Below are 288,358 nucleotides of genomic sequence, written 5' to 3' on the forward strand. Positions count from 1 at the left end.
AGTTTTCTAACTGCTGTTTGAGATCTGCCAGCCCTATCACTTTTATTCCTGCTAGTGCTCTACTGTTGTTGACCTTTTGTATACACTTTTTGGCTTCTTTGACTGTTTTGGCCCTTTCTCTATTTGACGTGTTTGTCTATGTTTATTTTATTGTTCCCCGAGTTGCTGCCTTTGCTTTGTTTGTCAAAGCACTTTGTAAACAACTGTTTTTAAAGGTGCTATATAAATAAAGTTATTATTGCTATTATTATTATTATTCAGCCAGTCAGTCATTTTCTGTAACCGCTTGTCCTCGTAAGGGTCGCGGGGGCTGGAGCCAATCCCAGTTGTCATCAGACGGAAGGCGGGGTACACCCTGGACAGTTCGCCAGACCATCGCAGGGCTGACACATATAGACAGACAACCATACACGCTCACAGTCTCACAGTCACACCTAAGGGCAATTTAGAGTCACCAATCAACCTGAGCTGCATGTCTTTGGACTGTGGGAGGAAGCCGGAGACCCCGGAGAGAACCCACGCAGACACGGGGAGAACATGCAAACTCCGCACAGAAGGGCCCCCCGCCTGGACCGAACCCTGTTCCAACCGGGATTTGAACCACGGACCCTCTTGCTGTGAGGCAACAGTGCTACAAAGCCACCGTGCTGCCCTATTAATTATTATTATTATTATTATTATTATTATTATTATTATTATTATTATTATTATTATTTTCTACACAGAGAGCTTGGTAATGTAGTGGGATACTGGGATACTTGCACAGTAAGTTGGTGAAGCTAAATGCTAACAAGAGTCAATAAAGTTTGGTCTTAAACCAGATATATGTTCAAATTGATTATTCATGAGACATATGTCTACCATTGATTCTTGTCTCATACCAAACTGCAAACCATGCCTCTTCTGTGGAGTAGCTCATTCTCCATCTGAGCAAAAATGCCCCCACTTTAGGTCTTCTTTCTCTTACCACATCCATCTTTAAACTCTGCCTTAAGTGTGATCTCAACCACACACCTGTTAAGTTTCATGACTCCATCTTGCAGGTTTGCAATGTTACAGACGCAAACAGACAGACATTAACTCCTGGCTAAGTACTTAAAACTGCTTCTGTGGTAATTCCCACTACAACTTGTATCACAAGGGCCACATTTTGCCATGATCACAGACACACACACACGCATACAAACACACACACACACACACACACACACACACACACACACACACACACACACACACACACACACACACACAAACAGACTCACTAAGTGAAAATTATACCAGCCATCGCAGCTGGTAAAGACAGCATTGTCCATTATATTGATATCTTATATTTAAACTTTTTTTTCCCTGCTTACGTTGCTGCCCCCGCGACCCGACCCCGGATAAGCGGAAGAAAATGGATGGATGGATGGATATTTAAACTTTCAAAAATATATATCATCCTCAGTAATCCAATAATAGTCAGAATCCACTTAAGGTCATCTTCAAGAATCCTGTTGTTTTCAACAATATCTTGTAAAACAATAGGACACAATGACCATGCATTCATACAGTGAGAAAGACAACTAGTCTAATCTACTCCTGCCAAGGTAAGCTCAAATCCATCACAATTTTGGCAGAACAGGCCCTTGGATTTTCCAGTTTAAGAATTGGAAGCATCTGAAATAATTTAGGGAAAAGAAGTTCAGGTACCTCAAGGACACAACAAACAAGAAACTGACATTGTGGATTGGTGTACAGGACTGCTGTGATAGAGAGGGAACTGAGCTTTAATACAAAGTTCTCAATGTACCTGTGGCTCCACTTTCTAAACTATAACCTTGGTCATGAAAGATTAGAAAGTTAAAAGGAGTTTCTGTCAGAGTGTCTCAGCTCAGGTCAGGTTGAGGAATCTGTAAATCAAAAGGAGAAGAACATCTGCTCCTTTCTTCCTTCATACTGAAAGTAGTTAGTTGAGGTCATTCAGCATTTGATCCCTATAGGATTTCCCAGGATGACCCCAGGACACCTCCCTGAGGAGGTATTCTAAGCATGTCTAACAGAAAGAAGACCCCTGGGAAAACTCAGACACACTGGATGGTATACATATCTAATATGGTTTGGGGCCATTTCAAACAGATCCCATGAAAATCACAGGTGTATGTGACTGAAGACAAGGACATCATGTCTGTACTTTGCCTTATCTCTGGCCTCCCAGATATGGAGAAATGATAAACTGGATTTTAACTTGCATTTGAAGAGCACTTTTCTAGTCCTCTAGTCCTCAAAGTGCGTTTACTTTACAGAGTCACAATCACACGCACATTCATACACTGTTGGCCAAGGCTACCATACAAGATGCCACCTGCCCACCAAAACAATCACAAGTACTCACACATCAGCGGCCATCAGGAGCAATTTGGGGTTCAGCATCTTGCCCAAGGAACTTCATGGGAACTGAAGAAGTTGGAGCATGAAGTGCCAATCCTCCAATTATTAGATAATCAACTCTACCTATTTTGTCATATTGCAGCTGAGAGAACAGACTTCCAGAAATAAAGGTAAAGACTGTGAAGAGCTTTAGTATCCATTAGATCAATTACTAAATTTAAGTCTTCAGATTTTGGTTAGCCAGGTTCATTAAGCACTGTGTGGTGGTGAGAATTCCGATTTAAATTGATCTATTGGTAAAGGGTACTTATTAATGGTGAGTGTATATTACCCTCTGCTGTGAATTGTGAACTCTGTATATAGATTTGTAAGATTTCTGGATCATTTCTCCACTGAAAACAGAAACATTCTAACAGAAAAATGTAGGTACTGTAAAAGTTACACATGCATAACACTGACATTGTGAGCATGTTAGCACATTGATGTTAGCATTTAGCTCAAGGCCCTGCTGTACTTCAGTACAGGGATGGAGACAGACATCAAAACTACATCTAATAATATCACATACACACACAGGATATGTAAGTTAATGACGATAAAATAACTCAAGCTTTCTGTTGGTGCACAGCTAACTCAGCTGATATGTAAGCAATCAGATATACATCCCATCCTGTAAAGAATTACAGCTCCCTTATAATGACAGCTCATTTAACTCCTGCAGTAATTTTATCAAAATGCTCTAGCAGCTGGAACACAGCCTTTAACATCAGCTATCTCTGTGGACTGTATCATAAACCTTCCTGCTAAATGCACAGCTGACCTTGATGGCTGCTGTCACACACTCAGCATGTTCTGCACACAGGTCTCAATTAATACTGCATAGTGGAGCTGCGAGGTACGCAGAGAGGAATGAATAAAGTCTGACTCAATGTATACTACAGATCTTTGGAGAAAAGTGGTCTGTAACAGCAGAGCCTGAGGGGGCTCATTTCTCTGGCAGTTTATGCTGTAATTCACTTGTAATATATCAAGGCTCCTTCTGTGCTTTTGATCAGCTTGGTGCGCAGTTTCCCTGCTTCTGGTTTTAAAGCTGAGCAAGGCTAAACACACCAATATATCTGCTCTCCACAGACAAGTAACTGATATTGAATGTCTCCTTTGACTAAATGGAAAATGTGTATATTGTTAATGTTAACATAAAAAAAACACTTTTACTTCTGGGTTAGTGTCCAGTGATGATGTCAATGCAATAATAAAAAAATGCAATCAATTAATATCCCCGGCTATCATTTGCTTAAATCATTGAATTCAGCTAGCTTACATTTGGAACAGGCATCTCCAGTATATAGGACGGGCTTTTATTTCCTTTCACACAAAACTATTATTCAGCAAAGAATGGGAAGGGAATGTTAGCTCCAGCTGGTCACTAATAACCCAGTTTTATACATCCAAAGAATTTCTATGAAAATGATCTGCATGGCAACCAGAAAGTTCTTAATGCAATCTTGAACTTTTAAGGTTATTACGCATCTTAAAAAAGGCAGTTGCTAACAAATGGCTAAATCGGACTACAGTGTTTGTCAGGGACATCAGACGTCATCACATCGGACACAGACACTCATTACACTCACTCGCTGCCTTTACAGCTTTACAGCAACAGTCACACACCAAATTGTACATTTATTTGTTTATAATATTTTTCAATTGTGTTTTAACATGTTTTGTCATAAACTTGTGCTCATCACAAATGTTACTTTTGATAATGAAATAATCAAAAATCCTATTCGAAAATCCTATAAGGTTTTTGACGATGCTTACTTCCTGGTTGGCCTACAAAAATATGTCATCCCTTCACCACTCTATTGAGACAGACCTTTATTTGTCAAAATGTGTAGTCACACAAGGCTAGTAAAAGGGAGCAGGCTTTTAATTGGGAATGGGGGTGTAAATTAATGGTTTCATCATGATACAATATTACATCTATATTTTGGACAACAATAAGATATTTGTCGATATCACAAATGCTTTGTCTTACTCACAGCTGGTTTAAGTCCCTGCATCTCCTGACAAAACAGCACGGATGATTTTCAGTCTACATGCATGTTTTTTCAGTCAACATTTGAAAAAGAGCAGCTAACGTAACATTAGCAAGAAGTCACAGAAGTGGCCTGGGAGTCATGTGTTTCCTCAGTACGGCTTTTGTTTACATATGATGTGCAGCGTCTGTTTCTCGCAGTTTCTCCGAAAACAAAACATTTGCCCACTGATAATTTATTCCCGAGCAAGTAATAGTAATATATCCTCATCATCTTTCTCTTGGCTGCTCAACATCATCTGCCTGACGCTGTGTGATGGTGACACAGAATTTCAAAAAAAGAGCACATCTAAAGAGGATGATATGGATCGTTGTTTACACTCTGCATCAATGTTACGTGATCGTGCTAATTTTATCAATATATCGATGCAGATCGATGGATCATTGCACCTAATTGGGACTAGGCTGTTTTTTGTGGTGTAGTTTTACGGTCCATTCATTGAAAACTGTGATATGACCAAACTGCTCACTTCATGCAGTCACCAAGAATAAACAAGCCATTCCTGTCCTAAGGAAAGACCCAAGTCAAACAGCACACTGCTGGGAAATGTCACAAGCCTACACCACATTGCAGACTTAATTATTGCTGTGTGTGCGCAGGGGGGTTTATACCTGGTACTGTTTTTTTAGGAGAATGTTAGCTTAGCTGTAAAAAGTCAACTGTAAATATTGTAACTGTAGGCAAACAGGGCAAATTTAAAAAAAAAAAAATGATGACCTGTTGCTGATAATAATACGTATTACATACATTCCTATGGGAACAGCAATCTCTCACACGCATGTATTGTATCCAGATCGCTACATATTACTGCAGATGTATTTTCCCTCTCTCTCTTACTCTGTCTTCTCCCCTCTACAAACTTTCATCATGCACAAACTGCACATGTGTAAACACACACTGTAGATCCTTATTCCTGAAAGAGAACACACAGCGAAGCACACACACACACCCTGGAGGTGCATGCCTTTCAGTGCAAAACTCCTGCTCGCTCCTGCTACAGATAACTTGTGACACACATTATTTAACAGCCAGAGGGATCAGTCTGACGCAACACTACTGTCACAACTGCCAGAAGATAATCATACATGTGTGTCTTTGTGGGTGGGTGAAAATGCTCACTAGCTTGTACTTTAGCAGGAGTCCTGGTTCACAGCTGGTGCTAATGTATTTCTCCTGGAAAAGGATTTTGAAACTTGTGACTAAAAACATGGTGCTAAATGTTCGTCCTGAGAAAGAATCAGATGGATTTGTTGGGCAAATCTTGGGCCTTTAGTTAAATCTAATTTCTAATAAATATAAAGCCAAATTATATAGTTTTGACCTAAAGACACAAGTACCGACAGGGTTCGAGTCTCAGGTTTTGATGCATGCCAAACTCAGGGTTCACAGCATTTCAACCATACACCAACAGACAGAAAACAGTGTGAGAATCCATATTGATCAAACCTCTTCTTGTGTGACTCATGGCAGCAACCTGAGCTGGAATTAACAGGCTATCCTACCACCATCCATCCCTATGAGACACTGATCATTATCCCCTGTGGTGAGGGGGATCAGGGCTGTCAATGTGTCTCAGCTGAGGAGGTACCAGGAATAAACACAAACTAAAGTGTAATTCCATTTTTTGTGGAATTGGAAGAATGCAAACTGGCCTACAGGTTGATTTCTCTCTGGGCGTGTTCAAGCCAAGCCTGTTCTCAAAGGTTTATTTAAACTGGAGTGCACCACTGCTGTGGTTGGCGCAGGTAAACAGTGTCAAACAAAGGTTGCACGAAACAGCCACACTGAGACGCCTGTAAATAAAGATGTCATCTCTTTTCTCAAAGGGCGAAGTCACTTTTGCCTTTTTAGAAAAACAAATCTGAACTGAGATGTGACCTTGTGATTTTGTGATTTTAGCATTGGGATGATTCAGAAAAAGCAGATTGCAGTCTCATGAAATCTGCAGTGCGATTTTTGTTCAGATGTAATGTCAACTAGAGGCCTCACATTGGATCAGTTATTCTGGTAGGATAGCAGGACAATTCCATCAGACTTTGCAGAAGACACTGGAATAAATAATACCTGCAATCGTTTCTACATGCCAAAATCATTTCACCATGCACTGATACAAGGTACAAGGTAGATTTATTAGTAGATTTATCGGAAATGGGACTAGTGATGGGACTGGGAAATCTTGTTAGCATTTTTTTTTTTTTTTTGTGCACACTGCTCTTGAGCAGAACTTGTCAGGCGTGTCTAAGCTGCGACTCAGTTGCAGCACATCTAAAGAAACGGTGGCTCGCCAATTTTTTTCGCATGATGCGCGTGTTTCAGCAGAAATAGACTGTGAAGATGGTGTTTTGATGATTGTATTGACTCTATACCACTTTTTACTGCAGTTTAAAAGTCTCTCACCACCACAGAGATGAGAAAATACAAAGGCGTCTGTTTTACTCTGTTGGGGCGGCTGTGGCTCAGAGATAATCAGAGGGTCAGCGGTTCGATCCCCAGCTCTACTGGACAACATGTCGAGGTATCCTTGGGTAAGATACTGAACCCCAAATTGCTCCTGATGCTGCGTCATCGGAGTGTGAGTGTGTGTGAATGATTACTGAGTAGCAGGTGGCATCTTGTACAGTAGCCTCAGCCACCAGTGTCTGAATGGGTGAATGTGACATGTAGTGTTAAAGTGCTTTGAGTGGTCAATAAGACTAGAAAAGCACTATACAAGTATAGTCCATTTACCATTTACCATTTTACTCCAACTTCCCTGCTTCCCTTTCAAAACAAAAGCAGGGAGCAAAAGCTGGTAGCAAAAGCTGGGAGCTCCTGTGTGTCAAGAACTCACAGGCAGGCGGACATAGTAATGCAGCAGCATTGAGGGCGTCAGCTTGGTGTGTCCAATCTGCATGGGCTCGGGGGTGTCAATCTGGGACCTCTTCAGGGAGGATGGTTCTGAGGGAACCACTTTTGGTCAGTGAGTAGCAGGTAGCGGATGGTCAACCGTCTCGTTGTGCTGGCGTCCCCTCTGTCGCTCCATTTGTAGCTTGTTGATCCGCGCCATAAGGGAGACGAAGGCGTCTAGCTCTGAGGGGAGATCTAGAGGGGCCATGTGGTCCTTTAAAATGTCTGACAGCCCATTGTAGAAGGCGTCTACAAGAGCAGGCTGATTCTAACTGCTGTCTGCAGCCAGCCAGGGTGCGAAATTCATTCGCATAGTCATTAACTGACCGTCTGCCCTGCTTCAGTGCATGCAGGGTTTTAGCAGATTCTCTACCTGGCATCACAGAATGGAAGATCTGCTTGAAAGTGTCTAGGAACAGGGGCAGAGAGTTACATACCACAGACCTGCGGCTCCATTCTGCAGTTGCCCAGGCTCTGACTCGTCCAGAGAGGTTGGAGATGATGTAGGCAACTTTGACGCGATCAGATGGGAAAGCCGTCGCCTGGAACTTGAAGTGGAGCTAACACTGGGAAAGGAAGGGGCAACAATCTGCAGATTCGTCGGAGAATCTCTCTGGGCTGGACAGGCGGAGTGTACGGGGAGATCCTGGGGATGAGGCGATCTCTCTAGACCGTGGAGTTGACTGATGATGTAGTTCAGCTGGGCTGGCACAGGTGGACTCGGTGTGACTCGACGCCTCAGCAACCTCCCGACGGACCTGAGAGAACTGGTCCTCATGGCTCAGGATCCTCTGTCCTTTTGCTTCCAGGGCGGTCTGCAATGATTCGTGCTCCGCTGTGTCCATCTTGGCCAGTTCGTTTTGTCAAGAACTCGCAGGCAGGCGGACACAGTAATGCAGCAACACTCAGAGGATTAGGCAGAAAAGTGGTCTTTATAGCAGTCCAAAGTCGGTACACAGGAATCAAATACTCACAGCAACAGTACAAAGGGATCAGGTAAAGCTCACAGGTCTGGAAATTGGTCACAAAGGTCATACACAAGGATTCAATGTTCAAAAATGCTGGGACATTTGCTCACAGGGAAGACAAGACGAACTGGCACAGAGGGAAGGGAGAGCTTGGTTTATACACACACAAGGGAGGGGCAGAACGAGACACAGGTGAGGCAAATGAAGGTAATCACCAGTGGCGGGAAAAGGAACAAAGGGAGGAAGTAAATTCAGAGACAACACAGGGGATGGGGAAAATACAGAATAAAACAGGAAGTGACGGACAGAAACCTCAAACCCTGATACTGTGGAGCAGCCCTCTGAGAGCATCTCTGTGGACAGAGTCCCCTCTGTTGCTGATACAAGCCATTTTATTCCTAAAATATTCACAGGACCGTGTTGTCGGCAATGCAGGAGCTTGTACGACTTCATAAATGAGTGGTATTTGTGCTTATAAATGCAGAAATACAGTACTAATATCTGCGTGCCATGAGCTCTCCTCCTCCTCACTTTCACTTCGTTTTAGATGCTCCATCAACATCGTGCTCACGTGTACGAAAAGTCCTCTCTGCCTCTGCCATGCCTCTTCAAAACCATCAATTTGTTGTTGCAGCCCTATAGTTAAATCATCATTATTTACTCAGATGGAAACAAATGTGTTAAAAAAAAAGTAAATAGTTTGAGGCAGGAGATGGTCAAAGGAGCAGTGAACTCCGGAACCTGTCATGTAATACCATTGGGCCCAAAAATACTTTTTCCATAATACTTTTTAGAAGTTTGTGAATCACTGAATGAATTGTTTTGAGCATCACAACCACCGAGAAATATAGGGCTGTACTCCGCTCAGAGTTATATCAATCTATTCAGATTTGGCTCTTCAGTACAAGTATTCAATGATTTGTTTTTATTCCGTATCAAGTTTAAAGATTGATGGGTCTAGCGGGACGTTCAGTGTGACAGCAGCATTCATGTAAACAAACTAATAGCAATAGCAGATTGGATATGCGCAACAACATTTCTCTACAACACTAGATATCAAGCAAAAAGCCAGAAACTGTATTGTATTACATTGCTGTGAGATTAAAATTCACCACTTTTAAGCAGAAGAGAGAAGATAATGTTATCTTGGAGCCCAAGGTGCAGAATGTCTTCCTCCTCTGTGATGCTGCATCATGGACACAGCTGCTTGTAACAAAGAGTAGAGCGAAAGTCAAGAGAGTTAACTCCGCAGCAAAAACCCCAGAGTACACTGCACAGCACACTGACTAAAAAAACAAAAAAAAAAAAACAATAACTGCTCAACTTGAAGCAATCTCAGTCGACTGACATTTGGAAACTCTTGAAGAACCACATCATTAAATAACTATCACACAGCAGTTGGATAATTTTGGCTTCATTGAGCAGCTTTTCATAGAAATTCACAGGGTCCCATCTCCAACACTGTATCAGTTCTCTTTTACATCAGTGGTCAGGACTGGAAAGAATTGGAATTGCCCAACCCAATGAGATGATCAATGACCAAAATAGATTGCTAAGGTTACTCAAAAGTCAATGTAACTTTTGATCATAGTAAGGTCAGCTATTTTACTGTGATTTGTAGTGAAGAAGACAAACTCCACATGGGCACCCCCCCCCCACACAAGGTGATGCCCACATGGCTTCAAAATTAGATTACAGATAGACAGCTTTATTACTATCTTTGTGTGAACACACCCACACACACAAACACGCATACCAAAAGCGAGGGTTATGCTCAAAGTAATGTCCCAGGCACGAGGTTCACGCACCAAAAACAAGATGTCAGCTTATCATTGGCATCAAGCTCCCAGGCTCCAAAGCTGTCAGGTGCTTGGTCATGTACCTCTGAATACTTGTGACCAGATGCCCAATGCATGCACTGTGCTTCACAGTTTAACATGCATGCTTTCAAGGGAAGACTGGCTAAGCAGATTCCCCTGTAAAGACATCTCTACAACTCTTAATTAAAAGACCACAGAGACAGTCAAATGGCCTTAAATTCTCTGAGAATATACCCTAAGACACAGAAGGAAAAGTGGCTGGCTCTGGAAAAACAAGAGAGATCACTGTAAAAGTTAAAAACAGCCTTAATAAAGAGTGGTGACCCAGAGGGATACAAAGAAGCGCAAAATGATTTTGACTTCAAGGTAAGCAACAGTTACAGAACACAAATGCAATGTTTGGTGTTATGTCTCTGTTAACTGTTGCCAGGCAGCGAACTTTTACAATACCATTCTTATGGTAACACATCTTGATTTCTTGCTTTTCCACAGACTGTTTTGTTTGTACGCCTCATCGCATTTCGAAGCATATTGCACCGAACAATGCTTTGAGCATAAACACCACTTTGTATGCTCATTGCTCACACACCATCAAGGTTTATGCCACGTTGCCTCATGCCACTATGAACAAAGCTTTATACTATTACTGTCCTCATACACAGGTAGAGATCTTAAAGTAATTTACTGCTCGTGTCCACTCAAATATCCAGATGACATTCTTAAAGAGTTAAAAGGTGAAATATCTAAAAGACACCACAAAGAAGGAAGACAAAGTTTGTCTCCTTGGCTTGCAGTTTACAGCAGTGTGCTAATGAATTTCTTCTGTCTGGACTCCCAGACGGACTGCAGTGTTCTCATTAACAGCCCCAGCAGTGCTGCACAGCATCGACTGGTCTGCTTATTAAAACCAAAGTCCATCCAAGCTCTCTGTTTTAAAGACCTGGATTCATTAATGGTCTCCAGTCTCTGTCCTTAGTAATTTCTTAGCATTAAGCATCAACATGACAAGAACTGAAAAACATAATATACATACAGTCCAAGATGATGACAAACATTGGTTGCCTTTTATTCATGCTTAATTAGCTACTGTATTTTTGTTGTTGCTAGAGAGCGCTGCAGGGAAGAAGTGTTTTTGCGGATCGACACGGAAGTTAGTGTTGCCCTGGTTCGCGCACCTAAAAGCCAATGGGATTTTTCCAGAGATTTTGGATTCTTGCAGAAAATAAGCTCTGTGACAAACAAACAATTATAATACGCATTTTGTTCATCAAGATAATCTTCACAAATGAACAATAGTTTTATGATTTTTGAAGCCTAAATGCAATTGTCAGAGGTAAAAAGTTAACATTAACTTCACCACAATCACATGACTTAAAGTCGCCAATGAGGCTGTTAAGCCTTGTTTGGTGTGATGACAATATGTAGTGTCATATCGCCACTTGTTAGCCACTGCCCTTTTTTAAGACAAGTAGTAGCTTCAAAATTAAAGAGTGGGGTATTTACTGGCATATATTTTGTTGTAGAACAAAACATGAAATTCTCTGAAACTTATGTTAACCACAGGCCTTATTTAAGGCCTCTAACAAAAAAACAGACCAAAAAACATTTAAATAGCCTATCGAGACAAGCTGAACTTTCGATGCTGTGTTTCTATTGATATCTAATGCTTGCTTTGAAAGCACTGCAGTGGAATAGGACTACCTGATTCATTAAGTTGAAATGAGGAAATATTTACATAAAAAAACTCCTTATTTCAAAAACCCTGTTTGGCTTATGTCAAACCGCTTTGAACGTTTTCACCAGGCTAACAAGTGATGAAGGTTCAAGGGTTGAAAATTCAGAGCTAACTTTCCAGCTTCAAACTATGACTTAAAAAGACAAATGTTTACATTTCCTCTTGGAGGTAAATATCTGAATTTCTAATTTTCTGTCATCTGTCATCTATCCACCCAGTCTGGTCATTAGTTCTGATGTGGTGTTCTCTAAGAGACCTTGAAAGGGCCCTGGGGAGTCCTTATAAAAATTAAAAGGTTATATGTGATTAGTATTAAGTTGCTTGAGTCATAGACCAGACTTTGTTGTTACTCCAGTAGTCACACTTGCAAACCATGTCTACAACTTGATTTTAACCTTTAACATAATTCTTTATGACATCTTACTTGGGCCTACACCCCAAACTCTGATCATGCTTAATATTAAGAAGTTGTGGAACCTCATTGGCTGAGCATTAACTACATGTTATTTACACATGAAGAACAGACAGTGCAGTACTGCTTCTGCAGGACTGACAGCACACAGACTTCATATGTAGACCAGCCTTGTGTTTGATTTGTTATATCCCCCTCAGGGACAAAGCCAGGTGTGACAGCAGCCCACCAGCAGTCAAGGGCCAAGTCCACTGAGTGCATTCTACATCCTGTTTAATTAGGCCATGTGACACTCATTTTCACAAGTACACATCTGAAACTGTATCATCACATCAATGTCAGCTGGAGCATCGTATATATGGGTGCACCCCTGATGCTGCAGGAGAACATGATGTACAGTAGTTCCCAATGTTAAATGAATAATATACACGTTTTAGAACAAGGGAATATTATTGTGCCGCTAAAGCAGGAGACCGATTGTGTAAATGAGGACAGAGCTGCCACAGACTCAGAATTGGAAACCCTGCCAAATATATATGTATGTCATGTGGGACTGTTCCAAGTTACTGGGATTATAACAAGAAGTGTCCCTGTGCACGAGGAAAACCAGTGCAATCTACGATCAAAATGGTCTCACCAGTGCTGCTCATGGTGCCAGGCAGACGTGTTCTCCAGTCAGATGATGCACAGTAAAGAAGCCACTCCACATTGACAGTACATGGATGATGCCAGCAGCCGCAGAGCGCACGAGCCTCAGTTCCAGTCAGCAGGATGAATGAAGGGAAATGTTTCCAGGGAGTGACGCACAGAGGCCGGTCGTTCGTGACTGCTGAGGCCGCAGAGAGCTCCACAAACAGCCGCACTGAGGAGACAACGTCCCTCAGACACTGCAGGGCTGCGTTGGCTCTCTGTACAGTCACAGCGCAGGTTGGGTGTGGGCGTACGGTGGAGAAACGGGACTGCTGTCAAGTTGCATCAAAAAGTCAAGAGTTTCCGGTGTGAAACATCACAATAAAGGTCTTCCAGAGGGTTTATACTTAGCGATTACAGAAGTCCCCGTATCCTGTCAGAATATTGTTGGCAGCAGAACAGCTCAACTTATTTATTGTTTGAATAAAAACAGTCTGAAATTTTAGAGTTTTATAATGAGGTCAACACTATAAAATATAACAAAAGTCAATAAGTCTGTCGCCCAGGTCAGTTTAGGACTGTTAAATAAAGTAGAAATAAGGAATATACTAGTGAACACAAATAATAGTAAGATAAGATAAGATAAGATACTCCTTTATTTGTCCCACAAGGGGAAAAATTCAATATTACAGCTGCAAAGGGATAGTGCTAACAGTTAGCATCATCTGAAAAAACGCAAAAGGCCATATAATAAGTATGTATCTGTAAAAAAAAAAAGAAAGACAGAAAAAGCCCTACACTGTATATTATCACTATAATAAGTAAACGGTAACAAATCCAATGCAATATAGGTTATGTTAAAAAAAATCAGCAATAAACAAGATAGATAGATATTGTACAGTTTACATACACTAGCATTGCACCTGAGTGATGTTTGTAAACAATAAAATATAAAAGCAAGATATGATAAATAGAAAGGCTGAGTGGCCACAGTTGATAATGTTGACATTGCACATGCATGATGATTGAATGTCAGTAGTCAATTATTCTATGTGTGTGTTGATTATAGAGTAAGGTAAGGTAAGGTAGATTTATTGGTCATTTTTTAAACAAAGTTTAAAAAAATGTCATTGTTCCTTGATCCTGCTACATCTTTGAGTTGAAAGTTGAGTTGGTTAAAATCAGCAGTTACTATGAAGATTCCATTTCAATAGTCTGACATCAGCAGGAAGAAAGAGGCTGCTGCATCTCTCCTTCACATGTCAATTACTATGAATAAGACAGAAACAAAATGTAATCATTATTTTTTTAAAAAAGAAGAAATCAGAAATGAAAAAAATGCTAAATATTTATATAGAGAAACCTTCAATGAAGCAGAAATGTTTCAGTGCAATATTTTTGGGTAGGCCTATGCTCACTACTTTCTAGGACCTTTTATGCTTTTACTTTGAAAGAATAAATCTAAGACTTCCTGTCTGATGTTGGGTAACAGTGCGCACCTCGCCTGTGCTTTTCTTCAGCATCCAGCAGTCTGCTCCTCAGCAGCATCCTCAGGCTCACAGCGCCACTGCGCTGCTACCGCGATGCAACATGGGAGCTGTGGTCTCCGTGAAGGAAAAAGCCCATTGTACCGAGCGGCCTGCTGCTGGTTGTGGACTACAAGCCTATTCAGCGTAAACAAACTGCACTGTCAAAGGGACTGGCATTGTCAAAACTGCATTTTCATTTATAGAATACGATGGAATCTAGTTTGGAAGCCATGGTTAGGTCCAGCTGTTCATGCAGTGTGTTCACTGACTGATTTTAATGTGTTAGAGCACAGAAAGTGTTAAACATCATCATCTTTGCTCTATGTGTGTATGGGTGCTCTTTGTCTGTTCTGTTGGGCCTACAAGTAACTGGGTCAGTGATTTATTAAAAGCATTTGGGAACAACTGAGGAGGAGGCTGGAGGGAGATGACAGCGCTGAATTAGCCAGATCAAGGGATCACATCTTTTATGAAAAATAATCTACATAAACAGCCTACAGAACACATCACTGCGCTATTATATCCTTTTGCTTAAGCAGTTCATCAGATGGATTAAATAATGATTTTCTGTTGAAATTTGACAAAACTGCATTTAGGAGTAAGGTGACATTCCAGACAAGTTTTTTAATTAAACACATATTTTTATATAATTCAGCAACTAAAGGTTGTTTAGTTTTTCACACAACCATCATTTAAAGTTTGATTAGGCCTAGCTTATATATAGCCTCAGTAATAATAATATATTTTAATTATAACTGTGAAAACATCCACAGCCTAAAGGATAAATAAGTAAATGAAGATGTAAACAAATGATGATACGAAAAACGTATGAAAAAGGTCAAGGTCCAGTTAGCAACCTGAGCTACCAGGAGAATGATAAAATGAGTAAATTAATCTTACAACTACATAACACTTCAAAAAGATGTTCATCATCAACCCAGAAGAATTCTACACAAATGCATTCACTGAATAAATGTCTAAGTATTCCTCTGCCAGTATTACAGAACACACAGGATTCAGATAGATCATTTCTGTTTTTTCTTCTTTTTTTTAAGTGATTTGTTGGATAGATTGAGTGTTTTATTTTAAATTACATCTAACTTATTGTTGACAAAATATACATTACAGTAACTCCAGATTAATTTCAAATTATTTTTTTCAAAGTGACTCCAACAAATGAGCTATAAGTTTAAATGGCTTTTTTAGAGTCACCCTTTTGGCTAATTAGCTGTTTTACTGCACAAAACACTATAGTAAATGCACTGCTCAACTGGCATATCCTTATCAACTCAAATATATATGATAATATCGCTATAGCCAGTTACAGCATTACTTTGGATGTAATCTTCACTTCTGCCAAAAAAGAAGCTTACTGAACCATTTTCTTTATTTTCTGAGCCTAAAAGAGCTCTCTGTTCAACAAAGAGTTGAAAGTACCTAGACTTACCTTTCCTTGAGCCTTTTTCCTTTAAACCAAGAGAGCCATCTAGTTGGTTCAGAAAATAGAGACAGTGATTCATGAGACTTCATTTGGCCATCACTAGTAACATTAGGACATTTATTTTTTCATTGTGTGCATTTGACATTCTTCTGGACTGACCTTCAGTTGAATGTCCAAAGACATTTTGGCAATGATATTTCTTTTAAAGAACCTGATTTGTTAATAATTTTCAAAACTCAAAATTTCTCCAAGAATGAACAGCATATTATTAATTTGCTCATTATTTAAGCAAAACTTTATATTCAAAAAACATCTAAATAAATATCTTTAAAAAATATCGAACTTAAAAATACTTTAATAAAGAATAATCAAAACTATTAATTTATCCAAGTCTTAAATCGTTATAACTAATTAGGAAAAGCCCTGTCTGTGTTCATACTTATGTCTGTTTTGTTTATTTTTTGTAATAATAATAATAATAATACTTTTGCCACTGTGTTACATTGATTGGCGGGCCACCCCCCAAACAAAAAACGTACTACTTTCACTTGTGAATTTTGGTCTTTACTTATGACATTTTATAAAAACAGAATGTACTGTTTCGAAACTGTTACTTGGAAAAAAAAATGTTTTACTCATGGTTTCACTGCGACATTCATAGGCGACAACATGCGCATGACATCAAATGTATGCGACTTCGACTTCCTCATAATACATCCATGGCTTCCATAGCTTCCTCAGACTGAACTCGTGTGTTAGAAAATTGAACGTAAAGTTAAATTGGACTGTGTAACGTTAACGGCATGGATGTGACGGAGGCGAACGAGGAGAGTTTTGCAGTAGATGTTATCCTTCCAGAGGGCGGCAAGACAGCGCCGTGTTGTCCTCATGGTAAGTCTCCGTGCACAGGACTGCCACTGCGGACTGAAGCCTTGCACCAAACCGCGTTAAAAAATTCTTTGTATCTAATGTGCTTTGCTTTGTCACGTAATAACACACTTTGAACACTGTGACATAATATAAATGAATGTTCGAATGAATCCGGCATATGGATACAACAGGAAAAGGCTCGCATAGCCATCATTACCATCATACCATCATTGTGTGACGTCGACGTTATTTTGACTGAAATCATGTGAGTAGCATGTACTTAATGTTTTGAGATGTTGTATCTAAACACACCCCACCTCTATAATGTAAAATGTATACAAAATCCGGCGTGAGTGTTTTGTGGAGCCTTATGCATGTACGATTCTAAATTAAAATTGGCAGTTTTTCCCCATGGGGTTTGGTTCACCTCTCAAGAAGCCCCGAGAGTCACAACAGGGGCGTTTCTAGGATTTGAGGACATTGTTGCCTTAACCCGGACCTGCGGGGATCCTCCTCTCTCTTTGAAGTCATGATTTCTTAAAAACAACAAACAAACAAAAAAAAAACTGGTGATTTTTCTTTTCTTTCCAAAGTTTTTCTTTTTTTTAATTTTATTTTTCTACAGAAAAAGGTGATTTAAATTGTATTTTATAAGATATTGGGTGATATTTGTTTTCTTAAAATCTTTCCCAGAGTCACTCAGTGAGGCTCTGTAACAAAAACATTTGAAGCTCTGGGGAGGGCTAAAAAAACATCCACCCCCTTCTCTAATAAACATTATTAGGCCTGCTCTTATTTTTGAAACTCAATGTTTACACCCGGGGCTATTTATAAAACATTTGGGGCTGAAGCCTCAGACACCCAGACTTAATGAAGCCACTAAGTCACACCTTACAGAATAACAACCATGTCTCGTGTGTTCTGCCAGGTCCAGCCCTGCTCTTTGAGAAAGTCAGCAAAGGAGGAGAGAAAGGCAGGAGGTTTTTTGCCTGCTCAGCCTGCAGAGACAGGAAAGACTGCAACTTTTTCCAGTGGGAGGATGAAAAGGTAGGCTCACTGCAACTGTCAAAGAAAACAACATGTCTGACACCTGACTGATCCAACAAACCCTCTTTTATATGAACTCATTTCCTGAAGGTGTCAGAGGCCAGGCTTCTGGCCAGAGAAGCAGAGAACCAGTCAAAGAGACCTCCGTTCACCCAGCAGGAGTACTGCAGCAGGTAACAAGGCAACCGTCTGTGTATATTATGTGAAATGGCCCTGCAGGGCTCTTTTCTATAACTTTTACATTTCAGTCCTGGATGTTAGAAAATTTTCCATTGCTACCTACAGCCTCTGAAAAAAACTCTGTCATGCAGCTGTAAAGTCACAGAAAACATGTATTGTTTTTAAAGAGGAAGCTCTTTTTCTCACTGTTGTGGTCAATAACACCTTAAAGGGATAGTTCAGATTTTTTGAGGTGAGGTTGTAGTATGTGGTATTTATCCATAGTCAGTATATTACTAACAGTAGATGTCAGTCAGCACAGCCCCAGTTTGGAGAAGCAGCCTGGCGTCAGACATGGAAGCTCAGCATGTGCCGCTGTGGAGGGCTCAGCAACAAAATCTTAATAAAGCCCTGCCTGAAAAAATCAATATCAGTTTAACTGTATGCTATACTTAAAATATTGCTTAACCTTGATGTCTGACAGTGATTTTCAATGGGAAAATGAAGCCGTTATATTGCTCTCTTCAGAGCTAGACTCCACTGAGAAATACAGTGATTTAGCGTGACTGAACACAGATGCTGCTGGTCTGCTACTGCCTCCATCAGTTTGCTGTTTAAAAAGGGTTCATTTGGATTTACCAAAGTCACACAATAACACAAACTTAATTATCTGATGGAAGCAGACGTAGACCAGCAGCTCTTGTGCTCAGCCAGCTAAAATGACGATGAGTTGGTGGAATGCCAGAGAGCATGGATGGGGAACTGAAACTGTTAGCGGCTTCTTGGTCAAAATGGCCTGTCTGACAGAAAGGTAAAGCGCTGAGAATACTTTCGAAAAACGTACTCTTGAAATGATATTGAATTTTTTTACTTGCTGACTGGCCGGCAGCAGTAGATTACTTAGCTGCCTTGTCTTCTATGACCCCAGCCTGCTTCTTTAAACTTAGGGCATGACTGACATCTACTTAAGCAATATCACATGAGAGGGAATGATGTTGTGCTTGTATATCATCACGGCTGTGATTCGGTGGTAGGCACAAGGCAGCAGGCCGTTATGATATACAGCACAACACACAACCTCGAGTGTGATATTGCTTTTATACAACAGTTCTACAAGCATCTTTTATTTGTTAATAGTAACTAACGTCAACAGATTATGATTTATTTGTTTAATTAATGATTTTTTTTGGCTCCGCCGACACAAATAGTTCCGCAACCGGAACTATTTTCCTGCACACTGCTTGCTAATCTGTGTTAGCTCGGTCTTCATGTTATGCACAGACCAGATGCTTAGTATCATGAACATTTATATCTGTGTTTTCAGTGAAATAAGAGTCTGTTAACAGACACTTTGGCAGCCTGTGTGATTCAGATGAGGTGGTTTGATCAGACAGTTCATCACTACAGCATGTGTCTGCTCGCTGCCGTGGTCTCCGTCACCTCAAGTCCGGTATCAGACTTGTGGTTAGTGTCAGACAAGTGTTTCCCTGTCTCACTGCACATCCTTGTAACTGACAGCTACGTGAACAGCGCCAGCTAGCTGTTTGAACCTAACGGGTTTTGACGGCTGTGAAGCGGAGTGATACATGCAGAGTTAAAAGTTAACAGTCCCAGTGATGTTGTACTCATACATCAGCACTCATGGAATGCCTCTCGACCAATCAAATTGCTTGGTTGGAACTAAATGTTGTATAATGTTTGTTATATACTGACTATGGAGAAGTGCCCAAAACAAGCCCACTTCAAAAAATCTGAACTATCTCTTTAAGCAGAAGTCTCAGTGCTGCCTGTGGAGGCTAGAAACTAGAGAGGCACAGTCATTTTTTTTTCATTCTCATACTGATATGCTCTAGGTATCAGTTGACGATGTAATAGCAGCATTTCACTAACCAGCTGTATGCCTCACTGTTAGAGCCATTTTTTGGGTTATGTGTATTTGTGTTTATTTTTTTTGTTTGTCTGGAAGCCACAGTAGGTGGCGCTCTGCACTGTGTGGGCAGGAATGATTAAATAGAGCAAGACGTAATTACTCAGCAGGTGTGCTGCTGAATGAGAGAACAAACAGTTTTTTTGACCGTCACGTCACGTCACGTCACGTCGGATCGTGGTCGTCGACTTTATTTATGCGTTGTGGCAAATATGTGAGCCTTTTTGTTTGTATGTGCAGTTCAATTATCGGCGCATTGTGTCAAGAGCGTTTATAAATAAATGTGGATGATTAGAACGCGTCAATTATCAGTCTCAGCAGGTAGCAGCAGCCCCTCAGTGGCTTAGGTTCGTTTTGTTGTTTTTGTTAAGAACAAGTCACTATATTTAAGCCAAAAAACTTCGCTTCAGTTAGTCTAGTTAGTCGCGGAAAGGCCACCGCACGGAGGCAGAGCCAACGCCGGAGCTAACGCCGGAGCTAATGCCGGTCGAGCCGCATGGAAGACGCCAACAACAGCTGTGTTTCCCGGAGTGACACCGATCATCATCAGCTGATTCATCCGCTACCACCGGTCCATCTTACGGCGCCCACCGCTTGCATTAAGGTATGAGCAGTAGCACTACCAGCTTATGGCCATAATAAAAAATAAATTAAGTGTGCACACGACTTTGCGAGCGTAATCCCAATGCATTGGTCGCTAAAAATAACAATGACGATCGCGTCATAAAAACGAACCTTTCTCATCAAGTGCATATTGGATTTTATTATGGAACATTAAAAAAAAAAAAAAAAAAGACATGATGGACGGTAAATCTGATGATCCGGTTGCTCAAATGACTGTCACTGCTTCTAGTGAAGTGGGAAATTCAAATGAAGCACTGTTGGGTAAAGGTAAAAGAACTGTTAAATTGACCCACAAGGCTTATGTTGAAAAATGTGAAAGGTTGCAAAATGTAAGAAAAGATAAACTACACAAGGTAAAAAATTTAAGAAAGGTAACTGAAGATCATATGCTTGAAATTAATGTTGCAGAGGTTAAAGGTGCACTGGAAAAAATTATTTGTTTGTGTGAAGAAGCAAAAATTGCTCATGATTCTCTGGTGCCTTTAATGTCCACTGAAGAAAGTGAGAAACAGAATGTGTGGTTTGCTGCAAAAATATTGGTTGAAAATGGTTTGATTGACGATGTTAAACAGTGGTTGAGAAATAATGAAAATGGTGGTGATGTGGTTGATGATGTTCATCCTGATGATAGTATATCAAATGTTGCCAGTAAACGTTCTCACCAAAAAAGCATATGCAGTGGTAAAAGTGGTCACACAACAGCTTCTGCTCGCATTAAAATCGAGGCAGAAAAGGCTGCCCTTCTTGCTCGATCTGCAGCGTTAAAGAAAAAACATGCTTTGGAGAAGCAAGAAGCAGAACTAAGGAGACAAAGAGAGCAGCTTGAGCTTGATGCTGAAATTGCTGCATCCACAGCAAAGCTAGCAGTTTTGGAAACTGTTTCAGAATGTTCACACAAATCTCAAGCATCCAATGGAATGAATTCATATCTACAAAGGAAAAAGGAACAAAACACAACTTTCAAAGAACTCAATCCTGCAGCAAAGTCATATGAACCTTGGACAGGGACTGCAATGTTGCAAACCGATTTCCCAGCACTTCATAAGGACTCAAGTGCACAGAACACACACACTGTGGAAAAAGGGCAGGAGTGCATCCCTGGATCAGGGCAGGAGGCACACAGGAAAACAACAGAAACGAATGGAACAACACAATGTGGAGATGCACAACATCAGATTCTTCATTTGCCAGTAAATAATGAGCAGACTGCATCAGTTGAGCAGACGCAGTTGCTTTCTGCACAAATGCATGGAGATCTATGCACCATAATGCATAAACAGAATGAAATAACAGCAGCTCTTGTTCAACAACAACGCCTACTGTCCTTACCATCTCGAGACATTCCTGTATTCGACGGTGATCCTCTCCAGTACAGAAACTTCATCAGAGCTTTTGAGCATGGAGTGGAAGCAAAAGCTAACAAAGCTGACTGTCTTTATTTTTTGGAACAGTTTACAAAGGGTCAGCCTAGAGAATTGGTGAGGAGCTGTCAGCATATGATTCCGGATAGAGGCTATCAACTGGCTAAAGAACTTCATGCGTGAACACTTTGGAAATGAATACAGGATTGCTGCAGCTTACATAGAGAAGGCTCTGGCTTGGCCTACAGTGAAATCAGAAGATGTGAAATCACTTCAGGCTTTTTCTCTGTTTTATGCGTGGTTGTTGCAACGTGATGGAGGAGCTTCACTACATGCAAGAACTAGACATGCCAACTAACATGAGAGCAATTATGACAAAGTTGCCATTTAAATATAGGGAGAAATGGAGGACAAATGCACATGAAATCTTGGAGAGGTGCAATCGAAGAGCTCGCTTTAAAGACCTTGTTTCTTTCCTTGAACGTCAAGTTAAGATCATTTCTGATCCACTCTTTGGGGACATCCAGGACACAAGTGTTTCACCTACATCAAGGAGTGTAAGCAAGTTCAAGTCTCAGCCCAAATTTAGCAGAGTCAGAGGTAACAGCTTTGCCACTACCGTTACTGTTGTGGATACAGCAGAAGGTTCACACTCAGACCCACAGAGGCAAGACTCAATGGAAAAGGTCTGAGAAAGTATGCGTCTGTTGTTGTCGCACACATTGGAGGAATGTCCAAAGCTGAAAAGAAAGAAACATCGGGACAAAATTACTTTTCTAAAGGAAAAGAGGATGTGTTTGGCTGCTTGTGTAGTGGACACATGAGTAAGGATTGCGACCCGGCGTCTGACTTGCAAAGAGTGTGGTCATAATCATCCTACTGTGCTTCATATTTCTGAAAGGCCAAGAACCAGCACAGAAGGTGAACACTCTAAAGAAACAGTTAATGTTAAACCACCCTTTTCAGAAACTTGTGGTCACACAGGGGCGGAAAGGAGGATAGCATTTTGTCCATTCTGCCAATCCAGGTTAAATCCATCAAGGGAGACAAAAATAATACAAACCTATGCATTTCTGGATCCTGGCAGTACAGCTACGCTTTTGTTCAGAGCACCTGATGTAAAGGTTGAACATTGATGGTAGAAGAACCAATTTCCTTTAGCACCATGGGGCATGAAAAAGTTGTTGTCACTCACGCTTTGAATGGTTTGGAGGTGGCTGGCCTTGACAGTAACCACTTTTACAGTCTTCAGAAGTTCTCACACAAAGAAAAATGCCTGTGACCCCTAACAACATTGTCACACAGGAAGAATTGGCAAAGTGGCCGTACCTTCTCTAATCGCCCATCCCTGCATAGACGCCCAATGTTGACATGTTGATTGGTACCAACGTCCCTAAGGTATTGGAACCTGGGAAGTTGTCAACAGCCAAGGGAATGGCCCGTGTATGCAGTAAGAACCGTACTTGGTTGGGTTGTTAATGGTCCCCTTCATGATGGAGAGCACAGTAACCCTAAAGCAAGGTTCTCAGTGGCTGTCAAATCAATAGGATTTCTGTGTGTAAGCTGGAGGAGTTGTTGAACAACCAGGACAAGCATGACTTCAATGAAAGAAGTACAGAGGAAAAGGGGATGTCGAGAGAAGACATCAGATTCTTAAAGATTATGGATGAGTCAGCACAGTTTCAGGATGGCCATTACAGCTTAAAATGCCCTTCAGAAAAAGAACAGCTTACTCTTCCTAATAATCTTTCAATGGTCAAGCAAAGGTTGTTTTTGGATTAAAGGGAAGTTCAGAAAGGATGAACTGTTTCACCAGGAATACACCAACTTCTTCACTGATGTTATACGGAAGGCTATGCAGAGAAAGTGCCTCAACATCAATTGGATGGAGAAATTGGAAAGGTTTGGTATATTCCCCATCATGGTGTGCGTCATCCCAGAAAGGGTACTTTATGGTTGTCTTTGATTGTTCAGCTGAGTTTAAAGGAGCCTCACTCAACAGCCAGCTTCTTCAAGGCGAACCTGACCAGTTCGCTGCTAGGAGTCCTCGTCAGATTCAGGCAGGAGCCAGTAGCGTTCATGGGAGACATTCAGTCTATGTTCTACCAGGTTAAAGTGGCGAAGAGGACAAAGACTTCTCGCTTCTTGTGGTGGTCTGATGGTAACGTGAGCAAGGAGATTGTGGAGTATCGAATGTCAGTCCATTTGTTTGGTGCCGTCCTCATCTCCAAGTTGTGCCAGTTACGCCAGGGAAGACAGCAGAAGACAATCAAGCTCACTTTTCATCAGAAGTGGTGAAAACAGTCAAGCGAAATTTTTATGTTGATGACTGTTTGAAGAGCCTGCCCTCAGAAGAGGAAGCGGTTGTGATGGTTAAAGCTCACCAGTGACCTCTGCCTAAAGGGAGGTTTCACTTTGACAAAGTGGATCAGTAACAGCCGGACAGTGCTGCAAAAACATTGAAGAGAGAACACAGAGCTAAAGACTGGAAAGAGCTGGATCTGGAAAGAGATGAGCTTCCAGTGGAGAGCCCTTGGACTACAGTGGTGCGTGGAGTCGGATACGGTTCAAGTTCAAAATGATGGTGAAAGAGCAACCGCAGAGCAGAAGAGGATTGTTGTCGATAATCTGTTCCGTTTATGATCCTTGGGGTTTCTTGCACCAGTGACACTGTCAGCAAAGGTTATGCTGCAAGAGCTCTGCTCGGAGCGTTGTGGATGGGACGACAACATACCTGCAGACATTAGCCATCAGTGGACAGGATGGTTGGAGGATCTGAAAGGGTTGTCTTCATTCAAAGTTGAGAGATGTATCAAGCCCAAGCACTTTGGACAGGCCATTAAGCGCAGCTGCATAACTTTTCAGACGCCAGTGAAGATGGTTTGGCACTGTCACCTACCTCAGAATCGAAAACAGCAAGGCCGAGGTCCATGTCTTCTTGTTGGGAAAGCGAGAGTTACCCCTGAAACAGATAACTATTCCTCGTCTGAGCTTACAGCTGCTGTCCTAGCTGTTCGAGTTGATCCAGATGTTGAGAGCAGAATTGGAGCTGCCATTGGATCAGTCAACTTTCTGAGACGGACAGTACTCAGTGCTTAAGTACATAAAAATGAGGACAGACGTTTCCACACATTTGTGGCGAATCGGGTGTCAACCATCAGAGATTCAACTCATGTCTCTCAGTGGAGGTACATCAATACCAAAGACAACCCTGCTGATTATGCCTCTAGAGGTATGAAGGTTGGAGATCTGCTGAAAGAATGGTGGGAGCTGGATCGAAGGCCCAAGGTTTCTCTTCGACCCAGAAAAGGATTGGCCTGCAGACATCACAGAGGCCACACTTTCAGTTGATGATGTAGAGGTCAAAAGGGATGCCACGGTAAACACAGTCATCACTCAGAACTCTTCTAATGCTACAGACCAGCTTCTATCATACTTTTCAGATTGGAGGAAACTTAAGGTGGCAGTTGCATGGTTTCTCAAATGGAAGAGGATCCTTCTGCAATTGAGTCAAAGAGAAAGGAATTGCATGCTCTTGAGTTCAACAGAAAGGATGCAGATGGGTCACATGTGTCACTGGAGATGGAGAGGGCTAAAAAAGCAATGTGTCAAATCTTGTCAGCTGAGAATCTTTTGGATGCTGAAGTTTCCATCATTCGCTATTGTCAGCAGAAAAGGTTCAAGGGGGAGATTGCTGCCCTATCAGCTGGAAAATCTGTGCCAAGAGACAGTTCTATTTACAAACTGGACCCATGTCTCGAGGATGGACTTGTGAGAGTTGGAGGCCGTTTGAGTAAGGCAGCTCTACCAGAAGAGACAAAGCATCCACTCATCTTGTCAAAAGATCAACACATCTCCACACTCATATTAAGACACATACACCAACAAGTTGGCCATGGTGGAAGAAATCACACCTTGTCAAGATTACGAAAGAAGTTCTGGATAACAAGTGCCACTTCAGCTGTGAGAAAAATCATATCACAGTGCAGCTTCTGCAGACGATACAAAGGGAAGTTGGGTGAGCAAAAGATGGCGGACTTACGAGAAGGAAAGGCTCCTTCCTGATCTCCCTCCCTTCACGAATGTGGGAGTAGATTACTTTGGGCCTTTGGAGGTGAAGAGAGGGTCGAGGTTTGTGTAAGCGTTATTGTTTCATCTTTACCTGTTTGGCCAGCAGAGCTGTTCATTTGGAAGTAGCTCCATCCTTGGATACTGACGCATGTATTAATGCCTTACGAAGGTTCATCAGCCGAAGAGGACAAGTGTCATCTATGCGCTCAGATAATGGTACGAACTTTGTTGGAGCCAAGAAAGAGCTGAGAGAAGCACTTGCATCTTTAAATCACAGCCAGATACAGAGACTTATTGCAAGATGGGATCCAGTGGAACTTTAATCCACCTGCAGCATCACATCATGGTGGTGTTTGGGAGCGTGTCATATGTATGGTAAGAAAAGTTCTCACCTCTGTGTTACATCTTCAAACACTGGATGATGATGGACTCCACACCGTTTTGTGCGAGGTTGAGGCTATTTTGAATGGACGCCCCCTCACTAAGCTTTCAGATGATCCCACTGATCTTGAACCACTCACTCCAAATCACATTCTCCTGATGAAAGGGAAACCAGTCTTATCACCTGGACTGTTTAATAAAGATGATATGTACGTGAAGAGGAGATGGCGACAAGTCCAATATATTCTTGGATTTGTTTTGGAAAAGATGGGTACAGGAGTACCTCCCTTTGTTCCAAGAACGGCAAAAATGGAATCAAAAATTAGAAATTTTGTTCCTGGAGACATTGTTGTTGTTATGGATTCTGCTCCTCGTGGATCCTGGCCTCTTGGCAGAGTTTTGGAAACTTTCCCCGACAAGAAAGGTCTAGCACGCTTCCAGCGTCTCCAGACGAAGACAAATATCTTAGAAAGACCTGTCACAAAGCTGTGCCTATTACAGGAAGCTGCAAGTTGTTAGTGTTGACTTTATGGTGACCTCTGAGTCAAACCAGGTTGTTGGTGCACAATATTGGGTATTATTTGGTACATTTTTTTGTGTGTTATTGGGATAGTGGCTCTGTAATTAAATTTTGAAGGTAATTGTAATGTCAGCTGTCATTTACAATTAGGGGCCGGCGTGTTAGAGCCATTTTTTGGGTTATGTGTATTTGTGTTTATTTTTTTTTTGTTTGTCTGGAAGCCACAGTAGGTGGCGCTCTGCACTGTGTGGGCAGGAATGATTAAATAGAGCAAGACGTAATTACTCAGCAGGTGTGCTGCTGAATGAGAGAGCAAACATTTTTGACCGCCACGTCCGCGTCACGTCCACGCCGGATCGTGGTCGCCAACTTTATTTATGCGTTGTGGCAAATATGTGAGCCTTTTGTTTGTATGTGCAGTTCAATTATCGGCGCATTGTGTCAAGAGCGTTTATAAATAAATGTGGATGATTACAAGAAGTGTTGGATTCATTGGACCCGGAAGACGACGGACGCGTCAATTATCAGTCTCAGCAGGTAGCAGCAGCCCCTCAGTGGCTTAGGTTCGTTTTGTTGTTTTTGTTAAGAACAAGTCACTATACTCACTGTGTAGAAGGGACTGGGATCATTCTTCTATATGTCAGGCAACTTCAGGCTAGACTTAAACACTGCTCTACTAACATTGTACACATTTTAATACATAGATATGTTATTACCAAATTGCTATTTCTCATCAAAATAATGCATTGTGTACCAGTAACATTAAAATTACCAAGAATTACAAATCAAGTGTAAACCTTGTAAATGCAGCAACCAACTGGAAATAAGTCACAAACTTGATAAATATACAGGACTCATCATTCTTTGTTAAGTTCACATAGTAATAAACTGTATATTCCAATAGAAAATAAAAAAAACAATCCAGCAAAGGCACCATCAGCATTCACAGCAGGGTTTGAAATTATCACCAGCCACCAGCCAAATCATTGTAAAATGTGCAAGTGGCTGCTAGATTTGCTTCAGTCCCAAGCCAAAAAATGCCCAAATGGCAATCTATGCTGTGGCTGGTAGATATTGGAATCTACCAGCCACAGTGGCAGGTGGACCAAAAAGTTAATTTCCAACACTGATTCACACCCAAGTGACTCGGCAGTAGTCACAGGTATTTATCAATTTCGACTCTGATCGACACTAATGGAGCTAATGGACAGTAACTGGGTGAACATGCTAATTTTAACTCCTTGAACTGGCGAGATGCAATGACAAGCCGCCACTAAATACCGTCTGTCTCCACCCGAGTAGCACTCAAACTCTGATCCAAATTAGTCGGCACTGTGTTTTAAAAAGAGACTGAATAAGTAAGAGATGAATAACCAACGTAACATTCTCACAGATCTCCATCCATGTTGCTCTTTATTGTTTTCTAACTATTTCCTGTTTTCCTGCCTGTCTGTGACGTATTGAACAAGACACACCAAAAAAAACTAACAAACACAAAAAACAAGATACACAGAAAAGCATACTCAATTGCTGCAGAGCTATGTATGCAGCTCTGCTCTACTGGTAATCGGAAAGCAGTCTATAGCCTATTTTTTAGGAGGTTAACCTGTGTTTATCAAACCCGTGTACACAAGCTAATTTTTTGGGAACAGTGGTTTTAGAAAACATGCACAAACTTTGAACTGAATTGAACAAAATGGGTCAAATCACAAAAAGTTTACTTTTATTGTGAATAGACAATAAAAGTAAACTATGTCAATAATCTGTGTGGCCTTACTTATCTCTAATTATTGATAAGTAAGGCCACACAGATTATTGACATAGTTTACTTTTATTGTCTGTTCACAGCATTTAAAGCTTGAATTAATGCAGGCTGACTTCTGACAGGGGTTAAATGGCTATGATGTAAACTTGACATGACCAAATTCACAAAAAGGTGCAATCATATTAATCGACATTATATAAAACGTGTGTACTTTGTCCCTCAGGTTCAGAAAGTTTGCCTCCCTCCCTCTTGATGAGAAGAAGTTCTGTCAGGATTGTCAGATTCTGCTCCTACCAAGAGACCACGAGGCCCACACCTCGCACAGGTCCACGGCTGTCACGGCAGCTCAGCTAAGAAGGCCCAGCGTGCTGCTGCGTCCTCTGGACAACAAGAAGAGCAATGCCCAGTACCTGTTCACCGACCGCAGTTCCCACTTCCTGCTGGACACCCTGGCTGCGCTGGGATACAGGAAGGTGCTGTGTGTGGGCACACCCAGGTCAGGGACATCATTTAGGTTTGACATGTGCACATACTTGAATGCTTGTTTAAATAATGGTTGGCCATTCTCTATGAATCTGCCAGTTCAGCCAAATTACACAAACAATCTAGTCTCTAGTACTGTCTGGACAAGAAGTTCTGTTTTTCTGTAGGGGTCTATGTTTATAATATCATGTGTACTGCTTAAAGAATTAAAAAATAACACACCATGGCCTATTGTATAAATGATGCATACCTTACATGTGCAATGGCCCTAGGTACATGATTCTAGGTACATGTCCATGCATGTCATGTCCCTCTCTCTCTCCCCTCTTTCTGTTTTCCCTTCACATCTGGGTCATTCCATGCCAACTCACCCAAAATCCAGACCTTTACCCAGTTCATGTCATGGATTTTCTTGCAAAAAATCATGTAGAAACTGCTTATAAATCCATGAGACTCTGCAATATCTCATAACTATACACTAAATACTGTTGAAGTTAAGATTTTTTTAAGTTTGGCTCTCAGAGCTAAATTTCAGCACTTTTGTGATTCTCTGTATTTGTATTCTAAACCTCACCAATCGCTAAGTTTTCACTTGATTTGGTTGAAATTTGTTCTAAACATCCACAAGATCCTAAGGAAACTTGGCAACGTGTTTTCATTTCAATAGTTGTTACTGAATGGTTACAGTAATCAAATTGATAACAGGAAGTTGCTTTTTACCAGAACTAAGAATCTGTCCATTTCAAAAATTCATATTTCCACAAGTTTTTAATTTGTTGCAGCATGCCAAGAGACACAAAATTGTAAAAAGACTGATATTAGAACACTGTTGGAAATTAGTTCTTACTTAATTTGTAGTCAATAATATGTTGTTTGTTCCAGACTTCAGGAGCTGATCAAGCTGCGAAACCTGGAGCAGAAACATGAGCCGATCAAGAGTCTGCTGTTGGACATTGACTTCAGGTAAGTCTGTCTCACATGTTATCATGTATCCTTGTGTGTTCTACGGTACAGCTGCTCTGAGGTAACTCTATACAGATATGGACGGAAAACACTGGACACATCATCAGTCAGATAGTCTCTCTCAGTGTCTGTGGAGTTTAGGCTGCAGGATCATGGAGTGCTGAAGTGAGAGAGCTCAAGGTGGTTTGGCCACAGCTGGTTCTCTGGTGGTCTCAGGAAGCGTATGGCGGGGTACAGAGGCTCGGTGAACTGGTGGTGAGCCCTGTCGAACACGGGCGTCACAGCTGCTGAGAACCTCTGCAGGACAACCATGGTGTCTGCGTCATAAAACATCAGCTGGCCCTTGTCATAATTCACCCACACCCCAATCTTCCCCAGCGGCGTTTGCCCCACACCCTGGCACGCTATGTGGCAGTCATTGTGCCACGCAGAAAGACGGTTGTTGCGAAGCTCCACGCACCAGGAGTTCCTGTTTCGACCCAGTTTGGCGCCCTTGTTGCGGCCCTTCCTCTCCAGGCTGGTGTAGGTGGCGCCCACAGCCCAGGCAGAGCAGCAGCGCACATCCACCTCCCAGTAAGTCTGCCCGCCTGTGACTGGAGATGAGCCCAGAGCACAGCACACTTTGTCAAACCGAAGGGGGTGCTCCGGAGTGGAAGGGGCGGTGCCTGAGAAATACATGCCCCGCCCCTCTGAGGTCACTGTGATTAGGCTATGGCAGGTCTGCCTGTCAATCACCATGGGGGAGGCATCTAAAAATCAATCAGAATGTGGAGATTTGTTATAAGAGAATGTTTTCCGTTTTTAAACATTAATGTCATCTATTCAGGTTGGGGTTATATGTGACATATTTCAATTTAAAGTCAATTCAGTTTTATTTATAAAGCCCATCATCACAAATCTTATTTTGCCTCAGAGGGCTTTACAGCAGATGACATCCCTCCGTCCTCAAGACCCTCACAGCGGGAACCCGTCCTCCAGGACAGATGGCAATAGATACTTAAAAAGCAATAAAATAACAGTAGATGACAAAATGATACAAAGGAAAGAGAGAGAGGAGGGAGAGGTGTAAAGATTCAGAACAACAATAATAGTAAGAATAACATAACATATAACAATAGTGATAGACATACGAATAAATGTGATTTATGAAAGCATGTATTATTACACGACAATACTGTAGTTTATGTATGTGGCACTAACAGTCATGTATAAAATAATAGAGGAGGAATGACTAATAGTAAAGGTATAGCAACATATTTTCTTATAGTGTTCGCTGTGTCTCTGGAGGCTGCTTTTAAATCTGCTGTACTTCCCCAAATCATTGATGTCAGTGGTGCTCAGAAGAACTACGAGCTATTTCAGCTTATATTTCCGACCGACCATGACGGTTTAGTGGAGTTTTATTTTGTATCTGAGTTTTAATGAATGAAGTCTTGATAGTGTACAGCCTATATTGCAAATTGCCCATTTGTTGAGCTAACTGTAGCCAGTTGTTGAGCCATTGCTGAGCAGTTTTTACAGTGTGTTGTGGTGCATTGTCCTGCCAGCGGGCCACTGCTATCGGGGAGTTCTGTTGTCATGAGAGGAGGTACTTGGTCTGCCGCGGACTTTGGGTGAGTGGAGCATGTCAGGTAGCACCCACATGAATACCAGGACCAAGGTTTTCCCAGCAGAATGTTGCATTGTAAGGAGATGAGCAATGGTTTTCATTTCACCTGATCAGAGTATATTAATATTGAAATATAAAATGGAATTTAGTGGCAGAGGTTCTTATCCATGCCTCATGCAGGGAAAAAGATTTTGGGGACAGAGTCAAAGTAAATTTACATCCACAAAACCTTCTCTCATTTCATTTAGCCACTCATGTAGAAATAGAAGCCGCTGACTTTATTCTCACCTGCCATAATAAACCAGACATCACTCACTACAGCCCCCTGCTGCCCTGAATGTGTTAGCTTGTGTAATGGATTGATCTAACATAGAAATAACAGTGTTAGTACCTAACAGGAGAGTCTTCCTCTGCAGCTGAGCTCTCAGCTGTTTGGAGATGGAGGATAATGTCTTTAGGAGCCTTTCAAATCTCTCCTCATTCAGTCGAATTTCCTTCTCAGAGGCATCGGGCTTCTTAGCACTGTGAGAGTGATCACAGAGATTTTGGTGAGATAGAAAGGTCTGATGTAGAGCCGTACACTTAAAATCTAACGGTGCAGTGTTTTACCTCAGATTGTCAGACTGACCCTTGAGATGAGACAAACAGAAAAAATGATTAAAAAACCTTCAGTTACTACATTTTGAAACGGTGATAGTGTTTAGCACACGAATCAGACCTTTCCATCGTCCTCTGGCTGGGGGCTGTTGCTCAGTGCTCTCTGGATACTGCTGATGCCTTTAATCACCTGGTCCTGGTGCTGTTCCCAGGTCTTCAGAACTTGGTCCAGTCTGGTCCTAGTCCGTCTCAGGTCCATCTCCAGAGAGTCCCTCACAGCCTGCTCATCCTGGTTCAGAGCAAACCGCATGTTCTCGAAGCGTTCTCGAACCTGCTGCTTCATTACCTCTGTGCTGCTCTACAGGCAGGAACATGGAGAATCAATACACACCAGAGGATTTTACATGTTATCAAACCATGTGCAGTTTGTTGTGTCGATGGTCTCATATGTGTGTGTGCAGACATGTTTTAAGAATGAAGAGCCTCTAGCTTGGTACTTGGTTCTCACAGAGAGATCTGCCTTGCGTTTCTTCAGAGACTGGATGTGCGCCTCAGTCTTAGACTTCTCTCCCTGCAGCTCCTCTAGACGTCTGGACAGCTCCTCCTGCACAGTTACAGACACTTACAGGTTTTGCATAGAAGTGTTTTAAACTGTGATAAGCTCACTTGTTTACACAGTGGGGACTAAAAAATATACTGGTCACAACAGTCTGCTGACGATATGAATTAGTCCTACAACTAATTCTCTGACAAGTGGTGAATGATTTTATTCCTCTGTGCTGTGGCCGGAGGCATTATGTTTTCGGGTTGTCTGTACGTCCATGGGTCTCATTGTTGTGAGTCTAAAGCCTTGAGGGAATTTCCTCAAATTTAGCACCAGCTTCCATGTGGACTCAAGGATGAACTGATTAGTGTGTGGTGGTCAAAGGTCACGGTGACCTTGTGTTTGTCTCATTCTCTGGAACCCAGTGTCTTAAGAAGATCCTGGGAGAATTTCTTTTAAATTTGGCGCAAATGGCTACATGGACTAAGATAAAATGAATTAGAATTGAATGGTCAAAAGTCACTGTGACCTTAAAAAACATGTTTTTGGCCATAACTCAAAAAGACCATAATGCAAACTTTCACACAAACTTTCCAATAGAATGAAATGATGAAGAAATGAAATCCAAAAAAGTCAAAGGTCAACTTTATAGTGACATAATGTTCTGCAAAAAAGTCTTTCCTGGCTATTACTCGGTGTCATATCTCAGGAACTCAGATACTGATTTGGTGACACTAATCTTGAAACTGTGCAGATTGTAGAGATCTTTTATGATTCTCGAGGGAAGATGTGTTTGAAGCAACCATGTTTTAGGATTTGCAGCCTCTTTACTGCAACATCTATATTTTAAGCATTGTTAGCTGTGATGGCTATATATGAGTCTGAACTGACATGGACATAAACTGTAACTGCAACTTTACTGGACAAGAGGCATACAGCTGCAAGGCTGTAATTGTAGTTGTTTTATAGATGTCATAAAACAGTTAAAAATGGCCATCACAATTCCCTCAAGCTCAAGTTCAAAAGTCTTGCTTTATCCAACCACCAGTCAGAAACCCAAAGATAAAAAACATCGATTTCTCTCATTTGAGAAGTTGAAACCATCAAAAGTTTAGTACTTTAACTGCCAAATAAAAACATAAACAACTAATTCATGATCAAAATATTTTCTGATTAATTATTTGTTGATAAAATAATCAAATAATCATTTCTTTTCGCAAGTTAAGAAAACAACAGCAACACATATGAATATGGAAACCCCACAACTTGTACTCAACAGAAAATACATTTCTGGAGACACTGAAAACTGATGAACAGTTAGTTAACAGCTAGTTAAAGCATTTTATCTGCCTATTGTTTGCTAATTTAAGCTTGACGGTATGGTGAAAATCAATCATCACAATACTTTTGATCAAGCACGTCAATATTGCTATTGTGACGTTATTGTAGGTTTGACCTTTGGTGCTCTTACAAAAGATTCAGATCAGCAATAGAAACAAGTTACTGAAAAGCACCAACATTTCTTCCAAAACAGTTGATACCCCCACTCCCAACCGGCCAGCTTTTATTAACGCTCCCACCACTCGCAGACCACTGTCCATAGCACACGACCCCTACCACCGCCTTAACCCATGCTTCATCCTCCTTCCCTCTGGCTGTCAATACAGGCAGCCAGTATGCAATAAAAGCGGATTTGGGAAGAGATTCGTGCCCTCAGCCATAAGAGCTCTAAATAGTTTTAGCACTCTTGAATGACTTGTGTTTCTTTGTAATGTCTGTGATTGTTGTTGTGAATGTGTACAGACTGTGAAGACAAATGAATCTAAATTTGAATCTGAAATCTAATCATCATCAGTAATGTGGATATAATAGCATTTTAGTTTCTTAGGACCAGAATATTTTCTTCCATATCTTTGGATAATCTCCTATCTGATTAACCTTGCCTGACTAACTCAAGTACTAAAATTGAACTTTCTTTTTTATTGAACTCTTCCATAAAGCCCAGCTCTGTGGAGTGTACAGCTCAAAATAGAAGGTAGATTTTTCAGTCATTTTTTAAATAAAGTTTAAAAAACAAAATTACATTTGGTCTTACTGACAGATAGTCCAGTCTCTGCTGTGGATTTTTCCAGCTCCTTCTGGGTTATCTTTGCTCTCTTTGTTGTCTGTCTGTTTTTAATGTGCTTCTTGCCTGGTCCTTAAGTTTTGTGGGCAGCCCTTTCTTGGCAGGTTTGTTGTGGTGCTGTATTTCTAACATTCTGTAATAATGAATTCAATGGTGCTCAGTGGGATATTCAAAGTTTCAGATTTTTTTTCAGAACCCAGCCTTGATCTGTACTAATCTAGAACTACCCGGCCTGTCTGAAGAGCTCTTTGGTCTATATGGTGCCATTTGCTTCGTAGGAAACCTTGCTCAGAGGTGCTGCAGATGCTGGGGCCTAAGGCTGCACCTAACAATTTTTTTTTTATCAATAAATCTATTGATTTTTTTGATCAATGGATTTTTTTTTATTGATCGAAATATTGTTTTTTTTATTTCTTGATTAGTATAGCAATGACTTTACTGAAAATAACATTTTAAAACTTAACTTATTTTTAACCATTAATTTCTCATACAAGACATAATAATAATTATTTTGAAACGTTTACAGGACCAGGTTATCAGCTGTGCAGGAGCTTGCACAACTTCATAAATGAGTGTAATTTGTGGTTGTAAATACAGAAAAACAGCGCTCATAGCAGCAGGCAGCAGCACAGCAGCCATGTTACAACAACGCTTTATGTGTAAACACCACACACGATACACGCTGCTCGGCTTGGCTAGGCTGATGTCTCGCAGTCATGCCGCTGTGTGAAACGGGCTTTACATCCCACTTGCGAGGCACCGACACGCGTTACTTAAATCGACGTATGTACGTAATCGATTACGTCAGCACGTCGCTCCAGCCCTAATACAAACTAAGATCACGTGACACTAAGATTGCTTACTTTATTTAACAAATTATGTGACTTTTGAAGGTGATTAGAAGCTCCAGGTCTTATTTAGGGGCGTCATAGCAAAGGGGGTAAAAACATAACAATGTGCCATTTTAGTTATTTTATTTTTCAGAATTTTTTTAAAAGATTTTTTATTTTTCGAGTCACTCCCCCAATTTTAACTATTCTGTGTAGGTCCATTACAAAAAATCCAATACAAATATATTTTAATTATACGTTGTAATACAACAAAATAGGAAAAACGCCAAGGGGCGAGAATACTTATTGCAAGGCGCTATACATACAGAACGGCAAGGCAGCATAATAGCATGATATTCTCACAAAACAGGCAGTGTAAATGCAGCTATTCTCTTGGTGGAATAAGCAGGGACGTCCCTGAAAAAGTCGTCATCTAGATGGCAGCATGTTGCTCCAAAACCTTTATGTACCATTCAGCATTAATGGTGCCTTTACAGATGTGCAAGTTACCCATAATGCCATGGGCAAACACCCCCATCACAGATGCTTTGAACTTTTAACTGGCAATTATCTGGATGGTCGTTTTCCTCTTTAGCCCGGAGGACACAACGTCCATGACTTCCAAAAACAATATGAAATGTGGACTCGTCAAACCACAGCACACTTTTCCACTTTGTGTCTGTATGTCTCAGATGAGCTCAGAGAAGTCGGCTGTGTTTCTGGATGTTGTTGATATCTGGCTTTCACTTTGCATGATAGAGTCTGAACTTGCATTTGTAGATGCAGAGATGAACTTTGTTTACTGACAAAGTGTTCCTGAGCCGATGTAGTGATATTATTTATTTATACAGTCATGTTGGTTTTTAATGCAGTGCAGTCCAAGGGGTCCAAGTCACAGGCATTCATGCTGGTTTTCAGCTTTGCTTTTATATGCAGAGATTTTTCCAGATTCTCTAAATGTTTTGATGATATTAAGGATTGTAGACTGTGAAATCTTTAAATTCCTGCAATTATGCTTTGAGAAATGTTTTAACTATTGGACTGTTCACAAAGTAATCAACCTCACGTGATCCTTGCTTGTGAAGACTTAGCTTTTCAAGGCTGCCCCTTTCATACTCAGTCATGATGCCTTAATCTGCTACCAACTAACTTGTTTATCTGAAGAATGTTGCAGACTGGTGTTTTTTGAGCATTCTTTTGTTGCTCCTGTCCCAACTTCTTTGGAACATATTATAGGCTTCAAAATCTGAGTAAATGTATATATACAAAAATTAAGTTCATCATTTTGAACATTTAATAGCTTGTCTTTGTATGGATTTGGAAATCATTGCATTTTGTTTTATATACATTTAACACAATGTCCAAACTTTTTTTTTAATTTTTAAATTCCTCTATAGATAAAGATGTACAACAGAGTGCTTCATCACATGTTTACCTGAGAGGGCTGTCCAGCTTTGGCTATCTTCTTCTGTAACTTGGGGGATCGTGGGAAAGGCTGAACAGTCCTGTCCTCATTTGAGTCGAGTGGAGTGAAGCTCAGTCCATCCTGCAGTACACTGTGGCTGCCTGCAGAGCGAGCCGGGAGACCACTCTGTCCTGATTGAGCCACTGCTGACTCTCCATTCCCAGCACAGAATGCCTTTTTCTCTGCCATTTCTGAACAAAACAACAAACACGTATTAAACCTCCAGCTGACAGATTTTCTCCTGTTGTTCCTTCAAAAGCATTCTGTATATTTGCTTTCGCTGTGTTTGCAGAGTAAACCAGTTCTTCAGGTTTTTGGGAAAATCTGTGAGAACCTGTCTGTTCTGGGTCCATGCCAAGCTTTTTGCAAATACCCGTCGAGGACATGGTCCCATTTTCTCTGTAGATTTACCAAAAACGAACCAATGAATAAGAAAGTCATTCTCACAGCTCTCTGTATGTTTAGCATTCAGTGTCGCATAAGATTTATAGAACAGCTGCCAAATAACCTTTTTCAGTTTGCTGCTTACTGTGGAATCAACCTTTAGACCTCTACATACTTGCTGTAGCTGCATTATACAAAATGTATGACCAAATACAGTTTATATTACGTACTTTTAGCATTCTAAAAAAATGTTTTTAGTGTTTCTTACCCCAGGTCTCTGTGTGCTCTCTCTGCTGTCTGTAAAGAATGTGAGGAGTAGAGGTGCAGAGAGGGTGTGTTCCTGTGTACAAGCTTCAGCCTGCAGTTCGCACACGCGCGCACACACACACACACACACACACACACACACACACACACACACACACACACACACACACACACACACACACACCTTATTGTTACCTGAATATACACGTGTGTTTGCTGACTTTGTGTGTACAGTAGATAAGTTGAGACTTGTTCTTATTTTCAGGCTGCTGTGATTAAACAAAAGAAACAGAACTACTAAAGAAAGTTATTTGAGTGTTGAATCTTTAGTAACATACATAATGTTCCATCATGTTTCAGATATGCTCAGTTCTACAGCCGGGATGAATTCTGTCACTACAACATGTTCAACCATCACTTTTTTGATGGAGAGGTAAGAGTTGAACACACTTGTGTCTTTTTGTATGTTTGATTTCCAGTTAAGTGTAAAGCTTCGTCTCTCATCAGGCCTCCAGCAATGTCCTGCAGTCCTTCCTCTCAGAGTGTGACGGGCAGAAGGTGGTGATGGTGGCTGACCCTCCTTTTGGTGGCCTTGTGAAGCCTCTGGCCAACAGTTTCTCTCTGATCTCACAGACATGGAGGAAGCTGCAAAGTTCTGGTCAGTGTCACTATGGAGTTTTGTGTATATTCTTTTATTTTCTTTTTTTTTTTTTAAATGCCTTTATTAAAAAAGAAAAAGCAGAATATATGTATATGTGTGTGTGTGTGTGTGTGTGTGTGTGTGTGTATACATATATGTATATATATTCAGTGATTTTCTTTTGTGAGTGACATATAAACATATAGCACAGAACAAGTGGCCAACAGATTCTGCAATAAAAGTGATAAACATGAAAGCAAACAAAACAAGACAGTGGGCTGAACTAGACTCCAACAAAGTGAAACAGTTGGCTTAGATTGTTTGTGAGTGTGTGCGTGTAGGTAAATGGAGTTTACCACAGTAAGGGAGCGTTGCTCTCTTTCCACACTTAATCTGTGAAAATATTCGCTTCTGTTACATCATACAAACAAACCACAAAGGCTACCTATCAGCTGTGCACTTGACTGGAGATGAAACCACTTAAAAGATGGACAAGTACTTGCTTTCTTTTGATGATTGTACATTTTATAACAGAAATAACACATTTTATGTTCTGATATTTACTAAAAAGTACATGCAAGTAACTTGTTTTAAACGTTACCAGAAACTTCTTCTTTGTGATCTTCCTCTGGCCAGCTGACACCTTGTGTATGTTTTGTAATGCAAGAGTGTTGTGCAGATAACTCCACATTTCAACTTCACAAATCAGTCGTTCTTTGTCATTGTAGAGCTTTCAAAGTGAGCAACAGGAATAAATAGAATCACATCATTTGACAAAAGTTCAGTTTGAAGTGGCAGCGCTGCATTGCTCAAGCCAGATGGAACACTGAAGTAGAAAACAGTGCAGTCAAACTGACGCTTGCTGTGTCTGGTTCAAGTAATCTATTTTTGCAGACACCAAGTGTTTTTAGAATACCACCAATTAAAACTGTAACTGAGTACACTTACTCATTTTTTATTTCAAATACATAACTTAATTACTTGTACCATCACACCCTATCCCTGGTGATGCTTTAAAAGCATAGAGCCCAAAAAGATGGAATGCTCTGCCGGCACCTGTATGATCTGCTGACTCAGCAGTTTCTCTAAGTCTAGATACAGACTCACCTGTTCACACAGGAATTTAGTAAACTGTATGCACTATGTCTGCTTTTCATTCATAGACTAAGTTGTGCATTTTTTTAATCATGTAGTTCAGGTACTCACTTAATTATCCATAAATTTTATATTTATGTTATGTGATGGCCTTACACAGCACATACTGTCTTCTGTCTGTGATAAACATTATACGAATCAATGTCTTTTTCTTTGACTTACTTATTTACTCATCAGGCAGAGATAAATGAATATTAGCATGGTGTTGGAGTCATGTTCTTTGAGTTACACTCTGCTGTTAGTGCTGAGCAGGTGATCAGTTTCATGCTGCTGCTGGAAACAACACTGATGAGATCAGTGAACCAAAGTAAAATGTTCTTAAAACAAAATGAAAGAGTCTCAAACCCTCTGTAGAGATGAAGATCACTGGGGAGTTGGGTGTGTACATGTGACCACTTTCCCACTACACACACTCATTTGATCTATTGTCCATATAAAGTTATGTACCAGTGCAGCTTTAACTGTCTCATACCAACACACACCATCGAAAAAATAAAACGTTTGATTATGATACTGTGCGTCTATGTGAAAGGAAGACCCAGTGTTGCAGTGTTTGAAGCTAACATCAGTGTTTGTTTGTGCGAAGACGGCAGTGATGCTGACATGCCCATGATGTGGATCTTCCCATATTTCTTTGAGCCTCGAATCCTGGAGTGTCTGCCCTTATTCACCATGCTGGACTACCAGGTACACTGAGTTTCTATTTACAAAAAAACAAGCTTATCAGTTAGAACATTAAACATCCTGTCTTTGTACTGTATTCAATTGACCCTTCATTAAACCCTGCTCCTTTGTGATGTCCTTTGTGATTAGTTGCAGTGTGAGCATTAGGCTCACACTGCAACTAATGGCACTCTGAAGAAATATCTCATTTTGGGGAGAATGAAAAAGCAGTTCCACAGAGAAGCAGACAAAAGGGTCTACAATATGTGTTGAAAGGATATATCCAGGAGGTCAGACTCATTCAGCAGCAAAAACAGGTTGAAAAGAGAACGTTAGATGCTAAAGGCTAATGCAGAGATTGCAGTCTGAAAATGAACCACCACATCACCTTTTTAAGTTTAAGACAGAAGAAATGAAATAAACTTAAACTTCAGTAATATTCAGCCTGCTGTGTGAAGCTGTGTGTCATCACAGTGTGTGTAGATGATCAGCTTCTTCCCGTGCTGGCGGGAGCTTCAGGGGAGGACCGGGCAGCACGAGGAGAAGCTGGTTATCTAAACACACTGATAAAGCATGGTTGGTGTCTCTGATTCCCCCCACTGTCCCTGTGAAGCAGTTTAGCTCTTTATTCACTGGTATAATCATAAAAACAATCAGCTAGCTGATGTTAGCTGGCTAACCCAACACTTTTAAAGGTTCAATTTTGGTTTAGCTCGTAATCCACCAAACCAGCCTTAAGATGAAAAAAAATCTGAAACGACCACATGAGAGTGTATGGAGCACAGCCGCAAAGTTGATGGACCCTTGTCAGAGCAGGCTGATGCTGTGCTATGATTGGCTAGCCTGTGTCTTAGGGCGGGACTTGAAGGGTCAATTGAATTTAGGTCGCAAAAGATTCCCAAATCATGGTATTCTGCTTTAAGTTCAGTTTTATACAGTGTCCCAACTTATTTGAAGTCAGGGTTGCACATATTATTTTACAAAGTAACTATTCTTTGTTTCCAGGTAGACTATGACAACCATCCTTTGTATAAACATGGGAAGACGGGCAGGAAGCAGTCTCCTGTCAGATTTTTTACCAACATCTCACCAAAGGATGTGGTCCTGCCCCAAGACGAGGGCTACAGGTATCAACTCACCTAATGCTGGCTGATAGAATGTCATCACACATAGATCACAGTCAGTGTGGACCATCTCAGAGCCCCTTAGCCATCAGTCTGATGATCACAAGCTTTCAGGGCCAACAGCCAGCATTTCAGGAGATCTGCTTTAGCCAGTGGGTATCAGGGCCAAGACTTCCTCCTCAGTGTGCCGCTCATTTCAGCACACCTCTGTTAACACATTTCTGCATATGAAAACACTTTTTTTAAAAAGCTAATATAACATGTAATGAATTAAATATATCTTTTAAATCACTTCTAAAACCTATTTTTATAGATTTGCTTTTATGTGATGTCATATTTTTATTTAACTTTTTTTTCCTTTGATTTTGTGGTTTAATTTCTTGAATTGCTTTTTTAAATTTGTATTATTTTTTACACTTTGCATTCTGCATCTGCATTTTTTGTCCCCTTGTTTAAATTTTATCTGAAGTCTAGTTTTGTCTGACTCGTGTTCAGTGGGGTTGTTTGACTCCATTGTTGCATTGCCTTAGAACACCTTATTGTTCCATTTGTGCTTCTGCTTTGCTTGTGAAAAAACTATTATTATAATTATTAATATCATCTAAGCTAAATCATTGTCAGATGATAGCCTGATGGGTTCCAAGACTGCATTGCTGTTAAGGATCATGCAGTTCGTATTAATTGTGACGAAGCTGTGTTTCTCCTCTTGTCTTCCTCCTGTTAGGTTTTGCTCTGTTTGTCAGAGATTTGTCTCTTCCCTCAACAATCACTGTTCTAAATGCAACATCTGCCCATCCAAGGTACACAAGCACAGCAAGCATCATATTCACTGATAAAAGCATATATTACTACTTCTGCTTTCATTCTGTCTCCAGGATGGCAGAGAATGGAAGCATTGCTCTGCATGTCAGAAGTGTGTGAAACCATGTAAGTAAATGTCTACAGGATCACAGCAGAAGCACAAGTGATTCACACATGTACATGTCAAGGCTGGCAGGACTCTTCACTGCTTTACCTTTTGTCTTGTGTGAATGTGTGTATTTTTTTTCAATTTCTGTCTGTGTCAGCGTGGAAACACTGCCAGCCGTGCGGCCGCTGCGCCCTCCTAGACCACCCATGTGGTCAGGGTCAGGGAAAGGAGGGCTGCTTCAACTGTGGCAGCCTGGGGCACAAACACAAAGGCTGCCCTCTCAAAGACACACACAGGAACAGCAGGTGAGATCACACTGCTGCAGCCTTTCAACTCCATCTCTGCACCAATAACAGTCTATATTTGCACGTCTTAATTTGTTCTACTGCATCTGTGCATCTGTCTACTCTGCCCCTGCAGGCATCGCTCCAATGCCAAGAGTGGAGGCAAACAGGTATCCCATCATCCCCTGTCAAAGCATAAAGCTAAGAGGAAGTCTGGAGCAGCTCGTAGGGCCAAGAAGATCGCAGCTTTATCAAAGTGATGTTCATGCACTATCCTGTCAGAAATCACAGCTCACCTCAGACCACTGTTCTAACACTGTTGGCAATGGCAGCAGAATAAAAAGGAACATAAAGAGAATTTGCCCGTATTTTCTATTAAAAGTTGGTATGTATTCTGTATATGGCAGCCTTTTTAATCTTCTCTTATTGTGTCTTTAACCCTTAGGGCTCGCTTTAATATCCCATACACTCTGTACACAAAATGCGCTTTTACAAATCAAGCTTAAAAATAATTATACATTAATACTATTTTATACTTGCATTGACTAATTTTATTTAACCAGCATCAGTCCTTATCATTAATATCAAATAGTCATTAATTTTCTGAATTTTAACCCCTTAAATGCAAGGTTTTTGTCATGATGCCTCTGTGGTTGTAGATCTTCTATATATATATATATATTCATTCAATATACTACATGCTAAGTAGATTTTTTTTGCTGCTGACAGCCTGGGATATGTCAATGATTAGCAACACCAGTGATTGTGACAGTGCACCTAGTGGAATAGCATGTATTTTCTCAATTTACCCAATATGGTAAAAATGATATAATTGGGTAGAAAATAGTCAAAATGACAAATTCCAAGCCAAATTTAGTTTCCACAGTGTATTTTAAACTTATGTAGGAGCTGAGCTGAAAATTCACCGATACAACAAAAGAAAAATATGGCCAAAAGTATAAGTGTATATGCATGACCATAGCCAAAATTATCTAAAAATGACGAATGAAGAGTGCGTAAAATGCGCCAAACAGTCCGTTAAATATCAAGCCATTAATTTGTAGAATACTTTTTTGGACGGAAGTACATGAATGAATCTTCAAGTTAAAAGAGGAACTAGTTTATATATCAGAGCCAGTCGCAGCAGCACTATACATGTTTCTAGGATTTTAGGATGTGTTGAGGATTTGAGCATGTTTAAGGATTTTAGGACACAAACACTATAGGATGTTTCTAGGTTTTTGGACAGTTCAGTTTTCCTTCAGTGTTGGTTATTGTAAAATTAGCATTAAGTGAGGAACATTTTTAATCTGTATTAAAAAAAGTATTAAATCTTAAATCTGTCTGGCCTGAGGCTGGATGAACTCTAATGAGCCATCGGTCAAAAACAGCATCTGGAGTTGTGTCATGATGACACAGAGTGAGATTAGAGAGCTTTGGCCATGTGATGGCACTGTTGTTCAGGTAAACTCTGCTGTCTCAGGAGCGCCCATAGAGCTGGCAGGAGTGTGACAGATAACCTGTTTTTAACAGTTACTTCTTTTACCTGAAGCCATACATGAGCTACAGGTTGAGCTGAAAACACAACAAATTATCCAAAGTGTAACATTGTAAATATTGTGGGTGTTGATAAAAGTCTCATGTGTATATTGATAGTGGAGGCGTGGCTCAAAATAATGGCAGTGGAAGGTCACGTCAGGTAGGATCACGGCATCAGTACAGCACGAGCAGGACCAAAGGCAGGGTCACAGCACCAACACAGCTATCACCATGATCAAGCGCATCCAGAATTGCAGCTGTGGCGTGGTGAGGCGTGTTTACTAAGTAATGTGAGGGGGAGAACCGACAACGGCACCTGAAGAATTGCGCCCCAGGAAATACCTCAAAATATTAAAGTTTGGAAGATCAGTAAGGCACACAGATTTGTTTCTGAAACAGGACAGAGACGTATTTTCCAAATAAATCAAATATTTATTTGATAATCAAAATAAACAGGCAGGGCTGGAACTGCAAAGGAAGAGGGAAGAATTAACTAGTCAAATAAACTGAATCAATAAACAACATTAAAGGGATTAAAAATATTTTTATTACAAAGTCGTCTAAAAAAAAAAAAAAAGGCCTGAACAACTACAATCTAAAAACCAGAGATGTGGTAAAATATCAAAAAAACTCAGCCCAACATAACCTAAATAAAAGAGTGAGCAGAGGCCATCAGTGGGGACAGCAGACTACTATGGAGGGGTGCCTAAAGTTGCCACCACTACTCACCTCAGTGAAACACAGCAAACCTCACAGCAATCCTCACAGCAATCTAAAGAACAGCAATCGTGCCCCAGTGCCTTTACTCACATGCAATGTGTAGGAACCTCACCTGGGGTGCCTAGCCTCCCCAGCAAAATGGTGCTCCACCTCACTAAAAGAAAAATACTAATAGCAAAATTAACAAATGCAGCAACCCAATAGTTTCAATATATTCAAAGAAAGAAGAAAGAATAAAGCAAATCTAAGAGCAAAATGCAAAGAGCAAAACAGGAAACCAAACAACAAAACAGAAGCAAAACGAGGGCAAAACAGCAGTAAATCGCGTGAACCACCTGGATTACCAGACCACTACAGCAGGAAGGCTCAGACACCACTGCTACCTCCAGCCTACCAGAGAGAAAAAAAGGGGGTTTTAAATAAAGTGCAGGGAAGAAATAAAACATGACAACTAAACTGAAAAGGGCTCCCGTACCTACCAGTACAGCAAACGGCAGCCACCACACACAGGAACCAGCAGCCAAAAAGAAGGAGCATGTGCTCACTGGTCCCTTATATAGGCTGGCTGTGATTAAGGGAGTGGCTACTGAGGAGTGGAGTCTGGAGGTGCATTCACAAGCGCTACTCAACTGTCAGGTGCTATACCTAACGAAACAGCCAAGATCTAGTAAAACTAGGAAACAAGGGAACACAAATGCTCCAGAGAGGCAACAGAGTTAGCATAATGCAGTAAAGAGACATGAGCATTTGCAGATGCAGATGCAGGGAGCAAGAGAAGGAAAAAGGAGCTCAGTGTATCATAGAAAGTCCCACTGCAGATTAAACCTATGTCAGCCTAACTAGGAGCTGGTCTAGGCAACCTGAGCCAGCCGTAATTATAGGCTTTATCAAAGTAAAAGGAAGGTCCTAAGTCTACCCTTAAAAGTGGAAACGGTGTCTGCCTCCCTGACCAAAACTGGAAGATGGTTCCTTAAAAGAGGAGCGTGGTAATATGAAAATATTGATATTGATAAATATATATTTTGAAGCTTTTGAGTTATTTCTCATGAGAAAAAAAACCTGGCCCCAGCGTCTAAAATTCAAGGATTGTAATTTGGGGTGGCTTGGTGGTGTGGTGGTTAGCATTAATGCCTCACAGCAATAGGGTACCCAGTTCAAATCCAGGATGGGACAAAGTTCAGATCTTGGGGTGCCCAAGAGAGGGTGGACTTTGCATGTAGGTCTCTCCATGTAGGTGTGCAGGTTGTCTGTCTATATGTGTCAGCCCTGTGATAGTCTGGAAACCTGTCCAGGGTGTACCCTGCCTGTCACCCAATGACAGCTTGGATAGGCTCCCTGCAACCCTTATGAGGACAAGTGTTTACAGACAATGAATGAATATTTTTATTCGGCATATTTATTTAAATGTTCCTGCATTGAGTGTTTTTGCTTTTAATATTAATACTTTGCCTTCAATACATTTTCCTGATTGTACTTATATATTTTTACTTCACTGACATTTTGAATGCAGGACAGTGTGGTATTAGTACTTTTACTTAAGTAAAGACTCTGAATTCCTCCTGCACCACTGCTTCTGAAACAGTAAATGTTTTGCCATTGCCATCTTTTTTAATTTTCTGTAATGAATGAATGAATGTTTGCACACAACACAAAACCTGTCCTTATACAGTGTTTAGGGGGCGAGACCTGTGCAAACAGGTGACTTATGATCGATGGGATTCATCATTGAGCACACCTGGTCAGAGCAGATATGGATTATAAGAACATCTGGTGCATGTGGAGTTGAATTCCTTTATTTTTTTCAGAATATTAAGAGAAAATCCAAGAGAATGTTGCATGAGGCCCACAGTTGCTCTGTGTCTGCTGGATGTGCTTATGGGCAGCAGATGCTCCCATGTTCTCCTCAACAACTTCATCAGGTGATTTGTCACATGACATTGCTGTGTTTGCAGCTTGTTCTGCTGGCCCACAGTGATCAAAAACATCAATCAGCACAGCTTGATGCCACACACGCTTCTTAAAGAAGCGACTGTTACTGAAGTCATTGCATTGTGACATAATTTGGAGCAGCTTTAAGTTTTACAGACATCAGACAATTTAGGAATTAAGCAAAGAAATCAAGAAAAATGAAAGTAAGAAGGAATACCAAGGGAAACAAAAATGAGGACTAAAACTAAAGCATCAACTTCAGTCAGAGAGGGCACAGAGACCATCAGAGCGTTAAAAGAAGCTGAGCACTGATGTGTGATTCAAATGCTAAGCAGACAGAGAAAGATCCAAATCTGTCAGCCGTCCTCTATGAAATGGAAATGAGCATGGAGAGATGGAGAACAGGGAACAAATCGACAGAGATATCAGATAAAATGTGGAAGAATGGAGCTTATTCTTCCCGCTCCACTGCATTCTATATTCACAGATCAAAACAGCAGAGCAATGTGGAGGGGTAATACAGGTGATGGGCAGGGCAGGGGAGGGTTTAAAGAGATGAAAAGAGACAAACAAGTGAGGGCCGCATGTGTGTGCGCACACACACACACACACTAAAACTTGAATCCTATCGCTTCCTTTTTCAAACATAAACCAATGAATACTGTGTAATGTAATGAATGATGTCATAAAATAAAATGATAGCCAGTGATTGATCTTCTTTTCATTCCAGATGTCATTAACAAGCAGAGTTAAATCTTGGATTTCACACACACACACACACACACACACACACACACACACACACACACACACCCACACACACACACACAAAGAGTCAGACATGAAGGCAAGGCAAGGCAAGTTTATTTGTATAGCACATTTCAGCAACAAGGCAATTCAAGGTGCTTCACACAGAACATTGAAATACAACAACAGGGGGAAAGGAAACACATTTAAAACATTATAAAAGAAGCATGTAAAAGGTGATTAAAAACAGCAAGTAGGAAAACAACAGATAAAACCCAAAAATATAAAAACACATATATTAAAATAAGAGTTGCAGTGCAGAGTTTCGAAGTAAAATATAAAATTTAAAAAGTAAAAAGCCTTTTAGTCAAAGGCAGCAGTGAACAGGTGAGTCTTTAACCTTGACTTAAAAGAACTCAGACTCTCAGCAGACCTGATATTTTCTGGTAGTTTGTTCCAGATATACGGAGCATAGAAACTGAATGCTGATTCTCCATGTTTAGTTCTGACTTTTGGAACACAGAGCAGACCTGCACCAGATGACCTGAGTGGTCTTGATGGTTCATACTGGACTAGAAGGTCTTTGATGTATTTTGGGCCTAAACCATTCAGTGCTTTATGAAATTGACCTTTTGATTTTTAAATCCTGCTCATGGCTCTGTGAGACTGTTCTTAATAACAGTGGGGCTCACAGTGACAATGCATTTCATTTCATTTCACTGCATGTCATTTCAGAAGTACTGTATTTGGCCACAGATCAAACTTGTGTACAAAGTTAAAAGCGAGTCACCAAAGACCACCCAGTGTTTGCATTCTTGGATGCAATAAAAATGTGATCGGGTGCCCCCTAAGCTGCTGTTTCAACCTGTTCTCATTCACAGGGCATCAAATACTGTCGCTTTGTCACACCCTTCAGAGTGTGATATTAAGGCTAAAGTCAACCTTTAAAGCTGAGATACTCAACTTGCTTTGCTTGGGGCCCACTTTTGCAAAATGAAAGGAGGGCCAGATTTGCCTTGTGGATTGTAAATTGAGTATCAGTGCTTTAGAGTCTTTACGAGACACACCAGGTTTTCATCAGACTCCATTGTAAAACCATCTGTGTGTAAAATTTTTTTTGCCATAAATGGGAGTTTTCTCTAAATTGATATGTTTCCATAAGACGTATTTCATATTCGCAATTTGGATTTGTGCAGTTTGAGGGTAAATGGAAACCCACCTACTCTCAGCACCTGACATATTCAAGGAGTGAGAAACATGATCTTTTTGTTTTACTCCATATTCAGCAAACTGTAGAGGTTTTCAAAATGGCACTGTGCTCTCCTAGCGACTATGCAGTGCCATTTTGTGTTAGTGGTGTAAACAGAAAGTGTGTGGAAGGAAAGTGTGTGTATGAGCGACAGTTTCGCTTGGACATCCGTAACAAGGTCTACTATGCCGCGCGGGCACGAGAGAGTCCACGGCTGCACCTGCAGTAACACCGGTGAGAAAACACTGTAAGCGATGTAACAGGACGCGGTTCAGGAGCATCTGCTGCAGATCCAGCAGAATGCTGAACAGCTTCTTCCAACAGGCTTAGGATTGTCAAAAGATTTTGCCCCCCACCCACTCACACACTCATGCTCACATCCAGCCCCCCTCCATCAATACAGATTCAGCTTGACAGCTGATCACAAACAGCAGTTGACAGTTGATTAGAAACAGCAGCTACTACGAAGATTCCATCCAGTTGCTGGGGCCACTGGTGCATGTGTAGGACACATACGCTGTCCGTAGTGCTAAAACAACACTGAGGAGTTAATAACCTGCCTGCTACCCAATCTGTTTTTTGCTTTTGGGTCCTCCTCTCGCTCACAGTTCACCAAACCGTAACTGAACAATCTGGCCAAGAATGGACCCAGCGAATCCAGACTCCATCAAGGACACACTTTCAAGCCAAGGAGCCCTCCCAGCTGTCATCGGGCGGAAGGCGGGGTACACCCTGGATAGGTTGTCAGACTATTGCAGGGCCGACACATATTGACAGACAACCATACACGCTCACAATCACACCTGCATGTCTTTGGACTGTGGGAGGAAGCCGAAGACCTTGGAGAAAACCCTGAATTAATTTATTAATTAAAAGAAGAATTGGCATCCCGTGATGAGCCCACATCACTTAAAAATCTGATTTCTCTCGCCATTAAAATTGACAATCGCCTCAGAGAAAGAAATAGACAGAGTAGTGAGATTCCGTAGATCTGCCCCACCTACCACTTTACATGCCGTGCCCGGCTTACCCCCATGGAACGTCAACATCGGTTGGATAAATACCTGTGCATCTACTGTGGCCAAGCTGGACACTACATGGCTAACTGCCCGTCATTGCTAAAAGGCAAGGCTCATTCGTAAAGGAGAGTGCACTGGTGAGCCAAACTTGATCCTCCTCTAGCTCTCCCCTTAGCATTTCCCTGCTCGCCAATATCCAGTGTCTCACTCACTCCATTCAAACACAGATTGACTGATTCTCGGGTGGACGACAATTTTATTGATAACACTGGTTAGTACATGTGGCATTTCCCTCAAGCCACTGATACTCCCAAGAAGGTTACCACCCTCGACGGTAGATTAATAGCATCTGTGACACATCGTACCTTCCCCATTTCCCTCTGTATTTCTGGTAACCATCATGAGACTATCCAACTCTTTGTAATCCCCTCCCCCCTCACTCCCGTGGTTATGGGATTACCTTGGCTCAAAACTCACAACCCCCAAATAGACTGGAAAACCTCAACAATCTGTTTTTGGAATCTTCATTGCCATTCCCTCTGTCTACGCTCTGCGTCACCAGTCCATAACCAATCAGCCCCACCTCCTCCTGCTCCTCCTGATTTGTCCTCAGTGCCACCTGAATATCATGATCTCACCACAGTCTTCAGCAAGTATCTTGCGTTGTCCTTATCCCCCTCACCACCCCTATGACTCTTTACAACCTTTCCCGTCCTGAGAGAGAGGCTATGGAAAATTACATCCAGGATTCCATGAATGCAGGTCTCAGTCACCCTTCCTCCACCCTTTTGGGTGCTGGTTTCTTCTTTGTGAAAAAGAAAGACACATCTTTATGCCCTTGTATTGCTTTCTATGTTCTAAATGATATTACTGTTAAGAATAAGTACCCCCTTCCTCTTATTGACCCCTCCTTCGAGCCCCTTTGTCACACCCAAGTTTTCTGCAAATTGGACTTACAAAGCGCTTACCACCTCATTCGCATCAAGGAGGGTGATGAATGGAAGACCACCTTTAATACGCAGCTCGGCCATTTTGAATATTTGGTCATGCCATTTGGTCTCACAAATGCTCCCGCAGTTTTTCAGGCACTCATGAACGACGTTCTGAGGGACATGCTCAACCGTTTTGTTTTTGTCTACCTCAACGACAACTTGATCTTCTCTTGCACCTTGGAGGAACACAGACGTCACGTGAGGCTGGTGTTGCAGAGGCTGCTGGAGAACAGACTCTACGTGAAACCAGAGAAATGTGACTTCCATTCCCCCTCAGTCAGTTTCTTGGGCTACATAATTGCTAAGGGTCAACTTCAACCTGATCCCTCCAAAATACAGGCAGTTATGGAGTGGCCCACTCCTACCTCCTGTAAAGAGTTGCAACGGTTCCTGGGGTTTGCCAATTTCTATCACTGTTTCATTGTGACTACAGCAAGGTGGCCGCCCCTTTAACCCGTCTAACCTCTGTCAATGCCCCTGGTCCGCTGGACGACTGAGGCAGAGCTTACTTTTGCTCAATTCAAGTCCCTATTCACCAGCGCACCTGTGCTCATCCACCCCAATCCTTCCCTGCAGTTTGTGGTGGAGGTTGACGCCTCGGACACTGAGTAGGGGCGGTCCTTTCCCAGAGAGACTCGAGTACCCAGAAATTCCATTCCTGTGTGTTTTTCTCTCGCCGCCTTTCACCTGCAGAAAGAAATTATGATGTTGGGAATAGAAAATTGCTGGATGTGGTCCTGGCGCTGCAGGAATGGAGGCATTGAAACTGAGATCCCCTTTATCATTTGGACCGACTACAAAACCTCGCTTATCTCTGCTTGGCAAAATGTCTGAACCCCCGACAAGCCCGCTGGTCCCTGTTCCTCAGTTGTTTTGTTTCACTCTCTCCTATTGTCCTGGAACCCGCAACACCAAGCCGGACTCCCTTTCACGAATCCATTCCCCTCTCTCCAGTTCTGGCGACACGGACCTCATCATCCCTGCCTCCTGTGTTGTGGGGGCCACCTCGTGGGAGATCGAAACTGTGGTGAGACAGGCTCAATTGAATCAACCGGATCCAGGAGGTGGACCTCCCAACTGTCTGTTTGTCCCTGAGATCGCTCGTTCTTATGTCCTCCAGTAAAGGCATTCATCTAAATTCACCTGCCATCCTGGAGCCAACAGAACCCTCCTCCTCCTTCCTGAGTAAACAAGTTTGTGGCCGCCTGCTCTGTTTGTGCTAGAGGAAAGGCGTCACATCGACCTCCTGCTGGCTTGCTGCACCCCCTACCCATCCCCAGTTTTGCAAGTCCGTGGGCAAAGCAGCCAGCCTTTCCTCGGGTTACCACCCATAAACCAATGGCCAGACAGAGTTTCCTGGAGTATCTTCTTGCCATGCATCGAATATGCCCATAACTCTCTCTCTCCTGCTTGGTCACAGATATGTCGCCTTTCATGGCTTGTTTTCCATATCAACCTGTTTTTGTTTTCTGATCAGGAAGAGGCTGTGGCGGTCCGTGCAGTGGCTGACCATTTTCGGCGGATCAGGGGAGTGTGGCCGACGATCTGTGCAGCTCTCTGCCTTTTCACAGAGAGAAACAAGCAGTTGGCGGATCTCCATTGCTCTCCTGCCCCCGATTATCGCTTGGGACAACAAGCTCTTGCCCCACTTTGTTGGTCCGTTCGAGGTTATCATGACTAGCTCTATGAATATTCACCCTGTGTTTCATGTGTCTTTGCTTAAACCTGTGTCCTCCAGTGACCTAAGCCCTCCGGAAATGAAATATTTGTTGAAGCGCATCAGGAGAAGATGCTGAAAGTGTCCATCACCAAGACAGTTACGTTTTGGAGTGAGAACCAGACTCCTGAGACTGAAAAGTCTTTCTACTGGTGCGCTGGATGGTGTTGGTGCATTATAACAGAGTGCGATTTTTTTAGTTCTTGAAAACAGATGGAGGCTTTCCATCACAGGGGCAGAATTCAGGTAAGACGTTACTTCTGTTTCCACTGACATAGGTGCATCAGCTGAAACACTGACCTGTTCATTAAAGGAGAAAAAGTCCTCCTCGCTTGGAGCAACAGCAGCAGGTTGAGAGGCATCAGGCATCAGGGCTGCAAGCTCTCCGGTAGGGAGCGGCACTCCGTTGTAAAGAGGAAAGTGATGTGGTTTCTTCTGGTTTCCTCTTTTACCCAGTGCAGCTTAAACTTGGGTAGTGAGACGGAAGCCAGTAGCACAGCCTTGGAATCAATTGTAGCAGCAAATTGAGTTTTGAATGCTCCCACAATAACTTCAGGCAACCCAGTGGTCATTGGTGATAGACCAGTTTTCATTGCTAAGGTTTTGGCCATTAGAACCTTTAGTGTTGGTTGAAGCGTCCTCACCCTGCAGGATTTCCAGTGTGACTGTAAAAGGCTTCATTATTGCACAGTATTCTCTGATAAACTGGTATTCCCTGTCATTCATACATTTCATCTGAAACTGTGTGCAGAGATTATTTATGTCAGTGAGGGGCATTTCTGAAATTCCTGCATAGGCATCATAGAATGAGTTCCACTGTGTAATTGTGGGGACAATAAACTTTTTCTCACCAACCTCTTCCAAGCAATCTGATGCAACTGTGGAGCAACTTGTCTTTGTCCACAGCACTGAACATTTGGCTGTAGCACTACGGTGCACTGCTCTTGATTCTGGATTGGTTGCCAGCCATTTCTCAAACTCAGTGTTTGCAATCAGATTAAGTGTATGGGCTGTGCATCTATGGTGGGGAGGCAGTACACATAGCCCAGCCTGGGCATCTTCGTCTTCAGCAGTAAGCAGCACACTGTGAAGGTCTGTAAACTCCACTTGTCCTTCCCCCCCCGTCCTCCTTCTCCTCCTCTTCCTCCTCTTCAGACTCAACATACTGATACTCCTTGAAACATTTCACAAAGTCTGGACAGGTGGTAAAGACTCAAAAAATAGGGAGCAAAAACATCATCAGCACACTTCAATATTTACACGCTTTTGCGCCCACACACGTACACACACACACACACACAGAACTTTGTGGAGGTATTAAAGTCGCCTCAATGCACGCTTTTTATCTGCTTTCTTCTTCCCTGCTACATTGTTAGTGCTACTACTATTGTTGCTATTGCTGCTCACAAAATTTTTTCTGTGTTATAGGTGACACGTAGTAAATTTGTCGCGAGTAAGTCCATATTCCGAGAAAATGTCATCGATCTCAGTGGCAATTTTATCAAATGTATGCTGACCCCTGAATCGTTTACAGGCTATTGCTGCCTTCCTCCGTTTTAAAAGTTTCACCATCGATCCAGTGCACAGTCACACCGAGGTGGCTTCTGTTATGTGCACTCCAAATATGCGGTGGTAGACACATGGTGCTGTCCTTTAATGGTCTTTTTAAGTTCTTTTGCCATGATAGCATACGCCTTATCCAGGTCCTTTGTGAAGGTCTTTTTGTTTGGCAGTACATGCTCAGAATATAAGAAAACAGACAGATATCAAACTCAAATGGAAGTATTTACTAATTGAATATTAATTAAGGGATGTAGAATTACTATCATTACAGTACAAGAATCGCATTTTGACAAATATATGTAAACATGAGTTAGGTGGTCACTGGTCAGTAACTTTACTCTCATAACATTGCAGAGGTGGGTAGAGTAGCCAAAAGTCGTAGTCAAGTAAGAGTACTGTTACTTTAGAATAACATGACTCAAGTAAAAGTAAACAGTAGTCATCTAAATAAGAGAGTAATAAAGTATTTAGTGAAAAAAACTTCTCAAGTACTGAGTAACTGTTGAGTAATTTGTGATTTATTTATTTTAATAATCAGGGCATGAATGTCAAATAGACAAAAAGCTAAAATAGGAATGTGAAAATTCAGATATTGCCCATGTAACCAAGTTAAGACTGATGAGGGACTTCTGGTGTTAGCAAAACAACCCCACAACCCTACCTTAGGACTCTCACCCAAAGAATGTTAATATATCTCTTTAATACCTGACCCTTCAACAGAGGGTTTCCCCTTTGAGAAAATACAGGTAGGACCACAAATGAATACAAAGGCGTGTGTTATAAACACGATCTTTATTTATTTATTTTTATTCCCATCAAAAACAGTTTTTAAAACAATAATCTTTATTAATTTAGTTTAATAATGACTTGACATGTGCAAAACAGTTGGAGGTCACATGAGGTGGAAAGGAACACCGCCACGTACTTAGCAGGATTATCATTTCAAACCTAGAAACAAAAATAGCCTCTCACGACACATCTACTGAAAAACAGAAGGCACATCTAATGAAAAATAAAAAGACAAAGCCTGACCAAATAATCCATGCAGCTACAGCCACAGCCTCCTACACAGCCTGGACAGGAGTCCTCCAAACTGTTCCTGAGCAGAGTTTTAGTTCAAACGTTTACTGAGCAGAGACTTTCACTTCAAACTATTACTGAGCAGTCTTTTAGTTCAAACGTTTACTAAGCAGAGTCTTTTACTTCAAACTGTTACTGAGCAGTCTTTTAGTTCAAACGTTTACTAAGCAGAGTCTTTTAGTTCAAACTGTTACTGAGCAGAGTCTTTTAGTTCAAACTGTTGTGTTTCTAACCAAAAACAAAACTATGGATGTAAAGCTAACAAAAAAAGAAGAAAAGAACAAAACAACAACAAAAGGCAGGCAAAAAGACAAGGCAAAAGTGGCCAACTGTTACGAAAACATAGTGTATTAGTCACCAATAAATAACAAATATCACACAACAGTAATGATAAAAGTAACAAACAATTCAGTTACCTTGGCTGTTAATGACCTCACGACAGCATTATTCCGTGCTCGTAATCCTCAAACCACGTACCCTCTGCACACTAGACACACCTACATGCACGCACACTGCAACAACGAGCGCCGCCCTGGAATGAAAAGTAAGGTTAATAGCACATCAAATGCAACAAACGCAGCATAACATGCAACACTGCTCATACCTGCTCCTGACCCGGAAGTCCTAAGAGACCGAGGGGAGCTCCCGCAGGTAATTTATTTTAAGCCCGGAACCAATAGTTAATGATTATTGGTTCCCCCACCAGCTGTGGGGCATAACCAGCTAATCAGCCGGTTACACCCAATATCACCTTAACTTAAACAATAATGAATAATATATTTCTAAAATAACATGATTTAAGGCAAATTAACTCGTGGAACAGCATATTAAACTCAGAAGACAGAGATTATATAGAAAAACATGAACTGAAATCAGCTGAGATACCAACAGCTTTAGACACAGATGACAGCGCGTGACATAACTGTTCTGCTTTTTGTTCTGTGAGGTAAAACAGATTAAATGTGAGGCCAGAGGTGTACTGCCACTGATAAGCACGCCGCTGTTTCCTCCATTGTTTGTGCCATGCTTAGTGTCAATTTGCTTCTGTGTGATGCCACAGAGATTTTGTGTGCGGTCATGTGACTGCCTGGCTCTGTTTGATTGGTGAAACAGGACTAAAACATCACTAGTAGATACGTTCAATTGGTCAGATAGAGCCATATGACAGCACCCTGTGCAGTAGTCTCTCTGACAAACCAAAATAAACAGATCGTGCACTGAATAACAGATGCAGTTGACCAATCACTCCTCGACCCTCTACACGCGGGCGCACACACACACTGGCAGAGTCGCCCCCTCTTAATCTTTTCAACATGAAATTAAAAGGAAGTCTGCAACTTTGCAGGTCACACATGAGTTTTGTATGCTTTATCTTGATACAGACTGACGTGATACAGATTGAGGTTATGTCGCTGTTCTGGTGGCTATTTATATAATAGCCAATATGGCCCAGTAGTAACCTGTTAAGTCAATTATAGCTTACCTTGTCAATGTTACCCTGGATGGGGATCTTGTCCACAAGTCGTCTAAAAGTCGGAGAATCCACAGTTGAAAGTGGCAGCATATCTTCCACCCCATACTCTGCCTCCAGTCTCCTCACTTCTCGAGGTTCAAGCATCGCAGGATGGGAGAATGTTAGTTTTATCCGCTCAGTTTTTTCTCCACTCTCATCCTCAGTTTGCTTTCTTTTGGTTACAAGCTTAATGTGTAGAGTGGCACTGCTCTAGATGTTTTGTTGGATTACTCGTGCTATTGCGCGAGGTAGATAAATCTTTTGGTTTCAAACACAAATTGCACTTAACTATAATGTTTTTTGCATCCTTATCTCTGACGAACTGAAAATAATCAGTGTGTGCCCATCTCTCGAATAAAGAGTCCAACTCCTCTGCTGCTGCAGTCATCTTCTCCTCAGTAGTTTTCCAGAACTAACAGGAATTAAACATTTGCTGTTCTTGCGGTGTTGGCAAGTCTGTATAAAAACAACACACCACTTAATTTCGTTACTGAAATTTGTACTGCGTAGAATATTTTTTTTTGTAATGCCTTACATTACCACGTTACAGCAAAAAGTAATGCATTACAGTAAGGCATTACTTTTGTAACGTGTTGCTCCCAATACTGCAGGTATTACACCCTGCCCCTTTAAAAGTCATGTGTGGTCTCCATGTTTTGTCCTTCCTTGAGCTGGATCACGACACATGGTACAGGAGAACTAACCCTCTGAAACCTGAAATGACATCACTTTTCTTTCTGACAACTTTCACAAGTATTTCAACCTTAAAACCCTGTACAAATTGTTGTGGTGGGAAAAGGGTAATAAGCAACTTGCCAGACGTTTTTCATAGATTGCAAGAAATAAGCAGATTTAGAAAATTATTTTAATCCTTTAACAGGCATTGTAACCACACAGTTGACATTTTTTTTGCCTTGTTGTTTACTGATGTTTTTATAAGAGGCATGTTATCCATCCATCCATCCATTTTCTTCCGCTTATCGGGCAGTGGATTTTACTATTTTGATTATACTGTAATTCTATTCAATTTTATTTGATTATGCAAATTTGACTATTTGTTGTTTTCTACTACACATTTTAAACAGATTTTGTTACTAGGTTCATTATTGTTTGAATTTATTTGTATTTGTTTATTTTTATTTGTATTTTATTTGTTTATTTTATTAAGTTACCTTTATCTTTAGATTTTAAATATATAATATTTATGATTTGATTTTTTTTACCATAAATGTTTACAAATTTCTTTTTTTTACTGGATTCTTTTTTATTTGCATTTATTTATTTTTGTTTATTTGCTTTTATATATTTAGTGTATAAAGTTACTTTAACTTTCAGATTTCTATTATAATACATTAACCATTTCACGTTTTACAATGTATTAATTATACTGGGATTTATTTTTTTAAATAAATGTATGCATTTTGTTACAATTTTCTAAGGTCTATAATGTATAACTTTTTTCGCAAGGTTATTTCTCAGTGTGACTGTTCAAGGGTTAAAAAAGCTAGGGAAAAAATTCTAGGGCAAAAAGACAAGAGCTAGAGAGGAGAAAGAAATTTATAATTATTGTAATTACATATTAAAAAATATCTTATCTCCCTTTCTTTTTCCTTTTTTTTGTTAGTTCTTTTTATTTTATTTTTATTATTACCTTTTACCTATTTTTCCTTCTGTTGCTCATTGACATGTTTTTGAAAGAAATCAGGAAAGTTTGCTCAGGTTTCAAAGGGTTCTTTCAACTTCTTAGCTTACTGTTAAATGCAGTATATATGGATGGTCCAAATAGATGCAATGCTGCATGTGAAGACCTTAAAGGCCAACATTTAGGAAGTATAAGTCAAACTGTTGCAACAATGTTTAACTGTTTTTGTCATCAACAGTTCCAGATGGTCCAACTGCAAAATTTAAGCAGCTCAATGAATGCCCAGCATGCGACTTATTATTCAGCCCAGTGGAAAAATAATCAGGAAATATGCTGATATATCATATGATAATCTCTCAATCTGACCCAACCAAAAGAGATGTGAAACTTTAAACAGGACAACACACATTCAGTGTTTCAAAACTGCTCAATACAGATTATTATAGAAGTCGAGTCAAAGAGAGCAGCTGTTTAATCCATGCTGAACTGTAAGTGTTTGGTAAATAAGCTAAAAAGAGCCGTGCTGAAATAGGTTTCTGTTGGTTCTGTTTCCCTCCTTTCTGAACCTTCAGTGACATTTAAAGCAGCATTTTGTTCAGCTGCTTTAATCTGCTGAGAACAAAGACTGAGTGTACCAAGCTATCCACAGCAGGTGGCCACACACACACACACACACACACACACACACACACGCACACACACACACACACACACACACTTGAAAGCAGGAGTAGATGTATGCACATCAAAAACAGACATGCTTATATCCCTGCCACTCCATCACACACACACACACACACTTGAAAGCAAGAGTAGATGTATGCACATCAAAACACACACACACACACACACACACACACACACACACACACAAACACAGTGTAAAGAGACAGAGAGCTGAACATGCATTGCAGTGTTTTGAGTCTGTCACAGGACCTGACTCCTGAGAGAAATATCTGTCTACCATGATCACCTGCTTGTCTATAAAACCTTGTTTAAACTTGCAGTAGGCAATGTGGTGCTGGCCCTCACAGATGGATGCAAGCTACAAGCACACAGAAAGGCATAGCTCACCATGTTGTTCATTGCAGCATTCTCCAGAACATTAGTTGGTGTCCAAATCAAGTATTTTGGTAAGACGCAAGGGGTCACCAGTTGTTAGTTAAAGAACATCATTGACCATGCAACTCCTCAATGTTGAGGAGGAATTGTAAATAAGTGTAAACTCAATTAGTCATACTTTATTTCCTTTGGAGTCTAATATTTGTAAAAACAAATGTATTCTACCAAAATGGAGGCTGAGAGGTTGAATATCTTGTAAACTACTTGGCTCAACCGCAAAATATGAACTCAAATATTAATTTTAAAAATCTCCTGGTTTTAAAGCATTCAAAAACAAATTGGTTGTCCATCCTAACATTAATTAATTATTATAATGACTCAATATTCGTGGCAGTTATGTCTGAAATTCCCACACTGCCATTTACAAACATTTTGAGGTGTGAAGAGCACCAGAACAACTGAAGCCTTTGCACTTTATTTAAGATACATAATGACATCATTTTTGTCATGGGTACTCTGCTGCCAGGGACACTACAGCAACATAAACCTTAAACCGCAAATGTGTCCACCGCTGTTTGGTGCTGGGCAGGTGGTGTGCTCTGGGTTGATCAGAGTTTAGCAAAGTACAATGAACCAAAGAGACCTGAAAATGTACTGAAAGATGCTAGAAGCCCAAAGAGCTGAGAAGAACTGTGGAGTTGGTAATAACTCTCTACTCTATAGCTACATTATAGTGTGTTTTAACCAATTTATTCAATGTTTATGCAGCTTATAAATGATAACAGTGGTGTAATGGTAGCTGAAGAGGTGGGTGTGCTCAACATGTTTTCATTCCAAGTCTTCAGTGGTACAAATACATAATTTAAAAACATTTGTGAACTTTTTTTCTTGTTAGTGTCGTTGTTTCTTAAGTAGCAATGATGTGCAGACGATGAAGAAACCTCCGCTGACACTGACTTGGTTGCATAAGAATCAATTTATTACAACAAAGTTCAGCATCCACCAGGCACCATGGTCTGCCTGGGAGAGGATTCAGGACCAATGCGAATCTCTCTATCTTACAGCTCATGCATGTGTCTTATATAGGTACAAGCATCTACACATCTATCAGTAAACATTCCTTCACCTATTGTGTTCAATCACACAAACCCCAAGGGGACACATTCCATATAATTTAAGCCAGGTGCCAGTACTCCAGACATCAGACCCCAAGGCCTAACCATCCCTTAACCTCTGATCTCAAGATAAGACCCATATAAACAGAGCATAATACACCTCAGTAGCAACCAGGCAAATGAGCTGACAGGTTCACATCCTGCTGTGTCATGGCTGTGATATTGTTTTCATTTCAGTACCTGAGGTTTTTTTTACCTCTTCATGTTTTAGATCTAGTCATGTAATTTAAGACTGTTGTACACCTGGGATACAAGGATCAATCTACAATCTCAGCGTTCTTGTAAAAAATAATGTATCAGAGCTTCATGACAAGTCAGACAAAGTCATGCAAGTATCCAAGTAAGTATCCAAAATCAGAAATCAGAAATTAAGAAAGTGGGAGAACAGGGGTTTCCCAGTCCAGACAGTGTCCCTTCAGGCCTGCACAGTCTCCAAGCTGGAGAGAGGGAGGAGGAGGAGGAGGAGGAGGGAGGGAAAAAGAGGGATGACTGTAGAGAGAGTGCTGTATCACTGGAGGCTGGTAGGGTCCCTGGTGTAGAACTCACGGAGCAATTTTTATGATCCGGTCTCTGCTTCCCTTACTCAATTTCTAACACTCCTTTTATTTTTTTCTTCCTCCTCCAGTTCCAAAAAAAGGATACCGTTAAAGCTAGGGACAGGAGGGTTAGAGGTAATAACAGAGGGGAGAAACCAAAGGAGGAAACCCCCTCGTTTTACCTCCATCAGAGCATGTACATGAGTGCGTATGTTGAGGCTGGAGAGCTTGCTCGGCAGAGCCAGAAGGACTTCTTTCTAACGCCATGGGGTGAGTGTCATACTCGAGGATGAGGTCTGCTGAATACACAGACCACAACCACAACTATGCTTAAGTTACTTGTATGTGTGTTTGTTTCCTGTGTGTGAGAGAGAGTGATGAAGCCTGGAAAGTTTCATGATTTTTCAAGGGGGAGGAAGAGTGTCTGTGATACTGGACTGTATTGAAGCTAAGTGCCCAGAGGAATGTACTAAGGAATTTAAAAGTCCCAAAAGTATGTTTTTCGATATGGTCATACCATACCACCATACCACACCACAATACCACCAAAGCTCAATCTCCAGTCTCTACTGGTGAAACAGGCAGCTGAGCTAAAAGACATAGTGACACCTAGTGGTGGAGGGACAAGTTACAGGACTGTAAACAGCTGGCAGCTAGCTGGCAGAGTATTTATCAAGTATTTATCTCAACTAAACCAGAGCTGGTGATAGCTGGAACAATGGACTTATAACTAGATTACTAGTAAGAGTAACTAAGATGGTTTTGATGTTTTATGATGTATTATCAAGGCAGCTAAGCCTCATCAGTCTTATGTGACATAGACAAAGTTTAATTCAAAAGGTGTACAGTTGGATTTCACTGTTTAATAAGGAAAATAGCTGTGAGAATTTTACAATCTAGCTGTAATTTCTTCTGAGTGAGACTTTTACACTGCACTAAAAGAAAAGTGGTGCTGGCTTGTAAAAAAAACACAACTTAAGGACTGATGCTCTAATGCGACAGGGGGAATTTGAAGTCCTGGCACAAAGTTCGAAGCCAGCCTTTTTCCCTCCATTTGTGTCCAAACTGTTTATCCTCTAGTGGTATGGCTTCATTACATAAATGTGAACTAAGCGTGTCTACTCTCACACTTTGACAGTCCCTCCCCTCTTTTTCCATGTGTCATCATTTCTGCCCACAGAGGCATAAATAAACACATGCCGTGACTTAAAAAAAAAAAAAAAAGTCGCCGCAGATCCCACAGTCCGACACAGCACAGCAAAGAGGTCATGGGACTGGTGGGCTGAATCTGAACCGCTTCCAGGAATTTGGGGATGATGCTTGAAAGCTGCAGCCAGAAAATTTCACCTCTGACCCCCTTTTTGAGTGTGTATTGTGATTGGCCGGGTCAGCTAAGGGAAGCAGAGACTTTGACTTGTTGACTGGTCAGTTTTTCTTTCAGATTGTGCTTGTTATTGTATTCTGTCTTTTGTCCTGTGTGCTTTCATTTCTTTTGTCATTCTTTTCAAGATCAAACTCTCTCTCTCTCTTTCTCTTACACAACTTTGCTCACTTAAATGCCACATTAAACATCTAATTTTTCCCATTTTCCCCTCGTTTTTCTCCACTGAGCTCAGAATTCTTTAAATGTTTTCTCCTATCTTTTAGAAACAGCTCATCAGCTCTCGTGGCTTATCTCTGAGCCTTGGAGAGGTCAGCATCCAGAGTGGCTGGCTACCTGAGCCCCCGGATGAGTTTGTTCTTACTATATAAGGCCTCTTTGTCTCCTCTCCTCTGGTCTTGCTCCTCATTTTGCAATCTGGCCTCCTTTACAGTGGAAATATCTCAAGGGGTCTATTTTCTTTGTTTTCACTGCGAGGGATCAGAGATGTTTATCTGCAGAATTCTTTTTAAATGATGTGGGAGGTGGATGGGAGTTAGCTCGTAGGTCTTGTTTAGCTTGAAGCCTTGATGTGTGCATGGTGGACCAATTATAGTTTTGGTAAGAAATTAGGCAAAGTGGAAGGTGTCCTAGCTGCTTGGACCTGTTGCTTCTAACCCAACTCTTTGGCATTTTTCAGCTACTTGTTTAGAGACCAGCAATGTTGGTGATAATTCTCTGTTGGTTTATCACTACTTGTACAACTTTCCCATGTACAGTATAGTGTAAGTAGTCCTTTCATCAATTATTAATGATGAAATTTTGATAAGATCAGCTTTAACTGTTCTGGTGTACAGTCTTTTCTGTTTTTTACAAGGACATTTGTATCACACCTTTCTAGTCTTAAATCACTGCATGCGGCATTTATGCACTGTTAAGGGTACTTGAATGTAGAGTGATAAGCTTGGGTATGATGGTGTAACAGTGTACCAAGGTATTGAGAAATCGGGATGTTGTGATTTTTGTTACCATCAAATATATGGACTCTCATCTTTCTATTCACTTCATCTTTTCCCCTGTTACAGGGTTTTTTGGGGGGTGTTTATCCTTAGTTGATGTGATGGTCTATGGACAGAGGGATGTTGTATGCTGTAAAGCTGATGCCAAAATTGTGATTTGTGAAAATGGGCTTTATACATGAAATTGACTTGACTTGACCTGACTTGACATACTGGGATTAATGAAGATTAATGGCTGTAATAAGGATGTTTTGCATGCAGTGCGCATCACTTGCCACTACAGGTCAGTGTGGTGCAAAAGGCAGCCGAGCTGACAGCCAGTAATGAAGAGAACATTACAAAACTGTAAACAGCTGGTTATCGCCACACACTTATACCATAATATACTGTATACCCCAGTAAAATCCTGGTAACTAGGAGACTGGGTAAGCATACCGGAGGAACCATAAGTCGAACCGCCAATCTTCCAATATGAAGACAACCTGCTCCATTTCCTGTGACCTAATGTAGAATACAATTCTGGTGAAGAAATCCTGCATCCTGTATTTACTTCAGTCTCTCCAGGACTTTGTGATGTTTTGAACTCAACAGTTAATGCAAATTGCAATTTGTGCAACATGTGCAACACCACATGTTGCAACTTTGCAACATGTGGTGGCTGGTGGTTTTAACTTTCTTTATACATATTACAAGTTAGGTATCCTTCTGTGTCTGCTGTTTATGTACCATGATGTTAAGACATGCACATGGTGGGATGACATGGCACGTGGTTGTGTTTACACAACAACAGCACATGGCAACCAATGGCAGAATGTCAACAAATGCACATGCTGACACGGATAGTTAGGATTATCATCAGAGTCACTGATAACTAGGTTCAGTGCAAGGAGGCACATGTGTAGGGGTGGAAAAAAACATCAAACTCAGAAGGGACAGAAAACTCCAGACTCCCATAGTCCAGATTTGAGCTCCTTATATTATGTCATTTCTAGCAGCGTTTTCACCTGACGCCATCCTGCTGCTTTACATGCACATGTGCCGCACATGTGCTGCACATGCGCGCGTCATGTGAACATGGCTAGTGCAGTCCACTGGCGTATAATAACACCAACCAGCTGATGCTAGCTGATGCTAGCTGATGCTGTCTGGCTTCATTTCACGTATATGCAAAAGGTGCCTTTTGGCGTTACACACTCACACTAAAAGGAACTGACAAAGCAGTGCTATTTTACAAGTTTGAAAAGAGAATTGGCGAGTCATTTGGTAGTTTGGTAGAAGTGAAATTTACCACTTGGTGTTGAAGAGCAGGGATGCTCTTCAACACCAAGACTGAGAAAAGACTTCTGATGGGAATGGTCTTTTAATGCCTTCAGCTGCCCCCTAATCCCACATCAACCATTACAAATAAATTCTAATCCTCTAAAAAAACATTTTTTTTTTAATTCATTGGCAGTTTTATTACATAAAGACACCTATAAACAATTTTAGAATAAGCTTCTGTGAAACACAGCCTTTCTGGCCACAGCAATCACAAAAACAGCATGCAAAATCCTAGAGGGACTGTTTTTTGTTTCAACTGTTTCAACTTCAAAAGTCATCCCTTTGATGAGTGAGCAAATTAGCTTAATTTGAAAAAACTACTTGACTAACTACTTGAAAAAAGTAGCATAAACTTTATCTGAAAATAAGCACAAAAAGACAAGATAAGACATGCATAAAAGAACTTACCTCAATATAGTGCTAGAAAAAATATTTTGTTCTTTTTTTCTGTAACATGATTTAAATGTATAATTAAGAGGATAGTAAATATAGTTTTCTAGACATTTTCCCCCATTTCATTTGTTTTGCAGTTTGTGGAACATAGGTTTAAATGCTAATGAAGAAAACTGATGGTGATCCTGTTGTCAAAGGACTCATTTATGTAGTTTAGAATTACTGTACCAGTTAAACATCAACCAAAAGTATGTTTTAATTGTAGAATGTGAACTTCCCCAGGTGGCCAGATTCACCTCGGTAAAAATACTGAGGAACTGGCTCCTTTGTTCTCAGTGGTGTTAGGTGCTTGCTTGCATGTTGCTGGATGTGTAAATAGACAACTGTTTGCTAACACATCAGCCATAACAACTTTATATGGTAATAACATAATACAGGACATATGTTCAGGTTGTTTTGCTGCCCCCTGGGGTACAAAAATCTGTGCATGCAGCTTTAAACTGATGGCAAGGTTTGTAGTTACTGAAAAAGGTTACCCTGGCATGTCAAACATTCACCCATTATAAAAACACAGATCTGTTTCTACAGTGACTGAGACTGTGTTACATTTCTAAGCCCTGATTGGATATAAACACTGTGGACAGTCATGTCTGTTTATAGAGACATATATCTGCTCCAGCGGGAGAAAACCCTCTTGGGTGTAGCTGTATGATCAATGGCCCTGCTCTTCAACTAGATTTGGACTAGGCATGCGAGCACCGCTTGGAAGTTATTACTTTATAATGGGAGCATGTAAGCAAAAGGCCATGTGCTTTTCATCACTTCTGGGACGACAGTTGCATAATGACAACAAAAGATAAAAGTAAGATCAAAGATGAACAAACAGTGTGTGATGTTTGAAGATAAGCAAGTGTCAGCATCAATCAGAGTTTTGTTGTTTGGTTCACATTCCCTGTGTGCTCTCTCACCCCCCTGCTTTCTTTCGTCTTTTGGTGTGACTGCAGTCTTTTCTGTTGAGGTTACATGAGTCACTTATTCCCTCTGAGGGTGACAGTGATGGAGCCAAGTTCCCATTGTGTTCATCCCAAACTTCCATTTCAGGATGAGAGCTATTCCAAGCCATACTTGGTTAAAAATAACCTCAAAAAATGAGATGAGACATAGGAGAGAAATGGTGATGCAGGCAGAGAGGGAGGAATGAGGCACACAGATGAGGACAAGCTGTTCTACGCTTCGTTTAGCTCATATCGATATCTGCCCAGTATGGCAGACTGAATGCGAAACCAGTCATAAAGTACTGATTTACATCTGCAACCTGAAATCGATACTGAGGAGGACATAGATCTTGTTTTCATGCCTCTGATTCACACCTTCAGACCTCCGGCTAGTTTGGACATCACCTCCAGAAAAAGCTTGGCTCTCAAATATGATGTACACTGAACAGTGTTCTCCATGGAGCTGTAATAGCAGAACAAATCCTGACCAGCTGGCTAATGTGTAGAATCAAGGACATGTTTCCGCTGCAGAGGTGAAGTGTCAGAAAGCCGGCGCCTCAGTGTTTATTTGAGCCAGGAACTGTATTCAAAAAAAATTGTGAATGAGCCACATTATACAGAATCAGGTCAGCAAGAGAAAAGTAAAAAAAAAAAAGTTTGCTTATTGTGACCATTACCAGAGCCGTCTCTTAAATGTTTAGTTACTTCTGCTGTATATTACTAATAATGATGTAGCCCTGTGAACCAGTCAAGTTTCAGGTACATTACAGCTCTCGCAGCACGTTCTCATCCCAAATCATAATATGTTGCAGCTTTGCAGTAGACTTTGGCCTCTACATATTGTGCTAGGTGTCTGTGGTGTTTGCACAAGCACATGGTGGGATGACACTGCATATGGTTATGTTTCAACAAACGTACATGCTGGAACTGATTGTTAGGATTAGTGGAAGGAGGCTCATGGCTAGGTGTAGCAAAATAACATTGCAGTGTTTAATCCTGCTGCATGTCATGCGGATGTGACACGTGCCGTCCGGCATAAAACCACTGCGACTGGTTCTGTCCCGCTTCATTCTCACCTGATGCCGTACAGTAGCGCATCATGTGGATGCAAAAGGTGGCTTTTAGTGTTGGGATCTTGTGCTTAAAGCACTGAAGAAAGCAGCAGTATTTGACAAATGAGAAGTCAGCACAGAAGACATATACAATCACTCAGTTTCAAGGTGGACGCTCAAGTTTAGTTTCACCAGTTCAGGCAAATGTTTTTCCTTCTGATCCTGAGTTATGACATTGAGTAATGGCCAGAAAAGTATTTTTCCAAAAAATGATGATGTCACAGTGAAGTTGACCTGTCCTTTTCATCCTCACTGATCTTGCCAGCAAGTTTTTTACTATCCACTGTTGACTTCATGTTGAAAGCATACGACTCGGGGCCCCCATAGCTGACACCTTGTCAATGCTGAACATCCTCCTCAGGACATAAAATGTCAACATCATTTTATCCTATTAGATATTTATGTGAAATCTTGTCATTTTTAGCGTATGACTTCATAAATTAACCAAAAACATGTTTTATGAGGTCATGAGTGACCTTGATCTCTGAACTTTGACCACCAGTTTTTAATCAGTTTACTCTTGACATTTGTGCCAAGTTTGAAAAAATACCTTAAGACAGGCATGTCAAACTGGTCCACAGGGGGGCCGGTGTGGCTGCAGGTTTTGTTTCCAACCAAGTAGCAGCACACCAGACTTGACTCATTTAATCAACTGATCTCCGTCTTCAGACAGTTGATTGGTCAAACTGTGTGCTCTTGGTTGGTTGGCACAAAAACCTGCAGCCACACCCTCCCCCTGTGGATCAGTTTGACATGCCTGCCTTAAGACCTTCATGAGATATCCATCGTGGTCACAATAATGAGATGGACACAAGGTCACAGTGATGTTTGAACTTTGACCACAAAATCCTAATCAGTTCATCCCTGACTTACAGTTGATGTTTGTACCAAATTGAAGAAATTGAGTTCACAATAATGGGACGTAGGGAGAGACAACCCACAACCATAGTGCCTCTGGCCTTAGCCATCACTGGTGCAGGGTCATAATAAGTGTATTCACAGTAGACATAAGAGAAGAAGGTATACTTAATTAGTCCTTCTTGGGGAGATTCAGGTTTTGCCAGTCTGGTGTCAAAGTTCTATCAAATTGTTGCAGTTACATGAGATCAACATCATGAGTTCATCTGATTTTCTTTTGGTCACCTCAGGGCAGAACTCTACACCAAGCTAAAAATCACATGCATGACATAATATGACTGTACAGCTGATACACAAGCAACAGTGTTAAACAACATACATTTAGAGTTGTGTTTCTGTTCATCTGACAGTTGTTGGTGTTGGGGAATAACTATTATATGTAACTAGTTATATACATTTATATCACAAAATAAATATAACAGTAATTAGTTACAGTTACTGGAAAAAAAATGTAATCAAATTACAGTAACTAACCAAAATGCTAGTGATGACAAAAGGGTTACATCCATTCTGATGCTCTCCACAGTGCCACATTATACTTTTCTTTAAATTAATGATGAACAATTATTGTCTTTTTGCTCTATCCCACATGAAACCATCTCTCATCTTAAAATTGTGTATCCACCTCCTTTTTATAGGATCTCTTTTTGTTAGGTGGTAGAGCTACTAGGGGCTGCTTCTTCTTTATTTACACTTCAAAATAACATGGGTAGTCTGACATATAGTTTATCAATCTTTGGATTTGCTTAAGCCTTAAAAACAGCTCCTGGTTAACAGCTTTTGTCATCTCTGAAGTCAAGTTGTTTTTGACCTAACCTTGTGCTTATTCGCTTTTATTTTATGTCCAGACAAACAGCTAAGTAGTTGGCCCAGCACACAAACAAGACAAATCTCATATCTGCAAAACACTCAGAACCATTTAAATGATGCCCAGATGTACAAATTAAAATGTGAGGGTTTAAAAAATGGTTTGATGTTAAAGTTTGTGTTTCTGTTGACCAGCCCATCACACAGGTCCAGCCGCACAGTTTATTGACTCTGTGGCAGAGCTGTTAATGTGAGCCGGAGTCAGCTGAGCCTCCCAACATAGCAACTACCCCTGTTAGAGGACAAATTCACAGCAGTGGAATTACCCACTAAACATTCCCTCTCCACAGGGTTATGAACAGTTATGATGCAGTATGTGATTTAGGCATAGGCATGACTGAACACCTATAAGTCTGATAGTAATGTACCTCAAAGTTCAGCACAAACTGCCAGTGCACTGGCGGGTATAATACAAAGCCAGTTCTACAGAACCAGGCTCTTTTTGACTAAGCTGGCTCGACAAACCCTGCAGCCTCGGTCAGAGCTAACAGAGTACCACAAAGGTGATTAACAACTTTCTTAACTTCTTAACTCAGGCTTTCTGCTTCAAACTCTGTAAGTGTAGCCACAGAAAACAAGTCAAATGACGCATTCAGCACCTCATTTGACTCTTAAAAACAATTGATCGTGCGCCACCTTCTTCCACCCTTTGAAGAATATTAAAAAATATTACAGCAAAGTGACACTGTCGCTTCAATAAAGTCGAGAGCTGACAGAAAATAATGTATGGTGAATACACAAGTTAATGTAGGTGATCTATTTAGGTGATATATCATGCCGTTATTTCTAACGTGTCAGCTGCTCATTTTACAGCTCTGAAACTTTCAACATGATGCAGCGAATTTATGTATTATAATCAAGAACTATATTCTGGTCTGACACTTTCCCATAATGAAGGAGACTATAAATCACTTGAGTTTTTAGACAAATCAAAGTCAAATGAATTTTACAGATTGAATAATATATGTGATAAATATTAACAGACTAATCTATCAGCTGTATAATAACATCAGTATTAAAATAGACATCAGTAAATCAGAACTAAGCATATGAACAGAAGTGGAATTGGTATGTATGATTGTTGCGTGCCGCCCGGTTGTGTATGTAAATTCAGACTGTGTTGTTGCCGTTGCTGCGGTTGCTGTCCTCCTCTCCCCGTGTGCTCCCTCCACCCTCTTTCCTGAGCACCTGTTGCCAATTCCTTCATTCAGGAAGACGGGTAAGGGGGTGTGAAGTAGGTGAAGTGGCAACAAGAAAACTGTCTTCACTGAAAACCTCCTGGAGGTTGAGATAGTCAGGAGGAACGGATGTCAGGTCTATGGGCTTAGGTTGCAGAGTATGTGAGCAGACACAGGAGGGGGTAGCTGAGTGTAGGCAGTGAGAATGACAAAAAGTAATCCATTTAGTGATTGTACACATGGACCAATCAATATAGGGGTTATGCAGCTTTAACCATGGAAGACCGAGGACCACTGGAGAGGTTGGTGAGGGGATTACAAACAGTGACATTACTCCATGATGGATGATACCAGAGAGCTCGAGGGACAAAGGTTTGGTGCAATGAGTTACACAAGCGAGTAATTTCTCATACAGGGCAAAAACCTCCTTAGCTTCAGGTAATTCCTTTGTGGGCAAATTTGCTAGAGTACACAGTTCACTATTTATAAAATTGTCATCAGCCCCTGAATCAATGGGCACTAAAAGGGGAAAAGAGTTCCAGAGCAAATAAGGAAGTTGAATTCGGCAAGATGTGGAGGACAAGGTGGATCGGCTCATCAGCCCCCTCTGGAGGCTGATGAGCCTGTTCTTTTGGCAGTTGGGGACAGGCTGCGAGGAAGTGGCTGGGCTGACCACAGAAGATGCAGAGCTTCTGGCGTAGTCTGCGTTGTCACTCTGACTTAGACATCTTCATTCTTCCCAGCTGCATGGGCTCCTCCGTACAGTGGAGGAGGGTGCTGCAGATGGAGCTGGCGGAGCTGCAGGAGCTGAAAGAGACGAGGGATCACTGGAAGGAACCAAGCAGGTGATTCGAGTGACGACTTGATCCATATGACCGCCAAGCTGGGAGACGCTGGTGGCAAGGTTTTGGAGAGTGTCCATGATCTTGTGGATAGCTTGTTCGTGTTGTCCAACTCGGACGCCTTGAGAGCAGAGTGAGAGGAGTCTGTCTGTCTCAACAGGGTCCATACTTAGCCAGATCACTCTGTGAAGGTTGTTTGTATGGAGGTCCCAAAACCTGGAGACAAAGATGAAAAAAGGTATAATAGAGTGTATTGCTGATGATCAGGAAAGAAAGAACAAACAAAGGCTGGTGGCGTAAGCAGAAGCTGGCTGGCTGCTGGCCAGTGTGGCAGACCGAGGCAGGTGAGTAGTCAGGCTGGAGAGTCGACGTGGCACAGGTGAAGCTCACTGGAGACAAGCACAGGGTAGAAATAAAAAATAATAAGAAACAAAAAATCACTGCACAAGGGCAGGCAAAAATACATGAGAGAGCAAAGATGAATCTAGTAACAAGCAAGATATCACAACATAGAGTTACCGACTACAACGGAGTGATCTGGCACTGGAGCACAGTCTCAGCCAGGCACTTTATTAATTTAAAAACTCTTTAAAAACTGCCAAGATAATTAAATAATCAAACAGCCTGGTGGGCCAGGAGGCCTCTGCTGCATCCGCCTGATACACACATGGGTAGCATCACTCATACTCATTTCGTGGTAAAAATCAATTAGGAGGGGGTGCCGCTAGGATGCCGCTACCATGATGTCAACAAAAGCACATGGTGGCATTATTCTGCATGTGGTTATGTTTAGCCAGCAACAGCACGTGGCAACCAATGCCGGGATGTCAACCAAAGCACACGCTAGCACAGAGGTATTGGACTAGGGAAAGATGCACATGGTAAGGTGTAGAACCCCCTCCCCCAACACATTCAGACAGTAAGTGAATACTGGACTCTAGGCCTACTTTGTAGTGGCAAAAAAAAAATCATCAAGATTATTTTGATATTGAAATCCTGATTATTTAACACTGAAAGCTTTGTGGTGCAGACTGTGTAACACATCTTGCAAATGATTGTTGTTTGTTCACTGTAGCGGTTTAAATAGGGGATTTATTAATTAGTTAGCAATTACTTAAAATTACTAATTGATTAATAAATGGATTCCAAAATACATGACTATAACTCATAAAGCAAAATTATGACTCAGAAACATGAATTGGTAAAAAGATGAAGTGGAGTAATGGGACTGAACTTCGGCAATCAGGAACAATAAGTTTACATTGAAAATTAGAGTTTAAAAACCTCGGAGCACCACCCATTAAAATATAAAGGTTGATAGCCCATTTTACCTTATAAATTAATCTAGTCTCATAATTTGAAGTTTGCTACAGAGTTATTTTTCCAGGTGTACAGGGACCTGACATGATGCACACACACATCACAAGATCAAGTGTCTTTATGAATGAAGGTTTTATTAAACTACTCACTACACAGCAAAACTACTCCTAAAACTACAAATGAATGAGTTTAAGAATAAGTATGGACAAATGATGAAACAGTGAATACAGCAAAGACAAAAAGTGAACAAAATTACTAAATGAACAACAAACTCATAAATGAAGCAGCAAAAACAATGAGGGGATGAAAACCAGTGAGGAACTGAATTAGATGTGACATCTGGACTTGATCAGGTGCACTGAAGTAGTGGAAGATGATCAAGCAGATGAAAAGTTAAGATTAAAGAAAAGGCAATGTGAAGCATTGATCAACAGCAGAGAGGCAACCTATCCCATAAAACATTAAAGGACAAGATAAAGAAGAGGCCTGATCAGAGAATAACCCATAATTGTATTAATGAGAGGTCCTAAACAAGGTCTAACACTTCTTATGTTTCCCTATCATTTAAGAGCATCACCCCCCAAAAAGCACAGGAAAGATTGTTTCACCTTCCTCAGAAATCTCGATGCCGGGGAAAAGGTTCACTCTGGAAAGTTGTAGTGTGGCCTTTGTGAGGACACTGGAAGGGCAGCTAGGTAAAAAAAAAACAAAAGATGGTCGCACGGAGCCGCACTGAGTAACATCAACTAAGTTCGTCAATAGTCCCACTAAAATGTGATCTTAATACGCTCCCTTTACGAGCAGAACTTTGAGAACTTTGAGAACAACCTGCAGAAGGAGACTATAAACTTAAGAGCTGATAAAGCTAGTGAAGTTTGGCGTACTTCTAACATTCTTTGAACGCACGTGGCAAGAGCTGGTTGGAATAATGCCGACAGAACAAGGACAGCCAGACTCTAAGAGATCTAGAGATCTGCTGTCTTCAAGCGATCCCGATGAAAGCTTCACATTTACTGCAGGAGATCGGGAAATGCTGCACAGCATTTTTAAACAACTCAAAAAGCTCGATGTGGCGGAACTAAAAAAGTCAGTGGATTTTGCCCACAACACCATGGAGCAGATTGAAAAGGTCAATAAAACACTAAAAGAAGACGTTGGGAAACTAAAACAAACAGCAGAGGTCCTGACGAGTGAAAACAAGAAACTGAAAGCAGCTGTACTGGATTTACAGTGCAGATCCATGAGAGACAACCTGCTAATCATGGGAATACAAGAGCAGCCTCACGAGACTTACCAGGCAGCGGAGACACTCGTCCGATGCTTTTTGAGGAACCATCTGGGGTTTTCCGAGGAGGACGCAAAAGCCATACAGATTGAGAGAGCACACAGACTAGGACGGCGTCTCACAGGTAAATCCAGGCCAATTGTGATCAAATTTGCAAATTCTAAGCAATTACATTCTTTCCTTGAGCAAAATGTTGAAAGGCTCTCCTTCAATTACCAAGCAAATATCCAAAGGAAGTTGTGGTAAAAAGACGCGAACTGTTCCCTGTAATGATCTTAAAGAGCAAGGACAAAAAGTTCGTCTGGTGATGGATAAATTATATGTTAACGCGAGCTGTTTAATCAAAACAAAAGTCAAGCTGATAAGTGACGTCACAACCATCGGCGACGTCTCTGTTTCACAAGGCAGCACAGAGGATTAAAAGGGAGGAAAAAAAAAAAAAAGGACAACGAGGAGGAAAGAGGGGAAAAAAAGAAAAAACAGTGCCTAGGATTATTTTTTTTCTCTTTTGAATGGAGGAAAAGACATGAACTAACAAGAAAAAGAAGACAAGATTTTTTATTTTTTATTTTTTTTTTCCTTCACCTGTTTATTGGATATTTTTGCCTTTTCATGTGAAGAAAATTACGGGAGCTAGAAAGAAATTGATTTACTTTGTTTCCTTTTGATTAAAAGGTGAAAATAATCTCCCAAGTCTACACTTTATCAATTTTTGTGCTTATTTCCCCACAATTCTGGAGCTAATGAAATTTTTTATTCTTCTTTTGGGACGGACACCATGTAGAATGATGAACTTTTAGGTTATAAGTTCTTTTTTGTCTTACTTGAGGGTGCATGTTTATGTGTGTGTATGAATGTAGGTATGTCATGCAAGTACTAAATGAGAATAATAAAGGTAATTATGAGTTTAAACAAACAATATATTTTATATGGCACATGGTATAGAGATCTCGGACATATAATTGCAATGGGTTGGCAAGCTGTACCAAAAGACAAGAAGTATTTACGTGGCTTAAAGATAAATCTGATATAAAATTTTTTGTCTGCAAGAAACCCATTCAACACCTGAAAAAGAAGCACTCTGGAGGTCGGAATGGGATGGTGAAATTTACTTTAGCCACGGAGTCAGTAACAGCAGAGGAGTTATGATTATGCTTAAAAAAGATCTGCCTTACACTATTCATAATTTACTATCAGATTCAGAAGGCAGATGGATAATCATGGACCTAACTATTGATAATTTGAACATACAGTTAATCAACTTATATGGCCCTAATGATGATAATGCAGTTTTTTTAAAAAAATATTTTCAATCATGTTAATACAGAGAAATCACACGTCATCATAACAGGAGATTTTAATACTGTTCTGAACATAAAAATGGACAGAGCCGGTACAACTACTATTAATAACCATCCGCAAGCTTTAATTGAAATAGAAGAGTAAAGCATCATTAGATTTAGTGGACATATGGAGGTTTCGGAACCCAGGGTCCATAAGATATTCCTGGCGTGAGGGGAAGCAGGCTAGGCGACTTTGATTATTTCCTTATATCCTTTTCCTTGGTTTCAAAAATAACAAAAATCTTATATTGGTGAAAACTGAGATCGGATCACTCTATAGTATGCCTCAAAATAATAACATCAGAATACCCATTTATGAGGAAAGGATACTGAAATTTAATAAATCTCTCTGAATAACCCAGAATTTATTGATAATACAAAATAGTTTATAAATGAATTCTTCCAGATAAATGAAAAACAGCCAATCCTCATATTGTTTGGGACGTTTAAATTGTGTGCCTTTAGAGGACACTGTATAAAAAAAATCATCAATTAAAAAAAGAAACTACACAAAAGAAAAATGGTCTAATTAAAAAATAAAAAGAACTAAATGAGGAAATAGACAAAGCTTATTCACAGGAGCTCTCTGAAATATTAGAACAAAAACAAGATGAGCTGAGAACATATACTATGAACGTGCCATGGCCAAATAACCCAATCTAAGGCTGTATGGATGGAACGCAGGAAAATGTACTTTACAGTTTTAAGATCACAGCAAAGAAATATAGCTAAAAAAATATAAACAGCTTAACTACACCAAAACAGTACTATTATAAACCCTCAAGAGATTTTAAATATGGAAGTGGAATATTTTCAAAAAACTATTTTCGTTGAGAAAACACAGAATCCTGCAACTACAATATTTTCCTCCGAGTCCAATAGGTACGAACTTACAACAGAACTACAGCAATCTTGTGAGGGAGATTTAACGAAGATGAAATCCTCGAGGCTGTTAGATCTTTCTCTCGGTAAAGCTAGTGGTTTGATGGTATTCCGATAGAGGTATATTCCACCTTCTTCAATGAACTCAAAACTTATCTTTTAGCTTCATTTAATTACTCTTATGTCAATGGTTTTCTGTCAGAAACACAAAAAACAAGGTGTCATTTCGCTGCTGTTGAAACAAAATTCTGATGGCCAATATAAAGACCCAACAAAAATGGAAAATTGGAGGCCCATTAACATTACTTTGCTGTGATAACCGATACTTGCTAAATGTATAGCTTCACGTATAAAAAGGTTATAAGCAATATCATAAATCATGAGCAGGTAGGATTTATCAAAGGTAGATTCATTGGTGAAAATATTAGACACATCATCGATTTAATAGAAGATTGTCAAACATAATAAACCTGGTATTCTGTTTATCTCAGATTTGGAAAAGGCTTTTGACAAAGTAAACCGAATTTTATTTATAATACACTTAAGTTTTTTAATTTTGGGAAAAATATTATAAGATGGGTAGATGATTTTTACAATCAACCAACCAGTAAAATACTAAATTATGGATATTTATCGGACAGTATTGCACTATCTAGAGGAGTCCGCACGAGGTGTGCTCTATCACCTGTATTTATTTATTTTATGTATGGAAATATTGGCCATCAGAATCAGAAATAATGTAGCAATAAAGGTCTGCAATTGCACAACAGAGGTAAACTCACAATGTATGCCGATGATGTAACTTTCTTTTACAACCAGAAGAAGAATCTCTCAATGAGCTAATTAAGGAATTGAATATATTCTCAATTCATTCAGGGCTAAAAGCCAAACTATGAAATGTGCAATTATGAGACTAGGAAATATTCTTGAACAGACTATCAGTTAAAATCTGCAGCACCAGTGAAATGGACAGACAATGATGTTAAAATTCTGGGTATACATATATTTAACAATTTAAAAAGACATGGTAAAATTCAATTATGAAAATAGAAGAATGAAGAAAGTGGAGAAACTATTACTTCCATGGAGAGGAATTCCTTTATCCTGTAATGGGTAAAGTTACATTAATAAACTCTTTAGTCATTCCACAATTTGCATTTAATGATTACAATCCCTTCCCAGAGAAATCATTTCTAAACTTTTTGAACAAAAATGTTTAAATTTATCTGGAACAATAAACCAGATAAGATTAAACGACACATTATGTACAATTCATAGAAAATGGGGACTCAATTTAAAAAATCTAGAGATGATGAATCTTGAAAGCCTCATGGATAAAAAATCTATCTTAATCCAAACTGGATATCCAGCCTTGGATTAACAAATAAATATGAATTTTTCAAAAGTAAACTATTTATCTATTTTCAGTTAAAAATACCCATATTGATTATATATTACAAAACAATCTTGATGGCATATCCACATTCTTCAAAGATGCATTAAATCATGGCTAAATTTCCAATACTATCCTCCAGACAGCGTTTATGAGTTTCAAAATCAATTATTATGGATGAATTCTAATATATTAATAAATGGTCAACCTTTCTTGTGGAATACATGTTTACAAGTCGGAGTTATGTTTATCAATGATCTTATTAATACTTCTGGTGAAATGTTTCTCATATTCAGAGTTTTAGTAGATTTGGAGTTTTGTGTCAAACAATTCCAGTATAATCAATTATTATCTGCAATACCAATTAAATGGAAACAAGCGATAAAAAGGAAAAATTAAGTTATTAGTATGTAAACCACAGAGTAGGTGTAATGCATGGCAAACGCAGGAACATAAACAAAAAGATATACATGTTTTATTTTACATACATCTGGGGACAGCCTTTTCCCCATAGAATCTGCAGGAAATGGGAAGATGAATTCAACCTCCTATTCTTTGGAAACACTATTTTAGGAATATATATGTTAAGCTATCGACACTCAAGGATGTTTTCAACTAAAGATATTTTATAGAATTATAGCAACTAATAAGCATCTTAAATTATGTAACATCACAGGAAACTCGTGGTGCAGATTCTGTGGGGTTGAAGAGGAAGATTTAATGCATCTGTTTTACTTTTGCCCATATGTGGCTTTAATTTTGGATGGCTGTTCAGAAATGGTTGTTTGAATTCAAAATTAAAATAGACATTTGTCCCATTAACGTGATGATGTTTGGAGAGTTTGAGAACATTCAAATCAATGTAGTGAATACAATATATTTTAGGGGAAAAATCTTTAATTTTAGGGAAATCAAAGAAAGATCTATGTATAACTAGATTTAAAAATAAATTACACCAAAAATTCACACTTGAAAAAGTAATAGCGGCAAATCTAGGCAAATTATGCACTCACAAAAAAAAATGGGAAAAAATATTCTGGACATACCTGAATAATTTTGGATTCAAATAAGAGACTAAAAACAACCATTTTCTTCTCATTTGCTGTGTACAAATTTATTATAAAACGTACTGTGTATGGTTAATTTTGGGTTAGAAAGGGAAGAAAGTAGAAAGGAAAGAAAAAGAAAAAAAGGAAAAAAAAAACTTAAATAAATTAAAGCTGTGTATGTATAAAAAATGAAATATACAAATTTAGATATGTATAAGGAACTTGCATGATGAGAAGAGATTATGTCAAATCTTTGGTATATATGTCGGTATGAATGTACGCGTGTTTGAATGTTTTTTTTTTTTGGGTATTCTAGTGTACCCAATAGTGCACAGTGTATGGTGTGGGTGTTGGTATATACGGAAATTTGTAGGTGTAATATTTTCTTTGTAATCATTGTATGTTGGTACATACATTAATAAAAAAAAAAAAAAAAAAAAAAAAAGGTTACGCTCAGGCGTTCCGGTGGCTGGCCTCGGTCGGTTTGAACATTGCAAACTCGGCTTTAGTTTGATTCGTCCATCTCTCTCTCTCTACATGAACAGCTGGGTCATCTTCTGACACCTCGTGGCTGAGATGAGATCACGATGACAGCTTATCAGGCTTTGTCTCATTCGAAGTCTCTCTTTGTCTCACAGTCTCTCTTATGCAAAGTCCTCTGGTTCTAAATCATCATTTAGAACACGTGTAGCACCGGCTGTTTCCAAAGTTCTCTCAAGGTTGATAAACAGCACCTCACAGCATCTCAGCATAAGAAGGCATCACCCCCTTAGGCAAAAGGCCTAAGAGCCAAAAGCGCAGAACCCAAATCCTTCGACTGAAGGTCTTTTGGCTGGGTTATAACTCCTATGAAAAAAAGGGGTGTGGTGCTTGACCTTTAAAACAGGAAAATTACACTCCTCCCTTCTATCACTTCTACTGTTTTAACTGTCTGGATCTAATTTCTTCCTAAAGTGTTGATACAACAGTACACTACAGGCCTTCAAATCTTCAATATTTGAAACCATGATGCTCTCCTCTGCTGATATTTGGCAGATCATTAACTAAGTAAAACTGTATTAACCACATTTAACAAACATAACAAATATGTGTGAAAATAAGTGTAATATTATGGTGTCAAAACACTATATATATAATTAAAGGTTGTTAAAGATCCTATTTAAGTAAAGATATACAAGTATGAAAGTACTTAATATGACCAAAGGTCTATCAACAAAACCTATAATAAGAAAATCACAAATTGCATGATTACAAAACAATATAGCATCCGTACATAACAGTGTAAAGGAAGGATAATTAAGACACAGATAGAGGAGATGCATACCAAATGCAAGTCTGTACTAAGAGTCTTCCTATTCAGTGTGTAGCACGCTGCTGGCAGTGGGTTACGAAAGGTTACACCCCTCCGCACACACACCCTCCGCACACACACACAGGCACAGCTTGTGTTTGTGAGTTTGGCCTCAAAATCGGCAGGTAAGCAAAGTTTCAGTTCTGTAGGTATGAGACCTCCACACATTTCAAAGTATGTTTTACTTTGAATACGAAAATCAGTTAATGTGGTCCTCTCTTACAGTTTTATGATGTAGAGATCTCCTGATGTCTTCTTGAGTCTTTGCAGGAGCTCAGTTGACAGCTACTTGCCCCAAATGTACCGTAAGTTAACCCAAACTTTCGGTCGGGCAATTAAATCTGTCGTAATTTAGTTCTGCTTAAAAGAGTCGTTAAGTTCAACAAGGCAGTTAGGTCCATTATCTGACCCCCAGGTTCATCTAAGGAATCTCCAAAAGAAGTTTCAGTTTTGGATAGGCATTTGAATATCTTCTTATCAAGAGTTGTCCTCATCATCCACTACATCACATTCACATAATAAATAAAACCTTACCAAACTACAGAAATTTGACATAACTGTAACAATATTAACAGCACAAATCATTTTGAGATGGGATCAACAATTGTTTCCCTAAGTCAGTAGGCATTTCTTTATTAACTGGGAAGGAGAAAAGCTGGTCCATCTTAACAGTCCACCTTAAGTAAGCTTGGTCAGTTTCCAATGGGAGGCTAACTTAGCTTGTTAACTTTGGGGCTTTAATCAGAAGATGACAAGCAGGCCATGGGAACTTGTTTTAGGTCTTGAGGAGCTGTAGCACTTATTTACTGTCAAACAGCCTCAAGTGTTCACACACTGCACTGTGCTCTGGTCGCTGCAGCATTGCACCATCACTGGCACTCACACATTTGCTTTCCCCGTACTCTTTATCGCTTGCATGTTTTCTATCGCTGAGCACACAATTTGTAACCAAAAAAAGGCTATGCATTGTGACTTGTTGTTTTCTGCTTTGGGGGTGGGGCCTGGCACACCCACTAGGAAAGGGATGAACCCAGAGCAACATGGGTAGATTTATCACGCGGCACAAAATTGTTCTATCTCAATGATCTTGTTTTGAAAATAGAGGGAAACAGAGGTTGTAATTCAAACTACAATTCAAATAATCACCCAGCCCTACCAGACTCAGACATGAAAGTCTGGGGTTTGTTGGATCGTTCCTCTACCCCTACCGCCTGCCCTACAGGCACCCTCACGCCTCTTATATTACGTCGATAATGGCAGCGTTTTAACCTGATGTTGTCCTGCTGCATATCATGCACACGCGACGGGTCCCACCTGGCAGCATTCTCAGTGACTAGACCGCCTGTGTGTCATACTGGCACAGCAGGTGCCTTCCGGCCAACTGTTGGTGTATAAAAACACTGCGATCGATTCTGTCCAGCCACATTCTTACCCAATGTGGCTGACCAGTGGTGAATCATGTGGATGCAAAAGGTGACTTTTGGTGTGAGGATTCAATGCCAAAAGCATGTCAAACTGCCATTATTTAACGTCTTTGGAATGAGAATGGGCTGTTTTATTATAGCAACCACCATAGCAACGAGAGAAAACAGTGAATTCCAATAACTGCCTGGTGAGAACTAAAAGATCAATATACATTTACTGTAGAAACATATAAAATGCACATTAATGAGAAATGCTATCAAAGCATGTTAATACCAAAACTATCTGAAAATATTGCATTTTTTCCTGGGAATACAAAGAATATCTGCCTTTTTTGTTGTTGTTTTCACAGAAAAGATGCTTGGCAGTCGTGTGACATGAAAAACAATGGAACCGAAAACAATAGAAAAAAACGGACCAAAACACTAGGCATCTCACAATTTTAGAGATGTTATTGTGAAACCACAATTTTTGTGCTGTGGACCAATGTAGCTATTACACATATGGATGTGAGACTGAGTTGTCCACAGCCACAGGTCTGTGCCACCCGGCTGAGCATCAGGATCCAGAGCAGACCTCCCTGGCAGGTGATGATTATGATGGATGCTCAGGACCGGCTCTCCCGCACATGTTACCTAACACCTATGCTGGCTATTCATCAGCAGGCGGCCTCACTGGGCCTAATCCAGTTAGCAGAGCAGACATAGAGCACAGGAGCCCACTGAGGGAACAGAGTGCATGGGTGTAAATTTTCATCTAATAAAATGCCACAGATATGTGGTTGTGCTGATTTATTCCCTTTGTGACCAGTGTTGAACTTTCTCATCATAGCAACATCTTACACATTTTTAATTTAAAAATATTAAGGTGTCACTTTTCATATGGAACCTGAAGTGTGCCACTAAAATAAACATGTTAAGTGTACTCAATTAATGAATGTATCTACTAAAAAATACAGAACCATTGCACTGGCTGAACTAGTGCAATGAGACACTGTCAACATTATGAATGTGCTAGCTATTGCGATTTGCTACTTGGATGGAACCCAACAAAAAGCGACATGCAACAAACATTTGACTTCACATGGCTAGCATGTTATTAAATTACTGCCTTTGTAAACATCCAGGCACTATGAAGATTTGTATTCATTTGGATTTACTTTTCTTTCATATATGAGTCCAATGTGCACAGTCCTTTCACATTGTACAGCTTAAGGCATTTTCACACCACAGGAACATTTTCATACTTCCAAGAACCTAGTTCTAATAACAGCCTTTTTTGTTGTGTCTGCACCCCAAGCACTAGGTACAATTGTAGTTCATAGAATCCCACTTTTAGCTCCCTTTTATAGGCACTTTCTCAGCACAAGAGGAACACAAAGTGTATGGTGACTGGTTCAGATGTGAACCAGTCACATAGATTGGTCAAACAAAGCCAATGCTGAACTGGAAAGTGCCATTTTCAAAAATGTGGAACATGGAACACAAGTAACACCTTGTAATGGAAAAATGGAGGAAATCACAGACAAATGGACCGATGGGGAAATCCAGGCTGACAATGTGATTGTCAAAATTGATGGTACTATACCCAACGCAGTCTGCCTTACAGTACACCTCTTCCAGTCATCCATTTTCATCCACTTTTCTGGGCTTCTCCAGAGTTCTTTGCTCAGGCTGAGCAAAGCACACAAGAAGTCCCTTTCCCAAGCAACCCCTTCCAGCTCCTCTTGGGTGATCCTAAAAATGCTCCCAGGCCAGATGAGACATAAAATCCCTCCAGCCTGTTGTGGGTCTACTCCATGGATGGTCTACCCTAGGGCAAACTATTGGCTGGACATGCCTGGAACACCTCTTACAGGAGGAGCCCAGGAAGCATTCTGATCAGATGCTTAAACCACCTCAACTGGCCCCTTATAACGTAAAGGAGCAGCGGCTCCAGATCTATGAGCTCCTTACCCAAACATCTGGCAGAGGAAACCCATTTTGGCTGCTTGTGTCCGCGATCTAATTCTTGCAGTCACTACCCAAAGCTCATACCATAGATGAGGGTTGGGACGCAGGTGGTAAATCAGGACAAGTAAATCAGGAGCTTTGCATTCCAGTTCAGTGTGTCACTTCAAAATACTCTTTTTTTTAATCATTTTACTGAGATGCTTTCAATTATTTGCACAGAATTTGACTGTGTAGTCATCACGGGTGATTTTAATATACACGTGGATAATGTCTGTGAGAAAAATGCCACACAGCTTTCTGCAATACTTGAAACATTTGATCTTTGTCAACATGTGAGAGAGCCGACCCAAAATAGAGGACACACTCTAAATGTAGTCATCACTAAAGGTGTTTATATTTAAATGTCATTGTGCTGGATGTTGCTCTGTCAGACCATTTCTGTGTATTTTTTGATCTGTCAGTAACTCCTAAAACTGTCCACGGATCAACAAATGTTGAAAAAAGATACTTCAGTGAGAATACCAGAACACTTTTCATGGAATCCATGAAATTTAAAACAAACACAATCTCAAACCATGTTGATGATCTCTTGAACTTCTGCACTTATGAAATTGCAAATGTAATTGATGCCAAAAAGGTAAAATTAATAAGTAAAAGGCAAAAGGCACCATGGAGAAACAATCCTTCTGTAACAGTCCAGAAAAGGGAGTGCCGGAAAGCAGAACGAAAATGGTCAAAAGTCAAAAGTCAAAGCTTCACGTTTATTAACGTATGCATTTTTAATTTGACCTTGAGAAGTGCAAGGCAGTCATTTTTCTCTGAGATCATCACCAGAAACAGTAACAATTCGCGTGTGTTATTTGCTACCATGGACAGATTAACTAACCCTCCTGTACCAATAACTCCAGAACTAGTTTCCACCAGCAAATGTAATGAGTTTGCAGATTTTTTAACAGCAAGATTCAAGGCATCAGACTTGCAATTAACTCTTCAATGCCAAGTAATAATGTGCCATCACTGCTTCCCATGATAACTTACTAAGTATAGAACAATTTAAGGCCATCAGTGACAAATCACTGGAAGAAATTATCTCCACCCTCAGTTCCTCCATCTGCTGCCTTGATGTTTTACCCACTAGCTTCCTTAAAACTGTTCTGAGAAGTTTGGTAAAACAACTCACTCTTATAGTTAATTTGTCTCTCCAATCTGGCACTTTTCCAAATGCTTTGAAAACTGCAGTCATCAAGCCTCGCCTAAAGAAGAGCTGCCTGGATGCCACTGTGCTGAACAATTATTGGACGATTTCAAACTTACCATTTTTTAGTAAAGTTATTGAAAAAGTTGTCCACCAACAATGTAGCAGCTTTTTAAAACGAAACAATGGCTGTGATAACTTTCAGTCAGGTTTTCGGTCCCATCACAGCACTGAGACTGCACTCATAAAGGTAATAAATGACATCCGCCTTAACACAGATTCCGGCAAAGTCTTTATTTTAGTGCTCCTGGATCTAAGTGCTGCCTTTGACACAGTGGACCACACAATTTTATTAGGAAGTCGAGAAAACTGGGTCGGACTCTCTGGCACTGTCCCTAAATGGTTCAAGTCATATCTTTATGACAGGACATACTTTGTCTCAATAGGAAACTGTAAGTCAAATAAGATGACTATGACATGTGGGGTTCCACAGGGGTCCATTTTGGGACCCGTTTTGTTTAATCTCTATATGCTTCTTTTAGGCCAGATTATGCAAAATAACAAAGTAGCCTACCATTGGAGAAAATTGACTTTAAAATGTCACTGCTTGTCTATAAATCAATCTGTGGCCAAAATATATCTCTGACATGCTTATGAACCCTCAGGGACCCTCAGACCATCAGGGCCAGCCTACTGAACATCCCAAGAGTCGGAACTAAACATGGTGAAGCAGCATTTTGTTATTATGCAGCATAAACCTGGAATAACATCCCAGATGAGGTTCGACAAGCCCAGACTCTGATTACTTTTAAGGCAAAGCTAAACACATTCCTTTTTCACACTGCCTACTCAACCTGCTGACTACAAACTTATTTTTAAATTTGATTTAAAATCATTTTAAATTATTTTTTTCTCTTTGCACCTCTTGTCTGCATTTTTTTTCTAGTAATTTAGTAATTGATTTCAACTTGTTTATCTTATCTCTTTCTCTTTTATTGTAAATCTGTATCTTTTATTATGTTTTTATATTGTATTACTCTGTAAAGCACTTTGAATTGCTTTTGTATGAAATTGTATGAAATGTGCTATACAAATAAAGCTGCCTTGCCTTGCCTTCCTTCAGCTCTTCCTATTGGCAGTGCCAATACAAGAAGAAAAAGCCCTTGAAGGTATGTAGTTCTCAGGGAAGCTACCCAGTGGGAAGTTCTTAGGGAGTTCCCAGAAGATTTTGGTCTAAAAAACAGCCTTAGAAGCCTCAAAGTCAAGCCTCTTCAGTTAAATTATATAAATTAGATTAGTAATATTTCACTGAAAAGAACAATAGATGTTTGTCATGGTGGACAATTTGGCAGTCAAACACAGGGCTGACACATAGAGACATGCTCACATTCACACTTAACGGCACTTTAGAGTCACCAGTTAACTTAACTACCTTTGGGGAGAAACTGGAGGACACTGAGAACTCCACACAGATAGGCTCAAGCTGTTGCTGTTAGGTGCCAACCACCCTACCATGTTTTTATGTATGTATGTATGTATGTATATATATATATATATATATATATATAAAGACCGTACCTTAGCATCTAGACTATCATAGGACATGGATGTCCAAACAAATGATTGTGTCACAATTTACACACATTGTAAGTGATCAGTATTAACTCAAGTTGAATGTACCCTATAAGTTAGAGACTAAATCCTAGGTGGTACTTTATTGAAATTCTAGCCTAAAAGTAACCTAATTCCACTTTTCTGACTAAACAAATTCTGCCTACTATTAATTTTGTATGTATTGTATATGTAGTAGTATTTTATAGTGTACTTAAAGTTATTTTGCATAATCTTGGTCAACTAAAAGAGTATTTCTTAATCTTGGTCATTTTTTTTCAACTTGTTGTTTACCTATTTGAGTGGTCTGCCCTAAGGTTAGTTTGCAGTCTGTGATGTCATAACAGTTAGTTCATCAAATTTAGTAACCCCCCCAATGTTGTTTATATATACATGTAAGTGTATAGCAATTGCTTCATATATATGCTTTATAGCCAAAAGTGATGCAAGACAGTGACAGCCAATAAACTGTCTGTGACGTTTGCTAAAATAAGCCAGCTAAACTTCACTGGTGTTATCATCTCTTTTTAAACAATGTCACTGGGGGGGTGCCAAAGTCAGGATTTTAAGAATTCTGCACATAGAAATTTAAATATATCTTTTTATCATTAATCAAGTTCACCAGCAGGTCATCTATCAAAACAATTCTATAATCCCAGTGTTTCTATTTTTATTCAGACCACGTGATTCCTACCTGCACAGTGCCCTTCCACCATGACTCATGTGCTGTAATAATTGACCAGGGAGCATGTGGAGGAGCAGTTTACACTGATCGGGCCTGCGTGGACACAAGTGCATCATGACACAACCAGTGTGTGTGTATAGGTTAGTAACCAAACACCATATGAGCACAACCCTGGGGCATCACACACACACACACACACACACACACACACACACACACACACACACTCAAATCAACTTTAATGAGTGTGTTTCCACTCTGCACTGATTTTTTTTCCCCACAGTGTTTCCACAGGTTGATTTTTCCATGCACATGCACACACACACTCATGAAAAATAACACCTGAAATCTCCAGGTAGAAGGAAGAGAAGGTACAACACAAATCTTTTGGTTCTTACGTAAATAATGTGGAATTACTTAATAAAAATTTAATTTGTTTTTTATCTTTTTTTTACTTATTGTTATGTTAAAGCTCACCCTCTAAATCATGGATCTCCATAGTGAATTTATTTTTCATGAAACACACAAAGGTGTCTTGCCTGAGGGTTACCAGCCTATTCCTGCTGATGATTCATTCTGGTGTGCCATAGCAAGTTTTTTTATCCATAAAAGCTCTAAGCCAAGTAATGTCAAGTCAAGTCAATTTTATTTATAGAGCCCATTATCACAAAACATGGTTTGCCTCAGAGGGCTTTACAGTGTACGACATCCCTCTGAATGAATGAACCAGGTTTGTTGAATTAACACTGTTTATTCAGCAGGTTAATGCAGGAACACAGCAAACCACAAGATGCATCAGAGTAGAGCAGGCAGGTATGGCAGGATTCCAAGCCGGGTCTCCCTTGTGGCAGGCAGGCAAGTTACCACAAGACCAGCGGGGCAGGCAGGGAATGCATGGGACTCGTGAGCAGGTAATTGTCCAAAAGTTCTCAAAAGGCTCAATGAGTGTGGTGGAGGGAAAATAGCACAAACTCACGGAAGACTGAAGTTTTCCTGGAAAGTGTTTCAGATGAGGGCTGGGAGTGGATCCTTGAGATGGAGTTGGCGAGGCTGACGCCACCAGACGAGACGAGCTGGCGAGGTGAAGCTGACACAGTGGGTCTTTGGGCTGAGCAGGAACAGGCTGAGTCCCAACCAGCCACAGACAGACAAGGAACCGAAAGCAGGCAGGCAAAACTCGTAGTCAGGGACAGAAGTCTGGTGGATTTACCGGGGTGTGAAGCAAAAGGACAGAGGCGAGTCGGGTCGATACCATGTAAGCAGTGCTGAAGAGTCAGGCATGAGAGCGAAGACAATCTGGCAAAGAGTGAGCGGAGTGAAGCTGCATACATACTGGCTTGATTGGAGATGGTGAGCAGGTGACAGAAGCAGGTGGAAGCAGTAAAGCTGATGAGGGGTGTGGCTGAGCAGCAGATCAGGAGAGGGGGAGAACAGACTGTGACACCCTCTGCCCTTAGACCCTCACATCATCCATAAAAAAATCTCCAGAAAAAGAATCCCTGTAACGGGGGGGACCTCAGGAAGAGCAGCAGAGGATGATGAGGGTGTTGATAAGTCCAGTGCGTATATTGATAGGGAGGTGTCCAAAGGCATGATCATGGCATCTGCGCAACCAGGACCAAGACCGCGATCAGGGCGAGCAGGGGGTACAGTATCAGTGCAGCCACAGCACGAGCACAACCAAAGGCAGGGTCGCAGCGCCAGCACAGCTATCACCATGATCAGGCACAGCCAAGGTTGCGGCCAGGAGTCGGGAAGACTAGGAAACAAGGGAGCAGGAATACTCCGGAGAGGCAACAGGATTAGCGTAGTGCAGTTCACTAGACCCAGGCTCCGTAATTGCGAGCCCTAGGTAGTGACAGTACCACATGGCTATCACAGATGCAAGGCTAAGCGCAACTAATGAGGTTGAGCTAAGCTGAGGTGTTTATGTGTTTTGAGGTGAAATATTGGTCTACATAAACACCTGAGGTGTTTACCTGAGGTGTTTATGTGTTCTGAGGTGAGATATTGGTCTATAGTTAGTTAAAATCTCAGGATCGAGAGTAGGCTTCTTTAGAAGGGGTTTAATGACAGCTACTTTAAAGGACTGTGGTACATAGCCCATTAATAAAGACGCATTGATCATATCAAATAAAGAATTGTCTAATAAGGGTAAAGCTTCCTTAAGTAGCCTAGTTGGGATGGGGTCTAGCAGGCATGTTGATGGCTTGGATGCAGAAATCAAAGTAGAGAGTCGGCGAAGGTCAATAGGGGAAAAACGGCCAAAATAAATTCCACGCCTTGGTGCCATATCCAAGCTACCTGTGTCTGGGGTCAGGTCAGCTAAGGGCGAGAGGTGATGGATTTCATCTCAAATAGTTTTAATTTTATCATTAAAGAAACTCATAAAGTCATCACTGCTTAGGGCCGAAGGAATACAAGGCTCTATGGAGCTGTGACTCTGAGTCAACCTGGCTACAGTGTTGAAAAGAAACCGGGGATTGTTTTTATTTTCCTCAATTAATGATGAGAAATAACTTAATGGGCATGGCAGATGGCCTTGTTATACATGTTAAGACTATCCAGCCAGACTAAACGGGACTCTTCCAGATTGGTTGAATGACAATTTCTTTTAAATTTTCGCAATGTTTGTTTCAATTTGAGGATCTGGAGGTTAAACCATGGAGCTAATTTTCTTTGATTCATTATTTTCTTCTTGAAAGGTACAACAGAGTCGAGAGCTGATCCCAGTGAGCCAGTAGCACTATCAACAAGACCACTAATTTGAGAATGACTTAAGTTACTAAGAGTATTCATAGTCACTGTGAGAAATGGTAATGAGGTCAAATGCAGAAGGAATCAATTTCTTAAATTTAGCCACTGCTGAATCTAGAATAGACATCTAGAATAGTAACTCTTGCTGAGAGGCTTGTAGTCGAGTGATAAAAAATTCAAAGTTATTAAATAATGGTCTGACAGAGCGGGATTCTGGGGGAAGACTAATAAATCTTCAATATCGATGCCATATGCAAGGACAAGATCTAGGGTGTGGTTGTAGCAGTGGGTGGGTTTATGTACACACTGACTGAAGCCAATTGAATGTAAAAGTTTTTTTTGGTGAGGACTCAGTTTTACAGTGACAGATCTTTCCCAGGGATTTTGTAGCATTTATTTGAAATTGGATTTTTAGTATTGAATGTACTTATGGATCCCTTAATAAATGTAAGATTTAGAAACATTTGCAAATTACAAAAATTGATTATCTAAAATTTAGATAACACTTTCTTTTGGCTAGGAACACTGAGACAGCAGTTTTCAGAAGAAGCCAAATAATACTGACAGTGTATTACAACCTGAAAATAAAATGTAAAGTAAGAGTGAAATATTGATTAGTACGAAAATAACAGGTGCAGATGATTTGCTGTTAGGTTTATTTAATTGAAACTATTAAAATGAGAGGACTATGGGTGGCAGTGGCTCAGGAGATAAAGGTATTTGGGCAAGATACTGAACCCCAATTTGCTCCTGATGGCTCTGCTATGGGTGCTGAATGGTTAAAAACTGGTAGCAGGTAGCAACTTGTAAAGTAGCCTTGGCCATCAGTGTATGAATGTGTCTTGTAGTGTGATGTTACTGGCAGCGTTTCAATCTGACACCATCCTCCCCCGATTCATGCGTGAGCAACAGCTTCCATCCGGCAGTGTTCTCAGGCAATGTGGCAGGTGCGGTCCAGCCATTTGCCAGCATATAGCACTGCAATGGGATCTGTCTGGCCATGTTCTCACCTGACATCATCCTGACACATTTCATGCACAAACAAAAGTGACCTTGGCATCATGAACTTCAACAAAACCACAGTCAAAGTGGTAGTATTTTACAAATGTAGAAGGCGAACTGGCTATACGAGTTTGTTATGAGAACGTGCTGCACTTCTCTAACAAAAAAGCATAGAGAGATAAAGGGTTTGAAAAGAGATTTGTTAGCAAATCCAGGTATTTTGCCATAGCTGCCTCTACTTATCCCCAACATTTTTAATATTTCATTATCATTTCAGCTACTTTGGGCTGAAATCAGTCATTGTGTGTATATGAATGTTTCTAAGGACAGCCACAGCAGAGGTGAACCTCACACCTTCGGTCCGTGCTCACTTCAGTAACCACAGCTGCCAGGATGAATCATGGATCTTAGTTACTTCTCTCATCTTCTCCTATAGGACATTACAGCACTGCATAGCTAGATTACCACCAGAAAACAAACCATCATGAAATGAAATATCTTGCAGCCAAATTAGGACAGGAGTTGGTGTGACAGCTCCTCTCCACTATCACCTAACAAATATATAGTTCAGAATGAGGTCACTGACTAATAATGTAGAAAATATGGGGGGAAATCTATACGCATTACCTTGCAAACTGATAGATGCATTCCAGCTGAGTTATTGGGGCCATTATGACTGTGGAAACTGCCATAAATCTGAAAAGTAATTGAGATCAGAACAAGCATCTTTCATGTGAGATAGATGATCGTGGAACTGAAAACATTCCCAGGCATGACATAAAAACTTAAACTTGTCTTCTTAGAGACAAACAATACAGAGCAAGGGCATTGTTTCTTCACATATTTGTGGTACAAACTCAAATATGTTTGGTTTGTGGTTCATGCTGTATAATATGCTTTAAAGCCAAGGAATCCAAAGGCAACAATGCTTTTCATGAACTTTAAATTAAATTGTTCCAGCCAAAAGAGAAGTCAGATCCAACTGCCTCAGCAATGCTGACCTCTCTTAGCTTTCACCCGAGATGACCGAAATGTTTGTTCTCTGTTTCACTCCAGGAATCTCTGACCCTTTTACCTGATGTCAAAGTAATGAAAAGTGCTGTATGTTCCCCGAGCTGGGATCTCACATCATTACCATTTAAAGCATTCAAGGTGACACAAATTTTCTTTCCAGCTGGAGCGTAGAATTTAACCTTTTTTTTTCATTTCCTTGTCTGATTTTCCAGAGAAGACATTGGCGATGTAGAGTTTTTTAAACAATGTGCTTGAAACCAGGCTGCAGGTTTTCCTCATATGGCCTCTCTTTTCTCTTCAGTTACTCAAAGTTTGAATGTGACGATGCTTACAACAGAAGTGTCCTTTTGGACCCATCTGATAATAAATAAGCAGTGTCAGCTCTCTAAGCAGTTACTGCTAACTCCTCTGTTGATTTGTGACATTTTTTTCTGTGAAAGAATTGTTTGGGTATAGATTTATCTTCAGTCATGCCTTTCACTGCTCAGACACACGTTAGTCCTTCAATATGAACATGGGTAATGCAGCTGTGATAGCAAATCCCTTCTCATAAAAATTACTTCAACTTTCATCACTAACACTCATTAAGAGGCTAAGAGACCATGCAAATTAATAATAATGTTCAGCCAGGTGCCATCATAAACAATTTCTCTTCTGTGGGTGTTGAGAGATAATTAATTAAGGCCTAATGCAAAAACTCAGATGACTGAGAAAAAGATGCAATCTTCACAGCTGAAACCTACGCACAAAAGTGAATCCGTCAATATACACCCACTACTTTGACCATTGTGAGGTTTTAATGGCAGATGGCATTTTCTTTCCGAAATATCAATTAAAGCTGCAAGCAGCGATGAAGGGGCCCTCGCACCCCCACATATGTCAGGATTCTGGTGGGACTCTTGCTAATGTGCTACATTTCCGTGAAAGTCAGATAATATGTGCAAAAAGTTTAGACCCTACAGTGAGCTACTTCACATGGTGTAGTACTTCCAGCAGCCACTAGGTGGCAGTGGAGGAGAGACAAATTCCATGTTGTGTTTGTGTACATCATGTGTTGACCAAACCAAGTAAATATCATGTAAATCAGATGATAATTGTCCCTCAAGGCTTACTTCCTGTTGCCAGTAGGTGGTGCTATTATGACTAGTAAATATTGTCATACAGATGTCATACATACAGTGTTCAGGGTGGGACCCTAGTAAAACCTATGAGGTTTTAGGCAGATTGGACATTGCACACCAAAGTTACAACAATGTCCTATTTTCTTGCGAAAATTCAAAATTGTACGCCAGATAACAGGAAAAGCTTAAAAGTTTTGCATGGACCATTAATAACTTTCAGTTGGGAGGGTCTTAAGATCATACAGATAAAATTTCAACTGGATCCCAGTAATTGTATAATCTAAGATGATAAAAGTATTTTTAAAAAATTATTTCTTGTGGCCACTAGGTGGCGCTATCATGGCTATTGAATATTGTTATACAGATGTGTTCAGGGTGGGACCCTTATCAAGCCTATGAAGTTTCAGGCAAATCGGACTATGTACACCAAAGTTACAACAATCTCCTGTTGTATGGCGAGACATCAAAATTGTACACCACGTAACGGGAAAACCATAAAAGTTTTGCACAGACCTGTGATAACTTTTCATCACCAAGGGGTTAAGAACAGACACACTAATTATGAATCCCGTAGGACAAGATGGCAAAAGTAAGAGGCCCAAAATCGCCAAAAATCAGCACCAAATTCAAAATGGTTGACTTCCTGTTGGGTTTGGGGGGTGGGTCCAAGAGGCTTTTTTGTGCATCTGGGCATGATACATACAAATGCCAAATTTCGTAATTGTAGGTCAAACCAGCCATTGGGGCTACACGTTAGGGGGCACTCTGGAGCTATTTTGCGAATTTTTCCACCAGGCTGGACAAGCGTACCAATTTTCATGAGTTTGTGAGCATATTTAGACCTCCAAAAATGCGATTCATTGAAGAGAAAAATAATAATAATTCCTTGCATTCCAAGAGGATATATATATATATATATATATATATATATATATATATATATATATATATATATATATATATATATATATATATATATATATGGATAAAATAGTTAATAATAATAATAATAATAATAATAATAATAATAAATGATAATGATAATATATGATTAATTATAATAATATTTTTCTGTACCATATTTTTTTTAAAACTATTAACGAACTTAATAATTTCTTCCTCCATCTCTCTCTGTTTAAAAATAATTATAAATAATAAAAAAAATATTTTCAGGTCATTTTCTTGTCACTGTTTCCTAATTTCTTGCAGTTTGTGGGATATACCAAGTTACTCATTGGCTTTTTAGTCATGTTTTGAAAAGAAATTAAACCAATTGGCTCAGGTGTCAAAAATTCAAATGCACGTGAAAGGCATCTGAATGCAGCACAAGAAAAATTATGTCTTTCCATGCTTCAAGGGGTTAAACTAGTTTAGTATTGTGATGTACTAGAAACACAGATGAATGTGCACACCTCCATGAAGTGATTTATAAATGTATCTGCACAAAAAAAGCATAACATCTAGGTCTCTCTGTCGCTCTCCTCTGCTGAGCTTTATCCCTGTTGTCCCCACTCTGTGTGACATTGAGCAGACACGTCTGCATTTTCTCAAACATTTGCTGGATGGAAGGAAGCCATTAAACTTAGTTCTGCTCACAAACAGCCCTGTTTTCAGGACCTGAGTTGATGCTGAAAAGAAGGCTTTTATCTCCTCAGCTGAATACTTTGGATGCATACTGCCTCTGGCAGGACTCACTTAGATTCTACTGGGCTGCAGAAAAGTCACTCTTGGGTCTTTGACTGCAGCTTGAATTAAAAAGTAAAAGAAAGATGTATGTTGGCATAGAGTGTTTGTTTTGTTATTGTTTCATCAGCAAGGATGGAATCTGTCAGTAATAAGTTTTAACATAAGAAAGGGTTTTCTCTGACAAGAGGATCCAAGCATTGTAAGCAAGCAGAGTCTGGTTAAGGTATGGCTGATGGCCTGCTCAGGTTTTTATTTCCCTCCTTAGTGTTGCTGACTTGTTTACTGAGCAGCTCAAGATGGAAAAATCTGAGGTCAAAGTCCAATGACACGCAGCAAAGAAAGAGGATTATGCCCACCCTTTGTTTTTGTTCACTGTGCACTTGTGTAACGCCTGATTCATAAGTGTGCTTTGTTATTTGTATTTGATACAGTAGCTTAGGCACATTATTTTGTTACTGAATATATGACTGTGTGTGATCAGGCTGTCCTCATGCAAAAGTAATCCACCAATATTCACACATAATCATGATCCAGTAATACATGTATTATCCACTTATTTGGTATGGCAGCGATCATGTGACCAATGTAGTAGTAGTAAAGAAGGAAGCAGAGCATGGATGTATTAAGATACCTGGATACAGCATTCAAGACTGGGGGCCATACATTCCTATGAAAGTTGCCCAATGGCGCATGAAACCAAAAAAGATCTATTTCTGCCGTAAATAGGATTTACAAATCATGTCCACCAGCAGCAGAAGACAACCCGCTAATTTGACAGTTAGTTGAACTCTGCTACAATGAGTCTTAGTGACTAAATATGCAACACGTTTTCATCCCAACTAATTCCATGGTGTTGCTCTGCCAGTGACCTTCTGCATCTATTTATGATGTTTAAGGTTCCCTTTGCGTCAGCTGTTTATGCTATGGGATGCCATTACGGTGATGTCAACAAATGCACATGGTGGGATGAAGCGGCACAGTCACTGCATTTACACAACAGCACAGACTGTCACGATGGTTAGGAGTAGGCAACAAAGTTACTAATGGTTAGGTGTGGGCAAAAGACGCACTTGGTAAGATGTAAAAAAGAAAAAAAAAAACAACAACAAGCAAACAAAAAAAACCCCACATATCAACAAGGGAAGCAAACTCTGGACTCCCGCACAAAAGTCAATTGCACCTAAGTGCACTTGTGGTCCTCATATTACATGGTTATTGGCAGCGTTATTGAGGCCTGAGGCTCTCCTTCAGTGTTTCATGTGCACGCTTACCCTTAGCCTATCCTAACCTTTGTAGTCTTTATTTTTACCTAAATCATCATAGCTAGCTAAACGCTAACTTAGCATTCATTCATTCTTCTGCCGGCCAAGTGGGCTATTTCAGGCTTAGCGTTCTTCTAACTTAGAAGTCTGTGAAATGAATTAATTGTCTGACTCTTCCAGACTTTCCAAATCTTACGAGACTAGATTAAGTCCTGATTGTGAAACAAGTCATTTTGCAGGGGTTGTGTTGCTTAGAAATATATCTACTAATTTATAGATGTCTCTTTCCCAATGTAAGTCAATGGGAGCAAGTCTTTTGGGCCCAGTGGCATCACATTACAGGTCCAGTCAAAACACAAGCCTTTCCTATGGAGACCAGTGTTGAAGTGTGTGAACTTTGATCAAACTTTGAATAATTTTTTGGTTCATCATCTTCATTTTTCTATTTCTTAACCTAACCACAGAAACTTAACTTGCCTAAACACATTCTCTGCAACTTTAGATTAATTATGTAATTTGTGTGGATCTAATCTGTAGGATATCATACGAACCATTGTGTCTATATTTTCATAGAATATCAGTTTAACATTTGTATGAGAATACGTTGGTGTGATTCGTGTATGTACTGTATGTGGATTTGATACAGTATTTTTGATTTCAGTAAGGTGTAAGCACTTACTATATACTATACTGAGTATGTACTGTATGCATGTGTGTTATTGTGTGTGCTTCCCACTAAATAATTGAGTGAGAAATTTGTATTTGATGCTTTTGATCTTGAGGTCTCTAAAATGATACATATTACTGTGGTTGGTTGGTTGGTTGGCTGGTTGGTATGGGACACCTTCAGCAGTCAGCAGGGCTCTACCTTCCTTAGTGCCGCATCTGTTGGGATTGACTGAAATTTTCCATATTGGAAATCCAAACTGGAACTGTGTGATGACTTTTCAGCCCACTGTTACCCGCTTTGTCTCTTTCAGATTTTTGATAGTCCCTCCAGACCTATTCTGAAATGACCTGACCATTGTGTTGTTGTCACTGTTAGAAATACCAAAATTCCCCAATCTAAGCCATGTTATAAGGGTTGACATGAAGCATTTTACAGAACAAAGGTTTTTTTTATGACCAGTTTCACTTTGATTGGAGGAAAATTAATATATTGTTGAAGTCAAAAATGCCTGGAAATCCTTTAATAATGTTTGTACTGAAATTATTGACAAGCATGCTCCCCATTGAAAGTACAAAATAAAAACGCCAAAACAATGCATGGTTCACCATAGATTGCCATCGCTGCCTTTCCAACGCCCCCAAACTCTTTAGCACTCATATCAACATACAAACATGCATCTGGACCTCTATACGGTCTATGATCTGGACTAGACACACTCTTTTGCAAACTGCAAATCCTCCTTAACAACATGTTCTCATCCCAAGTTGTCACATATTGCTGCTTCGCAGTGAACTTCCATGTCTACATATTATGCTCTTTAAACCTGGTTTTCAAAAATGAAATCAAAATTTGTCTTTAAATCCTGCTACATATTTTTGAGTGGCAGGATGAGATCAGGAGTCTCACAGCCTGGGAAAAGAAGCTGCTCTGAAGTCTGGTGGTTCAGCAGTGGATACTTCTGTATCTTTTCTGACATGGCAGCAGGAAGAACAGACTGTGGCTGGGGTGGCTGCTGTCTTTAAGTATCCTTTGGGCTCTGTGCAGGCACCTCACTCCACTGAGGTCACTGATTCTCTGTGGATGGATACCAGCGATGTTCTGGGCAGTTCTGATCACCCGCTGTAGAGCCTCCCTGTCCTTGGCTGTGCACGAGCCATGGTAAGGTGTAAAAAAAAAAAAAACATCAGCTGGAGGGGAAGTGAACAACAAAGATGCAGCAGAATTAAAGACAATTTTTTAAGGTAATTAATCTACCTTGTACCTTGTGCCTTCATGCTCCTTATATTACACTGTTACCAGAGTGTTTTAACCTGATGTGAGTGGCGTATCATGCAGACACAACAGGTTCTGTCAGGCCAAGTTCATTAATACTTCACATCCTCATATTAGGCTGCCGCGGAATGTGCTCTCTGGCTGTGTGGCCTTCCAAACATCCAGCCATCCAGCTGTCCATTGGTTTAACATAACACCACAGACGATTTTGTCTGACCACGTTCCAGCTGATTCCGCCCAAGGGCATGTCATACTGCCACAAAAGGTGACTTTTGGCATTGGGATCTTATGCAGAAATCACTGCAAAAGCGGTGATATTTGACAATTTCAAAAGAGAGAATAGGCTACATTCTTTTAAACTGCACATGTTCTTGAGCATTCAGTCCGACCAGTTGTGAGAGAAAGCCTTTCAATTATGTCAGCTCTAATCCGAGCACGGGGAACGGACAAAGAGCAGTGGAGGGGACTGTGGGATATGAGAGTCCAACTTTCTAAAGGCATTTCCTTTTAGATGCTGCATTCTGCTTTTAGTGTAGTATCTTGGGGCAAGATTTCTGTATATTCACCACTTTTAAAGATATGATATGACAGATATACTGTAGATGTTTTATCCGTTGTGGTCATTGTTCAGACAGAGGTGAAGGTGAAGTGAGAAAAGTTCAGTGGTGAAGACAAGTTGTGACCAGCTCTTCTCAGAAACACATTAAAAGGAACTTCAGGAGTCAAAGAGCCTGAGGGGCTTTACTTTGTGTGTGTATGTGTGTGTGTTACATGAGTGCAGATGCCTGAAGTGACCTTTATTCACCTTTTTATTTATGGAAGATAATGTTTCACATTCTAAATCTGTAAATGTAAAGATGTAACATATTTAAGATGTAAATCTTAATGAATCGGGATGTCAACTCAGACTTAGTCTAAACTCATGGAAAATAATTCCTTTTACAAGGTCAAGAAAATGTCTGGAAAAATGTTGTCTCGCCTTTAAGCTAGCAAGAGAGGAAGTAACATTACCAAAACAAAGTCTGTGTTAAGGTCACAGCTGTGCGTGTGAGCGATTTAAAAAGCAGCCAGCAGCAGTTAGTAATAAGGTCCAGGAGCTCTTTTACTTCCCAAGCAGAGGCTGCCACTATATATAGAGAAGGTAAATGATTGTTATTAACATGTTATGTCAGTGTTATTGTTTAGAAAGAGCTACCGATGCATATGCTGTATGTAACTCTACAGGCTTTAGCTGTTGTGTTAAATGTCACACCTATCACGCCTCTTTTGCTTCCATGATGCTGGCATGCTGTCTATAATCAGAGTGGAATATTTGGTTCTGTGTAAAAATTCAAATGCAATGTAGAGAAGGGACTTTGTAGTGGCTCTATAGCATCATCCCTGTGCAAAAAGGTGACTTACTACAGCCTCGCAGAGCTGCTAAGGCTGTTGTAAACTCTTAGTCTTATTCTTTAATAGTTTGCTTTCTTAACCCTTTGAAACCTGAGCGAATTGGCTTGATTTCTTTTAAAAACATGGAAAGAAGGCAACGAGCAGTTTAACAAGAAATTACCCCAAAATTTACAAAATTAAAATAGCAAAAAGTTACAAGAAAAATACATGAAAATCAGCAAACAATGAAAAGTGAAAAACATGACAAAAATGACATGAAAAAAGTGCTCAAAATAAAATATATATATACATACAATAATATAGAGATATGAAATATGTTTCAAATGTATAAAAATAATCTCTGTTTCTTTAAAAACTTATTTTCACAGTTTCCTTGTCACTTTTAACCAATTTCTTGCACACTTTTCTTTTTTTCATGTTTTTGAAAGAAATTAAACTAATGGTTAAATACTTGTGAAAGGTATCTGAAAGCAGCACAAGAAAACTGATGTTGTTTAAGGTTTCAAAGGGATAAACATTGGAGTTCACCCTTGGCAGCCTCAGTGAGTCTGCTTAACCTAATTTAGTTCATATCTTGTTGGCTGTGCTGAACATATCTCTTACTTTCTTTGGCTCATGCCTTGTGTCTGCTTTCCATTCAAAAAAACTAAAGGGATGTAGGAGGGTATTTTGGGACGAAAAGCATACATACAACACAGAAAAGTACAGCAGCAGACAAATATTCACAAGAGCTGAATGTCAGAACATAATACAAAAAGTGACACAGTAGTTGGGTGTCATTCCTCATTTTGTTAACCCTTTGAAACCTGGGCAAATTGTTTTGATTTCTTTCAAAAAAAAAAATGGGAAGAAGGCCATGAGCAAAAAATGAAGAATTCACCCCAAAGCATGAAATAAGTGTTAACCTGAAAGTTAACACACAAAATACAAACAGTGCTCCTGTCCCCTTTAAAAAAGTCTTCTCTTTTGTTTTTTGACGTGTCTTTTTTCTTCATTTTCTTACTTCCAGGTCTCTATACATTTCTGTTCATATTTGTACTCTGTGATTATATCTTATGTGAATGTCTTGTCTGATAAACTAAACAATCTATATGAATAAAATGTTTACATTTTTTATTAACAATTTTGTAAAAAAAAAAACCAAAAAACATATATAGTTATGATAAATATAGTTCGCTGGACATATTACCCTAGCTTTTTAGAAAAATGTTTTCTAAATCTACTAATTTCTTGGAATTTTTGGGACATTTCTTGTCAAGTTACTCATTGCCCTTTTTCCCATATTTCTGAAATAAATCAAACCAATTTGCTCTTTTTTCAAAGGTTTAAATACTTGTGAACTTCTTCTGAAGGCAGCACAAGAAATGTGATGTCGCTCCAGGTTTTAAAGGGTTTACCAGAAGTATGGTCTGAAAAGCTGCTTTACTGGGTCATAAGAAATAACACAGGACATAACATGTCAGAGCAGAGCAGGATGAACAATGTGATGATCAAACACAGTGTGAAGAAACAATGCAAAGCAACCACAGGTAGACAAGACACAGACCATAATAAGAGCAGACATGATGTGTCCTCCTCTGTCTTTGTTGGCTCTGATTTGCTCTCTGTGCTGTGGGGGGTGCCAGGAGGCTGGGAGGGGGTTGGGATGCTGCTGGTGGGTTCCCCCGGGATGACTAGCTACCATCTGCTGGTAAAGTAACACCACTGGTGGGGGCCAAGTGTCCAGCTGGGGGGGACACTGGAGACCATCAGGGTAAGGACAGACAGAGGCTGAAAGCCATTACACTGCATCAATAACAGGCTGCACTCCTCCAGACATGTCATTTGCAGGATCACTGGAACGTGAATTACTGCTGGGGTTTATCATATTTTTGTTATTTTGAATGAGCACGCTAAGTGAGGTCAAAGGAGATGAAGAAATTATTGTAAATTTGTGGAGATTGAGGAAAGCTCTTGCTAAGGAATTCCTTTAATTTATTTCACTTTACCTCTGAATTTTAACTAGTGTCAGCTTCTGAAAGCTGATGGAGCTGACCATTTGTGCTGATATTTAACCCATTGAAACCTGGGCAAATTGGCTTAATTTTTGTCTAAAAACATGGGTAGAAGGAAAGAAGCAACTCAACAAAATGGCCAACAAATTTATATGAAATTTGTTTTTAAAAAATGACATGAAGAATATCTGACAGTAGACCAAAAAAAAAAGATGTGGACATATTTTTTTCTTGTAACATAATTTGAAATATATAATAAGGTATAATTATATAGAAATATATAATTAAATCTAATTTTCAGGTTATTTTTTGTAAGCTGTTACTATTTGCCATTTGTGAAACAGTTCTTGGCAAGTTGATTGCATTTTCCCCAGATTCTTATAAAGAAATTAAACATTTTTTCTCTGGTTTCAATGGGCTAAATATCAGCACAAAATACTTGTGAAAGACAAATGAATGCAGCACAAAACTGATGTTGCCACAAGTTTTAAAGGATGAAGTTAGCAAAGTATTCAGCAGTTCTACAAACAGTCATCTCTAAATGACTTTGACACATTTCTCAGTAAATATGTGCTTTGCTTGTGTGACTGTGAGAAATCTGCATCTTTCTGCGGAATTCATAAGTGCAGATGGAGCTAAAAGGTCTTTTTTTTTTTTAGCTGTTATTAATTAGCATTGTGTAAACCAAGTATCTGAGGGGAAATAAATGAAAAGCCTCTGTGTGGATTATTCCCAGTCTATGATGCTCAGCAGTGACTTTATTGTACTCAAGCACTGGTGTCTTTATACTCTTATATATTCCTGAAAAAATGTTCCTGCTACAGAGAATATTTGCATGGCTTTCTTTAATATTTGCATAGAGACAACAGTGTGTGTGTGGTACTCTGTTATGACTGTAATTTCCTGTAAATACAACACCACGGTTCAGGTGTCTGTGGTTGCCAGAAAGATCATAGTGATGTTACTTTTACAGTTTGGGCTCATTTAATCCTCGTGACATCCTGTTGCCTTCCCTTGTGCTGGTTAAACATTTTGGAAAAAATGCAGTGAGGTATGGGTTGCAGGTATCACTAGCAAGTAGTAGTTGCTGTAAGTAGTCGTAATTTCATTTTTGAAACTTTGTTTTCAAAAATGACCAATAAATCCTACCTTCTACCTTCTAGTCAGTTCTAGTATATTTTAGTGGTGGACTTCACTACACAAAGATCCTACCCCAAAAAGCTAAGTTAAGATTCCATGGTCAGATTTTAGTCTCAAAATAGAAACCTCGGTCATGCTCAGTTACATCAGGTTTTAAAAACCCTGGTATGGTCTAGGCTGGGGTCCCACTTTTAGGCCAGTTAAATAGTTGATACTCATGTGGGATACAAGCTTTCTTATAACCTTCAAAGATTCTTCCAGAAATGCACTTTGTTTCATTAGTCCCTAAAATATTCCCAGGAGGTCTGGACATAAACTTCCTACTCATGTAAACATTGTCACAGAACTAATGTTTCCCTCAAATACCTCCACAGAAGATCACATAAGGTTTGTTCATGCAATACTTCATTAAAAAAACAGAAGAATATTTATTGAAACTATGGATTGGACAACACATTCTCATACCAAGTCGTCACATGTTGTTGCGTTGCAGTTCGTTACATATTGCCACTTTTCAGTGGACTTTTGCATTTATTTATTACATTTTAGGTATCCTTCTGTGTCTACGCTGTTTACCTTGCGGGATAACGCTACTCTGATGTTAACAAATGCACATAGTGGGATGACACAGCAATCACATGGCAACCAAGGACGTCAACAAAGAAACATGCTGGCACGGATGGTTAGGATTAGAGGAAGGAGGTACATGGTAAGATGTAGAAAAAAAACATCACATTCAGACTGGAAACGAACACCAAACTCCCGCATGAAAGTCGAGGGTTTGTTGGACCAATCCAGTACCCCACCCACCTGCCCTACAGGCTGCTCCTCCCAGGCGTGCTCCTTATATTACTTCATTACCTAATTTTAACATTCATGGCAACTGAATAGGGTTAAATTTTTATTTTACTCACCTGTTTAAAGGCTGAAGGTTACGCACAATTAAGGGCAGGGCCAGTTTGAGTGACAGGTTTTCTGCTCTACAGCTCCATCCTCTCATCCAAAAATAGTATTTGCTGGCTCCAAAAAAACTAAGATGGTGACGGCCGAAATACTGAACTTGAGGATTGTCAGGATATTAGAAAAAGCAGGTCAGCTGCATATCACAACTATTTTGGGCCAGAATAATAATGACATTGTCCCATGTCCACTTGGAACTACTGTATATCTCTGACAACAATAGCTCTTTCCCTGGGGAATGTGGGAATGTTACTTTATGGGAACATCCTCCTCCCCATCTCAGTGTTTTCTCAGAGATTGTTAATGGTTATTTAATAGAGACCTTATGCAGGCTCTGTTTTAAAGGGATGGAAAGAGACGACATATCAAGGTACAGCTACCCTGCTTGAATGCCATATTTAATATGGATAATGTTCTGTATTAAAATGGATGCAGCCTATGACATGAATATTTCTGTACAATCACACACCGCACAGGATATTTCCTTTAAAGGGAAACTTCACCAGTTTTATGAATAAAAATCAGTTTTCCACGTGAGTTGTAGAACAGGTTCTGTGGATCTGGAGGAGCTTTGTCAAGTGTGAATAAATAACTGTCCATCTGTCAGAGTGATGTCATAAGGGGATATCTTGAATTAGGCTCAGAGGATATAATTTTCTACAAAGGCAGCATAAATTAAGAAAGTTGAGTTGGAAAGATGGTAGTTTTAACCACGGATGTAATAAAAGCCCTGGATACAGCATTGGAGGCAGGTCCTCATTTATTCCTAGGAAACAACTCAAAGGCGCATGAAGTTCAAAAAGCTCTGTTACCTGCATTTTCCATATTGTGGGGCACATTGTCAGGCCCATAGAGGAGGCCTGCTAAAGACTTACAGCAGTCCAGCATGGCCAAATGTGGCCAAGTGTGACTGTGTGGCTAATCCTATCCCTTCCAATTAATAATTATATTTATTATCAATAAAAAAATATATTTATCATAATTATTTAAAATTATGTTAAAGAATTTTTATATTTTAAAGCCTTTTTTTCTCAAGTCTGTTTTTCCTTGTTTGGTCATTGCCATTTTCCCATGTTTTTGAAATAAATTCAAGAAATAAGTTCAAGAAGGAAAGAAAGAAAGAAAAAGAAAAAAGAAATCCAACCAATTTGCTCAGGTCTCAAAGGGCAAACAAATCACAAATAGGCTACCACCCATTGGGATGTTGGAACGCTGTGTCCTATACTGTCTAATATTTAATTAATAGGTTATTGCTAGTAATAAAGTAATAGTAGTAATAAAGGTGGAAAGAGAAGAGGGGGTCTATTGCTGCTCGCTCTCTCTCTCTCTCTCTTTCTCTCTCTCTCTCTCCTGTCCTTCAGTAGTCGCTTCACCAACGAGGAAGCGCACAGTCAACGCTTTATGATCCGCGCGCACCGACCCCGAGCAGCTCTCTTCTCCCCGAGCCTCTATCTCTCTCTCTCCTTCTCCGTTTACATTACTCGGTACCGTGTCCAGATGTAGCCGGTAACCGGAGCGCACAGCGGGAGACTGTGTTATCGCGTTTGCGCCATGGAGGACTGCTGCTCTCCGGAAAGCGAGAGGATGGAAGCGTGGCTGGACGACCACTTGGAGTTCACGCGCTCCTACTTTATCAGGAAGGCGTCCAGGTAACGGGGGACAGTAAACCCCGGGTCACTCTGTGCGGCTGTTGGCTGTTTGTGTGGAGGTTTCACATGGATTCTGGTGCAAAAAACTCCATGTTTGCTTTAGTGTGAAGCCAAGTAGAAAGAGATGAATGTCCTCTTCTAGTTTACTGCTTTATGTGGAATCACTTTGGAAGGCTGTAAAGCTGCTCTCATCACATCTAACAGTAAAAAACCTCTCGTGCACGACCGTCTGTGAGTGTTTCAGGAGCATTGTGTCCGTGCTCAGGTGCTCTACTTGAACAGCTGCTCTACTGCTCTTTGATTGACATGCTTTCTCTGTCTCTCCCTCTCTCTCTGCCTTTCGCAGCCACTTCCTCCCCCAGCTCAGCTCTTTTTCATTTCACCCTTTCGCCACAATCAGGAACAGCTCTGAGAGCTGCACAGGGGCCTTAAATGATTAACTTTTACTGCTGCCAATGATTCCGTTTAATTCTCAGCATGTGCTGTTGGTGATAATTATTCAAGCCATCCACATTGTACCATTGGCATGTATGAGGTACTTATCCATAGAAAGTATATCAATTTAAAACCTGAGATGACATCAGTTATGAGCCCTGAGACAATTTGTGCAATCAAAAAAAAAAACATGGGAAAAGGCAACAAGTAAGTTGGTAAGAAATGCTCCACAAATTGCAAGAAGTTTGTAGATTTAGAAAATTATTTTAAAAAAGAAAGCTAGGGACACATTTTAAAGGGAAAAAGAAAAAAAACTAGGGACAACTGTATTTATTATTATCACAATTAAATATTTAATTTTGTTTTAGATTTTTAAGCACTTTCCCAGGTCATTTCCCAGTTGTTTTTTTTAACTTTCCTTTTTGCTTATTTTTAAAACAAATTTTCAGGGTTTTTTTTGTACTTTTTTTTTTTTTTTACTAATTTCTTGTTTTTTGGGAGATAATTTTTTCTTTTGTTGCTCTTTGCCTTTTTCTTATGTTTTTGACAGAAATCAAGCATATTTGCTTAGGTATCAATATACATGGAGGCTAAGCAATGTACTGCTGTGGCAGGGTCAGCAACAAAACATTTTAGCTACCTAAATTTTTTTTTTTTTCATCATCATTTTAAGTGTATGCTATATTTAGCATATTTTAATGCTTGACTGTCTTAATGTCAGACAGTGATTTTCAACTGCAAAATTAAGGTGTTCCATTGCTCTTCACTGATTTAACATCACTGAACACAGGAGCTGCTGGTCCACCGCTGCCTCCATCAGTTTGTGTTTTTGAGTGACTTCAGTGTTTAAAAGGACTAGTTCAGATTCACCGAAGTCACACAGTAACACTAACTAACTAACTGATGGAAGCAGCAGCAGACCAGCAGCTGCTGTGTTCAGTGATGTTAAATCAGTGTGTTGGCATCCCAATTGAAATGAGCTGTCTGACAGAAAGGACAAACAGGAAAAATGCTCTCTATACAGCACACACTTAAACTGATATAGATTTTTTTTCAATTGGGACTTTTTTTAGGCAACTAAAATACATTTTGTTGCTAAGCCCTCCGCAGCAGCACATGGCTGAGCTCCCATGTCAGACCCCAGACTGCTTCTCTAAACTGGGGAACTGACATCTACTGCATACATTACACTGACTATTGATAACTACATCAAATCTGAACTATCCCTTTACGTCCATTTTCAAAATTCATAAATGTTATTTGTATGATGTAAGACAGTCCCTAAACATAAGTAAAGTCAACTTTGTGATGCCACAGGGCAGAGCTACTCGGCTTGCTTTGCATTGGGGCCACTTTTGTGAAATGACAGGAGGCCAGAGGCTATCCTTAGCAGCCCCATACATGTTTCTACATGTTTTCAGGATTTTAGTATGTTTGTAGGATTTTAGGACATTTCTGGGATTTTAGGGCATTTCTAGGATTTTAGTATGTTTCTAGGATTTTAGGGCATTTGTAGAATTTTAAGACATAAGGGACTTAGCTAGGAACTCAGTTGGGAGTTGTGGGGAATCCTCCACTGGCACTGTTTTATGCACTCTGGCACCTTTGGCACCTTATGTATACTAAAAGTACAACAACAATTCCCAGTGTGTAGCACTGTATTTTTGGGTGGAATCAGAAAATGGTTGGGGGGCCATAGGTTGAGTGTCCCTGTCATAAGGTCCAAAGTCTGGAGCTTCTCTATAGATGATGAATGGTCAAAGATGTTGTAGATAGCACCAGAGTATATAGTTACATTTTCTGTTTCAGAACTGAGAATACAACAAAAGATTAAAGCTCATTTGGGGATAAAAAAGATTCTGCAGGACCAGAAAAATCAGGCTCCCATTCATTGTCTACGGAGCAGCTCCACACTTCATACTTGATGAGATTTTCCTCTCTGCTTTCTGGCTTTGAGAGAGAGTATTCGGGGTTCACAAACATTGATTGAACTTCCCAGGCAATGACAAATACATATTGGAATTCTTAATTTTGGTTGTGTTCCCCTTTAAATAACTTAACTCTGTTGTAGCCTTCTCATTTTAGACCTCAGACAGCGTGGGTAGGAGCAAATTAGCCAGTTAATTTCTTATGCAAACACAGATTCCAAATCAGTCTTTTTAGGCAGTAGCAGCTATATAAGGGATTTTTGCAGCAGGCATTTCATCTGAGCATTTCATCTGCCTGCCAGCACTCCATCAGGACACTCTAGGTCTGTTTGTTTTAGTGACAAACCCCTTCAGACCCATTTATCCACTTAAACCACCATGGCAACCTCACTTAGTTTTCTTTTAATCGAGTAACTGCAACACACATTATCTCAATCCCATCTCCATCTCAAAATGTTTTCCATACAAAGCATTGTCCGAGGCCATATTTTCCTCTAATGCTGTTGCTGACCGCACTACGAAAAATACACAAAAGACAAAAAGAGCCTCAGTGCAAGAGGATTGCACACATCAGCCATTGTGCCATTTTGGTTGAGAGGCATTTCTTAGAGAAGTATTGATTCAGCCACACCTCCCCTGGATACATTAGGGTGAGCTCAGTGGGGAGGCTGGAGGACTGAACCTGACTACCTTTGACACTCTGCAGGCTGATAACAGCCTTTCTCTGTGGCTGCTGGAGTTTTATTTGCCTGGCTCGGAGCCTAAGATACCACGGTTAATTTCACGGCCTGCGCCTGTTAGCGTCTTTCCTTCCGCTCAGGTGGACAGAGCCTCTGACTGCTACTGTAGAGGAAAAATGAGTCACATGACCTTGTTTGAAAACTGTGTGCCAAATTCAAATGTATAATGAAATAAAATGCGGTAAGGCTCATGCTGTCTGCTGTCAAATTTTTATTCTCCTGCACAGGGCTGTATAAAGATATTATATCACACCAAGACATGAGACTGTATTATCATAGATGGATATATGAAGTAGAAGTATGTAGATGAATAAACTAATTGGAATTCTGTGGTGAAAGGTCAATGGTTAACTTCACTGTGATATTGTCTGTCTCATTCTTGTGAACACCATTTCTCAAGATCACCTTGAGGGACGTTTTGAAAATTTGGCTTTAATGTCCACTTGGGCTCAGTGATAATATGATTAGATTTTGGTGGTCAAGACCTTGCGTCCCTCTCATTCTCACGAACACAATCTCAACAAGGGCTTGAGGGAGTTTCCTCATATTTGGTACAAGCTTGGACTCAAGAATGAACTGATTAGGAATGGATAGTCAAAGGTCAAAGGCCACTGCAACCTCACAAAACACCCTTCATTCAAGAATTCATATACTAATTATGATAAAATTTCACACAAATGTAAAATAAGATAAAATAAGGAAGTTATGACATTTTATATTTGAGAGGTCAAAGGTCATCTTCACTGTGGCATCATAATCTGCATAAAACACTTTTCTGGCCATCGTGTGAGCCAGGAAAATAACAGATCTTTGGAAAATGGCTGAAAATGGCAAGCAAACAATAATAACAATTATTTCATAACCCAGATGATCAGGTTTTGGTGGCGCGCCACAGCTCTGCTGAGTGTCATTTCACTTTGCAGCATAAATTAGCTGCACAAATTGTTTTGTTTTGGTACAGGAAAAGATGAGATTTATGTTCTTGTGGGATTTTGGGGGCTGAGTAGTAACACAACTCTAATCACAGTTTGTGTGGTTTGGTGTTTTAAATATGTGCTCTCTTCTGACTGTCAGGATAAAAGGTCTCTGTGTGTTAGCATTGTCATTATGCCAGAGGTTATTGGCTTATAAAATCGATGTGACAATTTATACTTGATGTTTGTGATAAAGTCATTTTATACATTGCATGTGGAACAAGCTGTGATATAGCGAGTGTATTTGATATATCTCCCACCCCTATATAAATGTGATGAGCGTCAATACTTGCCCTTACTTTCAGCTTTTCAAACTAATCAATACAGAATAGAAACCCACAAAATGTTAAGAAAAATGTGCAAGTGCAATACTTATTTTAAGCTTTTCAGACTAATGAATACACAATACAAACCCACAAAATTTTAAGAAAAGTAATATTCTCACAGCTATTTTCCCTATTAAACAGAGAATTACAACTGTACACTTTTTATATTTTACTTTTTTTCAATCACTGAAGAACGAATTACCTTGTTTACTCATCATAAAACACACTTCATTCAAAACCCAACAAAACAAAATAAAACTCACCCAAACCGTCTTGTTGGTGAGTCCACTGCTCCAACAATCACCAGGATTTATTTAAGGATTATTATTTAAGGATTTATTTAAAGTTCCGGGCCCCTCCCCTCCCACTCTTTTTCCCAAATAAATCCTTAATTCACCAAGTTGGATGTAAAAATGATGCTGTTATTGTCTCTGCCCTACTTTCGGCCGGCTGTTTACAGTCCTGTAACTTCTCCCTCCACCAAATAGGTGTTGCGGTGTTTTTTAGCTCAGCTGCCTGTTCCACCTACTGGAGCACAGAGACCAAGCTCTGGTGGTGCTGTGCAATACATACAATCAGTCTCATACATAAAATGTGGGGACAGCCAATGCTGATATTTTTTACAAAGTCTGCATATTGCCGACTAACTTGTCTAAATGTGTTATATTTCTACTCTTCGTCACATTTAACTATGTTTTTCAGAGGCATCTACATAATGTGAACATAACAGAGCACAATATAAAAATGAAATTGTAATTTCTTTTAATGACATATTTATGTGCTTTCCTAATTTACATAGGCAGTACAAGCCAGAGACAGGTGTACATTTTGTTAGAACTTACTACCAGAGGAGTCACTCACATATTAATGAATGCCAGACTACACACATAGATTTCCTTGTGCAAACACGTTACATACACATACGTTCTGCTCTGTTTCATGAATGAGACCCAATGAGTTTAATAGAAGGAGGAACAATGGTATTTATGACAGTATTTAAAAAAATATACCTTTGGGATTTCTAAATACTTATACTGATATACTGTAATACCATGATAAGCCCAAGCCAATCGTGGATTACGTGGAATTTAAGTGTCAGGTGCTGTTATCATTCCTGACTCTTCACCTACATTAAATCTGTAACAGTTAGAAAAACAGATGTACAAATACAGTACTTTCTGTTACAATATGGCGAAGCATCTGATGTAGTTTGTTCTTTATTTCAACAGGGAAGTGGTAAATGCCTGGTTCGCTGAGCGTGTCCACTCCATCCAACCGTCTGCCTCCAAAGAAAATCCTCCACAGCACCGGGCCCACCAGTGCTCCTCAGACTTTGGTCCCCCCTCTGCCTCCACCATCTGCCCACCTACCCTCAGCCTCCTGGAAAACCGCTGCCCATCCCCGGCCACAGTCCCCAGCCCAGCCCCCGGTACCCCAACTCGCAAAATCTCTGCTTCAGAGTTCGACCGCCCACTCCGACCCATCGTGGTGAAAGATTCGGAGGGCTCTTTGACATTTCTGAGCGACGCTGACCGTGAAACTGTCCCCCTGAGAGGCTCAGTGATGGGTGAGGGTGGTGTTGGTGGGGTAGGTACTGGAGGTGGATGTGGCGGGGCAGGTAGTGATGGCAGGGGTGACCGCTGTGCCAGGCTGCTGGAACTGGTGAAGGACGTGTCAAGTCATCTGGATGTGACAGCACTCTGCCACAAGATCTTTCTCCACATCAATGAGCTGATGGCTGCGGACCGCTACTCACTCTTCCTGGTAGGAGCGGGCAGGGCTGTGGGTCAAACTATCAGTCTAACTGCTTTAACTGGAGCAAGAGGAAGTGACACATATGACTCTTCAGTAAATCAAAGTGCTGAGAAAACATATTTTTAAAACTTATTACATTCTCACATCTCAGCTCTCACTCAAACTACTAATGGTAAAAGCTCCAGTTATTCAAAGTCTATAAATAGTTTCATCAAATCATTTTTCAGTCATTTTAGTGCCAGTTTATATTTGCCAGCAACTGTTTTGCATATTTTATATGATGTGACCTGCACATATTTAAAACAGTTACCTTGCAGACTCCAGCTCATTTCTCGGAAAAACAATAAGGCCATGTCTAACACACTCTCATCCCAACTCCTCACATGATGCTGCTTTGCAGTGGACTGCCACGTCTACATATTGCACTCTAGGTATTCTGTGTCTGCTGCTGACGTTCTGAGATGCTGATACCGTAATGTCAACATAAGCACATAGTGGGATGACACTGCACGCGGCTATGTTTAGGCAACTATAGCACCTGGCAACCATGGCTGGGACGTCAAAAAAAGCACATGTTGGCACAGATGGTTAGGTTTAGACAAAAGGAGCACATGGTAAGCTGTAAAAAAAAAACCTCATCACTCTCAGACAGGGAGCAAATGCATATAAAAGTCCAGGGTTTGCTGGATCCATCCACCACCCTTTCCACCTACTCTATAGGGACCTTAGAGCTCCATATATTATATCGTTACAGGCAGTATTTCAAATTGATGCCGTCCAATGGCGTATTATGTGGACATGACAGATTCTGTCTGACTGTTTTTTCACGTGATGCTGCCCGTCTGCATAACATGCTGCTGTGCATCTATCAGCGTATAATAACACCACAAACAGTTCTGTCCGGCCACATTCACAGCTAATGCCATCCAGTGGTGTATCCTGCAGATGCAAAAGGAGGATTTTTGTCAGGATCGTACACCGAAAGAACTGCAAAAGAAGAGCTGTAGAATAGGGTGATTATTCTCTGGGGCCTTAGACACTGTGAGCCAGCCCTGTAACATCACACACAGTCATTTGATGTAGAGTGTATGAAAAAAATATTGATTAGTGCAGCTTTAAATGACTTTGCTTTACTTTTAAAGATAGATAGCTAGATAAATAGATATGTTTGTAGATAGATAGCCTTTATTGTCCCATAGGGAAATTTGTTTTCACAGTCTGTCACAACATGTAACATATAACATAAATCACACAATGCGCAAACACCATAATTCACCCACCCCTTCCCAAGCAATATATTCATATTTTATGGTGTCTTTTGTTCTGTACATGTGAAAAACAAATTATCAAATTCCTCCTTCTTTAGATTAGTTTGTGTAAATAGATTATCCGCCTGTTCTTGTACTCTGTGTTTGTGATGTAGGCCAACAGTAAGGGGCAAAACTAGATAAGTTCTTGGTTTAAATCTGCTGTGTATTTGGTCTCAGGTGGGTGAGGACAGCTCCAACAGGAAGTTCTTGGTGAGCCGTCTGTTTGACGTGGCCGAGGGATCCACACTGGAGGAGTCCTGCAGTAGTTGTATCCGTCTGGAATGGAACAAGGGCATTGTGGGACATGTAGCTGCCACGGGGCAGCCGCTAAATATCAAGAATGCTTATGAGGTGAGGATTTCACATGCTTGTCCCTTCATTCCTCTTCATCATTACATGGGTCAGTGTGGATGCTGGGGAAGCCTGTGAGGAGAAGCTCTCTCTTTCTATGTGTGTATGTGTGTGTGTGAGAGTGTGTGTGTGTGTGTGTGTGTGTGTGTGTGTGTGTGTCTGTGTGTGTGTCTGTGTGTGTGTGTCTGTGTGTGTGTGAACCAGGCTGTTTGCTCTGGGGTGCATTTAATGTTTCGTGCTGACGGAGCACAGACTGCAGGGGACAGGAGGGGGAGCAGAGAAGAGCAAGTAGGTCAAAGTGCTCCTCTGGTGCTCCTTCTCCACACACACACACACACACACACACACACACACACACATTTTCACCCTGACAGTTTCAGCATAGTGACCTTACATGTGATCGGGTTTTACACAGTATCACTTTCCCACTTCAATTAATGATCGAACCAACCTAATTTCAAAATCTGTGATGTGGTTTATATTTCTCTTTCACAGGGACTTTCCAACACAGAAATTCTCCTAAAAAAATGAATTGGAATTTCCGTTAATGTATGTTTGAAACAATCCTGCTGCGTTAGAGATGCTGTTCGGTGTATTTTTAACCTTTAACAGAGCTCTCCGTCTTTATGTTAAGCAAGGCTAGCCACATCCTGACCCCAGCTCCGAACTTAGAGAGAGAGAGAGAGAGAGAGAATGCAATAAAAGTTTGCTTTCTTAAAGGCTGATTTACTCCTTTAACCATTTAAAACCTGAGCAAATTGGCTTTTTTTTTTCAAAAATATGGAATAAAGGCAATAAGCAACTTAACATTAAATGGCCCCAAAAATAGCAAAAAGTAAAGAGTCACACGATTCCAAAATTACATAAAAATTAGCAACAACAAAAATAAGTTAAATGACCTAAGAAAAGACCTGAAAAAAATTGCAAATACAAATATATTCTGCGATATAAATTTATAAATATAAAAATAATAATAATCATGAGAATGTTTCTCTCTCTCTTTATCTCTCTCATATATATATATATAGATGGATGGATAGATAGATAGATAGATAGATAGATAGATAGATAGATAGATAGATAGATAGATAGATATAGATATAGATATAGATATATATAATTTGCTAATAATTATCTCTCTTTTTCATAAGGAATGTAATTGATGTTGAGCTTTCAAAGGCTTAAAAAAGGTTTGAGAAAAAGTTTACATTTTGTACCAACACCTTTGAAGATGCATGGTTAAAGATTGTCTCTGCAAATACTAGCAGCAGCGTTTGTAGGAGATGCTTACAGAAGCGTCCTCGAGAGTAATAAAAATAAGTGCCTTGTCTATATTTGACAGAGCTGCAGTGTGTTGCACAGAGCATATCAAGTGTTCTTGCTGCTACTGTTTGCGAAATATAGGTACAATATAATTATATTGTATTTTATTTATGTATACTTGTAATCTATTTTTAACTGAAGCTGACTGAAACAGCCACAATTCTCTAATCCATGATGTTGACTGGACTTACAGTTAACAGTATTAATGTTGTCTGTTATCTACAGCACAACAAAGTAGAAAAATAACAAGAGAAACAGTTAAAAAAAACACACAAACAAAAGAAATCATTTAACAACGTATCCTCCTCGTGTACTTGGAAGGACAAATATGACGGACAAAATAAACATATCAACAAGTCTACAAAAGGCAAAATACCCTGCCTCTGAAATGGTGTGGTATGATGCAGTGTGGAGGATGGAGCAAAACCAGGTTGGAGCCATGACAGCTGGAACGCAACACAGCTGTGCCTGGTGGTTTTGTCTCTCCTGGCTCCTTCACAGTCAACATGGTGGCAAAGATCCTGAAAATGGGGACTAATTTTATGGTATCATGTCTATCTTTAGAGGATCATAACACATCAAGAAGGAAAATCAATCTGCAGGTGCTTTAGTTCAAAATATGACCAAACTTTTTTAATAGTTTTTGAGATAAATTTTTGTGAATTTTGAATCACAGCAACCAGAAATCCTTGAGGATACAGTGATATACATGCACACTGAGTGTGAGGCTGACTGGTCCAGTAGTTTGTGAGATTAGCTGCAGACAGACACATACACACACTCTCACACACAGCCAAACACATGTGGGCCTGTAGGGATAACAGCAGCTGATCAAATCTTTTCCCCTCTTCCTCCAGTCCCAGACTGGATTTCAGCATTGTGACCTCTGCAGATTGAGCAGACTGAGTGACCTCTCCAGCCGCTCCTAACTTGAATTTAAATAAAACTCATCTGATTCTGTTCCCTGATTAATTCTTCAAATCTGAAAGTGAAAGACATCTGATTGCAAGGATGGCATGGAAGGGACAGGCATGGTTTTAGTGCGCGCGCGCGTGTGTGTGTGTGTGTGTGTGTGTGTGTGTGTGTGTGTGCGCGCGCGCGCATGTGTACGTGTATGTGTGTGTGTGTGTGTTTGGCTGCACACTGTGTGATCTTCCTCTGGGAGAGTTATGAGTGTCTTCAAAAAGAAGCAGATGTGTGTGTAATGTTTGTGTGTGGGGGTGGAAGAGAGAGAAAAGATAAAGTTGTGATGAAATACATGTGTTTTGTGTGTGGTCATCTGTGTCTGAACAAAGAAAGAGAGAGAGAGAGAGAGAGATTGTGTGTGTGTGTGTGTGTGTGTGTGTGTGTGTGTGTGTGTTCGCCTGAGTGACGTCATCGAATGTGCAGAAATATGTCTTTTTCGACAATGAATTTCAATATGACTGTTCTCTGGTGAGCAGAGAGTTCTGCCAAACACATACTCCCTATAATATTTCAGACTGGTGTGTTTGGACAGTGGAATGTTACAGCTCTACTTCTCCGCTGTTAATCAGTTCAGTGAAACATATTTGAGGGATTTTATGATCTGTTTTTGAACTCGAATCAGTGGAAGTTTACCCTTTGAAACCTGGAGCAACCTCACTTTTCTTGTGCTCCTTTCAGATGCCTTTCACAAGTATTTAACCCAATGAGCCCTGAGCATATTGATTTCTTTCAAAAACATGGGAAAAAGGCAGTGAGCAAATTGGTAAGAAATATTGCACAAATTGCAAGAAATGAGAAGAAAAATGATTTAAACGCTAGGGTAAAACTAAAATATATTTGTCATAATTACATATTTAAACTTTGTTTCTTGTCATAGTCACTGTTGTGCCGGTTAGTAAAAATTAGTCACTAGTTACAGTCACTAGTTACCTTTCTGAAAGTATTTGAATTATTTTACCAATTACTGCATATTAAATTAATTAATTACATGGTAAAGTAACTTTTGTGCTACTTTGAAATATTCAGTCATCTTTTTAGTGCACACAGCTGTATTATTTTAGTATTTCTGTGCGGCAACAATAGGGAAAAGACAACTCACACATTTGATCTCTGATTGTATCCTTTGTCACTATATTGATCAGTGTTGAGAAGTTACTTTTGAAATTGACTAGTTACAGATTACTTGCTACTATGTTAGAAAGGTAAAAAGCACTGTAATGACTTGAATTACTTCATCAAAGTCATGTAACTTAATAGATTTGATCATTTTTCTAAGAAATGCCCCAAATTGAGCAGAAAAGCTGAAAAATGCCTGTAAACATGTTGTGCCAAAACAAAACATTCTAGCACATCAAAAAGATGCAAAGCAACAGCATGGATGTTTTATTCTAAATGTTAATTTTTTATCCCAAAAACATAGTTGCATGTAACCCCTCTGCAATCAGCAACATTTTGACTAGTAACTGTGATATGATTTCACATTGGATTGGCTTAGAGGAAGAGCAGGTCTTCCTGGAATTGGAACGATGGCGGTTCGAGCCCCAGCTCCTCCAGTCCACATGTGGAAGTATCTTTGTGCAACATACCAACCCTCAAATTAGTGTGTGTGTGTGTGTGTGTGTGTGTGTGTGTGTGTGTGTGTGTGTGTGTGTGTGTGTGAATGGTTACTGAGCAGCAGGTGTCACTGGTAGCCTCAGCCACCAGTGTATGAATGTGTGTATGAACAGGTCAATGTGACTCGTGCTTTGAGAAATCAAAAATGACTAGAAAAGTGCTATACAAGTGCAGGTCCATATATTATTTACAATATTCCCAGTTACTGTACTGATTATAACTACATGTAGCTTCTCAAGTAAGTACTAGAGCAAAAAAACACAGTAGATATGTTCTGATAGGCTTGTATGTTTGTATGTTCCAAAATGTTGTGAAGTAGAAGTATAAAGTAGCAAAAAAGTTAAATACTAATGTAAAGTACAAATACTTTAAAAATGTATGTAAGTATGTTGCTCAAGTGAATGTAATTAGTTAGATGCTGCCATTGCTAAAGACACTGTTGCAGCTCAAGATATGACCACTGGAGAGTTGTAGTGTAGGTTTCTCCCCCCATGGTGAAGCATGTAAGGGGAATCCCCTCATTTTGGATGATGAATTTCATGGCTGTGTGACCTTACATCACAACACCCATAAAACCCCCGGAGACTGGCTGTGTTTGTTTGCTATGATCAAGAAAAAAGTAACAAAAAACGAGCCTATATAGATTTCAGTAATTGTAAATGCGCTATTTGAATTTTAAAAATTAACATTTCTAAGCAACTGCCAAAACTAGTGGAATTATAGTTATGTTTTATTTTTAACATGTTACCTTGCTGAGAGCTACTCTGCTAATAGTATTATAACTCTGAATGCTGTCACAAAAATGTTCATATGTTTTGGAGGTTATAAGTCAGACAAATATTGAGTCACCTTAAACCTTTACACTACCATCACATTAATTATAAAAATTGACAATAACTGCTTTTAAATTTTTGTAGTTATACCAAGAACCTTTATGTGTGTGTGTGAGAGAGAGAGATTTCCTGCTGTGTACCTTCCTCCTTTGAAAGCCCTGTCATCTGGTTGCCTGCCAACCACAAGATGATAATGATGATGATGATAATTATGAGGATGATGATGTGAGTGGAAGAAAGAGAGAGAGAGAGAGAGAGACACGTGAGATGAGACAGAGTGAGATGAGACAGAGTGAGAAAATGACAAATCGAGAACGAGAGTGGCTGATCGGATGGTCAACCTGCATCCAATTAGCTTGCTGTGTGCGTGTGTGTGTGTGTGTGTGTGTGTGTGTGTCTGTGTGTGTCTGTGTCTGTATGTGTGTGCACGTGTGCGTGTGTTTTATCCCAGGTGAATGCATGTTTTTGTTTGGGTGTGTGTATTTTGCAATGACTCACCTGCTTTGCGTGTGTGTGTGTGTGTGTGTGTGTGTGTGTGTGTGTAATTCAGTATTGGTGTGTATGCAGTAAGTTTGAGATCATGTTGTGCACTAACTGACTCAGTTCATGCAATATCACTGGAGGTTATCTGAGTGTATGCTGAAGACTCTGTTTGTGCAAATGTGTATGTGTGTGTGTGTGTGTGTGTGTGTGTGTGTGTGTGTGTGTGTGTGTGTGTGTGTGTGTGTGTGTGTCTGTGCGTGTGTGTGAGTGTGTGTGTGAGAGAGAGAGAGAGAGAGAATCTGATACTGCTTCCACAAAGTTCATCTGCGTCATCTGTGGGACTACCCAGCCTTCTGATTGGATATTGGACCTCCCATTAGTCTGTTCAGGATTACATTGATTTCAGCAGCGTAATGAGAAACAAACCCCCTCTGCCTGTTTACATTAGTTCAGCCCTCTGTGGACTGGACTTACTACACGGACTTACTACAAGTATGGCAAGAGCCTGGGCCAAACCAATCTACAGAGAGGCCCGGGGAGGTGATGTCCTTATCAATGCATGCACTGTGCTCCATCCAAAATGCTGTTTTTGGGAAAAAATATACAGGACTTATCTATCATTCACTGAGTTTTGCTTTAATTATATTTGAAGATATTTTATATTTTTATATTATATTTTTTACTTTTTAAAGATGATAAAGTAACCTTTGTGGGAAGGTATTGTTCCCACACTGGAGTGAGGTTTGCTGTGGTGAAAGGCTGTTGTTTCTTGTGTCTGCATGTTGAAGAAGTGTGCGTGGGGCTGTAGTAAGATGACAGTTGTTTTCCCAGTCAACAAGCTTGGTAAAATCTAACAAGTTCATCTTACTTAAAAAATCTAGTAAACTGATTGTCGTGATAAAAGTAGGTAAATTAAACTAATATCAATTAAATCAATTTTGAATCATTTTTAGTTTATGCCTAAATGTGAAGTTTACTTATAATTTTGTTACATAATTTTGTGAAGTGCTGCAACATAAAAATGGAAATTACCTTGTTTTTTCTAAGTGTTTGCAACTTCAGTAAAACAGCTTTGTCTGACTTAAGCTGATCATGACAAAGAGGATTTTGCCAATGATGAAGTCAGGAGATCTGTGAGCTACAAATATGAGTTTGCAACCAGCAGAATTACAGATATATAGCACAGTAAACTTAGTTTACTAAGGTTGGTAAAACTTAAAAAGATAAAGTTATTATCACTTGTCCTTTTTAAGTTGCAGCAACTTCACAAAATTAAATATAAGTAAATATATCTATATTTCAAGTTAATTATTAGATGTAAAGTGAACTTATTTTAAGACTAATAGTTATATTTTCTTAGCTTTTTAAAGGTAATCTGTCTCCTAGATCTTCTAAAGTAAAATTAAGTTGTCAAATTTACAGTGAGATGACAGTTGTTGGCTGGAACTGAGTCCAGCTCTGTCTGAAATCGAGGACTGACAGTTTAAAAAATTAAGAGTGGTCAAGCTGCCACAGTTATGCAAGAACAGAATGACTGACAGGCCAGTGTTTAGTTTAGTTGTAGAATTAGCATCTATAGTTCTTTTTACACAAAGATGGTGCTTTATGGCTGCACGTCCCTTCGTTATACATCCTTTGCATTTTTAAACAAACAGGTGCCATCTGGCCATCTAATAACACCATGATCATTTCTTACTGGCTGCATTCTCAGCTGGTGAAGTCCAGGGGTGTGTCATGCAGACACAGAAGGTGGCTTTTAGTGTCGCAATCTCAGGCCAAAAAGCAGTGTCAAAGCAGTGGTATTTGACAACTTAGAAATGAGAAAGGGCTGCCCCTTCAGGCAGCATTACAGAGCGATATTTCTGCCTTGAACAGGCAGTGTAAAAGGGACTTATGTTTGGCTGCAGCTGACTTCTCATTTTCTACTCTCTTTGTGTGTGTGTGTGTGTGTGTGTGTGTGTGTGTGTGTGTTGTCTTGTTGGTGTGTCCGTGCGATGTCATGGACAGGCAGGGGAACAGGTAAATCGTAGAAAGCAGCAGGAACAGAGGTTTGTGAAAACTTTTCAGTGGTTTCCATCTCTTATTTATTCAGTCTTTCCTTCAGACTTGTGCAGACAAATTAAGATCGGTGTTTTAGGGCCGATTAGGAGGAGACGGAGGGTAATTATTGATGGTGCGTCATTGCATCTGGCCGGTTAAGGAGCTGAAATTACTGCTTTCACCCGGGTGTTGTGTTCCCATCAGTGCTGATCGGAGCTGAAGGCAATAAAAACCTGTGTCTACTGCAGAGTCATTTGACCCGGGTGTGAATGCTGATAGTACGCATCCAAAAGCATGATGTTAGTGGATTTTTTGTGCAGTGGGAATGAGATTTTACTCAAATATGAATTTAAGAAGGCCTACTAAAGGTATAACCCTGAAAAAATTAGATCATTTCTGAGTAGACTGTTACTCTGAAATCAGTTTGGTGTTCCTAATCTGTTCATCTGTTCACACACGCACACACACACACACACACACACACACACACACACAAACACACACACACACACACACACACACACACACAGAGTCCCCTTGAGTTTGGAGGAGAATGGTAATGGACAGAGAAAGGCCAAGTGTTTAAAGATCAGCCTGTGGGTGGGAGAGTTGCCAAATGAAGGATATAGTCCTCTAAACAAAACATCTCTCCATCCACTGCTCCTTACCTCCACATTTACGCACCAAAGAAGGTTTTTGCCTCCTTTTGATTGATACCAAGCACTAAAAATACTATGTAGGGCTTTGTTTTCGAGAAGAATGGAATTTTGTGTTGCATAATGTTGATAGCTGCATGCGTGCTGCTACGACATTGTTGCTGTAGTTCTAAAAATGTCTTTACTGGAGCTGATGATGCCAATACTTCTTCAAATGGTTAGGTCCAGGCCCTCATTTACTGTTGCTACCCCTGTTCTCGGGTGGCTTTTTTTTGTTACAGTCAGGAATCCCCTCCTTCTTATGCTCTCATCTTTTGGCTCTGATTTTAACAGTGTCAGCTTTCACTAAGGTTCTGGGTACTTTTCCAAACCCCAGACCTGTTATTTCCAAGACCTTTAATTCTGTATTTTTAAAAATAATGCAACTTAGGTTAATTAGAATATCACACACAGGTTACACACTGGTTAAATGTTGACCTTGTTTCACACATAGGTTACAAACTGCTTATGCATACTGGTTAAATGTTCACCCTGATTCAAACTACAGCATAATAGACCACTCAGTAGATAAACACAAAATCAAGATTCAATTTACTGATGTGAAAATCATATTCAGCTACTTTAAAAGAGTGTGCGTGTCATTGAACTTTTCACCTCTGCTGTGTGCTGTTAAACTTTTCACCTCTCCTGTTTTCTTCACACAGAAAGATGCAGCTAGTCAAGACCTCATGCCAAAAAGTTACTCTGACCTCAAATCTCCTCATTATACCTAGTCATTAGCTTGGTTTTTGCTCTCTTAAATAATTTTAATTATCTTTCTTATCTTTATCTTGGTTTTTGCACACTTCAATCATTTTCATTATCTTTCTTATCTTGCAGCTGCTCCTTTCATTCTTTTTTTTCAGACTTGTATGTTTTGGTTCTGAAAAAATTCTCAATAAAAACACCATCCTCCAAACGCTTTAATTGCCAAGTAGCTGTGACTGCACATTTCTTCAACATATGGAAAAATTCAAAGCTTGACACGTCATCAGGCAGTAGATGTTTAATTTAGATCATTTAATGTTTTAGTAGGTATGTACCAACAATATCAGTGGGAATTTTGGCATTGACCAGACTACATATGATAATTAAAACCAGATATTAAATTGTATGTTTTACCATATTGGAAACAGTTCTTGTAACTTTAAAGATAGGACTTAATTCTGCTTTGCCTCCCCAGGACCCCAGGTTCAATGCTGAGGTGGACCTGATCACAGGGTACAAAACCCAGAGTATCCTTTGCCTTCCCATCAAGAACCACAGAGATGAGGTAAGACAATACACGCTTAAACAGTAAACTATGTTCTGCTTAAAGTAAAGCTTATATTTGACTACTTACAGTAGGTCTGATGTTATAGAAGTTACCCATAAAGTACAGGGAATTGTGGTTTATCTGACAGGCACCTGTGACTTTTTGTTTGTCAAGCTGAACTTGAGGGAAGCATGAACGAATTAGATTTTGGTAATCAAAGACCAAGGGTTACTGTGACCTTGTGTGTGTCTCATTCTTGTGAACATAATATCTGAGAACGCCTTGAGGAAGTTTCCTCAAATTTGGCACAAACGTCCAATTGGACACAGCAAGAGGAACTTCACGGAATTCCTTCATATTTGACTCAAGAATAAACTGATTAGAATTGGTGGTCAAAGGTCAAAGGAATTTTGTCAAATTTGGCTCAAACGTCTACTTGGAGTCATGGTGGTCAAAGATCAAGGCTACTGTGACCTTGTGTCCAGGTCATTCTTGTGAGCAAATGCCCACTTGGACTCAAGAATGAACTGCTTAGAATTTGGTGATCAGGGGAAAGGTCAAGGTCACTGAGACCTCACAAAATACACATTTTAGCCATAATTCAGGAATTCATATTTGGCCAGTCTCAGACAAAAGATGACCATCATGAAAGACACATGGCTATATCTTTGGTCGTGGCTCTAAAGCGGTGGTCCTACGTCCTAAGTGAGAGAACTTTAAGGGTGGCCATTGTCACAGCCTTGTGATCAAAGACAGCCCAGAATCAAATTCTGACAGTGTCAGAAATTTGGAATGAACATGACCAACCAATAGAAATACAGCATGAGATGGTGCACTGATCAGTGAGACTCTGAGCTCTTGTTGCAAAATTGGCATGCCAAGTTGGCTGCTTTTCCCCCACCACGACTGCATCCACATTCTCCTCCTCCTCTTCTTCACTTTTTCACACAAAAATGCCACTATAGTGAGGGCTACATTTGTGTATTTACATTTGTCCCTTACCACGACAGTGGCGTAGATGGATGACACATGCTGATGATGTTTTTTTCTTGCATATCGACGCTGATGTTTGTACATTGTAGACTGCGATTCAGGAGGTGTTTTCAATGTACAGTCTGCATACATAATAATAATAATAATAATAATAATAATAATAATAATTAAAGCTGCAAGCAGCGATGAATGGGCCCTTGCACCCCCATGTATGTCAGGGTACTGGTGGGACTCCACCTAAACTGGTCATTCATTTCTGTGAAAGTCAGGTAATGTATGCAGAGAGTTTGGACCCTGGAGTGAGCTATTTTACATGATGTAGTACTTCCAGCAGCCACTGGGTGGCAGCGAAGAGGAGACAAATTCCATGTCTTTGTGTCTTTGTGTATATCACTTGTAGACCAAACCATGTAAATATCAAGTAAATCCAATGATAATTGTCCCTCAAGGCTTACTTCCTGTTGGCAGTAGGTGGCGCTATTACGATAAGTGAATATTGTCATACAGATGTGTTTAGGGCGGGACCTTTATCAAACCTATGAAGTTTTAGGCAGATCGGACAATGTACACCAAAGTTAGAACAATTTACTTTTTTACGGCGAGACATCAAATTGTATGCCACGAAGTTTTGCACGGACCTATGATAACTTTTCATCACCAAGGGATTGAGAATGGACAAACCACTTTTGAAATTGATCAGATTATTCTGTAGGACAAGATGGCAAAACGCGAGGCCCGAAATTGCCAAAATGAGCACAAAATTCAAAATGGCCTACTTCCTGTTGGGTTTGGAGGGTGGGTCCATAGGCTTTTTTGTGCGTCGGGGCATGATAAATAAATGTACCAAATTTTGTAATCTTAGGTGAAACTGGCCATCAGGGCTACACGTTAGGGGGCACTGTGGAGCCATTTTGCCAAGACCGTTTCCAAAACCATCAAAATATGAAATTTTTCACCAGGCCGGATGTGCTTATGAAGGTTCATGAGTTTTTGAGCATTAGACCTCCAAAAATGCGATTCATTTGCATTCCAAGAGGGTCCTTGCACCAGTCGGGCCCTAATAATAATAATAATAATACATTTTATTTATAAAACACTTTTCACAATGCTCAAAGTTTCATAAAGACATTAAACTTCATGTTGTACCCAAGTTTATTAGATCCATGTCACAAACTTATAAGACTGCAAAAATCTCACAGTCTGCAGGAGGATTTACAGGATAAAATGATAAGGTGATGACAATTTTTTTTAATCCAAAAGGCCAAAGGTCAATTTCAATGTAGCATCATAAAGTTAACACTAATCTTGGGTGTCCACCTTGAAATTGTGTTGATTATAGAGATCTTCTGTGCTGCCAGGGGGAAGATGTGTGAAGCATCCATGCTTTCACAGACATGGATGTAAACTGTATGTGCAACTTGACTGGTGCGCGGAGGCATACAACTGAGAGGCAGTAACTCTAGTTTCTAGAGTTAGATTATAAATTATAAACAAGGTCTAATTCTCATTTACACTTCTGTTGTGCTTTTTCCATCCTATCTATCACAGGTAGTTGGAGTGGCGCAGGCAATCAATAAAAATGGGGAGAACGGTGCGTTCACTGAACAGGATGAAAAGGTTTGTGAAGTTCAGTGCTTCACCCATGACAGGCACATTTAGTCAATGTGTCGAAATTCAGAAAGATAGAAAAATGTTTAAAGATGTTTAGCTCTTGACTATAGGCAGACGCATCATTTAGTTGCCTTGACTAGTGTGTCATAATGTGTGTCTCTCAGTTACACTGAACATACAACTGTCCTTAACCTCAGTCCTACTTTCTTACCCTGTATGAGTCCTTCCTTATATCATCTGTCATTTTCCTCTCTTCTCCTTTTCCTTCCATTATTTAGCTTTTTCCATGCAGTCCTGTCTTGTCTTGTTTCCTGTAATTCATCCTGACTGTTCTTTGTCCTTGGTGCTCACATGCTGTTCTGTTCCTCTCCATCAGGACTTCTCAGCCTATCTGGCCTTTTCAGGCATCGTCCTGCACAACGCTCAGCTCTACGAGACATCACAGCTGGAAAACAGACGCAATCAGGTGGGTGTGAATGTGTGTCTCTGAAGGTGTGTGTGTGTGTGCGCGTGTGCAGAGACACAACTCAGAATGCTAAATGGTAAATGGACTGTACTTGTATAGTGCTTTTTTGATCTTATTGACTCAAAGCGCTTTCACACTACATTGTCACATTCCTCCATTCACACACACATTTATACACTGGTGGCCAAGGCTACAGTACAAGGTGCCACCTGCTATTCAGTAATCACACACACGTTCACCCTCCAGTGATGCGACATCTGGAGCAATTTGGGGTTCAGTGTCTTGCCCAAGGATACTTCGACATGTTGCCCACAGGATTGAACCGCTGGCCTTCTGATTAGAGGATGACCCGCTCAACCTGTGAGCCACAGCCTGGACATGATCTTATAACCATAATCATAATCATAATCTTCTGTGTGTGTGAATGTGTGTGCAGGTGTTACTGGATCTGGCCAGTCTGATCTTTGAGGAGCAGCAGTGTCTGGAGGTGTTACTGAGGAAGATTGCAGGAACCATTCTGTCCTTTATGCAGGCCCAGGCTTGTACTGTTTTCATCGCTGACGAAGACTCCATGGTCAGTACACACACACACACAAACACACACACACACACACAAACACACACACACACACAAAATTACCACAGATTTCATTGATGAGTGTGGTCTGAGCAAGGGAGCTGGAGGTAGGGGGCAGAGAAGCAAAGATGGTCTCTAGTTGGACTTATTTTACCTTTTCACGTGCTGCACAGTGAAACATTTTACAAAAAATGAATCATCATGATGTTAAAATGAGCAACTGCCTAAATAACTGAAGAGCAAATGGACAGAAAGCTTTTTTGTTTCCCTTGATATGAAATTAAATGAAGTTTTACTGAACTTTAAATGAAAAGGCCTTTTCAAGAGCATTATGAGTCATGTCACACAGACCTCAGACAGCAAGTGGAAATGCAAAGTTTCTCTTCTGTAAGTTGAGAATTTTTTTTTTTTTTTCAAATTGTTTTTTATTGAATTTTCAAAAGACTGTAGTGAGGAAGAAACAAAACAGTTTAAACTAAGAGCAGGTAGACACAATTGCATGGATACTATACATGGATCCCATCTCCAGCGTAATTTGTAATATACGTACATACATAAAGTACTTCTTGGGCAGTTTTTTTCTTTTGCTTCAATTTGTTACATTTTCAATAGTCAACCCATGTACAGATACAAAAAAAAAAAAAAAGAAAGAAAAAGAGAAGACAGAAGAGAAGAGGGGGGGGGATTTGTGGAGAGCTACTGATCTAAGGTGGTTGCATCAAATTCACTTGTAAAGTATTCTAAAAAGTCGTGCCAAATTTTTTTGAACCTTTTTACAGAGCCCTGAATTGTGCATCTGATTTTTTCTAGCTTAAGAGACGCCATCACCTCACGGACCCATCGTGAATGGGATGGGGGTGTGGTGGATTTCCAACCAAAAAGGATAATTTGGCGGGCTAGTAATGTTGAGAATGCTATGAAGTCTGAGTGATGTTTTGATAGCCCGCTGTTGCTATGGGTAACCCCGAATACTGAGATAACTGGATCTGGCTCGATTCTTTTTTTACAAATATGAGAGAATGTATTGAAAATCTCTGACCAGAATGTGTGTAGTTTTGAGCATGTCCAAAACATGTGTCCCAGAGTGGCAGGGGCCTGGTGGCATCTAATGCAGTCTGGATCTGAACCGGGGTATATCTGGGCCAGTCTGGCTCTACAGAGGTGCAGGCGGTTGAGTATCTTAAATTGAACCAGTCCGTGCCTAACACAAATTGAGGATGTATGTACTCTTTTGATAGCTCTTTGCCAGGTTTCCTCAGAAAGCTCCATGTTCAAGTCTTCACCCCACCATTCTTTCAAATGGTGAAGAGAGTTACCTTCCATGTCCTGTAAAATATTGTACAACTGAGACACACAGCCTGGTATGTGGGGCTTAAGCTTCAAACATTCATCAAGTGGGCAGGCTGGAGGTTTGTGCGGGAATGATGAAAAATATGTACGAGTGAAATTGCGTATTTGAAGGTACCTGAAGAAGTGAGGCTTAGGTAGGTTGTACTCTTTAACAAACTGGTCAAAAGAGCCAAACAATCCATTAATGAATAGGTCTCCCACACAATGGAGTCCCTTCCCAAACCATATCTGAAAAGCTGCATCTAGCAAAGAGGGTCTAAAAAGGGGATTGGCGATAAAAGGCATTGACACCAAAGCTTGCGTAAGGCCAAAGTGTTTACGAAATTGGGTCCATATACGTAGAGTGCCTCTCACAATTGGATTGTCTGTATGAGCCCCCACTGCTAATGGTAATGGGCCACACAACATAGATGCTAAGGAGACTGGTGAACATGCTTGTTGTTCCATGAGAGACCAAATTGGACCTTCCCCTTTCACAAAGGTATTGTACCAGACAGTCACTTTATGAATATTGGCTGCCCAATAAAAATATAAAAAGTTTGGCAGCGCTAGACCTCCATTTGTTTTGCGTTTCTCCAGTACAGATTTCCGTACACGTGGTATAGTCTTATTCCAAATGAATGTGCTAATATATTAATCTAATTCTTTAAAATATGATTTCGGCAAGAAAATGGGAACTGTCTGGAATAAGTATAGAAATTTTGGTAAAATAACCATCTTAACTGAGTTAATACGACCAGCCAGAGATAATGGAAGCGTTGACCAGCGATTGGTATCCTTCCTAGCTTGATCTATAAGTAGTCTAATGTTAGATTTAAGAAGGTCTTTATAATGGCGTGTTACCTTGACTCCTAAATATGTTAGTGGACCAGTTGTGACTCTAAATTCGCATGAATCAAAGGACATCGCCAATGCTTTACTATTAATGGGGAATAATACACTCTTTGTTAAATTGATTTTATAGCCTGAGGCCAAACTAAATTGTGAGATTGTGTCCAGGCACTTCGGAATAGAATTTTCAGGATCTGATATAAAAAGCAAAAGGTCGTCCGCATATAACGAGACTTTATGGACTAGAAATTGAAGCCTTGGTCATAGATGAAGGGAGCTTTTTCTGTTTAAGCGATTCTGTGTAAACGGTGCGTAGGAGTGGTGTCAGTTTACTGGCAAAAGTCTTATAAAATTCAATGGGGTAGCCATCTGGGCCTGGTGCTTTTCTATTTTTCATTAGTTTAATTGCTTGGCCAATTTCAATGTCAGATATTGGCTCTTCTAGGCTGGACTTATCTTCGTCATTAAGGGTGGGCAAGTCCAGATTTTCTACAAAATTGTTTGCATGACAACTCTCCGAACTATATAGGGAGGAGTAAAAATTTTTAAACTGATCATTAATATCTTTCGGGTCTGATTTGATGGTGCCATCAGTGGCTTGTATTCCTGTAATATAATTGACAGCCGAGAATGGCGTAACTGATGAAAGCAGCCTACCATACGTTCTCCATGTTCGTAGTGGCTCTGTCTTGATTTTAGAAATTTCTCTTCAGCCTGTTTAGAAGCAAGAAGATCGAACTCTGTCTGCAATGCAATACTTTTCTTATGGAGGTCTGTCGATGGTGAGTCAGAGAGTTGTTGATCAACGTCACGAATAAGCGTGGTTACTTCTGTGAAGCGTTTTGACCTGCTTTTGTTCAGTCGAGATGTGTATTCTATTATGTGACCCCTCAAGTATACTTTTAGTGTTTCCCATAAGGTAAATATGTTGGTATCTGGCAGCTGGTTAGTTTCAAGGAAAAAATCAATCTGATCCGAAATGGAGTCCACAAAGTCCTTTTCTGTTAAAAGTGTGGGATTAAGACGCCAGTTGCGTCTTGTGGCTACATTGTTCTGGAGCCAAAGCTCCATAATGACTGGTGAGTGGTCAGAGATGACTATACTATCATATCTACACAACTTAACAAGTGGAAGCATTTTTTGGTCTATAAGGAAAAAATCAATCCTTGAATATGTCTGATGTGCAGTAGAAAAAAAGGAATACTCCTTCAGTGATTTTTAAATCTCCAAAGATCTACCACACCACTGGACTGGCAAAACGTCTTGATAATATGAGCAGATTTGGAGAGAGGGCCTGCTGAGATTTTAGAACGGTCAAGAGAGGGTTGCAGGACAGTACTGAAGTCTCCTCCTAATATCAAGTGGTGTGTGCCTGACATCTGCAGCTAAACAGATGCTTATAGAAATCAGGGCTGTCCCAATTAGGGGCATAGATATTGACTAAAACCACTGGAAAATTATACAACCTGCCCTGAACAATAACAAAGCGCCCATTTATATCAGCTACTACTTTTGAAGATATAAACTGCACATTCTTCCCAATCAAGATAGCTGTTCCTCGACTTTTAGAGTTAAATTTGGAATGAAAGACTTGTGATACACAACCTCTTTGTAATCTGGGAATATCTGACGTACGTAGATGTGTTTCCTGTAGAAATATTACCTCTGCCTTAAGTTTCATCAAGTGGGAAAATACTTTGCTTCGCTTTACGGGTTGATTGAGTCCCCTCACATTCCAGCTTACAAATTTTGTTGATGTTCTACTCAACCCATCTAGGGAGGCCATGGGAAAAGGGGACTGACTGATGTCCGGAAAGATTCACCCAACAATAGATCCACATCTCTAACCCTGGGGAGAAGGGGGGGGTGAGAGAGAGAGAGAAAGACAAAGAGCAAAGCGAGAGAAACAAAAACAATAACACAAAACACATAAAGAACCCCTAAAGTAACGCATAACCCCAATTGCTGGCCTCTCCCTAACTGAGAGGCTGCACCCTCCCTCCCTCCTAAGCCATTATGAAGAAACCTGTTCAACATCTTACCTATCGGGGCTACGTTGAGAAATTTTATATAAAGAGTAGACAGAACAGTATCTGGCCATGTTTTAATGTAAATACGCTGTCCTTCACTTTACTGAATCACACTGTTAAAGTCCTCTGTGGGTATTAACATTAGTTTTGTCTTGTCCTTCTGTGGGGCGTCCAGTGGCTGAAAAGCACACACTGACACACTGACACACTTCACACTGACACACAGAAAACAAACACACAGGAAAAGGAGGCAAATTAACTGTCATACGCCGAGGGAGATTGATAGATGAGCTGGGTTACAATTTTCCCACATCTGGATAGGTGTGAAAAATCAACCCATGTCTGAACAGCAACTCTGATCCGCCATTTATATTGAATGGATATTTTGATCCTGCATTCAAAGAAAATCTCTTAAAAACAACCACATGTAATACACATCCACTTGTACACAGAAAACATTAAAACACTACAGCTAATACACATGTTTTTGTTAATAAGCATTTCAAGACTTAGTATGTTAAAACAGTGTATCTCAGGTGTCACTTTATCGGCCATTGACTTGTGCTGGTTATTTTCAGAGATACAGTAATTATTTGGGGGTCAAAGGTCACTTCAACCTCGTGTCAGTCCCATTTTTGTGAACGCCATACTTCAGGAATGCTTTGAGAGAATTTCTTTAAATTTGGCACAGACATCCTCTTATACACAAGGATGAACTGATAAAATCTTGGTGATCAAAGATCAAAGGTAACTGTGACCTCTAACACATGGGTTGGCCTGTACTCAAACTCAAGAATGCAAAGTTATGGCAGTATTTACTGCAGTTTTTTGCCACCCAATATGGATGTTTTTTTTTTTTTTTTAAGTGACCTGTTGCTGTGTTTCCACTGGGGATAGGGCAACAAAAAGCAGATGCTTTTATGCCACCATGACAGCAATAGCCATAGCTGGAGGCATTGTGTTTCTGAGTTGCCCATCCGGCCGTCCATCCCATTCTCTCCAACATGACACCTCAAGAACACCTTGAGGGAAATTCTTAAAATTTGGCAAAGACTTTCACTTGGACTCAGCGATAAATGACTTAGATTGGTCAGTGTTACCTTGCATCCATGTCATTGTGAACATGTTATCTCACAAACACCTTGAGGGAATTTCTTTGAAATTTGGCACAAATGATCACTTAGACTTAATGATGAACTGATTAGAATTTGGTGGTCAAAGGTCACTGTGACCTCACAAAACATGTTTTGGCCATAACTTAAAAATGTTTGTGCTAATTATGTCAAAACTCCATACAAATGTCTAATAAGATATAATGATGAACTGATGACATTCTATGTTCAAAAGTTCAAAGGTCAAATTTACTGTAACATCAAAATATTCTGCATAAAACACTGTTCTGGCCATTAATCAGCATTGTGTCAGGGAGGAGATATTTAGTCACATACTGAATTGGTGACACTGATCTGTAAACTGTGCTAATTGTAGAGATCTTCTGTGCTGTCAGGGGGAAGATGTGTGTGAACCTGTTTTGAAGATTTACAGACATGGATGTAAACTGTAAGAGAAACTTGACTGGTGTGCAGAGGCATACAACCACGGGGCGGTAATGCCAGTTTACAGAGACATTGCTGTGTTTCCAGCCAGGATTGTGCTCAGAAATTGGGTATTTTCAGCCAAAATCTTCCTCACCCTAAGACAGTGGCTCCTGTCCCTAAACCTCGCTACATGATAAGCATAGCATTGCTGACATGTAAAGAAACTTAAAGTTTGAACATATAAGCTACATAATAACACAAATGAAACATGTCTATGGTCTGCAGAAATGTACAATACCAATATTTATTCTGGTGTTGAAATGCTATTCCACTTACAAATAGTAGCTGACAATCCCTGCATAATATACCTTAAAGTTGACCTTGAGCAAATTTTTGTTCAGATGCTCTTGGCTGTTTTTGGGGGGGATTTTCCATTTTCAAAAAAATGATATTTTGTTTTTTAAGTTAACATTTTTAACATAATATGAAGGTTTAAAATCCACTTTTCCTTAACCAAGTGTGAGTGCCATTTAAACCCAGTGAAGGGCACAAAAGAGAAAATCAATGCTTTCCTTCTGTTCTTGCTGTATTTATGGAGTAAGTGGAGTGAGAGTGCATGTCGGTCAAGATGACAACAGCAAATTAAGAGATCGGCCATAGTTTTGGACCGCAAACAGCAGTGCTTTAGAGGGAAGGTGGTTATTCAGGCTGATTTCATGAGGAAAAAATTACAGAGCTGCTGTACGTGCAATAAGACCATCCACCCAGGAAATAGAGGGTTTCTGTTCAGTTAGAGCCTTCCTTGTCTCAGAAGAAAGAAGGTTTATTACAACTTGAGTATAATTGGTAGAGTTTTTGACATAATTTCTACTGCTACAGCCAGTGCCACTATGAAATATAACCATTTACACATTTGCATATATACAACTATAGAGAAAACCCTTTATGAGATGTTGTCAGCCTCCATTTTTACAATACAGGAAACAGTATAGCGCCCACTTCCTGTTCACAAATTCTTATACTACAGCCAAACATGGATCTATTATAAATCTGGATACAGCTGTGGGGCTGGGACCTCAGTCATTCCTATGAGAGCTGCTCAGTGGCGCATGAAGCAGAGAAAACTCTTTTTCCGAGTTTAGAAAAGTGTAAAACACCCAGATCTACTGGCCCATAGAGCATGTGTAGAAGTGATTAATGACAGCCAAACGCAGCCGAGTGTGGCCGAGTGTACCCGAGCATTGAATCCCACTCACTGGCTCGCTCACACAAGTTACCGGAGTCGAGTGCTCGAAGCGAACAGCACTCGTTCATGAGCATTCCTCTTGTAGTAGCTTAATTTATTAGAAACAACAGCTAATCTGCGTTACAACGACAGTGGTGCTGTCGGTTTTAATATCTAGTGTGATAATCAGATAATGGTATATTTATCTCTCTCTCTCTACACACACACACACACACACACATATACATACAACTTATCAGGGAATCATATCGTAATCACGACCGGAGAAATTAAATTAACACAATCAAAAAGTGTTGTGCCCACAAAAATATAACAAAAGGTGGTCCATCCATCCATTTTCTTCCGCTTATCCGGGGTCGGGTCGCGGGGGCAGCAGCCTAAGCAGGGAAACCCAGACTTCCCTCTCCCCGGCCACTTCGTCCAGCTCTTCCCGGGGGACCACGAGGCATTCCCAGGCCAGCTGTGAGACGTAGTCTCTCCAGCGTGTCCTGGGTCTTCCCCCGGGCCTCCTACCGGTGGGACGTGCCCTGAACACCTCGCTAGGGAGGCGTCCTGGAGGCATCCTAATTAGATGCCCGAGCCACCTCATCTGGCTCTTCTCAACGCGGAGGAGCAGCGGCTCTACTCCGAGCTCCTCCCGGATGACCGAGCTTCTCACCCTATCTCTAAGGGAGAGCCCAGCCACCCTACGGAGGAAACTCATTTTGGCTGCTTGTACCCGTGATCTTGTTCTTTCGGTCACTACCCAAACTCGTGACCATAGGTGAGGGTAGGAACAAAGATCGACTGGTAAATCGAGAGCTTTGCCTTTCGGCTCAGCTCCCTCTTCACCACGACAGGCGGACCGGTGCAGAGTCCGCATTACTGCAGACGCTGGACCGATCCGCCTGTCGATCTCCCGTTCCATCCTTCCCTCACTCGTGAACAAGACCCCGAGGTACTTAAACTCCTCCACTTGGGGCAGGACTTCGTCCCCGATCCGGAGGGGGCACGCCACCCTTTTCCGGCTGAGAACCATGGTCTCGGATTTGGAGGTGCTGATTCTCATCCCAGCCGCTTCACACTCGGCTGCGAACCGATCCAGTGAGAGCTGAAGGTCACGGCCCGATGAAGCCAACAGGACCACATCATCTGCAAAGAGCAGACACCCAATCCTGAGGTCACCAAACCAGACCCCCTCAACACCCTGGCTGCGCCTAGAAATTCTGTCCATAAAAGTTATGAGCAGAATCGGTGACAAAGGGCAGCCCTGGCGGAGTCCAACCCTCACCGGAAACGAGTTCAACTTACTGCTGGCAATGCGGACCAAGCTCTGGCACCGGTCATACAGGGAACGGACAGCCCGTATCAGGGAGTCCGAAACCCCATATTCCCGGAGAACCCCCCACAGGACTCCCTGAGGGACACGGTCGAATGCCTTCTCCAAGTCCACAAAGCACATGTGGACTGGTTGGGCAAACTCCCACGCACCCTCAAGGATCCTGCCAAGGGTCCAGAGCTGGTCCACAGTTCCACGACCGGGGCGAAAACCGCATTGCTCCTCCTGAATCCGGGGTTCGACTATCCGGCGGACCCTCCTCTCTAGTACCCCCGAATAGACCTTACCAGGGAGGCTGAGGAGTGTGATCCCCCTGTAGTTGGAACACACCCTCCGGTCCCCCTTCTTAAAAAGAGGGACCACCACCCCAGTCTGCCAGTCCAAGGGCACTGCCCCCGATGTCCACGCAATGTTGCAGAGTCGTGTCAGCCACGACAGCCCCACAACATCCAGGGCCTTGAGGAACTCCGGGCGGACCTCGTCCACCCCCAGGGCCCTGCCACCGAGGAGCTTTTTGACCACCTCGGTAACCTCAGCCCCAGAGATAGAGGAGCCCACCCCCGAGTCCCCAGGCCCTGCTTCCCCAACGGAAGGCGTGTCAGTGGGATTGAGGAGGTCTTCGAAGTATTCCTTCCACCGATCCACAACGTCCTGAGTCGAGGTCAGCAGCGCCCCGTCGCCACCATACACAGTGTTGATGGAGCACCGCTTCCCCCTCCTGAGACGCCGGATGGTGGTCCAGAACCTCTTCAAAGCCGTCCGGAAGTCGTTTTCCATGGCCTCGCAGAACTCCTCCCATGCCCGGGTTTTCGCCTCGGCGACCGCCGCCGCTGCACTCCGCTTGGCCTGTCGGTACCTGTCTGCTGCCTCCGGAGTCCCACAGGCCAAGAAGGCCCGATACGACTCCTTCTTCAGCTTGACGGCACCCCTTACCGCCGGTGTCCACAGCGGGTTCCGGTGTTGCTGCCCCGACAGGCACCGACCACCTTACGGCCACAGCACCAGTCGGCCGCCTCAGCAATGGAGGCACGGAATACGGCCCACTCGGACTCAATGTCCCTGGCCTCCCCCGGGACATGGTCGAAGCTCTCCCGGAGGTGGGAGTTGAAGCTCTTTCTGACGGGAGACTCTGCCAGACGTTCCCAGCAGACCCTCACAATGCGTTTGGGTCTGCCAGGTCTGACCGGCGTCCTCCCCCACCATCGGAGCCAACTCACCACCAGGTGGTGATCGGTTGACAGCTCCGCCCCTCTCTTCATCCGTGTGTCCAAGACATACGGCCGCAAGTCCAACAATACGACTACAAAGTCGATCATTGAACTGCGGCCTAGGGTGTCCTGATGCCAAGTGCGCATATGGACACCCTTATGCTTGAACATGGTGTTCGTTATGGACAATCTGTGGCGAGCACAGAAGTCCAATAACAAAACACCACTCGGGTTCAGATCGGGAGGGCCATTCCTCCCGATCACGCCCCTCCAGGTCTCACTGTCATTGCCAACGTGAGCGTTGAAGTCCCCCAGCAGAACGAGGGAGTCCCCAGAAGGAGCACTCTCCAGCACCCCCTCTAAGGACTCCAAAAAGGTGGTGCCTTTTAATATTGCCCTGTGTATTATTACACAGCTCAACTTTAAGTAAATACTGCATTCAACACTGTTTAGTAACTGTCACTAGTGCTCCGCGCTGCTCACTGATAACCGGTTGTTTGAATACAGACCGCAGACTGTATATACAGTCTCTTATAAAGACAAGGTAAAAAGTCCATATTACAGGCTTTACAGCCAACAGCGTATGGATGTGTTGTAAAAATAAATGAATGTAAAAATGATGAATTATGATTCAAAAATATCCATTACTATGGCCGGCACGTAGCCTGTGTTGTGTCAGGCACTCCAAGAGTTACATACGCGTTCACGCAGTAGGTCTCTTTCCCAATGTTAAGCAAATGAGGAAAAGTCTTTCTGGGCCAGTGTGCATCACGTGACACTGTAGTTCCACTTTTGGCCACTATGTAAATTTTGCTTTAGAGGGTGGCGCACTTCCTGGAGGCCTGCTGCCAAACAGTGCACTATGCTTCTGAAGACATTTTAAGTGAGAAATTGGTAGTGCAGTAACAGAGTCTTTGTTTTTATTTTATCATTACTGTCTAGTTTTACTATTAGAAAGTAGATAGAATTAATTTCAAGCATGAGCATAGAAATAGGTCTTGAGCTGCCTCTTAGACCTATCAACAGAAGTTGCTTCTCTTATACAGTATGTATGGGCTGCCTTTTCCTGTGCTTGAGAAAATGTGCCCTGAACACACACACACACACACACACACGCACGCGCGCGCGCACACACATACACACCAGCAGCAGAGGCAGCACATGCTTGAACATAACAATAAGTCACACTTGCTTCAACACTTAAACAGGTTTATTACCAACAGTTGTGAACCGTTAGAAGAATAATGCATGTGACATGTCTGGTGTTGTGGCCATCAAGATACTGCAAATACTTTTATTGAATGGTTTGTTACTGTACGCACTGATGCAAACATTTCAAGGCCTTCCAAATCTCACCACTGATCTTAACAACAAGAATTTACTTTTATATTGCATTCCACTGGGCTGATGGCTGACTGTACTGCACGTCTGGTTAATCTAAATATTGGTTTTGCAAAGTATCAACTGCACAGCCAATTCACCATTCAGTATTTGGGTTTAAGTCTGGGTTAACTGGATGGGGGATGCAATGACATTAAAGTGGTTTGTATTAGGTTACAAAACATTTGTGTTTGATTTTCTGTGGTTTTTATTAGAACCAGGTTAGAGCTGTTGAGATGAAGGTGCTTTTTTTAAACATGGCACAATGCAACACTGTCTCGTGTCCAATAGGGGTGAAGTGCACAGAAAATGAAAAATACAGTCATGCTTGACGGAATTAAATCAGTGCCATCATTCTGCTACCAGGGTGCCCTGTAGCTGTTTGTTTTTTATGATTTTTCTACAAACTGACACTCACAAAAATTCAGAGAAATTCAGCATAGAATTAACCTACTGGCTGATTTCTGGCACACTGGACAGACGGTTTAGGCTAAGTGTATAGAGGGGCCTCAGTAGGGGCCCACAGCCCATTTTCATCCTAAAGCTTCTGGCCAAGCAATGCCAGCCCTGTCGATAGTGTCTACTGTGCATCATTCAGAGTAACTGGATGTTGCTGCTGGTGTTTTTTGCCTCAGTGACAGTGATAGCCATTGCTGGAGACAGCAAGTTTTCATGTTGTCCGCTCGTCTGTCTGTCTGTCCATCTGACAGTCTGTCCGTCAGTCCATGTCCATCCCATTCTCATGAACACCATATCCTAAGAACGCCTTGAGAAAATGTCTTCAAATTTGGCACCAACATCCACTTGGACTGAACAATAAACTGGTTAGATTTTGGTGGTTACATAAATTAACAAGGTCACTGTGACCTTGCCCTTTCTCATTCTGTGAATGGACACCTTGAAGGAATTTTTTCAAATTTGGCACAAACACTTTGACTCAATAATGAAGTGACTAGATTTTTATGGTCATACGTCAAGGTCTCTGTGACCTTGTGACCTCTTGAATCTGATATCTCATAAACACCATCAGATAATTTCTTCTAATTTGGCTCAAGTATTCACGCATAACAATGAACTGATTAGAATTTGGTGGTCAAAGGTCACTGTGACATGCTGTGTGTCTCATTCTCATAAATGCAATAGCTGAAGAGGGCTTTGAGGGAGTTTCCCCAAATTTGGCAAAAACATCCACTTGGACTCAAGAATGGACTCATTAGACTTTGGTGGCTGAAGATCAAAAGTCAGGATTGCTTTGACCTCATAAAACATGTTTTTGACCATAACTCAAGAATTCATATGACTAAGAATAAAATGTTGATGGTGGTGACATTTAATATGCAAAGGTCAAAGGTCACTGTGGCATCATAGTGCTCTACAAAAAATTTTCCTGTCCTTTTTTGTTGCTCTGAGAATAAGTAATATAATCGCAAGGTGGTAAGTCTTGTTTAACAGTCATTTTCACAGCTGTGAGCACCTCAAACAATATAATATAATTACCTCCTTTGTATTGGGGTTTCGGCAGAAATCTCAGAGACAGTTATCTCTAAATTCAGAAAAGAAAAACGTTATCTGCACTGGCTTAATCACTAGTGGATGTTATTTCTTTTTATTTGGATTAATTGACTCTTTAATACAAATTAAAATGATTTATGTCACGTATGCACCAAGCTTTACAGGCTCTGTTGCAATCCATCCAATTATGTAACAGTTTGTGTGTGTGTGCGCATATGTGTGTGTGAGTTTGTCCCTCTTCTGACCTCAGAGTTGCCAGACCAGCTGTCTCCATTTCTTTTATATTCTCCCCCTTCTCTCTCTCTCTCTCTTCTCTCTCTTCCCTTATTTAAAAATTACTCAGGGATTAGGGACTTTTACTGGCCTTATCTGCCAGACAGCCCTCTGTTTACAGGTGTCAGCGTTAGATGTCTGTAGTTGCTCAAGCACGACCCACAGGTCTCTGGATTTTATTGTAACCTTTCCTCTAGGAAAAGATCTTTCCTGTAGGAAGTTGAGTAAATGACAGCACTGGTCTTTAACACTCAACTGTACCAACAACAACAGGAGTTTTCAACATGTCGGCCTGCTTTGGCTTACTTCACTTTACTGCAGTGTGACGCATATGTTTCATTCCTGTGTGTGTGTGTGTGTGTGTGTGTGTGTGTGTGTGTGTGTGTGTTTAATATATACAGTATACTGTATGTATGTGATGTACCTGGACTGTACATAAACATATCTAAAGGTGTGTGCAGATGAAATAATATGTTTTGCTTGTGAATGCATTGTATGATGTGTGTAGCACATTTGCATATTTGTGTAACACAAATGTGTTGATAATGGCATTTTTGAATTCGTGCTGTATGCCCAGTGTGTTTTGTTATTTTGTGTTTGCATGTATATAATGCACTATGTGTGAGTGTGTTGAAATGTACACATAGGTGTGCATTTGTGAATGTGTTTGTATTGGGTTTTAAGTGTGACAGTGATGTGTGATAGAATCAGGCTTTCCACTTGGAGTGTTTTGTTCTTCTGAGTTCTCTGAGAAACTAGAACTGGTTACCGGTGTCCTAAAACACATTAGGCAGTATGTTTGCATGTGTGTACATGTGTGTAAACCACTTACTGTTTTATTTTTATTTTTCCTGTCTCTTCAAAAACCAGTCGATCCTCCTAGAGAAAGATGTAGAGAACCTGGAGACTAAGCACTGTTAGCTTCGTGAGGCTGCAGTAAGACATGTGCTTTGAGCTAAATACTAAAATCATCATAACAATAAAAATGTAAACATTTACATTTTGAAAGATCAACATTCCAAACTTGAAGTATGAAGTACATATTTTACTACAACTTCATATATTGTGAGACCAAAATCTTTTGGCTTGTGCCCTTTTATCAGAGACAATGGACCACAAACCTTGGAAGTAGGCGAAATTGTGGCAGAAATAGCCACTTATAGGATTCTGCGAGGCACTCACAACAACAGCACCTCAACAGCCAAGGTGAAAACGTGTCAGCCTCATAATAAAGTTTAAATTTTAGCTTGTTAAGATTTTCTAGTTAGTAGTGTTGTCACAATACTAAAATTCAGACTTCAATATACAGTAACTGCCCAAAATATCTTGAAACCAATACTGAAACGATACCACGGCAAAAATCTAACATTAGGAAAAGTGATGAATATATATAAGATGACAGTCCTGACATGACAGAAAAGAAGGGCTTTAAAAGGGGATGGCAGAGGGTGGGTATTAACTCTACATTTGAGCTGTTTTATTATCAAATTATTAATATTATTACTGTATAAATTAACTTTTAACTGAAATCTGGCATAAGCCATCAGTTTTTTCTTGTCTTGCAAAGTCAACAAAGTGCTGTTTTTAAACTGCACACAAGACACTGCTATAATGTGATTATTAAGGGGATTTATTAAATCAATTATGGGCACCTGATCAAAAAAGATGAACTCAGCTACCGTGCTGTTCAATATTTTTTGTATTTTTCACACTTTGTGTTGTTTTCAAACATAGCTGGAAGGTAAGGCTGCGTCAACTGGGTTGTTGTAGATTTTGCTGGCATGTGTTTGTGTGCCTTGTGGTGTTGGAGAGATATTGTACATAAATCATGCTAATGTTAGTTTCAATAGTTTAATAATTCAGTGTAATAGCCCGTAAAAACAACACGCAAATGACAGTAAGTGTAAGTCTGTCACTTTGTCATCAGGCTCTCACAGCTCAAACCCAGGATTATTAGCCTGCACACTATAGCGGTGCACTAATGTAGACTGAACTCAGACTCTACTACTCAAACTACAAAACTCTCTGCTCTGTACGTACACATGGGGTCATATAATTATGTATTTATCACATTCGGTAAGGAACCTACTGCTCTTTGAATTCATTTATCAAGTTGGCGAGATGCTGTGGATGCTTTGATCTTTTAGACACAGGCTTTGTGGGGTCACCCTTACTGTCGGCAATGTAAGTGAATAATAATGCTTTCGCTCCGTGCATCTGCTTTGTCAACAAGCTGTGGACGGTCGGCAAGACAAGAGTCTCAAACTCATGTCTCACTCTCGCTCTCGCATCTCACCAAGACAGCCAACACATTTGGCATGCACACAGTGATGGGAGTGACAGCACAGCTCGGAACAGCACACACTCACATATACCCTCCGACTGCAGGGAGTGAAAACAGAGCACTGAACAGCACGCACTCACACATAGAGCCTCACTGTAGCAAGCGGAGAAACATCAATCTATTAAATATGCTGTCGTGTTGTATTTTATTAATTTTTGTCCTTTATAGTTTTAGTATAGTTTTAGTCGATGAAAATTAAAAAAAATTTAGTTGACAAAAATTGATTACATTTTAGGAGACTATAGTCATTCTTTTCTCCAAGATAGTTTTTTATATTTAAACTAAGCCTATTAGGCTGAAACAAAAATTCAAATCAAGGTGGTAGGATGTATGAAAAATTCATTTAGACATATATTTTTTTTAAAGACTACAAATAGTTTCTACACAGATAGAAACTTGAGTTTTGATTGGTTTAAGGGATGATTTGAGGACACATTTTCTGATCATCATTTGAAAATCTCAAAATCTCTAGTTATGGTGTCAAATACAACGAATAACTAATGTGGGACAACTGGGATTTGCATTCAGGTTCATTGTAAACTTCCACTTATGGATCTCACTGTTGGGAAGCAGAAAAATAACTTTATGTTTCTGCTTCTCAACCAGAAAAATAACTTTATTTTTCTAAAATAACTTTATTTTTCTGCCATTCTGTTCTCCTCTCCTCTCATTTTGATGTCCGATAGTCCAGCACTATCATTTTTTACTTGCCTCGTCAATCAAAATGAAACATAGATTTTGTCATGGTTTTATCAGCAAGATGTATTTTTAGCTCATCAAAGTTGCATTTTTGTCATGGAAAAAAAAGGTTGAAAATAACAGTGGCAATTCATCCAACAGTTAGGACATTTCAGTCTGGAACAAAGTAGTAGACCAACTGGCCAACATTGGAATCCCTTGAGCCACACTCAGCATGGATCAGATTCGGACCAAGCTCTGGCACCGGTCATACAGGGAATGGACAGCCCGTATCAGGGGGTCCGAAACCCCATATTCCCGGAGAAGCCTTCCACAGGACTCCCCGAGGGACACTGTCGAATGCCTTCTCCAAGTCCATAAAGCACATGTGGACTGGTTGGGCAAACTCCCATGCACCCTCAAGGGTCCTGCCAAGGGTCCAGAGCTGGTCCACAGTTCCACAACCGGGGCGAAAACTGCATTGCTTCTCCTTAATCCGGGGTGCCCCCGAATAGACCTTACCAGAGAGGCTGAGGAGTGTGATCCCCCTGTAGTTGGAACACACCCTCCGGTCCCCCTTCTTAAAAAGAGGGACCACCACCCCAGTCTGCTAGTCCAGAGGCACTGTCCCCGATGTCCACACAATGTTGCAGAGTCGTGTCAACCACGACAGTTCCACAACATCCAAGGCCTTAAGGAACTCCAGGCGGACCTCATCCACCCCCGGGGCCCTGCCACCAAGGAGCTTTTTGACCACCTCGGCAACCTCAGCCCCATAGATGGAGGAGCCCACCCCCGAGTCCCCAGGCCCTGCTTCCTCACTGGAAGGTGTGTCGTGGGATTGAGGAGGTCTTCGAAGTATTCCTTCCACTGATCCACAACGTACCGAGTTGAGGTCAGCAGCGCCCCGTCCCCACCATACACAGTGTTGACAGAGCACTGCTTCCCCCTCCTGAGACGCTGGGTAGTGGTCCAGAACCTCTTTGAAGCCGTCCGGAAGTCGTTCTCCATTACCTCACCGAACTCCTCCCATGCCCGGGTTTTCGCCTTGGCATCCGCCGTAGCTGCATTCCGCTCGTAGATGAACTATGGGAAACTTTTGCCCATTGAACCAGTGCCTAGATATCCCTCCTTCCCCTCAGGCAAAACACTTCCAGATTTTGGGATATTGCTCCACATAGGCTGTACTTCCACATTTTCATATTCCCTGCCAACCATGCTGCTGCCACCATGGACTCAAAGAGTTTACACCTGATCAAGAGACACACCCTCGCTTCTATCTATCTGTCAAATTCTGACTGAAATCCGAACAAATGGTAAAACTAGGCAGCGCTGATCCAATATTAATCTATACTGCCATACTGCTTCCTACACAGTGAAAACAGAGGCTGAAGAAACACAGATCAAACGGTAAAAATAATCAGCGCTGATCAAATTTAACACAAGACTCTGTTACTGAGTTACATATTTCTCACCTCAGATGTGTCAGAAACATGCTTTCTGCTTTTACTGTAACACATGATCTGACTGAACGGATGGGGTCGCATTACATCGGCCATCAGTGAGAGTATTTATTGGCCTGATGCATTGTGGTAGTCGTAGTTTTTTTTTTTTTTTTTTAACCTTTTGAGCAAAAATCAAAGCTATAGCCCTTTTTCTCTGTTTTCTCTAGTCATGTAGCACCAGTTTCATAAATATGTGCGTCATTTTACTGCAGGCAAAGCCCAGTTGTGATTACTCTTTTTCTGTCAGTGAAATACTTCTTTATCTACCAGAGCCCTAGGGAGCAAGGACAGAAAATTGGAGCCAAAGCAGAAGTTTGATAAGCTTCGAATTTCCTTCAAAATTCTGATAAACAATCTTAAAGAAAGGAAGTAGTTAAGGCTGTAAGGACAAACACAGTGTCTATGGTCAGGGTTTGGATTGAGATAATAGCTGGAGGTCCATGATATAACATGATCAGACTGCATAGTTTGATGTATCTGCCACTGTATCTGCATGTGAACAGCCTCAGGGACGTGACCAAAGAACCATTCCTTTGTCCTTCCTTAACATGTAAACCTTTGACTGATGCTTCCAAAGAATACAAGAAGAGAAAGCCTGGTTTATTTCAATATTCCTACATGCAGGAAAAAAATCCATTATCCTGTGTCATCCTTTTATAAACTCCCACTTGCCAGAGACCCCAATAAATGTCACAACAATGGCAGATCATTTTTCTGTTTAAAACAGCTTTATTACCCTCACCTAGATAGATCAGGGTTAACTAATGCCACAGTGTGTGTGTGTGTGTGTGTGTGTGTGTGTCTGTGTGTGTCTGTGTGTGTTTTAGTGTGTTTGTGCAAGGGTAGGGGGGCAAATTTTTCCAAAACCAAGACGCCTTGTCAATCTTTCAACATCCTGTCCCCACCTCTTAAAAATGGAAAAAGGATCCTTTGCGAGGGTTTGGGAGTGTAGGTTGAGAGAAAACAAGTCCCTATAAGGTGGGGAGCAGCAAAGGAGCACTGGAATGTCGAAATAAACTCCTTCTGGCAAGTCCTGATGGGTAATAGATCAACGTCCTTTTTTTTTTTTTCCATCCTTGGAGACGTGTTTTAGGCAGCATGCGTGGTACCACTGCTTCACTCAGGGTATTAAGATGTTGGGTTTAACCGTCATGGTTTAATTGGGGGGAATGAGGAAGTTGATATGGCCAGAAAACACACAGGGTGGATATGCAGCAAAGCACCAGGAATCCAGACTAAACCCAGACCCTGTATGTGTTCATGTGTTGTCATCTGATCCTAATGGCATTAGGCAAGCACACGTTGCCCCCCAGAAAGTCCCAGCCACATCATTCAGTCTGTCTCAGACAATTCAACTTGCTATTCTTTTTGCAGAACTCCTTCTCCAGTGTCTTCCACATGGAATATGAGGAGCTGGCTGAACTCCTAGACGCCCCCAAAAGGTAAGGCAATCATTATCTGATCTCCGTCATTTAAACAGGGTTCCCACTGTCAAGGAAAAACCTGGAAAAGTCATGGAATTTCACAATCACATTTTTCAGGCCTGGAAAAGTCATAGAACTAGAAAAGTCTGTTGAAAGTTTTGGAACATCATTGAAAGTGGTTGTGTGTGATAAATTTAATTACAGTAATGTAACATAATGGTGAATTTATTTCCTGGAGCAGAAGATGTATTGTAGGTTTAATATACATTGATATGTCACAGCATTTTGGTTGTTTTTGTTTATTTGTTCATCATCTATATTTATTCATTTTTCTTCCTTCTTTTATTTTTGAAGCACTTTTGGCTTTAGGGGGTGAAGTACAACTTTAAATGGCTGTATTTTGCAGAAATTTCAATGTCAATTTTTAAAGAAAACACGCCTTCCAAAGCCACGTACCTATGTGTCTGTGCAAACTTACCCTTTTCCTCCCTCTCCCTGTTGATGTTTTGTAACAGGGAGATGCACAAGGATTCATTATCATACAGTAGTCTTTCACACAAGGAGAAGCAGAAAAAGAGGGGTGTTGGTAACATTTTGGCAGTAGGGAAAGTCTTATTGTGCCTATTTGGTCAATTTGAATTGAGGAGAATAGACAAGACAGAGCACTTCAGCCCAATACTCATAAGTTTGCAGAGCTCATTTGCAGCCCCCTAGGATCTTCTGAAGGTAATCCACCTTTTTTACCTGCCAGATACTCTAACATTTGATTGCCGGTTTTGGGCTCAAAGCTCTTGTTCTCATTAGCTGGGCTCTTTTGGCTCAATATATTGTCCCCGGGGTTGATTTGATAGCTCCTCAATCACAACCTGTTTATTTTGATGAACTTTAAGTGTCAGGCCCAGACCTTTCCAAGAGGGTTTAACAAGAAAGTTACCTTTGTGTGTGTTTGTAAGAAAAAAATATTGATTGCCAGTGAGAAAGTCTGGTTGTTGCACCAGCACAAGGACAGCAATCGGTACAGACAAATAGAGAAAAGAAAATAAACTAATCCTGTTACTTAAGGTTACTATGTGAAGAATTAATAAAACATTGTCCCATTACAGTACTATATATATTATATTAATGGAGGAGTTTAAGTACCTTGGAGTCTTGTTCACGAGTGGGGGAAGGATGGAGCAGGAGATCGACAGGCGGATCGGTGCAGCGTCTGCAGTAATGCGGACTCTGCACAGATCTGTCATGGTGACGAGGGAGCTGAGCCGAAAGGCAAAGCTCTCGATTTACCGGTCGATCTTTGTTCCTGCCCTCACCTATGGTTGCAAGTTTTGGGTAGTAACTGAAAGAACAAGATCGCGAGTACAAGCGGCCGAAATGAGCTTCCTCCATAGGGTGGCTGGGCTCTCTCTTAGAGATAGGATGAGAAACTCAGTCATCCGGTAGGAGCTCAGAGTAAAGCCGCTGCTCCTCCATCCCGGATAAGCGGAAGAAAATGGATAGATGTTATATTATAAGCATTAACAAATGAGAGCATTGTGGCTTTGGGGTTTTTCCACGTTAAGGTCCTTTGTTTCCAACAAACTATAAATCGTCCTGTTCTGCAACAATGCTCTTCCTACCCTAGCTACGTTTTTTCTTATGCTGCATCAACCCTGTCTCCCACAAAATATATTGACATTCCACATATCCTCACTAGAGGCCCCGCAGTAGCCAAATCAGTTACAGCAAATGCCACAATTTCCCTGGTTTGATTCCAACTGGGAACTTTACTGGCCCATTTATTTCTGAATGCCTTTTCATTATCAACTGATAATATATATATATATATATATATATATATATATATATATATATATATATATATATATATATATATATATATAATGCCCAGCATAAATGAGTACACCCCCTTTGAAAATTAAGATTTGTATCCATTGCTCAGTGTCTATGAGTACAATTTGCTGTATTTTGACAAAACTGAGTTTTATTAGACATCTATTGTATCAGCGTAGAAGGATGATCACCATCAACATAATTAGGATAAGAAAATAGTACATTTAACTCAACTGAGGTGTACCAAAAAAAGATTACACCCTACATCAAATCCTCCTAAATCAATATTTTATATGGCCTCCTTTTTTAAGAACAGCACCAACACTTCTAGACATTGAATGAACAAGTTGGCACGTGCTGCATCATCTATCTTTCTTAAGTTTTGGAGAATGACTTCTTTCAGGTCCAGGATGCTTAATGGACAAAGCTTCCACCCACAGAAGAACACTTCCACCAGCATGCTTTACTGTGGGTACCATGCATTTGTCCTTGTACTCCTCGCCCTTTTGACATTTGGAACCCATCAGTGCCAAAAAGATTTATCTTTGCCTCGTCATTCCAAAGTATAGAGTCCCAGTAGTCCATGTCTTTGTCAAAATGGGCCCTGGCAAATTCTAGACGGGCTTTTTTGTGCATGGGCTTCAGCAGTGGTTTCCTTCGTGGACGACGCCCATGCATGCCACTCCTCTGCAGTGTATGTCGTATTTTGTCATGGGAAGCACTCAACCGCGTTTGAGACTCTAATGCTTTGGCTAAGTGTGACAAAATTGCATGCCGATTTTCTTCAACTTTTCTCACCATAAGACGCTCGTGTCGTGGTTTTAATTTCTGTGTACGACCTGGACGCTTAAGCAAGCTTCCCACAAGTCCATCCTTTTTGAAATTTTGGATCATTTGCTGTTGTATTCTGACATATTAGCAATGATTTACTAATTTTCTTGTTATCATTTTGTGTAAAGAAATAATCTTTTTCAAGTCTTGTGACATTTCTCTTCCATGTGGTGCCATGTTTGTCAGCATTGAGTGGGAGTGGATTCTGTCTCTTAAATAACAGCCTTAATTGTCAATTACCTAGTGACCACCTGTCTGATGGTTGATTAGACTCATCTGTAGGTGAATTCCTGTTAATTAGAATTTCATCAGGTTTTATTTCTACGACAATCATTGGGGTGTACTAATTTTTGCACCATGGTCTTAAGTCATTTTGTTAGAAAATTTCCAATTTGATTTTTTCTGAGTAATCTCATTTAAAACCAATAAACCAGAGTTGTGTGAAAATTTTAGTGTATAGGATCCCATAGATGGTATTTATTCTAAGGACAGATATGTGTTTTTTTGAAAAATCTTTTAGGGTGTACTCACTCATGCTAAGCACTGTATATATGTGTGTGTATAGTTAATTATCGTAGTTTTACATGAATACAAGATTTAGGACACAGAGTTAGCTTTATTCACCTATTTGCTATGAAAAGGAAAACACTTGTGACTGCTCTGTAAAAAGAAACTTATTGGTTTGCCTTTAAAAGGCTAGTATATGTGCTGCCTTAAAATTTAAAATTGACTGAATTTCAAAAGACAAGTTAAGGTAATTTGATTCAGCTTGTCTTTTCCAATTCAGTGAACTTCAGAATTTAAGGCAGTCTAGACACTAAAAAGTTAAAACAAAAAGTTGTTTTTTTTCCAGTTTACAGTTCATAAACAGCACTGTTTCTCCCCTAGAAATGATAATGTTTCGTAAACAGCACAATAATCAAAGAGGAAACAGAAATGACACAAAGAAAGGTAAGAGACCTGAAGACAGAGTGGCCAAACAGAGAAGCAAATGATTAAACCATTTGCGGGCAGAATGAGTGGAGGATCAGGATGAGAAGAGAAGGATTGGAGGAAGCTACAGCTGCAGAGCTTCCTGACATCAACATACGCTCCAGCCAAGAGGAGCGAATACACTCTAATCTGATTTAAGATGCAATGAGATAGAAAGCCCTTCCCCCAGCTTCCCTCGTCTCCAGGGTGGCCTGGCCTCCCCAGTTGCTACGCAGCATCTCAAATTCAATCTTAATCTCAGTCCAAGCAACACAATTGGACTGTGTGTATACACGTGTGTGTGCATGTGTATATAGTTTTGTTCGCTGTTACTCACCAATACACAGGGGAAACATTACAGTTTGCCCATCAGCAGGGGCCACCTGAAATAACAGATATACTACAGTTTGATGGATTACATAATTATAGTAGAATTTATGAATAATCTACCAGGTGTGCAAGAATCCCTTTATCTGATTTGATAATAATGAGACCAGATCAGATTTCATTTAAGAATGCATGTTCCTCAGTTAAAACTGCTGTGGGTTTCCCACACTGAATACAAAGCATTTCCATCCTGACAAGGCCGACTATCTAGAAGATAATTATCTGAGTGTATTTAGCAGAAATGGTCAAGTTCAGAAATATGAGGACAAAACTGAAGGATTCTTATTACAAAAACAAGACATTTTCAATTAATTAATTTAATTAATTAAACTTTGTTTTGACAAAAATGTCTTCATGTCCACTACCTGGCATAGAGCTTTCAATATCATCTCATGGTCTTTATCAGTAGAGGTGTTCTCAGGTGTCCCAAAGATGGTTCAGCTGTTTTCATTCCCAATGCATCAAATACATTCTATTTTAGGCCAATCCGGCATTATGTTTTTGGGTTGTCCATCCCGTGCTCTTGAATGCAGAACTTGAGGGAACACCCCCTAATTTGGCACAGCCATCCACTTAGAGTCAAGGATGGACTAATTAGAGGTCAAGGTCAAGGTCTTCATGTTACAGCAATGGCAATTCACACAAATGTGAAATAAGATGAAATGAGGACGTGATGATGAAGGGTGCTGATGTTATAAATCATCTACTTTTTAGCCTATGTAGCTTTTTGCAGCAACATTTGAAGCAATGTCAGCTGTCATACATGTGAGACTGAACACACACACACTCACACAAAACAAACACACATATATGTATATATATATATATATATATATATTTATGATTTGTTTGGATCTTCAGCAATCAAAGGGCTTGGGGACTGAATGCCACAGACAGGGTAGGAGGGTCTTCTCATGGTTTGTTAATAATAAAATATGAAATAATGCCAGCCTTAGGAGTTATTTGTAACAGCCAGCAACCCAGTCCAACCGAATAGGGGCCAGTATTTCACCCAATAAATAACCTTTTTTTTTTTTTTTTTTTTTACCAGCCTGTTTGATAGTGTACAGGTAGCATATGGATAGCATAGTTTGCAAGCTTTTGATATTGCCTTATCTCATATCAGTAATGCAAAGTGGTTACAATGAGGTGAACTGGTCCACTACTGTGTCCATACGGCCGTCATCAGTTATAAATAAAGGCAGCTCATTACTGACAGCACTGTACATATTACTTAGTTTACGTTGAGCAACACCACAATAACAAGAAAACAGTCACATCACGCCATTTAAAACGTTTATGGTGAACTGTAAGCCTAAAGTTTGTGTTGTCATTAGTTATACTAAAGATATGTTTCAGTTAATAGCCATCATTAAGCCTGGCACACTCTAAAATATTTTCAAAAACTTAACTGATTTAGAAAATATGAGAGACCACACATATCAAATAACAACAGATTTAATAACGACAGATTTAACAGTTTTGTTCCTGTAGCGTGTTGTGTGAAACAAAATGACCAAAACAGCACACCACACAATAACAGACACCGCCCACCAACAACCAGAGTCTCGACTCTCAAACTCAAAGTCTCGGCCAAATGCAACTTTAGAATAAACAAACATGGCCAACGATGATCTAAATATGGCTAGCTCTTAGCTACCAGGTTCATCCATTGCAGTATCAATTTCTGTCCGGCTCCTCTCCTGGTCAGCGCAATTGTGGTATGTTTTACAGGACATGTTGTACAAACACTTGTGTTGTTGCGACAAATCAACTAGTTGGTCCTTTATTATTAAGGTCCATCTCACTTCATGCTTCACATTTCTCACCGTCAATATGTCTCTTGTTTGTTGTGCTTTTGTCAGCAGTCAGCTTGCTTCCTGATTATCTATCGTCCGTTGACAGTCCACAGAGTGCGTGCTCAGCTGTCCTCTTCCACACAACAGAATTTCTGATATTTTATTATATTATAATATTCTGAAATATTATTGATTAATATATATATTTACTATTTAAAATTAGGGCAGCCCTGACAGTCTTCCGAGCAGATTAGGGAGGGTAAAATCACTATTTACACAAGTCACACCACAGGAATATTATTTTATTATTATATTTAATTCCTTATTTTTTTCGAAACAGAAAGCTCATAGTTAATACTGACAGATCTTTGTTATACATTTTACTGATAGCGGGATCAAAAACTGTCAGGTTTTATTGATTGTTTTCTTACTACTACCTGCTGCTAGCAAAGATATAGCAAAGAGATGGGAAGTCAATACAGCCTGATAGAAAGCAGTTTGTTGCCCTCTTTTTATTGGTCAAACAGATAAAGCTGTCACATCTTGTGAGCTTCACACATATTAAACACAGTTTTCAGGGTCTCAATAGTTAAACGATGAGTGAATGGATCTTCTCCGTATTAAAGCTCTTATATCAGTGTTTAAGCAGAGGAAAATGGGCGGTTGTGAGAATCTCAACACTGTCAGGGATGACACAAACCAGACATCTTGTGTCGTTCACCATAACATCACATTTTTTTACAGCTTGCTCTCAGGGCTGTCTCCTCCCAGTTTAGATCTAATAACTACCTTTAAATACGCCTGTGTGTTTGTGCTGGAATTCCTCTGGGAGCTCTGCGATATGGCAAAACCAAGCAGCTCCAACTGGGCCAACGCAGGATGGGAGGGGCCCCGCAGGATGTTAGCTTTGACCGGCTGGAACCACAGGAGGCTTTTTATAGTGACATTAACCCAGGGCTGCGGCTTCACAACTACACAGCATTGGTTTCACAGAAGCAGGAAGTTCAGTCGAACCATTTTAAGTTGACAAAGTGGAGCAATTGTGTTTTTCTGAATCTAGAGTTTAATTGTGGCACAGCGCTGTGATGGTTTTAAGTGGAGCCGGTAGCAATTGTGTGGCCTCATTTCAGTCAATCATAGAGAGAGGGAAAGGAAATGTGGATTTTAGTGTGATTAAAATCGAGCACAGATGCATGTGCTGTGCAGCATGTCTGTCTGAATAGTGTGTATGTGTGTGTGTGTGTGTGTGTGTGTGTATGTGTATGAGAGGGGGGCAGAGAGAGAGAGAGAGCAGTCTGGACAGCACACATTGTTAAAATTAGCCTGAAGTCATTCATGAATGGGATGTTGGAAACCAAGAAAAACACACACGCACACATGCACACACACACACGGAGAGAGAGACAAACACACACTTATATTCTTATCTGCAAGGATGGAAGTACTAATTCAGATCTTTGCCTGAAGTAAATATAGAAGTACCAAAGTATGACGTCTAAAACATTACAAGTAAAAGTCCTTCGAAATGTTTCTGAAGTAAAGGTGCGCAAAATGTACTTGTATGTAGAAAATTTAAAGTATTTATGAAGCAGAAAGACTCCTTGCTGTATTGTTGATTATACCCTGTAATGCTGAATCTGATCTGTGATTTGCAGAAACGTGATTCAAACATTTACTCTCAGGATTTAGTTAAAGAGCTTCAAGAAAACAGTGCTGACGTTCTTACATCAGTGGTTCTGTTTGTCCAAAGAATGTGTCCTGTGTCGTCTCGGACGCCATTTGTCTCTGGACTGCATATGACAAATTTCCACAGCCCTTGGGCAACTAATAATGTTACGTTCGCTTGATGTTTGCTCCATCATTAGCTGCTATAAGACTTCATCCCAATGGATAAGCCCCCACAGTGGAAGTTCCTCGCATCAAGATTCAGTTACTTAAATTTGCACATTTTCACACGCACATTCCTTTTTCATGTATTTTCATGTATCATATGCTGTTCAAAACGTAAAACAAATGTTCAGAGAGCTTTGGAGCTTTGGTAAAACAGCCAGCTATTTACATACTATGGTGTTCCACACCTTGCCCATAGGGGGTGCTGCAGCATCCTCGGGACCCACCTTTTAAAATGCAGTGACGTAGACGTGGCATAAAAAAATGAAAGTACCGGTAAAGTACAGGTACTTAAAAAAGTACAGGTCTTGGGTAAATGTACCTATTACACCCACCAATGCTATTCTGTTTCTTCTATATTCTCCTCCACTACACACAGCCACCCAAACATGCCTTTTCTATTTGTTGTTCTTTCTGTCATCCACTAACACCCTATCATATTCCCTCCCTCTCACTCATACTCACGTATCCTCTGGCCGCAGAACTCAAGCCAAAATCCACTGGCTTTTGCCTTAACCTCATGTTGTGTTTATATATCCATTTTCCATCATTTATCATGCAGTATTATAGCTGACTCTGGTTGAACTTGGAGCGACTAAAGATAACAAACAGGCTTATTAAGTGCTGACAGACGTGACTGACGGCCTCAGCTCTCAGAGCGGGGCCAGGGTGCGGGCTGGAGTTCCAGCTGCAGTTCTCTCATTTACCAGCAGATGTTTTTTTATTCAGTGCCGTGTCGCCTGGAGCTTAAGGAAGCAGGTTTAGGATTGCTTTGCTTGACACATTAAATCTGAGCAGCTGGTGAAGGAACAGTCAAGATCAATCTCTGAAGTTTGACAAGTCACTAAAAGTATTTTTAAAAGCTCTTAGTTGCACAGATTGGTTTAAAAAAAAAAAACATATTCAGCTGATGAAATTTTTCTGTTGTAAGAAAAAAACAGGGTGGGGTGAATATTGAAAACTTTAAAAGTCTTTTAGAATTAAAAAGTTTTTTGACACTTTTGTCCAAAGAGACTCACAGTTAAATCAGTGATGTTGTTAGACCTGAGCATCTCGGCCCCAAGTGTTTTATGAAAAGCACTGAATTCAAATAGGCTGTGCATATATTTTGTAATAATAAAAATAGTTATAGAAATAAAAAAAGAAAGTTCAAGAACAAATAATGTGTCATTTGAATTCAGGTATTAAAACCGTTATTGATTAAAAATGCTTTGGGTCCTTTTTATGTGATCACATGCAGAGAGAGAGAGTGCAGCGGTAATCACTTTAATGTTGCATGCTTTATCAAATGCTGGGCAGTTGGGTAGTACAAATCATATTTTTTGTTGATTATATTTGATTATATACTTCTAAAAGTAACCAAAGCAGAGAAATGTAGTGGATTAAAAAGCACAATGTTCAAAGTCAGATGTATAAAGTATTATAAAATGGAAGTATGGGGTGGAGCGCTTCTTTGTTTGAGCGACTCGTGGTATGAGGCACTTATTGAACCTTTAGTATGTTTTAATGTGCGTCTCACGGATGTGAATGTTATGTTTTTGAGCTTTAAACCAAAGGTGATTTTCTGTCACTATGTGATAGACAATAAAGTTTTCTTATTATTCTTGATTCTTGAATACTATAGCTGCCCAATATTCTCTAAATTTTATTGATATCTGTTGCAAAGTATTCTGTTTTTTTATCAATGCTAATTACTAAAAATTACTAATATTTCATAATGTATTTTATAATTAATCTGGAAAATTCAAATAATAATAAAAATTCCCAGAACTCCCTACAGAGGTCCAGGCTAAGTCCCTGAAATCCTCAAATCCCTGAAAATTCCCTGTATTCAAACTCTGTGGGAACAAGGGCTCAGTGTCTTTTAAAATTTGACGTGCATCTCTCCAAACAAACAACTAAAAGTGTGTTCCACTACAGTCCAAACCTCCACTTGGTCCAGCAGGTGACTTTCCCCTCAATATGCACAGTTAGTCATGAAGCTGTTGCTTTTGTTGTGTATCTCCTCAGGGACTGTGATGTCAGTCAGATTAACTACATGTACGCCCAGTATGTTAAAAACACCATGCAACCTCTCAACATTGCAGACGTCTCAAAGGACCAACGCTTCCCCTGGACAGTCAGTATATGTCTTCTTTAATTCTCGTCTTTTCTTTTCTCTCCTTTTACCAATGTGTGTAATTATTCCTCTCACCCTCTTACAGAGTGAAAACCCAGATCACACCAGCCACCAGATAAAGAGTTTGCTCTGCACTCCCATCAGGAATGGCAAGAAGGACAAAGTCATAGGTGGGATCTCTCTCTCTGTCACTGTCTTGTTGGTGGACACTTTATCTGGGCTGACTCCACCTCTAACTCATCTGTTAATGACAGCAGCCTGGCTACAAAAATATCAAAATGCACTGATTTTAAAGTTGAGACAACAGCAGGATGTTGTGTGTAGACCAGCAGCACAGATGGGACGGTAATATTTGGGAATGTATCATTTAATACTGAGTTGTCTAGGGGCCAAAATAACATTAGGTCAGATTCTTCTTCATTAAGCTGAGACATCCAGCACTCAGTGTCCATTAACCCTTTCAAATCTGGAGTGACATCACTTTTCTCTTGCTGCTTTTAAGAAGTATTTAAACATCTGAACCTTTTGCTTTTGATTTTTTTAAAAATCATGGGGAAAAGGCAGCAAACAACTTGGTAAGAAATGTTCCACAAATTGCAAGAAATTAGTAGATTTACTAAAAGAGTTTACATGTTCTCCTCGGGTCAGTGTGGGTTTTTCCAGCTTCCTCCCAAAGACATGCAGGTCAGAATAATTGGTGACTCTAAATTGCCCGTAAGTGTGAATGTGAGCATGAATGGTTTTCTGTTTCAGTGTGTCAGTCCTGCGATAGTCTGGCGACCTGCCCAGACCTTTTATTGTTAGTATAATGCGTCTACGTTATTGGAAGTAATGACGGCTTGTGGCTGCAATAGAAATAAAGCTGCTAATGTTTTGAACATCCATTGTCATGCTTTTTGGAATGTTATCGCCACAGGAGAAGTCGTAAAACATCACTCAGTGGAAACACAGTCATCTCGCCATTGTGTTTATCACCATTTTGAAAACATTGCTTAAGTTTTGCACAAATCTGTAATGGAAACCTGCCTAGTGAAGCAGTTTCAGTGATGTTTTTTTTTTCTTTAAACCAGACTGGAACTTTTCATATCAGCAAATGGTTTTCTAGTTACTTTTCAAGGCAGTGATGTAACATCAGCATCAGGGGTTTCAACAATGTGAAATCACAGCCCTGAGAACACATTAAGGCTGCATAGCATTACCACTTTTATTATCTATCCATGAATAGTCGTGCCACTCGACCCATCACTGTGATTAGCATCAGCATAATCAGCTGATAGCAGCTCCATTAGTTGGCTATGAAGATGACTAATGACTGTGGATGTCTCTCAGTGATCAAACAAAACAGGTCTTTACAGCCTCTCCACCAACCTTTAAGAGTCTCGCTGATGAGCAAGATCAAAACAGCTCAATTTAATTCTTCTCCAACACATTCATTCAGAATATATCATTAGCATTAGACATGCAACATTCTGTTCCATGTCTTTGTAGGACACTGGTGTAAAGAAAAACTGCTCACCTCATGCTCATATTTAAGCTAGAATGCTGCCTGACCTCAGGTTTCTGGAATATGAGGAACTCTTCAAGATTTTATGAGTTTAGTACCAATAGACACAAACAGTCAAAACTATGACCCATATGTGTGTTCCTGTGTGTCTGTGTAGGTGTGTGTCAGCTGGTGAATAAGATGGATGAAGCATCAGGTGGTGTGAAGGCCTTCAACAGGAACGACGAGCAGTTCCTTGAGGCGTTCGCCATCTTCTGTGGTCTTGGTATCCAGAACACACAGATGTACGAGACGGTGGAGAGAGCCATGGCCAAGCAAGAGGTCACTCTGGAGGTCAGCCTCACACCCACATGCGCACACACACACACACACACACACACACACACACACAGCGTATAGTTTTAAATAATCTAATGCATCATTACATATTCTCAGTAAATTTAAAAATCGGACTTTATTTACCTCAAATAAAGAGAGACCCCTGTGTTATTAACACACTGCTAATGATTCCAGGACTTTACAGGATATAACTGTAATATTTCACAATAAAGAACTGTAAAAGTGATATAGTTACTTACTGTCTAAGTAATGCAACTAGTGGCCAGTAATTTATTTTAAATGTACAGTTAAACTTTTTATAGTGTATCTATATCACTGCATCATTTTACAGTAATTTATTGTGAAAAATTACAGATACGTTTACAGATTAATAATTATGTTACACAATCACTAGATTTTTTTAACACTTTTTTGAAGGTCATTTCATTGTTGTTTTATTGTCTAAAAAGCACATTTTAGCTCTGTTTCTTTAAAGCTATAATTTTCACTGCTTTATGTCTGCTGGCTGCAGACTACCATGGAGGGTCTTTAACCCTTTGAGACCCAAAGCAACATCACTTTCTTATGCTGCTTTCAGACGTCTTTCACAAGTATTTAAACCTTTGAACCCTGAGCACATTAGTTCCATTTCTTTCAAAAAAGGAAAAAAAAAGTGGAAAAAGGCAGTGTGCAGCTTGGTAAGAAATGTTCCACAAACTGCAAACAATTAGTAGATTTAGAAATTTATTTTTAAAAAGCTAGGGAAAATGTATAGGGAAAAAACAAATACGACAGGGGAAACTGCATATATAATAATAAGAAGAATAAGAATTACATATTAATAATTATGTTACACAATCACTAGAATTTTTTCACACTTTTTTGAAGGTCATTTCATTGTTGTTTTTTCAAACTTTCTCTTTTTGTGCTTTTCAGGTCATTTACTAATTTCTTGCAATTTTTTGGGTCCTTTCTTCTTTCATTGCTCATTGCCTTATTCCCATGTTTTTGAAAGAAATCAAGCCAATTTGCTCAGGTTTCAAAGGGCTAATCACTCACTATATTTACCTAGAGAGATGAAAGAAAAAAAAATTAAGAAGTTGTTGATAAATATTACAGTTACATCCTGTAAAATCCTGGAAATAATCACATCATCTTCAGAATATGTCTTATTGTAGGAAGAGGCTAGTCAGTTTTCTCTTCTAATAAACTTTAAGCCCAGTCTAGGGAACGCTCAAGCACAACATATAAAAACATCTTCTTCTCCAACTTTAAGAATCAGACTACAAAGACTGATTTGCTTATTTTTACAGAACACTGGTTTGGAAATCCTTGTTTGAACTGAAACATCATGATAAAATTAAACCTTATTGCAGTCAGTTAGCTCCTTCAAGAAAAATAAACAGAATTAACCAAGGTTAAGTTTACTCTAAGGGCAATAGACTGCTATGAGACGTCTTAGATTTTGGATTTTGTTTTTTGTGGTTTTAAAGTCTACATAACAGTAAAATGATGGGATTTTTTTTTTTCAAATGAAGCACAGGTTGTCACTTGAACTCAAGGATGACCTAATTAGATTTTGGCAGCTGCAGGTCAAAGATCAAGGTCACTGTGATCTTGTCTTTCTCCTTTTTAACATGACATCTCAAGAACGCCTTAAGGTAATTGTTTTAAATTAAGCACAAAGGTCCACTTTGACTCAAAGATGACCATTCGGTGGTCATAGGTTAAAGGTCAGGGTTATTGTGACCTTGTCTGTCTCATTTAGCACAAATGTTGGAGTGGATGCAAGAATAAGATGATTAGATATTGTTGGTCAAAGGTCAACAGTGACCTTACATTTGTTTCATTCTTGTGAATGCGATATATCAAGGATGAACTGAACTGAACTGATTGGAATTTGGTGGTTGAAGATCAAAGTTTAAGGTCATGGTGACTTCATAGAACATGTAGTTAACCATAAATCAAGAATTCATGTGCTCAAATTTCATACTAATAATAGGACATAGCAATAAAGTTGTGAAATTAATATAAAGGAGGTCAAAGGTCAACTGTAACATTACAAGTGTTGTGCAAAACCACTTCTTTGGCCATGACTCAGTGTCATATCTCAGGAACAGAAGGGGAGAAGTTTGTTTAGATACTGAATTGGTGACACTGATCTGTAAACTGTGCTGATTCTAGAGATCTTCTGTGCTGCGGGGAGAAAATGTGTGTGAAGCATCCATGTTTTCACAGACATTAATGAAAACAGCATATGTCAATGATAGTATGAGTTTTCTGTGATGACTTCTGAAAAATGGAGACACTGGTTGAAGCTTCAATCAGCACGTTTAATATGAATAAAAGTTTAAGTATACAATTATGATTACAATGAACACGAGTACAATAAACGAGTACAACATAAATGAAGATGAGTACAAAGACGAACTAAGACAAAGACCACAAATGAGGACAAGTACAACAAAGACGAGCGCTCGGGTCAGCCCAGACAGAGACAAGACTAAACGCAGACTAACTGACGCAGAACATAGAAAGCTGGCTGACACCGATCACTTAAAAAGGCAGCAGGATTAATACAATTCTGTGACGTATATGGTAGGTGTCAATTACTAGCATGTCAGGTATTGGACTTCTTTTTAGGAATGAGGCATGTATTTGTGTTGCTAAATTTACTGGCACTGGTCCAGCTCAGGTATCCATGGTCAAACATAACTTGCAGGCACTAAGACTTCCCAATATATAGGTCGGTACTTGAGGTAGATGCAGAGTTCTAAACTACCTATGGAGGATGCATAATCATAAAAATACTTACTAACAGCAACTTGACAGGCGCATGGAGGCAAATTGCGTGGCGGTAATTCTAGTTGTTATTTGTAATTTATTTTTTATTTTTTGTTGTGTTTTTCTTCTTTCCTTCCTTTGTTGCACACTCTCTCCTTATTTACCTTTGTTTCAGTAGTGTCCTAACACCTCATCTGCTCATCCTACCTTGCCTGCTGCTCTGTCCCTGACATTTTATCAAATGATAATGTGTAGCTCTCAGCAGTCACGTGCACTTCTCAGGCGGTCACATGCATTTCTGTCTTTTAATTGGTGGCTGGGCTAAAATACTTTTTGATTTGACATCCATGTAAACACAGCCTCTCCTCAGAATTTGTTAGGTTATAACGTTTTATGTTTATGTGTAAGTAGTATCGATTGATCAATAATAATCAGAAAAGAAATATTTACTGATAATATTTAATAAATCACAATGCCCAGTATGTGTACTTAAAAAAGGACAAAGTGAGTGAAAACAGTAAAATGTCATTTTAGTGTGTTTATGGCATTTAGGTGTTTAGATGCATTATTGTAATGAGGAGTAGTGAGGGTCCTCATACATAAAAAATGTATAAGAAAGTACAGTGTGTGTGTGTGTGTGTGTGTGTATGTGTGTGTGTGAGCATCTGTGACAGAGCTGCATGTGGGTGTGTGAGTGACAGTGATGAGGTCGTGCAGAAGGATTTTTCAAGCTGCTTCTTGACATGTTCATGCCTCCAGCTTCTGTACACCACAGGCAGAAAGCACAAAGTCATTAAAAGCCAGCCCACACACTCAATCACAAATGATTATTACACCTTCCACACAGCCTCAGTACCTCCCCCCTCCAACACTCAGTCACACACATGCAGACACAGCATACACACTTTGTGTTCTCAGTAGTGGAGCTGTCAGCTTCAGGGAGTCGGAGGTGATGTCTCCTCTCGGCTGCAGCTGACGCCTGCCTCCTCTGCCACCTCGCAGCCTCCACTTTACTCAGTTCAACCAGGCTTCTCTCTGATTGGTCTACACTGATGTACCTGTTCTCTTTTCTCTCTGGCACTGTGTCTCACTTCAGCTGTATGTGGCTGCTGTAAGCTAAAAACTTCTCACACACATTTCTGAAAAAGGGGGACTTTCATCTCTCTAGGTAAATATAGTGAGTGATTAGCCCTTTGAAACCTGAGCAAATTGGCTTGATTTCTTTCAAAAACATGGGAATAAGGCAATGAGCAATGAAAGAAGAAAGGACCCAAAAAATTGCAAGAAATTAGTAAATGACCTGAAAAGCACAAAAAGAGAAAGTTTGAAAAAACAACAATGAAATGACCTTCAAAAAAGTGTGAAAAAATTCTAGTGATTGTGTAACATAATTATTAATATGTAATTCTTATTCTTCTTATTATTATATATGCAGTTTCCCCTGTCGTATTTGTTTTTTCCCTATACATTTTCCCTAGCTTTTTAAAAATAAATTTCTAAATCTACTAATTGTTTGCAGTTTGTGGAACATTTCTTACCAAGCTGCACACTGCCTTTTTCCACTTTTTTTTTCCTTTTTTGAAAGAAATGGAACTAATGTGCTCAGGGTTCAAAGGTTTAAATACTTGTGAAAGACGTCTGAAAGCAGCATAAGAAAGTGATGTTGCTTTGGGTCTCGAAGGGTTAAAGACCCTCCATGGTAGTCTGCAGCCAGCAGACATAAAGCAGTGAAAATTATAGCTTTAAAGAAACAGAGCTAAAATGTGCTTTTTAGACCAAACTTGAGAAGCAGATATTGGTGACACAGTGGGGAATCTTTGATCACACAGCATCTCAATCTGAACGGCCGTGATGATGATAGAAGAGTGCACAGAGTAGATCAAATTTTCCATCATGTAATAATATACACTGAACAAAAATATTAACACAGTACAGTTTTAGAGAGGCCATCACAGGGCACATCCATCTGTCACAGTCCTTACTTATTACTCAGCATCATACTGTGTATCAAGAACAGAAGGGGAGACATTTTTCAGATACTAAATTTGTGACACTGATCTGTAAACTGTGGTGATTGTAGAGACCTTCTGTGCTACTGGGGTAAAGATGTGTGTGAAGCATCCATGTTTTCACAGATATGGATGTAAACTATAAGAGAAACTTGACTGGTGTATGGAGGCATACAACCCTGGCTTGTTTTTTTTCAGTTGTGAGAGTAAAATTCCCAAACTGCCACTGCCTTGTGTTTGTGTTTGTTTTTTTGTCTCGTTATATTGACAGTGAACTCCAGAACACGATGTCTTCTTCTTATTTTGCATTCAGCTAACATGTTTGATCGATGAGCAGCACCACATATTCTTTTCTTCCCTTCAAAAGCCTGTTCATTGAGTTGAGTTATACATGTTGTGTTGACAGCCTTGCAGCATCAGTACACTTGTTTCTTTATCATTTCCAAATAAGTCAGATTTTTTTTTCTATCGCCATGTGCATAGACAAGGCACTTTGCACCATGCACTTTATACCATACAGTTTACATCACTACTGTTATTGCACTTTTGTCCTCTGTATGAATTGTTGTATTATTTAATTTAATTTAATTTAATTTAATTTAATTATGTTCTTAGTTGCACCTGTGTTTGACTAGTCAATGTATCTTCTGTGAAAAAATCTATTCTGCTTTCTATTCCATTCATTCATTTTCTTTCTCTTATCTTACCGGATCACAGAAGCAGTGAAAACAAAAATTACTGACATCGCTCTCTCCGGCAACATTATCCAGCTCCTCCTGGAGGTTATTTTTGTTAATTAAGTGATAAGATATGGTAAACACAAAGCAAAAAACAAAAAAATTGGAGATGCACGTCAGAGAGTAGCCATATATGTAGGCCCTGTATGTGTGTGTGTTTCCTATATAGAACGCTCTGGATCTGGCTACCTCATCTTTTTTATCTGTGTGTGTTCCAGGTCTTGTCATATCATGCCTCTGCCACAGACGAAGAGACACGGGAACTCCAGGTAACCGCGGTAAATTAAATTTATTAATTTACCAATATACACATGAACATAAGTTCCGGCCACCAGTGTATGGAATGAGTGTACTGAATTAGTATTTAATGATCTTAAACATTGGTATGGCTGATATGAAGCATCCACATTGGGTATTCAGACTCTTATTATTTGTCGCAAATAATGTAGCATGTAGTAAAAGTATTTTTTTCTCGACACAGTTGTGACTTGGATGTGGATGTTAATGGTATTTACATGTTGAAAAGATGTAGTTCCAATGATGGTCACATAATGAGAAGAGGCATAATTGATGGGGCAAGTGTGACATTCCTAAAAATTAGTGGCTTGCAAGGGCAAAACACATTTCAGAAAACGTATTTAGCAATGTTGACATCTCAGAAAACACCCAAAAAGAATACATTTCATTTTACAACATATGTGATACAACATATCATAACAATACAACACTTCAGAAAACATGTTATAGATATTTTTTAGAAAACAAATTTACAAAATAATTTTCTTTTGAACAGTGTGCCAGAAAACATATTTAACCCTTTGAAACCTGAGCAAACTGGTTATATTTCTTTTGAAGACATGGGAAGAAGGCAGTGAGCAACTTAAGAATAGCAACTAATTAGTAAAAAAGTTACTAGAAAATTACCTGAAAGTACTTATATAATAAAAGCAAAAGTAAAAACAAAAAGAAAACAAGAAAATGACCAGAAAAAAAGTACAGAAATGTTTTTTTTTCCTGTAACATCATTTTAAACAATTATTATTATTATTATTATTATTAAATATTATTATTGTTGTTTTTTTGAAAGAAGTTTGCTCAGGTTCCAAAGGGTTAAGAAAACTTGACATTTCAGAAAACAATCACATTTTTAACTTTTATGTATAAACACACCGTTTCAGAAAACTGCTAGTAAGAGCATATTGCTTTGTATATCTTATTTACGAAGTGGCAATGCATATTAATTAACAGGAGCTCTTGGGTTCATCATGTAGTTGTGCAAGATTTAACCATAAAGTCTTATTGTAGTTTACTGTAGTTTAGTTTAGTTTGTTTGCATATTGAAAGAAGGAAATAACAATACAAATATGATTAAAATAAAACATTGTGTAGAGGAGGTTTCAAGCCTCAACAGACTTATAAGAATACCTCCCCTCAGACAATAACAAGAGTTTTTAGGCAGCAACACAGGTTAGATAAAAGAAAAATTATATCATAGAATTGTATATTTACAATAGCAAAATTATTTTTGATTCATTCAAGAACTGTTACAAACATTTGTTAAATTAGTGACCTTCTCAAGTGTTTTTTAAATAATGATAATGTAAATGCTGACTGAAATGATGAAGATAACTTATTCCAAAGAGATGGTCCTCTGTAGTGTAAATTGATTGAGGGTTGTCCAACACAAAGGAAGGTGAAAGTCCTTAGAACGTCTTATGTAGTGTGGATGAATGTCCAAAAAAAAATTGATATACGTTCACATTAAAAATTGATAAAAGGTTGTACTTTTTGAAAAGAGGAGCAGATGATTCATACCTTTTCGCAAAACCTACCATTCTCAAAAACCTTTTCTGGATCAAGAAAACCGTATTATTTACAAGAATGATTTATCAATGAACAAACTCTACTCAGAATACCAATTCACACATTGCCTTTTGCATACAAATTCATTCATCCATGTTAGTTTCTCATCCACTATGACTCCTAGGAATTTTATGCAATGCACTTGATTTATTTCAATATTTTCTATGAGTATTTTAACTTCTTCTTTTGCATATTATTTTTTTATTCTATTGCAGAATATCACAAAACTAGGTTTATTTATATTGAGTGAGAGTATGTTTATATCAAACCACTCTGAAATAGATGATAGCTCTTCATTTGCTTCTCTAATCAATGTACCAAAATTTTCATGAGAAGTGACAAAACATGTATCATCAGCAAATAACAAAAGGTAATGCATTATTGCAGACCTTTGGTAGATCTTTCATTTATATCAAAAACATGAGAGGGCCAAGAATGGAACCCTGAGGCACCCTATACAATAGCCTGGCTCTATTTGGATTTTGCCTATTTATAGAAACATACTATTCTCTATCCTTCAAGTAATTCACCAACAATTTAAGAGATACATCCTGAATGCCGTATTTCTGTAATTTTGCAACAAGGATATAATGATCAGTGGTATCAAATGCTTTTGATAAATCTAAGAATATACCAAGAGAGAATTTTTTATTGTCTTAGTTGGAGGAGACTTTGTGAACAAGCTGTAAAAGAGCCATTTCTGTTGACATTTTTTTCATGAAAAGGCTGAACAGTATGTTGTTCTCATCCAATGTTTTTTTTAATTATTGAATATACTAATTTTTCGAGAACTTTAGAAAAACAAGGCAGAACTGATATAGGATGATAATTTGTGAATTTATCACCTGATTTGAACAGTGGTGTGACTTAGGCTACTTTAAGTTCCCTAGGTATGACACCTGTTCTTAAAGATAAGCAGCGGTATCTTTCATTTCCATTATAATGTCATGTACTTCTTTAGTACGACGGATGATTAGGGCCACATTAAGGAAAAAAAAAAAAATTATTTACGAGATTAAAGTCAGTTACGAGAAAAAAACTCATTATTAACGAGAAAAAAAGTCATTATTAATGAGAAAAAAGTCATTATTTACGAGATTAAACTCATTATTAACGAGAAAAAAGTAATTATTTATGAGAATAAAGTCATCATATTCAAACCTGCTGCTTTTGGAGACCATTGTCAAAATGAGGGCTACGGAGGATTTGTTTCTGGAGACACAACGAAACCCCTCTGAATAGCCCGTAGATGCATCCAACGATAACCCTGCAGTTGACCAGTTCAGCCATTTCCCCCTCCAGAAAAGCAGCAACATCCTCCAAGTCCGACTGGTTCTTTCGCCGGAAAAGATGCAATTTCTTGCATATTCTTTTTAAAGTCCTGATACTTATGATAATGTGATGCTGATGTGCCAAAAGATTAAGTATCTCCTTGTTTGTGAAACCTATCCTAAAATACAACTCAACCAAATCCTCCGTAGCCCTCATGTTGTGTGAGTGTCTCCAAAAGCAGCAGGTTTGAATATTATGACTTTATTCTCATAAATAATGACTTTTTTCTCGTTAATAATGAGTTTAATCTCGTAAATGATGACTTTTTTCTCATTAATAATGACTTTTTTTCTCGTTAATAATGACTTTTTTTCTCGTTAATAATGACTTTTTTCCCGTTAATAATGAGTTTAATCTCGTTAATAATGACTTTTTTCTCGTCAATAATGAGTTTAATCTCGTAAATAATGACTTTTTTCTCATTAATAATGACTTTTTTCTCGTTAATAATGAGTTTTTTCTCGTAACTAATGACTTTAAACTCGTAAATAATTTTTTTTTTTTCCTTAATGTGGCCCTAATCCTCTGTCGTACTTTAGAGGTAGGCGGGTCAAACATAATTATACAAGGATACTTCTCCGTAATGCTTACTATGGGGGATTGATCTTTTTTTTTTTTTTTTTACATTATTGGCCAAGGAAGGGACAGTTTTTACAAAAAAAGTAATTGAAGCCATTTATTATGTCCAAATTATTTGTTAAGTCATTGGAACATTCAGATAATAATAATAATAAGAGATGGAATAGACAAGGATTTTTTCTTCTTATTCAGTAGTTCATTGATGATGTTCCATGTTAACTTAATATCATTACTGGCTTGTTCAAATTTTTCTGAAATAATACATTTTTTTACCAGTTCGTAATAATTTTGTGAAATGGTTCTTATATTTTTTATAAGCATTAATATTAAAAGGAGTTGGACTGACAACACTTTTTCTATACAATTTGCTTTTTTTAACAGGAGATCTTTGCAGACCTGGAGTATCGATGGCTTTGGGTTTGACTTACATTTTATATTAATTTGAACAAATGGAAAGCTTTTGTCAAATAGTAACGTCAAATAATAAAAAAAGGATCCAAACAGAATATCGAGAAAATCAGCCAGTAAATCAGATTCTTTTTTAAGTAAATGAGAAGAATGCAAGCTTTTATCTATTTATCTATTACTTATCAGCTCTAAGGTAACAGACAGATTTTCATTGAATTTAGTTACATCTGTATCTGGAGGTCGATAAATACAGCCAGTTACAACATTTTTCCCACCAAATGTACTCAAACATGTTTTTTTTTTTTTTTTATAAAAAGTGATTCAACCTTAGTTTTATTAAAACTACTTCTAATATCTTCCCTATCGATGAACTTAAAACTGCTGTCAACAAAGATTCTAACTCCTCCTCCCTTTTTGTTTTTCCTACATAAATGTACAGCATTATATTGGGGTAGTGTATAGATCGACACTATATCATCATTGAGCCATATTTCTGATAAGGCCAGCAGAGAAAATGAATGATTTAAATTTGAGTCAAATTATCAAAGTTTTTGGTAAACTGCAAATGTTTAGGTGAAAAGTTGAAAAAAAATATTGTTATGGTCTTGATTTAATAAGCTACTGGAGAATGTATTCAACTCCTCTTCATTATAATAATTGCAAACACTTTGGGGATTTCTTAAATTGCAAAAGTTTAAATCTGGATCAAAGCAGTCATTATATATCATTTCCTTGCTGTCATTTAGAGCCTGTTGGTTTATGACCTGACTGTCTGTTAAAACAGAATTTGACTCAGTTATATCACACATGACAGATTGGCAGCATTAGAAGTGCATTGACTTGATAGCTGCAACATTTACACCTTTACACAAACACATGAATGGTGACCAGGGAGAGATTTTGGTTGATCTGGGAGGGTGCACAACAAACTGATCATATATCAGAAAGGCAATATTTCCCTTCTTTCTCTCTTCTCTGAGCTGAGGTAGTAGTTCCTTTTGTTTCATGCAAATGTTGTCAGAAAAATCCTCATTGATGGATAGGCTGGTCCCTTTTAGACATTTGGCTCTCCTCAGGATCTTTCCTTTGTCTTTGTTATGAAGCAGCTTGACCACAATGGATCTGGGACGTCCAGCATGGCTATACTTTCCAGACTGATCAGCTCTTTCTACTTCTATTAGCTCAGAGTCTATTTTAAGGTGGTCAGAGAAGATTTTCTTTGCCTTGATTTCAGTTTCACTCCAAGTTTCAGATTTTGAATCAGGCACTCCATCTATCAGCAGATTATTTCTTCTTGACTGATTTTCCAAATCATCCATTTTTTAAAAAAGAGATTATTAATGAAGGTTTGATAATCAGATAGGCTGCCAGAGGTAGCTTGGATTTTTTCAGTGGTACGTGCTTTAAGTAGCTTTCAGGTCATCCAAGTCTGCCTGAGAAAACGGGAGGCTGGTTTTCAAATCCTGAATATCTTTGTCCATGTTCAGCACATCTTTCACTAGACTTCACACAGGCAAATGCTGAATCAACAATCACTTGTAGGCAAGATTTGTAACTCTTTTATTTTTGTTCCAGTAATTCCTTGTAAAAAGTCTTTTGCTGTTCCAGTAGCTCATGAACCAGAGAAAGAGTGACAAAATCTCCCTGACCTTTTTAGTCATTTTAGTTAATCAGTGTCACAGGGACAGTAACCTGAGGTCAGGAAGCTTACTCTGAGAAGAATGGTCAGAATAGTCAATGAAGGCAGGTGGTGGAGGATCCAGCAGGCAGATGTAATGAAGGATTGAGGAGGCCCAGATTAGGTACCCATCAAAAATCTCTTTAATAGCTGTCCATCCATACTTCAGGCATACATCTCCATTTAGAATATCAATATCTGAAAAAAAAATCTAGTTGTATTGATCTTTAAAAGTGTTAAAAAGATCAAAAATAACCATGCTGCTGCCAGAGAGCTTGATAGGTTTGGACTTGGTTTTAGCAGGGCTGCAAGTTGCAGTTGAACGCCAGCAGCTGCAAGGGACTCAGCCCTTAGCACATGCGATGCATGCTGGATTGTGGAAGCGTAGTCATAAAAAAAGACTATAGAGCTGGTGGAGTCAGACAGCAGAATGCCAGTTATGAGTCTGTGATATGCTTAAATCCAGACTAACAAGGTCTTTGATGTTTGTAGCCAGCAGCTCTACAGCCCTGCAGAGAAGTGGTTAATAACAAAGTGGTTCTTTTAGATTTCATCTTTGCCTTACTGTGTTTCAGTGGAAGCTTTCTGATGTATTCATCATCTATTGTCCCTCAGATGACTGTACAGGGTTGTCTCCTCCACAGTTCAGCTCTGTCTGCTGCTGAGACTCTTTGAGGCAACACTCTCTGTCTCCTTTCTTTCAAATCTTCTGCGGTGTGAATTTCATTAGCTGCGTGCCTTAGTGTGTATGTGTGCTCATGCTGGTCGCATGTGAGAGCAAAATAGCGAATGAAGTCTTCAGCACTTACAAGTCAGTGTGTAACACTTTAATAATGCAAAGCAGCAGAAATAAAGCAACGTGTTGCAGCCCTGTAGTCTTCCCTCAGTGTTACAGGGACATTTATGGCTGTGGCCGATATTGAGCAGCAGTCGGGGAACCTATACGTATGTGATCATTATGCTGATACACATCATCAAAAGGGACAGTAGTAAGGGACATAGTAAAAAATATATTTCATATTATTTTCCTGCAATAACCCGATAAGGGACTAATTGATTCACACACTAACAATGAGAAAAGCATGCATATACCTATGTAAACTTGTCATGTGCAGAACTTTGGTTATAATATGAGCACAAACAAACAAAGAGGCCTGCTCACCTAAACATTGCTGGTTAGCACAATTAGTGGTAGAAACTTTTACAGTGGGATTCACTATGATTATAATAATCACAAGCAACTTTTCTTAGTTTGATCTGAACTCGGTCTCAGTCTTCAAAAGAGGGTCCCTGACTCCTGGGGGGGTCCTCAGAGTATTACTGCTGTTGGGTCATGTCCCATCCTCATAAATGCAATATCTCCAGATCGATTTTTAATTTTTTTCAAATTTACCACAAACATCCACTTGGACTCAAGGATAAACTGATTAGATTTTGGTGGTCAAAGGTCAAAGGTGTGTTTGCATCCGTCTTATTCTTGTAAATGAGTTATCTCACGAACACCTAGTGAGTTTCTTCAACTTTGACACAAACATTCACTGGACTCAACGATGAGCTGATTAGAATTTGGCATTCAAAGGTCACAGTCACTGTGACTCTCTCCTTCTTGTGAATGCAATATTTGAAGATGGCCTTGAGGTAGTTTCCTCAGATTTGGCACAAACATCCACCTGGACTCAAGAATGAACTGATATGAATCTGGTGATCGAAGATCAAAGGTCAAGGTCACAGTGAAGTCATAAAACATGTCTTTGGCCAATAATTCATACACTGAAATTTCATACTAATATCTAATAGGATATAATGATAAAGTTTTGATATTGTATATCTAAAAGGTCAAAGGTAAACTTCATTGTGACATCATAATGTTCTGCAAAAACACTTTTCTGGCCATCACATCACTCAACATCATATCTCAGAAACAGAAGGGGAGACATTTGGTCAGGTACTAATTTGGTGACACTGATGTTGAAACTGTGCTGATTGTAGAGATCCTCTGTGCTGCTGGGGGGAAGATCCGTGTGAAGCATTCATGTTTTCACAGACATGGATGCAAACTGTAAGAGAAACTTTACTGGTGTATGGAGGCATACAACTGTGGGGCAGTATTTCTATTTTTCTGCTATAGTCCAAAATCCAATGGAATAATCCTATAGGCTTTTCATCAAAGGAGCCAGGGTGATACTAACTTCTGCGTTAGCCTACAGAAAGACGCCGAGACACTCTATAGATCACACTGGTAACCAGCATGCACTCAACCGTCAGTGAAAAGCAGCATGACTTATATTATCAGACCACCAGCAGTAATTAGAGGGAAACCACTCTCTCCAACCTCTCATATAATTGGCCCTCTGGCCCTGTACACAAATTACAGAAAATATTTAATATGATATCTAGGCAGCCCCACTGTCTTATGATTTTGGTAATCAGCTCACTTGTAATTATCTAACTGGTTTTCTAACAGCAGCTTCCCAAATATGAAGCAGTGAGTGCAACAAAGCTTCCACAGCAGTGTCAGCTCTTACAATGACAGCTCCTGAGCATCTCTGAAGGTCCTGCTCTGTTTTGCTCTCCTCATGGCGAGGTGGCTGAACTAACAGCACAGCCTGATTAAGTGCCCTCCCTTGGGTGCTACAGGGAGGATGTGTCACTTGGTATCTAGGACACAGGCTTGATTTTTTTCGGGTACATTCTACCCAAGAGACCGCTACGTAGAGAATGTGTTACACATCATGGGATGAAAAACCCTCATAACTGTGAAGTTAAAGCTACTACTGTAACTACTGCAGTTCTTTAATGTCAGGTTATTTTTCATATGACACAAAATAAAGATCAAGATGAAGAAATTGGAAAATAATTGTCATGTGATTAGTCCGACTAAATAATGCAGATGATAGACTTGCACAGTGTAATCATGTGTTCATATTATTGAAACTACAGCCCTTCCTAATGTTACTTGTGTGTGTGTGTGTGTTTTAAGGTAGCCACAGTGCCATCAGCCCAGTCTTTGTGTCTCCTGGACTTCAGCTTCAGTGACTTTGACCTGTCAGACACTGAAACTACACTGGCAACTATTCGCATGTTTGTCGACCTCAACCTGGTGCAGAACTTCCAGATGAAGTACACGGTAAGAACTGACCACAGCTTTCATTACAGTAGATGAAGCATTTTCCTGCCTCTTTCACCTGTTCATCCGACACTTTGGTCCACAGCAGGACAGCTTTACAAATACTGGACAGAGTTTTATGAAATGTGGTGTGGGTATTCTTGGTCCCCACTGGATTAACTTTATTGCTTTGGGATGACTTTGAAGATATGCAAGATGTTCAATTGTCCAGTTTTTAGTGAACATACTCCTTGATGATCCCAAGTTTCTTTTAAAGAGGCAACTGGACTAGTTGAAGTTTCCTGAAGACGTTTCACCACTTCTCCAAAAGGCTTCTTCAGTTCTAAAAGTTGAGAGCTGAAGTATAAAGCCTAGGTTGACCATTAGTATGCCAATGATCAAGGTGTCTCATGAGAGTCATAAGAGAGCCTCTGTTCTTGAAGGTCAACACTGCTGTAACGATCACCACATTGACTATTTTCTACAAAACTAACAATTTATTGATAAGCATAAACACTTTTTTTTTTCAAAGTAGGAAACATTCATTTCATTACACTGTATTATTGTAATCCTAATACAAGGTGTGGGCTTGGTCCAGACTGACTTGCCGTCTGGTCTGGACCCAGTCCAGAGTCTGGACTTTGAGAACATCTGCTCTAGAGGTTTCAAGCAGTGCTATGACTTCTGTGTTGTAGAATTATAATATAATTTTAGCAGAGTGTAAATGATTATCATTTTAATGATTCTCATGGCATAAGTTTTCCTTTGTAGAAAGAGTGAGACCATCCCGGTGAAAACTGAAAATTTAGATTATCAGTCTGACGTGTGCATTAAAAATGCACTGTGGAGTTTTCTGGTACACAAACAGTAGCCGTCCTGGTCATCTGGTATCAGTTGTGCTAGTTATTAGCTGGATCTGTTATCCAACCAGGATTTATGTAATGTAATTTTATTGAGACAGGAACGGTGCCCAATAAAACATTAACCTTATATGAAATAAGGAGAGATGCATTGTACCAGGTTTTAGCAAAATTGCCATTTTTTATCCATAGTCCCTGGGAAGGTTGGTGGAACAATAAATGAATAACAGAATTTGATGTAAATAGAGCACCAGTTCATAGAATTTTATAAACACTATCATCCCCATATCCCACCCCACCTAATCATGATAAATCACAAGTTTGTGCAAAATTGCAGCAATAATATCATTAGAGCACAGTCATTCCTACATCCTAAAACCAGTTTGCCCCTCTCCCACCCCCTAACATTCATAAATATGTGCAAAATATAAATTTAAAAATAGATATGCACACGAACACACACACACACACACACACACACACACACACACACACATGCATGCATGCGCACACACACACAAACACGCATGCATGCAAGCATGCAAAAGTGTGTAAGTTGGTTCATGTTATTAGCTCTGTTGGAAGAGTATTCCACTGATTTATGGCCACAAAAAAGGGATGATTTCCCAAACGATGTCTTGTGTTTTGGAACACTGTACTCTCCCCTGGTAGCTTATGGAGTGGCTGGTGTTGTTTTTTCTGAGTGTAGCAATTTTTTTGTCAAAGAAGGAGCAGCAGCATTATGAATGATTTTAAAGAGTAAGCAAACACTTGAATGCATATTCAAATTTTCAAAATGTAGAATGTATTTGGTGAGTATACCACAGTGGTGATGCTGATGTGGGGTTTATTTGTGGATCTTAAGGGCACTTTTATAAATGATTCAAATGGTCTTAAGGCTGTTTTACATGCCTGAGACCAACTTGTCATGCAATACAAAAATGTTGAAGAATCATGGCATGTAGATTCTTATGTACAGTAAACATCTGCTGCTGAATGTGTTTTGAAATAAAAAGTGTGTCAGAGGAAGGAGACAGAAGGAAACTCTGTTAGTGATCAGGTTAGGTTTGCAGAGTCAGTTACCATGGTAACCGATCCAGAGTTTGAGCTACCTCTCACTAAGCCATACTGAGGTGCTTATGTTTGCAAAAACAAAACCAACAGCTGAACTATAAACACACGTCATAAATAATATGAATATTTACAAACACAAGTGGAAACAAAGCCTGTATTACATTACAAGCAAAATACAGAGGCTTTGTTAATGTGAAGGGTACCATGACAACAACAACAAGCAGAACAACCTCATGATTTTGACATTTTGACACAGCTGTTTTTGTTGTCAGTACATGTTGTGGACAAAGACAAGAGTAGCCTCCTGTTTTATTCATTGCACAAAACAATCTGCTTCTCATTGTCAGCAGCATGAGACCATTAAAATGTGTGGTGTGTGTGTGTGTGTGTGTGTGTGTGTGTGTGTGTGTCTTGGATGATGAGTGAATGCATTTACACGTGAGTTAATATTTGTGTAATTGCCAGCATCCTTAGCTCACAGACCACACACACACACACACACACACACACACACACAGCCTCATACTTCCCCTCCAAAAATCTCTGACACACTCTGCCTCCATTACCGCCTACTGTCAGACCACTGTTCTCCTGGCATGGCCGCCCCTCGACACCAGCACTGCCCAGTCACTGGTGGCTTTGGCGCTCATCCTTAGCTTGCTCTCTCAAGAGGTCCTTGTGTGTTGGTGGCTGACCCCCAGAGTGCCTGTGGAGAGAGGTTTCATAAAGAGATCTTTGATTGGAGCAGATTACGGCCCTCCAGCAGTGAAGGCTGTCAGTTTGACATTCACGGCAGGAAGCGACACTCTGAGCCCGGGGGTTAAACTACACAACATATCATTATTTGCTCACTATTTTAAAATACTTTATGTTGCAGATATAGTGAAAGATCAGTGTAATGTCCCCTGTAGAGAAAATGAAAGAGAATGAGTTTGGCTCCCTGCATGTTCATGATGAACATGTAGTGTTGCAGAGACTAACAGCACAGAGCATTGATTTGCAGGCAGGCTGCTGAGTCAGACCTTGGACACAGGTAATTTGGATCAGGCAACATGGCCTGGAATTTATTTGGACTGTTTTTCCCCCATTGACCTTCACCAACTCACTAATTTGATTTCCGCATCCAAGCCATCAGCCTGTTAGACCCCATCCCAATTAGGCTACTTAAGGAAGTTTTACCCTTAACAGACAATTCTTTATTAGATATAATCAATGTGTCTTTATTAACAGGCTATGTACCACAGTCCTTTAAAGCAGCTGTCATTAAACCTCTTCTAAAGAAGCCCACTCTCGATCCAGAGGTTTTAGCTAACTATAGATCGATATCTACTCTCCCTTTTATTTCTAAAATCCTTGAGAACGTGGTTGCTCATCAACATTGTGACTTTCTTGAAGACAATAGTTTATTCGAGGACTTTCAGTCAGGTTTCAGAGTTCATCATAGTACAGAGACGGCACTAGTAGAAATGACTAACGACTTATTAATTGCCTCTGATAGAGGTCTGGTCTCTGTTTTAATCCTATTAGATCTCAGTGCCGCATTTGACACCACTGACCATCAACTCTTAGCTGGTTTAAATAATACTTATCAGATTGTTCCCAGTTTGTTCACATCAATGATCAATCCTCCGTGCATACTGTCTGCTTCAGAGTGCCACACAGCTCTGTGCTTGGACCAATCCTTTTTTACTTTATATGTGCTTCCCCTAGGCAACATAATTAGAAATCACTCTGTAAATTTCCATTGTTATGCTGATGATACACAACTGTATCTATCAATGAAACCAGATTAAAGTGATCAGTTATCTTTACTTCAAACATGTCTTTAGGACATAAATGTCTGGATGAGCTGTAATTTCTTGATGTTGCAGTCAGACAAAATTGAAGTTATTGTTCTTGGCCCCAAACACCTCAGAAACTCCCTTTCTAAGGATATAAATTCTCTAGATGGCAATACCTTGGCCTCAAGGAACTGTAAGGAGCCTCAGAGTTTTATTCGATCAAGATTTATCTTTTGCCTCCCATATAAAACAAACTTCTAGGACTGCTTTCTTTCACTTGTGTAACATCGCAAAAATTAGACATATCCTGTACCAAACAGATGCCAAAAAATGAGTACATGCATTTGTTACTTCCAGGCTGGATTACTCTCATTTGTTACTCCCTATAATTCGGTTGCCCCAACAAATCTCTTAGGTCTCTCCAACGGGTGCGGAATGCTGCTGCACGTGTTCTAACGAGAACCAAGAAAAGGGACCATATTTCTCCTGTTTCAATCCAGGATTGATTTTGAAATCCTCCTCCTTACTTACAAAGCTCTAAATGGTCAGGCTCCATCCTATCTGCCATAGAGTTACTTGTGGTTCCCAAAGTCTCCAAAAGTAGGATGGGAGCCAGAGCCTTCAGCTACCAGCCAACTTCTCTTTTATGGAACCATCTTCCAGTTTCAGTCAGGGAGGCAGACACTGTTTCCACTTTACGGGTAGACTTAAGACCGTCCTCTTTTTTTTAAAATCATTTTTTGATTTTTCAAAGCGGAAATATAACAGGTGAGCTCTGGGCGTTATCATATAATAAGTTGAACAAATAATCACAAATGACAAAATTTAAAACACAGGGTTATTGTGAAAATCCCATTTTTCCCAATATATCCCTTCCCCTTTTGAAGTCTAAGTGAGAAAGTCATTTTTTCCATCAAGCAAATGGAATTAACAATGCTGACAAAAAGAGCAATAGTGGAAGGGGTCCTCTGCAACCAGCATTTTGTAATTGGTTTTTTTGCTGGCAGCCAAGGTCTTCAGAAAGTAGGTATCCCTCTTACTGAGTTCTTTTGGAATAATGCCAAGGTACAGAAATGCAAAAGAAAAATCAGTTTTGAAGTCAAAAATCTTTGATATTAAGTGGTCCACTCCCTCCCAAAAAACCTTAACATATGGGAAAGACCAGAAGACATGTGTATGATCTGCCAAAACCAATCCACATTCAGATACACACTTAGAAGGATGATCATCTTGATCGTCCTTATTCTGCTACCAAACTCAAGTGGGAGCAAGTCCCAGTTACTCAGGTCATCATATGTTTTTCTATTAATCTGCTTATAATTAACATTATACAACAGTGACATTTTTTTTGTTTGAAAAACTCCTCCCCTCCCTGAGCTACCACCTTACCGTGGTGGAGGGGTTTGCGTGTCCCAGTGATCCTAGGAGCTCAGTTGTCGGGGGCTTCATGCCCCTGGTAGAGTCACCCATGGCAAACAGGTCCTAGGGGAGGGACCAGACAAAGTGTAGCTCACAAGACCCCTATGATGATGTCAATCAATGGCTCAGAGTTCCCCTCGCCCGGACGCGGGTCACCGGGGCCCCCCCCTGGAGCCAGGCCTGGGGGTGGGGCTCGATGGCGAGCGCCTGGTGGCCGGGCCTTTACCCATGGGGCCCAGCCAGGCACAGCCCGAAGAGGCGACATGGGACCTCCTTCCCGTGGGCTCACCACCTGTAGGAGGGGCCGTAGGGGTCGGGTGCAGTGTGAGCTGGGCGGCAGCCGAAGGCGGGGACCTTGGCGGTCCGATCCTCGGCTGCAGAAGGTAGCTCTGGGGACGTGGAATGTCACCTCTCTGGTGGGGAAGGAGCCTGAGCTGGTGCGCGAGGTTGAGAAGTTCCGACTAGATATAGTCGGCCTCACCTCGACGCATGGCTTGGGCTCCGGAACCAGTCTTCTTGAGAGGGGATGGACTCTCTTCCACTCTGGAGTTGCCACTGGTGAGAGGCGCCGGGCAGGGGTGGCAATACTTATTGCCCCCCGGCTCGGTGCCTGTACGTTGGAGTTTACGCCGGTGAATGAGAGGGTAGCCTCCCTCCGCCTTCGGGTTGGGGGACGGATCCTGACTGTTGTTTGTGCCTATGGTCCAAACAGCAGTTCAGAGTATCCACCCTTTTTGGAGTCCTTAGAGGGGGTGCTGGAGAGTGCTCCTTCTGGGGACTCCCTCGTTCTGCTGGGGGACTTCAAGGCTCACGTTGGCAACGACAGTGAGACCTGGAGGGGCATGATCAGGAGGAATGGCCCCCCCCGATCTGAACCCGAGTGGTGTTTTGTTATTGGACTTCTGTGCGCGCCACAGATTGTCCATAACAAACACCATGTTCAAGCATAAGGGTGTCCATATGCGCACTTGGCATCAGGACACCCTAGGCCGCAGTTCAATGATCGACTTTGTAGTCGTATCGTTGGACTTGCAGCCGTATGTCTTGGACACTCGGGTGAAGAGAGGGGCGGAACTGTCAACCGATCACCACCTGGTGGTGAGTTGGCTCCGATGGTGGGGGAGGACGCCGGTCAGACCTGGCAGACCCAAACACATTGTGAGGGTTTGCTGGGAATGTCTGGCAGAGTCTCCCGTCAGAAGGAGCTTCAACTCCCACCTCCGGAAGAGCTTCGACCATGTCCCGGGGGAGGCTGGGGACATTGAGTCCGAGTGGGCCGTGTTCCGTGCCTCCATTGCTGAGGCGGCCGACCGGTGCTGTGGCCGTAGGTGGTTGGTGCCTGTCGGGGCGGCAACACCCGAACCCGCTGGTGGACACCGGCGGTAAGGGGTGCCGTCAAGCTGAAGAAGGAGTCCTATCGGGCCTTCTTGGCCTGTGGGACTCCGGAGGCAGCAGACAGGTATCGACAGGCCAAGCGGAGTGCGGCGGCGGCGGTCGCCGAGGCGAAAACCCGGGCATGGGAGGAGTTCGGCGAGGCCATGGAAAACGACTTCCGGACGGCTTCGAAGAGGTTCTGGACCACCATCCGGCGTCTCAGGAGGGGGAAACAGTACTCCGTCAACACTGTGTATGGTGGCGACGGGGCGCTGCTGACCTCGACTCGGGACGTTGTGGATCGGTGGAAGGAATACTTCGAAGACCTTCTCAATCCCACCGACACGCCTTCTGTTGGGGAAGCAGGGCCTGGGGACCCGGGGGTGGGCTCCTCTATCTCTGGGGCTGAGGTAACCGAGGTGGTCAAAAAGCTCCTCGGTGGCAGGGCCCCGGGGGTGGACGAGGTCCGCCCGGAGTTCCTCAAGGCCCTGGATGTTGTGGGGCTGTCGTGGCTGACACGACTCTGCAACATTGCGTGGACATCGGGGGCAGTGCCCTTGGACTGGCAGACTGGGGTGGTGGTCCCTCTTTTCAAGAAGGGGGACCGGAGGGTGTGTTCCAACTACAGGGGGATCACACTCCTCAGCCTCCCTGGTAAGGTCTATTCGGGGGTACTAGAGAGGAGGGTCCGCCGGATAGTCATAGTCGCCGGATTCAGGAGGAGCAATGCGGTTTTCGCCCCGGTCGTGGAACTTTGGACCAGCTCTGGACCCTTGGCAGAATCCTTGAGGGTGCTTGGGAGTTTGCCCAACCAGTCCACATGTGCTTTGTGGACTTGGAGAAGGCATTCGACCGTGTCCCTCGGGGAGTCCTGTGGGGGGTTCTCCGGGAATATGGGGTTTCGGACTCCCTGATACGGGCTGTCCGTTCCCTGTATGACCGTTGCCGGAGCTTGGTCCGCATTGCCGGCAGTAAGTCGAACTCGTTTCCGGTGAGGGTTGGACTCCGCCAGGGCTGCCCTTTGTCGCCGATTCTGTTCATAACTTTTATGGACAGAATTTCTAGGCGCAGCCAGGGTGTTGAGGGGGTCCGGTTTGGTGACCTCAGGATTAGGTCTCTGCTCTTTGCAGATGATGTGGTCCTGTTGGCTTCATCGGGCCGCGACCTTCAGCTCTCACTGGATCGGTTCGCAGCCGAGTGTGAAGCAGCTGGAATGAGAATCAGTACCTCCAAAACCGAGACCATGGTTCTCGGCCGGAAAAGGGTGGCGTGCCCCCTCCGGATCGGGGATGAAGTCCTGCCCCAAGTGGAGGAGTTTAAGTACCTCGGGGTCTTGTTCACGAGTGAGGGAAGGATGGAACGGGAGATCGACAGGCGGATCGGTGCGGCGTCTGCAGTAATGCGGACTCTCTCGGTCTGTCTTGGTGAAGAGGGAGCTGAGCCGAAAGGCAAAGCTCTTGATTTACCAGTCGATCTTCGTTCCTACCCTCACCTATGGTCATGAGCTTTGGGTAGTGACCGAAAGAACAAGATCGCGGGTACAAGCGGCCGAAATGAGTTTCCTCCGTAGGGTGGCTGGGCTCTCCCTTAGAGATAGGGTGAGAAGCTCGGTCATCCGGGAGGAGCTCGGAGTAGAGCCGCTGCTCCTCCGCATTGAGAAGAGCCAGATGAGGTGGCTTGGGCATCTAATTAGGATGCCTCCAGGACGCCTCCCTGGTGAGGTGTTCAGGGCACGTCCCACCGGTAGGAGGCCCCGGGGAAGACCCAGGACACGCTGGAGAGACTACGTCTCACAGCTGGCCTGGGAACGCCTCGGGGTCCCCCGGGAAGAGCTGGACGAAGTGGCCAGGGAGAGGGAAGTCTGGGTTTCCCTGCTTAGGCTGCTGCCCCCGCGACCCGACCCCGGATAAGCGGAAGAAAATGGATGGATGGATGGATGAAAAACTCCTAGATACTTATTATGTGACTGATACCAGTTCAAGCAATGGCCATTCATCGGTTCCTGTGAAGGAGCATAATTCAGGGTTAGAACTTGGGTTTTTTGGACATTCAGAGTATAACCAGAATATTTCCCATGCTGCTACAATATGTCCATTAACAACAGTAATCCCAATTTAGGGTTCTTAATCGGGACTAATAAGTCATCTGCATACAAGCAGATTTTGTGTTCTACCCCTCCTATGATTAAACCCTCCAGGGAAGTTTCCTCCCTGATGGCTTGGGCTAGTGTTCAATATAAAGATTTAAGCATCCTAGTTGTAACCTTATTGAATTTGAGAGGATCCCATTAATTTTTATCCTCGCTGTTGGGAAGGAATACAGTGTTTTTATGCACTGTATAAAAGCACTACAACTGGCTACTGGCTGCCACTGCTCTCTCCGTTTTTCTGCTGTTTGTTGGCATTTTAGTTAACGTTTTGGTGGTGGATTCCTTCTGCTCGCCATGCTGTCAGTGCTACCTGTCGGTGCGGTTTTGCCGGCTGTTTGCCCGGCACTGGGCATTTGGTCTCTGGACATTTTTCCTCTGCCCTCCTGCTGCTGCCTGCCTGTTTCCCACGGCTTTAAAAATACTGGTGCATGGTATCACTCCCTTACCTGCGGTAAGTATGAGGGTCGATACCTGGCTTGCTTGGATTCCCCTGCTATGAATCGCTCTTCTGTCTGTGCCTCAGTCCACGTCACTTTTGCTACAGTACACAGCTGCCAGCTCAATCAGGTCTTTCTGGTCCTCCCGTTGCTGTTCACCGCAAACTCCAGGGGGGCGTGCCACTGCTAGCCGCAGTGCGTTGACTGCTCTACCTGCGGCTAATGCTACTGGAGTGGATCGTGGCACTGTCGCTCTTGGCCTGCTTAACATCCAGTCATTAACCGACAAGGGATCTCTGGTCTGTGATCTCATAAAGGGTAACAAGCTTGATTTTCTCTGCCTGATGAAGACATGGCAGCAACCAAATGATTTCGCCAATCTAAACCAGACAACACCAGCTGATTTTGTTTACACCTGTCAGCCTCGGGCTGGTGGGCAGGGCGGAGGCATCGCTGTTCTCCACAACTCTGCATTCAAGGTTTCCTCTGTCTCAACTCCAACTTTTGGCTCATTTGAGTCCATCACACATAATATCTGAGGTGCTCTACCCACCATTTTATCTGCAATTTATCAATCACCCAAACCCAACCCAGAGTTTCTGAACGATTTTTCTGTTTTTCTCGCCACTCTGTGTCCCATGTCTCCCAACATCATTCTGCTGGGTGATTTTAACATACACATGGACAATCCAAGCAACTCTCACACAAATGACTTTTCTTCACTGCTAGACAGTTCTGGTTTAAAGCAATATATTAATTTTCCCATGCACTCTAAAGGCCACATCTTTGATCTCATCTGCTGCTCTGGCATAACTGCTTCAAACTGCTCTGCCTCAGACTTCCCCATCACTGATCACAAGCTCATTTCCTTTATGGCTGATCTACCCCTGCATAAATCCAGAACCCCTCGCTCCATATCGTTCAGGAATATCAAGTACATTGATCTAACTGCTTTCACTGCTGGAATATCTGACTTAATCCCACCTGATACCTCCTCAACAGATGTGCTCGTTTCCCCCTACAACATGGGCCTTCATACTCTGCTGAACTCACTTGCACCTCTCAAAACTCAGACAGTCTCCTTCTTTCACTCAGCTTCCTGGTTTACTTCCCCCCTTCGACAACTCATATACAGAGGGTGACAGCTTGAGCGACTTTACAAAAAAACTGGACTCACAATTCATAAGGACATGTATCACTCACACATTCTCTGCTACAAAGAGGCTATTTCATCCACCAAATCTGCCTACTACTCAGCTCTTATAAACTCAGAGGATAGAAATCCTCTCACACTTTTCTCTACCTTAAACAGTATTTTAAAACCTCCTGACTCTCTTCCAGCTCATTTGTACTCTACTGCTCTCTGTAATCAATTTATGTCATTTTTCTCTTCCAAAACTGAAACCATCCACCAGCAACTATCATCCTCATGTAACATTGGTGACTGTAGTATCAACTCAATACCACCAAACCCTCTCTGCTCATCTCTTACCAGTTTTCAACTCCGCACAATCCGTGACATTACTTCACTTATTCATAAATCCAGACCATCCTCCTGCCAACTCAATCCCATCCCACCAACCTTGTTAAAGCCTGTCTGTTGTCCATATGTAGCCTCATTACCAACATTGTTCACTCTTCCCTTTCCTCAGGTTTGGTCCCTTCTGCTCTTAAAACAGCCATCATTACTCCTGTTCTCAAAAAGCCCAGTCTGGATCCCTATAACTTCAATCATTTCTGTCCTATTACAACCTACTATTTCTCTCAAAAATTCTGGAAAAGTCAGTTGCAGCTCAGGTCCACAATCATCTCCAAAACAATAACCTGTACGAACAGTTCCAGTCTGGTTTCCACCCTTTGCACAGCACAGAGACTGCCCCCCCAAATCACCAATGATCTTCTGATAGCTGCCGATGCTGGACTCCTGACAATTCTCATCCTCCTAGACCTCACTGCTGCATTTGATACCATATCACACCCCATACTCCTTAATTGTTTAACTTCAATTGGCATCTCTGATACAGTCTACACCTGGTTCAACTCATACATTTCCACCCGCTCTCAGTTCGTCCAATTCCACAATCACTCATCCCATTTTTCCCCTGTCAACTCTGTCCTTGGCCCACTCTTCTTCATCATTTACCTACTCCCCCTTGGTTCAATATTCCGGAAATGCCAGATCCAATTTCACTGCCACACAGATGACACCCAGCTCTACCTCTCCACAAAACCCACTACTGCTCTCCCCCATCCTCCCTGTCCAACTGTCTTCATGAAATAAATAATTGGTTCACTCATAATTTACTCAAACTTAATGGCTATAAGACTGAACCTCATCGGCACTAAATCCACACTCTCTAAATATAATAGTTGCTACCTATTCATTGACAACTCCATTGTCTCCCCCTCCCCTCAGGTTAAGAGTCTGGGTGTCATCCTTGATACTACCCTCTCCTACTCCGCTCATATCGCCAATGCCACCCAGTCTGCCTATTTCCACCTGCGCAATATTAATCGACTCTGCCCTTCACTCACTCCCCAAAGTACTGCCACCCTCATTCATGCACTAGTCACTTTCCGGTTAGATTACTGCAATTCCCTTCTGTTTGGCCTTTCTCAAAAAAACATCCATAAACTTCAATTGGTCCAGAACACTGCCGCTCGTATCCTATTCTTACCAGAACTCCCTCTGCTGAACACATCACACCCATCCTTAGACAACTCTATTGGCTCCCGGTCCACCAGCGCATCTTCTACAAGATCCTCCTCTTGACTTTCAAAGCCCTTCACAACCATACATTTTCTCCCGATCACTGCACTCCTCCTCTGCCAACCTCCTCTCCATCCTTCCTGTCTGTCAGTCCTTCATGGGGGCTATAGCCTTCAGTTGTTCTGCTCCGCTACTTTGGAACTCTCTCCCACCTGACATCTGCGCCATCACACCCTCTCCATATTTAAATCCAGGCTCAAAACGCACCTCTTCCGCAACGCTCACTCACTCTAATTTACACTTTTATATCTTTTTTTTGTTAATTGCTGTAATTTATCTGTTAATTGCCTCATTTCACTTTTGTTCTTTTAATTTTTTTTTTTTTTGTAGTTTTTATGTTGTGTTCCTGTAGGGTGTCCTTGAGTGCTCTGAAAGGCACCCACAAATAAAATGTATAATTATTATTATTATTATTATTATTATTATTATTATTATTATTATTATTATTATTATTATTATTTTATTATAAATGCCTCAGACCATGATGGCAGGGGGGCTCCCTCTTTCAAGGTGTAATTAAAAGAGGCTTTTAAAGGGGAATCGATTGTTTGTTCATACATGTATACCATTCGGAAGGGAATCCGTCACAGCCGGCAGATTTGTTGGAACTGGGGCTTGAAATTACCTTAACAAATTTCCTCTGTTGAGATTTCAGATACTAGTTCTTTATTTTGATCATTGCCAATACAGGGGAGGTCCAAAGAGTCCAAGAATTTTTGAATTGTTAATCCATCCTCCTTATCTGGTTGTGTATATAAGGATTTATAATATGTTTCAGAATTGCAGATTCTGCTATGATTTTCCCACAGAATGGCAGGGTTAACCTTGCCATTATTGTTGTGTAGTATGTATATTTTCAGTTCTTCTGCCACAACTGTTTTAAATGTGTTACTGTTTAATAGGCTCAAATTCAATCTTCACAGGGTAATTTTTGACTTCCCATCTAATGTTAACTTAAGATATAATCTACAGTGATCAGAGATGTCCCTCTGTCCAATTTTACAAGCTTTTACTTTATGGAAGTCTTTACTAAACATAAAGAAGTAGTCAGTTCTTGAGTGAATATTACGTCAGAATAAAAAGTAAATTCAGTATCAGATCTGGGTAAGTGTTGCCATACGTCAATCAGCCCCAATTTCTGCAATGCATTATTTATTCGTTTTTCCTTGAGGCTCTTCCTTGTTCTGTTAGTTGTATCTAATCTAGGATTCAAGAGTATATTAAAGTCCCCTGCACATATTAACGTACCATACGTTTCTGTTGCAATCAGGCTGAATATCCTCTTAAACATAGGTGATGTCACTGCCTGGAGATATTTTGGGGGGGGGGGGCCAAAGGACATCTGCGGAAAAGGGGGAGGTGACTGCTTGTCAGCATCGTTTGCATTGGTCTATTATTTTTGCCAGGGTGTTAAAGAAAGTCACACAAAAAATGAAGCTCAAGGTTTTACCAGACAGGCTCTTCAAGTTCATGTGCCTAAATTAGAGTAAATAAGTGTTTTGGGTTTTTTTTTTCTTCACTGGAGAGTTTGTTCTTTACCTACTGAAGATTTTCAATCTAAACTACAAGAGAGTACAAACTAAAGGAATTTGGGGCAAAAATATTACTCCATTGTGACATTCTCTGCATCCAGCTGCTAGAATTCCTTGAGCCTGTCCCGTATGCCTTCCTGGTAGTCTTGCATGTCCCCGGTGTGTCGCGGCCCCGCTGTACTCCACGGCAGAGTTTGTTGATGGTTTCCACTGTGATGTCTTTGGATCTGCTCATGGATAGGGTTCCCACAGTGAAGCCTCTCTTTCTAAAATCTGCTGCCGCTTCCTCGGCACTGTTGTACATGACCATGCCTGAATCCAAGTGCATGCGCATCCATGTCAGGGGAGTTGGGAAACGGATCCTCTTCGCCTTTAGCGCCTGTTTTCTGCTGGACATTCTTGAGTCTGGGGAGCCAGTGCACGATGTGCTCTTTCAATCCTCAAGCCCTTCTCCTGACTCAAGCCCATAGATTCACCCAGTTTCAACACTATCAGATGTTCCATAAATCATAGCATCACGGAGCCCTCTGCGTTTTAAGGGATGCCGTGGATCCTTATATTATTACGCCCGGAGCGGCCTTCTAGATCAGTTATCTTGGCCTGGAGTGTCTTTTGCTTGTTAAGTAGCTGAATGAGGGTGTCTTTGACTCCGATGTCCCATTTCTCCCTCCCTACCATGCTCCTCTCCATTTCTCCCAGACGTTTGGTTACCTTCTCAATCTGGCTGGTGGCGGGTTTCAGCTGTTGATTGATTTCGGTTGTTAACTCGTCCAATTGTGCTTTCATGTCATCTCGAAAGCTGAGTCCGATTTGAGACAATTCCCTCTTCAAATCCGCTTGTAGATCCTGCATATTTTCCACAACCACCTCACTCACCACTTAACGGAGGGAGTTAAGTGTTACAATTGATACTCCTTTCTCCGGTCTGTCGCTGCCATTTCCACCCGTGTCCGTTTTACCCGCCTTGCCTTCCTTTCATATGTCAGGCTCCTTGTTGCTTCATGGCATGGCTTTTCCTTTCTTAAATTTGTCCCCACTCATCGTTCTTTTGTTTTAGATTTCTTTAATCGAGTAGTAATTTGAATTAGGGGTCTTCTATCTGCGCCAACATGAGAGCACTTTCTTATGCTGCCATGCTGTTAAGCAAGCCACTGGAACTAAGACTTTCCTCTTTGATAAAGCTTATAATTAGGGGTGGCTCAGGTTGCCTGGACCAGCCTCTAGTTAGGCTGACATAGGTTTAATCTGCCGGAGGATTTTTTATGATACACGGAGCTCCTTTTTCTTTCTCTTGCTCCCTCCATCTGAAAATGCTTATGTCTGTTTACGGCATTACGCCGTAATTCAACTGTTATTTTCGACATCTATTGCATGTCTGTCCATCCTGGAAGAGGGATCCCCCATCGTCCTTTGCCACTCTTCCTGAGGTTTCTTCCTTTTTTTTCCCTGTTACAGGAGTTCTTCTTCGGGAGTTTTTCCTTAGTTGATATTAGGGTCTAAGGGCAGAGGGATGTCGTATGCTGTAAAGCCCTCTGAGTGATAATGGGCTTTATAAACAAAACTGACTTGACTTGACTTGACTCTTCAGTCTCAGAGAGGACAAACACCCTGAAAGTCAAGCCTCTCTGCTCATCCCATCTGCTTATTCTTTCTGCTGCGGTTATTTTGCATCCTGCTCTTAACACAGTTTCTGCTGATTCATACAGTTCATCTCGTGGCAGAAAACAGTGAGTCTGACTGATTACAAAAAATCAAGATAAGGTTAACTCTTTGAAACCTGAGATAGTTAATTTCTTTTAAAAAAATATGGGGAAAGTGGCAGTATGTTGTTAAGCCCTCTGACGCAAACTGTGTTTTGTGATAATGGGCTTTGTAAATGAAATTGAATTGAATTAAACACTTTTTTTCCTACTTGGAAGGCTACTTTTATTGATCAGCACTCACTCACTCCAACCCTTGTTGTGTAAAGTTCTTCTGTCAGTACAAGCTTTTATGATTTAATGGTCCACGGGTCCTTTAACCCTTTGAAACCTAGATCCACATTGTGTTTCTTGTGCTGCGTTCAGCTGCCTTTACAAGTATTTAAACCTTTGAACCCTGAGACAATTGGCTACATTTCTTTGGGGTGGGGGGGTGGGGGGGGGTGTGAGCAGCTTGGAAAGAAGTGTTTCCCAAATGGCAAAAAAATACTTGATCTAGAAAACTTTTTTTTTTTTTTAAGCTAGGTAAAAGCTATCCTACATTTTTTTTACATATATATTTACTTTAATATTTAATATATTACAGACTTTTTTATTTTAAGTTATTTTGAAGCATGTTTTTTCGAGGTCATTCCCTTGTTTGTGCGTACCTTTTATTATTTCTTGGGCTAATTTTTGGGTAATTTCTTCCGTCACCCATTGCCTGCTTCTCATGTTTTTGAAAGAATGTTTTTATCAGTGTATAGTGTTGAATCAAGATCTGATTTGTTCTGCTCTTCCTCTCCTCTGTAGAGTTTATGCCAGTGGGTTCTGAGCGTGAAGAAGAACTACAGAAAGAATGTGGCTTATCACAACTGGAGACACGCCTTCAACACCTCACAGAGCATGTTCTCTCTCCTCAAATCAGGACGCTTACAGGTCAGTGCAGCCAGTCACTGTTTAGGATCTGGTAAAATTGCCCCTATACAATCCAGAAGAAATGACACAGACAGGCAATATGTTTTACAATGATCCTTACTTTAAATGATGACCTTTTTTTGTCAGCCTGGAACCAATTTTTCTATGTTTTTGTGTCAAACGTTAGGTGACTAATGGGAGACAGTTTTGAAATTGGTCCAGTATTGAGTGAGAGCTGCAGCTGTGAAACAGGCCACAGTGTAACCACTTAGGGCATTTTTGCAGAATCAGTATAGATGCACTTAAAGTGTTTTTGCCACTGACTGGCTCATGTTGTTATTCTAAGTGATGGACAAAATTATAGAGTAAGATCCTTTTTTTTATACAGAAAAATCCCCAAAATCGTTATTGCCAAATTTCACTAGGCTTCAATTAAACATTAGTTTTATCATTATAAAACACTATGGATTCAAAGTCAACTGAAAAAATATATAACTCAACAATAACTGTCTGGTTATTCTTTCTAATGTTCCAACAATCACCAGCTCTGGTTTGTATGCCAGCACATTTGAGGGATTTCTGGGAGGTGATAGTCCATGATTTCACAGAGGAATTGTGGATTCAAAACTTCTGGATGATCTGCTCAACTTTTGAAGAGTTATGCAATGCAATAACAACTCTTATTGCGCCTGCTGCACCATGAGGGAGCCATTTCCTACTGACAAGCACATAGCCATAGCCATAGCCATAGCATCATGTGACTTCGAAGATCCATTGCAGTTTTGCCAAATATGGCTTTATGGAATCGGCTAAAATACCACCTCATGCGAGTGTAAAAATGTTTTTATGATAAATGGGAGTTGGGTTTTTTTATTGATGTGTTTCCACTTGGCAAATTTTGTATTTGCAATTTCACTTTGCTCAATTTGAGGGTTAATGGAAACCCACCTAATAACTTCAAACAAAGAAGTTCCAACATATTAAGTTGTAAATGTCTGCAAGTTGTCTGTCATGGTGAAGAAATATTAATTGAAACAACTGGCTCCACAGAATGTAGGAAATCAAGTAAGTGGTTTGGAAAATGGTTGGTAGTAATATTGAATTTACAAGAATTGTAGCTAATTGGCTAATTAAACAAAACCTATAATGAATGATTTAAATGTTTATTTATGATCTCCTAGACTGCAATGATGAAAATGTTTTGAAAACCCTGAATACTGGTGGTTTCTGTGACACAAAAACATTAATTTCTGCATATTGGCAACTTTGAGTCTGGAAAGATTATTGAGGATACTGCTGGAGCTGTGTTTTCAGCTCTGATGTGAAAACTGCAGTGGGGTAAAAAAAAGCTCTGCTGTCCTCTCAGGCTGTGTGCGAGCGCTCACACTGCCAACAATATGTGGGGAGAGACAACAGCACTGTGTGCACACTGCTATGAGGCTTTGTTTGGTTTGACTGTGGCTAAACATTGTCATCTGTTAAAGCAGCTGCCATTGTGTGGATGTAGCTGTGTGTTATCTCCTGCTCCATCTCCTGACAGAATAACCTTAGCGATCTGGAGGTCTTGGCTCTGATGATTGCGACTCTCTGCCATGATCTGGACCACAGAGGAGTCAACAACTCCTACATACAGAGGTACAGCAGGAGAGCATAAAAATATATGTATGATTATATATGCATGTGTGGGAGCGCACTCTATCCACCCTGTGGGATTCTTACTTGTTGTGTGTGTCCAGGAGCGACCACCCACTGGCCCAGCTCTACTGCCACTCCACCATGGAGCATCACCACTTCGACCAGTGCCTCATGATCCTCAACAGCCCCGTAGGTGCACTTACTCACACATATACATGTAATTAACTAGGGCTACATGATTCCTACTTAAATGTGAATCACAGTGTTTCTCCCTAAGAAGTGAGATCATGAATCCCTCACATGATTAAAGCACTCTTAGATACTAGAAAGCAAAAACACGTCTGAGATGTTTGCAGACAGGGCTTTAAGGAGACGACATTAACACAAAACATTCAAAGTGCTGGACTTGCATTTAAAGTCTCTTGTTAAAGAAATCCTCAAATCTGCTTTCCTCTCTCAGTTTAGAACATCAAACATTAAATGCTTAAGCAATATCACACAATAGAACAGGGACATCAATAGGGTTAGGAGGGCGGGTTGGGATAGGTGGTCAAGGGTTACACGGGGGGGCAGACTATAGTACAGTGGTGCGCTGCAGCCCCCCCCCCCATAACCTCCCTTCCTGCCTATTCTAATGCAGCACACTAGCAAACATAAGGGGAGAAAATAAATAAATAAATAAATAAAAAAAATTTAAAAAAAAACTTTAAACACCTAGTTTGGGCAAGACCTGAACATTAAGTTAGGTGTGGCAGGGCCTAGATGGCTTGGCCTCACTTGATGGGGGACTATCAGGTCCGTGCCCCTATGGCTTACTGTTGTATAATGTTGAATATAAAAATAGAATGTTAGGTTGCCACGGCAACAGTTCTTGGATGAAACGTTAAACTTTTGTTGCGGTTTGGCCTTTCATTTACATAACAATAGTGTTTTGGGGGCCTTCCAGAGTGTAATATTTTAAAAACATCACCCCTTCTGATGCTGTGTAAACTGGAAACGCGCAGATACTGTGAGATCAGTGACGTCACAGCTGCACTACGCACATGCATGCGTTGTTGTTCTATGGTGGGTCATTACAAAGTTACATCGCCAACTACTGACCTGGCATGCATACTACAACATTTTCTGTTGTTTTTGTGGATCCATGTATACGAAGATCATTTTCACAATGTTATCATAAGAATGCAGAATTTCTTAAAAACCCGAAGGAAGGACTTTTTGTTTTAAGTAGGGCTGTTCTCACCTAAAAGTGGCCTTAAAAAATAACACATACACTGACCATTATATGAAATGCTTGTAAAGGTTTATGGGGGATTTATAGTTCTGTGTTGGCTCTCTGTAGAGCGTACCATGTAGTCTACACATGCTGCCTACATCTGTTTCAAGTTTAATAGCTTTTATTGTAAAGCAACCAAAACAGTTTTTAATCTGCAATGACTTAACACAAATGCATAGGGAAATAGGCGCGAGTAATTGTTGTCATTTTGAAAGGAGATGACATGGCATTTTTCTATATTGTGCAACTTTAAAATAAACCTATCATCCATTTCTTTGCACCATCCCTTTATTTACCAACTGCGTATAGAGAGAACATTAGTCCTAAATGTTTTCTGACTTTGTCTAATATGTAGAAGATTTCATCAAGCGGTTTATGATAGCAGCTGCATGATTTAGCTGTCAGTTGTTGCATGGAGCCACACCTGTGTTTTTATTCAGTCGGAGCCCCTCTTATTGCAAATGTAGAACTGTAAAGACCCTACGCATTAGAGCATTAGAGACAGGCAGGTATACAGACAGGCCCAGATGAATTTATTGCAGATATATCAGTATCAGTATATACAGAGACATAATAGCCGTAGTCTGACTGAGTTGTTATATTGTTCCAAATACAGAGTTCAGCCCAAAAAGTCAAAAAGGATCATATAACTTGACAATCAATAAAGTCTCTAAGTTGACAACACTATATTGGTCTTAATTACAGTTAAAACTAAAACCAATATTACATGATATAAATGGAGTTTTAAAAAGCAACAACTTATCCAAGTAACTGTGAAGTTAAAATGGGGCATTCATTAGGCGGATTAATCTTACAGGTTTGCGCAAAACGCAAATGAAAGCGATACTTTCGAAATGTTGATAGAACACAATGGCAAGACGACTGCATTTCCACTGAGTGATGTTATTTGACTTCTCCTGTGTTGATAACATCCAAAGAAATATGGTGACGGATGTTCAAAACATTAGCAGCTTTATTTCTATTGCAGCCACCACACTAGCCGTCATTATTTCCAATCCAAGGCCACGCAAGCATGTTATGGAACCATAATAAAAAGACGAGCCCCTTAAACATGGGAGCAGCCACATATGAGGGATTTCTGGGAGCTGATTGTCCACTAAGAGACAAGTGCTCAAGAGTACAAGAGTTGTAAAAAGCCTTATATCATGAAATTATGAGTCTTTATATGAGCAATATCATCAGTGATTTATATGTCACATTAAACTGTAATATGGCGAAAGAACACTGAAAGTTCATCGTTAAACTAGGTCACATTTCAAATCATTTCACCCCGAGGTTGCCGGTGGATTCTTCACAGGGAGAGGGTAGGGTAGTGGTGGCTGTTTATCGGCCTTAATGTTGTTTCCTGCTTGCTGCAGGATCCTGGGTCTCTCTATCTTATTTATTATGCCTATTCTGCTCATTTTCCAGCTGCTCGCCTACTCCACAACCCTCTGATGGGCCAGTAAAACAAAGTGACTTACAGCGTGCTCTGATCTTTATGGCCTCAAAACAAACTCTAGATACACTCCCAACTCCCTGGCACCACTTGACCCCACTGCTACCGAACACATTCACACAGATAGAAGCACACATTCCATGTTACATGCAGGCTGAAAGGCAGTCATGCACCAACACACTCGTAAAAGCACTTGCCATGGAAGGGACAGGGAATAATGTTCCACCTAGCATGCTTTTAAACACTTCAGACATGTGCACTGGATTTAGTTGTTTTAATATACAGTATGTGTGTGCATTGTTGTCATGACAACCCCTTGGTGGTCTAATGCAGAACAAACTGCGGTCAACACTATCAGCACATAGCATCATTTGAAACTGTGTGTATACATACACACACACACACACACACAGTCAAACTGTTGTATATGTACTCCCTGTACATGTACATCATTGAATGAATTACAGAGCTGTCCCTGCACTTCTACAATTCTTCCCCTATGTTTCTCTCTCTCTCTCTCTCTTTCCAGGGAAACCAGATCCTGAGTGGTCTCTCCCTGGACGAGTACAAGGCCACTCTGAAGATGATCGAGAGGGCTATTCTGGCCACTGACCTGGCCCTGTACATGAAGTAGGTACCAAACGTCAAGCCCAGATGGAAATCTGACTGGAGAGGGGTAGAGGGGGGTAAGACACAAGAAAAGTCCATATTGGCAGGGGAAGGAGAAGGGAGGCTATTTTTGAGTATTTTGGCTTGGGGTGATTACATTCAATCCGCAATTTACAAAAATCAGAATGCAGCAAAGATCATGTCAGTCTTATCACCCTAAGATTCTAATAGTACCTTTATTTTACCTCTAACTTAGATACTGTACAGAAATTTTGTTTATACTGCAGCAGGTCAGTCTAGTAGCTGCATCTTTTTATTACAAAGCCACGCTGTTGGAACACGTGCAGAATGTCTCATTGTCTTGTGGGAATAAGCAGGGACATCCCTGAAAAATATGTTGACTGGATGGCAGCATATGTTGCTCCAAAACCTGTATGTACCTTTAAGCATTCATGGTGCCGTGACAGATGTGAAGTTACCCATGATGCCATGGGCACTAACACCTCCCCCCATACCATCACAAATGCTTTGAACTTTGAGATCGAAACAATCTGGATGGTCCTTCTCCTCTTTGGCCCGGTGGACGAGACAACCCTGATTAACAACAATTTAAAATGTGGACCCGTCAGACCACAGCATACTTTTCCACTTTGTGTCTGTCCGTCTCAGATAAGCACAGAGAAGTCAGCGGTGTTTCTGGATGTTGTTGATTGGCTTTCACTTTTCATGGTAGAGTCTGAACTTGCATTTGTAGATGCAGAGATGAACTGTGTTTACTAACAAAGTCTCCCTGAGCCTATGTAGTAATATAATTTATACATCTATTGGTGTATTTTATTGGTGTATTTTTGTAAAAAAAAAAAAAAAAGAAAAGAAAGAAAGAAAAATGTTGCCTATATAATTTTATGTTTTCTTCCTCCTCTTTCACTCCCACTTTTGTCACCTTTTAACATGTTCCTCAGTGATTTAAATTCTTATCTAATGCCTCTTTGAGTCTACAGTGTCTACAGACAGTGGGAGGAGGTAAGAAGGTAATATACTGTACAGTATTAGGATAATTATCAGCTGTCAGTGTGTTTGTGTGTGTGTGTGTGTGTGTGTGTGTGTGCGTGTGTGTGTGTGTGCGTGTGTGTGTGTGTGTGTGTGTTGTTAGGAGGCGGGGTGAGTTCTTTGAGCTCACCAAGAACAGCCAGTTTGTTTGGGAGGACGAAAATCACAAAGACTTACTGAGGTGAGTGGCAGTCCTCCAGAACTTTTACACCAACTTAATGACTTCCTGGTTACATTTGGATAAAAGGTCACTGTGTCGGCAGCACTCGACGTAACAGAGCCAGGCTAGCTGTTTCCACCTGCTCTTATTCTTTATACTAAGCTAAGCTAATCACATTTTGTGTGTCTACATAGATATGAGATTGATATTAATCTTCTCATTTCACTAATGGAAATGAAGTAAATAAGTTTATTTCTCAAAATGGGCGATGCATGCTACTGGGACAAAAATACCGAGGTCTGAACCATGGTGACCTCACTGGTGGGTTCAGCCATGCCTCTGTGTACTGTATATCTGTGCTCTAAGGAATTACTGTTTGTTGTTCTTTTCTATCAATCCTCTGTTCTATATTAACCCTCTGAAAGTTGGATCAACATCAGTTTTGTAGTGCTACATTCAGATGCTTTTTACAGGCATATAAACCTTTGAGCAAAATGATTTGATTTCTTTTTCATGGCTAAAAATGCAAGAAATGTTCCTAAGGAAACCCAGAAAAAGTTAAAAGTCAGGGAGAAATTAATTACATGTTTTCCAAGTCATTTCCTTGTTTTTTGTTTTTCTTCCATTTTCTTAACTTTTATTTCCTGTTTTGTGTTAATTTTCAGGAAATTTTCCAGAATTTAAAAAAATAATAATTTTTTGCTTATTTTGTTTTATATTATTTTGATTCCTTTTTAAGTAACTCATTGCCCTCTTCACGTTTTTAAAATAAATGAAGCAAATTTACTTAAGCTTCAAGGGGTTAACCAGTAAATAAATCATAACGCAAAGAATTATTGATAAACTTTAACTAGAAATGTAAAGGTCTGTGCTATAGATGCAATTTTATTTTCCCAGAATTCTCTTCACACAGAAATAAAATTTTAAACACAAAATTTTGCCATGTTTGACTTCAGTACTATAATTCCCTCACAGCGGTTAGCTGTGGCTACAGCTACTGTTGACAGTCAGTGAGATGTGACTGTGTGAAGATCAATGTGTGTCAATGTTTCTCCCCTTTCAGGTCAATGCTGATGACTGCATGTGACATCTCAGCCATCACCAAGCCCTGGCCAGTGCAAAAAAGGGTAAAAAAAACCAAAAACAAATATATGTGTCTCTTATTTCTCCATATGTGAACTGCAATGTGGAAAAAATGGAAGAAACCTCAGGAAGAGCGGCAGAGGATGATGAGGGATCCCTCTTCCAGGAGATGTGCTACAGATGTCATAAAAAACAGCTGATTTACAATAATGACAAAAAGCAAAGAGAAAGAGAGAGGGGAAGAGAGAGAGAGAGATGCACAGCAATAATGGTAATAAATGCGTGTCATATTACAATAATGATAATTACTAAATGCACTCTTTGATAGCATTTTATGTTATGTGCAAATATTGTGGGTGTTGATAAGAGTCACATGCGTATATTTATAGTGAAGGCGTGGCTCATAATAATGGCAGTAGAAGGTTGCGTCAAGCAGGAACATGGCATCGGCGCAACCAGGACCTACAACACAGGCAGGACCACAGCAACGGCAAAACTAAGACCACGATCAGGGCGAGCCGGGGGTACAGTATCAGTGCAGCCACAGCATGAGCACGACCAAAGGCAGGGTCACAGCACCAGCACAGCTATCAGAGGGATCAGGCGCAGCCAAAATTGCAGCCAAGATCCAGTGAAACTAGGAAACAAGGAAGCAGGAATACTCCGGAGAGGCAACAGAGTTAGCGTAATGCAGTAAACAGACATGAGCACTTGCAGATGGAGGAAGCAAAGAAGGAAAAAGGAGCTCAGTGTATCACAGAAAGTCCACAGCAACCTGAGCCAGCCCTAATTATAAGCTTTATCAAAGAGGAAGGTCTTAAGTCTACCCTTAAAAGTGGAAACGCCTCCCTGCCTCCATCTTATGGAAGATGGTTCCATAAAAGAGGAGTGTGGTAACTGAAGGGTCTGGCTCCCTTCCTACTTTTGGAGACTTTGGGAACCACAAGTAACCCTGCGTTTTCAGAGCGCAGTGCTTTGTAGTGCTTTGTAGAACACTGCTCTGATCTCTGTTGCTCCTCTTGTTACACCTTCATCAGTGATGTCACAGTAGGTGTGTTACCTTTGGAAGCGAAAAACATCACTGACTGGGATGTGGCCTGATTTGCAATAGGCTTTAAGGTTTCTACTGATAAATATGTAGCAGAGCTGCTCTTGTGGTTCATATCTTTAATCTCATATTCTGCCTCCCTCACTCTAACAAGCCTGCCCCCCGCTAACACACACACAAAAACACACACACAAACACACATTTATTTTAATTGTTCTCCACCCACCTAAGAACTGTGACCCCTTTGTGTCTCTTCTGACCCTCGTTAATCTGCACCTCGTTAGGATCCAGAGGAACAGTAGAGAGGTTCAGATAGGTACACACTCTATGTGTGTTTGTGTGTGTGTGTGTGTGTGTGTGTGTGTGTGTGTGTGTGTGTGTGTGTGTGTGTGTGTGTGTGTGTGTGTGTGTGTGTGTGTGTGTGTGTGTGTGTGTGTATGTGTGTGTGTTGACTGTGTGAGTGCCCATTAATAAAAACAGCTGTGCCCCTGTCCCCAGATGACACCTCTTAAAAAACATTCAGGGAGGTAAACATGCAAATATATTCTCTCACTTAAAGACACACACACACACACACAAGCTCATCATCAGGATCTCATTAGCAAACTGTTCAACTCGTGTTGATATCCATTCATCCATTTTCTACCACTTATCCGGGGGGTCGGGTCGCAGGGGTAGCAGCCCTGTAAGCAGGGAAGCCTAGACTTACCTCTCCCCGGCCACTTCGTCCAGCTCTTCCTGGGTGATCCTGAGGCGTTCCCAGGCCAGCTGAAAGACATAGTCTCTCCAGCGTGTCCTGGGTCTTCCCCGGGGTCTCCTACCAGTGGGACGTGCCCTGAACACCTCACCAGGGAGGGATCGAGGAGGCATCCTAATTAGATGCCTGAGCCACCTCATCTGGCTCTTCTCAACGCGTAGGAGCAGCGGCTCTGCTCCGAGCTCCTCCCGGATGACCGAGCATCTCACCCTATCTCTAAGGGAGAGCCCAGCCACCATATGGAGGAAGCTCATTTCGTTGTACCCACGATCTCGTTCTTTCGGTCACTACCCAAAGCGCGTTACCATAGGTGAGGATAGGAAAGATCAACCGGTAAATTGAGAGCTTTGCCTTTCGGCTGAGCTCCCTCTTCACCACCACAGATTAGTGCTGAGGCAGATGCAGCAGAGGCTCCTTCCCTCACTCCTGAACAAGACCCCGAGGTACTTAAACTCCTCCATATGGGCAGGATCTGTTTCCAGATCTGGAGAGGCGCACTCCACCCTTTTCCGGCTGAGAACCATGGCCTCAGATTTGGAGGTGCTGATTCTCATCCTGGCTGCTTCACACTCGGCTGCAAACCAACCCAGTGAGACCTGAAGGTCACGGCCTCCAACAGGACCACATCATCTGCAAAAAGCAGCAACCCAATCCTGAGGTCACCAAACCGGACCCCCTCAATGCCCTGGCTGCACCTAGAAATTCTGTCCATAAAAGTTATGAACAGAATTAGTGACAAATGGCAGCCCTGGCGGAGTCCAACCCTCACTGGAAACGAGTCTGACTTACTGCCAGCAATGCAGACAAAGCTCTGGCATCGGTCATACAGGGAACAGACGGCCCATATCAGGGCGTACGACACCCCATACTCCGGGACACCCCCCCAGGACTCCCCGAGGGGCATGGTCAAATGCCTTCTCCAAGTCCACAAAGCACATTGGGACTGGTTGGGCAAATTCCCATGCACCCTCAAGGATCCTGCCAAGGGTCCAGAACTGGTCCAAAGTTCCACGACCAGGACGAAAACTGCATTGCTCCTCCTGAATCCGAGGTTCGACTATCCAGCGGACTCTCCTTTCCAGTACCCCTGAAAAGACCTTACCAGGGAGGCTGAGGAGTGTGATCCCCCTATAGTTGGAACACACCCTCCGGTCCCCTTTCTTAAAAAGAGGGACCACCACCCCGGTGTGCCAGTCCAGAGGCACTGCCCCAATATACATGCAGTGTTGCAGAGTCGTGTCAACCATGACAGCCCCACAACATCCAGGACCTTAAGGAACTCTGGGCAGATCTCGTCCACCCCCGGGCCCTGCCACCAAGGAGCTTTTTGACCACCTCGGCAACCTCAGCCCCAGAGATGGGAGAGCCATTCCTGAGTCCCCAGGCCCTGCTTCCTCACTGGAAGGCATGTCAAGGGGATTGAGGAGGTATTCCTTCCACAGATCCACAACTTCCTGAGTCGAGGTCAGCAGCGCACCACCATTCGGAGTCCCACAGGCGAAGAAGGCCTGATAGGACTCCTTCTTCAGCTTGACGGCATCCCTCACTGCCGGTGTCCACCAGCGGGTTCAGGTGTGCACTGACCACCTTATGGCCACAGCACCTTATGGCCACCTCAACCATGGAGGCATGGAAAATGGCCCACTCGGACTCAATGTCCCCCGCCTTCCCCAGGACATGGTCGAAGCTCTCCCGGAGGTAGGATTTGAAGCTCCTTCTGACGGGAGACTCTGCCAGACGTTCCCAGCAGACCCTCACAATGTGTTTGGGTCTGCCAGGTCTGTCCGGCGTCCTCCCCCACCATCAGAGCCAACTCACCACCAGGTAGTGATTGGTTGACAGCTCCGCCCTTCTCTTCATCCGAGTGTCCAAGACATGCGGCCACAAGTCCAGCGACATGACTATAAAGTCGATCATTGAACTGCGGCCTAGGGTGTCCTGGTGCCAAGTGCCTGAACATGGTTTTTGTTATGGACAATCTGTGGTGAGCACAGAAGTCCAATAATAAAACACCACTCTGGTCCCTAGAAGGAGCACTCTCCAGTGTCCCCTCTGAGGACTTCAAAAAGGGTGGATACTCTAAGCTGCCGTTTGGACCACAGGCACAAACAACAGTCAGGATCCGTCACCCCACCCGAAGGCAGAGGGAGGCTACCCTCTCGTCCATCGGGGTAACTCCAACATACAGGCACTGAGCCGGGGGGCAATGAGTATTGCCACCCCTGCCAGGTGCCTCTCACCCGTGGCAACTCCAGAGTGGAAGAGAGTCCAACCCCTCTCGAGAAGACTGGTTCCGGAGCCCATGCTATGTGTCGAGGTGAGGACGACTACATCTAGTTGGAACTTCTCAACCTCGTACACCAGCTCAGGCTCCTTCCCCACCAGAGAGGTGACATTCCACGTCCCTAGAGCTAGCTTCTGCAGCTGAGGATCGAACCGCCAAGGTCCCCGCCTTCGGCTGCCACCCAACTCACATTGCACCTGACCCGTGTCCAGGCGAGGGAAACTCTGAACCATTTATGTAACCCATCATAAGGGGTATGGTGAGCTATGCTTTGTCTGGTTCCTCTCCCTAGGACCTGTTTGCCATGGGTGACCCTACAAGGGGCATAAAGCCCCAGACAACTGAGCTCCTAGGGTCACTGGGACATGCAAACCCCTCCACCATAGTAGCTCAGGGAGATACTAAGTGAAAATTATATCCTCTTTGTGCATTTGTCCTCTGCATGCATCAAAATTCCTATTTGCATTTAAACTTTAAACTTAGATTTATTTTTTTTCCATTTTAGTTTTCAGAGGGTATTTCAACCTTAAGGTCAAAACAGGTCTATTAGATACCCAATTTTTTAGGACCAATACTAATAACGATAGTGGGGACAAAAAAATTGTAAATTCTCTAAAAATTTATTTATTGGAATATCAGTATAAATGTTATTATTTCACAGATATGGTTATCAAGTACTTGTGACAAACATGTGTTGTGGAGGCAGAATATTTTACAATTTGATAATAACTTTTACTGTCAAAAATCACATCAGTGTATTCAAGCTTATTATACTTAAAGTTCATTGGGAATTTGACCATTTTAAATTACTCTAAGCATCTATTTCTGGATTATGTTATGGATTATAAACTTTTCATATTGTGCATATAGGGCAACATTAACAAACAGGGATGCATGATAATATAAACACATCATCAGCATTGGCCGATATTGGCTTTAAAATGAATAGGCCATCATGCTGATAATATTGACATGTCTAATGAACAGTCTCTGACCACTGAAGTTATTTTGACATAGAACTAACTTGCTCCGCTATGCAGACGAAAAATGTTGGTGTTTTGGCTAACATGAGTTAAGTCAATAAAGACAAATTTACTTAGTCTCACTGGTTAACATTTGTCTCATGCATACCATTGATTTTAGTCATCTATAATAAGCCGTCTCTCATGCTGAGCCCCCTTGCAACTCCTCAGCACTGAGTCTTTATTACAGACTCAATCAGTGAGCTGAACGTGGCTTCAACAAATATACTGACAGAGTTGTACTGATTGGAGCCCCAGGCTGCACTCACATCTCATTTACCTCTCTGGAAACACATGAAGAGCATTAACTCAGAATGACGAGGGCTCCTTTGGCAGACCTCTCCCTCTCTCTCATTGTGATTGACTTTGTTTGGATCCTGCCTCTGTACAAACCCACTTTCTCTCACACACATTTCTTCTCTCTTGGTGTTTCTGCATGTTTTTGTTTTTGCTTGTTTGTTCTAGTCAGCACATGTTCTTTCTTGCCTCGTTTGTTCTCTTGGTCTGCCTTGTTGTTTCCCAATCAAAAGTACAAGAAAATTACCTGAACATTTGTTTGAAAAAAAGTTTTCAAAAAAACAAACAAACAACAAGGAAATTGCCTGGGAAAAAGTCCTTAAGATAAAATAATTTTGTAACCATTTTAAATATGTAATTATGATCATTATAAATAGCTTTCTACTATTTTCCCCCTTTTTTATCCATACATTTTTTCACTTGCTTTTTAAAAAATCTTTTTTAAATCTAGTTGTGGAATATTTCTAACCAAGTTGCTCATTGCCTTGTCACTAGTTATGGCCAAATGAAGTCTCGTGAACCATTTTCTTCATTTTCTGAGGCAAATGGATGGTACTCTTGGTTTAAAGGGAAAGGCTCAAGGAATGGTATTTCAATGTGCTCTCAACCTTTTTAGAACAGAGTTCTATCTAGTTGGCTTAGAAAAAAAAGAAAATGGTTCATGAGAAATCGTAACATTTTTCTCAGGGTTCAAGGTTGAAAAACTAAATTTTGAATCAGCACTAGCAGAGTGATGTCACTCCAGGTTTCAAAGGGGGTGGAGAAGCATTATGTCTCAACCTTGTGTCCGAAATCAGCCTCCTTTGATGTTCATTAAAACTGAAATGTAAACTGCAATAAATATGCCAGAGTTTCCGAGTTACAGAACATAGAGTAGCAGTGTGGTTTGGATTGATTTTTGCATTTGGGTACCTGACATGAAGCTCAGAGCAAACCAGACTAATAAGTGATGATGGCAGAGAAAATTATGAAAGCTTAGTTTGAAAAGTGTAACTCTTGTTGTGACACATTACTAGTTTGATTTTATTCTTGTCTAACGTGCACACAGGATGACAAGTACTCCTGCCAGTGTTTGCTTGTAGTAAAATGTGTTTGGAAGTAAAAGTGTTAACAGTGTATACGTCCTTGATGTTTTCTTGTTTTGTCATGTTCTATGTTTTTCATCAGCTGGGAGTCCATTGAATTTCTGAGTTTTAGATGTCTGTTTTAGTTGGAAGGTTTTATTTGAGCTCATCAGTGTCTCCCCTCTGATACAGATTGCAGAGCTGGTAGCCACTGAGTTCTTCGAACAGGGGGATAAGGAGAGACGAGAGCTGAACATTGAGCCCAGTGTAAGCACAGAGTGTCATTTCAGTTCAGTTCTTTGACGAAACCATTTTATGAAGTGCAACATAGGCTGTGGTGTGCCTCAAGGACCCATTGAGCTTTTAATCTTGCTTGGGCCAGTTGTCATCAAAAATCTGGCATTTCTTTTAGCAGCTATACTCTTAAAATGTTTTTAATAATATTTGAAGTATTTAATGGATACCTTTAGAGGGTTTTTTTTAGCACTTATACCATGATAATACTTGTTTGTAATCGGTTACTTAGCCAAAATTGAGACTTTTCCCACCTCCCATATCTTTTCTCACTATGCACTATGCAAACTGTCTTTGTTTTTTATCCTTAATCAGCTCATTATCTTTTTATTTGATTCATGTTAATGTAGACAATATATATTTTGTAAAAGGCAACACTATGTAAGCTTTGTAGGATACCAATGCAAGAGAAATAGTTCTCTCGTATTCATTGTGAGGTGAATTGATGAAAATGTGCTTCTGTTTAGTTGAGGCTCAAGTAAGTCCTGAGTCACATGGTTTTCTTACAGTAGTACAGTTCTTTGATATGGAGAACTTAACTTTGAATACTCCTAAAGGAAAAAATGGAAAAAAAAAACAATTAAATATAAATTAAATATAATAATATCCTTTTACTTGAGGGTCCTGTGGACGTTTTTCCTTCTCAAGTTGTTGTATACAAGTTCAGGCACAGCAACAATCCCCCCGTAAACACACACACACACACACACACACACACACACATACTGTGTGAAGAGTTGAAACAAGCAGTCACTCAATAAATAAGTCAATCAAAAGAAGATGTCACCACATGATGTGACATTTCATGGATCTCTTATCTGGTTTTGATCATGAATCTGAGATCATGTTTCAGTGCTCTGCTAAAGGTTTAAAAACTTGGAAAATCTGCTGTCAGTAGCCCTGGCTCTAAAGTTACAATAGAAATTAAAGAAAGTTGAAAAGTTGTCAGTTGAAAACACTCTTTTTCTTATTCTCTTTTTATTTGGGTTTCTTACCATTTTTCCATCCTTTTACTTTAGGACCTGATGAATCGTGAGAAAAGAGATAAGATTCCTAGCATGCAGGTGTCCTTCATTGATGCCATCTGCACTCAGTTATATGAGGTAATTCAAACAATGTTAATTTAAACATATTTAACTTACAGTGACTGTTGTTTTTCTCTCTGGAGACCACTGTCTCATTACCATTTACCACTTTCTGGAAAGATGAATGAATGATATATTTAAAAACAATGCTCATTAAATTTACGTTGTTAAATATGTTGTCTTTGTTACTGTCATAGACCTTGGCAGGCATGTCGGAGTATTGTTCCCCGTTGTTGGAAGGATGTCAAAAGAACCGGCAGCACTGGAGGCGTTTGGCTGAGGAGTGCGAGAAGGGGCTGGTTAATGGCTTGGTGTGATCCCAACACCAGTTTGAGTTTCAACCAACACACATTTCCAGGGTTCACCCTGTCCAACTTGGTCTCTCAAAATTTCATGAAATTAGCATGATACCTAAAAGGATGCTTTTTGTACAGAAAGTGGCCAAAAAAATTAATTTCCTAAGAAAAGATTATCTTGTGAAAAACAGTAGATTTGGTTTAACAGTGAATGGGCTGATCATCTTGTCTTCAATATAAGCAACCAACCTTGGAGCATATTCTCATTCCAACTTATGCCAAGAGTTTCTCTGACACATATAGAGTTATTCAAGTTTCTTACAACTTTGGTCTTATTTTGGTAGGATTGTCTGGCCTTTCTTTCTGCGATAATAAGGTTGTACTCACCAGGTTCATATCTCAGATCTGGGAATGTGTCAGTATCACTAAAGAAGACTCAGAGCTACACTAAAAGTCAGGCTTTACTTAAGCACAGCAGTGCTTTGAGTTAAAATGCTAGCAGGTCCACGCATACAGTGCTAGCATGCTGATGTTAGTGTTACTAACAGTGGTCTTTGAGGGAGCCTCAAGGATTCCCAAGAAAAATTGGCTTAATTTCACTATTTCATTCACTATAAAAGTAAGCCTAATGTGAGTAAGTCATAAGAGGTACAAGGTAGATCTAATTGGTAGTAGTAGAGTTAGTTACAGACATCATTATTATCGAGATTTCTCCTTTCGATATGTTCACTAAGCTTGGACAGTATCTTATATTTCATACCTTTATGCCATCCTTAAATATCAGCAGAGTAAATGATATGTTATGGTATGAGTGTGTGGCACTAACGGCGGCCGTTTACAGTCCTGTAACTTCTCCCTCCATCACTAGGTGTTGCAGTGTCTTTCAGCTCAACTAGTAGAGACCGGAGACTGAGCTCTGATAGTGCCAAAGCCTAATGATCACTTTTGGTTTTACCTCAGATGAAGAGGTTTGGATAATTTAGCCAAACTGTTGGCTTTTATACAACCTCTCTAATCATCTAACAGCTTGTTTCTTGCCTTGCTGGACTATGTCTAAACAATGTCACAAGGTTTCCAGATCTCAGCAAGAACTTTAGTGAGTACACATCATTAAAGATAGAAAATCTGGCAAAATGTAGTTGTCATTTCCCTTAACATGAAACATAAACCAAATCAGTCTGTAAACTGTTTGCTAACTCACATGACAAACAGGGGATAATGATGTGTGTTCATATCCATGTTTCAGTGGTCATGCTCATTTCACCAAACTTCATGAGACTTGTCTTCCTGTTGTCATCATTCTTTCATTGCTGTCACTCACCAGAGAAAATAACAGAGTCGGCACTAAGCTATATTTATTACAATAGTCATTTTTTATTTTTGCACAGAGTGACTTTCATGGTGAAGTCTCACATTATCTCTCACAGGTAGTGACATTTAGCGGAACACTGAATGGCAAGACATAGATCCCTGGGGATCAGCACCACTACTGTGGAAAGAAGACATTGTACCTATTATATACTTTATATAGTGTCACAATAATCTGAGAAGCTCGTTAAATATGTCTTTGTTCACAGCACACACACTACAATATTTGAGTCTTTTGTAACATGTTCACTTATTGTCTTAACTATTGTATATTTATTTTTGTTTTGTATATTTATTAGAGTTTCTATATTGTAAGGTCATCCTTTTGTCAAGAGCACACAATTCTTGCCATAGGAAATGTAGTTTTCATTCTTAAAGAAATCCTATCTCTGTTTTTTGAAGGAGCTTTCTTAGGAACAGTTCTTTAGGTGACATTTATACTGCATTGTGTTGATTGAAATTTTATTTTATTTTTTCTTTTCAAAATGTAAAGGAGCCAAAGACTAGGCCTGCAATTTCAAAAGGAAATGGGTCTAACTTCTTTCCACTGCCTTGTTGTAATAAAATAGGACCAAGTCACAAATAAAAGAAAAAAATGTTTGTATTTGTCCACATCTCTAATGCTTCCCATTGGGAAAAATTGGGAGGTTAAAAACAGCCTGTTATAGTGATAAGAGGCTGTTTTTACCCTCCCAATTTTCACCAGTTAAACTGTGGGCGGACTGTGTTATGATTTACTACCTAATTTCTCTTGCATTTCAGCCAACAAAACAACACAACTAAACTTTGCTGAAAACCAGCGACAGAGGATGTCACCTAGCTCATGGTACACCCAAACTTCTTTTCCACCAACATGGACCTGGTTTCAGTCTGGTTCCCAAACCTAATTTTGAAAGTTTTATAACTGTGTCTCCTGCTGTAAACAAATAATTGCAGGTTTTCCTTGACCTAAAGTGCAAACAATGATGACATCAGTGGGTGTGTCACATTAAACTGGTTGGAAAGAGAGGATGGGGAAGGAAACAATGCACTGTAAAAATAAAATATTTATTTTAACTTTAAACAGTTAGTGTCCAGGCTGCCATACATTTTTAAGTTGATTGAATATGAGAAGACAATTTGACTCTTTATAAAATTATCTGAACTTGTCTTCTCAAATTCAGTCAATTTAAATTTTAAGGCAGCCTGGACACTAAGTTAATCAAAGTTTATTTTTACAGTGTGGAGAAATCAAGTTAGAAATCATCAGATAAAAAGAGTAAGCATCGGTCTAGTAGCTGTTCCAGAAGAATAACAGAACAAACCTTTGCAGGTAATCAATATAATTTCACTATTTTGCAACTACTGTTAATGTGCATTGTGCAATACCCTCCACTGATGACACATTGGTGATGACAAAGACTCCACTAACGACTGGTGGAAGACTGGTTCACTAGATAGCACCAAGGTCTCAAGAATCCTGAACAGAACCAGTACAGAACCAGAGCTGATTTGGTGGAAAATGTGTTTGTGTCAATCATCAGGCTTGTCTTACTGAATTGAAGCACACAATTCAAGAGTCAACAGACCACCCCAAAGAGGTCAGCTGGGTTCAATTAATAATGAATGACCTCAGTCGAATTTTACTGCAAAGCCCAATTGTGGAACAATACTTTGAGTTAAGTTTTCTCTATATAAAATAACTGTGATGCCCCTGGGACACTTGTCAGTTCCTGTTTGGCCTGCCTGTGCTCTTTGTTTCAGGATCCCCCTTCCTGCTCAGCTCCTCCCAACTCATTGTTGGGATTCACCTCACCTGCCACAGGTCTATTTAAGCTTGGCCATTTCCAAGATGGCTCTCTCTTTCCCTCCTGGAAGGCTGATGGCTCCCAGGCACCCCAACATGGTTTTGTTTGGTTAGCCTTTTGTTTCCTTGTAGTTTGAGTTAGCAACCACACACTTCATGCAGCCAACACCCACACCTCACCACTGATTACTGGGAGGTATTCCAGAAACGAGGTTCAACAGACTCTGAGTCTAACCCTGAACTCTGAGTTGACTTACTCCGAGATGGGAAACTCTGAGTTTGCGGTTCCAGAACAGCTGATCTGAATTAGTTCAGTCAACTCTGAGTATGTTCACCTTGAATTCAGTGTGTGCAAGACCTCAATAAGAAGCCATCATCAAAGGAGCCCCCGATACCTCGATTCACCATGGCAACAGAAACCAAGCTACTTTTCCCCATTGGAGCTAGAGGTCCTCATGCTGCCTACGACGAATATGAGCCCACATTTAGGAAGAAAACCGTTGCAGCAGCTAAGGAGAGAAAAGCATCATGGGAGAAAATCGCTGCCCGTGTCATTTGTGTCAGTACGTAAGTTTGAATGCATGTGCCCATTGACTTTACATTAACAGCACTTTATTAAAATCGTAGTATACATCTGAAAAAGTGATAGATTGAATACATTTTGATTTTCATTTAGATGCAGTCACACAGGCAAAATGCAATGCCCGCCCATGCCGCCGGGACTGAATGCAACAGATGTTAAACAAAGTAAATATTCATTCTGTGGCTATTTTAACATGTAGTCATTTAAACCCCCAACAGAATGCTGTTTTAACACATGTGGCCTCTCGCCTAATATCCTGCTGAGTAAATTAACATTTGCTATTGATATTAAGCACACACCGTGAGCACAATATTAACCTTCTTTATGGGACTAAGAATTACTATGATGATGGTGTATTAGATTATGGTGCATATGTGGGGATGGTATTTTTATTTAGCTAACTTATATTTGATTATTGTTTTTGTGTTATTTCTTTTATTTTATGTTGGTATGTTAGCCTGTTGGATTCTTTTTAAATTCAATTCATTATTAGATTTTGTTTTATTTTATTATTTTGAATATATTCATATTATATTTCCTTTAAATTTTTATTTATTTTTCCCTATTGGAATCATTGATTGGTGTACTAAAATGTGGTGACGTGTATATAAAAATTCAATGAAATACTAATAATAAAACAACATGGCACGATGCACAAAATTTGTTCTGATGTGAGTGCACGTCCGCGGTGTGTGAGATTTGATATTTATGGCTGCATAATGTTATTAAGATAAATGACTGATTATAATAAAAAACGGTGCCGTTCTAACAGATATTCATCAGGAAATGACAGCATGTCCAAATCGAGATCTAAAAATCCTCTCCCAACATAAAGCATTGCGTAATAATTCTGCTTTGATATCGATCAGATTGCAAAAATACGGTCAATCCATGTCTGACAGCTTGCTTCAGGTGGAAGGAGACGGGTAGAAACTCGGTGTTTCCTCTAGAAAACCTGCCAGTAAGCAGGTTATGTTCACAGGGTCAGCTGCCATGGTGATTGACTCAGAGTTTGACTTAACTCTCTCTCTGGAACGGATAACACAGTTTCACTCATCTCAGGGATAACATACTCAGAGTTTTCACATAACCTGCTTCCTGGAATATCCCCCTGACCTACATCTTTATTTGTTTTGTTGTGTTATCTTTAATAAATGTATTGTTAATTTAAATGGTTACTGTGTGGTCCTCCCTTCTTTGTTATGCTCTTGAACGAGCTGGGCATAACATAATTAAGAATGTATGCTGCCACAGGTTCATTAAAGGTTAAAATGATACCTCGTCACATGGAGAGAAACCAATACTGCACTGCTGTCTGATGGGTAAAACTTTGTTGTACAATACATTTTGGTTTGGTTTTGTTTATGTTTGTTTGTTTTTTACATTTACTGTTGCAGCTGTATGCTTAAATCACTTAAATTAATTTTCCCTTGTCAATCTATAGTCAATGCTCCATAATGACAAAGTAATAACAGGATATTCAATTGTTTAACAGATTCATTAAAAAAGAAATACTAAAGGATTATATTGACATAGGTATTCAGACACTTTGCTTTGCTTGAAAATAAGCTCAGGTGCCCTCCATTTATCTCGATCATATTAGAGTTGTGTCTACACCACTGGTTGGAATCCACCTGTTTTAAATTGAATTGAATGGCCATAAGGTGTCACAGCTGATGTGCATATCAGAAAACCAAACCATAGTTGGCAAGCCAAGAAAGTCCCTGCAGAACTAGTTGGACCTTCTCAAAGTCAAGGACGGATCCTTAAATGGCTGAATTTCAAGGAGGCTACATTATCAAATCTTGCTGAAGGACTGTTCCAATGTCAAGGACCCTTTCATTTATAAGCAAATTTCGATATTCCATAATAACACAGGAAGCTGCTGTCATTTGACTTTGCATGGTCCAATCTGTCTCAAACTTCACATCGTGCTTAAGTGTCACAGCCTGGAGACATCTACATGTAAATATCTGATTATAGCTCAACCATTCTACAACAAAAATACAGGCATCCCCAGCCTCAACACTACATGGAGGAAACACTAATTTACAGCTGCATGGAGTGTTCCCCATTCTCAGAGAGACACAGTTGCATTAGTCAGCATCCTGCCAGTAACCCCGATGTGCGCGCAGGTTCAAGGGCCCATTCATCACTGCTTGCAGCTTTAATTTCTAATGTAATTTTAATGTTCTTTATGACATTTATTACACGTCTCTCTGTTGAGGAAGAGAGATCTCTTGTCAGTCACTCCTAAGTTTTTATTTAGTTGCTGTGAGGGTCTAAGGACAGAGGGATGTTGTAAAGTCCTCTGAGGCATATTGTGGTTTGAGGCTTTATGAATGAAACTGAACTGAATTAAGTCCTTCCTTCAGAGAATTTTCAAGGATGCATGTGTGTATCCTCAGTTGGCATAATGTCAGGGGCGTCACCACGAATTCTGGGCCCCATGAAAATATATCTCATTGGGCCCCATCACTACGGCCCAAGCCAACCCTGTACAATTGTTATAACCACACCTGCATTACCCGATGACCCATTAAAAGCAATAAACAACTATAACTTTGTTTTACACTCCTGAAAAATGTGAGAGGGGCCTCTGAGAGAGACTCCACATTTTTTCTAGAAAGGAATTCTGAATGTTTGTTCATTAACTCAGACAATTTTAGTTAACTTATTGCAGTCACTACTTAAAGAGAAAAAAATGAAAATAAAAAAATAATTTTTATTTCAGGCCCAATAAGGGCCCCCTCCCCACTTGGGCCCTGGGTAGTCAGTCCCACTTTTCCCCCCACTATGACGCCCCTGCATAATGTACCCACAGTTCTTTCTGCTTGACTCAGCTGAATTGAAGGCAGTGCCTCTTCAATGACCCACACCTGGGCACTCGCTAACCTGCTCGAATGTGTTCTCTCTGAATGCTAGGAAGGAGGAGGACTAAACTGAGTTATACAGACTGACATTCATTTGTCATCCCGCATCATCAGGAGCTGTTGTGTCTGTTTATCTTCTTTGGTGCCACATAGATCTTACGAAGAAATAACTGATTATAAGCATCATTAGACTGCAAATCAACCGCACATTATCAATAATGGGTAGAGACAGGGTGAAAAGAGGCGGCTTGTACAGGCTGTCACACACTTGAACTCAGTGAATTGACAAAATACACAGTCAAATAAAGGCAGAGCTTTTTAATCAGAGAAAATACCTGCGCTGACATGCACGTGTTGCCATTGTTGCTGTATGATTTGCATACATGGGTTATGTGTTATACTTTTACAGATCAATGATAAGATCACTTGCTGAACAGATTTGACAGTCAGCAGATGGATTTATAGGAGAGTTGCTTTTAGAACTCACACTAAAATCAAATATCTGATAACATGAATGAGGGCAGCTGTGACTCAGGAGGTAAAGTGGGTCATCCTCTAAATGGAAGGTTGGCAGTTCAATCCCCAGCTCCCCAATCACTGTGTCAAAGTATCGTCGTGCAAGATATTGAGCCCCATAATGCCCTGATGGCTGTTCCATCTATGTGTGAATCTGGATGAATGGTAAAAAATTGAGTAGGAGGTGGCATCTTGTAAGGGTAACCTCAGCCACCAACTTCAGTGAGTGTCAATGTGGCTCGTAGTGTGAAAGCACTTTAGGTGGTCAAACTAGAAAAGCACTACACATGCAGGTCCGTAAAATCCTGATTTTGGTTTATTTTCATTCACACTACAAACGAAATGTACCATAGTCCGCTTCACAATAGCTTCCAAACCAGCCCAAATAAACTGTACTAACTGGACCAAAAGGACATGAGTCTGTTTTAATTGAACAAAATAGGTTAGGTGTACAGGCACCCTCAGATTAGGTGAAAAGACATGTTTTGCAAAACTGCAATGGAAACAGTTTTTTTTTTGGCTTTTCTAGGTCACTTGATGCTATGGCTAAAAGCTTGTCAATAGGAACTGGCTTCCTCATGCTACAGCAGGCGTTACAAGAGCAGTTATTGCAACACCTAACTCTTTAAAGGTTGAGTGGATCATCTGGAAGTTTTGAATCCACAATTCCTCTGTGAAATCCTGGACTATCACCTTCCAGAAATCCCTCATATGTGGCCACTCCCACATATAAGGGGCACGCCTTTCCATTATTGCTCCATAACACGTCTACGAGGCCTATTGGAAATAATGACAGCTAGAGTGATGGCTGCAATAGAAATAAAGCTGCTAATGTTTTGAACATCCATCACCATGCTTCTTGGAATGTTGTTGCCAGAGAAGTCATGGAATATCACTCAGTGGAAATGTAACGTTTGCACAAATCTGTAATGGAAACCCATCTAATGTTAGAAACAAGATTCTTTGGTCTGATGAAATCAACACTCAACTTTTTGGTGTCAGTTATTAGCATCATGTCAGGAGGAAACCTTGATTCCAACAGTGAAGCATGTTGATATGATGGTAATCAGCAGCAGGGATTGGGTGTCAGGGATCAGGGGTCCAGGCTGAGGGGAAAGCTGAATGGAGCTTAGAACATGAAATCATTTATGAAAACCTGAGATTTACCCACCAACAGGACAATGTCCCTAAGCACACAGCTTAATAACGCAGGACTGGCTCAGGCACAGCTCCGTAAATCTCAATTGGCCCAGCTAGAGCCTGGACTTAAACCCAATCAAACATCACTGGAGAGTCCTGAAAGTGGCTGTCCACTGCTGGTCCCCATCCAACCTGACAGCGCTTGAGAGGATTTGAGGCTGTATTGCTGCAGTGTCTGAATATTTATGCCAATGTGATAACTCAGTTTTTTTCTTTTTTATAAATTTGCAAAGAATTCTAAAGTCCTGTTTTTCTTTTTAGAAATGCTCTGAACAAATCCAAACTAGGATTGGGTAGTGCCAATAGTAGCACCAAGTCCAAGTTTCACTGTCAATACTGGCAGGGCTGCAAACTCCAGTGTGCTGAAGTTGTGAACATAACTCCAAACCTTGCTTCATCATTTTTAGTGTCTCCGCTGCTGCAGGGCTTGTAGTAGTTAAAAAGGAAATAATGCACAAATAATTATTACTTGTCTGTCATACAGATGATTTTTCATTAAATTCATATTGTGCATACAAAAAGAAAGAAATAAAATCCCTAGCTCATTAGTAGTATGTGTGCCCTTCAAGCTTACTGTGGACTGCAGCTCAAACATCTTATGTTACAGTAACCGAAAAGTTTTAACATAAACATGAGGTCATGTAGGCACCTGCCTTAACCCTTTAAAACCTGGAGCAACATCACTTTTCTTGTGCTGCTTTCAGATGTCATTCACAAGTATTTTAAACTTCAAACTCTGAGCAAATAGGTGCAATTTTTTTCAGCATAATGGGAAAAATGTTACGCAAATTGTGGGGAAATTGTAGATTGATAAAAATTATTTTTAAATTGCTAGGGATTGTTATAAAATTCGAATAATTTTCAAGCACTTTTGCGTGTCTTCTTAAAAAAAACATTTGCACTTTAGTAGATGAGCATGCTCATAAGGCTCATTTGTATCAGTGGTTGTGTTTGTGCCTTTTTTAAGTGTCCAGGACTGAAAAACATGTTGCGTGCTGCCTGACCTCTGTGCTTCTAAAATATTAAATATCTATTATTTCTTTTCTGCTTTAGTCTCCAGGTTGTTAAGGTTGAGAATTACTGTTTTTAGAAATCTGTTTTGTTGCATGTAAATGAGAGGGCATTACATCAGTGAGGTTTTTTGTTAGATAAGAGATGTGAGGGTGTCAGCTGCAGGTGAGACGCTGTAATATGCCGATATATTATGAAGAAATGTTCCACATCTGCAGCTGTTGACACCACTGAACATTGTGAGCCAAGTTAATGCTATGTCCCCTTAAAGAATTTAACTTATTCACTATGTGTTCTGTTTACTGTTCAACAAACCCACACATAATCACATGAAACCAACCAGGGACTGTGCTGCACTGCCACCTTCTGGACAAAAGCAGTAACACAAAACCTCCTTAGCGAAAGACATTTATTTGACATTTTATAAAAGTTTAACATATAAACCACTAGCTTCTAAAACAGAGTTTAACAACTTTAGAGAAAGGGGAAACAATAATAAAGAGACAGTTGGTCCTGATAGACAGATCACTGCTTCAGAGAAATATTTACATCAGTGGAGACAGAGCAGGTGCTGTTACACACTCACAAGACAAGTGAGACAAAGTGAATATGTGAAAAGGATGACAGGAGGACACAGAGTACAGAAGGCTGAGGACAGAGACGCAGACAGTGAGGTAGGACAGGGCTCTGTAAAATCTGTTTTCTATACGGGGCAGTGGTTGGTGTGTACAGCACGTAGGATGGCGGGGGGGGGCTTGGTTTACACATTTAAGCTGAGTCAGTCCTCTTGTAGGCCACCATGCTGTTCACCTTGTGGATGGAGGTGGTGAAGGAGCGAAGACGCACCTCCTCTGATTGGTCAATGATCTGTGGCCCAGACTCTTCCCACTTCTCAGGGACCACTAGGTCCTTGTCTGTGTAGACAAGGAGGTCAAATGCACCTGGAGAGGAGGGGGCAAAGGTCAGAGTGTCAAAGGATCAGTCAACTAACAATTTACTCAAATGCCCATAATCCAGAACTGAAACTCAGAGCAATGCGCTGAACAGAGATGAGGTTACTCACAGGGCGTCTCCAGCAGCGGCAGGAAAGTAACCGTGGCTGTGATCTGTCTGATAACTGAGCGGATCTCATCCTGAATGGTCTTAATGGACTTCTCTCTGGGAGCACTGGGTGACACATAAGAAGTGAGTTAACATGCATGATCTGAAGCAAGTGTACATACACACTCAGTATGTTTCCATGCAGTTTAGTGGAGCTACAGTTAAGCTCGATTAGGCCATTTAACTGGACTACTGTCCTTGCCCCAGTATACAAGCGTTGGGGGAGAATCCATTTATTGAAGGAAGTATATCTGACTCCACCACAGCAGGTGGAGATATGCCCTCTTTCAGCTAGTTCCTATTGGACCTTTTTCCTGTTGACCTATTACGTCACATCCCAAACAAGTTGGCAAGTGACAAACGGGTTGCATGTGCAAGGTGACATGGACAACTTTTCAGCACTGTAAATTTCGTACATACTCTGCCCTCTACTTTTTACTTTTGTCTTGTTTAATTTTCATTGCTTATTCTTTTTCTTTTGTTTTCGCAGCTTTTTTTTTATGAATTTATGCTGTTCGACTTCCAGGTCAAAGCCCAGTGCAAGGTATATGGAGCAAGTGCAGCACACCAAGGCCATTTCAGTTTCGACTGAGGTGTATACATGAAAGAGTAAATTGGCCCCCAACCGCATTATCTAGGTGTGTTAGTCCATTGTTTTCACTTTTCTTCATAAATTATATATATATATATATATATATATATATATATATATATATATATATATATATATATGCTAGGACTGTAAAGCAGGCAAGTAAGATAGTGGTACAGTTTAGTAGTTTAAATGACTTATTTAATAAGCAAGTGCTCAAAAAAGCATCAGTCAGGCTTTTACCATCTGGCCTACACCTAAGCACATCTGTTGCAAAAAAAAAAAAACAGGTATAAAATTCTTTCATTCTTGTCTCAATTCATGCTTTGAATGCTAATAGCAGAAGGAGGTAACTGCTCCAGTGTCCATTACCTGTGATGATGACTATGAATGATGATGATGATATGGTGACAGTTACAGTACATATTGTATTGTAGTATGTTGATGATGACAATGATAGGGTGAAAGTAACAGTACATACTGTATTGCAGTGATGACGATGTTGATGTAAGAGTGGCAGTAGCAGTGCATACTGTAGTTGTGAGCTATATTGCAGCATCGGCCTTGTGGTACCGGTCCTGATGCTGCATTACTGTAACTGTCATGACCTGTGATAGTGATGTATACTACATCGGAAATGGTTTACATTACTAGGAGTTGTTTGTCATGTTTGATGCTCAGCAAATAAATAAGTGTCCACCAGAACTCACATTTTTATTGTATTATTATTTTGTGTTTTGTTTTTAGTTTTCAGTTCTGCAGTAATGATACACACACACACACACACACACACACAGACACACATACATACATATACATACATACATATATATATATATTGCATTATTTGGTTTTCCCTACTGTGCTGAAAAATAAAAACAAAACATATTAAAAATAAAATAAAAATGCATGACCCCAAATCCAAGGTACATGCTGAACCACAAATTTTGTGTACAGTTACACCCCCAGTGCTCATGGTAATGAAGGCACATGTCACCTAGTTTAACAGTGTGGCTCACTGGTGTGAAAGGAAGAAGTTATATCAGACTGTAGACACACATGCAGTATTGTTAGCAGACATTCACCCTTAGTTTGGCTCTGCATATGGCATTTAGTGACAAGAAAAAGAAAAAACAGAATATCACCAGACTAAATCAAGCTGTGCAGCTCTGACAGATGAGGCATGACGCCATCTGCTGGAGTCTCAGACTCTGACTTGCTGCTAACATAAAGACCCAAATTGTATTCTGAAAACTTAACCTTTAAATATTAGAAATCCATAAAAAGGGGTGCCTGGTGGCTCGGTGGATAGAGCTGCACCCCATGCTGTGTGCTCCCTGCAGCAGCTGAGGGTTCAAATCCAGCCTTGGCCCTTTGCTGCATGTCTCCCCCTCCCTCTCCCCCTTTTACACTCACACTGTCCTGTCAATTAAAGGCAATAATGCCCAAAAAAATAATCTAAAAAAGAAAAAAAAGATTAAAAAAAAAAAAGAAATCCTTAAAAAATCTTTATTTCATTTGTTGCTAAACTGAAAGTAGAAAGTAGGAAATACTGTTAAACTTTTTTGAAAGCTGCTCTTTCAAAGTCAAGCAGACAGTAGAGGAGCTGACCTGCTCTCCTTGGCTGATTTGTCACACTCGATGTCAAACTGCCATCTCTCCAGCACCTCGTTGGTTTCCAGACATGTGATCACCAACACCAGCTTCTGCACTGTGCACTCAAATAGCCACTCTGCAACACACACAACAAATACATTCAGTGAATTAAACCCTGACACTGAACTGTCAGGATGGGATTGAAACATAACCCTTCTTCAGTCAATAACCTCAGGCAGAGGTCAAATTTCCTTCATCAATCTGTTTCCTGTTCTTTTAAAAACATTTGTCTATTTAGTCATAGGTTAAAATAACAAATTAATAAATACAATAAAGAAAATATTACAGTTATGCTTGTGCTAAGGGTGTCACAATATACCACTATTGATAGAAACCCTGTGTAACCCTGTGACGCTGTGATTTTTGGAGATTAAATTATTCTTTTGGCAGATGAATCAATAATTAAAATAGGCATTAGTGTGGGTGGAATCTATACCTGACCCAAAGCCAGGAAAACATAAGGTTTGGGGTCAGCTTCAGCCTATTTTGCTGCATAAAGCTCCATGATCAGGGTGGTTTCAGGTTTGTTTGCATGTATTTATTTATTTCATTTTTTTAATGTTTGGCATTTAGAAATGTTTCATGTTGACTGTACCAAATGTGTCAACATGTGCCATGTTCAGCATGCACATATGCAATGCCCAACGGGGAAAGTGAGAGAAACTGCAGACAATGTGTTGCATTAGCGCGGCCGGCCAACTGTCACTAATTAATGAAATAAAGCAATAAATTGGAAGAACAGGTCAGATTCAGTCAGGCTTAAAGACATGACGTATTTCCACTGAATACATGGCTCTACAAATCTCGCTCACTTGGAACAGTTTGTTTTTGTTTATTTTTTAAGTCAGACTTGTGGATAGTATCTGGTACTTTTTTGGTACCACCTCAGTTGAGTTCCCAAGCAAGCTGAGCAGATACTAGAGGGTGGAGTTAAACCACTGATTGGTTAGAGAGAACACAAGTGCAACACAAAACAATCGTCAACAACCTGCCATTTTTAAATAGCCACGCTACAGCCAACGGAAACCGCAATTGTTAGATTCACTCACTGCAGATTTTAAAAATGCCAGCCGTAAAATCTTCACTGTACAATTCACAAAGTGTAGACATCCCCCCGTGTGCTTGCTGATGAAAGAATTCAGCGAGTGTCGCAGTCAGCTGAGAATAACCCCTACACTGAGGGTGTACTATCTGCAGTGGAATACGACATAAGAAAAAGTACTGATACCAAAAGTGAGTTGAGTGTTACAAGCTGAACCCTGCAGTAGAAATGCACCCGAGCAGAAATGTAATCAACATTAGGGAAACAGAGCAACTGTCCTCTTGTGGGTGTTTGGGGAGGATTAATGGGATACCCAGCAAAATAAAACTCAGATGAGTTCAAAATGACTTCATTAAGTTCTCCATTGCCTCTTTGAATGTGAAACAAGAACAGCAGGAGACCATGAAATAGGGTTTTTTTTAACAGGGTTAACTCTGCGCACTGTTTTGTCCCCACCTACAGTGATAATCCTGCTAGGAAAAAAGGCTGTTAAGAAGCAAGCCGCTGAGGCTACCTTTGAGTTGAGACACCACATTGGTCAGGTAGTTCTTCAGTTTGAGATCAGTGGTGAGCTGCAGGCTCATGTCATAGTGGGTGACTCTGGTGAATGTCTCCGGAGGATAGATGCCCCGCTGGTAAAGAATGCTGTTGATACCAAATGCTGTGGTGGAGAGGGTGAATCACAGAGAGGATAAAACTTTAGCGAGTCAAGAACAGTCAAACAGGATTCACAGTGGAGCTACAGAAAAGAAACAAAAATACAAGTCAATTAGATAATGCTATTGCATTATCTAATTGACTTGAGTTTGGGGTGGAGGATATATTGTATCGATGCAGAGTATCTTCTTCTTTTTTTTTACATATATTAATAATATTACAAGTGCATATTGATCTTTTGATAGCCTTCTAGAACAATAAAACAAGGGATGATAACAATTCATCTATGATCAATAAATTGGTTGTTAAGAATTTAATCAATCGTGAAATGTAATTGTTCATTTGATAGTTCATGCAATGCTGTCAAAGTATATGCAATATATTGTGCAAATGATCTAACTAAGAGCAAGTAAGATAAACAGACTGGAAACTTTATCATGTTAGGTAACGCAGATGGTGACATTTTTTTCCTTCGAGGACATATTTAGCATTTGACTGAAGGCAATAAATCCCTATATCACATTATATTTTATAGCAATACTCTGCATATAACAACATTTAAAAAAAATTGTTGCATAAAAAGTGCAATAATATTGTATGGTGACTATCATGATAATGTTGTATTATGAGATCTCTAGTGATTCCTACTCCTAATATACAATGTGACAACAACCCCTAAAAATGTATGGGGGTGAATGATAATATACAGTAGAAGTAATTAACAACTAATTAAAAACACATTTAATTATAGAGATCTTACCGGTTAGGTGTAGATAAAGTGTAGGCTACAGGCAACTGACATATACATAATTAAAGTTAACATGCAGGATACCAGTTTTTCTGTATTTTACTTCTGTTTCCACTTTGAACAGGGCTCCTTCAGCTTGAGGCAAGTGACTTTTTAATGCCACGTGGAATTAAATTTAAGACCAACTTTACAGTAGCCAATATCAAAGAAAAAAAAACATGTACTGACATCAATTACAAAAGGTTAAGGGAGAATTGTATTTTATTTTATAAATATGTACAACGTTGGAAAGTGACCTTCACCTCTCCCGATGTGTTAACGTAATCTAGTCTTCTGTTGAACTCCGCATAACTTTATTTGACACAACAAACCGCACCTATCTCTACACGCATAACAGCCAGCTGTAAAGTGTTCTTCTGTAAAGGTTTTTGTTTTTACTTCTAATCTTATTTAAGTTTAGTAACATTTGTTTTCGGTAGTAACTCTACAGTCCATGCTGGGTGAGACTGCTGCACTGTGAACACGATTTAGCTTGAAATAATTAATAAAAAAATCACAAAACACAACAGACGTAGTTTGGTCGGCTATATGTTTAAATGAACAAGGGAGTCTCAGCTCTAAACACAATGTTCAGGTATTGTACTGGAGTTGCTGAGTGTAAGTAACCCAGACACTGCACAGGCCCAGCACCGTTCGCATGTTAGCATGTCTGCTGCGAGTCTGCGTGTCGAAAGCGTTAAAACGACCTGAAACACAAACACCAAGAATGTAAATACTTACAGAAGAACTCGGCCACAAGCTCTGCGCTTCCCTTCAGAGTAATTCCTTTCAGTGTGCTGGTCATTTTCTTACACTTTTGGTTTTATTCTTTATAATGAACCCTTATTGTTTGTTTTCTGTCTGGGTTTCAACTACCCGCCGTTCGGTTTGAAATTTGTCCCCTCCCTCCACACTATTGCGCGTGCGCGGAGGATTACGGCGCACAGTTGATGACGTGTCAACTTGCGCTTGCATTTTGCTTGCACTAGAGGGCGGTGCGCGTTAATATTTTTCTTTGGATCATTTTCTAGGACGTTAACATTTGTTAACATTTTAAATGGACATATTTAACTGTATGAATTAACCCTTAAACACTGGGAGAAGGTAATGAGCAACAAAAGAAGACATGACCCAATAATAAATAAGCAATAAGTAAAAATGTATAAGAAAAATACCTGAAAATTAGTCAATTTCTTTTTTCTTTAAAAAATGTAACATAATTTTAAATATGTAATCATATTGATTTACTATAAATATATTTTCCACAACTTCCCTGGACATTTCCCCCTATTTTCTTTTTCTTTTTTCCCTATACATTATTCCCTAGCATTCTGAAAATAATTCTATATCTACTCATCTCTTGCATTTTATGGAACATTTCTTAGCAAGTTGCTCATTGCTTTTCCCCCATGTGTTTGAAAGGAAACACATCAATTTGCTCAGGGTTCAAAGGGTTAAACGTGAAAGGCATCTAAAAGCAGAACAAGAAAAGTGATGATGCTCTAGGTCAAAGGGTCAGATTTTTGAATTGTAAAAATTATTGTTGGATAACAGTCTTAGTTTGTATGAGGATTGAGTCACACAGTATCGCCTCAGAAAAAAGGGACAAATTCATTCCAAAAGTGTGCAAATAAAAATTAAACTATTGAAAGGTGGCAGTCAATATTTTATAACAGAGCTCTGGGACATCAGCATTTGGCAAAATACAGTTTGAATAGACTGAACATTGTTCTAATAGGGTCATTAATATAACATTGTAAAACAAAAAGTAATCACTGTGTTCATCACAGGATGCCTGTTATTTATTTATTTATTTATTTTTTTAATTTTTAAAAGTGGAATATGAGCCTGTGTGCTTTGGGAATTCACATTTAACGCTTTTGAATTACATGATGGGATTGTAACACACAGCCACACAACAACAGTCAATAAATACACAGGAAGTTGTGCAAACTGAACTCCATTTAGCAGTGTGGGTTGTTTTGTGGACATTTTTAACTTCAGCCTACAGCTTCCCGAGCCAACTGTTGTAACAATCCACAAGTGAACTCAAACGACCGTCATTTAACAAGTCTCTGCTGGTCTGAACTGCCACCTCTTTGGATTAATATCAAATGACCTCAGCACCACAGTCATGTTTCAGGGCAGAGACTGGTGGCACTGGCATCAGCCCCCCCCAAAGAAATGCTGTTCTCTCTGTATGGCCTCAGGAAGATATCCTTCTTTTGCATTTTCTCTGTAATGATAATATAAATGTTGATATACATGCTTTTGTTTGTATTGTTTTGTTCAGAGAACCTCAAGTCTAGTTATCATCTATATAAAAGAAGTGAAGAGATCGGTGGATAGAGCGGGCGCCCAATGTACAGAGGCTATGTCCTTGCTGCAGTGGCCATGGATTGAGTTCCAGCCATGGCCCTTTGCTGCATGTCGCCGCCCCCCTTTCCCCCTTTCACACTCAAGCTAAATTAATGGCACGAAAGCCCCAAAAATAATACTGTTAAAAAATTAAAATAAAAAAAAGATATTGTGCTTTCATTAAACTGCAGAAAGCCTGATCAGCCATTCAGTTGTCCAGCTCTGATTTGATGCTGGCTGCTCCCCAATCACAAAAGATGTTTTGGTGAATTAGCAAAAGATGAAACAACTGACCATGTTAGCTCTGTGAGAGCTGTGAGTTTGAAAGCCTCAAGGTACCTGATGCCTTAAACCCTTCAGTGAAGTTTTCTATCCAAGTCTGGACACTCCTTATTGAGCCAGCTGAATCCTTCAGTGCAATTCATTTCACAAACTACATTTGGATGTTACCAATACACATTGTAAAGTTGACATAGTACTGTATTAGCAGAGGTGTAGGTTTGATTTCAGGAGTGAAAAGACACAAGTACAAAGTACAAAGAAAGAATCTCAAGCGTGTCTACAAGGCTCCTCCATCACACTCAATTGTTAAGCTGGTCATTGGATTCTGAGTCTGATATTAGTTGAAGTGTTCTGCCTTGGTGAATAGTACAACACGCTGAATGTGTGCCGACTTGTCAGCTGGTCATCAGTTTCACACACTGACATGTGCTTCATGTGCACATTTGGCTCTCACAATATAGCGTGCGAAACATTACTTCAGTCCTCACTCACAGCCTGGGAAGGTGTGTCTGTAGCATAGCTATTTACATATGGACAGCACAGAAAGTTATGAAATTCTGTCTCTACACATTCCTGTCCTATGGGTGCTATGTTTGTCCTACTTGGAGCTGACTGGCTGCTGTGATGGGCATTCAGCGCAGGGCCAGCTGGACCCGTGCCTCGTGTTCTCTGGCACTGCAAATGCAACAGCTGGAGCTCTGCAATGAATTCTCATGTCTCATTCACACACACACACACACACACACACACACACACACAAACATTCCTGCATTCTTGTACACAAACCAAATGTGAATGTATTGCACATACACGCACACACACACACACACACACACACACACACACACACACACACACACACACACACACACACACACAAACTGTGTTCATAAACTTAGTGTTGAAGATATGACCTTTTCTATGATTTCAGGACGTTCAGGACATTTCTATGATTTTGCACATTTTTTGGACTTTAGGCATCTCTTTAGGATTTTAGGACATCTCTGGGATTTTAGGATGTTTTTAAGATTTTAGAACATTTGTAGGATTTTGGGACATTTGTAGGATTTGAGGACAATAGGGTATCACCCAGGACCTCTGTCAGGGGTTAGGAGGGATCCTCCACTGGCACTTTTTGTGATAAGCAAGCGCTATTTTTATGCTGTTTTAGGCACTCCGTCACCTAAAAGTACAAAAAATCAGTTCCCAGTGTGAATCACTTCATATTTGTTGTGAATTAGAAAATGGTTGGGGGACCACCTGGCTCCCTATTAGGGGCCAAATTTGGCTCCCGGCCCGTAAGTGTACTCTTACTGATCTACAGCCTAGGAACAAGTGGTTTGTGTCACTCTGATGAGAAAAACCTGTTGTCTGTTATTAAAAACCTCTCTGTCAGTGGACCCATGGCTTTTAGCATGTGAATTTATTGTAAGCACCTCAACTTCATCAGTCTGAACCTTTTTAAAAAAACTTTTCTTGTGAAGTCCCTGGTTGCGTTTGTCTAAAAAAGACCTTCCATCCTTCCATGAGTTCCTTCCTATTACTAGTGAGTTTATATAACGGCCTACAGCCCCATTAGAGATGATCCAAACATGCTGGCCCCAACCTCTAACAGATAGCCCTCCAGAGTAAATAAGGTCTAACTGATGGTGGGAGGGATGAGACCATACTCAGTCATTGACAAGCCACCTGCACTATATCCACATGTGATAACTCCTCCCTGCACATGCACAGATCTCTCCGAGGATTGTTTGAGTTCAGAATGACTGCAAGCTATAGCAGAACAAACAGCACACACATAGCAGAGGGGGAAGGAAACTTGTTTTATTGCTTTTTGCAAGGACAGAGATGAAGTCTTAAAGTTGCACTCTACATTGTTTTAATAAAAGCAATACCAGGGCCACATCCACACTGAAATGGCCAACATTGAGCGACAGTCGACTGTGGGCTTGGTGTGTTAAGTGCCATAACACATGTGCCTACCTTTTGGTTGAGAAACATGAACTTCTTGAGAGAAACCAGCTTCTCCACACAAAACAATTTGGGCCAATTTTGACCCGGACATTCAACAGAAACAGCTACATGTTATCTCACTGAAACCATTAACATAACATTAGATGATGGCAAAGTTGTAGGAGCAGTATTATAGACCTGATAAAGGCCTTTGATACTGTAAATCATAACTTATTTTTACTTTTCTGGAAATTTGTGAGCAATGTGTCAAAATTAATAGTTCAATACCTTTTTTTTTAAACTGTTATTTTGGAGTACCGCATGGCTCTTTTGCCTACTCATTAACAAGCTGCCAGACTGCTGTTAAGGTGTTTGTTGCCAGATATATGCTGATGATGTAATCATATATATATCATGAAAGACCCCACGACAAGCTGCAGATTTACTGAATAGGCAATTGGTCGGTGTCTCAAAGTGGTTAAAAATAATTTCTTAATTTTGAGCTGTGCAAAAACTGTTACCATGTGCTTTTCTACAGGGCACAAGACATGATGATTTTACAAAAACTAAATACAGAAATACAGGGAGTAAATGATTTCAAATATCTAGTTGTTTTGAATTCGAAATTAAAATTTGAAGCACACATTAGCAACGTGTCCAAGACCATTAATCTAATCTAAAGACTAATCTTAACTGCCTTTGGCTTTTAAGATCATTTCTATCAATTAAAGCTGCCGAACTATACATGCATGCCATGATTTTGTCACATTTCTCTAATTGTGTAACACTCTGGAGCCAGGCCACTCAGACTTGATTTTGCCTCTAGGGCCGAAGTTAATGCTCACTTTGCTGAAAAATCAAGTCTCCTCTGTGCTTCCTAACTAGGAACTGGAAGCTAAAGCAGGAAAGTTATCTTGCTCTGTTTTCCATAGGACCAACATTTGAGGCTGTGGGCATGTTCATAGTTATCATGGGATTCAGAGCTAGGTCTGATTTGTAAATTACATATTATCACTTTAGATGACAAATCCAGAACAACAACTCAAGTATACTGTTGAATTCAGAGCAGTTCTCAATTGCTTGTCTCAAACGTGTCTATACCATGTTATATGACATGCTACTTCAGTACGGTTAGATATAAAATATAGCTGGGACCACTACAGAAAAATTCAGATGTGCATTTATCATCCTCAAATTGTTAGACAGTACATCTGACTACCCTTATTACAATTTGACCACAAATTAGCAAAAATATGGACCTAGTATAGTTGGGATCAATGCGATACTATCATTTGCTTAGTGCGAGAATTAGCATGGAAGGTCAGATGGAATAATCAACCAGGGTCCAGAGTGTATATATATATATATATATATATATATATATATATATATTGACTCACACACCTTGAAGCCTTGACACAAAGTAACTGCTCTGGAGATGGTTAAAACAGAAGTCTGCTGGCAGAAAGACGGGACAATTCAGGATCAGACCCCTGGTGCAAAAAGAATGGAATGCAGGTATCATTTGACTGATGACGTTTTGATACCACTTGGTACTGAGTTGTTCTGGTCAATACCTTAATGGTACTGAGCACTGATACCCCACCCTAGTGACCACTGAAGTCAATTTTTTTTTTATTTATAGAGCCCATTATCACAAAACATGGTTTGCCTCAGAGGGCTTTACAGTCTACAACATCCCTCTGCCCTTAGACCTTCACATCACCCAAGGAAAAACTCCCGAAAAAAGAACTCCTGTAACAGGGGAAAAAAAAGGAAGCAACCTCAAGAAGAGCTGTAGAGAATGATGAGGGATCCCTCTTCCAGGACAGACACAATGCAATAGATATCGTAAATAACAAATGAAATACAATCATGGCAAAAGGAAAGAGAAAGAGAGATGGGAGGAGAGAGGGAGAGATGTTGAGGGAGATGATAACAGTCTCATGCATATGTTGATAGGGAGTTGTCCAAAGGCAAGATCACGGCATTGGCGTGACCAGGACCAGACCACGATCAGGGTGAGCAGGGGGTACAGTATCTGTGTAGCCACAGCACGAGCACAACCAAAGGCAGGGTCACAGCATCAGCACAGCTATCACCATGATTAGGCACAGCCAAGGTTACAGCCAGGATCCGGGAAAACTAGGAAACAAGGGAGCAGGAATGCTCCGGAGAGGCAACAGGATTAGCGTAGTGCAGTTCATTAGACCCAGGCTCCGTAATCGCGAGCCCCAGGTAGTGACAGTACCACATGGCTATCACAGATGCAAGGCTAAGCTAAACTACTGAGGCTAAGCTAGGCTTGCAAACAGCTGTCACAGATATAAGGCTAAGCTTAGCAGTAAGGGTAATGCAGTAAACAGACATGCATGATTTTCAGATGAGGGGAGTAAGAGAAGGAAAAAGAGCTCAGTGTATCATAGGAAGTCGCCCGGCAGATTAAACCTATGTCAGCCTAACTATGGGCTGGTCCAGGCAACCTGAGCCAGCCCTAATTATAAACTTTATCAAAGAGGAAGGTCTTAAGTCTACTCTTAAAAGTGCAAACGGTGTCTGCTTCCCTGACTGAACTGAAAGATGGTTCCATAGGAGAGGAGCGTGGTAGCTGAAGGCTCTGGTCCCTATCCTACTTTTGGAAACTTTGGGAAACTGAAGCAATGCAAACTTTAAGTTTGGCCAATGCAGTCAGTCTTTGGTCCAAATTTAGGCTGATATGAGAGATATGAGAGATGTACTCTAACAATCCAATGAATCTTGGCTAATGCAGCAGTATTGTTTAAATCATAAATATTTATACAGGATGTCAGCTGGGTATCATTTGCGCCTGCAGACTTTTGTATGGATGTAAGATTTTCATGAAGTGGAGAGAAACTAGAATGGAAAACCTTGTGAAAAATATTGTAATAACAATAAAACTAGTGTGGGTGCAGCTTATGCTATTTGTCTTTTCAGTATTTGCATTCAGACTTCTCTATTCCCCATCGGCACCTTCTCTCCCACCTTAGCTCCATGCCATCTCCATCCCCCCTGCAACATGATCCTTCCACTGCAAGGTTCCAGGACAGTTTGTCCTCACCACGTCAGCCATGATTTGACCTCATCTTTCCTGTCCGCCTGCACTGCTCTCTTTTGGCAACAGAAAGCTGAGATCGTGCAGATTCATCGGACAGCTGTCATTTATTCTACATGCGTGTATGGAGGTGTGTGTGCACTATTCTTCCATCCAAGGATCAAATGTGCAGACATGCACTAAAAGTCAAAAGGATCCTTAAAATAAGATCAACTCTGACAATTCTTACTTCATTAAGGAGCCAGATCTGGAATCCAATGGAATATTTACACAAACATGTTGTGCACCCGAACAAGGACTTTAAGTAGTATGTCAAATTACAGAAAATATTTAGTTCTTTCAGTTAAATTTAGAATCTACATCAGATTTAGAAAAGGTTAGAGGTTAAGGTTAGGTATTTAGCGCTAAAGGTTAGTGTTAGGATTCAGGGTTAACAGTTCGATATGCCTGACACAAACTATTTTGTATGACCCCTCACCTGACCTCACCTTAAAGTGATAAGTCTATGTAAATATTTGTAAAATAGTTACTCAGAGGCAGCATGAAAAGCTTACTCTCATATAGAAGGTTTCCATCCATTGTTTATGGGCATTTTCAATTGCAGAAATTAAAAAATAAAAAATAAAAAAAAGAAAAAGTTCAAATTTTGCCAAAACATTTTTACACTGGGAAAATTTTTGTGTCCATTAAAACAAAATCCCCAAATAAATCATCATCATGATGTACATAAGGAATGTGAGATATTTGTCAGTTGAGCCTCCACTGTTGTGAAGACATTTAGTGGCAGGTGAAAACAGATATGTTTGGACCAATAAGGAGACAGTAACATTTCTCATATTGATTAATGAAACAAACACATGCTTTTCCTCTACAGGGTCCTCCATTATTTGAGGTCTGAGTGGCATTTTTCATGTCTTTATGCTGATGATAGCTGCAGCCAGAGGCTTTTTCTGATTTCAGGTTCGATTTGTCTGTCTGTCCCATTGTGAACGCAATATCTTAAAAATGCCTTGAGGGAATTTCTTTAAATTTGGCACAAACATCTAATTGGACCAGGAGGGGAGACACGTGGTCAGATACTAAATTGGTGACACTGTAAACTGTGCTGATTTTAGGGATCTTCTGTGCTGCTGGGGGGAATATCTGTCTGAAGCATTCACGTTTTCACAGACAACAACCACAACCCTGTGGTGGTAATTCTAGTTTAATTTTATCATCTTGTCACACAATCTGCTTCTGCAATGATTTAATAGCAACCAACTTGAGAATTAGCACCACCAGCTCTCTTTCTTGTTACATAATGGTATAAAAAAAGGAAACTGATTCACATTCTTTGCTGATTTTCTGAAAATTTGGTTAATATTTGTGCGACATTAAGCTGAAAACTTAGCTAGAACCCTCTCCTTGCTGCATGCCCATTTGCACATCCTGGAGGGCATTTGTCTTGTTGTGCTCACTTGTAGGTATAGAAAGTGACGTAAGTAGCTATGTGTAGTTGCTTGTTGGTTTCAAAGGATTAGGCAAATTGTCTGGGGCCTTGGACAAGCCATGTAGCCAGAAACAGTTCTCACAAGTATACCGACAATAAGTCTTTATTTGTATTTCTGCATTTGCTGACAAAAGCAATAGTCTAAACAAACATCTTTACCTTTGACAGCTTCTTTATTTGTTTTTCATCCAGCAGCAGTGAAATGATTTTATGGCTTTTTAAGAGTTTCTAGTGTATATTATCAGGGGGCTAATGCTGCAAAAGGATACTTCTCTTACATTTTCTTGACTCATTCATCACATCTACATAGAGTCTTATTACAAACATTTCCCACTATGTTTTAATTTGCAGGAGCATAGGATTTGATAACTTTTCAGTATTTGCTGGTGTGTTTTTCTCTCCAGATCTTTCTTTCTCATTACGAATGGAGGTATTTCTATGCACATCTTGGCCTTAGAGGACTTTCCAGCAGCCCTGGTAGTCATATTTCCCATTCATGGTCATATTTTTATACCTGCACCATCCCGGGGCGAACAGTGATTTATACATGCGGCCCTCGTTTCTGTTGACGACCCCGATAAATGTTTCATGACAAACACATCTGCTGAGCTCGGAGGGTATGGACGGACAGAGAAGGGGGGAGGAACGGGAGGAAGAGGCAGGGCCAGGAGTTCCTCAGCTCTTCTGGCACATCTGTCTTTCTTCCGTCCCTGCAGCGCTGACGCAATCGTGCGGGCACACAAACACTCACTCACAAAAACACTTTCAGCTGGCTCTGTTTAGCCACGCTGCCTGCATGTGGATTACTGGATCTCCCAATGTGCTTGCCTTCATTTAATAGCAGCTTTGGTGCAGAACGGAATGATGTTTCTGTGGCCGAGTTTCAGACAAGCAAATATGGCCCTTAACAATAATCAATGAAAATATGCGTTGAATAATGTCTGCTTTTTGTCTGACGCTGTTCTCCAAAGCTTCTTATAGCAGAGCAGTTTATCCATTTGACAACGTATGAATCTTTCAACATAAGCCAAACTAAATAGCTGTAATATTAACTGTGATTTGCTTATTATTTGAGGTTTTGATACATATGATGATGACTAACAAGTTTAAGTCTGTCTCCAGCTTTTGCCACAACATCACTGGATAGAATGCACAACATCTGCCTCCACAACTCCACACATTTTTAGCATTAGCTGCCCAAAGCAGAATTAAACCGCTAACTCTTGTAGACCATTAAAGCCATCTGAGCTATAAGCAGGAGTTTATCTCATTATTAATAAAGTCATATGTAGAGGTTTTGCATCAATAAACATCACAATCATTTTGAGTATAATTATCAAAAACAAATGAGAACATCACTGTTAGCCTTTACTGGTCTGCGTCATGAATGTGCACTGTATGAGACTGTCCTCCTCCAGAGGACTGCCACATAGGCAGTTCTTATAAGCAGAAATTCCAACTCATATTTCTTATATATGGAAGCAAAGAAGGAAATCATGGGATGTAAGTTTAAGAGTGAGTAAGTCTGCTTCAGGTGGGACAGCCTGTTCTTAATCCAAACTTATCAAATACCACTACTTTTGCAGTTCTTTTGGTGTAAGATCCCAACACCAAAAGCCACTTTTAGCGGCTATATGATAAGCTGGTGGACAGCCAGACGGCACCTGACACATCCACATGACACGCAGCGGGATGGTGTCAGGTTGAAACACATAATATAAGGAACACCAAGGTGGATGGATCAAACAAACCCCAGACTTTTATGTAGGAGTCTGGTGTTCACTTTTCATCTAAATGTGAGGGGGGGTCCCACACCTTACCATGTGCATCCTGCAAATATCGCACAGTGTGATGTGGTAGACAAAAAAAATTCACAATGTGCAGGGACCAAGACATCTCTCTAACGTCAATAGTGCTTAAATTTAAATGTAACTATAAGATTTCCCGCTTTTAAGGTTAATATATTTGTAGAATTAACATCACATCATTGACATCATGGTAGCATGAAACTAATGAGCAGACAAAGAAGGATACTTAGAGCTTAATATGTAGACATGGAAGCTATTGCAAAGTGACAATATGTGATGACTTCAGATGAGAACACGATGCACACAACTAAAGAACAATTACTTCCCTCTATTCTCTGTAGCTGCTTCTCCTGCTCAGGGCTGCAGGAGAGTTAAAGTTTATCCTAGAATGCTGCAGGCAGAGGCAGGGTACACCTTACAGTCTGTTACAGTGTAAGCACACATTAACAATGATGAGATTTATCAATTTTCTTCTGTGTCTTAGAAAAGGGTAATGGGTTCAATATTTTATTAAAAGAGAATCCTGGCATGTTTCATCATTGTGCATTCCCCATTAATGTGGCCATTATTGGTGTGCTACCTGTGCCCTCACTACAGTTGTAGAGATCAGGGGACACAAAGCTTAGTTTGTTGATAACTGCCCATTGAGTGTGTGTTCATGCTAGAGACACCATGCAGTTTACTTCAACCACTGTCAGACACACTGCAACTGAGCTTCTTATTGATTTGGATATTGGCTTATTATTGATATAAAAAGGAGTGACTCTTGCTCTAAATCTAGTACATGATAGGGTTTCAATGTATGTTTGTTTACTTTCAGTGCTCTGTGCATTTTCCGTTATATGTTGGACTAATGTCTCAATCACATATCCATAGATCCACCATACCCTGAGCTGCACACACACACACACACACACACACACACACACACACGCACACACACACACACACACACACAACCATGTTATCATTGCGGTGTTGTGTATCCAGTGAGTGAGCGTGCGGCTGTGAAAAAGCTCTTTTCAGCACACTTCATGTATGGTGAAAGAGAGTCAGTGTGCCGCGCAGAAACACTGCTCATTTATTTGTGTCAGGGCGACCTGCCTGACACACACACAAGCACACACACACACACAGACACACACACACAGGCCACGTGCAAACACACATACTTATATACACACTGACTACAGCCCAAAGCTCACCTCACACACCTCCAACCTGGACCAGCATGCACTGGGGTGGCTAAAAATAGTTCAGGGGGTGCACTGTGGGCTTCCTTTGTGGAGGGCTGGTTGGGACGTTATTAAAAAAAGTGGAGGTGTAATTAACCCCCCATCACTACACCCCCACACCATGACCATCAGTTAGCCCTCTGCCCCACCAGGGCTTTACTGACCCACTTTTATTCACAATATCACATCATACATTAATTTGGATTTCCTTCGCCTACTGTTTAATATTTCATTTGTATTGTATTTTATCCACATTTAAAATGAACATTTTAATCCATTGAAATTGGGTTGATTTCTTTCAAAAGCATGCAAAGAAGGCTCTAATCCATCTTTTGTGTACATACTATTCTATTACTTAATTATTATTATGTGTACATACCTTATTTCCTCTATGTACATACTTATTTTATTACTTATTTATTGTTATTGTTATTGTTATTTTCTTTGTTACATTTCACTTTTCTTTTTTCATGCTGCTGTAACATTTGGAATTTCCCCCAATGGGGGATCAATAAAGGAATATTCTATTCTATTCTATTCTAAGGCAAGGGGCACCAAAAGAAGAAATTCCCCCAAAAATTGCAAGAAATTATTTGAAAAGTACAAGAAAATTACCTGAAGATCAGTGGAAAAATAACTAAAAAAAAATAAAGCTAAAAAACAAAAAAGAAAGTTACCTAAACTTTTTTTTAGTATAATTGTATAGTAATTCTGTAACATCATTTTGAACTTGTAATTATCATAATTATAAATCTAGTATTGTAGTATGGATTTTGTCTGTTTATTGGTGTTCTGTTTTTCTGCATTTTATGGGCTGTTTTCTGCTGTGTGTGTGTGTGTGTGTGCTTTCCATGGCCGTTGCTTTCTGGTGCTGGAGAACGCACTCCTGTTGCTTGTCCTGCTCATTGACTGCTGCACACCTGCCACCCATTTTACTCATCAACCACAGCACAAAAGGCCTGGACGCACTCTTCCATGCTACCATATTGTTTCCACATCTCTTAGTGGTAAGTTTGGATCTTCTCCAGAAGTTTTTTCTGAAAAAACTGTAAGAATCATTGGTGTTTTTACGGGTTCATGACAATTTGGTTTTTTTTTTCTGAGATGCAGCTCATGGTTCAGCCTGAGTCGAGTGCACCTGCAGGCAATCACACGCACCCATAGAGAGAGAGAGGCACAGGTGGACTGACTTTGTCTATCTTGATCTAGCACACTGTGACCTGATCTGCTGTGAGTCAGAGCACTTTGACTTTGTCTACAGTGACTGAACACGCCTCAACCTGGTCTTTCATTATCTTACGAACTGGGACTTGGTCTGTCATAATCTAACAAGTCACAACCTGGTCTATTGCGATCTAACACACAATGGCTTTGTCTGTCATGATCTATCTAATGCACCTTGATCTGGACTATCATGATCTAACACACTGGAACCTGGTCTATTGTGATCTTAGGTGCCGCGACCTGGTCTATCGCACTGCAACCTGCTCTATCATGACCTCAGAAAACCGGATATGCCTGTGTGCGCGTGCATGCATTTTTATGTTTCTCTTTTGCTTCTTCTTTGTGGGGATATTCTTGTACTACTAACAGCACCTCTACCTACTAAAAGCTGCTGACGTCGTGATGGGGTCTGACTACCAAAGACTCTTTATATTTCTAAACTTTGTTGTGCACCATGTCAGTAATTTATTTCTTAAATGGAGTCTGTCATGATTAACATAAAACTTTTCTAGTTAATGTGATTCCTCAACATTCTTTTCATTTTCATCGACCTCAATATGTAGTTATATTAAGTCTATGTAACTTCACCACACAGCAATCAATGCAGCCAAGACTGACATATATACAGGATAATTGTCAATGCTGAAATGTTAACAACACAACATGTAGAATTAAGACATAAAGTCAGCAGACTGGCTCAGTAATATCAGTTACACAGACTAACCTCTATGCTAACATTAGCCACATAACCTCAGACAGGGGCAGCAAAACTCCTGAGTATGTTAAAATTAGCAAGAGTGTGTTTTATTGGTCACGAATTTAGCTTTTCATTTGCAAGAGTGCAATATTTCTTTTCATAAAAGTTACATAGTGTTTCTTTAAATGTTGTTAACAGCACTCTCCTCTCCCAACCCACATTCAGCTTTCTATGTATTCCTGTCCTTTCACTCTCCTCCACAGGAGCTGAAGCTGGATCTGCTAGCGTGTTTTGGTGTGACACAACAGAGCCTCTGTGCAGCTCTGGCAGGAGTAGAGGGGGTGAAAGTGGATGCTTCCCAGGGGAACAACAAGCTACTGCTCTGGACACCACTATATACTGTCTAGTGGTGAGATTCACCAGGCTGATCAGTCCCCAGCAGCACTCAGAGAGGCAGCTGAACCCTACCTGGAAACAAATGCTATGAAGTGTGTGTGTGTGATAATGAGAAGTTTTAAGCTCTTAACCTCTCTAATCTGCTTTCAGAGGCAGTGTTACAATCTTGTTGCAATTACTGATGTGCACAGTAGTTGCACAAATGTTTTCGTATCTTACAGGGCATGCAAAGAAATGAAAAGTATTCTGTTCAAGTAAAATTATACTTTCAGCGTTTCGGCTGTTCTTTCTTATAGGTAAAGTCTTAAGATTCTACAAACTGGAAAAACACACGCACACACACAAATTACTCTTGCCGGCACAAATTAGACAAAGAATGTTAGGATCTGCTGTGTCTCTCCCTGTGTTTCTTCCTTGTTTCCCTGCCCTTCCTGTTCTCTGTCTGTGTTGTCTGTTTTTGTTGTATGTCTTCACCTGCGGGAGCGAGGTGGGGCTTCTGATCCAATTCACCTGCTCATCTACACACCTGACCGTCATCAGGTCTGATCACCTCTCTCTCCTGCTTCAGTATAAAGCCCGGGCTCACTCTCCACTCTTCACCAGTTCATCGTTGATCCCTTTGTGGTAAAATTCTCGGCCAACGTATCGCTCCAAGAATTCATCTTCTCTTTTTTGCCTGGGATTTTTGTAACTTACCTTGTTTGTCTTTTCATGCAGCACTGCCATATTCACCTGCCACACTGCTGCCACGCTCAACACCTGTCCTCCTCTCGCCTCACCTGGTGGTTTTGGAATGCTCCCCATCTCGGAACCGAACCTCCCTCGAGGACCCATCACCCCCTGATCCTCACTCAGAATCTCCCTTGTGCACTGTTGGTGTTATAAATACAATAGTTAAACATTTCTTTGGTCTCCTGGTCTGCATTGTGTGTCCTGTTCTGCCTTACGCTCTGAAGCATTACAAAGAATCTGCTTGGATTCAAGAATTTTCAGCTTTGGCAAGAAATATCAAGCTGTGTGTCATGTTTTGCAGTTTTTCTGAGTGACCATATAAACAGCAACAGTTCTTCAGTGAAATATTAAACTTTTGTTTCAGTTTGGCCTTTCGTTCAATGGTGTTTTGGGAAAACCGGGATCTAAGGTGTAATCGTTTGAAAAGGCCACCCCTGCTGTCACCGTATAAACTGGCAATGCATGGATCCAGTGAGAACAGTGACGTCACAGCTGCACTATAGCATGTGTGTGGTGTTCTTCTATGGTGTGTCATACAAAGTTACACCGCCAACTACTGGCCTGGTATGCATACTCTGTGTTTTTGGTTGTATTTGTGGATCCGTGTGCATGAGGATCTTTTTTGCAATGTTATCATATGAACGCAGATTTTTTAACAAACACAGTGGAGAGACTTTTCCCGTTTGTAGTAGGGCCGCTCTTTTCCAAATGTGGCCTGAATCATTTCACTTAATTTTGCTGTATCTGATGTCAGCTTGTAACACAGGAGCACAAAGGAGAGTCCTGCAGTGGAGCCGAGAGTGAGCTCTCTTATTCACCCAGGTAAACTCCACAGTCAGTGTTGTACAAATATAATGTACAAATTACAGATATAATGTGACTTCACACTGCATCTTACTTGTACCATATAACATCAATGAGGTCAGCAGAATGAGGGTTCATCTCTGAATGTCTCATCATATGTACCACTGAAGAGTAATTGTATGTGAATGTCTGTTACTCAGTGCTGGAGTTTTTCATTTTAACCAGGCCTAATTAAAAACATTAAACTGTAACTTCAGGTTTTTTTTCACATCTAAAATGATAGATGGTACTTGTGGTAATTAACATCTTTCAAAAATAATATCAGACATTTATTTCATTGTTAAGGTATTTTTGTTTTTGCCAAAAAACTGTAAGTGTTTAACACCAACATTTCCTGTCATAAAGTTTATTCACATATATGGATATAACTGTATAAATCAGCATCTATATATAATCAGCTCTGGTTTTATAAAACAAAATAGCTTTTAATGGCTAAATTATACACCATCAAAATCCATTCTCCACAATTGAACACAAAGCATTATCCTTTATCCTCCAAATTTAGGGAAGATGTCATTAGATGGTTATGTATATGGAGTCAAGAATATGCCACACAAGTAATTATATACCTACTGTTGTTAGACTGCAATCAGTACTGAAATTGGCAGATCTTAAATTCAGGATGTTTGATTGACATATCTGCTACAAACAAATTACAGCTGACCAATCAGAGCTGCAGCTGTGGGGTAGACTTTCCTAAATGATGCTTCTTTAATGTGTTACTAAGCACTAAATCTACTTCTTGAGTTAGTAAATGACATGTTCAGTCACTTTATGACACATCTTATTATCCTAGTTCCATTTTATAATGAGAAGTTATTTTCCCTTTTCTCAGAGAAAACCCAGTAATTCTGTCTAAACCCCCAGAAAATCTATGGACATACCCAGAGATACTCGACCACCGAATGACAAGACTATGTCACGTTTGTCCGCACCACTCACTTTTTAATGCTGTATTTATAAATCAGGGTGTGTGGTAGAGAGGATGGATGGCAAGGGAAGATGGCTACTTCCCAACACTCAGGAACATGCACAAACCTAGGAACCCTCAGTTGGGGGCAAATGTTCAATATAGCCATTGAATCATCTGTTTGGCTGACACATGTCAGTGGGAGAAATAAAGGAATAAAGCAGGAATGATGTGACAGAGCTGTGACAGGGGTTTGTCCCTAACACTGTAATGGAAACACACTTGCTGCAACACTTTCAGTCACCTACACAGACAAAGTTCAAGCTGTGACTGGTGCTACATCAAGATGTGGTGAGGCTATAAATCATTAGATCCCCATGTGGTTTAGCAGATATTGGCAAAACAACAAGAAAAATGTTTCTTTGTCTTCACCATCACCTCATCTGATACCAGATGAGGTGAATCACCTCATTATACTTTTATAGCAACATTATACCTTTATAGCGACCTTGTCTCTATGCTACTGCTTTTTTTTTTTTTGTTTTTCTTTTGTGGATCATGGGTACCAATGTTTACTGCATTACAGTAATTCAACATATGTAGTATTGTAATGAGGTTGTTATTGTAACACAAAGCAACATCAGCATTCATTTAGACTGATCCTCAGACGCAAGTTATGTATTTACTCTCTTTTTGCTCTGTTTTGGTCTCCAATCCAACTCCTGATGGGAAAAAAATGTCTATCTAGTAGCTATATGTTTCACCAGTGCAATTAGTTGAGGGTTGAATGAATTGTCTGTGGACAGTTTCACTCCTTGGGATTCTTTTCAGAGTACAGCTCATACTGTCTGCCCCTGGCAGGAAAGGGGAGGGTTGGGCGGTGAGCTCACTGTCCTTCTACCACTGACAACAGATAAAAGTGAAACTAAAAATTGTTGCTGGCTCCTGAGTGAATATCTGTCAAATATCCAGCTGAAAATGAAGCGAAAATTAGTGCACTTGCTAGTCTGGATGACAATATTTTAGTCACACTGGCCACACATTGAAACCATGAACAGGAAATTATTATAGAAGATAAAGTCGGGGCGGCCTCTAACTCACCTGCTAGAGCGTGCGCCCCATAGGGTTCGATTCCAGCCTGTGGTCCTCTCCCACATTTCCTGTCATTCTATAGCTGTCCTATCAATAAAGAGAAAAATCCCCCAAAAAATAATCTTTAAAAAAAATAGAAGATGAAGTCTAAGTATATAGAGTGCAAGTCTGAATATATTAAATGAAACTTAAGAATATGGAACAAAACTTGAAAATAATGAATGAAACTTGAGAATATGGAATATAGCCAGGCAGGCAGGCAGGTAGATAGAAAAATAATACTGTCAAACTGTAGCCGTATGAGATACAGACCATTCATTTAGTGGACGTGTGCCTTCTTCTTGATATTGTTGCCTTGAATAATGAAATAAAGTTGCGTAATGACACAGAATGGTTCAGCTTCTTCACTTAATGCCTGCTGGTCCCTGCTCATCCTGTTTGTTCTGTAACTGTATAAACTAATCTATGAGCAAATGTCAAACATGAGACAGAATGCACCCCTGCAGTGTTTATTCTGCAATTTGTGGTCCCAACCGTGGGCAAGAAAATACATTTTCACGATAAATATTTTAGTTACAACATGATTGTGCAAGCAGAGCAGTTTCCCAACAGCTATGGAGTCTGAGAAGTTTATTCAACATTCTGGTTGTAAGAATACAATACTTAAAAGCATTGTAGGTGCTAGAGCACAGCTGTATGGGGGAGTTTTTCATGCAGTATTTAAGAGTCTCACAGAGTCTTGCTGTAGAGTGTAGCATGGCCTTCTTGTTTTCTTCCCCCCTGTCTGCAGTAGGATCTAGTTCCCTGCTGGGAGAGCTACAGAGGGTTTCTGTTTAGGCTCCCTGACAGCTGGGGACAGGATGAACTGCATCACAAAGTGCCCATCTGTCCAGATGTGTGACCTTTGACCCACAGCACTGTGGGTCACTGACAGGAAGTGCGTGGAGATCAGCAATGTGAACACATATGGAGCTACCTGTGCTGTTGAGCCTGAACCAACAGGGAGATCTGTGTTTCCAGCAAAGTGAGTGCAGGGATTTACAACAAGAGACTCACACCATCCACCTGACCAATCACTGCTCAGTGGTCATTACTAGGTTACAACACGACTACAAGTTGTTTCGACCAAGCATTCTGATTGGTCCATAAGACTCTTTGACCGTGCTCAAATATGCATTACAGCACACCTTCCTAATCATTTTAAGTATTACTCCACCACATCTGTCTCCATGCCAACACTGAAGCGAAACTGTCAGAACTGGAGCAAGAAATGGCTGAAATATTGATAGGCCTACAAAATGAATTTTTTTGTTGTTGATTTTGATTTATTTGGTGTTCTCAGTTTTGATGCATGGTTGGAAGAGGATGAGGGGGCCCAAAAAACTTTTGATTTGTGGCAATATCAGATGAAGAGCTCGATCAAATTGAAATGTCTAGGAATGAACAGATTACGTCTCAATCAAATTTTAGGCTGTCAGATGTTTCTAGGATTGATCTGATCTGCAAAGCACTGAAAAAGATGTGGATTTTGCAACAGTGACAAAAGGTGAGCTCAACAGGATTCTTCGTGAATTTTATGGCTCTGTAAGAAACAACCAGGGTAAGCGTTTCTCCATCAGTAGCTATGTCGGGTTGAGGGCAGGCATCAACTGCTTCATCAACGACCCTCCTCTCAGTCTGGCATGGTGTCTCATGCAAGACACTGAGTTCACAACGTCGAATAACATTTTAAGTGAAGTCATAAGTTTCTCCAGAGAGCAGGCCGTGACAAAACGAAAATCATCAGGAAGACCTGATAATCCTGAGGAAGTCACAGGCAATGAATCCAAACACACCACGGGGCCTGGTAGACAAAATGCGGTTCGACATCCAGTTACATTTTGGGAGGAGAGGAAAGGAGGGTCTGAGGATCCTAACCCCACAATCTTTCGAAATAAAACAAGATTCAACAGGTGCGTTCATCAAATGAAAATGAATAGCTTAATATTTTGATATTAGCTTATGTTGTGAACTTACCTGATTACTTTTTTTTAAGGCACCAAATATGTGACAGTCAGCTTAAACGAGGAAACCAAAAATTACAAAAGTCACCATGAGAGGGATCGTCAGAACAGGAGAGGTGCTATGTATGAAGAACCAGGGAATGAATTGTGCCCAGTTTCTTCATATGAAAAATACCTCACTAAAATCCCAAAAGAGGCCAACGCTTTCTGCCTCCACCCAAAGAGAGGAGAAAACTTAGGGGAGGTAGGTACTCTTTGGAGGCTATGGGTGTAAATTACTTGGGATCCATGCAATTGCGTATTTCCAAAGAGACAGGAACATCAGTGGTTTACACAAATCACTGCATCAGAAGCTCTACCATCCAGAAATTGGCTGAAGGTGGACTGAAAGCCAAAGAAATCATGTCAGTTAGCGGACACAGGTTTAAGAGTTCTCTCCACAGCCTCTGGGCACCTTCTCTGGATAATAGACAAAAGTGGAGCAACCTGTTGTGTGCCAACCAGGAAAATATTAGATCTTTGGAAGTCATCCCCTCTACAGCATCACCTGCTAAACGGCAGCTATTTCAGCAACTGTAGTTTTAATGGCAATACGCAATTTAATTTTTACAAATAGTCCCACATACTGCAGCAAGCACACAACTGGCTGCAGGTCCGCGAGGATGACTGAGGCGGCTGCTGGGAGTATAATATAACTTGACTTTAGTGGATATAAACATGCTTAATTCATATGGTCTTGTATTTGGCAAAACAATCACAATCCTTAAATTATATAAACTAATATATAACTATTTATGAGTACACTGGAAGTAAATTAAGTAATAAATCTGAATAAATAAATCAATAAAAATTTTGTTCTTTGTCCTCTTCTTTTTGTAGTCAATAACCCGACAAGATGATAAGCCAAAAGCCTAATCCAGCTAAAGCTTGCCACTTAGAAACTGGTTGTCAGAATATCTTGAAGCAAATACCCCCACAGATGATTGTAAAATATTTTTAGCCTGTAAGCCTACACAAGGTGCAATTTTTGAAAACAAGTCAGAGCAGGGGATTTTTTAGAGACGTTATTCATTAGCCTTCTTGTGACAATAAATCGTAAACCATTTTTTTCGGTAGCTTACAAACATATGAATTGAAGCTGAATATTTCATTAGATAAAATCCCGTTGTGAATTTTGGAAGTGATTAACTCTATCTTTTTTTCACTTATTTATGACTTTTGGACTTTTCAACAGTCTGGAGTTATCAAAATGTTTGGCTTCCTCCATTAGCTCTGCCGTGACACACAGCTACTAGCTTTAAAGATTGCGGATGTAATAGCTAAGTCTGTGTATGAAAAATGATTATTTTGTCCGCAAATATCTTAGTCCTACCAAAACTGAGCAAGCTGAGAGTTTCTGTGTTTATATCTGGTGTATTTATTTAGTTTTGGAAACCCCACGATCTGTTGAAAGTATATGCATAAGTTGAGGGACTAGAAAATGTGTCCATTGCTAGGTTGTTACTAAGGTCCGACCTACTAGCTGGAGTAGTAAACCACGTTTCATTTCATATAGGATCCTACTGACATGACTGATAGTTTTCCAGGAATTAGTCAGACTCTGTGTGTCTCCATGGAAATGGAGATAACAATCACTGAAAGCTTTTTATTTTGAGAGCCTACTGCCTCAGAAAGGGAATATATTGTTGCAAAGTGATGTGCAGAGGACAAAAACATCTTGCAGGCAGGGAGTTAAGCTGAGAAATTTAGGCAGACTTTTATTGTCAGTCTCTAACAAAAAAAAAACAACAACAAAAAAAACAACAAAGAAAACTTAACAATACACTTTAGCTCCCATTACTCAGCTTAGAGCAAATCTGGTGCTGCTCTTCTTAAACCAGTCCAGTCTCACTCCCAGTGCTCTCACATATATAGCATAGGAGCCCGCCTTGCCAGTTCAAACTGACCTATCAGGTCAGCACAGCAGGAAAGAGGGTTGACAAGATTATCCACAAATACAGATTATCTTTCTTAGCTTGCTCATACAACAAAGCCTCATTTCATTCTACAATGTGTTATCATAAATACCATATGTTCAAAATAAGAAAATCATTTAACTATCACAGAGTATTTGTCTTAATTACCTGTCATTTCATCGCTCATCCTTTGACCAATCACATCTGAGAATCCGCCTACTCCTACAGCACATAAAAGAGCTATTGTTCAGGCGTGCTTCCTCTTTGAACACCAGCACAAGATGGCCTCCACAAGGACTCACACTCTGACAGGTTAAAACTTTGATTACCACATGACATTAATAGATTCTTAAGAAACATGTGCTTCTAATGCTGAGTACCATTCTACAAAGTTTGTATTTCTCAATTAATTTATTGAACTAAAAATTTAATAAAGAAAACAAAGAAATTGTGTGAGAGTATCTGTTCACCTTACTTAACAAAAACAGGGGTTTAACAAATAGCGAGGGAGTTGAGGCTTCCTCACATATATTTTGATTATATATTTTTATTTGTTGGTAATAGTTGTATAATCGCAATATTACACTTGAGGGTGTGCTCAAATGCCATTTGAGCACTTCAGCGGTGTTCGCGGATCACTGTCATGCTCACATGACATAGATGCACACTCTCTTGGGTAATATTGCTTAAATATCACATGAGCACTCAAAGGGTGAGACAAAACCATCAGACAACGGACATAGAGACCATTGCTAGTCTGGTTTTGGTTCCTGTTTACTTCCTGTCAGCTACAATGCATAGTTTTCAGTCATGTGACTGGCACTGGTCCTGGAGGGCAAAACAATTTTCCAACATGGTGGCCAGCAGTGGAAACTTCATTGAACTACTGCACAAATCCATCAAATTTCCATCTTTTCATATCATGAATATTTGCATCACACCTCTTGGAGAGAAGCAAATATATGTAAACAAACTGCAAGTTTTGGACGCTTGTGATCCTGTTACAGCACCCGCCGCAGCGTTTCTATCACTATTAACAGCTCATTTCCTGCCAAGAGCTCCACTTCAGTGATGTTTACATTCACCTTGTCGAGATTGCCTCTCCTTACACTACCACCAGGGTAAAAGCATACAGAAGTTCAGACAGTTATAATCATTTTCAACCTGGATGGGTCAATAATGCTGCCATATGGGAGGTGAAAGAAACTCTTTATTGTCAAAGAAAAGGTGACTGCTATTTACTCACGTCATCAGGATGGTCTTACCAGGCTAAGATTTTGGTGCCTCTTCTAGAGGAGGTAATGGAGCAGGCTCAAGTCCCACTATAACCCATCATATCTGTGTTATTTCACTTTGACTAAATCATCCTTCCACAAAATTAAAAAAACATACACATTACATGACATTTACTAATGCATTTTATTAAATGCGAACATTCGTTTTCCTTGTTATTGGTCTTCTTCCTACTTTCTCACCTCAACCTTGCCTGGACTACACCCATCTCCAAAGTCAGCCAAAATTTTATTTATTTCATTTCATATATAGCCAACAAAGTATTCAAAACCACCCCTGATTTATTGCTTGGGATGAACAAGAATCTAAATACGTTACTTGGGAAAGCACAAATAATGCTGTGGTAACAGACGTCAATTCTACCTCAAGTTGGTTGTTATTATTTTGAAAATGTAAAGAAATTGTGATTGATTTGCCTGTTTATTCAGATGGTTTTATGTTCTCACAAACACCACTGAATGAGACACAAATTACATTCATTTAGCTGACACTTTTATCCAAATGGACTTACAATGATCACATTTAATCATGTGGGTACAAGAAAAAAGTTCCAAGAATCATGCAAGTACATCAACTTCTGAACTTTCAACTGTCAACATCCCAACTCCTCACATGTTGCTGCTTTGTCAGTGGACACTTGAATATGACGAGTTAGGTCTCCTTTTATGTCTGTTGTTTATGGTCTGGGACACAGCCACCGTCATATCAACAAAACAAATGCACATGGTGGGATGACACTGCACAACATCACAGATGGTTAGTTCAAGGGAAAGGAGGCACATGGTAAGCAGTAAAAAATAACATCACATTTAGATGGGAAGAAAACACAGGACACCTGCATCAAAGGTTTGTGGGACTCATCCAGCTCCCCTTCAAACTGTCCTTTGTCCTTACATAGTTACCAGTGGCGTTATAACCTGACGCCATCCTGATGCATTTCATGTGCACGCAACAGGTTCCATCCGTCTGCGTTCTCAAGTAACGCCACGTGTGCATACGGGGCAGATGCAGCAGGTGCCGTTCAGTTGTCTGCTGGCTTACAATAACACCGGGAACAGTTTTGTCCAGATGCGTTCTCACCTGCCATCGTTTGTTTATGTTTCATGTGCATGCAAATGGTACTTTTTGGTGTTGCACTCTTTTGCCAAAAGTACTGACAGAGTAAGTCTTTTTTACGAGTTAGGAGTGAGAATGGGCTGGAACTGTTTCAAGTGCTAGAAAAAGTAAGAGGTACATTGTTTTTTTTTATTATTATTATTTCGATTTAATAGGTAAGGCTGTAATAAAAGCTGTGTAGCGGCTCTGTCCAGATCAACAGAGTGCTCCATGAATGAGGCAAATTGAGATTTGTCATATTGGGCTTTATAAATAAACTTTATAGAAATGGCATGAGTCCCAAAATCTTAGAGTTAGCATTTTAATACTCCCGATGTCTTTGTCTCAAAGTTTTTGAATTTGTGTTTTTGTCAAGATGTCTGAAATAAGGTCTGTGGTTAACACTAGCTGAAGAGACGTGAAATGAAGAAATGGAAGGCGAGAGTTTGTCATTCGCTATATCAGGTGGGTTGAGTTGTTATGAGTTATGCACTATAAATCTGACAAAGTTTGCAAATATTGCTCTAAATGTGATTAAAAAGTGACTGAAACATTAAGACCTCTTATTAATCATGTTTTAGAGCTAAATGTGGAGAAATGTTATGTTTCTTTTAGAGTGCACAACTTTACAATCGGCATCCCATAGTCACTCAAGCTGCTTTTAGAGAGTTAGAAATTAAATCCTTCTTGCCTTTGTAAGGTAAAGGTAAATGAAGAACTATAGCCATTTTTTAGGCAGTTAATGTCTCATATATGACCACAAAGGCCTGTCAATCTAAACTAGTTACATAGCCTGCTGACTTTCCAAGATCAAAATTACTGATGACATATATCATTATCATTTCTTATTTACATACTGACCACAGCTTGTTTGCGTGTTTGATTAAACTGGTCTGTCATGTAAACACCTGCAGAACTAATCTACCCTCTACAATGAATGTAGGTTTGAATGTAAAGCATAGGTCAAAGAGAGCAACACAACACAGTGACAGTACAGAGTTGCTGAGAAACTGGAGGATTTGCAGTGATGGGCCTGCTGACTGGAGGCACAAAGCTGTCTGTGAGATGGCCATGGATCAGCTGCTTGGCCCAGACAGAATCCCCTGACTTCCTACTGCGGCCACACCTCACGGATATGTTAGTGAGGACACTGGAGGAGAATAAGGATGAGCAACAAGGACAGCGGATGATTGTTCCATAGTGTGTGTGGCTGACAAAAAATATGTGATGCTAATAATTTTTTAAAAAATGCACTTCCTGTACTATCTAGCACAGCAGCTACAGAATGTTAAATGTTAAGGGAAGGCTGTGGTTATGGATAAAATGTGATTTTGGTATGGTACAAAAATTAGGTTTTGTAGAATTATAGTTCTTCTTGTCTGGCAGTCGATAAGTGCTAATTGTATTGACGAAAACTAAACTCACTACGACAGAAATTGTTCATCAACAACTTTTTTTCTGTGACAAAGTTATCATGTTTAAAATATATCTTGATAATAAAAACAACGACAAAATCTATGTTTCATTTTTTTTTCACGAGACAAGATAAAATTGTCAGTGGACTATCGGACATTAGAATGTGAAGAGATCAGAACAGAACTGCCAACAGCGACGTTGCGTGAAGTTATTTTCTAACTCCATATGAGTGATACAAGACTGGAGTCCCAACTGGCTAGCCGCTTATTAGCTGCTGAACTGCAGTAGAGCAAGCACTCACTGGTCACCCACCGCCGGTCTTCACTTCTGTTCCTATAGGACTCCACTCAGATCTCAACTGTCCACAGAAGGTTTATAGTTTGATGCTCCCACAGACGAGCCTCCTCATTCTCGTTCTCATTTTAAATTCTCCCTTTTCGCTATCTTGTGCCTCAGTTAATCCATGGCTGACACTGCAACAAGTCACAAACAGAGGGATGTGTGTGCGTTTTGTGTGTGTCACTGTGTGCGGCCTGATTGACAGCTCAGGAGTGATGAAAGCAGGGTGTGTGTGTGTGTGTCACATGACTTGGTCAGTGCTTCAGCAAGGTGCATGGGCTTTAGAGCAAAAAAAAAAAATAGTGCATGGAGCCTGGCAAGACCCAAACCCTAATTATGTTTTTCAAAACATAGCAAAACCCGTCCCTAGACTGAGGTCGGGCTTTGGATGAATTCTGCTGAAAAACTGCAAGTTTCTGAGTTTGTAGAAATTATTTGTATTTGTATAAAAAAATACATCTAATTTAAACTTTCATACAACCTGTCACCTTGATTCTAATTTCTGGGAACAGTATTAGCCTAACTGAATTGGTTTGAAAACAATAAACATTTTAACTCCAAGTAATTAATACAGTCTGTCAAACATGTCATTAAATTTGTTGACCAAAACTAAACTAAAATTATAAAGGATAAAAATGAATAAATTGTAACTAAAACTAATAAGCATTTCCATCTAAAGACTAAGACTACATCTAAGATAGCCAAAATGAACACTGTTGGGAATTCCCTGCTCCGTGTGCAACCTTCAGACCCCCACTGGAGCTGCAGCAGGTGTTCCAACCCCGGAAAGAACCCAGCGCCCTGCTTGTGCTTGGTCCTTTAACAGTCGATTTGTCTGATATTTATAGTTTTTTAATGCCAGCAGGGGGATCAGAAGAAAGACATAAATCTTTCAGATCTGCTAAAGAGGCCACCAGAATCTGACTGTAAACCAAAGGAAAACACTGACCTGATGCCAGAATCATCACTCAAGCCTCGAGAGAGAGAGAACATTTGACCTGACAGCACGTCATGCTTTCACTCTGCTGGTGCATGTTAAAGATTTAGAATGCCGTAAGGACATCAACCATCCACCAAGTTACACTTAGGACCTCGACTTGGGGACTCTCTCAGATGGCTTTCCCGTGTGCTGCAGGGACCTGTTTTGGTGAAAAGGTGGGTCACGCTAACTGAAAGTGCGCCGAGTAAAAACAGCTCTTGTTGATACAGCCATCCGAGCCAACTGGATAACATATTAGGCAGCGGCTCGGCTAGCTGGGGCTTCACTGGGGACCTGCTCTGCACATGGCCTTGCAGAAACCACAGCACAATAACAACAGAAGCTAACACTAATAGATATCACACTGGCTCAGTGGAAGTGATTTACCTGAATAAAGCATTAACGTATTCATTATCCAGTCAGGTCAGTTTAAGCTGATCAGCACTGTGCTGCTGGCTCCGAGCTGCTGGCTCCAGGCTGCAGGCTGGTGTTTAGTTGCAGCTGCTGGGTTATGACATAATGTAGCCATGAAAAGGTGTATGAATGTATGCTCACCTGTGTTTTTCTTAAATACAAGAGGACTATTCTATGGGAACGTCTGGCCAGACATATTCGGGTCAAAGGTTAGATTTCGGCTGGTTTCTATATCAGTCCCCTGTTGACTTCTCACTCACCTGCCCCTCCATCTGGCTATCTATCTTTCTCAAACTCTCCTCTTCCACCCATCCTTCTCTCATTCACATTTAGGGTTGGTTCACGTGAGTTACAATACTAACATGTTGTCATTTAACCTCCTAACTGCTGTTGATTTGTATTTTTTTTTTGTCTAGGTAATGAGATGTGGACCTTTGAGATTGCTGCCCGTTCTCCCTTCGAACTTGTCAAATAGCAACGCTCTGTCAGTGGTTTCGGCATACAAGCGTGACACCAAAAGCCGTAACACGGCTGGACGGGTTCAGATGAGAAAACGCTTAGATAGAACCATAGGCGTTGTTATTACACTCTGGTGGACTGCCGGACAGCACAGGGCACATCCAGAATGATGAACAGTGAGGCCAGCCAATACAACGACCTCTCTGGAATTTTTTTTTGTTCTTTGTTTTTGTCCTTTTTGTCCGTGTGTTTTCACCGTATGACAGTCTTTCTTTTCCAACAGCTGATTTCAGTGCAATGCATCATGGATCTCTAAGAAAGGATATGTTACGACTAGCAGCATCACTTAAAAATGCCACTGAACGTAATAATGCTGGGAGTAACCACATAATGTCAGAAGCCTGTATACACTGATAAGGTGGGCAAGTGGTGCGGGAGTCCAGAGTTTGCTTCTTGTGTTGATATGTGTGTTTTTTTCTACACCTTACCATGTGCCTCTTTTGTCTGAATCTAATCGTCTGTGACTTTGTTTTCTAATCCTAAAATTGTGGCAGTTGCATTCATTGCTACGTACTGTTGTGTAAACATAAGTATGTCATCCCACTATGTGCATTTGTTGACATCACGATAATGGCATCCACAGAGTGTAAACAGCAGACACAGAAGGATACCTAAAACATCATACGTAGAGTGGAATGGTCACTGACAGAGTGACACCATGTGGCGAGCTAGGATGAGAACATGTTAGAGATTCCTTCCATCATCTCTTATTGTCCTAGGTGAAGGGAATTTTGTTTTGGTGCTCACAGCACTGAAAAATGAAATGTAAGAAATTCAACAGCAATATGTCTTTTCGGAAACAATGTCCTCTTGATTATGCTAAGACCAACCTGGACATCAACAAAAGCAAATGGTTAGATTTATATAATAACATATCATGGTTTGGCTCTGCATTCACACAGGAAGTGAACAGGGGGCTCCTGGGAGAAAATCCAGGGTTTGTTGGACGCATCCACTATGCCTCTCACCACTCTCTCTTCAGCCCCTTATATTATGCTGTTACCATAAACTATACACAAAGATGGACTATGCATCCCCACTTATCACCGCTATGCTTAAATGAGGCCAAAATATCCCAGAGATGATCCCCCCGATGCTATCTCGAGTCAGAGCCTGCATAGTTGCAAAGTCTCTGATGGTGGGGTTCCCGCCAAAACATCACTTCAACCAAGCAGCGCTATTGAACACAGGTGCACAGACATAAATAAGGACATAAGTTAACATTAGATATAAACTCTCAGGCATAAATAAGGACATAAATAGACATAAGACATAGACATAAACCTATAGACATAAATAAATCAGAAGTCGACTTCACTGATAAAGTGGCTATATTTGACGACTTAAATAAATAAATAGAGACACACTCTCTGGAAAGACTAAATACTGTACATTACTTTTGAAGACCCACATGATTAGTCAATATGAAAACAGTTGATTTTAGATGAGCTCTTTCTATTAGGTTGGTTAAATTCGTTATTTTGTGTGGCTGTGGGTATTTGACAAACTGATCAACTGCAAAAAGAAAAACTTGAAAAAACCTTCTCAGTGCTGCACTGATCACTGTTTTTTATTTTGATTTTCTAATTTTTAACGTGAAAGTTTATCAGTGAGTGAGTGATGATGTTACACCATTGCCCGGAGTGTTGATGTATCACTGCTGGCTGTTGCTCTTTTGAAATGATTAGGTGCTGACAGAGCCATGACAAGTTAACGCCAGTTAATGCAGAATCTCTTGTTTATGTTTGTAAATCATGAACAATTTTTCTCAATGGAAAGAGAATTTTTATTTACTTTCATTTCACAAAGAAGACACAATAAATCATAAAGACAATAAGGTCCATAAAATAGCTTTGAAAAGAGGAAAAGACTGCTGGCTGCTAGGCTGATTTATGCAGTGTAAAACATCCTGTGTTGAGTTAAATGGAATGAGAAGCAGCTTGATCAATGCGTACCATTAGACCTTCAGACAAAGCAGTTTCCTTCTGCTGTGTGACTGTGTCTCAGTGTATTATTATTTATTTTGACATGTATTGATATTAATTTCCAGACCTGGAACATCAGCTTTGAACAAAAGTCTGTGACTGAGTGAATGCTGCCACTTCCTGTTTCAAATTAAAAGCAATAGTTTCAAAATAAAATCCTTCTAGTGTTTCATACATGGTCCAGCCATGGGTTTAACCTAGTCCTGTTACATTAATTATAGATGAAATGACTTTGTGTTAAGTGAAAGAAGTTGCTTGCAGTGATAAATCAACAGAGAATTCCCTCGATCTCTGCAGCTCCCCTCAGCTCAACACAGCTTTTTGGCTCTTTGTTTTTGGCATTTTCACCACATTTTTAGTGACTTGGTTAGCATCTGGAGTGATGGATGAGTCAGGTCACATTCTACTGATGGTAGGGATATTGTTTTGTTTGATTTAATTCCAAATATTCTGGAAAGGATGCTTTTTTAAAAAATCTGAAGTTAGGGAATACGAATGTAGATTGATGGTCTTCATGTTATGCTGTCATCTTATCATGATGGTTATTCCATTATTGTTATTGTTCCATTTTTCCTTATTAAGGGGTTTTGGTTTTGGGACTTTTCCTTATCTGTAGGCTAATTAGAGTCTAAGAACAAAGGGTGTCGTTTTAATTTGTAGATGTTCATGGAAGTGATCCTTTCCAATGCTGTTCCTGTGGACCAGGTGGGATAATGACACTGATGTGTTATTACTGGAGATATCATTAGATGTGTTATGCTCTTTTGGATTCATGAATGAAAGCTTAATGTCTTTGAGTTAACCCTTGCATTATGTTCACTTTTTTGAAGCTTGGGCCAAATTGACCCGGGACATAATTGGGGGTTTAAAAGTGTCATTTGTTTATTGTGATAAAGTTATGGTTTGTGTAACAAATATACAGTAATGAAAACTTTGGTGGCATACATCTATTATTAAAATGAAACTATGGTTCACTTCAATAATGAAAGATTTTTTTGTGTGTGATTTCATTTAATTTTCATCAGGTTCAAGTTGACCAAAAACAACAACCTAATAATATGACAGTGAGCAAAAGATACCCACTATTGTTGCAGTTAAAATAATTATTATTAATAGAAAGTTTAAAACAAAACAAAACAAAATGCAGTAACACAATGAGACTATTTGCTTTACTTGTATGTGTGGTGTATATGCATCACTACTGATGAACCCCATCACAGCTTTATATTTTCACATGTGGCAGAAACCCTGATGCCACCTTGTGATCCTGAAACATCCCATGTTCCCTCAGCATAGCCTCTTTAAAATGCTCTATTTACCACACAATCTGTTTTGTCTGCCCCTGCCTGTGGCCTAATAGGCCTGTTGCAGGCTGTCTCGCACCAGCTGTGTTGTGTGTTGGGAAGTGAGGGGTGAAACAAGAGTGTACACTTAGCACGCATACCTTTGCTTCAACACTTGCTATCTGAAGGGGCAACCGGTTTATCTAGATATTGCTTCTCTCAACTCCTTCTCCCTATCTCCCCCTCATCGGCATCCACTCAGGGTGTCAGGCTGCCATTATTTGAGCATAGCGTTAGTTCCAGCAGGCCATGGTGTCAAGCGCTGCTACAGTTGATATCAGCTGATATCATGCAAGCCTCATCAGCTAATGACCAGCTGATTCGCCTCTAAGCATCTGATTTGCTTAAATCACTTGTGCCGCCTTATTTAAGCTGCTCTAGCCTGCCTGCTCTTCCCTTTCCCTCTGCATGCCGCTTTTGCACCCTCTTGTCCCCGCCTCCTCCTTTATGCCATTCTGACTTGATCTATGACATTGTGTCATTGATGACTGCTCTGTGGGGTTTTTGTTCTTTTCTTTTTGCTGCTGCTGCTGCTCTCCCTACCTCAGGAATGTGTACTGTTTCTGTTTAACGCTTTCCACATAAGCACATGGAAGGGCAGGAGGTCCCCAGAACACAGCCATACCACCAAATAATAATAACTGCAATAAGCTAAATCTAAAAGTTGCTAAGAAGTGTTTTTCTTGACTAAGTGGTCCTGACAGAGCTGCTGTTATAATGTCCGTCAGCTGATGTGGTGGTTTGGCTCTTCTCTTCGCTTTTACATGGACGTTGGTGCAGGTCTCAAGGCTCGCTTGACTGTATGAAATGCATGTCATGAGGTGAGCTCCTAAACCCCACATGTCATAAAAGAGCAAAAGTAAGTAAATGTATATATTATATAAATTTATTTACATACAGTATAAACCAACTTAATATCAAATAAGAAAGTTAAAAGACCTGCTCCTGCTCTCAAAACACATTTTGACAACTCTTGCTTCAGCAACCTGTCTTGTATTCTGACCCCTTTAAAGGGTATCTTAAGTATTTTTTAACCTGGACCCTATTTTCCCTATGTGTCTAATGGAGACAACATTTTTTTTTAAAAATGGTAAAGAAACAGGCTGCAATGTAAACACTCAAGGTAGACCTTTTTGTAAAATCCTTTTAGTTTAACCAGAAACAACCTACAAGCTACCAGAATCCACTTAAATAAAGTCATTTTGGTGTGCACAGAGCCAGCGTCTTTTCCATGTCTAACTGGTGAATTAAGGGTTAGTTTTCAACCAAACCAGAGATGGTGATATTTGGAACAGTGGGAAGACAATCCGAGACTGCTTTGTGAGTTTTGTTTTGTTTATGTTAACGTAATGCAGTGTGTTTTATGATGTTAAAATTACTATTCATTTAAATGCAGTCTCACAGTTGTCAAATACCAACAATTTGTCAGAAATTTCTGCATTAGATATCGATGGTGAAAGCCACCTTTTGCTGTGTTTTGATATGCTGCTGGACAGTGTCAGGTTGAAACACTAAAGATAACGATGTAATGTAAGGAGCACAAAGATCACTATAGGCTGGTGGGGGAGGGGTGGTGGATGGATCCAACAAACACTGGACTTTCACCCCAGCGTATGATTACAGCTTGAATATAGAGCCAAACCATGATGCTTTTTCCTAAACCAAGCCACATGCATCAGTTGCCTAAATCTAACCACCCATTCCTTTGTAGCCTTATCCTAAACATGTGATTGCTGACATCCCAACATTGGTTGTGGCACCCCTGAATGTCACCCGTAGATGCAGGTCTACATATTACTCAGAACATAACATGTAGTGTTGGAAGTTTTGGTTTGGCACTACTGATTTTCAGGGCTGTTTCTGATTTACCTAAAAGGATCTTACTATTTAACAAAAAGGTTTATCTCTTTAGATATATTTTCCATAATGTTGTCAGACAGCCTGTCTAGTAAAAACAAACACTTTTAGTGGACATAAACTAATGGAACCCAAATCCCACAATACTGGACTTAGACATATAAACATGACAAAATACCAAAGTTCCCCTTAAATAATTTTCATAGTCTCTCTACAGTTTGCTCCATAAAAGCCTTTGAACTGTTTCTGCACATACTTAGGATGTCAAAACTGTGCTTTTTGTTACATATCAACTCTGTGATAACAGGTGAGAATGCTTGTTCTTGTTCACCTCAGCAGCACAATCAAAGCCAAACAGACACTGATTCTATCTGCAGAAAAAAGCATGCTTGAACTCAGCCGAGCAGGAACAAACAGGACCTATTCTCTGAGCCACTCAAGTCTCTGTGCCATGGCATGTCTGACACGCAGAAAAAGCAGTCAACAGTGGGTTAGGATTGTAGGCCTGTGATGGAGATGATAAAGCATATATCATTTTAGGATCATGTTACAAACATCCACAGCAGAGCCTCTCAGCTGCTGACATTACTCTGTAAAGTTATTAAAGATATATCCAAGAAATACTCAGAAGATGTAGCTTTCAGAACAATGCCTTGTTTTGTGTGCAAGTTGTTGTTGAACTCAAATATTTGTTAGACATGAATTGTTAGCAAACAACTTGTTTGTGCCCCGTCAGGCCCGTAAAACCAGGACCCAGCTGCTAATTTGTTGTGAAGCTTTGTGCTGTTGTTTTTCCTAATCGCTCTACACTTGGGGCGCCAACTGCTCATTATTACTTTTAACACCCACCAGATATTTCATTTGGAGCGGATCTGCTGATAGGTCAAAAGATCACATAGCCTTCAGCTAGGGAGATCAGCTGACTCACTAGATTGGTGTAAGGGGGTCTAAGTTGTTTCCAGATGGTCTGCGTCACTGGATGTGTTTCTGGATGAGATGGTGTCTTGGAGAAAAGAAGCTGAGACTTAAGACTAAACAGTGTTAGGGCCGAGTCCGTCTCCTGACTGAGATACATGTGGATTCCTTAAATTTTACAAGATAACATCCTGATGTTGAGTGCAGCAGAAGGGCTTTACTGCCCACAAACATCCCACTGCTTAGAATGCTTCGTTGTTGGATCATGTGACAACATTTGCAACTCTCTCCAACAGCAGAATCAGTGGCCTGCATCCAGCATTTTTTGTAACTTTCTGAAATAAACAGATCTCTTTTTCCTTTTCCACACATCGACTTCAGTCACTTTCACATGTACAACTGAATACAGCGCCATGAATGCATTTAATGGAGATTTTTAGAAAGACTTTGCTTATTGTGCAAGTTTGTTTCAAGCTAGTCTGACTCACTATATGGCTATAAGCCTGCCATTGGCTGTTTTTTTTGGCAAGCAAACCCCTCTCCTCTGTGTGTTACCATCTTTCAAATCCCCTTTGCTATAGGAAACAACAACAACCTCAGAGCTAACAACCTGCACGCTGTTACCAGGACATTTTGATGAAGATTTGGATCTTGCAATAAGACATGCCTGATTGACATTTTTGATGATTAATTATAAAGATCTACAAAGACTTGTGAAAGCACCTTCAGAAAAGCCCAGATTCAGTCTCCTCTCATACCTGGTGCTCAGTTTTCTGACACAGCTAGTCATATTTGATTTTCCACCTCTTTCTAAATGTCTCCAGTCTGATCCCAGACCATCCACACTCCCCAGCAGATCAGCAAACTTTCTGTTGCTGCTGTCAGTGGAGCTGCTCTCTTCCTAATGAGTCTACCGCCCTATCATCCTAACCCTTACCCGAACCCTAACCAGTCCTGCTCCTCTTGATTAAACCTAACCGATCCAACCAATGAAGGGGTGATTACTTTTCTATCTTATTCTATCCAAGGATTCGCAAATTTGCCTTCCGCTTAGTAGGCTACGTGTGAACGCAGCAGCAATGCTAACACCCAACTCTGAGCCACTAAACATCCTTAGCAAACTCACACATATACCAAAACAGCTGGATTCTTTTGTTAAACATACTGATAACCTTCATGTAACTTTAGCCATGTGATGCTTACAGTAAGCTCTGCCAATATGTTGATTCCAGACCTTTTTCATGTGCTGACACAGTGCTGTGGAGATAGGTCTGGCTATGCAAGACTAGTTTCAAGCACACTGAACCTTTTAAGTGCTTTCCTAAACTGAATAGTTGGTTTTAACTGTTAGATTGCAGATGGTTTAGTTTTGATCAATCTGAAAATCTTCAAATGGAGGAGTTTGATCAGAGCAATAAACAGGAAGGGCATTCACTGACCTAGAAGATAAGTTCATGAGACAAATTCTAGGAACATAAACATTGGTGAGAAAATTTATCAGATCTCATACAAGTTTCTACCAGTCTCAAACTCGTACATTCCTGGAGAGACTGTTAATGGGCAGGTGGGTATTTTCTGACCAACCTCCCTGGACTTTTTTTTGTTAAAAATAATTCATCTCAACATAGCTGACATTCCATCTCTATCCACTGATCAAAGCTTATCTCCACTGAGTGACAAGGAACTGTTCTGCAGCCATGTAGGCCCCACCTGCCCCACTGTCAACTTTCTTTGGAATGTCTGACACAATAATAGAGCTCGGGTGAGTGCCACAGATCATGTGGGTAATCTATAATCTCCATGTCAACACTGCAGCACAGAGTCTTCGTTACACTTGGGGTCATTCCACTGTATTGGTTGAAACTTCAGGAGTACATGGAAATGTTGACAAACTCAAGCAAACACGTCCAAGAGTTACAGCTTTTACACTGGCAGGAAGTTCTTTGTATGAATGAAAATGCTGCTGCTGTTCATACTTGGCACAGAAAGCTGAAGAACCCAAAACAGAAGGAAGGCTGCTGCTAGTGATTAAACACAGATAGCATTAAAGTCAAACTCAACTTTGAATACTCCTCACATTTTGTGTATGGACATATATGTTGTATGTTGTCATTTTTAAAAGAGTGCAAACAAATCATTTTTGACATATTTGTTGAAATGTAAGCTTTAAGTCACAAAAAATATACCAAAGATGATTTTGTTTGCTTAAAAAAGTATGTGGTGGTCAGCTTCCAACTTCATTCAACATCTTAAGTTGCATGAAGAACACTAAGTTTAGGCTTAAATTAACATTCAGAAGCTAATACTTTGTTAGCTATACAACTACGCAACTTTTTAAAGAACTTGTTTTGACAAAAAAAAAAAATGCTAATATAAGAAAACTTTTTTTCTTATTTATTTTTTTTATAAATGATTACTCTGTTGTTAAAACGGCATAACACTTGGTAAACAGTACATTATGACTTGTTTAAGACTCAAAACTCAAAGTCTACATATCATGCCCTAGGTCTTCTTCTGCATCTACTATTTACATTCCAGAGTGCTGCTGCCGTGGTGTCAACACAAGCAAACGGTGGGCTTACGCTGCACATGGTTATGTTTAGACAACAACAGCACATGGCGACCAACGCCAGACGTCAACAAACACACATGTTGGCACGGATAGTTAGGATTAGGAGAAGGAGGCACATGTTAGGGTTTGGTAAAAAGTCAAGAAAAGATCTGCACACTGTACTAAAAGCTCTCAATAATTTTTAATTTTGCAATATTTTGATCGCCGAAAACAATCACATTCAAACAAGAAGCAAACCCCAGACTCAAACATGAAAGTTTGGGGTTTGTTAGACCCATCCACAACCCCTTCCGTCCGCCCTTTAGGCACCCTTGTTTTCATGCAGAGTAAGTATCATAGGTTTTACCTAATGTCAGCTCCAAAGCTGGAATTAAGGTGATTTTACAAGCTTTTTTAATGCATCATAGGCAAACATTTTCCAGAAATTCCCTAGAAACCCTGTAGAACTGAAAAAGTCTTTGAAGTTTTTGTTGTGCCATTTCAATAACCTAAGACAGATTAACATAGCATTGAAGACATTCCTTCTAAACAATTATGTCTGGAATTTAATTAGACTGTTCATAAGCAATTTGGGTATCCCCCACCACCAACCCTACTAAATTCTTTCCAACAATAAAGCAGATACTGCGCAGGGCAGCTATCAAGTACTGTATGTAGCAAGAAACCAAAGCATGACTTTTAAGAGTGTCTTGCCAATGTGTGTGGAGCGTGGGTGGAGGGTGGGGGTTTGGCAGCAGCCTGTGTGGGCACTTTCCTGCTGTTTTATGCAACCATCCAAAAAAACAAAGGATTTCTTGGAAACAGGGGATCTGGCATCAGTTGGGTCTGTGTGCCTCAGGGATTTTAATTCTTGATGGCACACAAATACAAAACGTGAGCCAAGCTCTTCATATTCTGTGCCACTGCATTGTAATGCTGGGCTGTAGCAATGAATGACTTAGGATGAGATCATGCTGCTCCTTAAGGATGTCAGAAAGCTTGAGGTCACATCTTGGAGGGGGTGGAATTGTTTCTGAGTGATATCCTCCCCTGTGATACCATGACTAAGGAATTGCACCTCTCCTCCAATGCTCTGGTCTCATTGTATGAATTGGATTTAACTCAATGACTGTCAAAGCAAAGTAGGAGGAACTGAATCTGGTTGGTCCAAACTGTCAACTGTGTTTTTCAATCAGAAAATGTATTAATGTCTCAGTACCAAAGGGTTGCTGGGTGTGTGGTGCATGCAAACATGCAGAACCTTCAAGGTTACAGCATATGAGGGTCTTTGAGAGGTACACTGCACAGGCCCCCGGACACCTCCTGCCCAATTCACTGGCTCACAGCAGGCCTCTTTATAGCAGCCTCCTACCAATATGGGCAGTTATTGAGCAGCACTAGGTAAAGGTTGCTACTGCATCACCTGTGAGTCAACAAACACACTGGATGACATAAAGTATTTCTGAGCCTTTTTCATGCACCTGAGGCCTGTTCATACTAGGTATTAGGCAATGTTTATGTTTAAAGATTTTTCAATATTTGTACACAATAGTGTACACACACTGAAAATTTGTAACCTTCTGAGGGCTTTTCGGGGGCAGTCTACCTATTGATGGACCTCAAAATCTAAAAACCATGGCAACAACAAGCATATCCCAGTTAGTCTTCCTTGAAAACAGTTTCTGTTGTGTTTCGTGCTAGGCTACTTGCGGCAGATTTCTCCATATGGTTATGTTTTCTGTATTTGCAGCACTGTTTGCATTTGAGTGTGTTTTTGTACTGCAGTACGTTTCTGCATTAAGTTGTGCTTTCAGTATTGGTAGCTCGCTTTTGAATTTGATTATGTTTTCAGAATTTGCAGCACACTTCTGTATTTGATTGTTTTCATTATTAGCAGTGCAATTCTGCATTATGTGTATTTTCTGTAGTTTCAACACATTTCTGCATTTGGTTGTGCTTTCATTATAAGCTGCGCATTTTTGTATTTGATTATGTTTCAGTATCTGTAGTGTGGTTCTGCAGCCCGTTCTCACTCTGAACTCGTTAAATACATCCACGCGTTTGGACGGCATCAGATGAGAAGAACTTGGACAGAACTAGTGGCATAGCTGGCGGATGGCCAGATGACAACAGTTGCATCCACATGTAACTCGCACATGTCGGAAAACAGATGTGGTCATGTGTGCATGAAAGCTGAAGGACAGCATCAGGTAATAACACTGCTGATAGCGACGTAGGGTCCCACAAACAACAAACTTTAGTCTGGAAGTCCAGAGTTTATTTCCTGTGTGGATGTGCGTGGGTTTTTTTTTTTTCACTCTTTATCATGTGCCTATTTTGCCCAAACCTGACCATGTGTGACTTTGTTATCTGATCCTAATCATCATGGCAGTCTGTGCTGATTACCATGTGCTGTTGTGTAAACATAAGAACCATGCTGTGTCATCCCACCATATGCTACAATGAAAACAGGTCTAATCTGTTGACAGACAGTAGTCAAGAGGTTCCAGGTGAGTAATGCTGTCCTGCACACTTGATCTGTTCCCCCCAAGTGTTGGAAAAATTACCTACAAAAAAGGCCTCTACTTGGTAAATATGACTGTGTGTACAAAAATTTCAGGAAGTAAAAGTAGTAGTTTTTAGTATGATCTTTTCCTCACGACATGTGGTAGATATGTATATAGACTGACACATATTTGAACTAAAATATTTTTTTAAATGAGCTCTTTTAAGCATGTTAAATGTCACAGCGCTGGGCCACAGCTGCCATTGAGAAAATATAATGTATTTTTTTCTTAAACTTTGGCAGCTGTTGGAAATTCTCCCAACAAGGGAAGGCTGATCAGAATATGTTTGGACTCATGTGGATTTGCATTGTATTACCCCTGTATACAGCTGAACAAAAATTGTTGCAAAGGGAAAGTTGAGAGGGGTGTGTTGTGCTGGTCTTGGTCTGAACTCTGCATTTCTAAAATCCTGGCTACTTTTCACCCAAGAAGTGACAGTGCACTCTCAACACGTTCTCATCACAAGTTCCTAAAAAACTACTACTAACTGTTATCCAGCAGCTTGTTTTTTCTTTTTCTTTTTTTTTCACTTTATTTAAACAGGGACTGCAATGTAACAGAATCATGCGGAGGAACACAGATAATAAAACCAGTGTTCGGCTATTTATAAATGTTTTTGATAGCAGAATTGCTATTTTTTTAATAAATCATTGTGACTTTCATTGTACACCTACCATACATCGACAGATGTGTGCAGCGTTACCAACGTCTAAACCCCGGAGGTAGAGCTTTTCGAGCCGCTCTTGAACGCATCATATTTTAGATTAGTGCTGTGCGCTGCAGAGCAGAGGACGTCCACATGGACCTGCCTCCTAACACAGACAGCAGTGTATGTCTTGTCTCCTCAGTGTGCTGTGTGCTTGGGAGGGAGGACCGCTGTGAGACAGGATGGAGGACAGCTGCTGTGGACTCTCTGCACCAGCTGCTTCACTGACTATGTTTTCTGGAAGTTCTGCGCATCTTTTGACAAAAACTGGACAGTCGGGGGACTGACAGACAAACCTCCGGGTGGTTTCATGCACATTTACGTCTGAAACGTGTGAAAGTTTACAGCATGAAGAGAGTGCTGTACAACTCCACCAGCAGCTGATCGGGAGCTGGATTCGGTTTGACGTGGATTGAACGCCAGAATTGATTATTTTTCCACAAACCGCGGATTGTCAGTGGGCTGTATGGTTGGAGAAACGGACTGAACACGATGCGAACCCGATTTCCAAGCGCTGCTGTTCCCCCTGAACATGTTCCCGCTCGCACACACCGACCCACCGACCGACGCTAACCGCACCTGGAGCTCTGAGTCCGCCTTAAACATGTTCATCCTGTGGGTTCCGCTGAGTTTGTTCCTCAGTTTCATCATATCTCAGACGTGGAGCGTTCAGATGTCGTGGGAAAACTGGAACGCAGAATTGCGCAACCGGGGGAATGAGTTCGATAAAACAAGCTCTCCACCGCACATCGTTTTCATCCTGGTGGATGATCAGGGCTTCCGGGATGTCGGGTACCACGGCTCCGAGATCAAGACCCCGACTCTGGACCGGCTGGCTGCGCAGGGAGTCAAACTGGAGAATTACTATGTGCAGCCGCTGTGCAGCCCGTCCAGGAGCCAGCTCATGACCGGCAGGTAGGGCCCCACCTCCAGAACTCTGCTCCTTCTACAGCAACTGGAGAGTTCACTGGAGAAATATGTGATAAATAAAGTCCAGGCAGTCAATTTTGAAAAAACTTCCATGTATTGGAAAAAAGTTTTTATGCGTGCATGAGGTGGTATTAGGCGATTTGATAAAGCCATATTTCACAAAAATGCAATGGAAATCTTTTTTGGCATTCTAGGTCACATGATGCTATGGCCATGTGCTTGTCAGTAGGAACTTGCTACCTTGGGCATGATGCAGCAGGTGCTAAAAGAGGTGTTATAGCATCACATAACTCAGCAAAAATTGAGCGGATCATCCTGAGGTTTTGAATCCACATTTCCTCAGTGAAATCGTGGACTATTACCTCCCAGAAATACTCAATACATGGCCACGTATAAGGGATTTGCCTTTCCATTATCGCTCACATAATATGCCGCTACGTCACCTTGGATTGGAAATAGTGACGGCTAGTGCGGTGGCTGCAATAGAAATAAAGCTGCTAAGGTTTTGAACATCCATCACCATGCTTCCTTTGATGTCATCGCGAGAGGAAAGTTGCAAAATGTTGCGAGAGAAGGCACAAAACATCACTCAAGGGAAACGATTTACAATTTATGTTTTATCGACATTTCTAAAATATTGCATAAGTTTTGCGTAAATCTGTAATTTAAACCCACTTACTTTTATAACAAAATGAACAGAGAGCATGAGGTACAAGTCAGTGGCACAAAGATAAGGTCAACTGGTCATCAACAGGTGCAGTTGATTCACCAAAAGTATTTACTTAGCAGTAAAACTACGTATTAGAAATAAGTTATATGATAATCAAATAATTAGATAATAGAATAACATCAGCAGGGATAAGCAGCCATAGAAATAGTGAATGGATGTTTCCTTGGAGTTTTTTCTTATTTCATTAGCACATTTGGTGCCCTAGGTGAGCCTCCTCCCAGGGGGGGCGAAGTTTCAGTACTGCAACCTCACTGCTGCCTGCCACTAAATCCTACACACTCGACCTTTAACTTCTAACTACAAGAGGCATCAGGGCTCAAAATTTATGCTCATCAGGGGCAAGTAAACTTTGTGTTCTGGTAAGTGTATTGCCTTCTCCTATCGGGCAGTTGATATACAAATATGATGTCTATTGTAACGCTACCTGAAGAGATTTCGGCCATTTTTTTCTCCCTATTATAATTTTTTTTTTTTGGGGTGGGGGGGTTTCCTTAGTCGATGTGAGGGTCCATGGACAGAGGGATGTCGTGTGTTGTAAAGCCTCTGACTCAAATTGTGTGATTTGTGATAATGGGTTTTATAAATAAATTGACTTGAATATAAATTGTGTGCTGCTGGAAAATAATCTAAGCCAAGGAATTAAAGTTCCCAACTTAATTTTCGCCATTCACCAGTTTGTAACCTGTGGACTTCTCTCTTGGTGACTGCTGCCCTGTCCGCTGTCCTGTGCAACTGCTTTATGATGCAGCTGCATTGTTGGAATATGCACCGCCATTTTCTATAACTTCAGACCTCTGTCCCTTTGACTCGCATACATAAACCCATCAGCAGTGGACGGCTCCAGGTGCAGCTAGGCTTAAACGTTTGAGTAAATTACCCTGTCACATTCATTCAAGGTAGAGCAGCCAACCATTCCATGGTCTGCAGCATAGATCACCCTCCGAGGGGTAAATGTTTACTGGGGATGGTTTCAACGCAGCTTCTGCTGTGTTCTTGTTCATAGCACAAACCTCTGTCTAGACTGAAGGTCTCACAATCAATTTCCAGGGACTGATCTGAAACCCCTAGGTACCATTCTGGCTCTTGCCACCCAAATCATAAGAATTGGTGTCCCCTCTAACATCCACCTGTCACAGTTAGGCCATCGACTAGGCTTAGACAGTATCGAGGTATTATGGTATATCAGGGTATTTAGACAGCAAGGTAGAGTTTATAGCAAAATTATAAATATGGGCACTCCTCCTTCTATAAAACTTGTTGTATGCCGTACACAGCATGTACCACCAGAGCTCAGTCTTCGCTCTCTAATGGTGGAACAGGCAGCTGAACTGAAAGACATAGTGACACCTAGTGGTGGTGGGAGAAGTTACAGGACTGTAACCAGTCGGCGGCTGGCAGGCAGAGAGAGACCCATGGGAAATAATAATTTTTTTTTACCACAAACTTGGTTAATATATTGTAACCAAACCAGAGCTGGTGATTGTTGGAACAGTGGACTTACTAACTAGATTACTAGCAAGAGTGAGTTTGGGTGAGTTTTATATTGTTTCTGTTGAGTTTGTATGAAGTGTGTTTTATGATGTGTTAATGCAACAATTTAGCCTCCTCAGTCTTTTGTGACCGAGGGACTGTTGAATTCAAAAGGTGTACAGTTGTATATCTCTGTTTAAACAGGAAAATAGGGGTGAAAATATTACTTTTCTTAACAATTTCTTGGTTTCTATAGCGGGCTAGCGTTGCATGCTCAGACTGCCAGATACCGTATACCTCGGTGAAATTTCAGAAAGGTATGAAAAATTAGATACCACCCCGGCCTTCCCTTGATCCTCATCATAAAACCACAGCATTTTGTGGGATTCACTTTTAGGCCTGTCAAATCATAAAAGCCTTGGAGGATGGCTGGGCCATTAATGGGCCATTGATTACCATAGCAACGGGGCGGCTGTGGCTCAGAGGTAGAGTGGGTCGTCCTCTGATCGGAAGGTCAGCGGTTCGATCCCCAGCTCCTCTGGACAACATGTCGAAGTATCCTTGGGCAAGATACTGAACCCCAAATTGCTCCTGATGCTGCGTCATCGGAGTGTGAGTGTGTGTGAATGATTACTGAATAGCAGGTGGCACCTTGTATGGTAGCCTCGGCCACCAGTGTGTGTATGTGTGTGTGAATGGGTGAATGTGACATGTAGTGTTAAAGCGCTTTGAGTGGTCAATAAGACTAGAAAAGTGCTATACAAGTACAGTCCATTTACCATTTACCATTTACTTACACACACACACACACACAGTGTGCCATCCTGGTGTGTGCGTAACCTTTCCAATACAAAGATGCCATTTAGTGATGCCTGGTACACTTGTCCACTAGTAATTAATGGTTAACTGACTCTTTATATTGCCATCATTGGCCCTTGTGGCCCTTAATTGGCCCTTGCAGCCAATTAAAGATGCTAGTAAGTAATTAATGGCCATTAATTGGCCCTTGTGCCTTGTGGCCCTGTCTGTAAGTGTGGCCACCCTGTCCTCACATAAATTAGGTGCCCCTCAGTGGCAGGCACCCTTCAAAATCTCTGCCGAAATTTTCTAGTTTTAAATACTGTTCCACAGCAGTACATTGCTGAGCTTCTGTAGCATCATACCTACCTGCTTCTCCAAACTGGGTCTTGCCGACCACCATATACTGTAGGTAATAAACTATGGATAAGTACAGACCGCCTTCAAAAAATCCCTTTAACAAGGCAATTGAATTGTTGGCTGGCTTAGTAGTTTGCTTACAGTATGTTTTACATCAGCAGTTTCCCTCTAAGTACATGCAGCTCTGCAGGGTTTCTCCTCCACTACCTCCACCATCTGTTCCACTCCTTAGCAAAAAGGAGAAGGCTTACTGGACACCACTGTTTCTTGGCAGGGGTCCAAGAAAATAATGAGAAAAGTGCAGCCACTTCCATGTTTTCTGCTCTCTGTGAGCTGCTCCAATCTCTGACTGCAGCAACACTTGGCTAACATGTGGACATATCACTGTAGATACATGTTTCAAGGCTTGTATTCCTGAACGCATGGTTGCAGAGGAGTGTGTGTGTGGTTGAGTTTGAGTGAAGGAACACAATGCGTCCGTGTGTTAACATTAAAACATCAGCTGTCTGTGTCAGCTGGACTCTCATTCTGAAGTTCTGAGAACAAAGTTACTCAAAGTCTTTTTTGGCACACTTGCAAAGACTTGTCAAGGCAAATATCAGACTGAGTAAAGAATTGGATCCAAAGCATAAGTACTTCATAAGACCCGGATTAAGTTTTTACAGGCTGTTTAAAAAAGTTACCATGGCAACTACCTGTATCTGAACCCAGCTGCGTGCTCACCAAATAGAATCAGATTCTATGATGATTTTATTTCTTGTTCTGTTCTTGCTGAAAATCTTTGCTGTGGAGCACTCCTTCTGTGGTTTTCTCAACTGTCCCCCAGATGGACAGATTGACTTGCTTCATAAATTACTGAATATACCCAAGGGACTGCACAGTCCAAATAAACATTCTGAGACCAAATGATATGACTCGCACATTATCATTTCAGCTGTATCGCATGAAAACTACAGTTTCCACAGAGGGAAACATATTGAAACCCAAGAAAACCTGTGTTCCCTGTGAATGGGCCAGCATAAAGTTTTTTAGTCTGACACTACTCAGCTCTTGTATGACAGATCAAACACTGGATACTATAGTGGCTACATAGTGTTTACAACAGGTTAAATATAAACCCATAGTCACTACTGGGGGTCGATAGATATGTTTTCTTTCAGGGCTTCCACTCATACATGTCTTTACACCTTTGACCAGGACGATAATTGTTCAACTCTTAGTCATTACACTCTTATTTTCACAGACTGAGGCCAGTCCATTTAGCTATAGATTGCACTCTTCACGATCAATATATTTGAAAGTGGGAGTAGAGAAAAGGTGGTAGCACAAACAAGTACACCAAATAAAAGAGATTTTCAAATATGACATCAGATCTTTAACCACGAATCACAAATTTGAAAATAACTTTACAGCAATCTGTTAATCCAGTAAGGAGGAGGGACAGCCTTGCTTTGTTAAAAGAATCCATATATTCTGTGCACCTTTTACATTGTTTTCCCATTCAGCGTCACAGGGTTTTGATCTGTACATTCTGGAAGAAATCTAAGAGTGTAGTGGGAACTGGTTTGGGACATATAACCCTTTTTTTTAATGAAGAATCTGTTTCACTTTTGGAGTAAAGTCATGTAAATGCTTTTGAAACTCATGTACAGTATAAACCAGATATCTGACATTCTGCAAATTTTCAACTAAATGCTTATCGGATGTAAATGTGCCAATGCAGGAGCATGTTTACTAAAGACAGGGTTCATTATTTGAGACATGCAACATTTAAAGTTAAATAATAACTAGTACACAATTGCTTTTTTAAATCTTTACTGATAATAGTAACAATATATATTAAATTATGTATTATATATAGTATAATATAGTAGCACAATATTGGATTTTTTTGCTGATAGCTGATATGCTGATATAAAAACAACTCATTTGGCCAATAACCAATGTTGATATATTCATTATGAGATATGTGATATGATATGTGATATTTGATATTGTGTGATTTTGAATACATGTAAAATCCAATTATTGCGCAAAATAATAAAAACACAATTTAGGTTTGATGTTTTGTAAATGTTAACTTTGCCAATAATTTTAAAAATATATACTTGTTTTTTTTTTGTTTTTTTTTTTTAAAGCAAGCATCTGATAATAGCGATGACAGACCGATACGGGAGTTTTGAGACCGATACCAATACCGATTTTATAGTGGAAAAATTCGCTGATTACCAATATGGTGAACTTTTGAACTGGAATGAAAATAGATCATTTCTATGTGAATTATGCACTGATTTTGCACCAATATGACTTTGCAAAAGTACTCAGAAGTCTGCTTTCTTAAACAACTTTTATTTAAAAATTTACTTATTGAACATTACGCACAAACAAAAATGAAGAATAAATAAAAAATAGAATAAACATCTGTACTGTTCAGTATCAGTCAATTGCTTCCTATTTCATTACTGCCAGTCACTAAGGGGCAGGTTGTAAAACAAGAAGCAGCTTCTCAGCATTTACACCTGCCAGGGAGCTCCTCTTGTCCTCATAAATTTTCCCAGTTGTGCTAAAAACCCTCTCAGTGGGGACAGAGGAAGGTGGAGGAGTATTCTGTCTGAGCTATAGTGAAACTATACAGTGGAACATTCCCCAAAATGTCAGGAAGCACCACCGCTACAGAGCAGTCCCTAAGTAGGCCTAACGGCTTTTTTGTGATCTGCCGCTTACAGTGGTGTTCCATGGTTACTGAGAGCAGTGTGCATTAGAATACATTTCGGTATATTTCCTCCTTGTTCCTTGATGATCTAAATAAGCTGCTAAATGTGTCTCTTGTTGCTCTTTAAATATAATGCCACCGAGAGCGTCCGAAAAAACGCTAATTAGCGATAACGTCGCCACATTAGTAGTCCTCTCCTCCCATCACCCTGGGACCTTAAAACTAGTTTTTAACATTGTGTAGATGACTTCTGGGGGTTCACTTGCTGTGACTCCACATCGTGAGAAGCAGCAGCAGAACATAGTGTACCGTAAGCAGTCCTTAGTAAGTTGATGAGATTTTGGTCAGAAGTAAACCATTTAAGAAAATAGGCCCATGTGAAAAATGGCTGGAATTCCTTTGGTTTCTGAAAACTTGCTACAATATGATATCTGTGAACTGCTTAGACAGAGCTGGCTGATTAATAGAAGCTGTTGTGTACAGCTGCTGTTGGAACCATAGCATAGCACTTTAACTTTCCAGTAACAGGGTCTTGAGAAAAGATTTCCACTCTGTCTGCCCCCTGGGAAACTCTCAGCATCAGAAAAATTTCAACCTGGCTGTTTTTCTCTGAGCTGCACTGATGAGATTAGAGGCTTAAGTCAGAGTAGTTCTTCAAGTCCAGAGTTGTTTATGCTCTTCAACCCCATCACGCTTCCACTGATCTTTACTGATCAGGAGAGGTGGATAGCCAGAGGCGAGGGCAGAGGGCAGCCCCTAATATTGAAAAAATGTAAAATATGCTGGAGGAATGTACATGATATTGGGAACCAATATTTCTGAAGCCTTTCCACTTATTCGAGGACCCCTGTAATTAAGTGAACTTGGTTCTGAAGTGTCAAACATGAACGTTCCAAGCTTGAAAGCCATGTCAACATACATGTCCAGACAAATCCAGCATGTGGACTTTCAGCACGTTCCATCCATCATAAATACACCATTAAGCTCTTCAGATGAATCTCTAACCCTTTGCACTGATTGTCTTGACTTTTGGTCAGTTACACTGTAAGTAAGATCGGGGGCTGTAGTTGACTGAAATTCTATCTACCTGACATCAACATGCATCTTGAGTGATCTGATCACAACTGGACAGCGCTAAATACAGATGTAAACAGCCCCCATTTTCGATCCGATCCCTAAAACCACTTGCTGAGTTGTTCTGGGATGCTTTCGAACACGTCTTTTGTGGTGTTAACGCTAATGCCACCTGCATGTGTCTCTGACAAGATCCACATAATCAGTGCAGGACATGGTGGTTGTTTTGGTGACTGTGTGCTAAAGCTCTGCCACTTACCTATTTCATGTTGTGTTGAATGACCATCCCTCGTTCTGCCTCATGGAAAGAGACTTGTTGATTTCTGCTGACAGCAATACCTCCAACTGTATCAACACAAGTGATGACATGAGTAGCAAGCAGCTACAGAACAGCTAGCAAGAGTGTGGACATGATAACTGTGCACTGAGCAATAACGAAATCTGACTACAAGTGGTCAGCTGGAGACACATAAGTATTGATGGTGTAAACAGTAATGTGTCTCGGCTGTGCCCTTGTGTTCAGATCACCGAAACACATGCTAAAAATAGGTCTAAACAGACTCTAAATCACTACAGTCCACTACAGCGTTGTGTGTCCATCAAACTGCGAATTGTAACACGTTTCCAGCTGAGCTGTGTGCATGAGTCTCTCATCTCTAAGCATTGAACAGTACTGATGAGAAAAATCTGACATAGTGGACACAATAGAATTTAACTCTGGGATTGACAATGTCATATACAACATAACATTACTCATGTTAAATCCAGCATGTGGATTTAACAAATGTGCTGTTCTGCACATCACGGCTTTGGCTGCTTGCATCACTGAGAACTCCTCACACCCCCTTCACCACTCATCTCAGCTGCTTCCTTCAGAAAGCCATTTCAGAGAACCTCCAAATTTACAAGAACCCTTTCATTCCCATTGCAGTATGTATTTTAAGCAAGGCTAAACAGATGATACTTCTCAATATAGCTTTGGCTGTGAATGTTTTCTCATGCATGTTTGAGTCCCTAACCAGGGGTAATTTTCTGTCACAATGTGATAGACAATAAAGTTTTTTGAATCTTAAATCTGTAATTAATAATAATTTTATTAATTCTGTAATACTAAATGTGAGAGAGAGGTACTGCTTTAAACCCAAAAGCCATCCTGCCATGTCAACGAGACCTCCGGTGTGATCGCATCCCTTTCAGAAGCTTCGTAATCCTAACTAAACTGCAGTTGGAAGGACACACTCCACACAGCACTTACAGTGCTCTTACATTATACTATTGTTTATCCGCTCAAAGCCACTCTTTTCACTCTGCTCTTCATCTGCTACAACTCCATGTCCTTATTCACATACTTCTCATCTGTCCACACATATCTCAAACTTGTCTAGGCCTCTCACTCACCCATTTCTTGTTGTTTCAGTGAGATCCACTGTTTCATTTCCTTACTCATCTGTTCTAGAACACTGGGTCAAGAGTCACAAAGATGACCTGAGCAAGTGAATATTTGATGTGAGGAATAAGGAAGGATTCTAAAGATGTCGGGGTTAGGATATGTTGAAAAGGAAGTCCTTGAAAGAAATAACCCTCATTTGCAGTCAGAGTCTTGAAAATAGAGAAAGTAAGACCAAGGCAGGAGCTTAACTGAAGAGATATTTAGAGATAGCAGAAAAATAAATAGAGAGCGTGCTCAAAGGAAGAGCTAAGACGAACTTCTGCGGGGCTGACTTTGATTAAAGGCAGAGCGCCGAGTTGAGGCTGCTTATTTAAACCATATGTGAGGAGGACGTGGAGCGAGAATAGAAGACGAGGCTTGGACAGCAGGTCAGCTCGGGAACCTCCAACACCTCAGTGGCTGCAGCAGTGGCCAATGCACTTGTCTTGTGGGACTTGAGCGATTGCCGGCATTGGGTGATTTAAATTTAATGGCCTGTGTGATTTGTTGGCCTCATGGCTCGGCGCTTGTGTAAATAAACCAAAGAGATAGCCTGATTATAGTAGCGTTACAAACGCTAACTTTTCTTTTTACTCAAAGAATGCAACAGCACCTTTTGGCATGATAAGATTGGGAATGGAGCCGCTTTCTGCTAGAAATAGGCTGTTTCCTGCCCGTAAGAGGCTTGAATCCATGCTGGATAAAAACGCAGAGATGCATGCCCTGCTTTGTTATAAAGAACACATAAATCCATCATATTGAACATGTGGAAGGACTGCTGAGCAGGGGGGAGATCTCCAGAGGGCAGTCGTTACTGCTGTCATTATTTTAAGGCCTCATAAATACTAAAGACCTAGAACTGTCCTTCAGGTGCCCCAAAACCTCCAAAGTTAAGACCATGTTCCCCTGTGAACTCCCCACGTATGTCAAAGAGAAACAACCCAGGGATACTTTGAAAGTCTTTGCACTCCACTTTATACCTTTCCTCATCAAGACCTCGACCTGGTTTGGCTGATTTGTGGATGAATCGCAGGCTGCACTTAGCATGACATTCTTATCACACGGCTGTAACCTTTTGGTATGGAAACGCCAAACCTGCAGGAGCTGCAAACACAGGGGTTGGGGCTCTTAAGGGGTTGAATCTTAAACACACACATACATGTCTTAATAAATTTGCACATGAATGTGGTCTCCATTCTTTTTACTTTCTGGCTCATATCATCCATTCTTTTCACTTTATGTTCAGCAGAGTCTTTTTTCTCAGTCCCATTGCTGTCTTGGCAATGATGCAAATGTGCTTGACAAATAAAAATAAACGAAGTGAAGGGCAGGAGTAGAAAAACAGTCCTTGCATAAATGGAATGAATACAAATAGAGATTGGAGATAATGGAGCATGTTACTTCCAATAGTCATTTTCTAGACATTTATGGGCTAGTAACAAGACCCAAGTTCAATGTGTACTATACTTGTGGAAAGTCCGGAGGGATTATGGAGCACAAGGTTTTACAAGTACTCACTCTTTATTGAGTTAATTATATATTATGTGGATTTTTTTTTCTCAACAAAACAGTGGAGTAAACAAGTTCTTTATGTCTTTTTTCTATAAAAACACATTCCCGTGCCAGGCTTGGTTGACTTTGTGTTGTTGTCATACCCACAAACACATGCCCTTCTTTTCTTCCTGTCATTCCCATCCTTTTCTTAGATCATTACATTCAAATCTTGTCGCCTAATGACAGACCAACAATGCCTCCTCTATCCCCCAGTGTGCTCATCTGTAGTTGGGTTTCAGAGCCCCCCCTGCCCAGACCACCAAGTGACAAGAAATTCTCCCATTGCCATATGAAACCTACACTTGCTCCCAAAAGGCCCAGTGTGGTCTCATTTTGAATTCACCAACCTAACCTCAAAGACTTGAGATGAATAGAGGTATCAAATTCAGAATTGTGCCGTATTATTATCCTGCATAAAATATTTTAAAGGTCCTGGGAACAAGCATTGAAACTGTGGGAATTATTGTGGCCGAGTTGTAAACATTGTCAACAGTGTGCTAACTTCATAACCAAAAGATTTGGAGGCATCCAGCCCAGATGGCATTTTGTTGTAACAAAGTACAGCGCATAACAGACTGTAACGTACTGCCCACAGAACACACTGCTCTGTCACCAGGTTTGTCTCAGCCAGCTGCAGCTGTAGGTGAAACACAGAAGTGAAGAGGGCAGGTCAATAGTCAGGGTTTCCCCAAAGACACAGTTTAGTGGGGGTTGTGAGGATTAAGCTGTGAGACACTGGCACACAGAGACACACATAACACAGTTCATTGCTACCTACCAACACTTAACATATGTAGTGTCAGCACATCAGCTGCAGATTAACTTATTGTGCTAAATGCAGCTACGGCCTGCCATTATTTCCTGTGACCATTAAGTGTGGTTATGGCTACTCATTACATCCAAAGTCTATCAATTTATCACACAAGTGCACAGCCATTGTTAGTGATAGCTCATTTATCATCAGCATCATCAGCATCATCAAGGGATGCACCAATAGTAACATTATGGGTAGATACCAGTGTTTTAGTTGTTTCTTTTCTTTTTGTTGTTTTTTATTCCCTTCTTTTTGTGCTAGGGAAACAAAATAATATTCATTATCAAAAAAATAATGAACCTTTTTAAAGTCATTCAGTCCTTCATTACACTACCTTTGAATGAGCATAAATTCATTTACACAAAAACTTCAATTAAAGTTTTTCACATTTTTTAAAAAAATAAACAGCTTCAAAAGCCTGTTTACCAAATATATCATAATTCATTCTCTAATATCTATTTGATATTGCTGTGATAATGTAACAAACTTCTCCTATAAACAGCTGCATGTATTGAAGTTTCGCACCAAAACTAAATTTTACAAGATTATATTTGAATGCATGATAAGAATGTTGTAATTTACCTTTGACCAATATTAATTTTTACTGAATAGATTTCAATGTTTAGATGGCGATAATAAAGCCAGGGGGGCTGCAGTGAATTCTTACTGGTATGAAAAAAATGTGAAGAACTACATTTCTATTGCAGATGATTTAGGCTGATAAAAGCATTATTATCTTATTTCTGGTGACAGCTCGACTGCACATCCTTAAGGGTGAAGATGTGAAGAGGCATCTAGTCATGTCAGTCCTGGGTGTCTTGCTCTTACTAAAAGCAGGCATAGGAGAGTAATCAAATCAAATACTAATCAAAGAGTAATTAAGTCAAGATAAATCAACATACTAAGTTAATAATTAATTCCATTGTATTTGATCTTCTATCTGCATCCTTTGCAACAGCAAGCATTTTATGAAGAACATCTCCGTTTTTTACAAAAGCCAAGATGGGTCCAGATCTTGGACCACAAACAAGGACTAGAAATCTCTCAATTCCTGGTGCTTTTCTGTCAGATTATCTGTACTGACGCTGCTGAGTAGTGACGCTATACATATGCCCAGAATGTCTGAGAATGAAGGCCATACTGCTGAAGCATACACATGATATCTGCTAATGCACTGGCCAGAACAATATATTGGTTGGACTACTTTTATTCTGGGAATGTAAGCATGTTTTAACTCTTTTTTCCCATTTAACAGAATATAGCTTCACTGCTCAAGGCATCAGTGTTAAATAAATGATAATTAAAAGATAGAAATGGTTCTATTAGATCTAAGAGTATCAAATCAATGCGGCCTAAAAATCTTACAAAGCATTTAGATCTCATTCATTTTAGTTGATACACAAAAAGCATTGATTTTCAATACCGTACAGTACTACATCAGTTTAATTTTGTTAAGGAAGCATTAGTTTATAAACTGCCCTCATTTGAGTAGAATTAAATAAACCTCAGAGAAAATACTTTACATATCACTTTTATAACAGCATTGTTTTTTATTTGCCTCTGTCAGGTTTATAAAGGGAGCTTTCACGTCACTCTGGAAATTAGTGACATTTGCAATCATTGAGCAACTGATAATGGAGTGCTGTGGGAATGGGAGAGTCTTGAAACTGAAATGGGAGGAGAATGTTTGTTTTAAGTTTGACTTCATCAGTAATTCAACTAAAAGCCTGCAGATATAGTGTTATGTAGTCATTTTGTGCTATTAACAAGGGGGAATTAGACCAGAATTTCCCCAAATTTTAGGCCGACTTGATCCTTCCTTTCCTGCCAGAAGCATTTGTGAGTTTATAGTTACAGTGAAAGGCGTTGGAAAGGACTTAATATTAAAATTCCTCAATACATGTTCTTTACTCATCAATAATAATAATAATAATACTAATAATACATTTATTTATATAGCACCTTTAAAAACACAGTTTACAAAGTGCTTTGACAAACAAGGCAAAGCCGAGGCTGTAAGCCCCAGAAATTGAAACAATTTAAGTAATGCAATAATGCCGAGAAAGGGCAGACAAGAGTGAGGGCAGAATTAAGTAGGTAAGTATGTAGGTGTGATAGGTAATGTCTTGTCTTCAAATGGTCTGTGAGGAGTCCTTTGTTGGGTGGGTCGTGGTGGTGGAGGTGGTCTAGCTTAGTTTTACAAACTTACATTGGCAGCATTTGCAGTGTTTACATTATTTTATAGAAATGTCAAACAGTAGCATGTGAACAAAATTTAAATAAACTCATGCTGCAGGGCCTATTATGTAATATGGACCAATTTGTGAGGTAATTGTACTACTCTTAACAGTTTGAGCAAAGAATATGGAGCAGGGACAATCAACTTGCTTTGCATGGAACCACTTTTGCAAAATGAAATTTTGACATTTCTAGTACTTAAAAATGTTTCCAGGATTTTTCGGCCATTTTTGGGACCTTAGGATGTTTCTAAGATTTTGGGACATTTTTAGGATTTTTTGATATTTCTAAAATGTTAAGACGTTTTTAGGATTTTAGGATGTTTCCAGGATTTTGGTACAGTTGAAGGATTTTAGGGCATTTTGAGAATTTTAAGACGTTACAAATATATTAGGACATTTCTAGGATATCTATAATGTTTCCAGAATTTAACAATGTTTCTAGGATTTTTTGACATTTCTAGGATTTTAGAACATTTCTCAGATTTTGGGACATTTCTGGGATATTAGGACATTTTTAAGATTTTAGAATATTTCTAGGATTTTAGGACATTGTTCAGATTTCAAGATGTTTCATGGATATTTGTTGGATTTTAGGATGTTTCTGGGATATGGGGATCCTCCACTGGCGCCTTTTTGATAAACAAGCTCTGTTTTGATCCCAGTGTGAAAAACTTGATTTTTGTTGTGAATTTAAAAATGATTCGAGGGTCACATGGCAACCTTTTAGGGACCAGATTTGGCCTGCGGTTGGGGAGTTGAGTATCATTGATACAGAGGAAGGCTTTTCTGGCATAGTCAGCCATAATGTTATGGACGACTGAATCATCACAGCTTGGTACTTCACAGCAGATTCATCTATTGTGCAATAGTGAGTTGCATATTTCTTTGATACTTTAATGTCTCTAATGTGCTGATATGTTTTTGTGTTGTTTTTTTTGTAGGTATCAGATCCACACAGGCCTTCAACACTCCATCATCCGAGCTACTCAGCCCAACTGCCTGCCCTTGGAAAATGTCACTCTGCCCCAGAAGCTCAAACAAGCAGGCTACTCCACTCACATGGTGGGCAAGTGGCACCTGGGCTTCTACAAGCGTGGCTGCCTGCCCACGCAGCGTGGCTTTGACACTTTCTTTGGCTCCCTGCTGGGAAGCGGGGACTACTATAGTCATTATAAATGTGAGGGGCCCGGTATGTGTGGCTATGATTTGTATGAAGGGGAGGAGGCCGCTTGGGAACAGGACCGCGGCCTGTACTCAACTGTGATGTTTACTCGAAAGGCTATCAGCATCTTAGCCAATCACAACCCTCGCAGACAGCCCTTGTTTCTCTACTTGGCCTATCAGGCAGTTCATTCCCCACTGCAGGTTCCTGCACGATACCTCGAGCGCTACAAGGCCATTCCAAACTTGCATCGTCGTAAATATGCTGCCATGGTGTCCTGCCTGGACGAAGCTATCCACAACCTCACGGTAGCACTAAAACGCTACGGGTATTATGACAACACAGTTATAGTGTACTCCTCAGATAACGGAGGCCAGCCGTTAGCAGGTGGAAGCAACTGGCCCTTGAGGGGGAGTAAAGCCACCTACTGGGAAGGAGGAATTCGGGCAGTAGGCTTTGTTCACAGTCCCTTGTTGGTAAACAAAGGGACGAAATGTCGGACTTTGGTCCACATCACTGACTGGTTCCCTACGCTGGTGACCCTGGGTGAAGGGACTTTGGATGAAGATCTAAATCTGGACGGGTACGACGTCTGGGAGGCTATCAGTGAAGGCCGTCCATCTCCTCGCCAGGACATCCTTCACAACATTGACCCAATCTACATCAAAGCCAAGAACGGTTCATGGAAGGCCGGGTATGGCCTATGGAACACGGCCATCCGGGCTGCGCTCCGGGTGGGCCACTGGAAGCTCCTGACAGGTGTCCCCGGCTACAGCGACTGGGTGCCCCCGCAGACCTTCTCCAATCAGCGGCTAACCAATCGCTGGCATAATGAGCGTGTCCGTTGGGACCGGGGTAAGTCCATCTGGCTGTTCAACATCACAGCCGACCCTTACGAGAGAGTGGACTTGTCCCAGCGCTACCCACACATAGTGAAGAAGATGTTAATACGGTTAGCGCAGTACAACAGGACTGCAGTGCCAGTACGCTACCCAGCTAAAGACCTGCGCTCGAACCCTCAGTACAATGGGGGCGTGTGGGGACCCTGGTACAAAGACGAGAGGAAGGAGCAGGAGGAGGATGAGAGATACAATAACTTGTTCACCAACCATCTTGGAAAAAGAAGGTGGAATAAGAAATCAAAGAACAGAAAGTTGAAAAGGAAGGTAGAGGAGTAGCTTCCCACATTTGTGAAAGACTTGAGTTGCCTTTTCTCAGGGATTGACACTTCCTGTTTCAGGATTGTCCTCTTCAGCCATTCTAACTTGACTCCACTACATACTGTAATGTTTGAAAAGCCTCAAGAGAATAAGAAAAAGATGCTCTCATTCAAACACTACTGTCATGCCCAGACACAATGAAGACCTCATGTTAATGTTAGGGGCATTTAAAGAATGTTTCTTTCTCTAGATTATGTTGCATGCGTGAACTGTTGTCACCTTTGGAGTGTTCTGTAGATAAATGTTTCACTTAAGAGTAGAAAATAAATCTTCTTAGACAGTTGCCATAAATTTTGGTGACAGAGAAATAAAGTAAGACAAAGTTCTATGATGTTATTGATTGCAATGATACAGTATTGTGGAAACGGACGTAGGACTAATGTGATGTGTGAGTTGACGTATGTTGGTTTTATAAGCACAGTCTGTCTAACATAATAGATTTTGTTTCCCCTTTAGATGATGTCTGGTCTGGCACCAGGCCAACCCGAATGTAAGACAAACTAACAAAATAAAAGCTCCAGACATAAAGCTCTTTGTCTCCAGCAATCTTTCAGGGTCTGTATGGTTTGCATTTTATTACAGCCACATTTCCTTTATTGTGATTACAATAAATACTCTAGTAAGTGGAAAGGTTTAACGTCGCTTCCATATTAAGAAGCTGACATGCGGCCGCTAAGTACATTTATTCATGGAAAATACAGTAAAGTGGGATCTGACTGGTGATAAAGATCTAATTGCTTTCTTACAGTCCTCGAAACTGGCTGCCTCATCACTCATACTGTACTGTACAAGATGGGATCAAGGATAAAAAAGAAATGGAACTATTCAGATGAAGTGAACATAACTTACAAACTGTAAAACTCTGTCTCTGGTATGCGTCTGTTGCTTGGTACCAATTGTAAGTCCCCAGACTGCTGAGCTCAAAATGTTGATGTCTGACTGAAAGAAGTATTTCAGCGACATCAAGAGGGTTTTCACGCAATACTAGGTTTTCTCTGCAGTAGACAGACAAGGTACAAGGTACGAGGTAGATTTATTGGTCTTCTTTTTTAATCATAGAAAAATTTATTAAAATTAGTCCCTAAATCCTGCTACATGTTTTGGCCAAGACGCAAAAACTTTTGAAATTGGTGCTACATGACCAGAGAAAGAGGGCACCATTGAACAAGAAATAGCAAACCTACATCTACCAGAATACACTGCACTTCACTAGACCAATAAACAATCCCGCTAATGGGTGACATAATGTGAACTTGTCCAGTGGCCAGCTGGTAACAAACAATCTCATATCCGAGCTATGGATAAGCTGAAACATGTTTCTGAAAACATTTCAGGTGAGAAATAGGCAACTTAGTAACAGTGTCTTGTTTTATATTTGATCAGCACTGCTTTGCTTTACTGTTTGATCTCAGTTTTTACAGTCTCAATTTTTTATTGTGCAGGAAGCAGTTGGCGCCCTCTTCTGTCCACCATCTCTCCCTGTTCAGTTAAACAGGGCAATAATATGTATTTTTTAACTACCAGAATGCGCTATATTGTACAAGACCAATAAACGCTTCAGTTGGTGAGTGATGTAATCATGGCTCTATTATAAATCTGGATACAGCCGTAGAGGCGGGGCCTCGTTCATTCCTATGAGAGCTGCTCAGTGGTGCATTCAGCAGAGAAAGCTCTTTTGCCGGGTTTAGAAATGTGGAAAATATCCGGGTCTACTGGCCCATAGAGCATGTGTAGTAGAGATTAACAGCAGCCGAATGCTGCCAAGCGCTGCAGAGTGCTGCCGAGCGGTTAACCCCCGCCAGTGGAGTGACCGACTTCCGAATTAGCGCCTCGGCTAGTTTGAAATGTAATCTTGCCGCTCTTTTAGACTTTCTAAATGTTAATGAACCGGATGCTTTACATTCAGACAGGGATAGAGGACATTTCTTTCCCCATGTTAGCAAATGGGGAAAAGTCTTTCTGGGCCAGTGTGCATCACGTGACCGACTCAAATGGTGTAATTCCACTTTCAGCCACTTTGTAATTTTTGCATCAACGCATGCTGCACTTCCTGGGGGCTTAGATGTAATGCCAACTTGTACATTTTGAGACAGCAAACAAAATGGCCGCCAGCTGGTAACAAACAGCCTGTCTTACAGCTAATGGAGCAAATGTGTTTTCTGAAAATCAGTAGAGAAGAGAAATATGCAACTCAGTAAAAGAATCTTGGTTTATATTATCAGCGCTACTTAGTTTTACTGTTTGATTAAATTTTTTCTGCCTCTGTTTCCACTGTGCACAGGGCACTAAAATGCATTTCTGTATATGAAAATGTGACATTACAGCCTGTAGTTGTAGCTATAGCAAAAGCGTGAGAGCCAGTGAAACTCCGCCAAATGACAAGTTTTGCGCCCTCTGGTAGAGTTTTGCTATGGGAGAACTGGGCACTGGTTAGATGGAAATAGGTTTACCACAGTTTATTTATACATACTACCCACATCGTTTTGATACAAAACTGGTTGAAACTTGGTGAAGTACCCTTTAAATTGTCAATGAGTGTAAGCTCCATTCTTTTCTGTTTGTATTTACTTCCCGAGCTTCTCTATTTGTCTTTTTAATGAGCTAACCACACAGCAAGAACAATACAAATGTGTAGCTCTGCTATGATCTGAGAGCTTGACATTATTTTGAGCACATGAAACAACAGGAGCTCCAGAGAGAGGGGCTTTCCCGTGGCTGATCTGCACATCCCTCCCATCCAAGCTCACTTGGATCCCCCTGCCTCTGCACTGCACTAGAGCCAAGCTATGACCTCAGCCCATTCAGGCTCTGACTCAACTTTCACAGCAGCATTTGTGTTAACAGTTTAAAAGCTTCTTTACGCTGATTTATGTCTACAGGCAAGATTGTTCCCATGGCACCCAAAATTTACCTGGTTAATTTCGTCTTCACTCGACCCTAAGGCACAAGGGATGTCCTCCATATTATGAGCGACAGCTGAGAATTATAGAAGATCAGATTCTTCTTTCGTTGCGTTGTGCTGAATTTCCTCTCCCATGGGCCATAGGAACAGTTAAACCCTGGATTCTCTGGGAATTCACATTTGCTTTCAGTTATGGGCATCCCTCTTGTGGGAAAAGGCGAGGGTATTTTTTCCCTTTAACTGAGCTGGAAGGCAATACATCAACCTCCCTGATCCTGCTGCCTCATATTAAGAGTGCCCATTAGTGCTCATTGGGAGTGATATGAGAAAATAAAGCTGATGGATGGCAGAGTAAGAACGCTTTGATCAAAGTGGAGTGCCGTAGTACCATTTTGCCGGATTGTGCTGGTTTTCTTTCAGCTGTGGCACCGTGTGAAATGTATAGTTTAGGTTCTCGCATGATCAAGGTGCAAATTAGCCAAATTATGTGCAGCCAACTGGAAAGAGCTAACCTCCTCAGTGCCAAGAGCTACAAGCGAAACACCAGCTCGTCCAGGGCTCCAAAGTTTCTCTACCAAAGTTGAATAATGAAAAACAAGACAAATATCAAGCAGCTGTTGTCCAAAGGAATCAGAATTAATACAGACCCCATGAAACATCTTGTGAACACCACCCAAAATGCCAAAACACATTTAACGCCTGCAGAGCATGCACCAAGAGGGAAACATACTGCAGGGCTGTGCTCTCCAGCTACTTGGCAAAAGTGTTACATTCCAATCGTAAGAGGTAGCAGAGTGGTTGTACAAGCTGCTCTCATGTTTGACAGTGACATCAGAGGAAGTCCTGCCTGGGAAGTGGCCTAAAAAGTCTGTTAAATGTGCCAAAATGATAAAGATGATACTGTACATCCTCTTTCCTGTAGGAAGCATATACACTGTAAAATCTGAGAAGTACTTAGAAAATTTAACCAATTGTCTTGAAAAATGTGAGATCATATAATTATTAGTCTTAAGTTATGTTTACTTTATATCTAATTGTTGGGTTTACTGAAAATTTAGTTGAATTTTCTTAATTTTGTGAAGTTGTAGCTTAAAAGTGGCAAGTGAATTAAACTTGTTCTTTAAAAAATCTGACCTAACTGAACAGTCTTGTTTACTCAGTGTCATTTAGGGAACTGACTGCCCTCGATAAAATAATCCAACTAATTCCATCAAACTATACATATGCTTATAACTACGGTTGAGCTATGAACTCAGATGAAAACAGTAGCATTTTTAAATTTTGACAGTTTTTATCCTTGATAATCCCAGACTGTTTTATTTCATTGTTTTTATTTATTGTTTCTGCTGGTTTTAGATTTAAGTGTCCTAATTTATTGTTTCTTTACGGAGACCTCAGTATTTAGTTCTCTTCCCTCTCATAAGCTTCATGTTTTAGAAAGACACAAAACCTTCTTGAATCTTGAATTTCTCTACCACCGTGGAAGAAAAGTCCTCATTTGGGTAGTCAAGTCAATTTTATTTATGAAGACCATTAACACAATTTGCCTCAGAGGGCTTTAAAGCATCCGACATCCCTCTGTCCTTCCACCCTCACAGCGGATAAGGAAAAGCTCCCAAAAAAAACTTAATGGGGCCAGCTGTGTTTAATCTAGTCTTGTGATTAGATCTGAAGCTCAATCCTGAGATTTTGTGAATAATTTTAAAATCAATAATACAGATACAAATAATTTAGTTGGTTTAACAGATACAGATACAGATACATAATGCTGTACTCGCTCATCCCCAGTTTGAACAATAATAAACAAAACAGTCTATATCTGTATTCTGCTGCTTGCAAAGTCACATTTGTATTATCTTAAAGATGTCAACATATCAAAGCTTGCAGGTGCAAAATCCTCTTTGTCATGACACAAAGGACATATCGGACATATCTTACATGCATCCAACATTATACTGAGTAAACACAACTGTTCAGCTGAGCCAAGACTAACTTTGTTTACATAGGTTGCTAACACTTAGAAAGACCAAGGCAATGTCACTTTTCACTTTCCTAGTTGAAACAACTTCACATAGTTAAGTCAATAATACTAACTTTGTATGAAAACTTGAAAATTAGACATAAAGTAAACATACGACTAAAAGCTATATTTACTTATATTCATATTATCCATTTATATTATTATTATTCTATATTAGAGGGTTTTTTTTTTAAGTAAGATCAACTTGTCAGATTTTATAGAGCAGTTTAGAGAGTTCAAATGGACATGGTGCGAGCTGTGCTCAGTGGAATCTACACACTGATACCCCTCCATGAGTTGTAGCTGCTCTGACATTTATTGGAGTCCATGAGAAGATTTTAAGTGTTGGACGGAAGACCGAACCGTGAATTCGCATGATGGACACTCTTGCCTGGTAGACTCTCTCCCGGCACGAAGGTTTCCTGTAGTGAGCAACTTCACCCATGCAGAACTGTAACTTCTCTTGGCCTTCAGCAGAGGTCCACTCCCACTTTATCTAGTTTATGGCCCAATTTTCCTCGGAACCACTGCCCTATTACTTTTATATTTCTTCTTCTTCCTTTCATTAATCTTGTTGGTTAATTTGCTCTTCTCCTCTTCCTTTCAGCCACTCATTTTTCCTTTTGTTTGATCCCTGTCATTATTCTTGTGATGTTCTTTAGTTCCTCTCTTCATCCTCTGTCTGTCTGCTTTGCTCAGCCAATGTTCTGCAGAGGTTTTGCTCAAGTTCAGACCTGTGGATTGTTTCGTTGGCAAGCCAACTGTGTTGTAAGAAAGGCCTGGATCTTACACATAAACACAGTGTAGTCCATCTCTCAGTGGTATTTAGCCCCCAGGCCTATTGTCCTTTTGCCACCTCCTCTACCTCCGAAAACTCTTCAGTCTCCCGTCACTCTTTCCTAATTTCTCCTGCAAAGCAAGACAAGACAATACTCCCCTTCACTCCCACTCAGAGTCAGTCTGCTGCAGAGATAACCTGTACTGCACTCCAGCCTAAACGTGCTGCTATGCCACTTGTCAACACATCCAAATCCAACAAGTTCAAATCAGGAGTGTGAACTTTCTCCAAAGCCACTTTCCCACTGTACAAAAAACCTGCCAACAGCTGATAACATCTGGCTTTTTATTTTAATGGGAAAGGCAACAATTGGCATTCACAACTGGGTTACATGACTCTGCAGTAGGGTATTTATTGGCTTTGATCGGCTTTGATGGACACACAACACCCGGTTAAACTTGTTAATTTAAGTCCCTTAAGCAGAGAGCTGCAATGACATGCAGCCACTCAATAGAATCTGTTTCTGTCCATGCAGCGCTCCAACATCGACCCAAATTAGTCTGCACAATGTTTGAAATGGAGACTGAATAAGTAGGAGATAAAGAGAAGTAACCACTGTAAAGTTTTCACAGACCTCCATCCATGCTGCTTTTGACTGTTTACAAACCTGTTTCCTGTGATGTTAAATGTGACACACCTAAAAAAGACTTCCCCACACACACAGAAAGGTTTTCTCATCTGCTGCACAGCCATGTACACAGCTCTGCTCTAGTGGCAATGGGAAACATATTTAGCGTTTGTCACCTGCATTTAAAAAAACCTGTGTACATGCACTAGTTTTGGTGGAAAAGGGGTACAAGTTGCAACACTTCAATGTGTCACTGTTAAAGTAATTTGAACTCGTCAGTATAATTATAAAATAGAAGCTGCTGAAGACAGATGGCAGCCTTTTTCTACAGCTGTGATACTATCAGTGCCTCAAAATAAAAAACATATATTGGCCATAAGTCATAATGCTTGTATTTAACATATAATATATCAAAAAGCAATCTGCAGATTGCAGATAAATGCAACATATATGAGGTTACATGTGTACATTGGGTCAGTCAGTCCATTTATGATGATGACCACAGAGGTATAATGAAAGACATAGTGTAAACCGTGTGCTAACAGATTAAAGTTTTGTTTTTTTTTTTTCATTTTAGTGCAGCAGAACATGCACAACATCCTGATAATGAGACAATGGGCCCCTGGGCCCAGATATGCAGAAGGCCCCAGAACCTCTCCTTTATGGGAGCAAGACTCCCAGGGCGCTATTTAGACGATCTGTAGCACATGGTCTAAAGCGCATGGAGCAAATGTGTTTAAGGTGTGCCAAAGTAATGGTAAATGGACTGTACTTGTATAGCGCTTTTCTACTCTTATTGACCACTCAAAGTGCTTTCATACTATATTGTCACATTCACCCATTCACACACACATTCACACACTGGTGGCAGAGGCTACTGTACAAGGTGCCAGTAATCATTTACACATCAGGAGCGATTTGGGGTTCAGTATCTTGCCCAAGGATGCTTTGACATGTTTCCCGGAGGAGCCAGGAATCGAACCTCTGACCTTCTGATTAGAGGACGACCCGCTCTACCTCTGAGCCACAGCTGCCCTAGACCCAGCAAGCCCAGTCCATTTTGCCCCAAAGTCCATTTTGCTTGTTAAACGGCGGGTAATGTGGGTGCCAGGTGCAGCACATGGCGTAGAGTGGTTGTATTTAGACTCTGAATTAGTCATGGGTGTGTCTTGGGAAGAACATGAATGAACCAATCTGTGCATCAGCTCCCATTCCCTTTAAAAGCCAGGTGCGCCAGGAATTGGCTGATTGCGATCTCAATGAAGGATTTGGCACATTACAGATGTGAGAGGTGTTCTGTTGAAGAAACCGATCTGCTTGTGCGCAAGGTGAAGGCACGCGAGCAGATAATTTGCAGAAACAGTAGGTATCCACAAAAGCAGCAGAGGTAAAGCAGGCATGAAAAGACATGGCGGTGCAGGTTCAATCATTTTCTGGGAACCTCCAGAATGGCCTTACAATGCAGTGTACAGTGATGTAAGGAGAGTTAAACAAAGCTCGCCACTCAGCATAAAAATCAAGCAGAAACTGGAGGAGCCAGCTGATCTCTCAGTACATGTGTTGCTGCTGGCATATTTGGGTTAACTGGCATCAAAACGAAGTTCAGCCTCACGAACTTACTACGTCCTGTAGTGTGCCTTCATCTATGTCCAAGAGACATCCATGACACATATCAATGTTGTGCAACACACAACATGCCACAAAAAATGCTTCGACTTTGAGGGCTGTTTCGTGATATTCCACCTGACTTATCTAAACATCTGAGCCGCATGCAGGCGCATCTTACGATCTGAATAATCCGCCTTTTAAATAGCTCATAGCAGACTGCGCTGCTGACTTCAGACCAGCTTTTATTTGGTCAGTGGGGCATTCGCTCTCTGTTGTGTCAAAATAACAATCCACCAACAGTGCGCCCGACCACACCTCACCTCAAGACTGACATGCCCAGGGGCGCACAGATGGGCGCTTTTGGTATTTAAAGGACATGGGCACCAGGTGTGAAAATGACAACTGTGCCAGTCTGACACTTGCAATGACACTTGCGCCATGCACCGCCTTGTGCCGAGCATAAGATAGAGCCCACAGACTTTGTGATGGTTTTGCATCTCTTTGTAGTCCTGATGCATCTTTTTGTGGTTTTGTGTCTATTTGTAGTCATTTTGTGTTTCACCCTGTGGTTGTTCAGTGTCTCTTTGTAGTCATTTTTTGTCTGTTTTTTTGGTCATTTGTTAGTCAAGTCAAGTCAAGTCAGTTTTATTTATAGAGCCCATTATCACAAAACAGGGTCTAAGGGCAGAGGGCTTTACAGTGTACGAAATACAAAAATGGCAAAAAAGGAAAGAGATAGAGAGAGGGGGAGAGAGGCACGGCAATAATAGAAACAGATGCATGTCATATTACAATAACGGTAGTTGTGGAATTATTAATTGCACTCTATGATGATGTTGAGGGTGATGATAACAGTCTCATGCATATGTTGATAGGGAGGTGTCCAAAGGCAAGATCACAACATCGCCGCAACCAGGACCAGACCACAATCAGGGCGAGCGGGGGGTACAGTATCAGTACAGCCACAGCACAAGCACAACCAAAGGCAGGGTCACAGCATCAGCACAGCTATCACCACGGTCAGGCACAGTCAAGGTTACGGCCAGGATCCAGGAAAACTAGGAAACAAGGGAGCAGGAATGCTCCTGAGAGGCAACAGGATTAGCCTAGTGCAATTCAACAGACCCAGGCTCTGTAATCGCGAGCCCCAGGTAGTGACAGTACCACATGGCTATCACAGATGTAAGGCTAAGCTAAACTACTGAGGCTAAGCTAAGCTTGCAAATGGCAATGCAGTTAACAGACATGCATGATTTTCCGATGGTGGCATTGAGAGAAGGAAAAGGAGCTCAGTGTATCAGAGGAAGTCCCCCGGCAGGTTAAACCTATGTCAGCCTAACTATGGGCTGGTCCAGGCAGCCTGAGCCAGCCCTAATTATAAGTTTTATCAAAGAGGAAGGTCTTAAGTCTACCCTTAAAAGTTGAAACGGTGTCTGCCTCCCTGACCGAAACTGGAAGATGGTTCCATAGGAGAGGAGCGTGGTAGCTGAAGGTTCTGGTTCCTATCCTACTTTTGGAAACTTTGGGAGCCACAAGTAACCCTGCATTTTCAGAGCGCAGTGATCTTGAGGGATGGTAAGGAACTATGAGCTGTGACAGATAGGATGGAGCCTGACCATTTAGAGCTTTGTAAGTAAGGAGGAGGATTTTAAATTCAATCCTGGATTTCACAGGGAGCCAGTGCAAAGAAGCTAAAACAGGAGAAATATGATCCCTTTTCTTTCTTCCCGTTAAAACACGAGCAGCAGCGTTCTGCACCAGTTGGAGAGACCTAAGAGATTTGTTGGGGCAACCAAATAATAGGGAGTTACAGTAATCCAGCCTAGAGGTGACAAATGCATGTACTAATTTTTCAGCATCTGTTTGGGAGAGGATATGTCTAATTTTTGCAATGTTACGCAAGTGAAAGAAAGCCGTCCTTGATGTTTGTTTTTATATGGGAGACAAAAGATAAATCTTGATCAAATAAAACTCCGAGGTTCCATACAGTTGTGCTAAAAGCCAAGGTAATGCCATCTCGAGAAATTAAATTGTTGGAAAAGGAGCTTCTGAGGTGTTTGGGGCCAAGAACAATAACTTCAGTTATGTCTGAATACAACATCAGGAAATTATGGCTCATCCAGGCTTTTACATCCTTAAGACATGTTTGAAGTCTAGATAGCTGATCAGTTTCGTCTGGTTTCATCGATGGATATAATTGCGTATCGTCAGCATAACAATGGAAATTTATAGAGTGTTTTCTAATTATGTTGCCTAGAGGAAGCATATATGAAGTAAAAAGGATTGGTCCAAGCACCGAACCTTGTGGCACTCCAAAGCAGACCTTAGTATGTGCGGAGGGTTGATCATTGATGTGAACAAAATGGGAACGATCTGATAAGTATGACTTAAACCAGGCTAGTGCTGTTCCCTTAAGGCCAATTAAGTTTTCCAGTCTGTGCAGTAAGATTTGATGGTCAATGGTGTCAAATGCGGCACTGAGATCTAATAGGATTAAAAGAGAGACCAGACCCATGTCAGAAGCGATAAATAAGTTGTAATTTTTACTAGTGCCGTCTCTGTACTATGATGAACTCTGAAGCCTGACTGAAAGTCCTCGAATAAACTGTTGTCTTGGAGAAAGTCACAGAGTTGATGAGCAACCACTCTCTCAAGGATTTTAGAAATAAAGGGGAGATTAGATATCGGTCTATAGTCTAAAATTTCAGGATCGAGAGTGGGCTTCTTTAGAAGAGGTTTAATGACAGCTACTTTAAAAGACTGAGGTACACAACTAAAAACACATTCAGAAAACCCATTGACCCATTGGGAACCAGAGGTGCTGAAATTCTGACTCATTTCAAGGTTTTAGGACTTATTTCTGGGGCACTCTGCTAGTTTGCTCAGATTTACATAGACAGGGGAGATGGGGGGGACAACATGCAGCAAAGGGTCACTAAGGTCAGAAGTGAACTCACAGGGCTGCCAAGGCCTACATGAGGCGTATGGTGAACTATTGGGGCACCCACAACAAAAAAACCTATGCTACTCTTAAAACGCTGTCCTCCAGTTTAACTGATGTCAGCTTGTCACAAACACCATATTAGATTCACAGCCTTCATTACTGAAAGATAGAACTCTGTTCCTTCATTACCCCAGGCATTCCAGACTCGAGACACTTACGCTGCCACCATTGTTTGGGTTTCTGTAACTTGTCTCTTGACTGAAGGAATGCCTGCGCAGGTAGTCAGAGGTGCTCTGACAACTGGATAGTGTTTTCAAGTCAAGTCAATTTTATTTATAAAACCCATTATCACAAAACACAGTTTGCCTTTACAGCACATGACATCCCTCTGCCCTTAGACCCTCACATCATCTAATCTTTTCCCCCACTTTATTCCTTTCTGAATATGCAGTCGTATTTACATTTTGCTAATTAATCTTTAAACTCTCTCCTTGGTCATTTCCAGAACCCTCGCCTGCCTCCATTCATCTCAACAAGTTGTTGGCCTGTGTGGTCATCAGACCTCCCTGTCTGATGCCAGTTGTGACTGTCACATTTTCCACTAAAAGACCATTGAGACTTAAGCTCTCTGTTTGTTAAGCAGTTGCTAATTTTGGGTTTACACTTTTTCTACCTTAACTGCCATCCCAAGAACTTCAGTGTCCTCCTTTGGAATTTTTTTGGGGGGCACATCTGGGTGATGTCGGCAGCAAGAGCATGTTCTTATCCCAAGTCATCATATGTTGCCCTTTTGCAGTGGACTTCTGCATCTACATATTATGCTCTGGGTATCCTTCTGTGTCTGCTCTTTACATGCCAGGATGCTGCGACCGTGATGTAAACACAAGCACAGCATGTGGTTATGTTTAGGCAACAAAAGCACATGGCAACCAATGGCGGCACAACAACAAACGCAGATGCTGGACTGGTTAGGATTGGGCAAACGAAGTAGGGTGTTGAAAAAAACATTACATTCAGACAGAGAGCAAACACCACACTCCTGCTTGAAAGTCAGGATTCTGTTGGATCCATCCAGCGCCCCTCCTGTCCGCCCTATAGGGCCCTCCGTGCTCCTTATATTAAGTAGTTACCGGCAGCATTTTAACCTGACACCGTCCAGCAGCATATCATGTAAAAGTGACAGGTTCCGTCCAGCTGTGTTCTCAAATGACACCGCCTGTCTGCATATTATGGTGCTGCGGCAGTTGCTGTGCTGACTAGCATAACATCGCAAGTGGTTCTGTCCAATCATGCAGCATATCATACAGCCATGACAGCCGTTGGGATCTTACGCCAAAAGCATGGCAAAAGCGGCGGTATTTGATTAGTTCGCTATGAGAACAGGCTGGGCCTTCAGACCTCCCTGTCTGTTCCCAGTGATGCCTCTCACATTTCCCAGAAAAAGACATTTGGGATCTCCCCTCTCTGTCTGTCATCTGTTAGGCAATTGTTGATTCTGGGCTTTTTTGTCATATTTTTCACCCCTGATGAATTTGTATTTGGTGACCCGCACAATAGCTGGAGCCACTGCAATGTTTCATACACCATCTGACATCTTTTCAGTGATGCCACCATCGAAATTATAGTCAGAACTGCAGAGATAAAACCCAAGATGAAATCAACTGAAAAAATTGTTGACAAGGAAAAACGTACTCGTCTGCCAGGTCTGCAGGGCAACAGGGGTAAGTAAGGAACAAACTGCTTACTCCTTCCCCTCCCCGCCCTCAGTGTGTCTGCCCTGGGGATACAGGGAGGCCTGCGTGTCAGATCCAGTTGAAGTTGACGTACCACAGCTGGACCTTCACCTCCTCTTCAGTCTGGTGTAAACCGTGGGTCACGTCACAAGAGCGTGATTGATTGATACGTAAACTGAGGTGCCCTTGCAACACGCTCTACAATTAAAGAAACACACAGAGAGGAGCACACAGCTCCAGGCAGACGTGCAGGAAAAAGAACAATATACAGTAGACTCAGACATGCAGTTCAATGGCAGTTATAATCAGGTTTATTTATGCAGTATACTTATCTAAAATCTGAGTTTTTCAAGAGCTTAACAAGGCATGCCAAAAGGTTTACGCATAAAGCTGTAGAATACAGAGAAAAATATATTAGGACAAAAACTAAAAAGATCCAATCCACACATGTTTTTTTTTTTTTTTTTTCATTTATTGCAAGACAAACAATACAAACAAAGACCAAGACACATGACAACACAGGGTAGATGACATATAAGCTGGAGGTTTTTACAGTTAAACAAAACAAAAAAATTGGGGGGGGGGGCTGTTTTCTGTGTGTATGAGATATGTGTGTAGGTGTGTGTGTGTTTGTATGTGTGAGTGTGTCTGTACATGTAAATTTTCTTTGTGAGAAGGACACTGAGTATTCAGAGTTGTTATAGAAGGACAGGCAAAAGATGTAGGAAGATCAAGAAAAGAAAGGTTGCTGTTAGAATGTTTTTGTAGATATTGGAAATGGCTGGCTACCAGGGTGGTGCTGGTGGCCCTGACCCAAGCACCACCACCCCCCACCAAACCAGAACAGATGACCCAGGCAGGGCCCCCGGCACATAGTAATAGTGATTATGATGGAAAAATGATATTACTAATCATAATAACAACTATAATAATAATAGTAATAATAATAGTAATAATAATAATTATTATTATTATTATAATTTTGTGTTATCAAAAAGCAGTTGAGTATATAAAAAAAGAAGAAAGTTGAAAAGAGGAAAAGGGAGAAAAGAGAGAGAAGAATATTCAAAGAGTGATTGTGTCCGAGGTTTATGTGTACTGCATTTAAAGGATGAATGGATTTTAAATAATTAAAAGTTGTAACTGAAGAAAGAGAAAGAAAAGTAAATAAATAAATAAACAGAAGATGATAGTAACAGTAATAATGATAAGAATAATATTGTAAATTACTTTAGTAACAGTAATGTAATAACATATAATATAACAGAAAATAACGATGATAATGATAATAACAACAACAACAGAAATAATAACAATGTTGGTGGTTTTTTTGTTGATAAGCATGTGTCTAATGCTTAATGGTTGTCAGGCAACAAAGGGGAGAAAAGAAAGAGATGAAAAAAATAAATTAAAAGTGGGAATAAAGTTGTCAAAATACTAAAGTGTTTGTTTTGACAATAGTTTGTTGTAGGTCCTGTCTGTAAAAAGGTGATGAATGTTTGCCAGATAGGGTTGTGATTATTGTCAGAGGAGTTTGTATTTTCTGAGGAGATGTAGTCAGTGATCAGGTTTTTCCAGTGTGTGATGTGTATGGAGCTCCGTGATTTCCAGTTCATGAGGATCGTTTTCCTGGCGATAGTTAGCGCCATGAGAAGTAAACGGCTGTGTGTGTTTTCCAGTTTTAATGAAGATTTTTTAATTTCTTTAGAGACTTTAAGAGTTAGGTCTCCTAACAAACACAGGGTGGGGGAGAGTGGGATGTGGCGGTTAATGATTTGGTATAAAATGTCTAATGTTTTTCTAGAAGTGTTGGACAGGCGTGCAGTGCCAGGTTGTATGAATGTAACTATCTATAGTTAGATGAGTTCTATGGATGTTTTTGTACTGTATAAGTTGCAAGTTGGCGTTATTTGTCATGAAGTAAATGTTTTGGCAGATTTGGGACCAGAAGTCGGCATCGGGAGCAATAGAGAGATCTGTTTCCCATTTTTTTGAGGGTATGGAGAATGTTGTGCCGGCCTGTAATATCAATTTGTAAATTTTTGAAAGAAGTTTTTTTGCGGAGGATTTGTTTATGTGTAGAAGCTGAAGGGGGAAGGTCTAAGTTTATATTCTTGATTTTCAGTTTAGAATGAATTAATTTGAAACCTGCAAATACTGTAGAAACTGATGGCTCCCGATGCCAAAATTCTGGACCAGGACAGGAAGTAGAACCAGTGTGTTATTGTGAATGATGTGTTTAAGGTGAATGATCAGGAAGTCAGGATTGTGCCAGATCGGGGTGAAGAGAGAGTGTGCCAAAGTGGAATTAGTCATGTTGTAGAATTTCCACCAGGCTGTCAGAGTAGATGATATTGTTGGGCTTTGGAAACAGGGGTGTTTTTAACAGTATGACTAAGAAATGGCAAATCTGAGATATGGGTGTCTTTACTGATTGCGTGTTCTATGTCTAACCATGTGTTATCTGAGTGAGTGGGATGGGTCCATTTATAGATGTATTGAAGTTGATTTGCCAGTGAATAATGGTGGAAATTTGGTGCATTAATATTTTTGTTTCCTGAAGTGTGGCCAGTTTGATTCTTGGGGGTTTATTTTTCCAGTAATATT

The 288,358-nt window shown here is 40.5% G+C and overlaps 5 protein-coding genes and 1 long non-coding RNA gene across 8 annotated transcripts; 4 read left to right on the plus strand and 2 right to left on the minus strand.

The window, feature by feature from the left end:
* Positions 1–16,565: 16,565 nt before the first annotated feature.
* On the plus strand, positions 16,566–43,057 carry zcchc4 (zinc finger, CCHC domain containing 4). The gene is made up of 13 exons (XM_042512241.2): positions 16,566–16,781; positions 17,689–17,807; positions 17,898–17,980; positions 28,839–29,111; positions 29,981–30,061; positions 38,243–38,315; positions 38,390–38,540; positions 40,264–40,364; positions 41,346–41,467; positions 42,189–42,264; positions 42,340–42,391; positions 42,532–42,679; positions 42,795–43,057. The coding sequence occupies exons 1-13, from the start codon at positions 16,694–16,696 to the stop codon at positions 42,916–42,918; spliced, it is 1,491 nt and encodes a 496-aa protein (XP_042368175.1). The 5' UTR covers positions 16,566–16,693; the 3' UTR covers positions 42,919–43,057.
* On the minus strand, positions 29,848–37,986 carry LOC121962053 (uncharacterized). The gene is made up of 7 exons (XM_042512242.2): positions 37,884–37,986; positions 37,202–37,422; positions 32,776–32,871; positions 32,389–32,625; positions 32,280–32,299; positions 32,062–32,192; positions 29,848–30,810 (listed from the first exon to the last, which is right to left on the minus strand). Exons 2-7 carry the CDS (start codon positions 37,418–37,420, stop codon positions 30,212–30,214), a joined length of 1,302 nt encoding a protein of 433 aa, XP_042368176.1. The 5' UTR covers positions 37,421–37,422; positions 37,884–37,986; the 3' UTR covers positions 29,848–30,211.
* Positions 43,058–61,115: 18,058 nt separating the features above from the next.
* pde5ab (phosphodiesterase 5A, cGMP-specific, b) lies at positions 61,116–203,390 on the plus strand. Of its 3 annotated transcripts, none has more exons than XM_088073968.1 (22): positions 61,116–61,411; positions 110,185–110,719; positions 112,198–112,371; positions 121,509–121,598; positions 124,122–124,190; positions 124,561–124,650; positions 125,087–125,224; positions 143,815–143,882; positions 153,584–153,692; positions 153,778–153,862; positions 155,354–155,529; positions 161,263–161,322; positions 169,885–170,031; positions 185,899–186,024; positions 187,544–187,638; positions 187,740–187,827; positions 190,903–191,003; positions 192,136–192,213; positions 193,256–193,319; positions 199,940–200,014; positions 201,061–201,144; positions 201,324–203,390. In XM_088073968.1, exons 1-22 carry the CDS (start codon positions 61,407–61,409, stop codon positions 201,441–201,443), a joined length of 2,577 nt encoding a protein of 858 aa, XP_087930094.1. In that variant the 5' UTR covers positions 61,116–61,406; the 3' UTR covers positions 201,444–203,390. The 3 variants fall into 3 exon arrangements, with proteins under 3 accessions (XP_087930094.1, XP_087930092.1, XP_087930093.1); XM_088073966.1 differs by lacking the exon at positions 61,116–61,411 and adding an exon at positions 104,273–104,552; XM_088073967.1 differs by lacking the exon at positions 61,116–61,411 and adding an exon at positions 104,273–104,552 and having other exon boundaries at positions 161,263–161,313.
* A 7,761-nt stretch (positions 203,391–211,151) lies between these two features.
* On the minus strand, positions 211,152–217,509 carry mad2l1 (MAD2 mitotic arrest deficient-like 1 (yeast)). The gene is made up of 5 exons (XM_042512530.2): positions 217,336–217,509; positions 215,665–215,811; positions 214,064–214,184; positions 211,823–211,926; positions 211,152–211,700 (listed from the first exon to the last, which is right to left on the minus strand). The coding sequence occupies exons 1-5, from the start codon at positions 217,397–217,399 to the stop codon at positions 211,528–211,530; spliced, it is 609 nt and encodes a 202-aa protein (XP_042368464.1). The 5' UTR covers positions 217,400–217,509; the 3' UTR covers positions 211,152–211,527.
* A 12,256-nt stretch (positions 217,510–229,765) lies between these two features.
* On the plus strand, positions 229,766–232,050 carry LOC121962531 (uncharacterized). Its single transcript, XR_015775715.1, has 4 exons — positions 229,766–229,799; positions 229,903–230,022; positions 230,977–231,733; positions 231,827–232,050. It is a non-coding gene; the product is annotated as an uncharacterized LOC121962531 (long non-coding RNA).
* A 24,687-nt stretch (positions 232,051–256,737) lies between these two features.
* arsj (arylsulfatase family, member J) lies at positions 256,738–273,666 on the plus strand. The gene is made up of 2 exons (XM_042512424.2): positions 256,738–257,559; positions 271,698–273,666. Exons 1-2 carry the CDS (start codon positions 257,177–257,179, stop codon positions 273,094–273,096), a joined length of 1,782 nt encoding a protein of 593 aa, XP_042368358.1. The 5' UTR covers positions 256,738–257,176; the 3' UTR covers positions 273,097–273,666.
* Positions 273,667–288,358: the final 14,692 nt, after the last annotated feature.

Source organism: Plectropomus leopardus, chromosome 23 (genome assembly GCF_026936395.1).
Source record: "Plectropomus leopardus strain MGB_pleo_1.0 chromosome 23, ASM2693639v1, whole genome shotgun sequence".
Lineage (NCBI taxonomy): Eukaryota > Metazoa > Chordata > Actinopteri > Perciformes > Serranidae > Plectropomus > Plectropomus leopardus.

Excerpts from the sequence above, each read along its gene's own strand:
- pde5ab (XM_088073966.1), top strand. The coding sequence starts at position 104,455 with ATGGAGGACTGCTGCTCTCCGGAAAGCGAGAGGATGGAAGCGTGGCTG. Across the intron at positions 124,191-124,560 it reads TCACTGAACAGGATGAAAAG|GACTTCTCAGCCTATCTGGC; the intron begins GTTTGTGAAGTT and ends CCTCTCCATCAG. Across the intron at positions 193,320-199,939 it reads CCTGGCCAGTGCAAAAAAGG|ATTGCAGAGCTGGTAGCCAC; the intron begins GTAAAAAAAACC and ends CCTCTGATACAG.
- arsj (XM_042512424.2), top strand. The coding sequence starts at position 257,177 with ATGTTCCCGCTCGCACACACCGACCCACCGACCGACGCTAACCGCACC. Across the intron at positions 257,560-271,697 it reads AGCCAGCTCATGACCGGCAG|GTATCAGATCCACACAGGCC; the intron begins GTAGGGCCCCAC and ends TTTTTTTTGTAG.
- LOC121962053 (XM_042512242.2), bottom strand. The coding sequence starts at position 37,420 with ATGGCAGAGAAAAAGGCATTCTGTGCTGGGAATGGAGAGTCAGCAGTG. Across the intron at positions 32,300-32,388 it reads AGCCAGAGGACGATGGAAAG|GGTCAGTCTGACAATCTGAG; the intron begins GTCTGATTCGTG and ends TCTCATCTCAAG. Across the intron at positions 32,193-32,279 it reads GGTCAGTCTGACAATCTGAG|TGCTAAGAAGCCCGATGCCT; the intron begins GTAAAACACTGC and ends TCACTCTCACAG.
- mad2l1 (XM_042512530.2), bottom strand. The coding sequence starts at position 217,399 with ATGACCAGCACACTGAAAGGAATTACTCTGAAGGGAAGCGCAGAGCTT. Across the intron at positions 214,185-215,664 it reads TGTGGTGTCTCAACTCAAAG|AGTGGCTATTTGAGTGCACA; the intron begins GTAGCCTCAGCG and ends TGTGTGTTGCAG. Across the intron at positions 211,927-214,063 it reads AAATCAGCCAAGGAGAGCAG|TGCTCCCAGAGAGAAGTCCA; the intron begins GTCAGCTCCTCT and ends TGTGTCACCCAG.
- zcchc4 (XM_042512241.2), top strand. The coding sequence starts at position 16,694 with ATGGATGTGACGGAGGCGAACGAGGAGAGTTTTGCAGTAGATGTTATC. Across the intron at positions 17,981-28,838 it reads CAGCAGGAGTACTGCAGCAG|GTTCAGAAAGTTTGCCTCCC; the intron begins GTAACAAGGCAA and ends TTTGTCCCTCAG. Across the intron at positions 38,316-38,389 it reads ATCACTTTTTTGATGGAGAG|GCCTCCAGCAATGTCCTGCA; the intron begins GTAAGAGTTGAA and ends GTCTCTCATCAG.